General features: G+C 42.1%; 1 protein-coding gene and 1 pseudogene across 2 annotated transcripts in view; both read right to left on the bottom strand.

Annotated features, from left to right (window-relative positions):
• Positions 1-90,953, bottom strand: part of CLNK (cytokine dependent hematopoietic cell linker) — a gene marked incomplete at both ends in the record, with an annotated part of 119,700 nt that extends 28,747 nt beyond the window's left edge. Inside the window, 12 exons of the mRNA XM_080942080.1 lie at positions 5,249-5,280; positions 12,780-12,893; positions 14,329-14,348; positions 14,711-14,736; positions 27,593-27,638; positions 31,427-31,536; positions 33,196-33,337; positions 37,070-37,107; positions 47,101-47,129; positions 48,697-48,876; positions 57,622-57,693; positions 90,865-90,953. Coding sequence (XP_080798206.1) covers positions 5,249-5,280; positions 12,780-12,893; positions 14,329-14,348; positions 14,711-14,736; positions 27,593-27,638; positions 31,427-31,536; positions 33,196-33,337; positions 37,070-37,107; positions 47,101-47,129; positions 48,697-48,876; positions 57,622-57,693; positions 90,865-90,953 — 898 coding nt within the window. The remainder of the gene's footprint in view (positions 1-5,248; positions 5,281-12,779; positions 12,894-14,328; positions 14,349-14,710; positions 14,737-27,592; positions 27,639-31,426; positions 31,537-33,195; positions 33,338-37,069; positions 37,108-47,100; positions 47,130-48,696; positions 48,877-57,621; positions 57,694-90,864) is intronic.
• A 26,552-nt stretch (positions 90,954-117,505) lies between these two features.
• LOC308440109 (solute carrier family 49 member 4-like) lies at positions 117,506-283,966 on the bottom strand (annotated as a pseudogene). Its single transcript has 5 exons — positions 283,942-283,966; positions 145,634-146,332; positions 144,339-144,603; positions 118,969-119,021; positions 117,506-117,695 (listed from the first exon to the last, which is right to left on the bottom strand). The product of its transcript is annotated as a solute carrier family 49 member 4-like (transcript).
• Between the last annotated feature and the right edge of the window lie 4,392 nt (positions 283,967-288,358).

Genomic DNA, 288,358 nt, shown 5'->3' with positions numbered 1-288,358 from the left:
CCCCTAGAATCTGGAGTTACAGTGGGGAAGCCAGATGTGTTTCTTAAATACAAGGGGACCATAAGCAAGCAGAGCAAAAAGAATGTTTTGGACAGAACAAGTGACATAAGGAAAATAAATTACGCTTTAGGATATGGGGTTCATCTTGTGTCGCTAATGAGGGCCTTCTGAGAGGTGACTGGTGAGTGACATTTTGATGAGAGTATGGGGGGATTGCAGGGTCTAGGGATACCCACTGCCTGCACAAACCACTTGTGTTCTCCTTTCCATCCTGTGACAGGGCAGGTGAGTTTCCATGGTTCTGATGTAGGTCAGCAGGTACCCGCTGGTTATCATGGGGAATCTGTTTTCTCAATGTTTCCTCCTTGGTCCTTGTCCTAGGTATGTTTAATTGTCAGTATCACACACCCTTTGGTCATCTGAAGGAAGAGCCTCAATTGAGGAATTGCCTAGATGAGATTAGCCTACATATCTTTGGGAGGGGAGGGTTATCTTGCTAATTGACATCCACCATGGGCAGCATCATCACCAGGCAGGTGGGATTGGGATATCTACAAAAGCTAGCTGAGCATAAGCCTAGGAGGTGGGTTGGCAAGTGTCGTTCCACCACGGTTCTTCCTTCTAGGTTCCTGCCTTGCTTTCCTGCCCTGATGTTCCTCAATACAAGACTATGACCTCAAACTATGAGCTCAATATCCCCTCTCCCCCACAAACACACAAGTTGCTTTTGGCTAGCATGTTTAATCACAGCAACAGAAGTCACAAGAAAAATCACCAGGTTCAGCCGTGCCTCCACATTGGAGTTACTTAGCACGCCATTATTGTTCCGGCTTTTCATCGTGGATGAATTTTAAGCAGCCATCGATCCTTATGAAAGACATTACATATATTCAGATGTGACACTCATAAAGCACTTTTCCAGTTGTGACGGTGAGCTATAAAACCATGGAAGCGTGCACACACTGACTTAATTTGGACGTTACTCTGCTCTCTGTCCAAGGTTGACCACAGACTGGACATCTCTGACTGAAGAGACTCTGATTACTTGAAAATGGTGTTTGAGTCAGTGATAGGTCCATTAGTCACACACCCATAAAGTCACTTCTTGTTATCAACAGCTACTTGGAGCTTCTACCCCTCTGGAGCTTAACGATGCCACATTCTTACATTACTAACATCAAAATGTGATACAAGATTACCTGGATGTCTTAGTTCACTAAGATTTATCATAGATCTTACTTGGTTTTACAATTACTTCAGTTGCTAACAAATCCCCAGTTTTTTATCATGACCCTTGGGATTCACAGACCCAAGTAGGCCCTGCTTTCAAGTGTTTTAGCATCTTTAAGTACAGGGCAGAGCCAACCAGAGACCCACAGAGGAAATACAACTCAGACCTACATGATTTTATTTCAACTAGACACAAGCTAGAGGAAACCTCAGTTGAGAAAGTGCTTCACATAAGATTGACCTTTGGGCATTTTCTTGATTAATAATTCATGTAGGAGGACCCAGGTCACTGTGAGAAGTGCCACTACTGGACTGGTGGTCCCTGATGTTATAAGAAAGCAGGCTGAATAAACCATTAGGAGCAAATAAGAAACCTCCCTTCCCCCTGCCTCCATGGCTTCTGCATCAACTCCTGCCTCCAGGTTCGTGCTTTATTTGAATTTCTGCCCTAACTTCTCTCAGGCATAGATTATGACCTGAGAGTTTTAAGCTGAACTAAACCTTTTCCCCTCCAAGTTGTTTATGGCCCTGGTGTTTTATCACAGCCTTAGAAAACCCGAGGCACTTGGTGAGTTGGAAAAGATCTTAGAGTTCCAAACAATTGCTCCTTCATTGACTAATGTTGTGTTGCACTAACTCTCTGGGATATGGGGCTAGCCTTCTGAATGGCACTTTACCATTTTAAACTAGCAGGGAGCAGGATTTCCGAGGTAGGCATGAAGGTATGTTATCTTGTCAGGGTCCTGCTATTTATCAAACTTTGCCTGTGTATGTTAGTAACACCAACAGTGTGAACACTGTGCATGGGTGACACTGGCCTCAGAGATCTCAGGGACCTTGGGACAGTAATGCATCTCCCAAGTGGCAGGAGGTCACTGTGATGAAGATAAAGACACTTGTTCTGCTCCGGATCCAAATCATTCCCCTTACAACAGAGGATCTTGCAATAGCCTACAAAGTCTTACATCCATCTGGACGACATCATCACACACAGATCTCAGGCTTTGAACCCTCACTTTCCACACACAACACTAATCCTATAGAGTTAGACCCAGAACCTAGTGAAACTGACTGTGGGGTGAAAAGAAAACAAAAGAACAATGTAAACAGTTACCTTCTTCTGCTTCAAGGACCTGTGTTGGGTTAGAAAGAGATAGAAAAGATAATGGTGAATGCGTGCAAGTAACAGAAAATTTAACCTAACACCATGGATATTGGGAATTTTATTAGTAGAGATTGGGGGGGAGGATAGTACAGACTTTTAAGGAAGTCTGCAAATAGTTTTCCTAAGACTACGTAAAACTCGAGGTATTAACCAAAGTAGAATTGGCCAATGGTGTGAAAGGATGATTTGACTACTAGACAACTACTCATTCATAATTATCAAGTCTTTCATACATTCTTATGTGAACCACTGTTTTGGTGAAACACATTTTCTGAGAAACCAAGTCTGGCCAAGCTGCAAGGATGCTCACGACATTGTTCCTTACAATACCAGAGCACTGGAAATAGTCTTCGGGCCCAGATAAGTAAGACGTGCTCCCCCGGGAGATAGCCCCGGGAGATGGCTCAGGCACTGGGAAAGTTGGCTGTGCAGCTGCCAGGACCTGAGTGCTGATCTCCACGACTCTTAGAGAAGTGGGACATGGCTGCATGCGCCTGTAGCTGCAGCCAGGTGGGAGGAAGGAGCTAAGCTAGGCGGATTGGATCCTGAGAGTCTCTGGCAAGCTGGACCTTGCCAAACTTCAGGGTTTGTGAGAAACCTTGAGGCACTAAGACAGCCAGTCACAGAAGAAGAGGCTTGACATCTTCCTCAGGCCTTCAGATGCACACACATGTGCCTGCACACCCATACACATACACACTGTACGCATGCACACACAGGCATTGTACATAGGCACCCATGCACACACTTGCACAATGCAAGTCCTAACACAAGCATTACTAGCATTAATGTATGCATTAAAGCACGCATCACATGCATGCACACATCCTCCGTCACACAGGAATTGTTCATTCTAGACCTATACTTGGTTGCTGAGGTATTATGCTGGCATAAAAGATATCCATACAAAGAATGGAGTAAGAGTTGCATGGAGGTTTAAGTGTCCATATGTGTGTGGGTTTGAAGAAAGTCCGTAAAATACTGGCAGTCATATTTGACTATGAGGCTTTGAAGCTTCTTTACCCTTTTGAAATTTTCATTTTAAAGATGAACAGAAAATCTTATTTTTCTTAGACTCAGGTATTCCTCTTTCCAAACATTTCCATTCTCTTTCTTTGATTAAAAATTGTAGACTTCTTGAATGTGATGAAGAATCTGTATATTCATTGGGCTTGCATTCTGACCACACTACACACACACACACACACACACACACACACACACACACACACACACACACACACACACACACATGCTTTCTTCTTTGAGACAATATGTATCTGAGGTCCCTTGGCTTCTTGGCTTCCTATGTGATAGGACTGCATGTGGGTACCACCATGTCTGGTTCTACCTGTGAACTCCAAAGAAACAGAGAGCTTTACATTGAGTTCAGCCCCTCACTGCAAATAATTTCCAAAATTCATTCCTGACACTGCTTCTGCTGGGGTGGGGGCAATCAGATAGACAAGAAATTCATAAACTTAGGGGATGGAAAAGTCATGGCTTAGGAGCCTTCTGAAAGAGAAATGTTCTGATAATAAATAAAATCATACTTTTTTGTGGGCATAAGGAAGACAGACTTATTATACCTTTCATCAAAATTTCAAAGGGCTGTAAAATCTAGAAATATTAGGAACCATTGTTTTACAGATAAGTTACAAAGAGGCGGGGCTCTCTAAGTTTCCCAGAATTACCCTGAGCTGACCTTGAGCCCAGCTCTCTTGATCGGTGTTGGCTCTGGAGACAAGAAACCTTTAGCAGCAATTTGCTTAGAGAGGCATCCTGTGTCTTGTTTGATGTTAACCAACGGAAGGCCCTTTAATTTTAAAGACCTCAGCATCCCTAGGATTCTGGACCGAGGGTGTGTGTATTATGGACAGCAAATCAAAGCTAATCCACAGGCCAGGTATAAAGGGTAATGAATCTATTCTAAATGGGGGGTTTGAAAGTCTTCCCACTGAGTACTCCCCAGCAGCTCTAAGTGCTCAACCAGACGCAGCAGGAGCTCTCAGGCTTGTCAAAGGCGAGGGAGACCCATAAACTCTGCGGAGCAGCCTGCCTCAGGGAGAGCAGTTGCTTTATTTTGTTGGGGCCCAGCTGATTGTTTTGCTTAAGGGCTTCGAATTTCAAATCAAATACAATTAGAAAGCCAAAGTGACATCTCTCTGATTCTATTGCTAACTCCCCCACCCTCTGCTAGCAAACAGATTTGAGTGAAGTAGAAGTGTTTTTCTCCTTTGTTTTCCCTCTCCCCTTTCTTTCCCTTCTTAACCTTTAAAAACTCATTTTCAGTGCCTCTATTTTTTCAGTCATGGCAGGGAACAGATCAGGGAGGGGGAAAGGATCTCCGGGCATGGTCCCCTATTCTGCTGGGGAAGTTCCAACAGTGGGTTCCTTCAAGGCTTTCTTTGCTTGGGGCTGGGTGAAGATCACGTGGGATCCAGTCTGCCCAGACTTAGAAAACTGGAATTCTATCTGAGCTTGAGTCCAGGCAGGTAGCTTGCAATTTCTGCTGGAATAGATCCTTTTCTTTGCCATGCAATCAAGCAGGGGCTTAGTGTGCCCACAGGCATGGCCCTTGGCCTTTCCAGCAGGCTTTTTCCTCCCACACTGGAGAAATGGTCTCCAGTTGCAGCTCACACAAAAGCAGGGGGAGATTTTGGTAACCTATAAGAATCTAGCTGTGAAGATGAAGCCAAGTTCTAGCAGAAGGCCCCTCCTTCAAAAAAATGTTGCAAAGAAAGTAGGCAGCCCCTTGAGCCTCCTGCACTCCCTGATGTCTAAGGTGATCAGAATCTTGCTTCTTGCAGAGATAATGCACAAAATTCCCCTTTTGTTAGACAAAATAGCTACTTACCTTACTGAAGTCTTTTGAGCTCATCTGCCTGTTTTTAAAAAAAAAAAAAAAGAAGAAAAGAAAGGTGTTAAATAAAGGCAATTTATCATGAGCAAGATAAAATCATTGTGAACCGTATAAACCGTTGATTACATTTTCATGGCCAAATTAACAGCCCATAGTCCAGTGTGATATTCATCACTGCCCTATAAACTGAAACCAGGCTATTTTCCTTGTAATTTTTCAAGGGAAGGGGGGAAGTGCTAAGCTAGTAAGGGAGCTGCCCGGCACACCAAAGGACTTCTTTCTAACTTTCAAAGGGCTTGAGCTACCCCCTCATCTTTCCGGATACCCGAGCCTTCCACGTCAGATTTTGTCAGCTCACTTAGCCCTCTACTTAGCCAGTTCTCAGCTTTTCACTTAAAAAAAAAATAGTGATTTTTAAATACAAAGCTGTCAGGGGCACCAAGATCCCTCGGTGATTGGAGAAAAGATGGGGGATGATGAAGAGAGAATGAGACAGAAGAAAAACCATGAAACTGCATCAGAAGGGCCTGACTGTGCTGGGCGGATGGGTTGCAGGGCAAGCGTTAGGCGTTCAGGATGTAGACCAGCTTCCAGTATTCGTGTGTGTGTGTGTGTGTGTGTGTGTGTATGTGCACGCACATGCGCGTACATGTGCGCTTGTATAGTGAGGTCTTCCTCCATCATTCTCTTACCTTATCTTTTGACTGGGTCTCTCACTGCTCTGCTAGGCTGGCCAGCCTGTGAGCCAGAGGGAATCTGCTTGTGTGTTTCCCTGAGTGTTGGGGTTAGAGGCAAGTCTGCTGACACAGCAGGCTTTGTATGTGGGTGCTGGGAATCCGGACACAGACCATCACTCTGTACTGCAAGGGCTTCATCCCCCAGCCTCAGGAAAGTTTGACTTGCTGGGATTTGAACCTACACGGTCATTGTGAGCAGTACTCGAAAATCAAAGATTTCATTCATTTTACAAAGGCCTTTCAGATATTTAAGTGGATTTAACTGAGGGTGTGAGCAAATCTTGCTCTCTGAGAGTCCCTAAGTTCTCTTGTTTGATTTCATTTCTATGTGTCGAGCAAGTGGAGGGGCTGTCCTCCTGGTAGGTAAAGCCTTCGATGTATAAAGTCACCGATGTACCTCACATATTGACCGGGACTCTAGACCTCTACATTTGAGTTGTTCTCGTTCACAGTATGGCAGCCAGGGCAAGTGACCCTGGAGGGCTACTGGAAGAAGAGCATGAGACAAAAACCTCGAATTTGTGGCACGCAGTGGCTAAGACGGATGTCATATGTGGCCAGGCTGGTGATCAAGCCAGGGTAGATGTGGGCTGGAGGGGTATTGTCCACCTGTCTGAGTGTGCAAGTGGAGGAGTATTGTCCACCCGTCTGAGTGTGCACGTGAAAAGGAGAGCATGCCGAAAGGTTAAGATGACTTCACCAGTCTCAGTGAGAAGCTGGGCGTCTAAACCTCTGGACCTGGACCAGATCAGGCAGCCCGACTAGCCTCGACTGCTGGTCTCATGTCTAAGCGACTCCCTTGCTTTGGGAGATGGTATGTTTGAGTTACATCCAAAAGAATGAAACACACATAAATGCTTGCATGCAGAAGTTCATAGCTCTGTTATCCATAATAGTCAGCAAGTGAAAGCAGGGGCCAAGGATCCCGCATAGTGGGAGAGTGATTGCTGAGAGTGCCTTCCGTTCTCTCCCCAGCACCACGGAAACCAGGCATGGTGATATAGGCCATATAATAATCCCAGCACTTTGGGGGTAAAAGCAAGAAGTTTAGTAGTTCAAGGCCAACCTGGTCTGTGTGAGACTGAGTCTTAAAAAAAAAAAAAAGCATCCCCAGTCTTAACGCCTCTCCCAAGTTCTTGTGGGATGGGCACATGTAGAATAATAAAGATATTATGGATAATGAGGTAGGATCAATATCCATACTCTTAATTATTCTGTGGCTGAGCTGAGATTAGGCTCAGTATTTTCAATGCTTGAGATTCTGGTGTGTCAAAGTCGCTGGTGGGATGGCTTCATTGAAGACGTAATGTGTACAAAGTTCATTATACCCCTTCCTGCAAATGGACTCAGGCAACCTAGTATAATGATCTATATATTTTTTTTCAATGCAGAAGCCAAGGCTGGAGAGAAGGCAGAACAGTTAAGAGTGCTTGTTGCTTTTTCAGAGGACACATTTGGTTCCCAGCATCCACAAGCATTAGTTGGCTCAGAGCTGCCTGTAACTCTAGTTCTTGTGGTGGTGGTGGGTCTCATCTGTGGCTTCTGCAGGAATCTGGGTGCCAGTGATGTTCTTTCCCCCCTCAGTCCCCTCAACTAATTATGTAAAATACATGTTAAAAATTATATAAGTGGCCGGGTGTGGTGGCCCATGCCTTTAGTCCTATCATTCAGGAGGCAGAGGCAGGCAGATCTCTGTGAGTTTGAGGCCAGCCTGTCTACAGAGCTAGTTTCAGATGCCTAGGGATACACAGAGAAACCCTGCCTTGAAAAACCAAAACCCAACCCAACTCAACTCAACCCAACCAAACTAAATCAAACTCAAAACCAAAACAAAAAACAAACCTCAAAGCAAACCAACCAAGCAAACAAAAACCACAGAGGTGATTTCACAGTTGTCCTTTCCACTTACTCATGACATCCAACCCTGTGGAGAGTGTAAACTGTGTCCCCTCAAGTTGTCTATAGCCACATATTGACTTTATTAATTCCACAAAAGGGGTGGAGGGAAGTCTGGCTTGCTGGGATTTGAACCTGTACGTCAGCATGAGCAGTATTCAACAGTCAAATATGTTCAACTTACAAAGGCCTTTCAAACACTTGAGTGGATTTAACTGACTGTGTCAGCAAATCTTGCTAAGATTTTGTACATTTGCTTGATTTTTTCATTTGAATGTGTCGGACAAGTGGGGTGGCTGTCTTCCTGTTGGATAAAAATTCTCATCTTATAAAGTCACTTATGCATCTCACAAACTGAATGGAACCCCAGGACAGGTCAGCTTTGTGATCTTCTACATTAATAAACTGAATTTTCAGGCAGAACCCCAGATGTCCTTCCACGTAGAGCAGGCGGGCCCTCTGGCACCTCACTGGCTGCTTCATTGAGAGCATCTGTGCATTTCTTTAGTAGCCCATGCTCTGTCTGCCAGAGCTGGTCAATTAAAATGTGACCATGAATACACAGGAAGAGTCCTAACATTTGTCTTCTTGATATAGCAGGTGCTTAGTTTAACTTTAAAGGTAGTGATAGCTTTGACAAATGTGGACTTTCTGGAATATTCTTTAGTTGACAAATATGGACTTCCTGGAACATTCTTTAGCTACTGGCGTAGTTTGAAATGGTTTGGACTAGAATCCTTCTGTGTCATTTATGGCCTCTGCCTTCCTTGGTAAACTAAATTTCTTTTCTGAACCCCAAATTTAGACAGTAAGAAAGATTGTTGCTGAAAGTTCTATTGAAAAAAAAAACACAAACACACACATTTTGACTAAGACAGCGCTTCTTTCGCATCTGTGTACTCTCTGATGGTTGCACTTGGCTTCATATGAAGCTTCTATTTGGATGCCCAGTGAGATCTGACATGATTCAGAGAGATGCTGTGTTTCTCTATACACTTTCTCCTAGTAGCAATACTTTATAAACCTATAATAACAATACATATTAGGACAATACATATTAATGATATGTATAAATAAGAAAATATATGTAATAATGATGATAATAACAATTTATGCTTTCAAATCCTTAGTTCCCAATCAGAAATGTGAGGTGGTATATCTCTGTAACTCACACTTTCTTTCCTGGAAAGGGCAATGCTTTTCATGGTGAGCTGGATTCCTTGGATACATGTGGTTCCAGTGTGGTTGGAAGAGAAGGAATAGCACTAGCCAGTCACCAGGGTGTTTCATGCCCTAAAGATGAGATGCTTCACCTAAATTATGTTTGGCTCCATCCCAACCCCCAACCTGTTTAGTTCACTGAAACTTGAACGACACACTGTGATACAAGGAGCTCTGTATTTCTGTGCCCTCTGTATATGGGGCACAATAATACTGCCGTTTACATGGTGTATCTGAGTGATTACACACAGAAGCCAGCAAAAGGGACTCGAGACACATGGTTGCTTACTTGGAATCTGCAAGGGCTTTGGTTAAAATCTTAGAAACATACATACAAACACTCCACCAGGACCTGGGTACAGAAAATGTGACTATTTCGGATGATGCTGTTTGATGTGTAGACATTTGAATAAAAATAGCAAAGGGTCCACAGCCATACAGTTATTCCCTTTTGAGTTTTCTTTCAGATTATGTCAAGGGGGAGGGTCTGTCTACGTTAATTAGAAAGTCCCAAAGGCCTATTCAATATTTGCTAACTTCCTTTGTAACAGAAAGAATTTTATCCGGGTTTGAAGTTCGATTTGAAACAGCTCGTGTTGCAGCTGTCTATGGTTGGGATGTAAGTCTCTCTTCTGAGAAAAATTATTGTAAGTGGAAAAAAAAATAAGTTGAGAAAAAACATGTGCGCACATTGCCGAATTTATAGCACTACTTGTTGAAAATACCCAGCTAGCATTGCTCACCATGCCGAACTCCCCTTTACTGTTTGGTTGTCTACAGAGGACCTAAAGGATATTCTTCCTCGCTGAAATGCTCCCGCCCAGAATTGTTTTGTGAAGTCAAGACTTAGCAGTAAAAGAGAGAGGTGTGGAGCTGGTAGAGACAAATGGGGCCTAAAAGACCCCACAAGGAATCACACGTACTATCCAGGGAGAGCAAAAGCAATGGTGGGGGCCACAGCTTGCAGTTGGCGCCCTGGGAGCCAGAACTCACAGCCTCTGCCATGGGGCAGCCTTTCATCTGTGCCTTACAGAGAAGCCGCAGCATTCTTTGTCATTCCCGCTTATGCTCAGAGCTCCTAGGCTCTGCTTACACAGCGGGTGCCTCACAAGGCTGTTTATGAGTGACCTACATTAATGGTGATGCTCTTGCTCATGAGGGTTCTAATGAAAGTGAATTGGAGGGTACCGTTCTTTTCCTATGGTAAAATCCTCTTGTTTATGGTTGTGTCCCCAGTCTTCTCCTGGGCTTTGCCCGTGTGCCCTCATCAAGGTGCCCACCTGATTTCCTTTCTGAATTCTAATGATTTATGGATATAACATTTACTGAGACTCTGTGCCATCTGCTGGCTTGGGCACCTGTTTTTCTCAGCCTTGGGAAATCATCCTTGTTAGCTCTACTGGGAAGGATAAGTCAGTGAGATCACATGTAATTGCTCTTTGGAGCTGTTTGTGATGGAAAGACCTTGTCTAATTCCCATCATGTCTAAAAATGATAAAGTAAATATAAACTATATTCCCAGAGAACCCAAAAATACAGGGCATCCTCATAGAAGCCAATACAATTACCTTATCAAAACCGGAAGCATAGAATTTTCTATTCAGAAAATTACTTATTAGAAAGAGGATGAACTTTTGTTATATGTATGAACATTTTGACTGCATGACTTTATATGCGCCACATGAGTGCAAGAGCTCCCAGAGGCCAGCAGATGTCATCAAGTCCTCGGAACTGGTGTTACAAATGGTTGTGAGCCATCATGTAGGGCTGGGAAATGAACTGGGATCCCCTACAAGAACATTACCAGCTTTTACGTAAGAGCACGTAACTGCTAACCCATCTCTTCAGCCCCCAGAAAACTCTTGACGAGATAACTCAATATCTTGAAAATGTTTCAAAGCTCTGTGACCAATACTCCCTCAGCACAGAGACCGAAAGGACCTGGATGCAGAGAAACTCCAGAAATCAAAGGCATTATCTCAGACACTGGAAACCAGAGCAAGAAGGGGAGAGGAAGGCAAAATAACAGTACAGACTACTGGAAAAAGTTATAAGGATTCATACTCTTAACTATCTACCTAAAATACATATAACACACATAAATATTCATCTGTAGTTTAAATAAAAATTTCCCATCTGGGCTGACAATGCTCCCTCCAAGAGCCAAAGACTGTCTAATCAAAACCCTAACACCAGGCATGAGAAACTCTTTTGAGTTGTTGGTCAGGTGTTGCTATGGCCCTTGGTTACCCCCAGAGGTGGAAGGAAAGTCCCTGTTGCTGACGATACCATGCATGTTGTATGCAGAGCTCAGAGGCTTTTGACATGAATGCTTCCTCCCTGAGGACTAGTTTTCATGGTATGAGAAGGCATCATGAAACTTCCCAAACAACAGTCCGACCCATCTATGATGCCTATTGAACCATATCAATGACCACAATGGCACAGGAACCCTAAGAGTGGAGTAATGGCGCACATACCTTGATAGTGCCAACAATTCCGTAATTGGATTTAAGACCCACTCAACAGGAAGGAAATCATACCTGGCACTAGAAACCCAGTCAACTACCCAGTAGTGAAGTAATGGATCTTGGAGGAAAAAAAACTGCCTGCCCCCATCCAGAGCAGGGACAAAGTCACCCATAGTTGAGAACAGCTGCCTCTAAACTCCCAGCTTTCCATGGCTGCGCTCCAGCATCCTGCTTCCCCTAGCCGACTCTCTCTCCCTGGCTTTATACAAAACACTATGTGGTTGTGAGATGCAGAATCTCTACCATGGACTTTGCAGTCATAGTTGAGATCTGTGTTCTTTCCCCAGCACTAGGCTCAGGGACATGGGGACAGGTGGAGGGGACTGTTGCCAAGAGAGAAGATGCTTCTCTGAGGAGTTTGTATGGATCTATGAAGAACAAAAAGATAAGGGGACAGTCCCAGATAAGGAAAAATGAGAGAATCACAGTCATTTAGTATCCTTGTTAGAACCAGACATGATGCTCAATATGGCTTGAATTTTAGTATTCTCAAGGCACCATTCTACCTAGTCATGCCCCTGCCTCAGCAGTCCGCTGACTCAAGCCCTCCATGAAAAATCCTCACTCATCCTGGGCCAGAAAAAGGAGAGGTACACTCTATCCTCGCTTCCAAAACAAGGGACTTTTGGACATTCACTTTCTTGGATGAACATTCCCAAGACATTTAAGATTAGTGTCAGCTGGCCCTCTGCTGGTGAAGGGCTGGCTGGCAAATCTGTTTGGCAGTGATTCTTTTTTTTCTTTTTTTTTTTTTTTCCAGAAGGATGTTTAAGCTTGGTTATATTCCATGCAAGATGTCTGGAAGCTGGTAAAAGGATGTCCTGGATTGATTCAGAAGTTTTCTAAACCTATTTTTTGGTTTTTTACTGAATCCTAATTTCCTCCTGGCATTTCTTACTTCCTGTGATGACCAGTTCAGGTCTTAGGAGAACAGTTCTAGGCATGGCTTATTTTATTGCACAGAGCTATGAAGAGTCAAACACAGGAACCCAAGTCTCTATTTCCTCTATGTATAGTGCCCTGCCCACTCCCAGTGGTGGGGCATCCAGAGAGGGGATCTGTTTTCTTCTCTCATCTCCTCCTGCTATCCACGACGTCTCCTGGTCATATCACCACAGCAGTGACAAGTGTCTCACCTGGGCCCCCTCGGGACTTCTGGAAAGGTATGCTTTGGAGGGAAGTGTGCACTGCTCTCCTCTGGTGGCGCTGGGGGTAAGGGTTGATACTTCTTGGGGAGAGTGATAGCAGGCCTGCGGGAAGAGTCACATGGATAAGGATTGAGTTGGTCTGCAGCTGTGCATTTCTTAGAGGTGAGTTCACTCTGGCCCTCCCTCTCCCCTCCCTTGCTGTGGGTCTGAAGCTTAAGTGTGGAGGATGCTTTCTGCAGCCTGGAGCATTCTGGGCATCTTTAAACCTTAGCATCCCCGCTCTCCCCGAGTAGTGTGCTCTGATGCTCAGTTTTCTTTGTAGTGTGTGCGACACTGCAGTGTGTCATACGCTTTTCAACATTCTACCCATTTAGACCTTAGAAAGCCCAGGGAAAGGGGATTATGTCCTCCTGCTTATTCCACACTGGATGATCTGAATTTCCAAAACTCCCCTAGGAATCATGAAAATGTTTGCAAGTCAATAAAGGCCTCAGTCATCCATGCTCTCTGGCCATTCGTGTACTTATTCACAAAGTACCTCATGTGGTTTAGTGGATGCTGGTGTTTTGAAAGGGAAATAAAAAAAGATACAGTCCTTGGCTCAAGAACCCTCCCCCATGCAAAGGACGAGTAGGGATTGAAGTGATGTTCTGTCTGTCTTGATCTTAGGAGTCTGGGTAGCTAGGTGTATCTACAATATTCTCTATCTGGTTTTTGAAAGAAAAAAATAAAAGGGCATACCGTGTTGATAACTAGGGAGGAAGATTCTGGGAAGAAAGAGCAGCCAGTGTAGAGACACTGCTACAGAAACGGGTACCTTCATGGCAGTCAGAAGGTTATAGGTAGCTGTCGTTAGGCATTCGCCAACATTGTTTAACCTTAACTGCCTGATACATGTTTGATCAGCTCAGTCTTGGGCTGGTGAAATGGCTCAGCAGGGAAAGGTTCTTGCTGCCAAGGCTGAAGGCCCGAGTTTGATCCCCGGGACCCACCTAATGGAAAGAGGATCAATTCCCAGAAGTCTCCTCCCATGTGCACTGTGACAGGTGCACACCACCCACCATAAATAAGTAAATGTAAAAAAAAAAAAAAAAAAGGAAGTTAATCGCTCTAACATCAGTTCTAAAAGAGAAAGAAAAACGAACGGGGTGAGTTTTGCTGATTGCAGGACTGTCTGACAATGCGGAATGGGAGGCTTTCGGAGTCTTGTTCACAGGCTAGCTTCTCCAAGGCCAAATGCTTGTAGTTCTTTTTTGCAGGAGTGGGCACAAATCATTTCAACTCACAGCATAACAAAATGACTACATGGGTGAAAACTTATTTCATGTGCACGGGTGCTTCGGCCCTGCATGGTCTGAGCGTCAGGTGAGTGCCGAGTCTGTGGGGACATTGCAGCCCCTGGGACTGAGTTTACAGGCGGTCCTGAACTACCACGTGGGTGCTGAGTATCAAACCTGGTTCCTCTGAAAGAGCAGCTTGTGCTCTTAATTTCCAAACCATCTCCCTGGTCCCGAAAATATGATTTTAAATGTCTTACCGAGGAGGTGGCAAAGGAATCTGCAAAAGGAAACAGAACCAGGAATTAAATGCAGTTTTTGGGTAGGGCCAGTGGTTAAGAATTTCTTCCTCCTCTTCTTCCTCCTCTTCCTTTTCTTCCTTTTTCTACTCCTCACCTTCCTTCTCCCCCTTCTTCTTCTTTTCTTCTTCTGTTTTGGAGCCCCAGGGCCTTGTGCAAGCACTCCACCACTGAGCTAAGTCCCTAAGCCCAGAATGTTTTGATTTACCAGTAAAAATGAAAAAAAAAAAATGACTGAAATCCCAGAACACAGTTTTCCAGCGACCTTTAAGCCGCGTCTCACTTTGTCTACATGTCTGTGCCTTTGAAGAGTAACAAGTACATTTTAATATTTTTCACTTACCTTGTTCATCTTTGTGTATTTGAATCCTAAAACAGAAGATGGAGAAGCCAGTGAGCCCCATGGAAAGGTGGAAAATGTCATCAAACACTCTCGGAGGAACTCTGGACATCTCAAGTGAGCATGGAGAGAGCTTGTCTCTGACAACCTTGTCCCCATTCCCCTGGTCACTAAAACCCATCGGACTGCATTCCTAAAGCTGGCCACCAAGGCGCATCCCCTTTGTGTCCACTTCTTCCTCCTGAGGCTGATGACCAACGCCCAGTATTGTAGTCCGGCAATCAAGAGCCCTCTTTGGCTCCTGTAATTAACGTGCCCAATTGAAATTGAACACCTCACCCTCACAGTTTGTCATTTAACCTTTATAAACCGCCAAGTCTGCCTCCTCTATCTGCAGTTGTCCTTGACAAAGGACAAAGCAGTCCTTTGTCCTCAGGTGATAAATACCCCTCCCCCTCTTGCTCATTTCCTTCCGCTTCTCTCTTATCCACTTTTTCTTGTCTTTGTCTCTTATTCCGTGGCCCTCTGTCCCTTTGGGCCAAATAAATGTACCTGGTGCTGAAAACTTGTGGGGGGTCCTGAGCCTATACTTTTCCTTTCAATGTTTACAAATGCTTCTATGGAAACCATGCCTAGATTCAGTAAGATTGATGGCATTCTTAATGATACTTATTGGGATGAGATCAGTTGCCAGGGATGATGCTGAACATTTTAGGGAAGGGATCTGATTGCATTTCCCACTTACCCTATAGAAACGAAGCGTTTAAGATGTGAAGAAATTCAACATCCCACAAGCTAGAGTAACAGAAGCAGATCACGGTGGGAGGCGTGGCTCTGAAGGATCCCCCTGAACATCACCCTCTCCCCATCCTTCACCCTTGTTCTTGGAAACCACTTATCACTTCCTGTTACCTTGAGCTATGCAATTTCAGGCTTATCTTCATGACCGCGTGCAGCATTGCGTGGGTCTGTGTCTCTGTTTCGCTCAGCATGTCGTCTCCAGACCCATTCGTGAGGTGACAAATGGTCACGAATGGTAGGCTTTCCTACCTCGTGGGTCTGAATGAATCTCCATTTACCAAGGTAGGACAGACAGATTGCTTCCATGGTTTGCTTTGTGGCTAATGCTACAGGGACATGGAGTGGAGATGGTGCTTCAAGATTCTGGCTTCAAAGCCTTAGATGGATACTACAAGTAGGATGCTTGGGTTGCAAGATGGAATTTTAAGTTCTAGAGGAAATACTATACTGCTTTCCCAGATGGCTATGCCAACTTGAGATTTTGCTAACATCAGGCACTGCCCTGTACCTTGTCATGTCACTAGAGATGGGGACCTTGTGCTTAAAGCATTGTTCCTCATTTGTGGCAAGCATGGCCGACCTTCCTGATGCCTTGTATGTATATTCTGTTGTCTCTATTAAAATGTTGGCCTTTCTCTAGCATTGTTTAGTATTCTCTCCCCTCTCTTAAAATTTTACTAATAATTCTATCAACAACAGCCAAAAAAAAAAAAAAAAAAAAAAAAAAAAAAAAAAAAGGCACAGGTATCCAGTCCGTGGCCTTGGGCTGCTTGTGGTACTGGGTGGCCTGCTATGTCTCAGTTTTGTGTGACATAAATGTGCATATGCATTCAAAAGCCATGGGCCACAGGTTAGACATGGGTTTCCTGTGCAGTTCAACATAAGGAAATTTCTTCGCTTTATGTGGCATAGAAAAGCCAAAGACCTGGGCACCCCTATGTCCTGTCAGCCACAGCAAACTTGTGCTATCCCTGGGGGATGGGCTCCCCCACACTACTGGTTTAGCCTTTGTCATTTCACAAGGCAAATGGTCTGGGTGACCTTAAGGATAAGCAAACTGAATCACACAGATGAAGTAACCCATCACATGGCTGTCAGCTTTTCAGGCTCTTCAGCTAAAATCCAGCAAGGTGCTTTAGTTTTCACTAGGGGGCTTTGTCTAATAAAGCACTAACAGGCCAGGTATTTGCAATAATTGAGAAAACCCATAAGATATGGAGTAGATTTTTTTTTTCAGACTGACATTCAAAATTATTATTATTATTATTATTATTATTATTATTATTATTATTTTAGCAGTACACAGATCAAAAACTCGGGACCTTAGGTCATGCTAAGCCTGCAGTCTACCTACGTAACCATACCCCTAGTCTGGCCCTGACTCCTGGTTCTCTTATTCACTATAGGTTCAGTCAGTGGTGCTGAAACAACTCCTGGACTGAGGAGTAGGTGGGCATCCTCACACACAGACACAAGGAGATTTTGTACACTGCCTTGGAATTTATATGTGGCATAAACAAATTAGAGCATGTCTACAAGGGATGGAGGACACCAGGAAGATAAGGCCCTCCGAGTCAACTGAGCAAAGCCCATATGAACTCACAGAGACTGAAGCAGCAAGCACAGGGCCTACACCAAGTCCTCTGAGTATGTGTCATAGCTTTCAGTGCAGTATCTTTATGGGCCTCACGAGTGTGTGAACAAATGGGTCTGTTTCTTGTGTCTTCTCTTGAAGATCTTTTCCTTCTGTTGGTTTGTTTTGTCCAACTTCAAAATGATCATTTTTGTTTTGTCTCATCGATGATTTTATTTGATTATTAAAAAGTTATTCTTTTTGAGAAACACTGAGGCATAACTTTTGATGCACACTCAGTTTCTACTGTGCGACAGGAGGCTAGAGAGACAATGCTTGGTTACTCTTCTGACAAAGTCTACAGATATTTTTCAGCGCTGGGAAGAGTCACTCAGACCAGAGGACTCACAGGGCCTACCTTGAGGAATTTCCCCTCTAAGTATGAGGAGGTGGCTGACATGTCTGCCCTCTGGTGGTCAGTGCTGTAATTGGCATTCTCTGCCCAGAGACTGGTCCTTCCAATTTCAGGGTTTGGGGCTCCCATCACACACATGACAGGGTCTTGTTTTTGAGGAGGTGATTGGGAAAGAGTGCAGAGCATTTTTGTGGAAGCTAACTGTGTCTGGATGTGACTATTTTAGTACCAAACCCCGAGGAATCTAATGGCTTAGTTTCATGTAAGGTTGGAGCTGGGCTTCCTGGGGGGGGGGGGGGGGGTAGGTTACACGTCTGCTTGAGAAATGTGAGGAATGACTTATAGCACTCTGTAAGACCTGAATGTTAAATGGGCAAGGGCTCTGTAAGCTGGTGTTAAACATAGCCGTCGTTAAAAACAGATCATGGACATGTACACTCAAAACAAAGATTATGAACAGTAACACGTTACTTCCTCGTAAGACGGCATCTCTTCCAACTCCATGCTCATTAGCACTCTGGTACTTGAAGCTTAGCATTCCATAGGAAATGTTACAGCCAGTGGACTCATTGTTTGGTCATTTGTCTGGACTTAAGAAAGTTTTAGAGGGGGCCAGAGAGATGGCTCAGTGGTTAAGAGCATTGACTGCTCTTCCAGAGGTCCTCAGTTCAATTCCCAGCAACCACATGGAGGCTCACAACCATCAGTAATGGAATATGGTGCCCTCTTATGGTGTGTCTGAAGACAGCAACACTGTACTCACATACATAAAATTTTAAGAAAAAGTCTTAAAAGAAAGAAAGAAAGGAAGGAAGGAAGAAAGAAAGAAAGGAAGTTTTAGAGAAAGTGTTAAGCAAGCATTCTCCCCTTGGAGTTGTGTCTTACTCATAGGAATCATGCCCTGAAGAGTGCGCCTAAGGAAATATATGTCTAGGACTGAATTTGAAAGCTAGTTTTCAGCTAGTTTCAGCTTAGCTTAGCAAAGAAATGCTCCACACCAATCTACCCCAGAAGTTGTGACTTATCTGTCAATGCAAGAGCTTGGCAAATTCAATCAGAGCTGGCTGTGGTGGCTCATGCCTGTAAGCCCAGCACTTGAGAGGTGGAGGCAGGAGGATCTTAACTTGGAGGGTTAAGATCTGCAGCCTGGGTTGCAGAGTAAGTTCCTTAAAACATCAAAACAAATAAGCACATTTGGCTCAATAAACTTGGGATAAAAGAGTATTTTTTATCTCTCATTGTTACTTTAAAAGTATAAGTGATATATCTCTCCATCAGTAACACATAGAATGACTTATTTGCATATGTGTTTGGAGTCTCTTCTTCAGACACCACACTGTTTGTGAAACATGGGTTTTCCCAAAGCTTGTGATTGAGTTTTGCTGTCACCACTAAGGAGCTGAGCAACTTGACAGAAATTACTTGGCCTCTCCAGGCTTCTTCTATCCTTATCCGTGACTTTTAAAAGATGAGAAAACAAGACTCATAGGAGCCAAGATCTGATCCCTTAACTGAAGACACCAAGCCAAGTGGCCACGGATGGGACATGTGAAGCCACTCAAGTTGAGGGTGAACCTGTCACTTACTGAACAAACTTGGTGACATAAACTTGAAAATGTGAATCAGTGAACCTACTTCCTTGGGGTTTCAGGATTAAAATGAAATAATATTTAGTGTTCGCACAAGCTTCCATCCAAAGTGTGCTGAGCACAGACACAGCTCTAATACCACGAGTTACCTTGGAGTGTACAAAGGCAAACACTCCAAGAACCAGAGCAACCGTGTCATGTTTTATAATAGCAGAAATAGACTTGGAAGAAAATTGGATAAAACTTGGCCTTAACCACAACATTTATTGCATCTAAGACTTTGATGATACAATGAATGGACCAGTGCCATTTTGCGCCTTGTTGATTAATTAGGGAGGAGTTCAGAGAAGAGACCTATTGTCCCAGCAGCTAGAAATGTCCATTTGGCAGGGCCTGCTGGAGAAGCATCTTCAAGTCCATCAAAACCTTCAGAAACTAATTGCAGCAATAAATTATTGAAGCCATCCTTTGGGAAACAGTGGAGAGGGATCATGCTGGGCAAAGCCAAGGATGCCAGGGAACCGACCGGCTCTCATGCCCCCTTTGATAAGACCAGAAAGTGCTGCTTTTAGGAACAAGCATTTCATCGGCTTTCATGTTGGGATCAGTGAGGAATGTGAGATGGAACAATTCTTCCAGCTCAAACCTGGAGGGAGGTGTTTTCTGCTGGTTTGGGTGTGTCTGGATGCAGGTAAAATGATGGACAAACGTTAGGAAGGGACAGTGTGGATTCACAAAGCGCTAGAGAACATGGAATTCTGCTCTCACAGCTGAGATCTGAGGGTCTGGGGAGGGAACAGGATGCAGCTGAATTTGGAAGCACAGACAGAGATGGAGCCAGAAGTAACCAGAGCTTCTTGACTTTGTCTCTTTCCTGTCTCCAAGGAGACTGTGAGGTACAGCTTCTTTCTGGGTGGTCACCAGACAGCATGCTGTTGTTTATCTAAGCACTGTTAACACAAGATAAACCATACAAGGAATCTTATAAATGTTTGACACATGTCTGCCATGTGTCCAGCATGGTGCTACACATTTGTTTGGGGAGATAAGTCAGATGCCAGGACCTCTGTGGCTGAGGTCTCTGGCTCACATTTAACCAACTCATCCACAATAGCTTTACTTGGATGCTAAAAACCAAACTAGGTACATAGAAGATGGTTTTAGTGTGCAGAGGGACTCAAGAGTGTGTGCCAATGGTAAGGGGCATGGGGACAGGGATCTAGGATGGTATTGTGCGGAGCAGCCCCTGAGGGTTCCCATCATCCCAGTGACGTGGGTTTCAATTGGTTGTTTGTTCTGAAGCAGACAGATGTCCTGTCATGCAGTGTTGCTAATGTGAGAAATTCAGCTCCGGTTCCCAAGATACTTTTAGGTTTTTCTAGTTGGGAGTAATAAAGTGAGGACTTGAATCCAGGGCCAACAGTCTCCAAATCCAGTACATAGTCAGTCACACTGTGGCTTCTAACCATCAAAGATTCTGTTTTCCTTTCCTGGGGTCATTCTCCAGTATCTCAACTCCCTGTCCGACACTCCTGAGACTCTCCTGGGAGATACAAGGTTTTCGCAGAAATCAGTATGATTTTCTTAGTTACCTTAACTTCTAGCACAGGACTCAACATATCCTAGACTTCAGTGGTCTGGTATGTCCCTGGCACTCAGGACCCTGGCATAAAGCAAACTTGGAAGTAGGACCCTCCTTGCACCGCATGGGTCCCTCGGGCTTTGAGTCAGATTAATGCCAAGGTGACCTCTGGTTGCTTCAGCATCCGAACCCCTTTGAAAGCAAATTCTCAGAATCCGTCTGAAGGGCACTGTGTGGAATCTGTCTTGCTGCTCTCAGCCAGATATGCCTGTATTTCTGAATTTACTTGCTCAGTCACCTAAACATAATTCGTTTTCTGGGACGGTTTATTGTATTTCTTTCTAAAGTGGTTCTTGAATAGAGTATGCAAGTCACTTCAAGGAAAACTGGCTTAGGTTTTAAGCTTGGTTTGCATCCCAGGAGCAGAGATGCACATCTGAGCTGCTGGTGTTCTCAGTATCAGCTCTCTCAGGAAGCTAAGCCACGTTCAAAGTTATGGCGCTCCTTGGAAAAGAGAAGGTGTCCTCTGGATCTGCAGTGATCGCTAGTGGTTCATCTCACACACTTTTACCTCCAAATAAAACGTTTGCTCCTTTCTAGGAACGAAAGCAAAGCAAAACAAAGCAAAACAAACCCCTCCACCTCCAGGGAAGATAAGGTCTTGTAATTTGATGCTCTCCAGATAATAATTGCAAGAAAAAGAAATGACAGGGGACACATATTTACACAAAACTGTAACTGCTCAACTTGATTAAAAAAAAGTCATCATAAAATTCCTGTTTTTGAATCAACAGGTGTTTCTTTTTCCTGTGACATTTTGTGAGAATATGTGTTTGCATCAAAAAATACAGAATTTTATAATGATCATAAATCATCCTAGCATTTTCCTTCCAGATCCTGGATCCTAAAAGCAGAGCATCCATAGTCATTACTTTCTGTCTGTAGTACCCAAGTTCCCAGGGTAATGGTGAAGGACCATCAGTTCTAGAAGTATGGGGAAGGGCTATAGTTAGGCAGCAAGTGTCGTGGGAGAACCTTTCCATAAACCTTCTCTCACTTCTGTGAGCCTTGCTCTTCCTGAGTTACTGTCTCAGTGATGGCCTTAGGTGACACTCAGGGCTTGCTTTCAAAAGCAGTTTGATTTTTGTAGCTGTGTAGTAATTTTTTTTTAATTGCAGTAATACGACACCATGACTAAGACAACTCAGAGAAGGAAGTACTTATTTGGGCTTATGTTCCAGATGGATAAAGGTCCATTATGGTGGGAAAGTGTCAGAAATGTTGTGGCTGAAGCTGCAAGCTGAGAGCTTACATCTTGAAAGGCAAGCATAATGCAGAGAAAGGGAGAGGAAGAGGGAGATGGAGAGGAAAAGGGAGAGGGAGGGGGAAGGAAGAGGGGGAGAAGGGAGAGGGAGAGGGCGAGGGTGAGGGTGAGGGAAGAGGGAGGGGGAGAAGAAGGGGGAGAGGGAGGGGGAGGGAGAGAGAGAAATGACTTGCTATGTTGTTATGAGAGTTGATTTTTCCATAAAGGAGCTTGACTCCCTTTTTCTATAACTAATAAAATGCTCTGAGGCAAACTAAGTAGATCCCTAATTTCCTTAAAATTTTAATCTTTTTAAAAATTTTACTATTTGTGATAATTTGCATATGCTTGGCCCAGGGAGTGGCACTAGTAGAAGGTGTGGCCTTGTTGGAGGATGTGTGTCACTCTGGGAGTGGGCTTGGAGACTCTCCTCCTAGCTGCCTGAGGATGCTTAGTCTGATCCTGACTTCCTTTGGATGAAGGTGTAGAGCTCTCAGCTCCTCCTGCACCATGCCTGCCTGGATGCTGTCATGCTCTCGCCTTGATGGTAATGGACTGAACCACTGAACCTATAAGCCAGCCCCAATTAAATGTTGTCATTTATAAGACTTGCCTTGGTCATGGTGTCTGTTCACAACAATAAAACCCTAACTAAGACACTGTTCAAAGTTTCATTTTCTGTTGCAGGACCTTGAGAATTGATGCAATGTTAAAGAAGCAACAGCAGAGCAGAGTTGAGCTGAGGGCTGTCTCCTACCCCCCCCCCCCCATTATCTGGTCTACAGCACTGCCTGCCTTCCTCGGGATTCCTGACAGCATCAGAAATATCCAGCCAAACATCAGGGACAACTAGATGATTAAAGGCCAGCATAAGAACACAATCAACAAAAGCCAGGGCAATACGGCACCACCAGAGACCAGCTATCACACTACAGCAAGCCTGAGATATCCTAACACAGCTAAAGCACAGGAAGATGATCTTAAATACAGTCATACAAAGATAATAGAGTCTGTCAAAGAGGAAATGAATAACACCTTACAGAAATAAAGGAAAACATAATCAAACAGGTGAAGGAAACCTATAAAACTATTCAAGGCCTGAGAAAGAAAACAGTAGAAATAAAGAACACACAAACTGAGGGGATCCTGGAGAGGGAATGCCTAGGAAAGAGAACAGGAGCTACAGGCATAAGCACCACCAACCGAAAACACACACACACACACACACACACACAATTACCAATATCAAAATAATGGGAATTAACAATCACTCATCATTAATATCTCTCAGCATCAATGAACTTAATTCCCTGTTAAAAAGACACACGGTAACAGAATGGATGTTAAAACAGGACTCATCATTTTACTGCATCCAAGGAACAAACCTCAGCAACAAAGACAGACATTACCTCAGAGTGAAGGCTTGGAAAAAAGTTTTGCAGGCAAATGGACCCCAAAAGCAAGCTGGAGTAGTAATTCTAATATCTAATAAAATAGACTTTCAACCAAAATTAATCAAAGGATATGGGGAAGGACACTTCATGCTTATCAAAAGAAAAATACACCAACATAATGTCTTAATTTTGAATAACTATACCCCAAATTTAAGGGCATCCATATTGATAAAAGAAACATTATTAAAGCTTAAATCACACATTGAACCACACACATTAATTAGTGGGGTCACTCTCACTGTTGGACATGTCATTGAGACAGTAACAAAACAAGAAATAATGAAACTAACAGAGGTCATGAGTCAAATAGACCTAACAGATATCTACAGAATGTTTCACCTAAACACAAAAGGATATACTTTTCTATCAGTACTTCATGGAACCTTCTTTACAACTGACTATACACTAGGTCCCAAAGCAAGCCTCAACAGATACAAGAAAATTGAAATAACCCCTTGAATCATATTAGAGCATCATGGATTAAAGCTGTACTTTAACAACAACAAAGACAACAGAAAGCCTACAAATGCATTGAAACTGAAGAACTGTCTACTCAATGGTCACTGGGTCAAGAAATAAAAAAGTTAAAAACTTTTTAGAATTCAATAGAAATGAAGGCACAGCATACCCAAATTTATGGGACACAATGAGAACAGTCTTAAGAGGAAAGTTTGTAGCTCTAGATACTTTCACAAAGAAATTAATGAGATCACATACTAGCAATTTAATAGTATATCTGATAGCTCTGGAAATAATAACCATCATGATCATCATGATCATCATGATCATGATCATGATCATCATCATCATCATCAGAGGCAGCAGCAGTAAACACACCCAAAAGGAGCAGAAGGCAGAAAATAATCAAACTCAGGGCTGAAATCAATTAGAATAAAAGAAAATGATACAAAGAATCAAGGAAACCAGAAGCTGGTCCTGTGAGGAAACAGACAAGGTAGACAAAACCTTAGCTGAACTAACTAGAAGGCAGAGAGAAAATATCCAAAATTAACAATATCAGAAATAAAAAGGGAGACAACAATAGACACCGAGGAAATTTAAAGAATCATTAGGTCTTACTTCACAAAATTGGAAAATCTAAACAAAATGGATAATTTACCATTTAACCAAAGTTAAATAAAGATTCAGTAAACTATATAAGTAGACCTAAAACCCTGAAGATGATAGAAGCAGTGATTAAAAGTCTTCCTGTAGATGGTCCTGTAGCCGTTTGTATTTTGATATTAATTTCACTTCCCCAAGAAGGGCGGCCTAGTCACACGCAGTCAGGTGACTTCATCTGAACCTTCCCATTTTAATTAGTAAAATAAAGGCGAGAGTGAAAGGGAAGAAAGGACCAAGAAGGAGATTGAGAAGCATGAACTGGATCCAGGTGGACTTAATTGCTGTTAGGTAGCTATAAACATTTTAAGGATTTTTATAGGTCTTTTATCTCATATAGAAGGGCAGTTTGTATCTTTGTCCATTTGCTGTAATCTTATTGTGCAGAGAGTTTGTGGATTGAGAATTGAATATATAAACCTGAATGAAAAGCTATCGGGCCTTAGGGTGTTTATGCTGGGCAGGGTGGTAATTCCACCTGGGATGGAGGCAGTCGTGCGGGATGGAGTGAGATTGGGTGGCGGCTTGGACAGAGTCTGTGCGCAGCTCTTTACTAGAAGCAGTGCCCTTGGAGTGAGACTGTGAGGCCCAATAAAGAGATAAGCCAGACTCTTTTAAATATTTACTGCAATATCTTCCAACCAACAAAAGCCCAGGGCCAGATGGTTTTAGTGAAAAGTGCTACCAGACTTTCAAAGAAGACCTAATACCATATTCCTCAAACTACGTCACAAGCTAAAATTGAAAGGAACATTGTCAAACTCAGTGAGTCCATAGTTACCTTGATACCTAAACCACACAAAGACTCAACACAGAAGGGAACTTCAGACAAATGTCTTAGGAACATTGATGCAAAAACACTCAATAAAATACTCTCAAACTAAATTCAAAACTACATTAAAGACATCATCCAACATGATCAAGTAGGCTTCATTCCAGGGATATAAGGGTGATTCATTATAAGAAAATCTATCAATGTAATCCATCATAAAAATAAATTGGAAGAAAAAAACCCCAAATAATAATCTCATTCGATGTTGCAAAAGGTTTTGACAGAATCTCATACCCCTTCATGTTAAAAGTCTTGGAGAGGTCAGGAATACAAGGCACATTTCTAAACACAATAAAGGCAGTGTACAGCAAGCCAATAGCCAACATCAAATTAAATGGAGAGAAACTTAAAGCAATTCCACTAAAATCAAGGTCAAAAACCATGCTGTCCACACTACATCCCTTCAATATGGCACTTGAAGTCCTAGTTAGAGCAACAGGTCAAATGAGGTGTCAAGGGGGATACAAATGGAAAGGGAGGAGTCAAAGTATCATGATTCACAGATGATATTATACTATACATAAGTGACCTAAAAAATTCTACCAGAGAATCCTTCCAGCTGAGAAACAACTTCAGCAAAGTGGCTGAAGAACCCTTCCTGCCCATGTGTGACTGGGTCTTCCATGCTTCCACAGCTGAAGTGAGTGGGCGTCTGGGTTGCCTGCTCTAGATCTCGAAGAGGTGCGTTTTCCTCAGGAAGGTTAGGCACCTTCTGCAGGTATCATGGCAGGCAGCGGCTGAGCCCAGGCCTATGCCCTTGCTCTGCTCGCCCTGCTTCCTGCTGTGGGCATCCTTCTCTTCCTTCTTTCTGCCATCGGCACTGTGACCCCAGGTGGACTTTGCTAGGAAGCCAGGCAGGGATGCAGAGGAAGGCTAGGCATTTACTCTGCTGGTTCTGGTCATGGTTTATATTCTTTGTATATTAAATGTTCACCAAAGACTCATGGGTAGAGGCTTGTTGTCAGCCTGTGACACTTTTGGGGAGTTCTGGGGATCTTAGGAAGGAGTTAGGGGAGGATGTTAGATCATTGGGGACCTGCTTTGTTGGAGATGTTGGTACTCTGGTCCCTTCTTTTCTCTTTGAATCTCAGCCATTCTCAGCTCATGAGATTTTTTTTCCTCTAGCACACTCTAGCCCCACCATGCTTTGCTTCACACAGCCCCAAAGCAGCAAAGTCACCGGATGTGGCCCAAGATCTCTGAAACTGAGCAAAAGCAATCTTTGGTCCTTCTGAACTGGCTTTCTTACAGATTATTATTGTAGCAATGGGAAACTGACTGACTAACACAAACCCTCCCTAAGTGATCCTCAGCCTCCAGTCCCCAGCCCCTGCCCCTGGGGCTTTCGGTAGCTCCTCCCCATCTCTCTGAGCCTAGGAGAGGGATGGTCCTTATTGGTGTAAGCCCTGCATCTACATTCTTTTGTTCTTTCCCTGTGCCCAGCACACTTCTGTACACTTTTGTTGTAAGTAAACTTTATCTTACCTTACTTTATGTTTACTATCTGTCTCCCTTGGGGACCTTTAGGCTGCACTCCCTCTCTAAAGGTGCCATGTGTAAGACACTTTGGGATTCAGCACTAAGCACATGAATGGTAAAGCTGGTGGGCTTTGGTTATTGGGGACTGTAAATCACAAGACTGACATCTCTTTCACTGGACATCGTAAGAGGCGATGGGGGCATAGGAAGATGATGAGATGGGAAAATGATGGGACCGATAATGGCTACCGTCCAACCGAATTTCTCCGGCTGCCCTTAGTTTCTGCTTCCAGCATTAGTGGGGTTGATTGCTTCCTCTCAGGCTTGTACCTGTGCTTCTGTGTTCAGATTGAGTTGTTCAGCCTCAAGCTATAAAGCCCATTTTCATATTCGTTAATCAGCATTTTAAAATTAGATAGGAATATCTCGTAATTTTTTGTTCAGGGCATGTGCATATAGAAATGACTTATTTGAACGCAACCCATCTGATTTTGAAACATTGCCTTCCTCATATAATGTAGAACAGAATATGAGTTTTCACAATCAATTTCTTGGTCAATAAGGTAAGGCTGTAAAAGAGTCAGGAGGCGTGCTTGACTGCAGAATTGAACAGTCATTCCTCTGAGCAGAATTCAACAGAGCTCCTCGTGTATGGGAGCCTGTGACCACAAGCAGGACACAGACCATGGGAGCAGGGGAGGTAGACCATGGGGTTTTAAACTCTTGAGACTTTACCTTTAAAGCATTGGCATCTGACATCCTTGGAGGTAGGCTTGTCCACCTGTAAAAGACAGTGTAGCCCATTAACTTAAACTGATCATGCCCCAACCAGACATGCAGCTACTCTGTATGGCTAGAGTCCTTGGCATAAATGCATGTGTCCCTGGGCCTACTGATCTCCAAGACTGCTGTGTGCACATGGTCAGCTATTGCTAAGTATCTGTAAGTATATGTTCTGCCACCAGAAAAGCCTGTGACGGCTCAAGGGCCAGCACAGTGGAGTGTGACCTTTAGTGACAGCTCAGGTAATGCCACTTCTTTTCTGTCACATGCCAGTTGTGAGGGAATGGTGACTCATTCAGCTCCTTTCTGTGACATTGAGGTGAAAAACAAAACAAAACAAACTACTTCCTTGTGAGGATGGTGTGTGTGTGTGTGTGTGTGTGTGTGTGTGTGTGTGTGTGTGTGTGTGTTCGCGTGTGTATGATAGTGTGGTACTCCCAGACTGAGGCATCACTCTGACATAGCACAACAGTAGTGTCATCGCTGGGGGCATAAATGAACTGTTGGTGAGAATGGGGTTAGAAGAAATGAGAGAAGACAATGACAAAGTTCCGAGGCCTGGGAAAGACTTTCTGCCCAGCCAGCAATGGGACCTTAGTATTTGTCTTTGCAAATGCTGGGTAGGCGGGGCAAAGTCTGAATCTACTGAGCCCCAGGCCTTACACTCAGGGAGGTTGCTGTTCTTCTAGTCTGGGTGGGACGCGGTGGTGGCTGTCTTTTTGTTTTGGTGACTCTGTATTTCTTCACTGCGCCTTCAGCTTCCAGTTGCTATCTGTCGAGCAGCTACTGGAGGGGTTTTGAATGCTCCTTCTGCAGCTTCAGCTTTCTGACTGTGAGTCACCACTCCCCACTCTGCCCACACACCATTGTCACCCCGGGCAGGGCAGTAGGCCAGGCTTTCTCCACTGTACATGGACTCTGCATGTTTAGGGTTCAGGATGGGGTTTCCTCGGTGTTCCTGACTGTGTATGTAAGGTTTTGGTGACTTTTGATGGTGAATGTGTGAGTGTGTGAGTTGTGTGAGCATGTGAGTAAGCGTGTGTTATGATGTATTAGTGTGTACGTAGTGTGCATATGCGTGTGTGTAATGGTATGTTGTGCAAGTGGGGGTTATGTGTTGATGTGTGTGTTTCTATTTGTGTGTAGAATGGTGTGTGTATTGGTGTGTGTGTTCGTATGTGTGTGTAGTGTGTCTTTGTGTGTGTAGTATTGTGTGTGTATTGTTGCATGTGTTGGTATGCATGTGTAGTGTGCCTATGTGTGTAGTATGGTGTGTATGTGTGTGTTGCAATGTGTGTGCAGTATGGTGTACGTATTGGTTTGTGTGTATGTGCCTTGGTGTGTGTGTAGATGTGTGTATGTGTGTGTGTGTGTGTGCAATATGGTATATTTTATGATGTGTCAGTGTGTACATAGTGTGTTTGTGTGTAGTGTATATATATGTGTGTAGTATGGTGTGTATGTTGGTGTATGAGGAGATGTGTATGTGTGATATGGTTCATTTTATGATGTGTTGGTGTGTGTGTTATAGTAGTATGGTGTGTAGGTTGATGTGTGTGTTTTGTTTGTATATATATGTGTATTAAGGTTTATGATGTGTGTGGTATGTATATATATATATGTATGTATGTATGTATGTGATGTGTTGTGTGTGTGTGTGTGTGTGTGTGTGTGTGTGTGTCTGTGTGGTATGTTTTCCCTTGGACAATGCTTAAGCACTATCCATTATTCACTTTAACAACCAAAAGTGTCTCTAGTCTGAGCCAGATGTACTAGGGGAGCAAAATCTCCCTGCTGAGAACTACTGATTACAATGCATATGACCATGAGCGAACATAGCTTTGCCCACTTCTCCTAGACATCAAGAACACCACTCACATCACTGCCTCCTCCCTTAGACTATGTGCTCCTCTGCTAGATTGTGTGTGCTGACTCACTTCTATGCTTCTGTGGTTGAGCACAGCATTTGGTATACAGTAAGTGCTTAGTAGTGGAACACTAGTTTAGGGCAATGTAGTTACAATCATCCCAAGGAACCGAGATAAGAAAAGTCCTCCATAAGGGTTATTGAAGATCTAGTAGACAGATAGTTTAATCTCAGAACTAATAAGAAGCAGCTCCTGGAAATGAGGTTGTTAATGAAAAGCTAATCTACTTGCCAAAAAAAAAATTTCTTACTTTATCACAGAGGGCTAGAGCCAAGGCCTTACTTAATTTATAAGAAAGTTTCTCTCCTGGCAACCCTTTGTCCTTGCCTTCCCTCTCCCTCAGCTCAGCTCAGCAGATTTACAGTGATGGGATCATGGTTTTGCTGTGAAGTGATCTGTCAGAAAGGAGAAACTGAGGCAATGCAGAGGCATGGGCCACAGGAGACTCAGATTCTTCTATGGCTGGGGTTAGACAGGGTCTTATGTAAGCATACAATGGCTTATAGGCCATATGTTATGTCAGCACCAGACAGGCTAGTGTGTAGTCAGTATCAAGACAACCGGAAGTCCAATGAAGGGTGGACATGCCAGCAGAATTGGTGGGCTATGCAGAACACGGCTCCCCCTCATTCATGAATGGTGTCATGGCACAAGAATCTAACAGTGAGATTCCTCTTCATAAAAACCCATGAGCGCACCAGTGAAATCCAGTTTTGTTGAGACTTCCTTGGGTTCAGTATAGTTCTGTAGAGCTTCTGGAAGGGCACACACTGACAAGATTTTAACATGTGCCTTAAGCCTTTAAAACATTCTCGTCAAGTGTTGAGTACAGTAATCAAAATTCTACCGGGGGGGGGGGAGGCTCTATAGCTGTATGATTTATGCTGATGAGCTCTTGCTCTCCACATTGTAAGCTCTGTTGTGAATGGACTCCGTGTGTGAAGAGAGGAGCCAGGGTGTGTCAATGCAAATACTATTGCTTGTGTGACTCTAGAGGTCACTGACCTGAAGTGTGTCAAAATATCATCACCACTGACATGCAGACCTAGGGGATAGGTCTTTTTATTTTATTTTATGTATCTGTGTGTATGTATATGCATATGTATAGTTTATATTTGTACTTGGCTTTTTGAGACAAGGTTTCTCTGTGTAGCCTTAGCTGTCCTAAAACTTAATCTGTAGATCAGGCTGGCTTCAAACTCAGAACTCAGAGATCTGCATGCCTCTGCTTCCTGAGTCCTGGGATTAAAGAGCCTACTGCCTAGGTTTTATGGAGTATGAAATATATACATATATATATATATATGTATATATATGCATACACACACACACACACACACATATATATATAAATAAAAACCTACATATGTGCTCAGCACATTTTCATTTACAAGATATTCCCATAGAAAATTATCTGCGATTTCTCTTGATAGCCTTTTAAGCCAGCACATAGAATGTTCCTATTTGGTTTGAACAGGTATTGCAGAGATTCAATGATCATGAGACTTCTAACGGCTCAGGTTAACAGGTGACAATGCTGGGCGGAGAGTCTTGGCAAAATGATATATCAGTATCAGAAAGATCTGTGTTATAATCCAGGGTCTGAAGAATGCAATGATCATTAGATAAGGTGTAGTAAGTTCTTCAGCCAGATGACTGACTCAGCCTAGGTATTCATCAAATGTAAATTGTTGTTCCTTCTATACTTCTCCAAAGGCCCATGGTCCCATAAGTCACACAGTTCAGCTCCCCCAAGCCTCTCCTGACCTCATCATGTGGTGTGGAAAACCTGGGGCTTATGTCATTGAGATAGAGAGTGGCCTCCACATGCCAGGCTCTCAGGATCCCTTTTACTCACTTCTTCACGCTGCGTTGTCCATACATCCCTGACCTGCCTCTCGGTGGAGACAGAAGCCTTGGGAGGTAACAGAAGAGGAGCCTCCATTGTATCCTTGAAATAGCGTGTATCTGTGGAAAAAGGAAGCTGGTAAGCTTGTAACTTGAAGCCAGTTAGATTTGGCACACTCATAAAGTACTCACAGATCTTCACACTCACAGAGTCATCAAAGTTCAGATACCAGGCAAACAGGTTTTTTTTTGGGGGGAGCAGGTTTCAGGGAGGAGTGTAGAAGTCAGGCACATTTTATTATAGTACATCATATGGTGCTCTCAAGAGTGAGAGTGGGCAAAGACCAAAGGGACTGTTGTGGAAGGAAGGAAACACTCTCTAGTGTAGAGTGTGCCTGGCTGGAGGAATCATCATGAAGGAAAAGAAAAAAAACTCCTGGAGGCAAGAGATCCTACTTGAACCTGTCAGAACAGGAAGCTGAGGTTCATGGTAGACCTGCTTGTTTTGGTTCACAGCAATCCTACCAAGGGTGGCCTTGACTGCCCTTCATTGTTTATGTCTCTGAGAAATACTACCAGCTCTTGAAGATTAATGCTCACTCTGTCTATCTGTCTGTCTATTTGTCTGTCTGTCTGTCTGTCTATCTATCTATCTATCTATCTATCTATCTATCTATCTATCTATCTATTTCTCTATCTATCCATATCCATTCATCCATCCATCCACCCACACATCCATTCATCCATCCACCCACCCATCCATCCATCCATCCATCCATCCATCCATCCATCCATCCACCCACCCACCCATCCATCCATCCATCCATCCATCCATCCACCCACCCACCCATCCATCCATCCATCCACCCACCCACACATCCATCCATCCATCATCCATCCACCCATCCATCCATATATTTATCTATCCACTTTGTTTCATGCAGGGTCTCATAACATGGGTCAGGCTGGTCTGGAACTCACTATATAAATCAGGCTGGTCTCAAACTTGTGCCCTTTTTCTTGCTTCAGCCTCCTGGGTGCAGCTATGGAAAGTGTCCCTGGAGCTCATCACCAAACCCCATCTATGTTTTTATTCTGCTATGCTCTTGTGCCCTTTTCTGTTATTTATCTCGCAATAAATTCCATAATGGTGGCCACTGAAGAGTAGACACTCAGGCAATGCTTCTGAGTACAGAAATCAGTGTAGTCATTATCATTATGATTTGTTGTTATTGTTTGGAGTCAAGGTATCACCAAGCAGTTCAAGCAGGCCTTGAACTTGGTATCCTCCTGCTTCAGCATCTGAAGGGCAGCAATGAAGGGTGTGAGTCAACTGACCAGTTCATCATCATCCCCCTAAAGAAATTTCTACAGATTCATGTCTGTGATCCAGACCCTCAGAAACCACGTGTGGTTCCTCCTTCCCTTTACAGAGGCACAGAGAACCTGCTGACACTGTCCAGGTGATAAAAGGCCAGAGTGGGTACAAAGCCAGCGTCTTCCCTCCTGATGGGTAGGTCTTCAGTACTGGTTCTATTTTTAGGCTAGCAACCTGCAGAGTGAATCAACCGAGTTAAAGTTTCTCTTTCCCTGCCCTTCCCATCGTTCAGACTGTAACTTCTTCTCACAGGCCTGTTTTCCTGTCTGTCCACCTCTCCCATGTTCTCAGTGCAGGGAGAGGAAGTCTGTATTCAGACAAAAATCTGAGCTCTAAAGAGTGAGCCCGTAATCACTATATCTTGCTGCCTATGGACAGGTATCATCAGAGCCCCAGGGTACCTGCATATTCTGATTCCTGGATAGGTCTGGCTGGTAAAATTTTCATCGACGGCCACGCCTTCAACAGCTGGAATTCAGGGTCTTCATAGTCATTGTTACCGCTGCATTTTTCTCCATCTGGGACCACAGCCAATTTCCTTCTCTAAGGGGGTGAAACACTGGAGTGAGTCCAAGGGAAGGGCCATGTGGTAAAAGGTATCATGTCTTCGTGCTGGTTTAGGGAGCAACGTTGACTTTTTTTTTTTTTTTTTTTTTTTTTTTTTTTGCAGCAGGCATTAAGATTGTGTGGTCTAGAATCTAATACAGAAAAACAATTCTTGTGATAGGGAGACTTCTAAAGATGTCTTCTGAATACCCTCGTTTTCTTTGATCATTCAATCAAAGACCTTATCTTGCTCTGCTGTGGGGGGATAGGGCAGCTCTAAGTTGTTAATGAACTGACTTTAAAATAAAGAGGATTCTGAGTCACTTTGGTGGGCTCGATGTTTTCGTGAGCCCCAGAAAGCAATAGGGAAATTGCCAATAATGGTGCTCTATGTGGAAAATCAAGGACCAGTGAAAGTGAGTACAGCTTAGAGGTGTACAAAGCTCAGCAAGGATATGTGGCTAATCCCATTCGAAGTTCAGCTTGCCTCTATGAAATGGTAATAGAGATTAGCTTTTCTATAAAGGACCGATAACAATTTGACAGTAGAGAAAGAAAGAACAACAACATATCAAGAAGAACAAAACCCTTGAGTACACCTGGCCAGAGAAGTGAAGCTTGTGTTAAAAACACCCGAAAGCATGCTGCTGAAGGTCAAGATCACGGAAGAAGATGTTAGTGGATGCGGAGAGGCTCACTGTTCATGGATTGGAGACTTACCGTTGTTAAAATAGAATTCGTTAAAAATTGATGGGTGTATTCAGTAGGATTCATATAAGAATCCAAGCTGTGTTTCTCGGGAAATTGACAGAAATGTTTATAGAAATCAACCAGCAGATGCTCAAATTCCTATGATAGTGCCACCCCCTACCCCAGTCACATCCATACACCAAGGGAAGGACACAGAAGATGACTGTAGTCCTTACCAACCCTTTGGCAACTTGCTTTTGGACTTCTGGTTTCCAGGGCCGAGGCATAAGTAGGTGAATGACAATGGTCTGGATTCAAGGCTCACCCAGGCCATGGCATTTTGCTAGGCTAGCCCAAGCTGGCTTATAGGTGTCCTCATCACAGGTCTGAAGCCTGAAGATGGCACAAGGGGAACCAAGTCCCAACACATAAATTCTCATTGAGTTAGCACAGCTGATTGTGTATCTTCAGGTTGGGTCTGCAGCCAGTAGCTGCTCTGTGTAAGCAGCGACCTGGCAACCATGATGCCTAGCCACCAGGAGTCACGTTAACTCCCTGGATCTCAGAATGCCCACCTTTACCTAGAGTACATGTTTCTCTTCGTTTGAAGCTAATGGGGAAGCTAATCCAGGTGACAGGACGGAATTACATCTGTAAATGCTGACCACCCTAAAGGTCTAAGAATAGCTGCCCAACACCAGGAACCCCAAAGGATACAGAAACATCTGTTTCCACGCACATTCCCCAGGTGGTACTCCAAAGCAAGGAAATTGTCTGTTTTACAAATATAGAGACTGGCATTGGTAACTTCCCAAAGTCACACTGGTTGTAGGTGGATAGTATTCTTCTGGCACCTTCACCCAACCCAGAACCTCCATCTGACCCAGCATCGGAATTAAAAATTGTTCTTATATCTCAATAAGTGGGTCACATCCAGTACAGTGCTGGATGGCTAGTGGAACCTAAGCTTGGGTCCTTCCTCTGAGGAGGAATTCTGCTTGTTGCTTTATAGCCCTGACTGTACCTGTGGCTTTTCATCATAGATTCCTGATCTATGGTTGGTAAATAAAGTCATAGATTTTAATAAGGCTGAGGATATAATTATTCCTAAGGGTGTGATTTAAAAAATATTTATGTTGTAATTTGTCTGGTTACTAGGGCTCAGTTTAATTTACTTTTGGGTTAGATGGCCAGTTGCATACTCCTGTGGGTAAGTAGAGTAATTAATTAGAACTATACATGCTTATCAAGTGGAGAAGCGGAAGTAAGGCCACTTATGCACAAAACCCCTCTCAGTCAGGATTCCGACTAATGCTCTCACCGGCGATGTCCGAGACCGAGGGGGAGCAAGCCTGTCTAGCGGCACTCTGGATTCTCTCTGGGAAGGTAGAGAGGAGTCACAGGGGAGCCCAGTTTCTGGGGAGGCAGCAGGGCAAGAGAAACTTGCCAGGCTATTAGTGGAAGAATCTCTGGGCTCCCATCTAGTTCAGAGCAAGGGTGTAGGGCACGGATTAGTAAGCAGTGTTTTCTACAGACGAGCCGGAGACTTAGCTCTTCTCCTGAGTGTGAGCAAGCTCTGGTCTTCTACCCTGCTCAGGCTTGTGCAGCAGAGGACCTGTTAAATGTGATCTTCATAATTGACCTGAGTCCTCATACACGGCCTTCCTGTTGGGTTTTCAGGGATAAACTAGGCTGTGGTGGGACATTTTGCTTGGGAGGGTATTGGTGACAATGTGGGTGTATTGTCACTATGTCCCAGACCTAAGCTGTAGAGGCTATGTTTTGACCACAGGGAGGAAATGAGGGTCCTTCATTTCCCTGATGCAGGTGGAGGTGACTTAACTGGTTTATTTGGCCAGAGGCTGAGAGAACCTATGAAGGTTCTTGGTATATGTCCCATGACAGGGACCAGGATGTCAGATACTTTCCTCCGGTTGCTGCCTTGTGTGAGGCAGAGCCAAGTGCTCAGAGTTGAGTGGAACTCCGAATGCATGACAGGAGGTTCCCAACACACACGGTGCAGGGACAGGTGGGCAGAGACCCAGCGTCACACTGAGAACTGTTTGTGGAGGGTGCGCTAGCAGGCTTGTGGGCACAAAGGATAAAAGTGCCAAAGGGCATGGTTTTCTTTTTCCTGAGAGGAGCTTGGTTTTAAATATAACAATTTACATCAGTCTCTCTCTCATTATCCATTTCATGTCTTCCTCAGGAGTCCAAACTTTGGGTCTGATGTATTTTACTCATGAGCCACTTACGTAAAAACAAATGTGTGTGTGTGTGTGTGTGTGTGTGTATTTGTGCTCATGGGTAAGAGTCCATAGTTTTAATTAAAAATTTAAAGGCATATATCAAACAGTAAGAAGCCATTTTTTTCAGATATAATCTGTAGCCATACAAAATATGTAAATTATATGAATCAATAATTTAACATAGTTACTTATAATGTTTGATATTTGGGTTAATGTTTTAAATTTTAATCTTTTTCTTTAGCTGTTGAAATTCTGGCCAGTGCTTCTAGAAGCTTCGCCAGATGCTCACATGTCTAGTAAGTTCTGTATTATCAAGTGTTTAGTGTGATTTCAACATGCTGCTATTTAGACTGTGTTGCAAAATATCAGAGAGTTTGTTAAATTATTGATCGGAAATGAATACTGCTTTTTTTCGTTTTCAACTTTCCAACATGAGGTTCTAGGACTAAAACAAAAGAGAATATTTTATATTATTAAGTGAATATCACCGTGAAATTACTTTTCAAAGGTTTGTTTCGTTTTGAAATTTCTCAATGGATGTTGTACAGTACACATCTTGACATACATCCACCAACACTGTGTATTGGCGTTTTTTACTCCTGTTAGCTTTAGCAAAGACCGCGAGATTTAGAACACGGGGTGGAAGGCAGTTTTCCCTACCGGGAGAGTATGCCACTTGGAAAAATTCTTTCTTTCTTTTTAATTCACTGTGTGACGTAAAAAAGAAGCCGGAACAACACTTACTTTGTAAGGATCAGAGATTTACAGGTACAGAACACAGCCGACTTACATGATCCGGAAGAGGGTCCCGAACTGCCCGACACCGCCCTGCGAGAAATCACAGATCACGCGTTACTGCAAACCCAGTGCCGGCATCGAAGATGGACCCTCATTTCTTCCAGGAATCCTGTGTGTATCTCAGTTCATGTTTGTGACCCCAGAACAGAGCATGGGAAAGGGGTCCAGAAATGAAACCCCAGTGCAGGGTGACTATGGAGGCAAGAGACTCTCTTCCCACAGCAGGTCAGCATCCCCCCCCCCCCCCCCCCCAGGAAACAGACTTAAATGCCTGACGCAGGGGCATACCCCTGGAATCTCGGCACTCAGGAGGGAAGGTGGAGGCAGGGGGATCGTAAATTCAAGGTTGCATAGTATGGCCCTGTTGTAAGAAACAAAACAGTGCTGGTGATACCGAGCACACACCTAGGTCCCGGGTCAGTCTGCATCCCAGAACAAACAGCAGCAAGCAGGACTGAGGAGATGCCTCATTCGGAAGAGTGTGTGCCTCGCTGACCTGAAGACCTAACCGGGAACCCCAGAATCAGTATACCAAAAAGCCCTGCATGTTGATGCTGGCTTGCAATTCGGGTGCCTAGGGGTGGGGGTGGGGTGGGGTGGGGTGGGGGATGGGGAGATGTCAGGGTCAGGGTGGAGACAAGCAGATCTTTGGGGCTTGTTGGCCAGTCAGCCTGCTTGGCTTGGTGAGTTTCAGTAAGAGACCCTGTTTCAACAAAACAACACAGCACAAAACAAAGCAAAAACGGTGGTGTCCTCTGGATTCCCTCAACACAAGCACGCATGCGAACACAAGCATGCCCTCCTCACACTGGCCAAACTTGAAAAACAGATCAGCAAACATGAAAAACCAGGAGAAATGATGGGGGTGTACACAGCCCCAGCAGTCAGGACCAGGCAGTTGAGGGGAAAGCTCCCACCGCGCTTGGGTACCGCACAGCCCCTTCTTTTACAGACTCCGCCTGTATAACTGCCTCCTCCAGGGCCCTCAACTACTTTGTGGGCAGAGCTCATGTCTCCTCATGAGTCTGTCTCCAGCTCTAGGCACACGACCCAGCATCCAGAAAATCGAGCCACTGCGCTTTTGTTAGACCAACATCATTCAGTTGAGGTTTCTCTCAGCTCCCCAGTTTGGACTCGTGTATGAAAACGGCTTAGACGGTGCAGCCCACGCAGTACACTGTTCTAAAAATTTCCCTCCAGATTATACAAAACCACCCAAGAACTGCTCATATGGGTGGAGAAGCTGGTTCCTCGCAGACCGAATGTTCCTCAGTTGTGTGGTAATTGTGTAGGTATTACTCTTGGCTGAGGAATGTAAAGGAGAAAATATTTTTTTTTTAAGACCTCATCTTTTTATTAGCACACCTGGGAGACATTTCCTTTAGGCTTTAAGACCCTATAAGCTTCTTAGCCCTGAGTCCGCTTTGATTCAATAGCAAGCGTCGTTTCTAAGAATGCATGCTGTTCCCTTTGCTTTCGGCTGCTGGGGACTTTAGGACTGCTTGTGCATGGCCATCCTATTACTGTCCCCACAGAGCGCAGACCCAGTGTTCCCAAATGTACTTCATGCCATGTCCCCTCTGAGCCTGCCTGTGTCTGACTCACCCGTAGCCCTCATGCACCCTTGCCTTCCTGTGCTAGGTGTCCATTGCTGTCTGTCTGATGTCCTTGCTTCCCGGAGCTTCCGTCTTGGACCCTGCGTGCCTCATTAATCTCACTAAATCATCCAGTCCTTGTTTTCCACCTCCTCCAGAAAAGAGGCAAGAATCCGATGGATTCCTTGTTGGGAGTCTACCTGTCTGATCTAGGTAAGATTGCAGTGTCTCCAAGCTGCAGATTTTCTAAATGGGCTCCCACTGGGGCAGGGTTTTACTACGTACTTTTGAGCATAGTCTTAAAGATGTACGCCCGCTTATGTCCCCTTGACACTGGACTGATGCTATCCTGGAGTCTTGCTCCTTGCTCTCCTTTTCACCCTATCCAGTCTTTCCCCCTGTAAATCTAGTAGTTGCTTTCTATTGCTGTGATAAACACGGATGAAAAACTACTTGTGTGTGTGGGGGGAAGGTTTAGTTCATCTTACGGCTCGTTGTCTGTCATGAAGGGAGGTCTGAGCAGGAACTCAATGCAGGGATTGCAACTGAGGGGTGCTTGGTGACTGACTTGCCACCAGGCTCACATTCAGCTTCCTTTCTTAGACCTCCCAAGATCACCAAACTAGGGGTGGCATCTTACACATCAGTCCTTAATCAAGAAAATGCCTGGCAGTCTTGTCCAACAGCTCAATCTGATGGAGGCATTTTCTCTGTTGTCTTTCCATCTTTCCTGATGATTCGAGTTAGTGTCAAGTTGACAAAAGGACTACCCAGGACAGTACAATTCTCTCCTGATCTAAGTTCAGGTCAGTTCCTCAGAGCTCTGCCTCAGACTGGCCCTGCATTCTCAGCTTCCCTGTTTGTCTCTTTGTAGTGTAATTTTAGCAAGAACTCTACCAAGTCTGTTTAGCCAGAACCCCCCTTCTATGCCTCATCACCAACAATACCTAATTCGGGTCCACCTTTTTGACCATCTCCCAGGGGACATCTCTTTCTCCTGGCTTGACTTCAGTGAGAACCCTGTTAGGGCTCTTTTATTCCAAATGCTTCTTCTTAGTAATTTTCCATCATTGCCCCCACCCTGAGCAACGGGCTGTGGATTCTTTGTTGTTGTTGTTGCTGTTGTAGTCACACTGAAGCCACTCCCTCTCTGTCCATTGCCTACCCCCTCTGCTGTAGTCCCCTCTCCTGTCCTGATGGCAGTAAGAGACAGTCAGCAATTGCTTCCTTGAAGTTATTTTGAAGGCTGCCTTCCCTAGTCACCCCTTGTCTCTCTGTCTAAAATATGCCCCCTCCCACGCCCTGGCTTTGCCTCTGCCTATATCCTTTCTGACCCTCAGATCCCCCTTAGAACATCATCTCCCCTGGTGACACCTCTGGTCACCACCTCAGGTGTTAAGTCAAAGAGCAGAGTTCCCCTCTGGTTCTTCACCCCTCCCCCAGGGTGACTCTGTGGACTCACCGCGCCTCATTGTGCCTCATTTCTCTTCCCAGTGAGTGCTCCCGTGGGGCACACTTCCTAGCTCTTTAGACCTTGGCAGGGCACAGTATGTGTTGTATCTTTGGGGATGTGGTGAATGAGATAAATGGCCTCGGCTTGCTGGATCCTGCACACGACTGTTTTGCTTCCGGTAGAGGCAGAGACAGGAATAGCAGGCCCCAAGGTCCTGTGGTATCTTGGAGGGCATTGGGTAAGGTGCATTCATGTTAAGCTGGGACGTGAGCAACAAAGCTGCTTTGCTTTTGTCTCTCCCTGACATTTGTAGGACATTCATTATAGATGTGAGTCTTTTTGACTAGTTAATACATCCTTTTACATTACCCCATAAGACCCAGGAATGAAGCCAGGAGATACATTCTATAGTTACAGATCATGGCGCCTGCCTCTTGATAGTACCTATAGCCCAACATGTTACAGGGACTGGTATTGTGTGGCAGCTGCACGCCACAAGAAGAGTCATGCCATATATGGCATGTGGGTCAGTGGAAATACCCTAGAATGGGGGGAGAGGCAGTGACAGATGGACAGACTCCCAGGATCTAGCCAGGCCCCGGATTTCCACTACAGTGGTTCATTTCTCCTGGAACTCAATATGCCATTGGAAGGGATTTTGGGACTTTCTCTCTTTGCTGTCCTGCTAACATGAGGCAAGTAGCTTTGATTCACAATGTGCCCCCATCATGAAGGTCCGTCTCACCCCAGGTCTAGGGCAACAGAGACAACTGACCAAGTACTGAACTCTCTGAAACTAAGAGTCCAGACAAACCTTTCTCCTCTTACGCTAATTGTCTCGGGTACTTTGTCACAGTGGCCAAAAGCTAACACAGCCGGCTTACAGAAGAAAATAACAGAGGATGTTGTTTAGTAATTGTTCCTATTGGATCCCAGATGTGAGGGGTGCCACTGGGGAAGTTAGTCATCATCCACAGTTTCTGGTCAGCTCCAGGCAGCACCTGACTTCTGCGTACCCCTCAAGGAAAGCATCTTTAACCAAGAACATTCCTTGGTAAGTTATTTTTTAGAGGGATGTGAAGATGAATTAGTGTGATATAAGGCCCAAGGGTCTGCAGAGGGAAGCTACTTCTGCTCCACGGCCATCAACATCCATGATTGTCCTCTTGCCTCCAGAAACAGAGCCAAAGATGATGAAGACACATGGCCAACACCTTTCAAGTTTGTTTGCTCATGGCACCTGGTGTATATCAGGTATTTAAACAGCGAGAAAGGGAAGAAAAGAAGGGGGCGGGGAATGACTGACCAATGTCAGATCAGAGTCTTCTGTAAACCCGAGGAGGGTGGTCTACTTTTTGTACAAGTCTCCATAGTGCCATTCTTTCAACCTGAACATTGAGAACCAATGATGGAGAAGCTGCTGTCTTTGCACAATGCCAGACAGTCCTTCATGTTGGACATAGAGACCCAGATTCTGTTCACAGGCAGACCATCCTGGAAGCACAGGTCTCTGGAGCTGCGAGAATGGACCATCTTCTAAGTTGCCATGGAGGTAGCTACCTGTGAGGTTATCAAAAGCAGGTCCCAGGACAGGATATGCTTATGTGATAAATAAAATGGGAGGCATACAGAGCGTTAGAGCCGTCTCTTCCCTCAGGAAGCAGGGCTGATAGCAGGTCTCAGACAGGTTTGTTGTCAAGAAAGAAAAGAAAAATAGGCTCCTGTTTTTATTTCTGGTATGGGAGACTCAGGTGATTGAAGAGGAGGGCAGGGCACAGTGTTTGGGGTTGACTCTGGAGGAGCTGCAGGCTACTGGTTAGATTTAACCAGATATGTACTGAAAACCAGAGGCTCAGAGATGGTCCCCGTCAGTCTCTCTGAATGTGCCACAGCCAAGGCATCTGGGATCTCTCTGGATCTACTTATCACCTGAGGCCTTCTGGGCTACCGGCTATATGGTGCTGTCTGTGGCCACAAGACCAAGTTCTAATCAATGTAATTTAGGCAGAGAACCAACTCACAGCTACCAGGAGTCTTTCTGAAGTTGTGACTCATGTATTTTCCTCTAGCTGTGGGGTGCACAGGCATCATTATTGTGGGCTCATGGGGTTCAGGCTGTCACAACTGAGGGAACAATAAGATGGGGGAATGTTTAGGATCATCAGGACTCTTGGAAGCAGAGATACCCACAGGCTGTAAGCAGGTTATTTCTGGATTTGCCTTGTGTAAGTAAAAAGAAGTATATAACAACTATTTTTCATGGTTGAGGCTCTGTGACGTTTTTACATGGCTTGCAGCCTTTAATGTTTTAGTCCCTTGGAGATGTGATTTTGGAGTTTGCCAGTAACATAGTAGAGTCCTTAACCACAGCGGGGAGAAAGGCAAACATGTCTCAGTGGTGGCCAATGAGATCTTCTAGGTTCAGACACTTTCTGGCCACAAGGGCTCAGACAAATGTCCTCACCTTCGACTATGGTTGACTGATGTTACCCTGTGGAGTGGCTCAACAATCTATATCCCAGATGTCTGCTGAGACATTTTAGTCTATGTCACCAAGGTAGAAAATCTCTGCAGCTTCCAGACAGTGTGCGATTCCTTGGCTCAGTGCCCACGAACAATGTGCTGTCTTCTGTGTTGGTCTTTTCACGTTCAGGCCCGCAGCCAGGACTTTCCCACTCAGCCCAAGTCTATAGCCCTGCTGACCTTTCATAGAAGTTCTTCTGCCAACTTCACTTCGGCAGTGAGGCTAGGGGATTTAGTGGCCACTGGCGATCTCTTTTGTAAGGGCTGAAAGGATGGGGTTAAAGTTGTGTGCTAAGTACACTTGGTGGGTCTGAGCTCTTCCCTACTGCCTTCTTGCCAGCCTGTCTAATTTCTCTTGGGCCTCGTTAATCTTATTTATATGGGAGTATAATGAAATCAATCCTATAGCTAATGACACACAAGGTTATAAGATCCCTGGCACACACACCAGGGAGGGAGGGAGGGGAGAGAGAGAGAGAGAGAGAGAGAGAGAGAGAGAGAGAGAGAGAGAGAGAGAGAGAGACAGACAGACAGAATGAGAGAGAATGAAAGAGAGAATGAGAGAATGAGAGAGAGAATGAGAGAGAGGGAGAGAGAGAATGAGAGAAAGAATGAGAGAGAGAGAATGAGAGAAAGAATGAGAGAGAATGAGAGAGAGACAGAATGAGAGAGAAAATGAAAGAGAACGAGAGAGATAGAGGGAGAGAGAGAGAATGAGAGAGAGAATGAGAGAGAGAATGAGAGAATGAGAGAGTGAATGAGAGAGAGAGAATGAGAGAGAGAGAGAATGAGAGAGAGAGAATGAGAGAGAGAGAATGAGAGAGAGACAGAATGAGAGAGAATGAGAGAGAGAGAATGAGAGAGAGAGAATGAGAGAGAGACAGAATGAGAGAGAATGAGAGAGAGAGAATGAGAGAGAGAGAGGGAGAGAGAGAATGAGAGAGAGAGTGAGAGAGAGACAGAATGAGAGAGAAAATGAAAGAGAGAGAATGAGAGAGAGGGAGGGAGAGAGAGAATGAGAGAGAGAGAGAGAGAATGAGAGAGGGAGAGAGAGAGGGAGAGAGAGAGTGAGAGAGAGAATGAGAGAATGAGAGAGAGAATGAGAGAGAGAGTGAATGAGAGAGAGGGAGAGAGAGAGAGAGAAAGAGAGAGAGAGAATGAGAGAGAGAGAGAGAGAGAGAGAGAGAGAGAGAGAGAGAGAGAGAGAGAGAGAGAGAGAGAGGTTCATAGCTTTCTGGGTCTTCCAGCTTCATTTGCTGATCTACATATAGCCCCTTGCCTTGATACTAAAAATGGCAATTTAAAAATCTCAAGCAGGGAGACCACTCACTGAAAACTGGAGCACAGACCCCTTGTTCTCACCGCTGACCTGGGATGTCGCCCACTTCTCTAAGGTCTCATCTGTGATGCACATTGGTTGGTTGGTTGTCAGACTTTGTTTTATTTTCTTTATCATGGCTGTCCCTTTAGATCACACATGGACAAGTGGTAAAACTGGCTTGGCTGGCTAGGCAGATGAGGGGATGGGTGGGAAGGAGATGCTGCCCACCTACACTCCTAGGAACTCTGCAGGAGTCCTGGACTAACACTGTGACTATCTAGACCACCCACAGACATATCTGGGTGGGGACAGTCTGGATACTTTCAGCTTTCTTTTTTTTTTCTTTATCCCAGCAAGCGGTTCTTCTCTAAGGCACATTCTACGTCTACCTGCCCTGGAATTTCATTGTCAGAAAGAAAGCCAAAATATAAACTCCAGGGTAGGCTGTTGACTGTGGGTACTTCTGCTGTGTTTGAATTTTTAAGGCAACTTCACAAACTGTGTTTTGTGCTTCTAGGAATGTGGCGAGAGCCTCGCTCCAGCTCAACTGCCTTCTTGATTTATTCCTGTCCACTAGTGTTCTGAAGTCTTGGGGGAATAGGGCTTAGAGCTTTTAGCTGAGTTACTGCAATGCATAGAATCTGCCAGCAGGGGTCACTAGAGGCCCACATATTTTGTAACTGCTGGTTTGCCTTCTTGGTCTTAAAATTTATTACGTTTTCTTTTTAAGGTAGGGGGATATCAACCTTTAACACTCGTTACCTTAGAAAACTAGAAGGAAGAAACCCCAAATGTTTCTGGAAAAAAGAAATTTCTTGTATCTTTAATAGAATCAATAAATACCTGTCCTCAATCCCAAGCTTGTAGGGACTTAGGACAGAGGGACACACTTTCTAAATAAGGCAGTCACTTGTCCACAATTTCATCCCTTAGGCACTGGAAGGAGATGACTCACAAGTTTATCTTGTTGGACAACGTGCCACCATGCATGCCTGGGGGGCAGCTACACTGATTTATACCCCACAATGTGTCTGCCCATAGAGGACTACGCTAACGTTGCATTTTTGATAGATTGTTTCTAGTATATAAAAATGTATGCCTCTGTGGAAGAAATTCTAAGATGCAGACATGCAAAATCGAAGCGGTGTTGCTTCACGGACACAACTGATGTGTTTAATTGCAGACATCCTCACACTGAGACATATAGATAGAAATAGAGGGATACACACACACATCCACACTGACAACCACAGACAGACACCCTCACACAGACACACACACACACACACACACACACACACACTTATAGAAACAAATAAATACATAGATATAGACACACTATAACAATGTGTATCTTTTCATATTGTGAACATCCTGTCACACACACACACACACACACACACACACACACACACACACACACACACATGTTCTTCACCATATACATCAGTGTGCCTGTTCATACAGTGCACACTGTTTTCTTGCCTGCTCCTCCACAAACAAGTTCTCAACATTTTCACAGGTACGAATGGGCTTCCCACAGTTAAGATGGCTTCAACGCATTTGTTCTTATGGATGACCTACTATGTTTTTAACAAAAATGCAAGCACCATAAAATCCCTAGGGGTATGTGGTTGTCCTGAGTTGGCCATTCTCCGGTGTCAACCTTCATGCATGTCCTTAGTTACTTCAGGTCTGTTATAGTGTTTCAGACAGCTGAGCGGCCAGTGATAGTGCCTAGGTCTGGACAGGTAATTTTTTTTTTTTTTTTTTAAATTTCAGTTGACTTCTTAAAAATCTTTCTTTTCTTTCTGCTTTTATATAGCTAGCTACATTGACATGACTTCCAAGTTACCAGCTCATGTATCCAATAAACAGCTTTATTGCTGTGGACAAAGCCCCTGCGGATGTTTTAGTCTCCTATAGGAGTCCTTTGGATGATCAGAGAGGATGAAGGGTGTTGAGAAGATTGTATATTGGAGACCAAAGACTCCAGAAGAGTTTGGAGTCTATCCACCTTGGAGGACGCAGACCTGGGCGGGAATGCTCCAGGGCAGATTGAGAGAAGAAGGCTCGTGCTGAGCATTATCTGCTGTTTAGCCTCACACTTCACTTTGGGACTGCACCTTGGCCTTTGTGCTACTCTGATGCAGCCTGTGTTGGCTGCACGCCGCAAGCTGCCCTGCAGGATTCCCCTCCACACCAGGTATAGAGCTCTCCAAGACTCATCCACTCCCTTGACATTTCTTCTAGTCTAGTGCTCTGTTCTCTCTTATTTAGAGCCTCACAGCCAAGTCCCAGTTTTCTAGTGGAGTTCTATGGGATTTCCCATTTTCCTGTTGAATCTGTTTGTGGGTGAGGGGGAAGAGGGGTGGGAGAAACCTGTAATGGAGCGTTTAGTTGACTGGGTGCTACGGAATAGCTCAGATCCTGTACCTATGTCACAGAGGAAGGGACTTGGGCTCAGAAAGCAGCCCTCTGCCCAAGGCTGCACAGCTAATGAGTGAGCATCAGGGTCCCCACGCATCTGCAGATCTGTGGGCCTGACAGACCAGCTGTGCTCTGGGGCAGCTGGAGGGAAAGGCTGCAAGAAGCTAACTGTGTTACCCGGTGGAACTCTTGTCAGTGGAAACACAGCCACCTGAGATGAGTGTGTGTGTGTGTGTGTGTGTGTGTGTGTGTGTGTTTCTTTTCTGAAAGCTAGGCTAATATGTTCACCTTGCCTGTAATCCAGAACTACATTGGGGTGATGCTTCAGATGTCTGAGGGTAGACCACAAGAAGCCTGTAGTTTCTGTCCTGGCCCCCTGAGATGCTGTTCTTTGGGCTTTTCTTCTTGGGTTGAACCCTACTAAAACCCTACCACCAGTGTGCCATCAGACTTGCCCAAGTCAAGGGCTCTAACCTTCCAGTTGTCAATGACCAGGTACCAGTGACCTTAGTGAAGGACGTCTCCCTAGTTGTCTGAATCTTCTCCGTGGAGGCCCAGGCGTTAGGACAGTGCAGAGAGAGATAGTCAACTGCACCTTCACATATACGTCAAAGAAAGAAAACCAGAAAAGGATAGACAGGAAAACCCAACGGACCAGGCTGTCATCTCATCACTGAGAGGACCCAGAACCCCTGACTCACCTTTGGCACTGCTGAGGTGTGACCATGACCTAGGGCAGGAAAGAGAACAAACAAGAGTGTTAGCTACTGAACTCATCACAGGCTCCAAAAGAATGTGGCATTGGCAAGATGCATGTCACGGTTAATTCTGTGAAAGCTGGGCAAGTATGTTCATATCTGTGCAGGTGCACAGACAGGAGTGTTCACGCATGGATAGCTGCGCTTGCGTAGGGATGTGTGTGTCAGCATGTACGTGGAAGACAAAGGATAGCTCATCTTGTTTCTCTGATGGCCCACCTTGACATAGGGGATAGGATCTGTCACTGGGCTGGAGCTCTCCAAGTAGGCTGGGCTGTGACCAATGAGCCCTCTTTCTATCTCCCCAGTGTTGGAATACAGACATGTGCTACTGCTTCCTGCTTATTAAAAATGATTTCCTTATGTATTCACTTACATGGGATGGGACTCAGGTCCCTACCCTTGCAAGTACTTCACCCTCTGAGCAATCACCCACCCGGCTCCATCTGTGTAACGCAAACATGGAGCAAGCCCTTTATGTTTGTGTTACTGTAGGTTCGAGGTAATGTTTTATTAGAGATAATATAGAAAATAGAAGATGCCTTTTAGATGTCTATAAGAAAAAAAATCAATACCATGTTCCTATGTGTATGTGTATATAATGGGAATGCATGCACATATTTAAAATCAAAACAATGCATTCATGTGTATTCGTGAATAATGTGCGTGCGTGTGTGTGTGTGTGTGTGTGTGTGTGTGTGTGTGTGTGTATTTGTGTGTATGTGTGGTTTTTCTGGTGCCATGGCACATATGTAAGGATCAAAGTACAACTCTTTGGACTTGGTATTCTACTTACACCCTACTAAGACAATAGATTGTCTTCTAGAATGGCCTGCCCTGTGAGCTGAAAGCAATGCCCCTGTCTCCACCTCACATCTCACCTTAGGAGGACTTGGATGACAGATGACTGTCGCAGCACTAGGTTTTTTGTGTGGGTTTCAGGCACAGGACTCAAGTCACCAGGAGTACACCAGGGCTGGGTGCACACACTAAGATATATAGGTATCTAGTTGTCTTCATGTGAGTATGAAGGATACCTTTGTGATATTATATTTATTATGCAGTGTCACTGAAAAACACATTTGTTGGCCACATGGCACCTTTAGAGAGGATTTAGGTTCTGGCTAATTGTGACCACTGTAAACAAGATTGCAAAACTCATCCATTCTTGCATTTTTTGGCTCATCTCTGAGTATCTCACGGACAGACAGTAATCCGGTCCAAAGAAAGCACCAGAGTGTGGGCATTCCCAGCCCTCGGTTGCACATTTCTCAGATTCCTTCTGGATGGTTTTGCATCGACTTACATTAAGTTACGTTCTTATCCATTGAACATGAAGTAAGCACCGTGTCTCACCACCAGGATCCATGCCCCCACCCCACTTTCCCCAGGTGACACTTGATCCTCATTGCTTCAAGTTAATTTCTGATATGGCTGCCACGTTTGAATAATTACATGCCTCTCCCCTTTAATAAGTCACTTGGGCCTGTCTTTGTTCATTTTCTGATGACAAGTTCTTGGCCTAGTCATAAACGTCACCCTTGGACAGCGTTCCCTTGGGTGTAACTTTTCCCTAGATCTGGGTTCTGGTCTGAAAAGCCCCAGGGCAAAGGGATGCTCTGAAGGCTGCTGCTTCCGCGAGCTGACTTGTTTGCGTCTTTAATAACCCCTGGCCCTCTCTGCACTCCTTTCCTCCGAGGCTCTCTAAGTGCGTCACAGCTGCAATTAATTGAGCATCGCAACACACAGCCCATGTAAATATTTATGAGGCCTATCTGTGGCTGGGATGTTGGGTACACAACAGTTAAGCAGTGAAGCGTCAGTAACCAGGAGACCAGAGCTCAGGAGTCCAGATTACTGCCCGTTCAGATACTGCCCCTTCCCTAACTTCATCCTTCAAATGACCTTGGGGAGCCGATGTCCTCCCAAACCAGAAACAGGGCGCAGGGAAACACAAATAACCCCATCCACACAGTCGCTGAGAGGCAGGGAAATTGCTTTAAGCCCTGCTGCTCCAGCCTGGCTGTCTCCCTACTCAAGCCTGTGGGGTGTTCTGAGTCTCACTGGGGAGCCACCATGTATCTGCAGCCCAGAGCCCTGTGGTTGGTGCCCTTTCAAGTCGGCTGAGCCTCAGCAGAAACTAATGGTAAGTTACCTAGTGAGACGCCAACTCTGTGCGTGTGGCTTGTGAAGACTCTCCTGTCCACCCTAGATACGCAGCCTCTTCCCCACCGGAGATCCTGGCCTTTCAGGAGGGCCTCACCAGGCGTCCAGATATGCAACTTATGACGTGTGCAATGGAAGGAGTTTCTGTGACTGTGGCCGGGGGGGGGGGGTTCATCATGAATGGAGCAAATATCCAAGGGACTGAGTCCAGGCTGCGGTTCCTAAGTGGGCCAGATGCAGGTATGAGCTTCAGGGCCAAGGCAAAGGCTTCTGCAGGTCCTAGGGAGGATTCTCACCTCTGTGTGTCCACTGCCTTCCGACCTTGGCCTCCCCAGGTTTTTACAATGGAATGCTAGGCAGGAAAGCTGAGGCCTGAGCCATGGTAGTGAGCCACGGTAGTGGCCTTTCTCTCCTGGACTCTGGGATGAGGCCTTTTGGCACACAACTAGTGAAACAAAAGATGACAAAAGCCACTGAGCATCTGTCTGTCTTTCTGTCTGTCTGTCTGACTGACTGACTGGGCCCTGAGCTGTCTCCACTCCTTTTCAGCAGAGGTCAACACATTTACACTTACTATCTCAATTACTTTTTCCCACACTGCAATTTTCTTTTATTTTAGATTTATGGATTGATCAATTAACAAATTTATTTATTTACTTTTTTTTGAGACAAGGTCTCTTCATGGCCCATTTGATCTTGCTTTGAACTCCCCACTATCCTCCTGCTTCAGCCTGCCAAATGCTGGGATTATAGATATGTAACAGCCTAGTCCCTACTTTTATTGTTGACTTCCAGAAAGCCATAGGTGTTAACTGCCCAGTGTGTGTGTGTGTGTGTGTGTGTGTGTGTGTGTGTGTGTGTGAAGAGACAAGGATTACCCAGCACTGTTGTTCTGATGACACAGAATTGAAGGGTGGCTGCCAGGGGCGGGAGGAGGGCGGAGCATTTGAGAGTACAGTGCTTTGGTTTTTACAAGAAAATAGGTATTAGAGGTGGTTTAAGGCTGCAGCATGCTCACAGTTAACGGGGCTGAGTGCACAGCCCCAGTGTTTGAGAGCTGATCCCGTGTTATGGATTTTTATGTCATACCAAGTAATAGTAATACACAAAGATGGGAGAGTGTGTTTAGAGGCAGTAGATACAGGTTTCTGCCATAGGTTTTAGCCAATGTGATCTTTATCTTCCACTCAGCAGATGTAACTAAAACTTAACCCGCCCAGAGCGGCACAGCAAACTCTTGCCAGAGTCGGGTTTTCACCCCAGTTCCTTGTTATGCGCAAGCCTTGAGCAGCAACACAGCTTGCAGAGGACTGTGCATCTGGAAGCTTCCTCCCCATTGCCAAGGCTGTCTGTAAGTGGCTGGTCGGCTTCACTCTGGGTGGGGCTCCACAAGATAGTCGGGTATTCATATGTAGTGTCCTCCGGGGAATTCTGCACCCTAGGGGCCCTCTGGACGTCAATGCAAGCAAAAACAGGGAAGGAGGCTGTTACTCCGGCTGAGCCTGCTGCTGTGATCCAGAGAGCCAGGTTGGGGGTGGGGAGGCTGGCACTTTTGCCTGAGGTGGAAGGAGAAGGAGGCTGGACACTGTGGGTTTGTCTGGATGGAGTGTGGACATCGTCCTGACACTAGCAGCTGCCAAGCTCTCTGGAAAGGCTCCCGTGTTAATGCTCTTTGCAGCCTGACAGCCCACAGCGAGGAATGAAAGATGCTGCTAGCTGACTTCATGGGGATTTGATATGCTCTGCCTGGGCTCTAGTGAGGACAGCATGTTAGCAAGCTGCCCCTTGCCAGGGAATCACAAGATGTATTCTGGCTTCCTTTTGTCAACAGCATCAATAACAGAGCCATGTGCAAATGGACCACAGCTGGAAAGACCACAAGACTGGAAGCATCCTCTGCTCTCTTTCTCAGGCAATAGGCTACCCTCCACATCTGGGCCTGAAGGAAGCAGGTTTTCCTTCCTCTGCACTTCCTGTGTGGCAGGTGTCATCACTGTGACAGGTAACCTCCCAAACTGTAGGATGATCAAGATTTGCCCTCCCGTGTCTGTGCTTTTCCGATACGAGAGCGTATTACAAATCAATTTCAAATCTGGAATTATTTTTAATTTTTAATTCTTTTAAATAATTGAATGCGTTTAATGAGCTTTAATTTTTAAAGGATACTAGAACAAACACTCCCCTCCCCCCCTGCTGCCTGGCATACTAGATGGGAGGATGCAGACAGTGTGATCCTGTGTCCTTCCTATCCACGGGAACACAGTGTGTTATCTGGGTCCCATAGAGATAGGACTAAGGCGTGTCCCTAGGGTTGAACTCCTGGAATAGAGACTAATAACTCATTTCCCTCTGAAATTTGGTACCAATCCCTGAGGGAAGTGATTCATGTGATCTTACATCATCAGCCTTTTTCATCACCCAAGCTTCCAAGAGCTACCAGTTTTAAGTCTGCATCTTATTTAACCGTTATTCCCAAAATTGGAAGGTTACTCCGGAACAGAATTGTGTAGCTTTTGAAAGACAGCTGATGTTGTTACAAGTCAGAACACAAGTTTCCCAGTTCAGACCTTTCCCCTCTTAATTTGAATGGCTGCCTTGGGCACTGAGCACGCTGCAAAAATGAATTCACACGGACTGTCCCAAGAAGCAGTATCTTTGTCTCCATCCTCGGACTCTTACAGAACACTGTGTACTAGAGATGTTAGCAATTCCTTTCATTTTGCGGGTGGGTGCCCATGACTGGTTCTCCCAGGAGTCAAAGCTGCTATACTCCACACCCAGTCTGCTGAACCCCAGTTAGAGAAGGAAGATCCCACTGGAGAACGAGGGGCCTAAGGTTTGATTACACACAGAATACTCAGAGGGTGGGGAACCCGGAGGGCTCAGTTAGCAGGCTGGTGTGACTAGAGGTACAACAGAGAGTTTGGCATGGTAAAGATGTGCAAAACTATGTCTGAGTAAGGCAATGCAGGAGCACACAGGGTGGTTGGAAAGGGGCCAACTGGGGTTTCCAGTGGTCTTGGGGGGAGGGACGAACATAATGGATTTATGCAAGTACCTTTCTTATTTCCCAAGGGACCACAGAAATCTCCTGTACTGCCTGGATGTATACCTTACCCTTGTTTGACTTAATCCAACCATATGCTGGAACAGAGCCCATCTTGAATTCTCAGGCTCATTATAGTTGTCCCTAAAAGGAGATGGGCACCTCATCTGGGACCCAGTGCTTGATCTGTAAGCTCAGGCATATCGGTGAATGAGCAGGAGTAAGTAGATGGGCGAGTAGATTTGCGCATGCTCAAAGAGGCATGGATCCCAGGCATCCCATGAGGATGTGGGCTTAGAAATGGTTTGCAGGCCATGTTCTATCACAACAAAGCCCATAGACTATCCAAACATAGTATCAGTCTTCCTAACACATTTACACAAATTCCCTGAATTCCCTTGGAGTGGGGAAGGTCTACATTTTCACAAGAGTGGAGACTGGGGAGGGTCTTCCATCCCCTGGTATTTGGAAACTAATGACATTTATTCAAGGTGAAATCGTATCAGTTTCTGATTTGATAAATGAACACAGAGTTCTGCTGTTTCTTAAAAACTTCCCTGTTGAATTTCCAGAATCTTCCTCTTTTGAACATAGCAACTGTACATATCTGTGGCTGTTTTGATAGACGTATACCCTACACTATTGACGTCCAGAATGCTTTTATCTGATTCCTTTTTGTGAATTGTTTGGGACAAATGGTTTGAGAAGTCCCCAAATATGGCTTCCACCCATACCTCCTGAGTTTTCCCCTACCCAGGAACCATCTGCCCTATCTCTCTTCCAGCTCTTTTGCAACCTCTTGCTCTAGTGATCTATCACAGCAAAGTTAGAAAGCTATATGCGATTATTTATGTGCTACTTGTATTGATGAACTTCGGAGGACAGGCAGCATGTTCCTGAGAGTTATAGTCCTCTTCACATAAGCAGGGGATGCTTCTGACAAAGGCTCAAAGCTGAAGATGGATCTGATCACTAAATGGGTGCTACAGCAGACAAGTCAGACAGCAGGATGGCTTGTTGTACCCACTTTAGCTGGGACATTGTTTCAGTGGGCTGAAGAATTGGAAATCCTCGTCACCTCTCTTTGATCTTCCCTACTTGGTCTCCCCAATCCCCACTTCCTTGTCCCCAGGTTGGAGTTCTTTCTGCCATTCATTTAAATGTATCCAGTATACATTTGACATTGAAAAGGGCTCTGGGCACAGTGACATGTCCAATAACCTGAATTTTGAGTACTACAATGCTGTCATGATTTGACTTTATTTTTACATTTCCTTTCATCAGATTCTTTTTCTGGCACCTACTACTAAGAGCTTGTCATGTGGTTCAGAAAAAAGATAGACATCCCAGTGGATGCTTGCATCTCGAAGTGTGTTGGGTCACTTGGAAACTCACCCTATCTCCTGTACAATGGAGAAGATAGATTACTCTATGGAACTCTCTATGAATTTCCAGAGCAACTGTGTTTGGCAAGACAAAACCTGAGTCTGGAAGAGCATCCAGGCAACAGTGCTAGCCAACTCCTATTCTTATATGTCTCAGGCACAGCAGTGGGTGTCCTTGAGTCTTTTGGATGAGGAGTGTTCTTTCCGGGTATTGATATGTCACAACCCTCTGCCCCTTGCTCCCTGGAGAACAGGTTTGGAGCAGGAAAGGGAAATTGCTTTGTGGAAAATGAAGACAGGGATCAGAGTGTTGGGTCTGCTACTTGCTGGACTTTGGATTTGGCTAGATCTTCAGTTGACTAACAGATCCTCTGTCCGTGGGTCCCTACAGTGCCTGCTTTTCTTCTGCTATGTGCAGGACTTACTAACTTACAAGAATGATGTCTTTCTGTTTTTGCATCCCCAACTTTCCCACCCCAGCACAGATCAAGTATGCTCTTGGCCAGAGCTGTGTTTTGTTCATTCCTTAAGGAGGTCCATGTAAGGGTCAGAAATGATTATAGTAGGAGAGCCACAGACACCATGGTCCTTTATGACATCTTCTTCATTTCATTCATTTGGTATCATTCAGCCTGAATAGAGGCACAGGGATGAGAACAGAAGCCTCTCACTTGAGCTCGAAGGCTTGAGCTGTTAGTAGTAAAACTGAGGCTCTCAAACCTGAAAGGGCATCTGAGTCAGAGGAGTGCTGATATGAACACAGGGAATTGTCCCTCGATGCTTGCACTTCTCACAGGATCTCAGAGTCTGAGAAGCTGACTTTCTGAGTTCCAGTGCATTCTAAGCCTCTGGGAACCATTGCAGGAGACATCACTCTTTTCATAGATCTGATGTGATAATCAGTGGTGTGATGCCCATGCTCCTTCTTGATGGGGTTTTGCAATGGGAATAGATTAGTGATTCTTGGGAACAAAAAAACCAAGCACACTTGTCATTGGTGTTTACAGGGCATTGGTTACTCATCCCCATAGATTCCAGAATCCATGGGTGTTTGAATCTCTTTTTAATACACACTTTCATATTTGTGTCTATGTAACTGTATACATTACTCCATCTAGACTTGAAATCCATCTAGATGACTTACAACAACTAGTACAACATAGGCACAGTGTGAATGGCCGATAGGCAGCAGAACTTAGGGAATAAGGAAGAGAAAACATTGCACATGCCCACAGCAGGATGTTTATGGATGGTTGAATCCCTAGATGGGGAGTCACAGACTGAGAAGATCCGCTGTGTGCTGATCATTAGAGTCCAGTAGTGACAATGGCTTTGAAGTCCAATTCTGAATTCAAATCTAGCTATCCCGACTTACTATTTCTGTGATGATGACCACAGTGGGACATATACTTAGACTAATTTCTATATTTATAAATAGAGATACACATATCTGATTCAGACCAAACATATGAATGTTGAATTTACACATCCCTTTTATGGTGTCTGGTGCATGCCAGTCCCATCGACTGATTTAGTGTGGTCTAAGTCAGAAAGCACTCACCGGTATGTTTCCGTCTCTGTGTTCATGGGAAATTGCACACAAGAGAAATGGTTGTCAATGTAGCCAGGCAAATACCTTGAAGGGCTGCAAGACTTTCTTATCTTAGTGTTGAAGGGAGATTATGGATGTGGAAATGGTCTGCACAGCCTGGGCCCTATGGTCCATGTATGCCTCAGCACTAAGCTTAGCAATGCACTTAACCAAGTACTCAGTGGACATTTCAATTTGGAGGAGGATGGAGACTTAATACCCATGCTAAACGATGTGAAGGCAGCAAGAGGTGAGCACAGGGCTGTTTTCTATCTTAGTGATAATGATGGCTCTGCAGTTCATGAGCATCATGTCACAACTAGCTGGGCAGCCTCAGAGAACTTTCAGTCTTTTCACCTTTAAATGGGAGACTGGCAATCTGATTGGCAGGGTTCAGAGCTACTTCACAAGCTCTTAAGCTGCAACCTAGCACATATTGAGTATGCACAGACTATTGTTTATTGATTATCTATTGTCCAGGCATGACAGAGAGCATTGATTCACTCTCCGAATACCACACTGTCTGAAGGACAGGGAATGCAGCTGGAGAGAAGACTCAACCTTCACAGCTGGAGACAGCTCCTGGAAGCCACACCATCCGTTAGCAGGTTGGCTGAAATTTTGACTTAGGCCCCAGGAACGCCACGCGCACGGTGACACTGCCCCTCATTAGTACCCTCCCTCCTCTGTTGCTCAATGCCAGCGATTGTCATTTTCTATGGGGAATGAACACATTAGTTTAACAGATACCAAAGTAAGAGAGGGAACCAAAAATATGTTGTTTTTCAGACATTTTAATTTGATTTATATATCTCAAAAAACTAATTTATATTCATGTAACGCTTTCATTATAAGATATGCAGTGGTAGAGAGATTTGTGTGAATATGGGAATTAAAAAAAAATTGGTTTATAAATGGCCTGGAACAGGTTGCAGAAGTACCATTGGTTGCTCTTTTTAATATATCTTGAGCATGCTATGACACATCCTGAAATAATTTGCTTCTGGGGGAAAAAAAACACTATTTTCTGTCTTTCCCCCCCTCAAATGTAACTGTAAATATTACTTTGATGTATGTAATTGCTTCAACCCTCTCTCTTGGAAGGAAGGCTTCTAACCCTTCCATTTCCCATCTCTTGCTTTTGTCAAGAAATAAGAAAAAACAGACTTAAAATGCATTATTCAAATGTGTGTAATGTAAACATTAAAGAAGTCGGAGCGCAGCTACAAACTTCCCTTTTCTTAAAATGTTTGTGAAAAATAACTTTATCTGTTCTATCTTGAGGGCATTCATCCACTCTGAAGAGAAGAGTTGTCTTGGTTTAGTGTACCTGAGGATGGCAGAACTAAGGTGGCACATAGTAGGACCTGGAGAAGATGTACTTGAACTAGCTGAGAGGTGCCAGTGTACGAAGACCTTTGGGTACTGCTGGGAAGAGAGGCTATCCCTGGAGGATTTGGATGAATGATATGTTCCGAACACCAGGTTTCAGTGTTAGCATCCACAACCCATTATCTCAGCCAACCAGGGGCAGAGGGACACACCAAGGTTCCAGGTACTCAGAGGGAGACGGATAGATGGTTTCTAAAGTGTCTCTCTTGGGCTGGCTAGAGACTAGGGTGGACTGTGGAAGAAGCTCCAGTGAGCAAAGTTATGGAGTCCAGAGCCCCTAGACAAGGTGTGTATCTACATACTAGCCAGCCCACTAAGTTCCCTTCTTCAACTTTGTAATCTTAATCTAAGAAGGATAACATTGTTCTCGTATATATGAGTCTGTGTGTGTCTGTGTATGTGAGTTTCTGTGGATGAATCTGTGTGTATGAGTCTGTGTGTCTGTGTAGGTGAGCCTCTGTGTGTCTCTCTGTGTGTATGTGTATGTATATGTGAGTGTCTGTGTGACTCTCTCTGTGTATCTGTGTGTAGGTATGTGTATGCATGTGTGTGTGAGTTTATGTGTGTGTGAGTTTCTCTTTGTGTGTTATGTATATTGAGTGTGTGTATGTATATGTGAGCCTCTGTGTGTCTCTCTCTGTGTGTATATATATGTATATCTGAGCCTCTGAATCTCTCTGTATCTGTGTGTGTATAAATCTGTAGGTATGTGTATGTGTGTGTGTGAGTTTATATATGTGTGAATTTCTCTTTGTGAGTTATTTATATTGTGTGTGTGTGTGTGTGTGTGTGTGTGTGTGTACCTCTGCATGTGATGGCCAGTTTTACCTGTCACAGAATTAAGACTTTCACTCCTCTGATAATAAATAAATAAACATCCTGACCTATTTTTCAGCAGAGAGCTGTTCTGGAATCTCCGATCACCGAATCCTTCTTTCACTGTCCTTTTATTGCCCCTGGGATGAGAGAAAATAGATCATAGCTGGGAAACAGCAAGGAGCTGGAGGAAAAAAATTAATGAAGTGCATTCATTCATAGAAACAGCCCCCCCAGTCGGATTTGAGTAATTAATACCTCACACATCTCTCCAACGTTTCTTTGCAGGTCCACCGGGGCTAAAAACACGTTTAAGGAAACTTAATGACTTGAAATTGTGCTTTGGAGCACCGTTTTACAGGGCAGGGCTAAGACGAAGGAAATGCCTAGGTCAGGGTGAAGACGAGGCTGTCTCTCCCCCTTCACTGCCTCACTCTGAGTTGTCCTTCAGCCCCACAGTCCCTCTGCTTTCTTTATGATGGGAAGAGCACAGACTGCAGCTGACAGGAGGCAGCTAAGCTACTAGAGGACAGCGACTGAGCCAGGCACAAGTCTAGCTGCCTTACTGCGTCAGCTGAGTTTGAGAAAAGTCTAGCAAACATCGTCCCACGTAGCAAGGCAGACTATTTGGCAAGCACGGCTCCGATCCAAGTAATATTTAAGCACGCTGCTAAGGCATTTTTCCACAAAGAGATTAAATGATTTTAAATTGAGTTAATTTGTTAAAATTCATTAGATACATTTACTATCATGAGCAATCATTGTTATGCACCCTTAGCTAATTAGTCCCGTTCTCAGCAAACTCTCTTTTCTTTGCAGACATTTGCCTGGGCTTTATCAAATGCTTCCTGGGGATTCTTTTCCTGTTCAGCTAGATTCTCTTCTTTGACAACTAGTTAGTTATCTGATCTAACTTCAAGCCCCCAGGCTCTCTCTGCACGGGTTCACCTTGTCCTTTGCCCTGGATCATCCTCTACTCCCTGCCACATGAAGCCCTTTCCGTGCCATGCCTTGTCTCGTCTCTTCAGCTTCTGTTGCCACAACAGCTCCACTTGGCGTCTGACAAGCATCTCATCCCATCCTGACCTCTCAGGCTGCCTCCTTTGCGGCTCCTAGCTGAGATTTTAGTTCATGTTTACTAACCTCTCCCTTTCCTCACCACCTCTCTCTCTGCATGCGCATGCTCCATGCTTGCCCATACATGCATATGTGGAGGCCAGAGGTGGACATCAGGGTGTGTGTGTGTGTGTGTGTGTGTGTGTGTGTGTGTGTGCATGTGTTGGGGGCAGGATCTCTCATGGAATTCGGAGTTCACGATCTCAGCCACATTGTGACCGAGTCACAGTTATTGAGCTGTCTCTGCCCCTCCCAGGGCTGTGGTTACATATCTGTGCAGCTATTTTCGGCATTTACATGGCTTCTGAGGACCTAAACTTATGCACAGCCAATACTTTTACCCACTGAGCCATTTCCCCGGCCCCTCACCTGTGTTTTCATGTAGAGCTGTCTGACAAAACCAGTGAGCTTCCATCTCGATCACTGCAGAGACTTGAAGGTCTGCCTTCCTGGGTTTGGGCTTGTACCTGACCTACAGTGGTCCTCCGTGGACCCATGGGAATGCACACAGGACTTTGGGCTTCTAAGACAATCCTCAGGATCACCCAAGGTTCCCTCCCTACCTGGAATTTTAGTGCAGAACTCAGGATACAACATGCTAGTACACTGAGCAGGGACTGTCGCTGAGGAACTTAACCCTTTCGAGACTGTCAGTGTTAGTTCATGATTTCAATTATGTGTCCCATTTTTTTCCCCTCTAATTAAAAATGATCGAATGACTGTATTATATTTTATTATTCATTTTCCTTCTGAGTAAAATGGATTCATAAATCTAAGTTACACATTGAAGTTTTCTTGGAGTTCTGAACATGAATGACCAACTGTTTTCTACATCTTTCTTTTAGCATCCTTCAATAGACCCAGGCCTTCATCCTTGGGATGCTCCATTGTGCATGGCTTAACTCCTAAATGACCATTCTGGGTAATGAGTGTGGGTGTCCCTTCCAACTACTCGCTCACTCCCATCTTGCTGACTTGATTCCAGTCCAAACCCTTAGCCCCCGAATGGCCTTTGCACTGAGACCTTCCTCTTCACTCCTGTAAGCCAGTCTCAGTCTTAACTGCCTTCCATACCTCCAGCTTGGCCTTGAGCATCTGCCCTCTCATCTTTTTCCATGGCTTCCTGGACTCCAACCCATCTTCAGAATCATTGCAAGAATTATTTTTCTATGTCTCAAAAATACCATCAAATACACCTTAAAAATTCCTCCCCAGATCACTGTTCCTGCTGGATAAATTCCAAATATCCAACCACAATAGCTAAGATTCCTGGCCCAGAGTCTTCAGAGTCACCGATATCACAGTGTTCTCTAGCTGTCCTCTCTGCTAGGTCACACACTGTGGCCTCTGAGCTGCCCCTTCTTATACTTCCACAGCCTAGATCAGATCACTCTCTATGTCTTCCATATCTAGAAATACCATTCTGTCAGGTTAAGTTTAAACACATCTTCCTTGTGAGTACCTTCAATTATTCTTCCTCTCTGAGTTCCTTTGGCAATTCTACTTTGCCATTAGTTTGTTAATCAATCAATCAATCAATCAATCAATCAATTAATTCACACAGCAAATAGCTAGTGGCCTCTATCTATCCAAGGCAGTAGCCAAAGAAGACAGCAGGAGTGTGCACATGAAGCTTTTACTGTAGTTGGAGAACATAATCTAATTGGCTAAATGATCTTAGCAGGGCATGTGCCCACGGATGCTCACTTTCTCTCTGAGTAGATCCTAGCTGGGTATTTCTCCTCCAGCACAGGATGAGTTTCCCCCACCTGCTCTCAGAAATGCTTGAATGATAACCAATACATTTACAGATAACAAGCGGACCATCTGCCAGTGTCCACATCCAATCGTGAATTATTTTGCTGCATAGGGTCTTCTGTGACTAAGGGGTCTCTGTGACTAGGGGTCTCTGATTGGTCCTTGCACTGAGCAGGTTGTCCTGTTTCATTCTTCCTCTGGCTCATGAGCATCAGTTCTGAGTGTTGACAATCCTCACAACAAATTTTTCAGTGGCTGTCAGTGGGCAGATTTCCTTCTTAGCTTTACACAAAGATCAGGGAACGGCAGGTCGAGGGTGGTGGTTAGACTGCAGGCAGGCAGTGAGTGCCTGTCTCTTGCCTGAGTGTCAATGAGATACAGAGGGGGCCAGGGGGAGTGACTGACCCTGCTCAGGACAGTGGTAAAGCTGAGAGATAGAAGAAAGAAAGGGTTGAGAGAGGAAGAGGGAGAGTGGAGACTGGGGGAGGAGGAGCTTTACTGAAGAGAGTTAGCCAAGGCAGATAGAGACAAGCCTGGAAAACAAATGGGTCTTTGCTTTGCATAGTAACAGTTAAAGTTTGTTTTTAAAAATACTTTCAGAGAGCAGGGGTCATTAATAGGCTTCCTCTCTACCAGGCCTCTCTTTGCCTTAAATCACTCCTTAGAGCTCAGATTTTAGATGTATACCCCAAACACCACCACCATCACCACAACCATAACAACAACAAAACAGCTGTAAAATAAAGTCTCAAACAGTCCAAGAAAATTTTATTACAGGATTTCCAAAGTATTTCTTTTGCATTCAGTGGACATCTGACCTTGGACAGGCAGGACACTGAAATTGAGGATGCTGGTGCAGCTTACAACAGTCTTAAGAGCAGATGCACTGTTAAAGCTACTGTTAAGGGTAGTCCTGTTAAAGGCCTCAGTCACTTGGCTCCAGCTGAACTCCGTGGGGGTTACTCAGTACACCCCACCTAAGCAGTGAAATAAATTACATCTGCATTCTTAAGTTGCAGGTCTATTAGCTTGTGACCGACTCTTTAAGTGCTCAAACCTAAACTGAGTTGTTACACACAAGACTCTACATGCTGCAGAAAAGCTGGAAGCACCACTGCCTTGCAAGGGAACAGGCAGTACATTTTGTGGCAGTCACCTCTAACCCTGTGGAAACTACATTGCTCCCATACTCTTTATGGGAGCTTCCTCTCTGGCTACCCTCCCTCACTTCATATTGAATACTTTTTGCTTAGGCTACCTTTATTTTCCTCTTTATCCTTGAGCTTTCTTTCTAGATCCTTGTTCACTGGGGTACAGTTCACACTGCTTTACCACCTGTGGTGATTTCAACATGAATGCCCCCACTGTCACATATATTTGAATGCTTAGTCACTTAGTGGAACGCTTTGAAAGGATTAGAAGGGTCAAAAGGTGTGGCCTTTTGGGAGTAGGTATGGTTTTGTTGGAGAAAGTGTGCTACTGTAGGGTGGGTTCTAAGGTTTCAAAAGGCCATGCCAAACTCTCTCTTTCTCTATCTCTCTAATCTAATCTATCTATATCTATATCTATGTCTATGTCTATGTCTATGTCTATGTCTATGACTATATCTATATCATCTATATTTATATCTATCTATCTATCTATCTATCTATCTATCTATCTATCATCATCATCATCATCTATCAAACCAGTTATATCCACCCCGCCCCACTACTGTTGTATGACCCTAGCAGAAGCCACTTCTATGAAGTAGACTCATCATCATGTGCCAATATCATGTAGTGTGTGGCAGGAACTAAAATGTCCATGTCCATGGGGCCTGAGTGTGTGAGTAGATAAAGGGATATCTTCAGATTTAATTAAACTATGGATTTTGTTGTAGCCTGAATGTGAAGATTTCCCCACAGGCTCACATGTCCAATATTTGGAGCCCAGTAGGCCCTACCTGGGACCCACCTGGGACCCCGATGGAAAAACTGGGTTGTGGTAGACAAGTTTTTAGGTTACTTAGGCTATTCCCATTCATTATCCACTCTGTTTCCCACCCACAGTGGGGGAGGGGACACAATGTCAGTAGCCACCCTAGTCTCTTTCTGCTGTCATGCGTTCCCTGTCAGGTGGCTTTTCCCTTAAACTCCTTAAAGTTGGCTTTTAGTGTTTTGTACTTTGAGGTGAAAGTTACCCTTTTATGTAATAGGCTGTTCAACCAGGTATGAATTGTGTAAGCTACCCAGACTGAGGTCACATCCCAGATCTATTACATAGTTTATTTAGCTGAAGAGTTTCTGTCTGTAATTTTTAAAATTTTAATTGTTTTTAAACTTTATCTCCTTATTAATTTGTAAATAAAAGAATACTAAACAAAGCACTTGAGACCAAGAAAATCAAAGAAAGCAAAGATCTTTTGCTAACATGGGCTTTTCCTAGAGTAAAACTGAGTTGTACAATTATTCCCACATTTTAGCCTTTTCTGTCCTTGGGGCTGTGCCCTGGAAGGTCTTCCCATGGGAATCAGGCTTTCTCCAAATGCTGGGACTGTATCATTGTTAGCTAACTTAATTGCTCAATATTTTTGCAGGTAAACTGAATTCTCTATTCCACTGTGTCCTTTAGAGCAGTAACAGTGGCCTTGTCAGCTAATGTTACACCCACACTAAAGCTTATGTCCTTGTCCTTAACTTTGGGTTTCTTCCCAGTATTGGCTGAATGGTTTCAAATGTTCCAGCAAAAATTCTGTACAGCTTCATCTGACCAGAACACATCTTTCCATGTCAGGTTGTGCTCAGTAACTCTTTGTTACCACTCTTCAAAGTATAAGAACCCCCATCTCTCATGAAAACTCAAAAGCCCATAAGTAGCTAAAGTGTTTATCATGTCGGTTGTTGGCTTGGAGCATGAGACAGCCTCGGCACACACCACTTTAGGTAGAAATCCAAGTCTTTCCTTCCATGTGTCACAGGTGTGCAGTGCTCCCGTGTTACTACCAAGATGCTGCCATTTGCACGGCAGGAGTTCAATATATCAGGACATGCAATTTAGCTCCTCTTAACTACTCTTCCTGCCCAGAGAGGAACTGCATACAGAGTGTGTATCCCCTTCCACCTGGGACTGCACACTGACCAGCCTGGGCTGCCTTCATTGCATGCTGGGGAGCTGCACACATAGTGGCTTATGCTCTTGAAGTGAGGACTCGCTAAGATGGAGCCCCCCATACGGTGCAGTGTCATATGCAGGTAATCTGCTGCTACACTCACTGTCACCACAGTGCTAAGTAATCTTGTCCATCTTCTAACTCTGGTCTTTCACCACCTAATAAATACCCCTACCCCACTGAAGTCTTTCTATTCCATTGGGAAGTCCATGAGATTCTTTCTTAGAATTCCCCAAGGATTGTCCCTTTCTTTAGGCAACGTGCCAAGTCTCTCGATGTTGGAATAGGCTAGAACTTACAAGTACCCAGAAAGAAATTCTCTAAATTAAAGTCTTCAAGTGATCTTTTCAGGTAAGCTTGTAGAATCTTCTCAAAGACAACTGGAATCCAGCTTTTCAAGCTGAGATGCACAAAAGCCAGCTCACTGGGTCACTGACGTTTTTATTTTATTATTTATGTTTTCATTAGTCTTTTTATGTAGCTCTTGATGTCCTAGAATCAGGCTGGACTTGGACTCAGAGATACCTATCTATGTCTATTGGGCTTAAAAGTGTTTGACAATATTTGACATATGAAGATCCCCTTTCTTCTTTTTCTCCAACAGGCAAGCAATGTCTCCCTGCTTTTCCCCATGCCACCAAACCACTGGGGGTGCCGAGGGGAGTTTCTTCTCGGCTTTTGGCTCCTTTCTCAATGATTGCACACTAAAGCTTACTCTTTCTGCAAAGTCCTGGTGTGCAGAACTGTCTTCTGCTCATGCCTGGCGTGGGGTCCTTCCAAGATATCATTGTTCTCAAGATTTTTCCATTGCTATTCATGAGCTTTAGTGAGCTCACATTACATTTTGTTTCCTTCTTAGCAATTGCTTGCTGTACTGGCCCTTGGTAACCACATAAGAACATTACTACAAGCCAAGAGCATAAAGAATGCACTCCGCAGCTGAGGCTTTCCCTTTGGGGCTGTATCCAGGGTGTGGGCTGGAGCCCGGTCCTCAACTGAAAGTTCTTCTGGGAAGGGTGTGCTTCTCAGGCGGTGTCTTTGTTTTTGATCATAAGGGTTTATGTCAATGAAGTGGTTTTGGAAAATTTCTAGTTTAGATGACCACCGAGTAGGGCATGGGACTGGTTGCCAGGGAAACCAACTATATGACTGAAGGGTTGGAAGTCATATCTCCACTTCTCAACCTGGGAAGAAAGGACCTGAAAACTCACCTGATTAAAAATGGCCACCATTCAGTCTGTTATGCCCGAGAAATGAAATTTCCAGCAACACTAACGGTATAGCTCAGAGAGTGTACAGGTTGGTAAGTAGGACATACCCAGGTGCCTAATGGATGGCATGTCCCAACTCCACAAAAGTGGGAGTTGCTGTCACGAGACGATTTATCCTATATCTGACCCTGCATATACCTTTATCTGACTTCATGTTTGTAGTCTTGAATATATCCTTTACAATAAATGGGTACATGTATGTATGGTGCTTCCCTGAGTTCTGTGAGCTGTTGTAGTAGGTGAATTGAACCCAGAGGAGGCATCATGGGAATCACAATTTATAGTTGGTCATGTCCTGAAGCTTGGTACTAGCTCATGAAATGAGGAAGCCTTCTGGGACTGGAGCAAGCCTTCAACCTTCAAGGTTGGATGCTTCCTCCAGGTGGCCAGGTCAGAGCCAAAACTAGGGCACAGCTGCAGGCACAGCTGGAATTGCTGACGAATTGAGATGATTACAGGTGTGTAGAAACACTCGGGGTAGTCACATGTATTGTGTTGAGCACCATGTGTGAAGCTGTGAGAGTATCCAGTTGCCCTGGTAACATCTGAAGAGTAGAGATTGTACAGAGAGGGAAGTTCCAGGATGCAGAGACACTTGTGGGGATTTTAGTCCATCTGTAAAGTGGTGCTTACACTGCAGGGGCTGAGGAGTGCCTATTCCACTCGAATAACACAGGGGTCTTATCAGCCCACAAGCCCAATTGGTTAGGATTTTCTGTAGCCAATTTCACAACCATCTATATCTTCTGTACCTGTGAGTTCAAGTCCCACCAGGTTTTCAGCAGGGCCCAGTAGATATCACAACAGCCTAGCTCTCTAACTTCCAGCTCTTGCATATGAGCTGCCAGTGTGATCCTTATGTCTCTGCTTCCAGGTCCCTTGAAAGAGTCACCACAGTAGTTGGTAGAAACTTCTGCAAGTGCTAGATGCCTCTTTTGTTCTTTCCACGGAGTCTCTAGGCAGTGACAGGTATGTGTGAACTCTTCCAAGTACAAACTCCTATGCACAGCTCCATCTAAGCACAGAAAGTTACTGGTGTCCTCTTGAGCATCCATACCAATCTCAGCCTTCAGGATGTCACTTGCCAGTCCCCAGGTGCCTCACCTGCCCCCACACTTGCGTTGTCCAGCTCAAAAGAGTGAGGAGCCACACAGCCAACTTCCACCATTTCTTCCACCATGTGCTTGAATTCAAGTACACTTGTTTATTTTTTAATATTTATTTTATTTTAAATTGTGTGTACATGCGTGTCTATGTAGGTATGTGAACATCAGTGCAGGTGTTATAGAGGCCAGAAGTGTTGGATCCTTTGGAGCTGGAGTTCCAAATGTGAGCTGCCTGGTTGAATGTTAGGAACTGAACTTGAGTCCTCTGAAATATCAGCCCACTCTTAACTGTCATCTCTCCAGCCCCACCATATAAACTTATACAATGCATTCTCTCAATTTCATGAAGCCCTACCATCCACTTCCTACTGTCTCATGTTTTTCTACTAGTGGACTGGACCATGAAAATATAGTTGGTGGTCTTCACAGAGAAGCATGAGAAGAAAACCGACTTGATAACGAACTGACAACACTGAGAGACCTTGCTTTTTACCCCTCTTCTATTCGCCATTTCCCAGTTCTGTGATGTGATGTTAAATATTATGTGACAACTCAACTCAGATGTTGTCTAGATGGTATCTAGATGCTACTATGAAGATGCTACTGAGAAGGTGCTTTGTTGTTGCAATGAACATTTCTAACCCCTCAGTGGCCTCTGGGTCCAGCAGGTTATTTGCATACGGTGACCCATCTGTCTTCTTAAGATCTTCTAAAGCTAAAACTTGAAGATCCCAAGAGAAAAGACAATTTTCCTGAGCACCATGTTTTGGGTCCAGAATGGTCCAAGTGCTAAAGGCCTTACTACCAGCCTGTGATACTACTGGGAGATAGGGGAACCCTTAGGAGGCGGGACCTAGTGGGAGGAAGTTAGGTCATTGGGAGTTGCCTTTAAAGAAGCATATTATGGCCCCAACTCCTTCATGTTTCTCTTTGATTCCAAGTACCCAGGACGTAAATGGGCCTGTTTCATTGGGTGTTCCTGTGCCATGATATACTGACCTGTCTGTCACAGGTCCCAGTAGTAGAGCCAGGTGATTAGTGATTGGTTTTTTTTGAAACCATCAGCCTCAATAAGTCATTCCTCCAGGTAAGTTGATCTCAGTTACTTTGTTACAGTGACAAAAAGCTGATTGACATGCTAAAGAAGGAATTCTTCATCAAAACTGTCACATAGAAAGCTCCCAGTCACCAACCTGATGCCCTGAGGAATTTGGATTCAAGATGACAATGTCAACTGTTGCGTTGATCTCCAAGTTCAAGACACACTTTCCAGCTTCCACAAACTTGTGAGCCAGTCCCTAACTATTAGTGTCTTTGTCATTCTGTACATGTTAATACCACTGCCACCACCTCAGCATCCTCATCCTCTCTCTCTCCCTGTATCTCTATCTATCTATGCATTTATATCTATCACCATCTACATCTTGAAGATTCATCCGTTGGGAAGTAAATTCAGGCAGAGATATGGGAAGGGAGCCATATTATCAGGGACTAGACACAGATCCTCCTACAGACACTGCCCTTTGTGGGGCTGATTACATTCTTACAAGACCTCAGAGCAGATGATCATCTTGTCCCCATTTGGCAGAAGTAGCAACCAAGACTCAGGGTTTTAATCACTAACTACAGGTAGTTAGATACGTCTCCCCTTGAAACGTGCATCGAGCCCAAACCCTAAGCGCTTGAAGGACTGGGTGGTGAGGGTGGGGAGAGGTGGGGAGGTAGGAGGGTTGTTTTAGGACCTCTGGGAAATCACAGTCATTCAAAGACAGGAGCAGTCCAGTCCCTCCAGTATGAATAAATTGCATCACCATAAGCTAACTTCCTTCCAATTTTGAAGCAGCTTCAAGTTTGGGGGTATTAATCAGTGGTCCAGCACTGCTAATCTGTACTGATTACTGTCTGGACTATGGTTTCAGGGACAGCCAGTTAAAAGGGAGTGAGAGATTAGTTGTGTGACACAGACCAGAGCCCTAACTGTTCTACTGACCTTCTTCATCTTTATTAGCTAGTTCCAGAATTCTGTGTCCTGTTACCTTACCTATAAAGCTAGGAGATGGGACAGGTGTGTGGGACACATGCCTCTAACCTAAGCACTCAGGAGGCAGAGGCAGGTGGATTTCTTTGAGTCCGACACCAACATATCAAGCTCCTGGACAACCATGGATACATAGAAAGACTTTGTCTCAAACAACTAAGCAGACAAAACCGGGGAAGGGGGCTAATTGTGTTGTTTATGATAAATAGCTGTCAATCATGTCCACATGAAGCCATGGCCCTGCTTTAAATGAGAATAAGAATCCTGATTCACAAGCAGCTGAATGAGGTCCTGCCACCCTGTACTAAGAGGGGTATGTAAAGTAATTTGCTGAGGACTCAGCAGTATTTGTTAGTTCAAGAGTCTCCAGCTTACTGAAGCTTCCTTGACCCTTCATTCAGACTAAAGGCTCCTTGTTTTTATCTTGACACCAACCTCTTTCTACTTAAAGATCCCTTACCAGCTTTCCAGTTATTATTTCACCTCTGTAGAGTCATTTTACAGCCCGCGTGCCAGGGAAGTGGAGCCTCTTGGTGGCCCCAAACACGGTGACTGGAAGCGTTCTTTGACATTTTCTCTGGCTGTGAATCCATTCTTCTTCTATTCCCTACCTTGAATTCTCCAGAGTCTTCTCAGTCATCTGGCCTCCCAAACAACCTTTCCTACAGGTGAATGTGCAGTATGTAGTCTGTCATCTGGGGTGGTATTTGCTATTTGTGGTGATGACTGCCATGATCCCCAAGATCTGCCATGATTCCCAAGATCTGCCATGATTCCCAAGATCTGCTATGATTCTTAAGATCTGCCATGATTCCCAAGATCTGCCATGATTCCCAAGATCTGCCATGATCCCCCATCCTTGATTTGACCCTTCTCCCCTCGGTCTCAGAGTTAAGGGTGGACAGCAGCCTCCAAGTCTGAAGATTTTTCTCAGATGAACTGAAGTGGGAAGTAAGCACGGTGCCCTCCTCTAGCCAAATATTTCCTGACTAGTGACTACGATGGATATTGGATTACCTCCTGTCCGAGCCCATTCATGGGGCTCTAACAAACTATCAGCCTAGGGCCTTAAACAATAAACATTTATTGTGGTACCAGAGAAATGTATTAGATGTCATCTTTCCACAGAGAGAAGAGAGTTCGGCTGTTTAAGCTCTTTCTAACACTTACTTACTTGGTGAGGGTATAAACAGAGATGGATCGGAAACGAGGAAGCCTGCATTAAGTGTTGACCTGTGGTCAGGGGGTAGCTCCTTCGCCAGGCTTACAAATATGCTTCCTCTAGCTCCCCTGACTCAGTGGGATTTCTGTGTTCTCTGGTGAAATGAGTTAGGTCTCAGTTCTTAGTGATTTCTACTTGCATATGTCATCCTTTACAAATGCAACTTCCACCCTAACCTCTTTCTATCCCTCCAACAGAATAGCAGTAGAAAAAACGTTTGTCCAGGAGAAAAGAAACAGATATGAACAGGAAACTCTCTGAATTCCTGTTTGCTAAGGCAAAGAGTAGGTTTGGAATGTTTTAGATCACAGCAAACGCTGCTTTCTGGGATGCATGGATAGAGCACAGAGGAGGAGGTCTGAACTTAACTTTTCCCTTCCTGGAGTCAGACACTGAAAGATGGATTCTCACAGCTTAGGGCTGGGGAAAGGTGCGTGCATGCGTGCGTGTGTGTGCGTGCGAGAGAGAGAGAGAGAGAGAGAGAGAGGGAGAGAGAGAGAGAGAGAGAGAGAGAGAGAGAGAGAGAGAGAGAGAGAGAGAGAGAGACCTTTTCAGGTTTAGCCTTACAAATGAGAAGGGAAATGAACTGGCAACTAAACCAGGTGCTGGGGGAGAGAAGGCTGCCTGATATCTTTCATGGTCCCTTCTAATCAAGCCTCCTTGTGTCTTTTATGTGACTGTCCTTCACTGTAACTTCCATGTTGTAAAAGAAACTCAGGAAAAAATAAACTAACTTAGAAAATTAGGAAAGAATGTTGAATCCTTCATGAAAGGTTTCAAGAAACCCCATAATTTTTTCCCCACTTCCTTTCCCTTTTCTTGTTTAACTTTTGATTCTGGGAAAAGAGAAATTAACCAAGTCAAAGAGAAGCCCATGGCTTGTGCTCAGGAATGCTTCTCTTCTCTCTCCTGTCTCTCTCTCTCTTGACCGTCAGCATGTGCAAGAGCACACAGTCACAGCTGTAGACTACCTTTTTCATAGGCACACAGATATGTTCAGAGCATAAGTTATTCTCTAGATGGTCATGCCTCTCAAAAAACACAGTATATGCCTTAAAAACAAGAGTTTTAAAACACCCCCTTTAAAGCTCCTTGGGTTGTGCCTGCTGAGCCTATCCTACTAACCCCCCCCCCCATCCCCAAGGAAAAGGACACAACTGACCTGTGGTGTATGAGAGCTGGGAGATACTGAGACCTGTGGTGTATATGAGAGCTGGGAGATGCTGATGCTGAGACCTGTGGTGTATATGAGAGCTGGGAGATGCTGAGACCTGTGGTGTATATGAGAGCTGGGAGATGCTGAGAGGAGACAATTTCAGAGAAAGCCACCTGGAGCATGGATTTCTCTCTGTCCCGCAACACAACACTTTCTGACTCCACAGAGTCCAAAGAAAAGATGGAAACCAAGGTTGGGGAGGGAAATTAGAAGCTCCAACAGCAGCTGCTTGCCTCAGTTTACCTCCTTTCCTTGGGCATCTTTGGCATTCACAGTGGGATTCTCTCTCTTTCAAATAATCCTTTGCCTCACTTCTCATTCACATCTTGTTCACATCCATCCAACATGAGGTACTCAGGGATCTCACTCTAAAACTCGGCATTTCCACCACCTGGGAAACATCTGACCAGAGTGTAAAGGCCTTTCATAGTCTTGACCACCCTGCACTCTGAGCTCCACTCTATCTCCTTAGCCAGGACTTCACACCTTCATGGCAGCCACTGTGAAGAACTGGCCTAGCTTAGGCACATCTAGCTTTCTCAGCGTCTTTCTAGAAGCAGAGAAACCAGTCCACAGACTGAGTATTCCCACAATTTCTACAAGATCCATGGATTAACATTTAACACAAAATCGACATTGCAAAAATGGATATCTTACCAAAAGCAATCTACAGATTCAATTCAATCCCCTCATAATTTCAACTCAATTCTTCATAGAGTTGGAAAGAGCAATTTGCAAATTCATCTGCAATGACAAAAAACCTAGAATGTCTAAATCTATTCTCAACAACAAAAAAACTTCTGTGGTAATTACCATCCCTGACCTCAAGCTATATTACAAAGCAACTGTGCTAAAAACTGCATGGCATTGGTACAGAGATAGGCAAGTAGATCAATGGAAAAGAATAGAAGATCTAGAAATGAACCCTCACACATATGGTCACTTAATCTTTGACAAAGGAGCTGAAAACATTCAATGGAAAGAAGACAGCCTCTTCAACAAATGGTGCTGGTTCAACTGGCAGTCAGCATGCAGAAGAATGCAAATCAATCCCTTCTTATCTCCTTGTACAAAGCTCAAGTGCAAGTGGATCAAAGATCTCCACATAAAATCAGGTACACTGAAACTATTAGAAGGGAAAGTTGGGGAAAAGCTTAGAACACAAAGGCACTGGGGAAAATTTTGTGAACAGAACACCAGTGGCTTATGCTCTAAGATCAAGAATCGACAAACGGGACTTCATGAGATTGCAAAGTTTTTGTAAGGCTAAGGACAGTGTCAAGAAAACAAAACGGAAGCCAACAGACTCGGAAAAGATCTTTACCAACCCCACATCTGATAGAGGTCTAATATCCAATATATACCAAGAACTCAAGAAGTTAGACTCCAGAGAATCAAACAATCCTATTAAAAATGGGGTACAGAGCTATACAAAAAATTCTCAACTGAGGAATATCAAATGGCTGAGAAGCACCTAAGGAAATGCTCAACATCCCTAGTCATCAGGGAAATGCAAATCAAAACAACCCTAAGATTCCACCTCAGCCAGTCAGAATGGCTAAGATCAAAACTCAGATGACAGCAGACGCTGGCAAGAATGTGGAGAAAGAGGAACACTCCTTTACTATTGGTGGGGTTGTAAGCTGGTACAACCACTCTGGAAGTTTCTCAGAAAATTGGACATAGTACTACTGAAGACCCAGTTATTCCACTTCTGGGCATATATCCCAAAGATGCTCCAACATATAATAAGGGCACATGCTCCACCATGTTCATAGCAGCCTTATTTATAATAGCCAGAAGCTGGAAAGAACCCAGACGTCCTTCAGTAGATCAATGGATACAGAAATTGAGGTACATTTACACAATGGAGTACTACTCAGTTATTAGAAACAATGACTTTACAAAATTCCTAGGCAAATGGATGGAACTAGAGAATATCATCCTGAGTGAGGTAACCCAGTCACAAAAAACAGACATAATATGCAGTCACTGATAATTGGATACTAGCCCCAGAAAGCTCTGAATACCCAAGAAACAACTCACAGACCATATGAAGCTCAAAAAGAAGGAAGACCAAAATGTGGAAGCCTCAGTCCTTCTTAGAAAAAAAAAAGTGTATAGCACCCTCTCAGAGTGTGGTACACCTAGACCTTAAATCATTAATAATTCAAGAGCTAAGAATGCAGCCTTGTGACAATCCTTGGTATTTAAAAATCATTATGTTTAATCTTTACAAACCAAGAAAACTTTGACTATTTCCATGTTATGTTTTGTTTTATATGTACTTTATGCTCATTGTAACTAGTAAGATTTCAATGCATATTGTCAAACCTTTAAAAAAGTCAAGTATTGATAAAAATATATTCAAATAGTTTTATGCCAAAATGATTTAAAAATCTGTAATTATCTATTTTTTAAAAATAAAATTGTTTAATTAAAAAAATTTAACACATACTTTTTGTTCCAGACCTGTCTTCTTTTAGCTTCTCAGCCCCTGAGTGCTGAGAGAGCTTAAGTCACCTGCCTTTATCTTTTGGTAAGAAAATGACATTTAATGCCTGTCCATGTTCCCAGCTCTGAGGATGGAGACTCAGAGGGAAGGAGATGACTAGGGTGAAGGGACAGAGAAGAGCTTTAATACTCTTCTGCCCAACATCACACCGTCCCAAGGAGGAGGCCTAGGTTTAAAGTGGGTCCCTGCAATAAAACGTAAGGTGCACATTGACCTTTGAAAAGCAGTTTACACTGTCTTCACATGTGTACATCTGCCACTTGTCCCAATTATTCTTATTCACAGCGTTACTTGTGAAGCCACCTTTTCACTTTACAGATGGAGAAAAGGAAGCTTAGAGACACTTCATGGGAATGGAGAGTAGCCAGGATCCCAGAGTCACCCCAGAATTTGTGTGTCTTTCTTTGACTCGGTTCCTTTCCCATGCGGTTCTGACATGCTTTGCAAGCAGATCTATTTTATCATGTGTCTGGCAACCCCAGTTTTCAAAGCCCTCATCAAAAGGCAATCAGATCTGGAAAGGCAGAGTTGAGGCTGATCATTATAATATGTCCCCTCATTTGTGCTCTCTGGGGCTTTTTAATAGCATCATTTGGCACCGGGAGGGTTCAGCCTTTGCTATATTTTTAAGAATGCCATTGGCATTAAATGTGATAATGAATGCAAAATGCTTGGAATAGAGTAAGTGCTCAGTAAAAAGTTAGGCTTGCTGTCTTGATCAAAGTTAACTCAAAACCCTTTGCCCTCTCTAGATTGTATTGTTAGGCAGGATTGTTAGTGCCTAGGCTAACGCAGTGATCAGAACAAAGACGGACATCTCTGAAATGAAGCAGGAAGGAACCTTTGTCCACAGAGTAGAGAGCAGAATGACCAGTGATGTGAGGACACAGTAGAAGATGATGAGGCATCCTGGGGAAACCACAGGAAAGGGCGCAAAGATGGCAGTACCAGGTGCCCAGGTAGAGTTGGAAAGAATAAATCAATCCATGCAACATCTAGACCAGGATACAGATTATTTATCATGTATCCATAGGATCCACGAAGTGCTTTCTGAAGAACAGATGTTCATTGGGGAACCTAATTGTGTGAATATGCATCCCAAATGTTCAAGTGAAATGTTGGCCCCTAGATTTACATGACAATTGTAATTGAAGGTAGAGCCTTTGGAATACAATTGGTATTGGCTGAAGCAATGAGTCTGCCTGATGGAGTCAGTAGCACTATAAGGAGAGAGTCAGCACATTTGCTTTGTCTTGCCATGTGATCTCTGATGCTGCTGCTCTGGGACTTAATAGCTTTTATACCTGTGAGCTCAGTAAACTTGCCTCAGGTATTTTGTTACAGCAACAGAAAGCCAATGAGACAGATGATAAAGGAAGTCTTGAGACAACTACGAAAGCCTAAGGTAGGAAGTGACAATGGCTGGGATTCGGGCAGACTGGAGAATGGCAGAGCAGCCTTTGCCATTCGCTGAAGAAGCATTGCTGTGCTTGCTTCTTCAGAGTTTCATTATCAAGCTGTTAATAAGAATTCAGATGGTTTGAGCCCGGGGATTCCTGTAGCTCAAACTTCAAAGTATAACTTGTAATGTCTGGGCAATGTCCTCAGGGAATGGCAGAGAACCAGTCACCAAGGAGACATTTTATGTCAGACCTACTTGGAAAGGAAGAAGGCGAGCCTGGGACACCTGCTAGTTACCCCAGAGATGGCACTTGTGTGTGGAAACTGGCTCATCTTCACACAGCATAGCTGAGTTCCACATTAAAATGTAAGGGTCTTGCATGCCAGCTCTTAAGTTCAACTGTATAGAAAGTCAGTTGTATAAAATTGTAATTGATTACGTTATGGTGAAAGCAAAGGTGATAAATACACAAAGTGCATGAATAACTAGACATTCAGGATTATGCACTCTCTAGAATCTCTCACTCTAGGAATTATGTATTTCTCATTTCTTGGAGATGGAACCTTGCTCTGAGTGTGGCCCGCTCACAGTCCTGCATTTAGCGATACCAAGTTAGTGTCCTGACGTGGGTCAGGGTGGGAAATTTACACCGCAGAAATGCACGTGCTCCAAATCAGGGGTTGGTTTGCTTAACACTGCATACCAAGAGACTAGTGGAGGAACTATCAATGAAGCAGCCTTAATTTTCAAACGGGTCATGTCTACAGCTACAGCGAAAATCGCCAAAGTTGAAAAGAGAGTCTAAGAGTGTTCAACCTGTTAACTAATTCAACGAAGATTTGCTTATTCTGCAATGAACAAGGAAGCATCTGTTGTTCTACTTATTAACATAAAAAGAGAACTCCCTTTCCTTTGTATTGGAAAAGAAATATTGATGGCAGAACTATCTATAGTCATTTGTCAGTTGTAACCATAGATTTGCTAAGGATATGAGTTCAGCACTGATCAATGAAGTCACTCTGGGGGAATCAATTACCTATATGGCATTGACAGTAAAACGCACTGCATATTTCATTATTATTTGTAAGTTACGTTCTATAAATCTTTTATAATAGTGAAATATATGGAACTTCTATACTTGTATAGCTACACAAATTTTAACCTTCCCCCCAACACTCTGAACTGTATGGTAGGCATTTATCAGCACAGCTGGCTAGCCCACTCTTTCACAGCCCCATGGTGGGTGGAGCTCTGGCCTGCACTAATTATCACTGGTGGAGATAGCAGTCGTCTCTCTGTGGTTGTCCTGTGGGAATAGTGTACAATGGAAGTTAGTTCCACTCTCTTTCGAGTATAGAGACACAGGAGGAGCACAACCTCATGGAACTTCCTCCCCAGCCCTTCCCTGATGTGCTAGCAGTTTGTATCTTCAGGATTTTGCAGGTTCAATGCACCAGCATCTATCTGTAAATACCAGACAGACCCAAGTTCAATTTTCCCTTTCTCTTTCTGCTCTCTCCCAAGCTTAGACAAGAGGATTGATGGGAGGAAAAGGAGAGAAAAGACCTAAATTCTTTTTTTTTTTTTCTGCCCTAAAAACTTGCAACATAGTTGTAAGATATAGGTACCATCAGTGGGACTAGCTCCACACTTGACCTTCTTGCCTACATTCAACTTTCTGTGCTTAGTCCTTGGTAGGCATCCAAGCTCTGTCATCAATTAAATCATAACTATGTAATAGTTAACCTTCCTCAGGACATTAAAAGTCATGTTTAGCTAGTAATCCATAACCTAAGGCAACCTTTGGAAGCGACAGTATGCCCTGTTCTTCCTATACTGGGCTAGTATTTTCTTTTTTTCTGAGCCATATAGCCTAGAAAGAAGAAAGGAAAACAAAAGGCTTGCTTTCTTTCCTGGCAGGTGCACTTCCTGGCTCAAAGCCTTCACTTCTCTTGCAGGATGAGCGCAGCCAGGCAGGAGGAACAACTTGTGTTTGTGTTTCTCATCCTAGGCTATACAGAGAGGTGTGGGCAGGCATGCGTCTCATGTCTGAACCATGGGCACGTTTTGTGGGGGAGCAAAAAGGAAATGAGCACCCGTGGAAGCATCAAGATCTGGAGACATTTTATTTTATTTTATTTTTGGTGAAATATAAATCAACTACACCAGCAGCACACTTCACCCTTAGATCCGCCTGGGAATATTGCAAATGTCTGAAGATCCGTGTACCAGTGTTCTGAGCTTCAGGAGTTGCAAGAGCCAAATGGGAAACGACTTAAATACCTATCAATTGGTGTTAGAACACATTGGGGTGTCTTTATGCCGTGGGTTGCTATTTTTGCAATAAAACAAAAGAGCTCTTATACCTGCTGCCACACCATCAACCTCAAAACGCTACACTCAGTGAAAGAAAGCAACCAGGCAACAGGGCTGTGTAAACCACTGCTCCAGTGAAATGTCAAGGAAAGGTATAAGTAGCTGAACAAGTTATCTGGGAGGGTGTGTATGTGTGTGTGTGTGGGGGGGTGGTACTGGAGCATGAAGTCTCTTATGGGGGTGACGGAAATATTCCAAAAGCTGATTTGTGGTAATTTTAAACCTGGTGGATTGTAGGGCATGTGAAATACCCAGGAATCAGTTTATATTTAAAAGGGTAGCTCAGCCTTTAGCCTAGAGCAGTCTATGAATGTCTAAAGTTCTTTGCACAACACAAATGTTTCTGGTATCTGTGCTCTGCACACCTCCTGCCATTCCACTGAAACCTGATAGCATCCAGTCCTTGTACAGCTGCTGAACCTTCCATAGGTGCTGAATACCCTGAGGCCCATGAGCTCTAATTCAGGCTAACAACGCCCAGCTCTCTCTGAAGCCATCAGAGTCTTTTCATGCCAAATTAGAGTTAAGCACAGTTATCACCTGTTAGGAAAATTAAGCTCTGGTTTCGGGAGCTTTGTGTTTTCAAATCAGTGGAGCCCCTTGAAGTGCTGCCAGCAAATCAGCAGCAGACGTCAGTGGGAGACAGATGGAGTCTGTGGGCCTGGGTTTGCCAATAATGAGATGGTCAATACCTTGCTGGAAATAAAATTAAACATTATGAGCTACCGTCCCTCTCAGAGCACCTTGGCTGCTCTCTGTGTGACAATGACCTCACTAATTGCTTATTAGTGTGAGTTTTATTTCTGTGGAGAAGTGTTGGCAGGTGTGGTGGAAAGGGGTAGGAGCTGGGTAGACGTGGAAAGCAGAAAGGAAGGGAAGGGGACCTTCTGGGATGTGCGAAGGTTACCATAGGTCTCTGTGGTACTCATAACAGAAAACAGCAACTAAAAAGGCTGTCTGCACGGTGTTCTCTGCAAGCTTTGGGATCTCAGCCATCTCTCACACTCATAGGGTTGGCTTTCTTATTTGCATTTTTAAATGGGGAATTAAGGCAAATGAGGGAGGACACCCTGTTCTAGACACATGGGGAAACTCAACAGCTGCAGGCGGCTCCCAGCACAGGACTCTTTCTACAGCACTGGGACAGAAAGAGGAGGGCTCCAGGATGGCCCAGCTAGCTTTTGCTAAGAATCTGTAACCTGGACTCTTCTTGCTCCTGGTCTTCATCTCAAGTAGAAGATCCTTTGAGCAAAGGAGAGAGAAGATGGCCAAGCCTGGGCCGAGTCTTCTCATCCCTGAACGTTCTGCTCAGACATGCTACCCTGTGATAGTGAGAAACAGGAGGACCAGTTATGGGGCACTGACCCCCAGGCTCCTCAGTCAGGCAGTAAGCACAGCTCCCTCCATTTTGGAACCATTCCATTTTCCCTGAGCCCGCCCTTCACTTGGAAAAACCACTCTTGTCTTTTTCAGCTGGGGTTGACATCCCGCGTATCCATGTCGACACAGTGTCAGAGGTGTCAGCTATCACGAAGTCACCTCACACAGACAACTGACTGAACTCTCACAAGGTCACTGGTGATTCTGTCAGCCATGCATGCAGGCTCCTTCTAACCTCATCTCTGTTACCTTTATAGACCATAAAGACACCATTCACCCTAACCCTGGTACCTACCATCTCATATGAATAAAACATCTCCTGCTTGGGCTCTGGGCTTTCCCACACTGCCTAATTGAGCTAATTCTGTGTGGTGGTGCTCACGCTGCTCCTGTCTCATGGCCCTGCCCTTTCAGGATGCTCTGTGCTCACTTCTTTTGTAATGCTTGCTGTATTGTACTGACTCTGCTAGCTTCCTTGCCCCCGTATCTCTGAACAAAACAAAGGCACACATGAACCCCCAGAAGCATCGTCCCTGGGCAGACTATGAGCAAACCATTTGCAGGCACCTTCATAGACTTCTAATTTATAGTTCCAGGCACAGCTGGGAGAGGGCTGTACTGGTGGATGTTTATGGGAAGAGATGACTGGGTTTGCAACTCAGTAAGAGAAATATAGCAATAAGGTCTTTCCACCCTGGGGTCCAGTGGTGTTCCCGCTGTGTCAAGAACACAGCCCTCTTGGTGAATTTTCATTGTACTAAGTGATAAATTTCTCCATGGTAGCCCCTTGTCCTGTGATTAGATATTGGGGCACCATAGGTGAGAGAGGAACAATCCTGAGAGTAATTGAACACAAATCTTTGCAGTGGAACGGCACGGTGCTATACAGCCTGGGTGTTTCTGTGATTGTGATACCAAAATATGGAGCAGGGGCAAATAGTTCTCAAATCACTCTTTTACTGGAGCAAAACAGGACTTGGTGTGTGTAGGTCAGGTAATCATGGCAGGAACAATATCTGTGTAGGGACTGGGGCTGGCAGTAGTGCACAGACGTGTGTTTGTGTGTGTGTGTGTGTGTGTGTGTGTGTGTGTGCACGCGCGCGTGAATGTGCATACTTGTAGGGGGGCAGAGAGAAATGCTCCCATGAGAAATTTGAGTCTTTTAGATGCAGGCACGAAGGATTTAAAGTGGAAACTTCTTGAATCTCTTTGAGCTCTCCACCCTTCCATTGGGTGAATGTCATACAGTCTGAGAAATATTATTTCTATTGTACAGGTAGGGAGGTTGAGTTCTATGCTTAGATATCTTAGAAAAGATTGATTCTGGGAGACAAATTTGGGTGTCTGACTTTAACCCTGTTGTCTCTAGACAAATACATCAGCTTCTTTTTCTTCTTCTTCTTCTTCTTCTTCTTCTTCTTCTTCTTCTTCTTCTTCTTCTTCTTCTTCTTCTTCTTCTTCTTCTTCTTCTTCTTCTTCTTCTTCTTCTCCTTCTTCTTCTTCTTCTTCTTCTTCTTCATCTCCTTCTCCTCCTCCTCCTTCTTCTTTTTTATAAACACATAAAGAAAATGACATTCTTTTTTGAGTTTTTTTGGCTGATCCCTTAAGATGTTTTCTTGCTTGTGGTTCCCTTAGATAGACCAGTCCTTTGCTTATTTTTGCTTGGCTCCTGTTGGCCTATAGACTCTAACTCAAAGTTATACACTAATTCTGATGAAATCAATGTCATCTCTCATGAGTCTCCTCTGAACTTACTGGAGTTTTAAACATTTGTGAATTTATTTGGTTTTCGCTGAATGAGGGCAAAGTGTGTAGAAGGCAATGCCATTTTTCTTTTGTTTTCCAACACATGGCAGCCACTAGAATGAGTCTCCCAACACTGAGATCAGAGTAGGCAGTGTAGGGTGGCCCAGGGTCTTCAGAGACAGATGGAGATGGGCTCAAGTGTTAGCTCTCACAAGATGGGTAGAGTTGACCTATGTCTACACTTCTTTCCCTGGGGACAGCCATTACTGTTTCCACAGTATTTTGTGAGAGTGCTTTGATCAATTATGAGTGGTTCTCATGGAAACTGACCTAGCCAGGAAGAGGAAAGAAGGGTGTGGGGGGGGGGAGATCACCTCAGAATATACTGGCAACATGAGGGTCAAAGAAGGAGAGTGTTCACCTATGGTGCAACCTGATTACTTTAAGTCCCAGGAGTTGAGAGTAAGGACAGATCCTGTAGAGAAGGTGGGGAGACACCTACTGTGTTGGGGGAATAATTGTAACACAAGGTTTAGCCCACAGCAGTCTTCTGGGAAGTTTGCCTATTTCCCTACACAAGGAAGGAACCAATACTTTGTTAGTCCATCTAGGTTTCAAATCAGTAGTGTCTAGTCTATAGAATATGGTCAAGGCGTCATGATGTAGACAGGCTGGTAATCACTGTACTGCTCCTGGGGAAAAGTTTTCATAGACAACACCACTGTTTTTCCTAAGACTTAGGTATTAGCTTCTATAGGGTGTTTCTATAATATACTCATTTTTTAAAGCTTCAAAATAGAAATCACCCTTCCTCTTTAGCCCCCAGTCAACTGCAATTCCTTCACGGTGGGAGAAAGACTACACTGTAGACTTCCTGATAACTCTGGGGAGTAAGATGTAGGAGAATATTTCAAGACAGTAAGGCAATTAAGGGATAAGGCAGAAGGGACACCCCCTGCTGCTGTACCAGAAAACTTGGTCCTTTTCTATGTGTTGATTAAACATGGCCTTGAGGCTGGCTTGCCTTTTGTCTTGCTCTTCTCTCTGCCAATTTTGTTCCAATAACTCTGCCTTTGCACTGTGCTTACTGGTTGATAAGCTTCTAGGATACACACTGGTCCTCACTGAGACTGTGATCACCCTCACCGCACAGAGAAGCAAGTGGAGACTATTGGGCTTCTGGATGGTCATGTTGCACAGTTAGCATGTGGCAGAATTGAAATTCCACTTTCATCTGTTTAGTGGGAAAGAAGCCCTGAGTTATTTCTAGCCATTCTCATGGTATACCAAACCCTGTGAGAGCTCTGTTCCATGGACTCAGAAATTATGAAGTCACTATCTTTGCAAATGGGCTATGAACTGGGCAGGGAGAAGCCAATGCACTAATTACAGCAGAAGAGGGAAGGTTTAAGGTCTCTGGCTTGAGGCTATCCTATTTTCTACTCATATAATTTGAGAATCTGTCATTTTCATTCATATTAATTCATTCATTGACAAATTTTTGCAGTCATTCCCTAACTTATAAAAGCATTCATTTATTCTTCCATGTGTTTACTAGTTTAGTCCTTCATTCATAAATTCTCAGTCTTCTTTAGTAATTGCATCAAATAAGTCACTTTTATGGGCTATCAGTCATAGGTCAAGCACTGTGCTAGGCACTATTGTCTTACACGAGCCATAGTGGACAGCCCATTATAATAGGTAAGCAATACTGAAGATGATATTACTCTTTATAAGTCCAGGCCATTCATTGCTCAATGAATGAATAAAGGAATAGGGTAGCAATAATTGTATCTAGAGAAAGCAAGCAGGAAAAACAAGATAAGAGACTTTTCAACCCACACCACCTTCTGCTACACAATAGCAAGATGCCAGATGCCAGGGCTGCATCAGGAAATCATTGCCTCCTGATCCATTCACACAGATTAATGTGAGCCTCTCTCTTTCCCTTCCATTCCCTCCCTGATCCTCCTGATGTCAGGCAGTCTTTGGGTCAACACGATGAGGTCAGCCTCTGAAGAGCTCTACAGGGTATAAGCAGAGCCCGAATGACCCCTGCCCAGACTGTATTGATTGAAAAGCATTTCTAGCTGCCTAAGGTCTGCATCCTCCCTCATGAAGGGCCAAGCACTCCAGATGCCTTCAGTAGGAAGTCATTTAATTGTGTTTTGTGCTGGGTTGGGTAGCCCTAGATAAGCAGAAGGCTGGAAACTAGAGACAAGTGGCAAAGGAGATATTGCTTCTGCCCCATCTGCTCAGACAAAGAGAAAGGCAATGTGATGTCTGGGGAGGAGAGATCATTATAGAGAGGTTTGTTGTTTTGTTTTACAGATCATTATGTGATCCGAAAATATGATATACACTTTGTGGATAGAAATGGACTGGTAGGTAGATAAAGACTTAGGTAAATTGAAATAGATACCATCTGATAGAAGGTGCTGTCTTTGTCACTGTTCTCCTGCTGTGACGAGGCTCCATGATCACAGCAATGCTTATAAGAGAGAGCATTTAATTGGGAGCTTGCCTACAGTTTTAGAGGCTTAGTCCATTATCATCATGGTGGGGAACATGGAGACATGCAGACAGGCACTGGAGCAGAAGAGGAAGAACACAAATGAGAGCATCTGGGGTGGGGGGTGAGCAAGCGAGCGAGTGAGAGACACTATGGGCCTGGTGTGGACTTCTGAAACATCAAGTTCATCCCCAGTGACATACTTTCTCCAACAAGGTCATACGTCCCAATCCCATTCAAATATTCAACTAACTAGGGATTAGACATTCAAATAGATGAATCTTTGAGGCCCATTCTTATGGAAACTACCACAGATGCCAAGTGTCAAACATCCCCCAAACAGTTTTAAAGCTCCAGGATACTTTTAACTGATATTTGGTTACATTGTACTAATAATTAACTAGTATTACACTAATGACTGATTCAGTCCCAACAGAGAATACAGAAAAGAAAGAAAACAGAGAGGGAAAAAAAGACCAGACTTGTTTCCCTTCCTTCTCACAGAAGCTCTGTGAGGTAGGACTGAAAATTTTCAGTGTACTTTAATGATCAAAAACATTTTTGAACTTGTTCATCAAATGCCATGGAGCGAGGGCACAGTAGAGCAAAGACCCAATGGTAATCGTCCTACGTTTGACTTTTTATTTGAGCACCTAGCCTTTTGCTTTGAATAGAAAATCTGTCTGTCTGTCTGCCTGCCTGCCTGTTTGCCTGTCTGCCTGCTTATGAAGGACCTGATTTGTGGGTTGAGTTACAGTATTAAAGAGTGGTGAAAGTCATGGGCAGATTCACAGAGTAGACACTTGCTGTCTCTAACTGTGTGTCCGATGAGCACCTGAAAACTAAAACATCCAACACGAGACTCATATTTCCAAGTTCCACTTCTCCAGCATCTCCCAATTTTATAAGTGATGTTTTCTTTTATCCATTTTGCAGGATGAAAGCCCAGGAGGCTAATTCTTCCTAAGTGTAGTTGTTGTTCCTCCTGTCTGAAGCTGATGAGGCTAGGCAATTATGAAGATATTTAGTTGGCTCTTGACTGTAATGTTTAGACAATTCTAAGCAGTATTACACTGTGTCTGATGAGGGTCTCCTGTTCATCACAGCATGGTAGATAGTGCCATCATATGGGGAATGGATGAAAGGGGGGGGGAGGGAGGGAGGGAGGGAGGGAAAGAGAAAGAGATCTCATACACACAACAGTGAATGGATGGAAAGGGTTCAATGTGAACTAGTCTGCTCCTGTGAGACTTGATCTACTCTGAGAAACCAACATTAATCTCTTTTTTCTTTAATCACCTTCGTTAGACCTTCCTCTCAAAGATCCATTGCCTACAAATATCAGTACATTGGGAATTAAACTTTCTGGGGGGGGGGGTGATCTGAATCCATATTACAGGCCTCTGTTTACAATCAACATCTTTGCCTCCCATTCAGTCCATGATGGGAAGAGTTCCCATGAACATCTATGACAACTAATGCAGCTGAAATTAGAACTGCCATGTTATAGAGAAGGGCAATGAGACTCAGCGTGAGCCAAAGTCATCTATGCAAGATCATTGAGTTAGAGCAGAGTCCAAACTCACAGACTCATCCTGAGCCCTGCCGCTTAGCCTCACGTGTCCTTCTTCTTCTGGACACTTCTAGTTTCTTAAGGGTGTCAGAGCTCAGAGAAGAACAGAGGTCATCAGAATTGTCAGGAAAGGCTCGTAGGAGAGCGGGGACATTGAGGACCTGCTAATAAAAGACAACTGAATTTTTACCCCCTTCCAAAGAGATGGAAGCTTTAGATATTAAAAAAAAAGATATAAAAAGAAACATCTGGTGGTCACTTTGGGAGATGTCCCACATGTTAGCCCTGGGTCAGTGGGCAGGCCAAGAGACCCCACTGGTTCCCAGTCAGCCCGCTGTGCTCCTTTAGCTCATTGTCAACAGGAGAAATGGAGTTGACGTTAATTAGTTCTATTTACCAAATTCGCCTGTCAGTTCCCCAGCATCTCAAGCTTCATGCTCTTTTCCTCTCCTCACTTGATCTCATGAGAGTTTAACCCCCAGCCTGGAGTCCACACTTGTCTGGGGGCAGCTTCCGGAAAGTTGTGCTGCTAATTACTCTAATTCTTCCTAGTTGCCAACTGCTCTGAAGCGGCAATTCTGTGTGTCTGGGTCCCGCAGTCCAGGGGACTTCTGAGTCTGTGCTTCTGAGAAATGACAGTCACTGTTCTACTGCCTGGAGCATTTGTGCTTTCTTCCTGTGCAGACCATCTGGGGAATGACTGTGGTTTTCCCTTCTGGTTCAGACTAGTGAAAGTCACCAACACGAACGGTGGCAAAGTGTGACATGGGACTGGGTTTTTTACAGGAGATACTGAGGTCTTAAAAGAAGAAAGCCTTTCTCCCTCATGCCCGCACGTGGCTCCTCTGCTGGAGAGCAGGAGGCGATGCAGGTTAGTCAGTTTTACCTGCAACACAGCCTAGGAGGACAGCCCCAGGGATTGTCTAGATCTGGTTGCTTGTGGGGGATTGTCTTGAGTGATAATAGAAGTGGGAAGGGCCATCTTGAATGTGGGTGTCACCATGTCATGAGCAGTGCTTGAAACTGTAAGATTGTGTATACTTTCACTTGACTGAGTATCCAAAGACACTGCTAGAGAGAGAGGCAAGGAGCATGTCAGACATTGTCCCTACAAGGTCTCACAGTGAGATGGATTGATCTGCAAACTCCTGACGTGTACACTGAGACATGCAGCAGTCATGAAGTGACTCAGGAGAACTCAAAAGTGGGGATTTTGTTCCAGGAAGCTCTCTCTGTTGTTATAGGCTGAATTGTATCCTCTAAAAAGACACACAGTTTCCCTTTGACAGATATCTGTGAATGTAAACTCACTTGGAAGTAGGATCTTTGCCAATGTAACAAAAGCACCCATTGCATTCAAGCTGGCCTTTAGTCCAATATGACTGATGTCTTTATAAGGAGCCGCTACAACCCAGACACACAGGAGAGGACACTGGATAAAAATGTGGTATGGGAAAGGCTCCCATAGACCCATATTTGAATACTTGGTCTTAAATTGGCAGAACTGTTTGGGAAGGATGATGAAGGCGCTGTGTCCCTGGGGGCTTTTAGGTTTACGGAGTCCATTTCATTCCCAGTTATCTCTGCCTTGTGGTTGTATCTCCAGATGTAAGCTCTCAGCTACTGTTTTAGTTTCCTGAGTTTTGCCATGCTTCTTCCCGTGACTCTAACCCACTGAAACTGTAAGCTTTAAATAATTTTTCTTCTATAAGTTGCCTTGGTTGTAATGTCTTATGACAGCAACAGGAAAGTAATAAAGACAATGGTAGAGACGGAATCTACAGTGATACAGTTGTGGATAACCTGGGTTTTAGATTTTCGCTTCTTAAATCCATGAGAGATTAAATTGCTGTTGTTTTAAACCACCCAGCTGTAGGCATACTGTTTTGTACACTGTGTAAAGTCTAGTCTTTACAAATGCTGACTTCTCTGCCCTCATATCTTGTTTCAATCTGGACATGGCAATGTAGTGCTTACACCAAGAATCTCCTGTCTCAGGTTTGTGTAAACACTTTTTACCATTTATTCTCTGCATTGTCAATAAATGCTGGTCACCCAGTGTCTGGGCAGAATAGAGAATAGGATGGGACATCCACCAGCAGAGGAAAGAGAGAGGGAAAGGGGGGAGAGGCAGGTCAGTGGTAGGATAGGGGAACTGAAGCCAGGAAGGGGTCCGAAGAACCACATCAATAGTAATAGTAGTAGTAACAACAACAACAACAACAACAACAACAACAACAATATGCAAGTATCATGGGATGGGGCTGGGAGGTAGCCAGATAAGCATAGGAGGTAAGTGTAGATCCCTTAATTGCCCAGCTATAGAGGTGCAGTTTTGAATTAATTTTGTTTTATTTTTCTGTGTGGTTATTGGGGAATAGTAAAAGAAAAGAAATTTAGCCAACTTATGAATTCATCCTTTATATTTACACTAAGGATAATTCATTTATACTCAGCTTCTGGTTATTTGCTATGGGAAAATGACACAGGCAGAAACTTCCTAAATGTCAACACTGTTATTGTGGGGCCCTTGTGGCACCGGGCACAAGGGAGGGAAAGACAACCATGATAGAAGTGACAGTGCTGTACTAACCATGAAGGTGGTTCCCCCACCATGCATGTGAAATAGCCTGGTCCCTAGGTGTGCAGGTAGGAGACTGCAGCCTTGCATGGAGACACTGGGGCAAAACTGGATTTTGAGACAAGAATGTCCATCATCAGAAAAAGACAGTATGGGAGGGCATTAGCAACTCAACAGTTTCTAAGAATGGCACATCATCAGAATAATATAACTCTGTGTTTACACCCCGTCTTGCTTAGATGGCTTTCGACTTTGAGAAGAGCGGTAGAGACCAAATGGTACAAGTGTTGCTGTGTAGATTAAGATCTCCCAGGGCCCACCAGAGGCTGACCACAGGGTCTTCTCTGGAGGCAATGAAGATAGCATACACGTATTTTTGAAGCAGTCCTTGAATTCTGTCTTTCTCATCTGCAAGCAAATGTCTTTTCTAATAACAATCTATCACAGCATATACTTTTAGAAGAGGTGTTGGTTGCTGGTTGGAGATCTATGTGCTGGCCCACATTTTATAGTTTCTCTGAAGCTGGGCAGGGCCATGAAAATAGTTTTACCCAGTGGAAATGAAACTATCTACTAGACACCTGATCCAGTTCGTAGGGCTCAAGACTCAAGACAGAATCCCTGCATGACCATGTGGAAAGGATCTATCCCCAGAGAACTGTCAGACTCAAGTTTTCTGCAAACAGAATAATCAGACTGTAGGCGGTAAGTAGCTGATGTTTACAGAGTTTGTTTATGACAATGTGACAGTTTATATAGGCTTGGCCCAGGGATTGGCATTATTAGGAGGTGTGGCCTTGTTGGAGTAGGTGGGTCACTGTGGGCATGGGTTTAAGACCCTCACCCTAGCTGTCCAGAAGCCAGTCTTCCACTAGCAGCCTTCAGATGAAGATATAGAGATCTCATCTCCCCCTGCACCAGACTGCCTAGATGCTGCTTTGTTTCCACCTTGATGATAATAGACTGAACCTCTGAACCTGTAAGCCTAAAACCGTAACTGAGACAGACCATAACAAATTAAGTTTGGCTGTTTTGGCGGCAATGCTTAGGAGTACACATATTTCCCGTCTCTCCAAAAGATGTCAAGCTCTTGGAACATGCCAATCATCCCTCCTCTACTGGTTACTTTCTTATGCAATCCTTTAAATATATTGAGTGCTTATTGAATTAGCAAGAGAAGGAAGACTGGCGCGATCTAGGGGATTATCTAGCTTACTTTCCTCATTTACCTTAAGCTCTCTAAGCCAGTGGCAGGGCCAAGCTAAGACACTGGTCTCTTGAATTGAGCCTTGATTGTGCCCTGTTCTTTACAAGACAGCACAGTCACTGAGGTTGTGCTTGTATCCACCAGGCTGCCTGTGAGACTGTTGACCACAGGAGGGTATTTTCTTACCACATTCACAGCAGCTGTGCCCTAACAGGGATCCGTAACCACCTGCAGAAAATTTATACTATTGATTGTGGTACCAGAGAGAGGGAGACCAGGTCCTCATTTGTATAAATCTAGGTGTTTGGGGGAATGAAAAGGGGAGAACTATCAAGAAATACTACTTCAACTTTAGAAAAATTGGGCCGTGTGGTTGCCACAGTCAGAGGTAATGCTGGTGAAAGATGATGACAGGAAGTGGGGCCTTGTGGTTCAAGGCCCTAGGAAGGAGTCTATGGTGTTTGCAGTCTGGCTTTATTAGGGACTGTTTTTGTCTATTCAAACAGCCACTTTGCTTCCCTAGTTTTTCAGTTGCCCCTCTTTGAAGCAGAACAATGATGGGTGGTCATGAAGAGGATAACAGAATGGATTGAAAGAATCATGTTAGTCGTAAACAGCAGGCTATCTGCGTTTATTGTTCCCGCAGTTACTGCTGACCTTGGAACCGTGCTGGTTGCTGTTCCTTTGTGAAGTGGAGCGGGAGGTTCTTCGTGTATGTCTCTTGTTAAAATTACCTGGGCAGATTTGTCAAATAAATGCTGCATTCATTTGTGTGGGATGCCATATGGAAAGTTTTTAACAGCAGAAACTGACCATCTTTTAATTTGGGAGGCCATGTTCAAGGCGAGTTTAGAGCTGGTTGACAAACCTGTGTCCTTTCTCCTCTTAATATGGACACCCTAGTTAAGGACTTCCACAAGCCCTAATTTGAAATGACTACTTTCTGGGAAGTTCCAATAGATCTCTACCTGTCCCTGAACACAGACAGGTTTCTTTTTCTTCTTTTTTTTCTTTTTCTTTCTTTCTTTTTTTTTTTGGTGCTAGAAGTCTGGGCTTTGTTGTTGTGTTTAGGGGACACACAGTAACCTGTACCAGATGTTCTTCTATTTCTGAAAATGTGGGTACCTTTATTCCTTTTAAATTGATACTTTTTCATTTGGGGAGAGGGCATTATGTAGCTTAGGCTGGCCTCACATCCGCTCTGTAGTGAGGATGACCTTGAGTTCTGATCCTCCTGCTTCCATCTCTTACACGCTGGGATTAGAGACATGCACCGTAAGTTTATGTGGAGCTGGGGATCAAATCTCAGGTTTCTTGCATGTTAGGTACGAACACAGACTTACAGCTTTAGCTCCAGCCTGATGCTGTTGCCTGGAAGGTCTTGAACTGCTGTGTTGAAAAGATAATGCATTTCTCAATCCTCATCAGAGAAGCTCCGTGGCAATTTCAGTAGGTACTCAGTCATCAACTTAAGAGAGTGAGGAGTACTCAGTTCTAAATGAAACAACTGTCTCTCACCACATCTTTCCATGCTTCAGATACATCAGGGAAGAAGGGGTAAAGAGATTTTAAAAGCCAGTGACAGCAAAACTTCCAGACATGGCAGGGACAGTTGTACAGATAGCAGCTCTGATTGCATGCACAAGACCAGAACAAGATCAAGTCATACAAAATTCTAGCATGAACTGGGAGGTGGTCAGAAGTCCCTCCCCTAGCTAAGGAGCCATTGGCAATTGGTAGCTGTTGAGAAAGTTGGTTTTCTTCAGGGATGCAGGCCTTGAGAAGCTACCTATGGTCCAGCAGATGGCCCTGTATTTATGCTCATGCAGACAGCAGTAAGTGGATTTTATGTTTTTAAAAGCAGAACAAAACAAAAAAAAAAAAAAAATGAAATCAGGAGAGATTAGTGATTTGGAGGATAGGGGATAAGTACGAGGAAGGGAATTGCAGAGAGACTTGATCCAAAAATATGCATGCACAAAATTCTCAATAAATAAAAACAGACAAAATATTCTTGACCTATTGAATGGTATCACATATGGCCAACACAAATAAGAGTCTCCTATCATTTATTTCTACCCTTTTCAATCCATGCTTAGTCAGCTTCCCGGAGCTGCTCTGGTCCTGTGAGTCTTCCATCCAGCCAGATCCTTCCTGTAGTGATGGGAAGCGGTTTGCACAGCAAATTATTCTTTAGCATCTTCGCTCCATCGAATGAACTCTCTTGGCTGGAGGGGATCCACCAGCCTTAGGGTTTGAGTCAGACCTGTTAAGCGGGTTGGGAGGGAACTTCTCCTGACTGGCCAGCTTAGGATCCAGCTAATGGCAGGAGTTCATTCAAGGGAAATCTCCTCAGAGACTTAGTTTCCTCATTAGTAGAATAAAAACAACAACAACAACGACAAAACAAACAAGAAATTGGAGACCCTCTCCTCAGAGCTTGAGGAAGAAGAGGGAGAGGAAAGATTGTAGGAGTCAGAGGGCGGAGGGCACCAGGAGAACATGGCCCACCAAATCAACCAAGGAGGCTCTCATGGGCTCTCAGAGACTGAAGCAGCAAGCACGGGGCCTGCCTAGCTCTGCACCAAGTCCCCTGTGTACGGGTTATAGTTGTTAGCTTGTTGTTTTTATGGGACTCCTAACAGTGGGAATGGGGTCTTTTCTAAATTTTGCCCTGCTCTTGGGACCCTTTTCCTCCTATTGAGTTGCCCTGTCCTGCCTCAATGTGAGGACTTTTGCCCTGTCTTATTGTATCTTGTTTTGTTGTGTTTGGTTGTTATCTCTTGGAGGCCTGCTCTTTTCTGAAGGGAAGTAGAGAGGAAGTGGATTTGGAGGCGAGGAGAGGTGGGGGAAGCTGGGAGGAGTGGGAGAAGGGAAACTGTGGTGGGGTTGAAAAAGAAGAATTCATCTTCAAAAAAAAAAAAAAAAAAACAAAAACAAAAACAAAAAACCAAAAGGAAAATGAGAAAAGACCTTCTATAAGGTCATGTGAATGATAAAGAACATGATGAATGTATAGCTTTACATATGTCACTAACCCAGTCACAGGCCAAGGTGGCTACTCACATCTAGATATTTTAAAGATTACCGTGCAGGGTCTCTTGGCAACCCCACTTGCAGTTTCATGGCCATGGGTCTTACGGAGACAGCTTGAGCTTGGTGACCATTTCTTTCATCACAGAAGGATTCTCTCCGGGAGAAACGGTCATCATGTAGGTGACAATGAGCATTGCTGTTCCTGTCAAGTTACTTCTGCCCCACACAGTAGCCACTGGGATTCATCTCCAGCCTTGCTCAGTGAGAAAGTCTGGGCTCCGTTTCAACAAAGCACTTAACACCTACACAATTTATCGATGGGTGATTTTTCTTTAGTTACTGGGACAGCACTGCAGCCTAGCTTCTTTCTTTTTTTCTTATTGAAAATAGATTTTCGCTTCATGCAATATATTCTGATTATGGCTTCCTCTTCCATAGCTTCTCCCCCTTTGGTACCCACCCAAGTTTATACCTTTTTCTTTCTCTGTCTCACTAGAATATAAGTAGACATCCTTAGTAATAATAATGATGATGATGATGGTGGTGACGATGAAGTACAATAAGATAAAATAAAAACAAATAAACCAGAATAGAACAGAATAAAAAACAAAACAAAACAGAAAATAAGACAACAACAACAATAAAAAAACCCCAAAATCCATAGGAAGCACGTAAAATGCTCAGATGCACACACACACACACACACACACACACACACACACACACACACTGAAAATCCATAAAAACAAAACCAGAAACAATACTATAGAAGCCAAAGACCTGTAAGGAAAAGAAATTGTTTGGGCAAAGAACTGTAAGAAGTGTAAGTTCTAAGGCATGCTTCCAGAAATTTCAAGAAGACACAAGGCATTTTTGTATCCGGCAGAAGCTTTGGCTGAAGTATTTGAAGAGAATCTAAAGGTTTTATTTCTCTTGCTCACTCGATTTCACACACAGGTTGTCACACATGCTCATGCGTATTGTTCATGTACACACAAGCCTGTTGTACGATCATTCTGTCTCTGTTGTCAACCTCTGTTCAACCCGAAGGTAGAGAGACCAGGGCTGCGCTGTACCCACTTCCGCTCCCGTTATCCAAACATGGCCCCACCCATCAGTTATCACTTCCTGTTACTGGACCGGAGACCACACACGTGGCTGTTTCTGGCATTCTTGTTCTCCCAGCCTCATACACCCGTCTTCTCTGGAACACTGAAGTTTTCTTCCCTGCCCAAGAACTGTGCTTGCTGCAAGAACTGTAGAGGGCACCATGAAGGCCAAGTGGAGGCAGAAGAAAAGCAGCTGCTGGGGGCCAGCATGCTTCCTCACTTGGGAGCTTACACTCCAGTTTCAGAGGCAGACCTTTACTTCAGCAAGAAGGGAAGCCACAGTGAGGCGGCAGCTGCTTTTGGAAGTTGCCCACCCTCACCTGTGAGAGCAGCAGGGCTCTTTTACATAAGAAAGGGCCATCAAGGTTTAGATGCATCAGGACTTGTTTTTGCCTTGGGTCTCTTGAAGCTACCAAACTTCATGATGGCTTACAACATTTTGGCTCCATGACGATCTTAAAGAGCTATCTCTCCAGTAGATGGATTGTTTCTTGAATTAGAATTTTTTTTCTGGCCTGGTGGGATGTGCTACAATCACCTTTTTGGCCGAGTGAGTAGCATTTCCTGGTCAGAAATGGCCGAGAGAAAACAACGAAGGCTCTAGGACAGTGGTTCTCAACCTTCTTAACACTGCAACCCTTTAACACAGTTCCTCATGGCATGGCCACCCTCAGCCATACCATTTTTGTTGCTACTTCTAGCTGCAATATCGGTACTGTTATGAATTGTAATGTATATATCTGATATGAAGATATCTGATATGCTATCACTATAAAAAGGGTTACTCAACCCCCAAAAGGGTCTCAACCCACAGGTTGAGAACCAATTCTTTAGAGGTTATGTCCTACCTACAACATAGGAGCTGCACGTGCCCAAGGATAACTATGCGTATATCCCAATACAAAATCACAAAGTTACTTAAAATAGGATGGGAGTTTGTTGTCATTTATTCTGTAACCCAGTTGCATATACTCAGTTACAGCATAGAATCTGTATGTGACAAAGTCACATTCCCAGGGTCAACAGGTTGGGCACACCTGTGTGTGAGCTGTACTGAGAAACCGTAATATTGGATAGGTTAGTCATTCAATGTATTCAAATTAGAATATTTTAATTTTCTATGGTTCTGATGTGTCTCTAACTATTTCTGGAGTGGAAAAGCATCTGGGTAACATGAGATGGTGCGTTTGAGGGTGACTCAGACCCCCAAGAAAGGGGACATTTCTACTGCCCGAGGCAGCTGGATATAAAGTGCTGATGATCTGGGCTGGGGTACAGCGGCAACGTGGAGGCCGTGGTGATGAGGTGGGAAAATGCTGTAGGAACAGAGGCAGGTTCTGCAGGGTCCCTGTGCTCAGTTATGGCGAGCTGGTTCTACTCTAAGGACTCAGATTAACTGATTTTTCCTGGGCTGGACCATACTGCAGGTACCCTTCACTTAGCAGCCCCCTGAGGTCCCTGGGAAATAGACCAAATATGGGTCTTTCTGTAGAGGACACAGTGACATGTGGCTCACTACCCTGGGATGGGTATTCTTCAGCTGCTGGCAATACTGTTGTGGACAGCATTTGACAGACATATTCCCTTCATCTGGATGAATGAATGAATAAAAGAGTGAGTGAATGGATGAATGAATTCAGTCTATCCTCTCATTATTTGGTATTCTCAACAGTACAACTGCAGTCGCATACAAAGTACAAAATTTGTGAGGTAAGTTTGGGGAAAAAAAAAAAAGCCCATGGAACAAATTAAATAAGAAACCTGACAGCTACACAGAAAGTCCCCATCTTCAGCTTCCGCTGACAGGTGCATTCTGACTATAGGTCAATTTCTGCTGCCCTGTACTTGACAGACAGCTTGGGATTTTTCTGCCAGGTACAGAGATGGTCAAAGAGTTGCACTTGCTCTTAGGGAGACTCTAGTTGAGTTGCACAGGAAGCTGGAACTAAAGAGTCAGCAGGTGTAGTGAGGAGGGTCCAGGAACTCTGAAGACAAGAGATGCAGTGTTTTTCTCTTTCCCTTTTTCCTTTTTCCTTTTTCCTTTTTTCTTTTTCCTTTCCTTTCCTTTCCTTTCCTTTCCTTTCCTTTCCTTTCCTTTCCTTTCCTTTCCTTTCCTTCCTCCACTCTCTCCCTCCCTCCTTCCCTCCCTCCTTCCCTCTCTTCCTTTCTTCCTTCCTTCTGACCATCTTTTAACTTGTTCCCTAAAGGTGGACTGTGGGCCTATGTGCTGGAGGCCTCACACGGAGATCTCTGGCTTAGCATGGGTTCAGGCGAAGGGGAGAAGACTCGAGTAGAGAGGGGGTACAGGTTCCATCTCCTCCACTGCCTAGCACATAAGGGGTGCAGGAGAGCTTCTGGCAGTGATTTCAGGAGAGCAGATCTCTTCCTCAAGCAGTGGTGTTACAGGTCTTACAACAGAAGCTCTCAGACGATAGAGTAGTTCCTGCACCTTTAATCCTTCTGGATAGGATTCTTATATACAGTTTTGAAATGAGTTAGGGTCCAATAACAGGAACTTCCTATTGGCTTGGCCGGAGAGTTTAGGAATACCTCATCTACATATTTGGGGGTGTGGTCCTGATTCTACTTAACCTGTCTGTCTTGAGCATATGTGAACTGTGGTCACATCCTCATCTGTGGAGGAGGGGCTTGGGGTGTTGCCCTATGTGACTCAAACCTCTCTACAGGAGGCTGTGGGGGGGGGTCTGTAGTTACCCCAGAGGGACCTGGTCTCCTGGGAGATTAGGAAGCTTTCTACCATCTCTTAGGGTCCCAGGGGCTTTCACCTATCTTGGCTGGGAATCAGGGTACCATTCATAGCCCATAGACCCACAGTGGACAGCTTTAGAAGGGGGAGGTCCTTACAAATAGGACCTTAGACCAGAAGCAAGGACCAAAATTGAGACAACGTAGGACAAACACCTAGACACCAGGAGAACAGGCAGGCTGTCAAGGTATGTTCCTGTGAGTTCCCGTTGAACTGTCAGTGAAGCCACACCATCTCAGGTGTTAGGATTCCCATCTCTACCATAGAACACGGAGTAAACAAAACAAAACTATCAAAACAAAGCCAGGCCATCTCTACCTCACAGTACTGCGCTGTTGTTTAATATATGGGTAGATCAGAAAGTCTCTCAGCATCTTTAACTCCCAGTCAGCTTAAACCTGAGGAGGGAATGATCATGTCGACCCCAGAGAAAGAGAGAGCACAATCAGAGTCCGGGGAAGAACAATTAAAGTGTTCTATAGTGGAGAGATGTATGTTGCCAGTTTTAGCCGGTGTCTGGTAAGTTTTTATCGATGGAAGAGAGATAACTATCTAGCATAAAAGAAGGCACTCGCACTCACACACACACATTACACAGACATGATATTTACATTTGTGTAATCTAGCTTTAGATTCTTTGGATTTACAGTTGGTAAGTGATCCTTGCTTGTGGCTTTTCTGGCAACTATTTATAACTTCCTCCACAAGGAGGATACACCTTTGTCTCTTCATATGTTCTTACTCCTGGGATGGCTACAGACAGATGAGATTTTGTGACTGCAAGCTGTGAGCACTTAACTTCAGGTTTCCCTTATTCTTCAATCACACTAGCAGGATGTCCATCAACATATTGTCATGTCTCAGGGTCCGTGCTATGTCGATGGGATGCAGTAGAGAAGGATACAAACTGCCCTTATCCTAATGGTGCCTACAGTTAACAAGAAATTAGTCAATTATGGCTGGCTAGTTTTTATAGTCTTCCCCCACCCCTGCCTCAACTGTTGCTAATATCTCTCAGTTGTCTGATTACGCCACAGTTAGTTTTGAAGGCTGATGGCTCAGCTTACTGGGAAGAGTTCATTGTTTTGCACATATGAAGGTAGGCAGGGGGAAGGAAGGGACTGCACCGGTGTCTACATGGCCTCAGTTCTTCTATGTCCCCAACAAATATTTAGCATCAGGTCATAACATTCTAAGGTAACAACACAGGTATCAAATATTCATCCCCAGGGAATGTGCAAATATTCTAGAAAGAAATTTTGGCATGAAGTTGCTGGGCATCATCCCAGAGAAGTATCTTAGACTCCTGGACTCGCTTCTGCTCTTACATGGTATATAACCATGCTTTGCTAAATCCTGTCACATGCAAGTCTCATTTCTCTGTTGTGGGTTCCTTTGTGCAGCAGGATGGAAGCTTGGTTACAACAGCTCTGCATATTCCCCATGTTATAGAAATGGATCTGGGGAAGAGGGTAAGGAGGACGTGTAGTTGAGGGAAGAGGGGCAGTTGCTATGATGCAAAGAGATAAAGCAACATTGGGGAGCACAAAACATGGCCACAGGGAACGGCTGCGTCCATTATGGGACTGTAGTTGTTGCTGGTGTACAGCTTGAAGCCTCCATCTTGTGTTCCTGCTGAATCTCCAGGAGGAACCTGGGCTTGTGGTGGTATCACTATGGTGATGGGGTGGGAACCAAAGGATCACTCTGAGTCACAGAAGGTAATTCCTCATTTATTCATGTGCTGTTGTAATAACCTACATCTATGTTTGCTAAGTGCTTGGCTGCTTTTTCCAATACTCTACATGCTTACTCAGCTGGACCTCATGACTAACCAGCCTTGCGCTTTTTCCTGTTTTGTTTTACAGAGGAGACCCAGACAGCATGAGGGATGAGAACTTTCTACCAGTAGGAAGTAAGGCCAGGTTTGAGTGAAGCTGTGTCTCTCCTGTAGCCTGTATGTAAAGAAGGCCCCGGGAAGAGACCAACATGAAGATCAAAGTGGTGTGCTTACCTTTGCAGCAAAACTAAGGGGTTACCCTTAGTTGCCTTTTCTGTTGTTATAATAAAATGCACTGACAAAAACAACTTGTGGAAACAAAGATTTGTTTTTAACCCACAGGCTAATTTTTATAGTCCCTCAAAGCAGGGAATTTAAGGCTTCAAGAGTCTGAAGCAGCTGGTCACAGATCATTCACAACCAGGAAGCAGGAAGTGCTGAATGTATGTTGTGTCTCTGCCCCCTTTCTCTACTTATATAGTACAGGATCCTAGGTAGGGAATGGTCCTGCCTATAGTGCTTAGATTTTTTTCTTCCCATCTCAATGAACCCAAACAAGATAATTCTCCCACATACCCATTTCTCAGATGAGTTCAGATTCTGTTGGGTTGATAATTACAAGCTACCAAAGCTCTAAGTTCAATGCAGTATTTTAAAGTATTAAGAATAATGCAAGAATAATTTAACATCTCATTTCCTTTTTCCAATATTGCTTGCCAAAATATTAAGGCAAGTCAAGCCTTTCTCCCCCTCTTATTTTTTCTCCCTCTTTCCTTCTTCTTTCTCTTCTTCCTTTTTAGGCACTAAGAATGGAACCCCGTACGTGCTAAATGTCAACTCCATGACTAAACGACATGATCAACCCCATCAATGTCACCTGTCAGTTCTTATCCCTGACCTGGCCAGGGAAATGCAAGTCTGAACATGTTAGCTAATGCAACTCTGTACAGCAAGATACTTATCTCGAGTAGTCCTGTAGTTCATAGGGATAGCCACAACCTTTTATAAAACACACAAAGTCCTTGGCACAAGTCATAGACATATTTCAAAGATCAGAAGATCCTTTTGGAAAGCCAGGTCTCTATCATTCTTCCCCAGGACATTTTCACAAATCCTTTGCTCTTCTTGTGAGGTTTAAATGAAATCTTTAAGAACATTTAGGGATAACTGGAAGCCATAGAAGGGTGTGGGCAACATGGTAGAAACGTTTTTCTCCAAAGTATCTCTCTGCTCTCTTCCTGCCTGGGTTTCCTCTCCAGCCTGAGCTAGGTATTATCCTTGCATGCTGAGTGTCTCTTACTGTCCTCTGTCACAGCATGTGTTGCCTCTAGTAGCTAGTGTGGTGGACTGAAGACGAGTGGGTGACTGACAGAGTGAGGCATCTCATGTCACATGTCACTGTTCCATGCCCAGCCTGTAAGTTCACATAGTCCCTGAAAGAGAGTAAATGCGCTTCCAGGGACATGTTTAACCCTATGGTTCTAAGATTCTCTACGTCTCTTGAAATAGTAATTCCTTTCCTTTCGCAGGGCAAAACTGTATAAATTTTCATATATAAATAGAAATGATGTACGTGCTTAACTCTAATAGACTGGAATTTATATGCTTAACTGCCAAATCTTCCACTCTGGAGATGATACCACATGTACTCCTCAGTCAATCCTCAGGATGAGCCTCTGACTCAATGTATTTGCTTCGTATGTAGTATTAAAAAATGTCATGTGCATGTCATGCATGCACACATATATATTATAGCTATTTATATCGAGACTGGCTTTGATAGTCTCAATTTTGAATTCTATCCCAGCCAATTTGAATGACTTCTTTTAAACAAAACATGATCCAAACAGATGTAAGCATTTGAACCTTGCTAAGTTAAGGTTTATTTTTAAGTCCTGAGAGCTTCGGTGTTTGAAAGGATGATCTGTGGCCCTCGCTTGTCAACTCAGGAAATAGGTCCAAGAGCTGAAGTGCTAAGTAAAGTGACCAGACGAAAGGCTTTTCTAGGACACGCTATCAGCGCTGAGCAGATGTGCCCAAGCAAATCCATTATTCCAAGGAGAAACTTTTACGGCTGTGAAACTGGCCTCAGAAAGATGGAAGCGAAGAAGACGGAAGTGGGCCACTGAGCTGTGCCCTTCTCATCACAGAGCACGACTTCCCAGCTAGAGTGCAGTTGAGAAAGCGCTGGGCTGTCTCCTGTGAGCTCCGTGGTGTGATGCCTGTCATCTGCCCTTTCCTGTTCATTGTCAATGAACTTGCTCATGGATGAATGAAGTTGCCGAGTGGGAGTGGGCAAGCACTGGCTTTCAGCTGTCCCACCATCCAACCCTCTTAGATGGACTTCAAGCAGATAGCGATGGAGTTGACCTAAAATCATTTTCAAGACTTTGGTGTTGGTAACATAAAATCACCTGGTGGACTCTTGCTGAGACTATGCTAAGGAATTATGTCCTGAAGGCTTCCCATTTCTGGGTAGGTCCTTCCCATTTTCTTCTTGTTGCTCTCTTGAATGGGGTGCACATTACTAAGCAGTGTTTCTTAGGTGGTACCACAGGTAGGTATCTTTCAGACATTGTGAGACCCCCTAGGGCCAATGGTGCAATCCTCCATCAATATGTGCATCCAGGCTGGATATGATACTCAAGAAGAAATAGCTCATCCTAGGCTGGACCTTAAGTTACCTCTAAGTGTGTTGTCCTTCTGAAGAGCTGGTATCCTTTTTATCTCACTGTGTTTCTGGTGAAATGTGGGCACTTCAGACTCCCCAGCTCGTGGGGTGGTCTTAAGTGTCTCCCATTTCTTTCTCTGATCACCATACTTTCCATGAGGCATCCAAGTTGGTAGATTACAAATTTGAAATCTTTTAGGGCCTAGAAACAGCTAGACATTAGTCCCCTTTTGGTGTTTGAATTGCTAAGAGGAGTTGCTTATTTTTCTTTTGTTTTTGATCATTAAACACATTAAAGAAAAAGAACATTTAAGACACTGGCCTTTAGTATTGGAATGGCACCTATTTATAGATATGTGGTTAGGAGCTCTCTGATGGAGCTGATATGCCCAGGTGAATGGGGCACACCTCACAGGGCCTCACTCCTTTGAAGGCCTACAGAAAATTGATGGCTATTCTGAGATGGAGAATCAGTTTTCTCCAGAGATGAGGTCCTCAGACAGGTTATCTAGTTTAAACTGCTCAGCCCTAAGAGTACGTATATGTGAGTAATAATACTAAATGGACTCAGCAGATTGTTCGTGTGTGTGTGTGTGTGTGTGTGTGTGTGTGTGTGTGTTTGTGGTAATAATAATTAAAAGAAGAAGAGGTCATAAAGTTGAAAGGGAATTGAGGGGAATGGGAGGAATTGGAGTCAGAATAGTTTGAGATAGAAATGAGACAAATACAGGTATAATGTTCTCAAGAAAATTAAATGTAAGAAATAAAACTTTAAAATAAAAGCAATTGTACATAAAAAATAAAGAGCACAAAGAATAAAAAATATCTCTAGTGGTACTTTTTAAAAACAGCCATAGAGGGTCCATGAAAGAGGTGTGTGCTGAGAGAGAGAGAGAGAGAGAGAGAGAGAGAGAGAGAGAGAGACAGAGACAGAGACAGAGACAGAGACACGGAGAGACAGAGAGACAGAGAGACAGAGAGACAGAGACAGAGAGACAGAGATGGAGAGATGGAGGGAAGTATCTTCACATCTTCTAGCTAAGGACATGGGGCATTTCCTACCTCTCCTGGCAATTCCAAGATAATTATTAAATGACGTCATAGTCGGGATGATAACGCAAACCCTGCTTCAGGTGCCCTCCAGCTGACCTACGGAGCCAGGTCTAGGTTTTGGTGACAGAGGCGTATGAATAAGGAGCACGCACTTGTTGGCAGCCTAAAGATAAGACGTGCTCCTCCTCGAATTCTCAAAAGGAAGCCACAGATTACCTCTGTAGTCAGAGGCCAGGTTTCCAGATTCTGTGTCTTGCTCACCCCACCACACTGCTCAGCCTTCCCACCCTGACCTCCCTCTGGACAGCAGCAGGTGCTGGAGCACCCACCGAGTAGGCTGGAACCTGGAATGTCATGTCTCACTGCGCATTTCTCGCAAGCTCTGCTTTAATGAGCAAAGCTCACAGACATTTCCCTGGTACTCTCATCTCAGCTTAGTGTACAAGGGATCAGCTGACAAGATGCCGGCTATTCCTAGCCCTTTGGAACTGCGTAGACCTTTTCCGTGTGTTATCTGAAGTGTAACAGGTGGGTCACAGTCTTGTGAGACACCTATTTTTACTTTTACTCTATAGATGAAGAAAACAACCAATTTTATCTGAGCTTCAAACAGCACCAGATGCTGTAAATATTTTAGTTTAAAAAAACTTCATATACTCGCAGGCACAGCATGCTGGCTACATGTTCCTGTGATGTAGCAGGGGATCAGCATGCTGGTTACATGTTCCTGTGATGTAGCAGGGGATGGGGAAAGATTGGCTCTAGAGCTTAAGCTCCTTCTCATCATCTGCGTCCATTGTGAATAGAGCCATCTCTTTTCCTGGCCAACTCTTCTAGCTTCTGCTGTTTAAAACATCTTCCTACCAAAGACGGTTGGTGAAGTTGATGAGAGTCTTTAAATATACTTTTCAGATGAGAGTCTTGTTTGAGTGTCTAGAGCCAATGAAGGTTCAGTTTTCTAACTCGGGGTCAATGGCTTCCCCATGATCCACCTTTTTGTCAAAACTCAGGATTGACACAAATTCTTCTCGTGATGTCGCAGGGAGATTCTGAGTCCTTTTTACTTCAAGAACTTAAACATAATTTTGAGAGCTGTCCTTCTCTGAGGATGAAGGAATATATACTATGTTGTGTTTAGGTGCCTCACTAAAGTGATTATTTTCACCCCTGCCCACCATGTACTGAACAAACTCTGAATCCTTTGTGTAGGAAGATTAAATCTATCCAAGATAATTATTCTTATAGGAGTTGCAGAAGTCTGGCACACAATACTGCTTCCCGCTCACATTCCCGAACCTTGAGGCATCTATCTGACAGAGCTAAGCATACTTGGACTGCTTTTCATTGTACAAAAGAAGAATGCCATTCACAGACCTGCTCAGGGAACTACCATTTCTTCTCGTTAACTTTAACTTTTATTACAGTATTTCTGAATATTGTTGAATTCCGATAGTATCCAGTCGATTTCTTGTCTGTCTCATATTAAAAAAGAAACCATGACTGGAAATGCCGATACAAACTACTTAAAAAAAAAAAAAAAACTACTTTTTGATTACTACCTGGAAATATTTAAGAACTTGTCAAAAGGGAGACCAATATGTGAAGGCAAGTGAACCAAGGAGAGGGCCCAGAAAAGAAGCATTTGATTTATGGTATCTTTCTCTTTGGTCTTGCTAACAGAGGGTGGGTGGCCCCTTCACTTCCATGGCCTGGAGCAACATGGGGAACTTGAAACCAAGCTCAGGTGATCGATGTGATGGAGTAGTCTCAGCGTCCGGAAAGGGCGTACGGTAAACCTCACCCCCATGAACAATCCGGAGTGTCTAGTGTGGATCGACGGCTGAGCGCGCATATAAGGCAAGAATTGGCAGCTCCACTCCTATTCTTACAAGCCTGTCCTCTGCACTCTCAAACACAGTGCGTACGGAAAATTTCTCCACCGGGAACTTAAACACGGAGATTTCCTGTTAGCAGTTTCTTAAGGCTCTGCCCAACAGTTACCTAGCAACAGTCAGGCAGGCCCGTGGCTCCCAAATAATAGAACCTCTTTCTCTCCTCTTTTCTTTTTCCTCCTCCCTCTTTCTCATCTCTCTCTTTCCACGTGTTTCCGGCTGGCCTTTTCCCTTCCTTCTCTCTCCTCTGTCTTTCTGTCCTTCTCTGTCCCCGTTCTTTCCCTGTCTCTACTCTCTTTCCCCAGATCCCCTTCTCAGGTCCTAAATAAGCTTTCTTTTATAGTAGACCTGTATATGGCTGATACCTCAGCATGGGCCTGCTAAAACATCATGCCAAATTTTATAAAACATATCATTTCCAGCCTAGATAATCTGAAAACCATCAACCTGAGTTATGTGAGGAAGTCTTGTAATTTCTTTCACTTTTGAACAACCAGATGCAATTTTTTTCTGGGAGCTCCCGCTCCCTGCCTTCTTCCTGGGCAGGACTATGGGGTCAACCTGTCGAGGTGTCTCTGAGAAACAGCCGAGGCTCAGCTATGGAATTTAGACAAAAAAAAAAAACAGTTACTGCATATCTAACTAGAGTTGTGGGAGTTGATGAGTGAGAAATGAAACGAGGGAATAAATTAAAGTCTTTAGAATAGGAAATCAAGGTGTCCTACACATAAAAAAAATCTAGATTATTATCATGCAATGCTATCTAGGTTCCTTGTGGCTGTACTGTCTCAGGAACAAGTTCTACCTTGCTGGCAGGATCAAAACTGAGCTCACGTGCTCAGGCCCTGGTACCCAACTCCTGCCCTGCTTCTTCACATGTTTCCTGTTTGTCTGCTAAGCAGTAAAGGTTGTAAAGAGGGAAGATGCTGTCATCCCATTATCTACACCAACACACACCCGTCATACATGTGCTGCCTTAACTTAATTGACTCCATGCAGATTGCAGCTCCTTTGTTCCCTGCCCATTCTAAATTCCAGGGCAGCATCCAGGAGGGACCAGGCTGCCAAAGGTGACTTAAGGACCCTGAAACCAGGTGACCCAAATAAGGTCTAGTCACCAATGTAACTTTCTTGCTTAACCCTAGTGTCAAAACATGATTGGTCAATACAACAGTTCTCCCCTTGTCCCCTACCCTTGTGCTCCTATCCTATGGAAATGTGGCATAACCTCCCTTCAGGGACATCAGATCTTGAACAGGTTGCCTCCCTGCAAGCACAGAAACTAAAGCTCTCGTTTTAAAGCTTCTGTCTCTGAAGTGAGTTCTCTCAGCCTCCACCCTGAATCCAACAATACACCAAGAAAATCAAACATGAAGGGCATAATATTGAGATGGGAAATAAATATCTTATTAAAAACAACAAACTTTTGGTATCAGTATCAAGAGAACATGGGAAAAACAGTGCTACCCTGAGGTTATCTCTCCCATGATGCTACTAGCATTTTAAAAGCCATTTAAAGTCTCATTTTAGTATGAAAAGTACTTTTTCTAATTTATGTTTACTTTTTTTAATAATAGATCTCAATATAGAAAATTTCAGATTGAGATTTTAATGTTGATTGGAAATGATGTTTGCAGTTAGTTTGAAATATAAAGAAGAATGACCAAAGGTTATGTTGTTTTTGAGGTTTATACGTAAAATCCCCGACTGTCTAGAACATACTGTAAAGACTTAAACAAAATTAGTATGTAACATAGAATTAAATATAAGGCAGTGGTAACATAAAATGTGGGATTAGAATGGAAGTGTTGGAATGTCTCTGGTTATTTTGCTCTAGTTTGATTTTTCTCTTGCTGTGATAAAACACTGGCCAAACACACTGAGGAAGGAAGGGCTTGTTTTATCTCATAACGTCCAGGTCATAGTTCATCCTAAGGGAAGTCTGGGCAAGAACTCAAAGGAGTATCAAGTAGAAACCTTGGAGGAAGCCTCTTCCAGGCAGGCATGTTCCAGTTCCTTCTCAGCTAGCAGGGGTGGGATTGGTGGGGTGGGAGAGTAGGAGGGTGGGAAGGTGATGGGTGGGATGGAAGATTAGAGGGGGGTGAGATGTGGTAGGGGTGTGAGATGGGATGGAGGGGTGGGGGTGAGGTGAAGGGTGAGGATGGTGGCCCTGCTCTTAGTGGGGTGGGCCTTTCCAAATGGATCAACAAACAAGAAAATTATCCCACAGACATGGCCAGAGGCCAGTATGAACTGGGCATTCTCTTTGTTGACATTCCTTCTTCTAGGTGACTCTTGATTGTGATAAGTTGACAATAAGAACTAAGCTGAATATATTTACTCTAAAACATGGAAATTTAAGTAGCTATTAGAACTTTGTCTAGGCTCCGCCCCACAGTTGCCTGGCAGTAGCCAGGTGTGCCTGACTCACTATAAAAGGGGCTGCTTGCCCCCTCTGCTCTCTCTTGCTCTCTTGCCATCTTGCTCTTGCTTTGTCCTCTTGTTTCTTCCCCCTCTCTCCCCATTCCTTTCCATCCTCTCTCTCCACATGGTCATGACAAGACCCCCCCCCCCCAGCTTTTCTCAAATTCTATACTATACCATCTTGTCCTGTGGCTGGTCCCTCAAGGGAAAGGGAGGCCTCAGCATGGGCCCGCAGAGCTACCTCCCTTTCCCCACCCCTGACTACACCTCGACCAAACATATTCCTTCTCTCATCTTTTTCTAACCACAACAGTAGACATTGAAGTTTTATGAATTAAAATACTTGGGAAAATCTCCCCCCCCAACCCCCGCCACATCCACACAGAATCAGATGGTAAAATTAATAAACAAGTTCAGGAGAAAATAGAATGAGAAAAAATGTGTGTGCATGGGGTCATACACATACACCCTTATCAAACTCCATGAAGGAAAAGAAACCCCACAATAAGGAAACAGAAGAGGACCTGTGCAAACATTTTAAGACAGGGGAGATGCTTTAAAACTGAGAGCAGGCACACTGATTTGAATTGTCCCAGTATGTCTCAGAGGGCAGATTTGACAAGGTAAACAAGAACTCCCAAAATGAAGCTGCCTGTGAGGCCGACTGGTTGATAAAATCTCCAGTGACTATGCATTGTTTGGTTGCTGCTGATCTCATAGGCTAATTACAATTTTTTGGGGGCTAATTTTATGCTGTAAGGGACCATTTCTTGTTCACCTCGGTATCAGACCTAACATTATGATAAACAAATAAAAACCTTTGGATTGTATTAACACCACAAAGCCCTAGTTACTTCCAAAAAAAAAAAAAAAACCAAACCAAAACAAACCAAAACAAACAAACAAACAAACAAACAAACAAACAAAAAACAGGCTAGAAAGTGCCATGAGATAACATTGTAGGCAGCTGAGGTCTCTGAACCTGCAGTATCTGCTCCGTCATGCTTCCACCAATGTATTGTAAAATTGTTTTGATTTATAATGTCCTTTTTTTCTGTTACTGTAAAAATTCCATGAAGCTGCTTTTATGTTGGAACATTGTATTTGAGGAGACCTAACTCTGTGTTCCTAGGCCACACTCACCCACATTTAGCTATAGAACAAACTATCTCTTATTTCCCTTGAGACAAGAGCTGAGCTTTTTTTGCATCAACTATACATAGTTTCCTATAACTAATATTTAAAATTTTTTTGGGGAAAAAAAAAGGATGAAAAAGAGGCCTTGAGAAAAGATGTCAGAAAATCACTTTACACTTCTTCATTCACTTTTGCATGCTGGTGGGGAAAAACCCTTCAAAATCACATGGACGGAAAGCTGGAAATAGAATTTTTCATTCTTCAAAGGACTTTTGTTCAAGCAAACAATAACAGTGACAATGGGAACCCAATGCCTGTAATTGCAGCAGGTCGCCAGAGAAGCGGTGCAGGCCTGGGGCAGGTCATGAAAAGCCAGCCCTTCTCTAGGGCCTTTAAACATCCTCCATCCCAATTCAGGCTCTTACTCTTTTCATTTTGCTCTGTATCTCCCCTCCCCCCTGCCCCACGCAAAAGCACCCATGACTAGAGAGACACAGGAAACTACATTTCACCGTTCATCAGAAACAGTCGAGCAATTATCTCCCCCCATTACTCAGACTCAGTTTTTAAGGAACAAAAGTCAAATGCTGAGTGTTCTTTCCATTCAACCCTGAAAGAACTTCCCCAGCTGTTCCCATTACTTATGAACATCCGTCTCTCCTCTCCATTTGTGCTTGTTAACAGGCTCAAGTCAGACGGCACCTTGTTTAAGGATGACCCTTCTAGTGCAGACGCTCACTTCAGTGTTTCCTCCTGTGACAGTAAAGTCATTTCTTCCAGGTTCAACACAGCCATCAGTCATCATGAAGCACAGCACCTTGGCCCACCATCATGGCAATGAAATGGCAAGACCATACAGTAATAGTTACTTTATGGAACTTGAGTGGACAGAAATGCAGCAGAACCCCACCTAATGCTCCATCAACCATCATCCTGACTGTCATGTGATAGAAGTTTGGACAAGGAATGGGACTCCAGAGATCCAGCCTTTCAGTCATTGCTCATGCTTGGGTGGGATTGTTGGGTAACGAAGCTATAAGCAATCTCGGTAAGCTCATTGGTTCAGCAAGATAGACTTGGATGTAATCATTTCTTTGAACTTTGCTGCCTTATCATTTGGTGGGAGATATTATCGAGTTCAACGGTCACTGGGGACGATTTCCTCCCCCCTATCATTGGAGGCTTATCAGACGAGGAACTGGTGAGAAGATTAGAAATTTCTGGTCCTGGGTGGGGACATGCCTATCGGAATTGCCTGGAAGTCTTAAGATCCTTGTCTAGTTGGAGGCTTTCTGGGAAAGAACAATGGGACTGTAGTCACCTGCCCAGAACAACGCCCTTCAGGAAAATCTGCCAATTCTAGAGATTCCAGAACTACTATGGAAAGCCTACTTAGCCTTTGGTGCAATGTACTCTCTGGTACTTTCACCCTTTGAGGGTGTGCTCTACTCTTCAGTGGTCCCATAATAGTCTCTGACTAGTATTCATTCTTGTCCATTGAGGGAGAGTGAGTTCTGCCTTTCAGCAACCACTTTGGCCATTGCCCACTCCTGCTATTTGAGAGTGCTTCCCTCTACACTGAAGTAAACCTTGTTTCTCTCCCTTCCTTGCTGCACTCAATCTTATCTGAATCCTTTTAGTGGTGAGCACAAGGACCAGGGAGCTGAGGCAAGTCCAGAGTCACATCTTGGTGACAGTATCTGGGACAAATAAATATTTCTTTGTACCTCCCCAGGAAAGCTCTTACAACAGCCAGCCCACAGAATAACCATGCAATTCTCTGTGTTCTCTTGACACTCAGTGCATACACAGTGGACTTCTTTGCATACAACTTGCACACTAATATTCATTTATTTCCATTCTCACCTAGAATGAATGGTCCGCCATCATCCATCAAGTTATAAAAACTCAAAACTGAGTTTTAATATCCAGCTACATAGCCCTTGCATGAGTACTAATGGCTAAAATAAACATACTATTTGTTCTAGGCATTGAGTTCTGGCAAATATAGTATACTAAAGTAGTAGCTCTTTCTGTTTCTCTTTCTTTCATGTCTTTGTTATCAATTGGTTGGATCCCTCTTGGGTTCTTTGGTACTATTCTATTGAGATGATGCCTCAAGGATGACCAGAAGGAATGCTGAAGATGGTTTGTTGATCCTCATGCCCCATGCCTAGTGGCCGCACAGTCTCTCTTGGGCTCTCTCTGTGGCTTGGGATCTCATGGCTCGGTGATTATATTACACAGTTTGGTGGTTTCTGACTCTTTAAGTAGATTGTAGAGTTAATATGAATGGTTAAATGAAATCCTTACGCTTGCTGCCAGGTCTCTTTTATCACATTCTGTTGATTAAACTAGCACATGATCATGCGGTTTATAGGAAAGAGACAAGAAGGTTTGATCTCAGGTAACAAAAGCATAATACAAAAGCAAATGGGAGAAAATGTTGTTGTGATGCTTGCAAAGCACCACTGGCTTCATGTATGACATACTCCCTTTGTGTTGGCCACAGTGCTAAACACATTGTACATGTTAAGCCATTCAACATTTTCTCTTATAGCACAGAATAGTTTATTCAGGGCATGGGGAGGGGAGTTAAGAGGGTAGTAGAGGCAGAGAGAGAGAGAGAGAGAGAGAGAGAGAAGAAGAAGAAGAAGAAAAAGAAGAAGAAGAAGAAGAAGAAGAAGAAGAAGAAGAAGAAGAAGAAGAAGAAGAAGAAGAAGAAGAAGAAGGAAAAGAAGAAGAAGAGTAGAGAAGCAGAGGCTGGCCATGAGCATGTGGAGAGAGAGGGAGAAGGGAATGGAAAGAGGAAGGGTAAGGGGAATGAGCAAGAGAGAGCAAGAGGCCAAGAGTCCAAGAGACCAAAAGAGCAAGAGAGTAAGAGCACCATTTAACATTTTTGACAGTGCTTTGAGATAGTTAACACTATCATTTTTACATAATAGTAAGAACAACACCAGGAGTCAAAATAGGTGTCTAAAGCTGCAATCCAGTGAGCAGTAGACAGAACATGACCACCAGATTGTTCTAGGGTCTGAACTCTTAATCACAGAACTATGTAGTTGCCTCACTGTGACAACTAATCAAATGTTTGACTTTAATATCTGCTTTCGTGGATTAGCTCACACAATTCCTGTTACACTTATAAAATCTCAGGAAAAAATATTTTCTCCCTTAAAAACAAATGGAGAAGGATGAAAAGCAAGAAAGTGGAACTAAGTAGGAGGTGCTCAATCTTACTGACTTATTATTTAGCATGTGACTATGCCTTTTTTGCTCTTTGTGGGGGTCTTTCTTAACCAGGAAACTCTAAGCAGCTAGACCTCAGACCTTGAATGCCCGAGACACCCCCCTTTGGCTTTCTGATTGGTGCATTTTCCAGGATATCTAGTTTGACACTGATTTTTGTTTTAGTCATGAAAAACTCAAGGCTTTTACCATTCTAATCTCACTTGAACCTGAGTAACTGTTTCTCTGGAGTCCACTCTCTTACATCTTATCTGCAGGAGAGAGCTGGCCATAGACAAGATACAGATATTCAAGGGAATGAATCTCTAGTTTTCACTGAGTCCCTGACATAAACACAAGTTTTCAACATATTTATTTGTTAAATGCTATGCACTCATTATGAACTGTCAGTATAATCTTGTTCCACAGTGTCCTACTACACTAGATCCCAAAGGTTGTTGCTTTTCCCCCAATTTCTAATAAGAACCTATAGTATCTTAATATTTTTGCCCTGGCTCAATTAATTTTGTCAAATATGATCATGACATGAACTACTTTCTGATAAAGGAAGCATATTAAAAATGGTGTCATAATTTATTTTTCTGTTGCTGTGATAAGTACCTGTCAAATGCAAGGTAAGAGAAAAGGGGTTTGCTTCAGCCTACAGATCAGAGAATAGTCCGTCAAGGTGGGGAGTCAAAATGGCTGGAGCTTGAAGCTCCCATCTCATCTGCAAGCAGGAAGCCGAGAGCGATGAGTACCTGTGCTCAGCTCCTTTTTTTTTTTTTTTTTTTTGTGTGTGTGTGTGTGTGTATGTGTGTGTGTGTGTAAAACCCAAAGTCCCAAGTGTGAGGAATTGTGCTGCCCACTTTTAAGTGGGTCTTCCTATTTCAGTCATGATCCATCATAGGCATGCCCAGAGGATAAATAATCCCTCCTAGGTGTTTCTGAATTTTAGCTCTTTGACTAGTTGATAATTAACAACTGTTCCACATGGCTGTCTAGACAACAGATGATTGTTTGGAAAATATGTGTAATGTAAAGGAGGTGGAGAGATGGCTCAGTGGTTAAGAGTACTTGCTGTTCTTCTAGAGGATCTGAGTTTGGTTCCCAACACTCACATCAGGCAGCTCACAAAGAGAAAGACACTCTGAAAGGAAATGTCCAGTAACACCCACCACTTGTCATAGCCTCAATTCATGGTGTTTTTTTTTAATGCATAAATTTTTGTATTTTAAAGTGTTCCTCAATGCATATACATTACCTATGTGGTGACAACTGTGATGTTAATTTTTATCTTGACTTGTTTCACTGACAAATGCCTGCATGGTTCAATCTTAAGGGAGGACCCACCCTAGATATAAACAGCACAACCCTGGTTATCATTAAGAGAGGTAAAGGAGAAATCCCATTAACAGTCATTCTATTTCTCCTATTCATGTTAGGAGGTGCATAGCCCTGCCACACTTCCTGATGTCCTGATATATCTGCCTTGCCTCAGGCACAAGTCAGTGATCTATACCACCCTGAACTGAATTTTTTGGAACCATCCGTAAAACCAAACCTTTCATCTCTTAAATTGTTCCTTTTCAGGCATGTCATATCAATGTAAAGTCTGGCCTGAGAGTTGGTTCCTAATTACTTCTAGGGAAGAAGGCAGCCATACTGAATGCTCAGCAGGGTGTAGGACTCTGATCTCTGGCCAGCACAGTAAACTTAAATATTAAAACATAACGCAGCCTTCTTTTATTCTCTATGACACTTTAAAAAGTTATAACTCAGAAAAGTCAAAACTTGTGGGTAGTCCCCTGGAGACTAAGTTTGATCAGCTGGAAGTGCCCCAGTAATAGTAAATGAGATTGGTCTGTCAGCTCCTTCCCTACATAGTTTGCTGTTAGAGACTTAGGAAGGCTGTCTTGAAAGCATCATTTTCCCATCATGGACTATCTTCATTTTCTCGGGACTGATCATGCCTGCTGCTCCTGCCAACAGCATCTCTGGCCATGTCTGCAACCTCTGGAAAACTCTCTGTGCATCTCAGCTGTGCTCCTTGCACAGCTTGCAAGATTTTAATTACCAGTGAACCACACCACCGAGTCCTAGAGAGGCAGCATCCTCGGCATCAGGATGGGTTTAGTTGGCCCGAGAGTTGGTTCCTAATTACTTCTGGGGAACTATGAGGCCGGCCATCCTGACTGCTCAGCTGGGTATAGAACTCTGATCTCAGGGTGCCAAAATCACTCCTTCTCATTTCCCCCAGATTCAGTAGAGTTTACACTTATTAATTCCTGCAAATCAAATTGAAGCTGCTCTCTGAGGTCGAACACAGTGGTTGTTCGCACATGTTATGAAGGAAAATAATGACCTGGAGTTTACATGGAGTTTCATTTTATCATTCCCACAGAAGAGGGAAATATCTATTGAACATTCCCTGGGTGCCAGACACTGTGATGAGCTACTGTGAGAGAGGACTTTATAAGTATCTCCATTTTGGAGTTGAGTGAATTTTTATCACAGACAGGTTTTTAAGAGAGCATATTCTCCTAACAAGCAAAGCTGTCATTCAGTTGGGTGATGAGTCTCTGATGAGAAGGATGTGAAGAATTCGTTCCTAATCACTGTAGGTAATCAGTGAAAGCAGTTTAATATGGTACATGATTGTGGAGTCTTGGTTACTTGCCCGTCACCACGATAGAGCACTATGACCAAGGAAACTCATAAAAGAAAGTGTTTAATTTGAGGCTCATAGTTGAAGATGGTTAGAGTCCATGAACACCGTGGTGGAGAACGTGGTGGCAAGCAAGTCTGGCTCTTGAGCAGTGGCTGAGCGTACACATCTTACCCAGAAGTATGAGGCAAAGATGGTGAACTGAAAGTGACCTGTACTTTTGAAACCTTAAAGCCCATCACCTGGCGATACACATCTGCTAACAAGGTGAAACAATTCTACCATCTTGGGACCAACTATTCCAATACGTAAGGCTGTGGGGAGCATTTTCACTCAAACTACCTACGTATGGATTTTTGGACTCAGATATATGTAGCTTTAACAGACTCTGGATTTGGAAACAGCATAACCCTAATGGGAATCTTGTGTGGTAACATGGGAAGGGGATTTGGATGCACAGCGTCCAGAGTGCATGACCTGGACCCCAGAATAAATGATAGCAGAGTTCCTGAGCTTTGCGTTCACTTCAACCTTTCACCTTCACAGTGAGACGCTGAATTAAGAGGAAAGACTCTTCAGAGGACTGTCATTATGTTTAGCAAAATACATAGGGGCTTACGTTATACAAACATGGGGTTGCCTTCGTTAATTGCCAAGAGACAGGGATTTTCATGATACTCCCTACCTAGCCACCTTAGAAAGCAGTGAGCTCTTTACCCCAAGAATATTTAAACTGAGTTTTGATTGTGTCTCCCAGGGAGGTCGCTGAGGAGTGGCACTCCCATGCCCATGACTCTTAGACTACCCCACCTTCCTATTTCATTGTTTTGTTTAGATTACCATCAAAACTTTCCGAAAACAAGCAAACATTTACGATATATTCTCTTATGCAAAGAAAGGTATCAAGTGACGGGTGCCTGTGTTCCCATGGAGCCCAGGACTGCAGAGTGGAATTGTGCTACATATGGTAGACATAGGCAACCGACAGCTGGGCAACATCCACTAGCCCATCTTGATATTCCCAGAGTCTAACTTAATCCTGGTGATAAAACTGCCTCCTACGGCTCTGAGGTAGTATCTTACCTACGCATCACCAAGGGCCTGATAAAATAACTCACTGAAATGTGGGCCCGCCATCCTTCACCAAGGTCCTTGGGGCTGGGAATTCAGAATGTTGTGAATGAAAAACCGTATGGCCCGTGTTTTGTGTTCTCCAATCTGTGCTCATTGACGTCTGGAGCAACTCCTGGTTAGTCTGCAGTAAGACAATGGGTAGAGCCACAGAGTAGGGTTTGCAGGTTGAACTTGGCTGAAAACATTAGGCACAAGTGTCTGTCAGTGTTTCCAAGCCTTCTGACTTTGGAAGTGTAAGACTGGATCTTCAGACTGATGTGAGTAACAGTGTTATACCAGCGTGATTTGGAGAAAAGTTTACCCACGGGGCACAGTACATACAATAAAAACAGATTTTTTTTTGAGCAGATAACTGGAAACAATACAAGGTTTTAACAGTCTCCTAACGTTTAAAAAAACATCCCACATAGATTTACAAAGTTAATTTTAGAAATCTGCAGCCGAGTTGTGGTTGAGTGCGGGTGCAAGGCTAATTGGTGATTTTTCATTTCTTATTTTACTTTTGGATATTTTCCTTACATTTCCATCGACACTAAAAAGAAATTTAGTAAGAAACAAACTTACTTTGTGTGTGTGTGTGTGTGTGTGTGTATCTTTCACTGTGGTCACAGGCGCTGCTTATACATCCAGCATACCCCAGTCTGGATGTAGGATTATGTTCTCTGCTTGGGACTCCCTACTGGAAACTGCCTGAAGGAAAGACTCAAATGACTGTCTCTTCAAGATGCTGAGGAGCCACAGCATCAAGGTACTGAGGCCTGATAAGAAGAATTGAGGGGCACTGGAAACCAAACCCCAAGTCTCCTCTTCCCCAGCTCTGATGTGTTACAGGGCAGCAAGCAGGCCTATACCCTCACTTCTGAAGGCATCACTGTGAAGCATGGAATGAGGCTTCATGCCGTTGAATGGATTTCTAGGGAAGCCATTAGTGTGGTGCACAGGAAGCTGATTTAAAACAGCTTGCTTACTTCAGAAGTCCTCTAGAATCACAACATCTGGACTTTCTGAATTCCTGCAGTGTTTTTTTATCCCTCCCATCACTCTCTCCATTATCCCAAAATGATTTGCTTAGCACTTGGAAATGCTCTTGGAGGACAAGGACCAATCTTGTTGATCTTTGTAGGTGATGCGCTTAGCTCAGTGCCTGGCATACAGCATGGGTGGGCAAACCCTTTTGATAGAGTGGTGAAACTGTATAGAAAGATGTGGCAGATAGTTATAAGGCATTTATCTGTACCTATGTGAAATGCATGAGTGTATGTATCTGTGACATATGCAGGAAGGCAAACATATATTTCCCTGTGTGTATGAATAGTGTCTTATTCTCTAGCACTCATTCATTTGTATTCATTCATTCACTAAAGTTCCTAATAAGAAATCCCATAATAATTTCACTGCTTGTGAAAGAAAAAAAAGTATTAGCTTAGTACCTGTAAGACCAAGTTCTCAGCACAAAGGAGATTTGTTTGCGCCAGAGGGACAGAGGGCAGCGATAAAGAACAAAGACAGGAGATGGAGGAAGAAGAAGGGGGAAGGGAACAAAAGAGAGGGAAGAAAAGAGATAAGGGAGATGGGTAAGGAATATTTGTCCTGGAGGGGTGTAGGTTGATATCAAGGTGGTACATGATTGGATAGTAGAGAGTGAGCAGAGACAGAGATCTGGTAAAGAGAAGGGAGGTGGAGAAGCGAAGAGATTTGGGAGGAGGCAACATGGAAGCAGACGTGGATGTTTCTCTCCATGCATCTCTAGATGGAAAGGTTTTTACGATTATTTCTAAGGGTTTCTATGGGTCAATTTATCTTATCCAGATTGGCAGTTTATATCTTTGTCCATTGGTTGTAATCTTTTTGTGGTGAGGGTTTTGGATTGAGAAGTCAACATATAAATCTGTTTAGTAAGTCAATGATTGTGGACTCATGTTTTTTTATTGGGTGATAGAGGACAGTGTATGAAAACTGGGGTGCTTGTAGGCCACCCAGGACAGAAGCAGCTAGAGAGGTTGGAGTGAGACCTCAGTGCCGATAACAATAGAATTCTTTTAATATTTACCACTAAGAGCTACAGAGAGGGACGAGGACTGCCTCTGGAAAGAGAGGAGACAGATGTGGCCCATAGGAAAGTGGTGGTTTATAAAAGTACAGGGAAACCCCATGATAAGATGAGGTGTTTAATTTTAATTGGGCACATTATTTAGGTGAGCCAAACAGGGTTTTTGATTGCTGGGCTTCGATAGTTGATAGCTGCACCTTGGTAGTGAGCCTCAGGAAGAGGAAGTGGCCACATAAGGGACTGGACCTTGTGGGCTGGTAATCTAATCCTTTTGTGTCTTTATAGGCAGAGAGAAAGGGGGAAGGGCAAGGCCTGCCAGAGTTCCCCATGTTCCAGCTGGCCAGACTACCTTCAACCGTGTTCTCCCAAATCCATAGGTTAAGATGTAATCACCAGGTGATGGTGTTAAAGGATGGGACTGTAGGGAGGTGATCAGGACACAGTGGCAGGGCTCACAAGTAGCATCTATGCCTCCACAAGAGAGGTCCCAGCTCACTCTTTCCTGTCTGTTTACCCAGATAAAAACACAGCAAAGGGATTCCAGTCATATGCCAGGAAGAAGGTTTTTACTAGAGACCAAACCTGCCTGTAGCTCGAACCGGGGTTTCCCAGGGTGCAGAGCTGTGAACAAACCTGTTTCTGTTGGTTATGATTCACCCAGCTAAGACATTTCCGTGTTGCAAACCAACCTGACCAACGCAGAGAGAAAGGAATTAGGTCTCAGTCACAAAAGGTCATTTGGAATTCAGTTATAGAGTTGTGAAAAATTTCACATTGAGGACTCATGAGTCCAAATGCACGGTGGGGTTCTTGTTTCTTTGGCCTTCAGAAGGACATGGGCATTGTTTCCTGGAACTTGCCTCAGATTTTAATGTCCCTTGGGTTTAAAATCTGCCACCTGGAGTTAACTAGGTTAATGATTAAGGAAGGGGCTGCCCCACCCCCAGGGACAAGTCTCAGAACTCCACAGTGCAGTTCTTCTTGTGGAGTCAAGCTGCACTTTCAAACTGCACTCCCACAGTTGCAGTCTTGTTATATCTTGCTGACGACTATAGTTCCTTCTCCCATGCAACAGAAGGAAATGGGGTTGGGAACTGTGGTCTAGCCCAGCACTTCTGGAGTCTGTAAACGCTCAGATTCTGATTTAGATTGCTTGGCTTGGTGCCCAGAATTCTGTATCTCTTATAGGCTCCAGGGTAATGCAAATGCTAATACAGTCTGTGGTTAGAGTGACCAAATCCCACAGATCACGAAACATTTGGTCAGAGAAACCCTGGACAGTTGGTCAGGAAGTTCCAGGCTGTGAGAATAGCATAGAGAATACAAAGAGAACTTCTATTTGTGTAGTACCGCTATATGCATTTCTCAAGTGTGTGTGTTGTGTGTGTGTGTGTGTGTGTGTGTGTGTGTGTGTGTGTTCTTTTAGTGTTCTCTTTCTGTCTTAGGACTAACTCTATAGGTAAGAGAAAAGAGTAAAGACAAATCTGCAATGATAGTGATACATCCTCTTATTAAGTACTGGGAACTTAATAAGGCAGGTTCTCTCTGCTGAGGTGTAGAACCTGCAAATGGGCAAGTGGGTGGCACCAGGTTAACTCATCTCCAGCAAAAGCCAGTGCATATGAGCCAGTGGCAATGTGCTTCCAGGTAGCTATGGTCATCTTCCTTTGTAGGGTATTTTTAAAGAAAAAATCATTAAGATACATTTTAGAAAGTCTTTTTAAAAAATCCATTCCAAGGTGATAGGCACCTAACCAAAACCAAAGTACTATAACCTTTCTTGAGAGGGATAAACTCTCTCCCCAATAAAGGAGGTACCATCACAGGATGGAGTCAGACACCAAAGGAAGAGAATTCAACCAGCAGTTAGATGGGGACACATAGCAAATTTCTCAGGAATGGCCAATGAAATCCCACAAAGATCCCCCCAAAGGAATGTGGGTCTGAGAAACAAGTGGTTCTGAAATACATTTTTTATTTGGGTTACCAGTACTTGTGAGTGTGCCCTTATTTGGAGAAAAGGTTTTTCTAGGTGTAACTGAAGATTTTGATATGAAATAATTTGAGATTAATCTGGGTAAATCCTAAATTAAATGGCAAGTGTCTTTATTGAGGTGGAGGGAGATTTGAAAAAAGCAGACAAGGATTCTAACTGTCATTAGAAACAGATGAAATTAGAGCAATACAACAGAGAGGACCCTGCAGAGCCAGCCCAACCCTGCCAACACCTCTCTTTGAATTTGGACCCTTGAGAATCATGAAAGAATAAATTTCTGTTGTTGTTAGACCCCTCCCATTGTTACAGCATCCCTTGAGCACCTGCTCTATGGTTGGTTTACACCTTCATCACAACCCTCTAATGCATATCCAACATACAAAACTGCACTTTTCTATATTTATCCTAGATCACAGTTTGAAGTCTGAAAACTCATAACCTTTAATGAAGGCACAGATGACTCAGTTACAGATGACTCGATTGGCAGCACTTCCCTCCCCCACCCCCAACCTCAGGACGGCTTCCTATTCCCACTGTGGTAGATTGAACTTCCATTATAACTGTTCCTTTCCAGGAAAAGATTGGCCAAGAATACTAAGGATGTTATAAGGATGCACAGAGAAGAAAAATAGCTGAGATGCTCTGAACTGTAGTCTAGGTTACAAGCCCATCTTCAGACTCTATGCCAGCGAGGTCCCTGCTCACTCCTCTGCATTGAGAATAGGGACCTAGGATGGGATCCAGCTTCCCCATCCTGTGGGACAGAGCTTAGTCTGCCCAATGCTGACCCCCATGGGGTCTGCGGGTACTCATGTTGCCAGAGTTCTCCCCTTTGGGTTATAGCTGTACCCACTCTAAGTCAGCATCCATTTGCCAAATAGAACCATTTTCTGCGTGCCACCAAGTGCTCCTCTGGGAGCCACTGAAAGCCAAGTTGTTCTTCCCCGTGTAGGCCATATCATGTCTTCCAGAAGGCTCTGTAATTTTTCCATCAACAGAATTGGGTAACTCCCCCAGGATCACACAGCTGTGAAGTGGAGCAAGAGATTGAGAGCCACTTTTAGCACATCCTCTTTGGTGCTATTAACGTGCTTCTGAGTCTGCCCCAGATCAGTGATGCCGTGTGACCAAATCAATAAGTCTAGGAGGCCAATGAACATCTAAGTAAACCGGGTTCAGAGATAGTACCTGTATTCGTCACTTTCCACATTGCTGTGACAACATATTTGACGGCAACAATTAAAGGGAAAAAAATTCACTCTGCTTATGACTTCATATATACCAGGCCATCATGGTAGATAGAGCATGACACATCAAACTCCACACCATGGCGGTTAGGAAGTGGAGGGAGGACATGTAGGAAGTGGAGAGAGCACATATAGCTTCCAAAGACATCCCCCAGGGACCTACTTCCTTTCACTAAGCCCCTCCTACTTTATACCACCTCCCAGTACCACCGATTGTCTTTATGGGTCCACCAGGGGATTGATTCATTCATTAGGCCGAAGCCCTCAGGATCTAGCTGTCTCCCAGGGGCTACATTACAGACACCATACTTCATGAATCCCTTAGCATCTCTTAGTTCAACCAATTGACGGCCCAAATTAGACATCGTAGGACATCAATTTTCTCTTGTCGAAGGTGTTATTTTTGCATTACAGATGTTCCTTGAGCATTTAAGACTGCTGCTTTTTACCCCTATATTCACAGACATAAGCCATGGTTGAGATTTTTCTATACACATTTGGTTATCCTAAACCAATCACAAACCTCATTCAGACTTTCCGTACAGAGAAAACAGTGTTATAGATTTTCTCCTGTGGGAGTCACAGGGTGTTTACACTGGCTGTGAGTACTGGAATTTCTGTGGGAGGGTCTGGACTTCTCGGTTTTGTTCTAGCTGCACACTCATGCTGGACCAGAACAAGTGGCCTGTGCACAAAAACGTTGCTACTGGACAGGCAATTACACAGTAACCCCCGTCTCTTAGGAAACCCCCTTCCAATCTGAGCACACTGGCCCTATTGAGGCATCATCCATCTTGTATCTCCTGTGATCTCTAGAACAGAGGTTCTCAACCTGTGGGGCAGCACATCCCCTTTGGGGGTTGCATGTCAGATATTTACAATATGGTTCACAACAATAGCAAAATTACAGTTACGAAGTAGCAACAAAAAGATTTATGGTCCAGGGTCACCACAGCAGGACGAACTGTATCAAAGGGTCACAGCATCAGGAAGGTTGAAAGGCACTGCTTTAGAAGATAGGAGCTGTAATTTAAAGTGCTATCTGGTACTTACTGGCTGGTCATTGTCCTTGGCACCTGGCAGATGAGAGGGATCTTCAATTCAGCCTGTGAAGACAAAAACAAAAAACTGGTTACTCGACCTTGCGCATCATGTTTTATTTCTGTTGGACATGCTACCTCTGCCTCTTTGCAGGATTTGAAGCAGGCACTGGCCTAGAGGAAGAGAGCGGAAGCAAATCAACATAGGTCAAAAATTGGTGTATTTCTGGCACAGGGTGGGGGAGGGACTCCCCATCCCCTGACATGCTGTCCTCCTTCTGTCAGCATCCATCCCATCTGCCCCAGGGAGCTGAGCAAGCACGCACTGAGTCTGATTTTCCCTTGTGTGTAATTGTACACGTTCCCTGGGTGCCTAGGACGCCTTAGCCCAGCCTTCATTGGTTCTGCTTGGAATCCACAGGCTTGCTGAGGCAGGCCGGGGAAGAGTTGCTTTTCATTTCCCTGTGAGTTTCCCATAAAATATTTACTGGAAGTTTCATTTGTATACCACTTTGCATCAGCCACCACATTTTATTTGAGCCTAGTATTCACCCTCAGAGGAGGGATCATTAGTTTCATTTACCATATAAATTAACAGCAGAGACTCTGGGAGCGTGCAGTAAGTGCTTTGCTCCGATGGCCACCTTTAATGTATTTGAAGACTCTGGGACTCATACAGGATATTTCCAGGATATCATCTGGAGATCCAGCAAGAAACTGAGTCCTTGTATTAGCAAATTTGAGAGTAGTGTAACGTGATCCTTTGGAAGCTGTGAGCAGGTAGGGCAGGAAAGAGAGCCGGACACCCCGGGGGCAGTAGACAGGGGTGCTGTCATTGTACCAAGGGTGGAGGGAGGGAGTGGTGATTGGACTGGAGAGGCTGAGTGTGGAAGAATAGCAGTTTTCAACTGAGGCAGGTTCAGGAGGCAGCTACAGGGGGCTGAACACAAGGAGCCGTCTCATTTCCTTCCTTCCCCGGCTCATCTGCTGTTGTCTCCCATTCATAGGCTAGAAGTCGAGAAGAATCCAGGGACAAGAAACTATTGGTGTGATCTTTGATCATCAGAGCCCTGGGACTCCCAGATAAACGGAACAGGGCACAGGGTGGATTTCACAGCTTGAAAACGAAGCTCACAGTTCATCTCCGAAGGTGGCCTTTATACTTGATCTACGTAATCTTGGAAGAACAGCCGTGGAGAAGCTACTGAAATAGTTGAACTGGGCTCGGGTCCTCTGATCCTTTGCTGCTCCTCATGACACCTCTGCTCTCATACCTCAGTTCTGCCATGGACCGGAAGGAGAGGAGGAACTCTGCTTAGGATTTGGTTCACTTATACTTCTTTGGTCCATGGTTTCCTCTAGAAGCCATGTCTTTCGAGGTGGTGAGGAGGCTTAACACCAGATCAGGGAGATATAAATAAGGTATAAGTTCCAGGTCAAGGGAAGAGTAAGAGATATGACCATCTAGATGTGCAGCCCTGGTGGAGAACTTAGTCTCTTAAGAATAATGGCATCTATATCTTTGCTTCATACCATAGCATTGTGCTAAATAACCCAATGCACACGAAGTTTGTCTTACAAATTGTAAAAGTATAAGGCGTGGTGTACTCCTACTAATGTAATAAGATTAGCCAGCTACATCAACATCAAGCATGTTATATGCTGGTGTCTAGGCTGATTGATATCAATTTTAAGATATTAATACCTTCTAAGTGTAAGTTATATGATTAGGGTTAGATAGGAAACATGGTCTACCCCAATTTGCTTATATTGGTTACTTGTTTGATTGTATAATTTGGAGGTAGTGGAATTAAGATCTCTACAGAGGACTCCCTGTGTTCCTGGCTCTTAGCCAGCTCTTAGGTACACAGTTCCAAGGCACAGGCCAGTTCTTTCGAAGGCTTTCCCATCAGTAAGGTGGGAGCCGACCAGTTCTAATTCTGCCATAGTGTGGCAACTACAGCTCTGCACAGAGCATGAGAGCTTGCTTTGGTTTAATTTTCTTCCTCTGGAGTAAGCTGTTGGGCTAAATAAGTGTCTTCTAGCTCAAAGATCCCACAAAACAGCTCCCTTAAAAACTGTAATCCATCCAAATCTGATGACAACACTGGCTTTAAAACGTTAGAGGTATGTTATTATATCTCTTGCATTTATTGTCTTCTCCAATGGAGCTGCTTGTAGAACAAACCTTCAGCGTCTCTGGAAAATAGCTGTCACAGGGGAAAGCAGGGAGGCTTGGGGAAATCTCAGTTGCTTACATGTAAACCTCTGTAATTTAAGTCATTCTAGCAGCGATTTCTCAGAGACGTGTGTAGTATATTATACAGAGAGTGTTTTAAAATGTATATATTTTTAATGAGTCGAACTCTTTCGGCACTGTAGAAAGTAAAACTCAGGGTCTGAGTGACCTACCCTACAGAAGCCTGAGTCAGCCAGGCAGAAGGGCTTCAGCAGAGCAGATAGAGTACCCACCACAAGGCCACAGCTCTCTGCTCCACCCACATTGTCCCAAGAGCTCTTCTGAGAACTCAGTACTCTTATCTGATTTCCTTTTTGTAAAGGATGTGGTAAGGGGTTGAGTTAGATTTGCATGTCTGCCAGTTTTATGAAGATAATAAGAATAGAAAAGACAGGATGCTTTCCTTCTAGATATGTGCTGTTGCAAAGAGAACCGAACCAACCGGGATGCTATTCACAGCCTCTGCCACAGAGACCCACCGAGTTTCTGTAATCGTTATTTGATACAAAGATGAAATGACATTCACATGTGTTGAGTTATTGGTGTTTCAGGGCACACACATACCTGGCGTGTGAAACCTCTTTGGTCCTGACTATGCTTTGGGATGGCTCTTTGCTTGCTTAGAGCCTTTGTTTACTTTCTTTGTAACACAGGAGTAGTAAAACCAGTGATTGCTCCGGGTGTTTGTGAAGATGACAGGAGATGTCTGTGATACACGTGAGGAACACATCCCCCCCCCCCCCCCCCCCCGCAGCAAACACTGGGAGTATCATTCAAACATCAGAGTTGTTCTTGCAGCTGGCTTTGCTCTGAACACAGATCCAAGGGAAGACAAGCAACCGGGAGGATTTATAGAAAACAAACAAGAACAGAGTGGGAAGAGGTGGGGCAAAGCTAAGAATCAGAGGATACTCATGTCCCAACAGAGACACAAAACCACCTCAAACTTGAATTTGAAGATGAATTAAATGCCTTTCACTGCTTCTAGGTTTGAGTCTCCAGAGACATGGAGTACATAGCCAATGCTAATAGACACTGGCTCCATAACCAACAGGTCAACCTGTTGGATCTAACTGGGCTGTAGTGGTGCCCTGTCTATGTGTGATGGTAACCTAAACGCTCTAGATATTTTAGATAAGATTTGGATACCACAGACCATCCTAGATATTTGAATGGTTAGGTTGACCACACCTCAGTGGATAGTCACAAACCTAAGCTTCTCTAAGCATTACAAATTATACTTGATTGGTTAAAAAAATATGAGGACACTAAGTTCTGTGTGTTAGTGAAGGGAGTTGACCCAGAAGAAATTTGAGGAGGCAACATGATCAAAATACACTGTATGAAACTTTCAAAGAGCTAAGAAACGTGAAAGGAAAAGAAAAAGACAGTAAAATAAAGTCACACAAATTCGAATGGTTTTATGTTTATAATGTCGGCTGGTATATATTCATAGTTGCATGTGACCCAGTTAGTTGGACATAACTGAGTGTCTCAAGGGACCAGAATCTGTTCATTGTTTGTTTTGGATTAGTAATCTATGGCTTTATTTTCAATGGTAGAGCTCCTCTAGCTTTCTTTTCTCCAGTGGGTTTCTGATGTCTAACATGAGAATTGAGAACAAAATGTCCACTTTCTCTGTCCTTACTCACACAGCACTTGAAATCCCAGTAGAGCAGTAAGTCAAGAAAACAAACAGAAACACACATAGGAAAGTAGAATCATAGATATGTGTAGATTATATTATCCAGTGCTTATGAGACCCAGAAGACCCCACCAGAAAACTCTGATTACTGATAAATAGGCTACAGAAGCAATATACAAAATTTAGTAGCTATGTAATAGTAAAAACATGTTTGAGAAAGAAAACAGGAAATCAGGTTTATTTGCCATAGCTTCAAAATTATGTACAAATAAAATTAACTAAAGGGAAAGGGCTTGTGATGAAGATTTTAAATCACGGAAGGAAGAAACTGAAGAAGACACTAGACTCTCCAGTGCTCATAGGTCAGAAGAATTAATATTGTAAAAATGGCCACATTACCAAATGCGATCTACTGGTTCCACCAGTCTCTATCAGTGTCCCAACGATATTCAGAGAAATAGAAAAACCATCCTGAAATTCATACAGCAGCACAGAATACTCCAAAATGGCTGATGCAATTCTTAGCAAAAGCAATAATGCTAAATAATATATTCTTGTACTTTGATTTTTTTTTTTTTTTTTGGTTACTGTGATAAAGAACAGTCTACAACAAAGTTAGAGGAGAGGAAAAGGTTCTCACGAGTTTGCAGGTTACAGTTTATCACTGATAAAAGTCAAGGCAGGAACTCAAGGCAGCAGCTTGGAGGTAGGAACTGAAGCAGAGGCCATGGAAGAGCTTGATCTATACGGATTGCTCACTCTTCTTTCTTATGTCACCGAGGACCACCTGCCCAGAGGTCTGGGCTCTCTCACATCAGTTATCAATGAAGAGAATGCCCCAGACATGCCTACAGGTCAGTTTGATGAAGGCAGTTCCTCAACTGAGGTTACCACTCTCCAGGTGGTTCTAGTGTCCAGCTGACAAAAACTAACCAGCATATATATATATAATATACTATATGTAAAATATAATTCATATGATATATTATATATGTCTATATGAAAATAGCAGCAATACTATGTGAGAATAGGGAGGGATTTAGTGCAGGTGTTCACTTTCTGGCTTTCGAGGCAAAATAAAAGTCATGACAAAGAGATGCTCTGTTGGGCTCACTTCTGAGAGCAAAGGGCAGCCCAACTCTATGACCAGTTCAGACAGCCAGTTTCACATTTTTGAATGGTTTCTCTGTTTATTTTTTTATCAGTTCATTACATCCTCACTTTGTAGGTTGAAACTCATTTTAGAAACATAAGGAATTTGAAGGGTATAAGCCATTAGTAGGTTCCACACTAGAAGCATGTGTGAGATTCCCAGGGTATTCGACAGAACTGAGTATTAACACCAGAATGTTTGCTTCTGAGCTTGAAGCCTGCCTGGTGTTTCAGAGAATGGGTTAGGATGCAAGAACTTTCTGTATAAATGAATGGTATTTTGATGTGGATCTTAATCCAGAAATAATTAATACCCTTATGGTATCATAAGCAGTTTAAACAACTGAAAACATGTAGACCAACAAAATCACATTTCCTTGTCAACTTTGAGAACTCTTGTTGTCCCCTGGGAATGTGCCAGTGCCACCAAGCAGCTAGAGAGACATATTTTTATCACAGACAATTCTCTTACACATTCTCTGGTCAAAATTAATATTTCATGAAGGGAAACCATACTTTATAGAACATAATTTTTTTGCTTTCAAATATTTCTCATTTATTCCCAGAAGATAAAGCTTATAAAAATACAAACTTCTGTTTCTTTGAAAGTTTAAGAAACATCATTTTAATGACAATGAACCCGATCAGATATATGAAATAGCCAAAAGCAAGCTGCAAGTTGCTAAGACAATGTGAGCACTGGCCAGAAAAGCTGTACATCCCAAACTGGGTCAAGGCTGAAGCATAAGGTTTGTTCAAAATACCTATGAGAGATATATGATTTCTCCTCTACAATCAGACCCAGCACTGAAAGATGGAGTTGGGGAAGAGGTAGTATATGAATATTTGAAGAAAGAGAAGAGAAGAGAGAGAAGGGGGGAGGGAGGGAGGGAGTAAGGGAGGGAGGGAGGGAGGGAGAGAGAGAGAGAGAGAGAGAGAGAGAGAGAGAGAGAGAGAGAGAGAGAGAGAGAGCACTATGCCTGCAACTTTGAATACACATATTGAAACTAGTATTTCTTAGAAGCAGTCATTAATTTGCCCATGATTTAGAATTTTGCATAATTTTCTCCTATTTTCATGTCAAAAATGAGGAAGTCATGGTGTAGAGATGCTCATATTTAGAGGAGAACACTTGTTTTGCTGATTGAATTTCTAATTCTAACCCTGGCTAGGGAAAATCAGCTAAATTCAATTAATTATAACAGTTCACTTGATTGGATTTCCAGTGAGAGGAGGTATTAAAAGTCAAATGGGTTAGTATTACAGATAGTTTTAAGGAGTCGAGGAGAATTCTTTTTTCTAGTTTTTTTTTTTCTGCGATTAAGCAGCAGGATATTTTTAAAAACGATTTTGCAACTGCCTTGGTAACAAGTCACTTCCCTTAAGCATCTTGAGAAAACACGGGAGGACAGCTATTTGTTCTTTTCAAAAGATTCTGAAAAGGTCTCTAATACACTGATGCAATCTGTAGTTGTTTTTGAATTTATTGCTCTTAGGGCATCTTGATTTCAAAAGCCATTTCCATTTTCTCTTCTGCTGTCGGGTTCAGTAGGGACAGTCACCATGTCTGTGCTCGGGTTGTCCACTTTATTGTGTAGTAAACACGGGCCTTTGTTTCCTCCTCTTCTCATTCTCTTAATTTGTATTATAATGACTTTCCCCTGTCATTCCTTCTTTTGATTTTTCTTTTCCTTGTATTCTCATCAAGCTTCTGTTTCTATTATCTAAGTTACTTGACTGTTCAGGACAACTGTAGTAAGTAACAAATACCTATCTATCTATCTATCTGTCTACATATCTATAATACATTTACCTATTATATATTATCCATCTATTAATCATATATCCATCTATCATCTATCAATTTCTTTTTCTCTACTATTAATTTATCTACCTATTGATCATTTATCATGTATCTTTCTATCAATTACCTACCATCTATCAATAAATCTCTCTCTGTTATCTATCTGTTTGTTTGTCTTGTCTATTTGTTATGTACCACCTAAGTATTGATCTTAAATCTATATCTATTATTAATAAATCACGTAACTATCAATTGCGTCTCTGTCATTTTGTTTTCTTGGTAGACTACGGCATCGGGCACTTGCTACAGCCCATGTCTTATTGAGATGTTCCTCTACTTTTGTGTGAAGATTTATGTCTCTCTCACCTCATTTTTTATTAGGCTTTCATAAATGATGCCAGAATCTTACTAATTGAAGGTGAAACTGCTAGATCTACATTAATTGCGAATGTCTCCAACTGTGATTCATTTTTCTGTTAATTAATTAATAATTAATTAATTAAAGTTCACTTGGTGATATTAAAGGCAGATTTTGGGGTAAAGAGGAGAAACTAAGTTGAAAGGAGTACTCATTTATACTCCATAATTTTTGGGCTAGGCGTGGGAAGGAAATGCCTCCCCAGTGATCGCTAACCATCAAAGGTGAATGTCCTGACATTTTTTTTTTCAAAGTCATATTTATTAAGCATTTTCTGTCTGCTGGTTGTTTTTCTGCATCATTGTTTCACAAGAAAAAATCCAAAAGGACATTTGCATGAAGCTTAAAATCCAAAGAGGCACAAAAGGGTAGATAATCTCATCATTAATGGACTAGGAATAATGCAATTTATAATAATAACGGGTAACAGTAACAGTACCATTTGCTGCATACCAGAACTGTGAATACAGCATTCTGTTTAAGTAAGATTCCATTGTACAGCAGCAATCCAAATGACCCAGATTTTGCAATACTGAACAATTCTGTCATTTTCCTTTTCAGCGAGAGCCCTCTGGAGCCATATCTGTCTTGTATACAAACTGCACAGTGTGGTTGCTGATGAGTTCAGCCCTTCATCTGTGACTTGAAGTACATTTGAAACCCGACTTTGGAATTCAGCTTCCTGAAGCATGATTAACTATTTCTTTATCCCTTCTTTTATTCAGGTTCACCCGCCTACCAAGAAATCTCCACTCCCAGGGATGCTGATTTGTACAACTCGAGTCTCAGTTTCTCTAACATGGAAAATGAGGACACAGGCGGCGTTTGTTCCTCTTGGCTAATGGCGTTATTCTGAAAATCAAGTAAGAGCCAGGAAGTTAGCATAATCCCCAGTGCTACTTTTCTCTGGCCTATGTGAGTGGTGCCTATGCAAATGCTAGAGGAAGAGGTCTTGCTCTATTGCTTTACATTTTATTCCTGTGAGACTGCGTCTCCAATGACCCTGGCTCTATGGTATCGGCTTGCGTGACTCTCTGTCTCCAATCCACAGTGCTGGAATACAGGCGTGCCTGCCCATGCTCTGATGGCTTTCTTCTTATGCAGGGGCTGGCATCCAAATTCAGGTCCTTCTGCTTTCACAGAAAGTACTCTTGCCCACTGAGCCACCTCTGCAGCCCAATGAGTAGACCTTAGATTGTTGTGTAAACATAGTGAACGATAGTTATTGACTCCGTCTTCCTGTTACTGCAGAGGATTCCGAACTTCCTTGAAGGTGACAAGGAAAACACTCTAAAGGGAATGATATGCTGAGCACCCAATTTAAAACGTTTCAGGGGGTCAGGTCATCTGAGGAATTTTAAGATGCTGCCACATCTTTGACAGATGAACGATGAAAATAAATATGAGTATGATGAGATTATCTTTTTATAGAAATCACCTTAAAATAGTACCCTGCAGACTCAACATGGTGGGGGTGGGGGGGCTGGATGAAATGCTGTACAGTAGGGAGAGGGAACTTGTAAAGCCCACCTCCAGCAGAAAGACAGGGCATCAAGTGAAGGATGGGGTTGCCATCCCACAGTCAAAACTCTGACCTATAATTGTTCCTGTCTATAAAACTTCAGGAATGGAAAGGAGAAGGGCCTGAGGAAAAGAAGGTCCAAGAACCTGCTCAAAAGGGAATCCAGCTTAAGGGCTGGGCCCAAGGCCTAACACCATTACTAAGTCTATGGAGCCCTTACAAAAAGAGACCTATCATGACTGCCCTCTGAGAGACCCCACAAGCAGCTGAAAGAGTCAGATGCAGATATTTGCACCCAACCAATCAACAGAAGCTGTTGACCCTGTGGTTGAATTAGGGAAAAGCCAGACTAAGCTGAGGAGGAAGGTGACCCTGTAAGAGGACCAGCAGTCTCAATTAACCTGGACTCCTGAAATCTCTCAGACACTGGATGACCAACCAGGCAGCACACACCAGCTGATAAGAGGCCCCCAACACATATACAGCAGAGGACTCTCGGGTTTGGGTTCAGTCAGAGAAGATGCATCTAACCCTCAAGAGACTGGAGGCCTCAGGGAGTTTAGAGGTCAGGCAGGGATGGTGGGGTGGGAACATCCTCTTAATGACAGGAGGTGGGGACTGGGAGGAGGTATGGGATATGGAACAGTTGGAGGGTAGATCAAGAGGGGAATAAAAACTTAAATGTAAAACTTAAAAAATAATAAAAAAGTCTACTATTTAAAAAAAAAAAAATAGTACCCTGCAGAGGCTTGGCCTCTACTGAAGTCTGCAGAATTTCTTTAGGTCAAAATTCTGAACAAGAGAAACAAAAAACTATCTAGAGCAGTGGTTCTCAACCTTCCTAATATGACCCTTTAATATAGCTTCTCATGTTGTGATGAGCCCCAAGCATAAAATGATTTTTGTTACTACTTTGTAACTATTTTTGTGATTGTTATGAATCATAACAAATATCTGTGTTTTCCCAATGGTCTTAGGCAATCCCTGTGAAAGGGTTGTTCAACCTCCAAAGGGGTCATGACCCACAGGGTAAGAACTGTTAATCTATCTGTCTGTCTGTCAACCAAACAACCAACCAACCAATCAATCAATTATCTATCTATCTATCTATCTATCTATCTATCTATCTATCTATAAAATAAATCAGCTAGCAGCAAAACCCATTACTATTCTCTCTGTGTAAATAATCACTAGACATCGGGAATGATTTTTTTTTTTAGTATAGAGTAGAGTTTATTCTGGGTGGGGGGAGAGTTAAGAGGGTAGTAGGGGCAAAGAAAGACAGAGAGACAGAGAGACAGACAGACAGACAGACAGACAGACACACACACACACACACACACACACACACACACACACACACAGAGAGAGAGAGAGAGAGAGAGAGAGAGAGAGAGAGAGAGAGAGAGAGAGAGAGAGAGAGAAGAGGCCAGCCATGAGCACATGGGGGGGACAGTGGGGAGAGAGCAGAGGCAAGAGTGAATTTCATTTCTCACCAGAAAACCAAAGGGTAGGCATAACAAATCCTTTAGATAAAGGACCGATTTATATCTTTAGAGGTTAAGTAACAAGCCTAAAATCTTATTCCTGAGAAGTAAAAGTCTTGATTGAAATCTAGGCATTGCTTTCCCCTAAGGTGGGCAGGTAGTGGAGTGGGAACTGAGATAGAAATAGAGGGTGAGCTGTAGGAGGGAAAGTGAGGATCCTGCGGGAGTACTCAGAGATGGAGTTCATCAATAGATCCAAGCCCTGTTTATAAGGGAGGGAGACCTTAACACCTGTGGTCTCTAAGCATCTGCTAATCCTTCCGGGACAGATGGCTCCCAGTGCTAGTCAGGGCATCATTCCATCAGTGGCTCAGCAAACCCTGTCTTGCAATGGCAGTTTTGATGCTGTGCCTACATAGTGACCCCTGAGTTGTGACATGGTTTCCTGTAAGGATGGCTTCTGGGAAGAAACACACTAATGGTCTGAAATAACAACTCAGCATATGTGAGCATCACAGATGGCCACACAAGCAACAGCGCCTGAGTGAAATGCTGGCTTGAGCTCCATCAGAACTGAATGTCCTGGAAGAAGTAAGCTTTTAGAGCTGAAGAGATCCCAGTCACTTGGATGCCCATGGCAGTTCACCCTCTCAGAGATGACCCTGGCTAGGAGCTAGCCTTGGGTTCATTTGAAAGTAAACTCATCAGAGAACATAGACCAATCTCAAGCAAATGGTAGTGAAATTTCACTTTTATGCAGAGCTCAGCTCATAGGACAACAGACAGTAGAATACCATTTCTTGGGTTCAGGTTATTTGGGAAGCAAAATTCTGATGATCATTAGCAATAATATTTAAAATGTGTACTTTGCAAAGAACAGTGGCATACATCTAAGAGCTCTTTATGATTAAAAAAGTGTGTGTGTGTGTGTGTGTGTGTGTGTGTGTGTGTGCATAAGACAATATCTGTGTACATATCTGCTACTTTTGAGAGTTGGCTTGTCTTGAACTCAGGTGCTCAAGTTTGGTGCTAACTAATTTCATCCACTGAACATGCTCTTAGACTCTTTATTTGGTAATTCTAAAAGCCACTGTTTAGTTTGGCAGAAGGTGACAATGAGGACATACCACCTCAATAGCTGGAGAGAGAAAGTTCTTTTCTTTGGGGATGTACACATAGCACTATAGTTATGATAAATAATGCGCTGTGTCTTTTATAGTCACCAACAGAGAGAACTTTACTTGTCCTTACCACAAAAAGCAAGGACTTCCGGGGTTAATTATTTCATATTATTTTTTTATTTCAAATGTTCTTCCCCCCACCTGTGTGTGTGTGTGTGTCTAAGTGCGTAGGAAGGTATATGTTTGTATGTGTGTGTACATGTATATGTGTATGTGTGTACATGTGTGTGTGTGTGTATGTGTGTAGATGTTAGATGCTGACTTTATATGGCTTCCTCAATTGCTCTTTGTTTTTTTTTTTAGATAAGGTATCCCACTGGCTCAGGAGTTAATGGATTCAAGTGGATTAGTGGCTAACAATTCCCAAGAATTCTTTTATCTTTGCCTTTCTAGCTCTGAGATTGCATACAGGCTCTGCCACATCTGGAGATCTGTTTCTCATGCTTATGTGGCCAAACTAAGCCACCCCTCCAGCCCATCCATATTGTATTTGTAAATCACAGTATTGCCCTTTACCACATAAATACTTGCAACTGTGTTTTGTCAGTTTTTAATTAAAAGTAAAAATGGATGGCTAAGTTATGGGCAACTAGGACTTGGGTTCACCTGGGTGTAATTGCTCATGCATGTGTGAAATGAACAGTATATGGAATATTCTAGGCCCTTAGTGTTTTCTTGAATGAAGTAAAGTAAGGACACATGATAAACTACAAGGACCAGGAACATTGTCTGATGTACAACATCCTCTCATACGACCATCTAAATTGATGGTATTTGGAAGACATGATTAAATTAACCAGAACAGGGCTGGGGATTTAGTCAATGGGGACAGTACTTGCCTAGTATGCAGGAGTTCCAGGGTTTGATCCCTAGCACCACATAAAACTGGGTGTGGCTCTTGCTTGTAATCCCAGCACTTAACTAGACGCCAGAAGGTCAGACATTCAAAGTCATTCTTAGCTATCTTCCAAGTTGGAAACCAGCCTGGGCTACATCTTTTTTTCTGTTTAGTAACTTAGTTCCTTAATCTCTTGCTAGAACGGTGGGCATGACTGAGTAAACCCAGAAGACCTGTGCCCTTGATAGAACTCAGCAGTTGACGTGCTGAGGGATGATGACTGGTTTCTGTATGTAGCAAGATCCAGAGCAGAATGCCTCCAGCTTGCATTCTGATGTCCTTCCTGTCTTTGAACTTGAGTATGGCACAACTTGGCTGCCATCAATGCACTTTCTGGGTATCTAGTCTTCTTTGTCAGACCCAGTGGCTAAGTTTGCTGTCAACCTCATAGCAACTAAGTGTCAAAACGATTAAATGCCAGGAGCATGTAAGCGAAGATGAAAGAGGTTAATCCACTTACCCAAAGGCATTTTAACACATGCTAGCGTCATGCCCACTTTAGGGGGAAATCTCAAAGCCTGTACTCTTTACTCTACCTTGCAGTTCAATCAAATGAAATTCTCTGAGTTTCAGCTTTATTATCTGTCACTGTTGTTATAATGTTTGCCTCTCATACTTCGTTAATTTGCTAAGATCATTAAATGAGGACCCAGGTACTCAAAGGCTCCATACCAGGCTGTGGAACTTTGGTATATTACTATATTTTAATGAGATCATTAAAACAAAATATTTGCATATTGATATATAATAACAAATTTGATGGTAGCTGTGGAATGTTTATGAATGAAGTTGGATCTGATTTGGGGTCAGGAAAGAGGAGTGGCAGAGAAAAAAGAAAATGTTTACTGACTGTGTACTGAGTGTCAGGTATGTATAGTACTTCCCTTAATACAAATACTAATAAGACTAAATAATTATCAATCTCCATCTTTTGATGTTGTCTCATTACAAATTGGGCCGGAGAGGTGGCTCAGTGGCTAAAAGTGATTGCCAGCAAAGCATATGGGCCTTTGTTTAAATCCCCAGAACTCACACAAAGCCTGGAGCAGTGACTGTGACTATAATCCCAGCACTTGCAGGATGAGATGAGATCAGAGACAAGAGGATCCCTTGACACTCTGGGTTCAGCCAGCAAGTGTAGCAGCAACAATGAAGACATTGCCTCCAAGGTGGAAGACCAGGACCAAAGTACTCCTTTGTTTCCTAGCTTCCTCACCCCCCAACCATGCACCCCCATCACACACACACACACACACACACACACACACACACACACACACACACACACACACACAGGAGGGAAGGGAAAGAAAAGGGGAGAGGGAGAGGAAGGAAGGCAGGGGGGAAGAGGGAGAGGAAGAAAGGGAGGGGGAGGGGGAGAGGGGGAAATCAGGAATGGAGGAAAAGATATAAAAGAACATGCCCAGTCAAAGTGTCAGAGTGTCAGAGTCACCATCACATTCTACAGTTCTAGCCTAGGCAGCACTGGACTCAACAAAAGCAAACCAGGAATGGGGTCCCCTGAGTTTTAGGCCAGAGCTGACCAGATGGAACAGAAAGTGATAGCTCTTGGCTTTATAATGACCCTGCTCATAGCTGTCATCTGAGAAGGTGTCTCAGGAAGGGGAGGGGGCAGATTTGCCACCGTGAAGATCCCTGGGCTCAGAGAAGAACCCTGGGAATGGACTCAAGGACATCGACTACAGAGCTGTAAGCACACTGCTCACTTTTAGCAAGAATCACTTGGGCGAAATCAGTTTAGGTTTGAATTTTGTTTACTGAATTCATTGCTGTGTAAACCTTGACCATGACTCTTGGGCCACACCAGCTCCCATCAGTGAACCAGAGAACATGATCCCTCCTTAGAGGATCAAGGCGGTAGGAGGGTTGAGCGAGTTAAGGCAGGAAGCATGGCTGGCTGGAGCCCGAGTTAAATCAATGCACTTTTCCTTCATACCTCTCTAGGGTACATTTTATACGAGGCCTCTGGGAGGATTTCTAAAGTTTCTGTGCTGTGCCTCCAATTAGCCAGAGATACCATTGTCTTCCTGAGGTTTAAAATGACCATCCCTGCAGTTCGTCTGAGCCCAGAGAGTGGGGGGCTGTGCTAAAATTTAGACAAGAGCGACACTCATAAAAACTAAGTCTCAATGAATCCCAGTCATATTCTTTCTCAGTCAGCGTCCACACTTTGATGACAATTCTTATCATCCCCCCCTCGCTCACATTTGTTGTCACAGACCTTCTGAGAAAAACCTAGAGGAGTTGCCTCCAGGCAGCAATGGAGGATAAGCATTTTATCCTTGCTTTATCTGACTCAGGCTCCTTTGTCCTGGGAATGGAGGGCATTTGCCTTATTCTAGAGCCTACATCTTCTGCAACAAAGCTGAAAAAAAAACCATATTAGCTTAAAAATGCATGCATACATGCATGCATACATACATACATACATATTTCCCCAGGGCTGAAGGAGTTTGCTTTTTCTTTGAATGGCTTCCTTCTACTGAGGCTGCCTTTCTAGGGGGGCTTCTCCAATGGAGGTTAAACACACGGCATCAGACTTTGTCTCTTGATTTTAGCAACATAGGCTTGGGGGCTGAGGTGTTTAAGCTCCAGAAAGAAAGACTGAAAAGCCTTAATCTTACATTATTTTATGGGCAGACACCTGGAGTTCTTTTCTAGCAGAACGAAGGAGTCTTCAAAGATGGGCTGAAGAAACTGGCTTCCCCTTTGGCCATTTGATGAGGTATGAAAAGTCCAGGCATTCATTTCAAAAAAAAAAAAATCCTTTGTCTCTATCTGTGCGAAGATCTTTCTAATGATCACCATGACAGTGTGAAATAAGAGACACATGCTAAGGCAGAGGAGCTCTGCTTAGTTTACCTGCTCAGCCTTTCTTCAGTGAAGAGCTCAGCGTTGAGATGGCTAGATCCTGGGGAGGGGGTCCACAGTCGCATCCTGGAGAACTCAGGGTGACATGGGAGATAGGGCTGACATGTTCTTCCCCTCAGCGGAGTCGTTTAGCACAGACCGCCTTGTATATGTGCCTGTTAGTTTTGGTTTTCTGAGAAATGCAGCTGCAGCCCTGGGCAGTCTGGCCTCGTAGCAGGCCAGACTTCCTCTTTGTGAATTGTGGTACTAGTTTTGAAGGTGTGGAGGCTGTCAACGCTCACCTTACGTCATACAGATTCGTGTGCAGCCCTTCACAAGAATCAGAACACATGACAGCAGACCGCTAAGTGACTCAAAGTGAGCTTTGCCTAGTGGACATGTGGACTGTCTCGTGGCTGTAATGCCTCCCTAAACTCCAAGGACACATGCATCCTCTCAGGGATTATTCAGAAAGCACCCAGATTCAGAAGAGAAGTGGTTGGCGCCTATTCTTCCTGTGTTTGTTTCTGATGATGGGATCATAGGTAATTTCCACATCCATGCGCAAAGTCATGTAGCATAATTGGAGCACACATTACAGACTCAATATATGCCAATCTGTTTCTTCCTTAACCTTAATCCATTTAAGCTTGTCCTCTGGAGTACCCACTATAGTGGTCTTAGATGATTTAATGCTACTTAAATGGATTTTATTGATGCTGAATTTTATAACAAATTCCTACACTATTCAGAATAAATTCAAAGTTTATCTCTTTTGGGTGGGGATAGCTCTGGTTTTGAATTAATGAAGAAAACACTAAAATAAGCTCTTATGGGGTGTTAATTATGAGCCAAGCATTGCACTAAGCAGATTTAGGTGTCAACCTATTTAATTTGCCAATAACTACGTGAGAAGAATATTCTTTATTTCATTTTGCGGTTTTGAAAACTGACGCCCAGAGAGATACAAAGCAATTCATTCTCTCTCTCATTGAGCCTTTATCACATCTGGGGCTTAACACAAGGTCTGTCTTGTGGGCTTGCTGCCAGTTGAGTCAGGTTAGTCAGTCAGTTGTTTTGGTCTAGACCTGTATAAGTCTCTCAGGTTTTGCAAGTCATTGTTGCATACATAGAGTAGTGGCTCAGACAGTAGGAATGCATTGTCTTCTAGTTCTGGAAGCTGGAAGCCCAAGTTAAAGCATTTTTGTTTTTTTTTCCTGGACCTCTTGAGGGGGAAGATGTGTATTTGGCATCTTCTAAGCTTGTAGATGGATGTCTTTCTTTTAACACAGCCTCCTCTATGCATCTGTTCAAATTTCTTCTTCTTAAAGGAACTAGGCAATCTGGGTCGGGGCTTGCACTATGACCTCATGTTAAACTTATGGCTCTGTAAAAATCTTCTGTCCATATAGGCCACATTTTGGTATACTGGGGCATAGAACTACTAAATAAGAAATTTGAAGGGATATTAGTCTTCACCCATACAAGGGCCTTCTTCCCTCTGCAGGCTGTCCAAGGCTCATTTTCCTGAAGTTTGGGTGCAAGAAGGAGGAAGCCATACACACCTGCCCCTTTTAAGTCTCTGTTCTCATTCTGTTTGTTCAGGTCTCATTGGCCAAGGCCAGACTCCTGACTTGTTTCATCTAGAGTGAGTATGGGGACACTTTCTCAAAAGAGAGATGTAGACAAATAAGTTATAGTGAAAGGGCCCATGTTTACAGTTAGTTCTCAGGACATTGAAAAGTCAAGTTCAATATAAAATACCAAATAAGGAAAAATTAAAGATTGGTGGGAATATGGTTATATGTGATGTTTATTGCTTTTTTTAAAAGAGAAAAATAAGTCATCCATTATATATTAAATATTTATTATCAGGGCTATATTCCTACCCCTTTGGGGGGTAGATAGGAAGCAGGATCTAAAGTTTAAGATTATTTCTTTTTTACAATGTAGGTTTGAGCCAACCTGGGCTGCATGAAATTCTGTCTCAAAAAGCAGAGAACAATGCCTATCTGCCAAACATGCTATTAGATGCTGAAATACAACTGAAATAAACATATACCTGCTCTTTATCTCTTGTAGCTTATTTTTCCAAGGAGTCAAATCTGAACACACTTTACTAACACAGAACTACCGATTTCATTCAATGCACTGAGGTGGGCCTGCTTCAGCAATCATTAGTTCATTGATGTTTGGCTCCCTCTGCCTATTCCTTGCCAGGCACTGGGTCAGATGTAGAGAGGTTCAAAGTCAAAAAAGAAAAACAAGTGCTTCTTCATGGGGGTAGTAGGCCAGAAAGGTGTTAAATGAGAAATGCTAAATATGGTGGATCTTCTGACAATGGATAACAGCGGTTCTCATATGTATGTAACAGGCTCTGGGTTCAGAAAATACTTCCTTTGGGGAGGTGATGATGAAAGCCGAGGCCTCTATGATGGGAGGGGGGTTGCTGGACCAAATGAGGAGAAATAAGGGAAATGAAGGGTGGAAGGAAGAAATGAAGGGAAGGAAGGGCGAAGGGAGGGACGCAGGGGATAAGGAAGGAAGATAGGGTTGGAGGGATGGCGTGGGAAAACATCTGAAGCCTTCGAGTTGTGTATCTGCATGTCAGGAGGGTAGCCAAGCTCACTGAGGAACCTACAAAGCAACAAGCTACAGGGATGCAGAAGGGACAGGAAGATGGTGGTCTAGGAACCGCTAGAACAGGGCAACACTCACTCAGCTGAGGACCACAGCGCACATTTTCTCTTGGCTGCACACCTTGACAACTCCCCTGGGTCCTTCCATCTTTTGTCGCTGATTTTATGCTAATTGCTGCAAGATTTCTTGCCTCTTGACCGCCATGCTCTCTCCCCACCCTCATGGTCTATCAAGTCCAGGAGCCTTGAGTCACCAGAGGGTAGTTCAGGGAAATTCACCGGAGTCTGGGTTTGAACACTAGGGTTCTGAGGATCTGGCTGTCCTGCTGAGGGTACACTTGGCTTTGAAAGAAGTATAATCCTTTATGTTTTCCACAAGGAACCTGGGAATGAGAGCATGCAGCTGGGGGCATGACTTTGAAGGGCTGAAGAGGTGGCTGTGAGGATTCCAGATCTGAGCCTGGCTTACACTGAACATCTGTATCTTTCCAGTCACCTCCCTGATGGGCACATAATAGGCTATATATGTGGAGAGAGGAAGCCTGTTACAGCAGAGCTGCATGTGGGGCAGGAGAGGATGCCTCTGTGCTGTTGCCTGATCAGCAATTTCTCTTTCTTGGTAATTCTCCTGGAGCATGGTATCCTTTAACAAATAGGACCGTCAATGCCAGTATTCGGAGAGAACATGCTCCCTTTCAGTCTGTTGGGAGGCTCAAGTGTAGGACTGGGTAGCTTTGGAGTTACATTGGCTTAGCCTAAAATCTGCCTAGCTCCTCCTCTTCCATTGAATGGACTCAGGGAAGTTACCAGGGGAAATGTTTTCTCCTCTTTCTCATAAGACAGGTTATAAAGGTAGCATCACAAGGCAGGAAACTATAAACTCACCTTCAAATGTAGTTGGGCATGTGTGTCCCCTCCCTGGAGCCAATCTAAAGAAGGCAGCTTTCCAGCCCCTCCCACTTTTATTATGAATTGAGTGTCTATTGAAATTAGCAACTTAATGTAAACTTAAAAATTATGTCTAACCTTTACAATTTTTATAGACTCCCAAGAAGGAGGAATAAGTCCAGAGCTGTGATACAGAATGTCTTCCTGCCAACCTGCGTTTCTAGAAATGGATTTCCAGTATGTTCTCGGGGCAGACCCAAACTTGGTTCTACTTTCAACTTTTGCAATCTTCTTCTTCTCCTTCTCCTCCTCTTCCTTTTTTCTTCACCTTGGTCTTTGTCTTCATCTTTTTTTTTTTTTTTTTTTTTTTTTTTTTGGAATAAGAAGAGTTTAAGTGTCAAGAAATGAAGAAGAGTTCTGGGTAAACATTCTGACACCTCTTAGTATTCAGTTTCCTGCTTGCAGCTGGTGCTGCCTGCCAAGTCCGGGCTCCTGTCAGACAGCTGGGCTCAGGCTGCTGTCATGAGCTGTACCCGCACGGTGCGGCTTATACGCACCATATCTCACAAACATGAGTCAGTTTTCTATATCGTGGGGGAGGAGTTGTGGCATTTATTGGAAGAGCTTATCTTTTTCTAAGTTCTGTCTCCTCAGTGGATCAAAATCCACTTAAAAATTGCAAGAGCAATCCTGTGTGGAAGCTGGGTTAATTAGTACTAGCTTTCCTGATTTATGACAGTTTAGCATCTGCTCATTACGGTGCCTCAGGCAGCTGGACACTGGGCGCAAGTCAGAGGGGAGGGACGCAGCTTTCTCTAATTGTGTTCTCTTATCTTCTATCCCGTGGTCCCAGGACACACATTGTGAACCCTCATCCCATCACAATTAACTGTGCTCTCTTTCACATCACAGCAGTATCTTCCAAATGGCACATTTGGGTTTGAACTTAAGCCTAACTGTCCTCCTCTGCTGGATTCAGACGCGCTCAACTTCAGCTGGTTCTGAGACACCACTGGATTCTTCGTATGAAGGTTTAAATAGTTACTGGGAGAAAAGCTCAAATTTGAAAAGCCTGATCTCTTGGAGAACGCTGTGGATCCTTGTGCATCTTAAGGTGTTTCTGCTTGCTGTCTTAGATGCCACGACTGAGCATCCCACAGAAAGGAAGAATCTGTACATGAAATATGAGTGCTCGTTGCGAGAGCTTGCAGGCCCTATGAGGGGCAGTTCAGAGTGCCACCCAAATTCTGTCATGTGTTTTCTATTACAACCATGTTTAAGCCCTTTGGAGCTGCCAGGGGAAGAGGTAAGCAAGGGCAGAGAGACAACTTCCCTAAAATCTATGCCTCACACCATGTTCACAAGCCCACTATTGAATGTATAGCAAGCTTCTCCAGAGAGGTCTCATGGGTTAAGTGTCAACACTTCAGCTGAGTCAGTAGTTGCTCTTGGCACATCACGCAGCTTCGTGCTAGAATCAAACAGTATGTCTGGACTGACACTGCTGCTATTTCTGCCACACATTTGAAGAAGCGGACTCAAATGTTGCAAGGCTTCCAAGATGAGTGATTTACCTCTAAGGTCCCCATTGTAAGGACTGGGGACTTTTGTCCTATGGTCTGGCATGGGAAGAGGCCATGGCTTAATCTTGCATAAAAGTAGACGGCAGCACAGCGCCATGACAGAATGAAACAGGATGAAACAAGACGTTGGTCAGGATGTGTACACTGGGGGATTTACCCCGTGACTCGAGCTTGAATCTGTGTAGAGAGAACGTGCAGACTGAGTGAGGTCTCAGTGCAGAAAAGGAGTCAAGCAGAGATTACCCCGGAAGGAAGATATTGCTGAGCAAAGGGAACACCAGGAGAGGTCCCCAGTATTTGAGTTTAAGCATGACCGATTACAAAGTCCTGGCTGGTGGCTGTCTTACTTACCACCCCAGATGGTAATACCATGCCATTACAATAAACCACTCAGCGGTTGCTGAGCTGAACTGATTATAGATTAAAACTTGTTGCTTTTAATTCATGAGACTTTAGAGCTCTAATGACCTCACAGTGAACTGGAGAAGAGCTAAGACACAGGCCAGACCCAAGCATCTTAACCAAAACCTCTTCTTGGCATGCCTCTTAATGTTACATAGTAACGGCACCCAGAGCTAGCCATTTTTCTTTAGTAGAGCCTTGTTTAGACAAATCTGGCTGGGGATGTGACATCATCCATAAGAAGTAAAAAAAATCTGCTATGGGTTGTTTGCCAAACATTTTTCCCTGAGGTTAAAAACACTGTAGTATTTTTAAACTATGCTAGCAAAATCATTCCCCCTCCTGCACACAAGGACCCAGTTCTTGCCAAGATTGCTAAATTGGCAGGGCAAAGGGCCCCACACCATCTGTCCTCACACTGGCTGAATTCAGGTCTTGAAGGAAGAGTTGGATTAAGGAAAAGGAAAAATAGCCCAGAAAATTGCTGAGGAATCCCATGGTAGGCTCTCAGGGTGAACAGGCTGCAGGTGTGATGGAGACAGACTCAGAATAGAGGAGAGGAAGGAGGCTGAGGTGGATACCCAGGATGGACCTGGATCTGTGGTGTTATGGAGGGACAGGACTGCCCACCTCTCTCCCTCATTCTCTGTCTCTGTCTCTCTCTGACTCTGTCTATCTGCCCCCTCCCGCCCCCCCCCGTCTAAAGAAGAAGGAAATCTCTGGTACCTTTCCATCTTTAAGGCGGTCAGGAACATTAATAACTGATATGAATAGAGCAGTAACATTTTCAAAGCTGCCAATACCATGCTTGGTGTCTGCTGCAGTTTAGGCTACAGCATACCCCTGCCCTCAGTATAATGTTTGAGATTCAAAGTCACTCATTAAAGAATCTCATCTGGACCCTGGGGCTGGTGGAACACTGGGCAAGGATAGGCTCTCATTTCCTACCTTGTCCCAGCCCTTACTTTTTTGGTCTTTGAACAGAAGAAGCAAAGGTCTTGTGAACTAAAGCGTGAACACTCAATTCTAGTTAGCAGATGGGCTGAGACTTGATCCGAAGTCTCCAGTTTGTTACATGAACCCCATGTTAGGTAAACACTCTCTAATTCTGGGGTCTCTTAAGAAGCTGTAGGAACCTGTCTCCTTAGCTAATAATCTTCTAAACATGTCAGTGCAGCCATTGTAAAATTAATGTGCACATTGAAACTAGGGTAGTTCAATGATTCGAATAAGTTTGGCCCCCATGTGTTTGAATGCTTGGTCCACATGGAATGGTACTGTTAGAATATTTGGCCTTTTTGGAGTTGGTGTGGCCTTCCTGAAGGATGTACATCACTGTAGGAATGAGCTTTGAGTTTTCCTATGTTACAGCTCTGCCCAGTGTGGAACAGCCTCCTCCTGCCTGACTCAAGCATCATGTCTGCCTGCAGGCTGCCGTGCTTCCTGCCACGATGATAATGGAATAAAGATCAGAAACTGTGAGTCAATCCTAATTAAATGTTTGCCTTCATAAGAGTTGCCTTAGTCATGGCGTCTCTTCACAGCAATGAAATACTAAGACAATGTCCATCAATAGATGATTGAATGATTAAAATGTGATATGTATACACAATATAATATTATTCAGCTACAAAGAAAGATTAAATTCTAAATTTTGTAGGAGAATGGGTAAACCTACACAGTATTAAATTAAGCAAGGTAATCTGACTCAGAAAGGCAAATCTTCAATGTTTTTTTCATATGTGGATTCCAGTTCTCTCTCTCTCTCTCTCTCTCTCTCTCTCTCTCTCTCTCTCTCTCTCTCTCTCTCTCTCTCACACACACACACACACACACACACACACACATTTGGTCATTGTATGTATGTATGCATGTTGTATGTACAAGTGCCTATATGTATGTGGAAGCCGGAGGTTAATGTTGGCTGTCTTTCTAGATTATTCTTCACCTTAGTTTTTTGAGACAGTCTCTTAGTGTATCTAAAGATGCTCTGCTCTACCAAACTTCCTACCAATGATCTAATGAGTTCCAGGAAACCATGGGTTTCTCTCTCCTTCCCCTGACTCATGTTTGAGTTACAAGATACATGTGGGAATGCAAGGATATTTTTTGGGTTCTGAACTTAGGTCCTTATAATAAAAGACATTTTTATGACCAAGCTGTCTTCCTATCTCCCCACACAATGTGTGTGTGTGTGTGTGTGTGTGTGTGTGTGTGTGTGTGTGTTAGTGTGAATATAGGTCATGAAATTAGAAAGGAGAATATGACTGGGGAAAGGTGTTTTTGAGGATGCAGGAAGAGAAATTGAGCTCATGTGACATGAAGCTGGAAAGAAGCCTACTGATGGGTAGTAGAGTACGAAGTTTAAGGGGGAGGGGCAAAAAATGGAAAGCAAGATGATTCATGATTCATAAAACAAAATGTTCAAAAAAGTAATGAAACCCAATACTTTATGTAGTGATAAAAATAAAAATTAAATTAAAAATTCTACAAATAATTGGTCAGATTGTGTATAAAGGGAAACCTAGGTCCTAAAAAAAGAGCTGTTTGTTTGTTTGTTTATTGTAGAAAGAACTCTAGGTACTTTAAAGAGAGAACTGGAGTATTCTTGAGTGAAGTGCTCCATGAACACTGGGGTATTGTTTTTATACAAATATGCCCTGTAGCTCATCCCTAGGCACAAAGCCTGTGCTCAGGGAAAAAATTAATACAGAATGACACAAGCTTGGCCAGGCTGGGGCTCTCTCTGTGCTGCTCACAATCTGTTCTGATCACTTTCCCAGCCAGCCATGTAAATTAGCAGATGGAACAGAGAAAGAGTTAAATAGGTTTTCCAATTTATGCCAAACAGTCTGAATATTAAGCTATAATATGGTTGATGTTAGGTTTCAGATGAAGGCAAAACTCTTTTCTTTAGAGATTGCTCAATATGGATAGGCTACTTCCTTTAAATATGATTGGGGGTGTGGAAGGATTCCATTACAGGACTATTGGAAATGGGTAGCAGTTTTATTTGGGAAGTATAGCAATTCTGGGGCATGGATTACACAGGAGTGAGAGTGGGGATGAGCTCTTGGGCTTGCAAGACTGCTGTTTTATTTGGCTGTGCTTGAGTCTAGCACATTCTAACAATGGGAACAAAAAGGCTGAGAATGTGTAAAAACAGCTTGATAATGATTCTGATGGTGTTGATGAGAGAAAAGACATAGCAACGAAAGTTGAGTATAATTAAAGACTGGATTTTCCAGTGGCATTTTGGTTTTGAAGCCTGTTATGCATTAAATTGTGTCTTCCAAAGAGATGTGCCGAAGGCCTAAGGCCGATTTTGTCAAATATGTTCTTTCGAAATCAAGTGTCTTTGTAGATATCATAAAGAGAAAGTTGGGCAAAGAAATGGTTTCTGGACAGTTTGACTTCTAAAGTGAGGGGAGACAATGAGGTATCCAAGTCAAATAAGGCTGTAAACATGGAGACAGAGATTGGGTATATGCAGTCAGAAGTATCTCCTTCCTTCTCCCTTCCTCCCTCCCCTCTTCCTTCCTCCTTTCCTCCCTCCCCCTCCCTCCATTCCCCTTCCTTCCTTCCTTCCTTCCTTCCTTCCTTCCTTCCGTCCTTCCTTTCCTTCCTTCCTTTCTTTCCTCCTCCTCCTTCTTTTTCTTTTCTTAGGAAGAAATAGGTATAGGCAAAAATCTGTCCAGCCAAATACAATGACTTCATTTAGTTGAATACATTAAAATCTAAATGAAAATACAGGTGTGCAATTCAGATATCACACACAGATCTTCAAACTTTCAAAGTTATTCATCATTTTTTTCAAATAGGGTATCATCTGACTGCAATCTAACCTGGTAAGTTACAGTGGGTGCTGGACTTTACACGGTGCCACCACATGTGATGAAGACGCACATGCTTCATGTCGCTTTCACTTTATTTTTTAACAAAGTGCTAAATCACAACAGAGTTACGTTTTTCACACAACAGTCAATGCAGCCCTATCAGACATTTAGTTATCTTGCTGGCATGGCTGACGCTATACTCACAGAAACAAAGGTGGGTGGGAAGGAGCCAGGGCCTGTGTCCAAGGACAGCGAAAGGCTTCCCACCTGATTAAAAGTAAGGAGTCATATAAGAAATGGCTTTATATTACAATAACATGTAGTGTACACATGGCTAACTTCTATCACTGGTATACAGCTCCACTGTTTTGGAATTAAAATCTGACACAGGTTGTGATGTCTTCAGAAGTTAGTGGCATGAATCCCATTCCTCTGCTGTGTGCCCAGAGGAGTCATCATCAGAGAACCAACACCCATACTTTTTGCTGCAGTTCAGCTCATCAGTAGGTTAGCATAGGTCCAGTGCACATGTGGGTGACTTACTATGTGAGTGCATCCTGTGTGAGATGTCACACCTCCAGCCCAGAGTCCAGCACACGTGTGCTGCCAACACAGCTGTGCCACTAACACGTACTGTCCACAGAGTTTCCAAGTCCTCCTGATACTCAAGTCCTGCATTATTAATTCATAGTAGTCATTAAATTAATGTAACTTAACAGAATCTCTAAACAAAATTTCTTTCTTCGCCCTTTCTCCCATTGCATGTGCAATTCCAAGCAAAGGTGCAGGACTAAGGTTCGGTCCCTTTAAAGTCCTACAAGACTGTAGTCTGAAACTGAGATGACCACGTCAACGTAGAGTCTGTCATAGGATTCCCTGAAGCACAGAATGAGAGGAAGACTGAGCATACATGACCCGGGAAGGCACCAGATGAACCAAGACAACTCTATATGATAAAATGTGACAAAGAATAAAAACTCTCCCATGAACATATTACTTAAAAAAGTAACAACTCCATGGGTCATCTTTTCTGGAACAGGGTAGATAGTTTTCACAAAAAGCTCAAAGAATATAGGAATGCTGCTGTAAGCTGATACAACCACTCTGGAAATCAGTCTGGCACTTCCTCAGAAAATTGGACATAGTACTAACTGAGAACCCAGCTATACCACTCCTGGACATCTACCCAAAAGAAGCTCCAGCATCTAACAAAGTCACATGTTACGCCATGTTCATAGCAGCCTTATTTATAATAGCCAGAAACTGGAAAGAACCCACATGTCCTTTACTAAATGAATGGATACAGAAATTGTGGTACATTTACACAGTGGAGTACTACTCAGCTATTAAAAACAATGACTTCATGAAATTCCTAGGCAAATAACTGGAACTTGAAGCTATCATCCTGAGTGAGGTAACCCAGTCACAAAGGAACACTCAAGGCATATATTATATGCAGATACTAGTCCCAAACCTTGGAATAACCAGGAAACAATTCACAAAAAGTATAAAGGTCAAAGAAAAGGAAGGCCAGAAGGTAGATGCCCTAGTCCTTCTTAGAAGGGAGAACAAAACAGTCATTGGAGGAAATAAAGGGACAAATAGAGGAGCAGGGATTGGAGAAAAGATCATCCAGAGATGGCCTCACCTGGGGATCCATCCCATATGCTGCCACCAAACCCCAAGCACTATTGCTGATGCCAAGTAGTGCTTACTGGCAGGGACCTGATATGGATGCCTCCTCAGAGGCTCTGCCAGAGTCATACTGATACTGAGGAGGATGCTTGAAGCTAACCATAGGACTGAGCAATGGGATCCCAATGAAGGAGCTATAGAAAGAACTGAAGGAGCTGAAAGGGTCTGTAACCTCATGGGAAGAACAACATCAACGAATGAATGAAATCCACACAGCTCCCAGGAACTAATAACCAATGGGTTGTTATGGAGAGACCATGGCTCCAGGTGCATATGCACCAGAGGATAGCATCCTCTGGCATCAAGAGAACGGAACACCAAGGTCCTGAGGCGAGAAGGGAGCACCTTCACGGAGGCAATGGGAGGGGGGAGGGGGATGGGATAGTAGAAAAGGGGATAACACCTGGAATGTAAATACAGAGAATACCCAATAAAAAAATAAATAAAGAATACTTCCTGGAGGATGCAGGAGGCATACAGTGTTACTGTTGTCCAAGGCAAGTGGGTGATGCTATTTAGACCGGTCAGGGTGAACCATGTGGAAGAGAGTGTAGCCCCAGAAAATAGGAGAAGAATTAGTTTCAGCATACTCCAGATAAAATCTGCAATCTTTGCCACAGCTATCCCAACAACACAGCCTCCAACTATGGACCAAAATCCAATCCAGCCAGCGTCTACTTGACTAACATGCACTGGTGTTAAGATTAAGACCAGAACTGCAGACCAGCCAGTAAACATACCAAGCGATCCTCAAAAACCTCAAACTGCTTAATAACCTACAAAAGCTCTGTCAGTAACCCAGCCGCTGGTTTGCAGCAGCAACACTGGGAGGAAGAGGAGGCTGTGGCGGGAAATAAGCGAGTGTGGCAGGGAATATTAGGCAGACAACATCAAGTTCTGCATATAACAGTCTCGATTCGGTCTTTAATATGAGCCCTGCTGCTCTCTTGGACCAAGAGAAGAGCAGCACCCCGTACACCCGCAATCCCCCGCCCTGGGCTCGGACCCGCTTCCGACAGCACAGCCTCTGCCTGCTGGCCCCTGCGCGCAGCCCACTGCCCAAGCCCGTGCGCCAGCTGCAGTTGCCGCTCCTCCTCTTCAAGTATCTCCTTATCCACTGAATGATGGAGGAAGCCATGAAATATCTCCTCTTGAATAGTCTGGGAATGCTGTGACTTTGGCAGCACCTTCAGTTTAGACTTCTACCTCTGGAATGCATTTCTTTCGGTGAAAACCACCCGGTCTATGGTGTCCATCATAGGAGACATAACAAATGAACCCAGACCAATAGATTTGCCACTTAGAAATACCGCTTGGAAAATCTCTCCCCCACTTTCTTTTTCTTTTTCTGTGGTACACAAATGAAGTTTATTATGAGGCCCTCACAAATAAAACAACAACAACAACAACAACAACAACAAAGTCCAACCCACAACCTTAAAGAACCCAGATATGAATACATTCCTCAAAGGGTCTTCAGCATCTAGGGTATATGTCTCTTTTTCCTTCTGAATATTGCAGTCATCCTCAGACTCCTAGAGCTAGACACTGCATTTTCTTGGTATTATGTGTTCTGTTCTCTTTGTTTGTTTGTTCTATTTTTATTTTTTAAGAGATTGGATATACAGGCCCTTGAATCATAAACTCAGATAGGACATGGGGTGGACTTGAACTCAGTCATAACTGAGCCTGACCCTCATCTACTTACTCTGTGTCACTTTCCACGCTAAACTCAGAGGCTTCCCTGTGTCTGTTTCTCTACAAGCCAGTCTTAGCTTCAAATGGCCTTTGGGTCTTCTGGTGACTGAAGCAAGAGTTGAGAAGCAAATTAAAGCCTTCTCTTCACCACATCTTCAGGAGTTTCTTTCCCCTCAGACTAGTCAGATCAGCTTTTGTGTGATGGAATTCTCCAGTCTCGTTTGTTTAAAGAGGTGAAGTTGGTAGATGAGTTGTTTCTCTTGACACTGTGACCAAATACCCAATACGAAGCAATGTAAGGGATGAATGATTTATTTTGACTCTCATTTGAGAGGATATGGTCCAACATGGCAGGGATGGAATGAAGGCAAGAGATACTCAAAGCTGTGGTGGTGGGAAATTGTTTACATTTGGGCAGATCAGGAAGTAGAAAGTAGGGATGCCAGCACTCAGTAGCCTTACTCCTTTTTGTTCAAACTCCTTCAACTTATGGGATGCTATTGCCCACATTCAGGGTAAGTGGTATTTCCTTAGTTAAACCTCTTCAGAGACAGCTTTGTAGGCATTCCCGGAGATCTGTGTATTATCCCGCGATTCCAAACTCAGTCAAGTTCACCATGAAGATCAACTACCACAGGCCAGAATGATAAAAGAAGACGGTAGGTGGACTAAGAGTCTGCATCATTTAGGATGCACGAGCCCGTTCATCTTTGTATTGCTTTGGCCTTGGCTGTATAGATACATACATATAGGCATAGCTCTGACTACAGTCAATGTCTACCTGGGCCTTGGCTGTGCCCATTTTATTCCTGCTTCACACTATAATGTCCACAGTTGGACCACTGAGTAACTAACACAGACCACCCAGCTAGTACTCTGGCATGACCCAGAGCAGGATCCACAGCCCACGTGTAAGCAAAATGACAGTAATTTTGGGAGCATTGCATTCTATTAGTTTGGTACTGAGAGATTTGTCCTTCCGTCCTCTAGGAAGACTCTTTGGAACATAGTGTCTTATGAAGGCCTAGGAAGATGACACCACAAGATTGGGAAATAGAGCAACTATTCAGGTGAGAGGTAAAGCAGACAGTTCAGTGTCATTTTTTTTATAGTGATCCATTTCCCCCTTTGGTCTAGCCTTTCTCGTTCATAAACCATCCAGTCATAATGTTTAAGACTCTGTTTTCTGGTAAATCCAGGTTTGACTAGTCTCCCTGTGAGTTGCATTGACAACTCCAGACTAACTAGGTCACTTGTTAAACACACACATTGCAGCAAACACCAGAACAGTGATAAGAATCAACATTTCAGCTTTAGAGCCTTTGTATAGAAGATAAAACCTTTTAGTGATTGACATGTACTTTATAATCTGAGAATGAATGCTTCAGTGTAGGTAGACTGAGGACGAAGGGCAGAGTTTGTGAACAATACCTGACATTTATTTGCCTCTAACAAGAGAAAAATCTCTGCTTTGGAATAGGAAACTCACTTTCCATCCCACAACCTATGGGACATTTGCTGTCCTCACTGAATAAATGTTTCCAGACACGTGTGAGCAACGGTAATGCTTGAGGGAGATTACTTCAGGAGGAATTCACTGACTACCCAGAACTGCCACAAGTGACTTCAGAGCATCCATGTGGAACCTTCTAGACACTGGCCTGAATCTGCTCCCACCCAGAGGTTAACTGTGAAGAAACTGCTGAGGAATTCAAGCTCGTTGAAGCTCAAGCCGGCAGGAGCTCCTTGGCAAGTGTGATGATGTTTTAAGACTCTGCATGGCTGACCTACTTCAGAGGGCCCTCAGGAGCTGTCAGGTATCTAGGAAATGCTATTCCATCATTTCTGTTGGTGAGCAAAAGAAGGCATTGATGGTACTTACAGGTAAAGTGCAAAGAAAATGCAATTATGATAGGGAGTGGGGGAGGAGTGAGAGTTGGAAACTCACTTCCATCCTCTTTGCTGAGATCATTCCCTCCGAAGTTCAAGAGCCCCGCAAGAATGGCTCCTTATTCCTGAGAACATGTGCTAAGTGGTCAGAAGGGACACTGAGTACAGAGACAAAACTTTGGTTTTTATTTTTTCTCTCTCTCTAGATTTTTCTTCTTCTTATTTTTTTAATCAAAATTAGCTGAATGTGGTAGATAGAGAATGGACTAGTTAGTTAATAGAAATGGCTTCACAACCCACCCTAACTCTTCACTAGCTTAGGAACATTGATCAAAGCACATATTTTTTTTTTCCTCAAATTGTTTTTCTTAGTTGGTAATAGGGTTTCCTGCTTCATTTTTTTATGACTTGTGGCAATAAAATGAAGCTAATTACAAAAAAGTTATAGCATGTGATATGATTTAAATACATTATAAATAAATATTCTTATAGACATCAGACTAGACCCTGGGGATAGGGATTGAGTATGTTTTAGAGTTTGGTTTTGAAATGTTTCCCAGAAGCTTATGTTTGGAACACCTGTTTTCGAGCTGATGGCACCGACTGGAAGAGGGTGTGGAGCTTTTGCATGTGGCTTCCATGTTGGAGAAATAGGTCTTTGTGGAAGTCAGAGGAGAGTGTCAGATCCTTTGGAACTGGAGTTACGTATAATTGGGAGCTACCATGTAAGTGTTAATTCAGGTAATCTACAGGAGAAACAAGTGCTCTTAACTACTGAGCCATCTCTCCTGCTCCAACCAGCATGACAAGCTGTCCCTGAAGGTTTGGTGATGACACCCATATCTTGTTGTTAGTTAACCAACAGTCGCTCATTTGGACTTAAGGCTCATTCAACAGAAGGAAAATAATGCATAGTACTGGAACCTAGTTCCAAACCCCAGAGCTAGTGAGTTCTTGGATCTTGGAAGAGAAACCACTACTACCACTTTACTAGGCCAGCACAATTCTTCACTACACCCTCAAACTGTAAGTGTAGCCATCACTTTGCATCAGAGATACTTGTCTTTACAGAAAATGGAGGTCATTGCCGAAAACTCCAGTACACACAATGCGGACATCAACAGCTCATGGGAAGCCCAACCCCAAAGAATACCTCTTCTGTATGACTCCGGTGCCTAAGGCTTAGGGAACATCATAAAAAGAGGACAGAAAGATGGTAAGACTCACAAAGCCAGGAAGTTTGCTGTGAGGCTGTGTCTTTTAGAACTGACAGCCTGAACAAGACCCAAAGAATGATATTATTCCATGAACAAGGTATATGCTAACATAGGAGGGAAATCTCACAGGATCCCACCTCTAGACAATGAACTACAGGCAACTAATGATTGCTGGGAGATGGAGCTTCCCCCATGGAGGAATCCCCTATTTAATTATCTAATACAAAGAGGTCAGCCCTGAGACCATATACACACAAACAGAAACAAAAAAGCAGGCTGTATTTATGTAATTTTGTATCTCTCTCTATGTATCACTGATAATAAAAGAAGAGGAAGCCATCAATTTGAGAGGGAGGGGGGTTGAGGAGGTAGACTGAGAGATGGCACAAGGGAAGACTTAGAATGGGCAAAAGAAGAAAGAAACAGATAGAGTTATATTTTTATTAAAATACATACTAGATAAAAAGGTAATGGGTCTCTGTGGTCATGTCTTGAAGGTGATATTTGCTTTTAATTTTGGCCCTAACTCACTTGCTGTCTGATATGTCAAGGCCCAAGAAATTCTAATACACACCCCTACTACCATAAACTCTGTCACATCTTCTTCATCACGATGGACCAATACTCCCTGTTGCCATGAACCTAAATATACTCTTTCTTTAATAAGTCACTCTTATTCTATGTTTGGCCATGGTAATACATGTGTAGGTAATACTGTATGTGTCTGTGGGAGCATTCATTATTGTGATTTATATGACATAAGCAGTTACAAGTTGCAAGAGACAGATTTCAGTTCCTAATTATGATTCTTATCAATGCCACAGGGACATGCTAACCCTGGAGACCATTCATGAATTTCTCTGGCTATGTGGCTACACGCCTCAGAGTTTTGGTGACAATTTTAGAATCTTTGATAGTGGTGGGCTGGGGACAGGTAACACATGTACACATCACACCAAAAGTGTTTATAAACATATTTTCTAGAGGTACCCTGTGGGCAAGGTCCATATTTGAGTTGCTTCTTAGTCCCTTTCCCCAGTATAACTCCCCCAGTCACTGTTGGCTGCTAAGTGAATACATAAGCAAGGAATCAGATGGATAATGGAAGAGTAAAATGTGCCATGCATGAGAGACAGATTTGGTCAAACCTCAGAAAGTCTGTGAAGCTAATTTTGTCCCTGGTGTTCTTAGCTTTTCTTCTTTCGTATTCAGATCCACCTGTGCCTTCTGTCCCCTGACAAAGCTCCCAAATCCTCATACTTCTCAGACATTTCCTTAAAGGGAAGATTGGGCAGCACCATCACACATAAGTGGTGGAGAAATGGATACTTGTTGACTCTTAGTGCTATGGTTAGTTTTATGTGTTAACTTGGTCTATTATGAGGTGTCCATATTTGCTCATGTGTTATTCTTGGGTGTCTACAAAGGCTTTCCTCAGTGAGAGTTATACTTATTGTCTTCCCTATTTGGGTGGCTGTGGGCCCTTCCAATCATTTCCACATGAGAACAGAACAAAAAGACTGCGTAGGAGGAAACGCTTTTGCTTTGCTTGCCTGAATTGGGATATTGGTGTTTTTCACATCCAGAGTAAGATGGGTTGACACATTAGCTTTTCTCTGGCCTCAGAGTTGCTGACTTCCTTTACCATCAGTTTTCTTGGTTCTCAAGAACCTGGATTCAGACAAGAGCTCTGCCCTGGGCCCTTCCTACTTTGTAGTTGGCTGAACGCACAGCTCAGGGGCCTTTTTGACTTTCAGCCTTCTAATGAACCAATTCCTTAAATTCTCTCTTTCCCTCTGATCCTCTTCATCTGGAGGACTTTAGTGCCCTCGTGGTATGAACAGTTTAATTTTAGCAGAGATTAGAGAAAAAGCAAGTTTGGCAGAAGGAAGGGACATGGCAGGATTTTATGTGAAATGAGATAGATGGAAAGTGTCTACTTCAGGGCTGAAGTGAGTGCTAATTGAAACGGTTGTTACACGGTCTATATAATGCACCTGCCTTCATTCTATGCAGCAAACACAATGGGCTGATAGCTTCTTCTGAAGGAAGCCAACATCACTGCAGCTAAAACAGTGATGACTCCTCACTAAAATCTAGGTTGCACTCCAACGCCAGGAAAGCATCCCGTTTGAATGTACAGAGACCCTGGGATTATCACTGGTTTGCAAGTAGGACTTAGGTTGGATCCCATTACACATTCACAGTGCTTTGTGCTTTCCCAAGACTTAACGCTCATGACCTCATTCAGTCTCAGAATCTGACTTGTGATGCATGCATTTTTTTTTAACTTTACATATAAGCAAGGCTCCAGCTGAAGAGAAGTGATTTGTCATTATGCAGAATGAACAGGAGGCTCCTGTGGGAGCTGACACTTCCTGACTCCAAGCCATCTAATTTGCCCTTTAGTTTGTAGGGGTGGCTCCTAATGGAGTTTACAGCTTCAGATTATTTGGGGGAGCCCTGTGAAGATGAAAGGGAAACTGCCTACAGCAAATCCTGTGTCTTTCATGGTCTGTGTAAACTATGGCAAACTGTCACACTCAAGTGACAATGGTGGAATCTGCATAATGATGCGTGTGCCATTACAGTGACACTTTGCATTCAGGGACAAATTTACTCAGCTCTTTATTGATTTGAAAGAATTCAGCAGACAGAGATGATTCCTCCTCTCCGGGATGTCATCACCTTCTGCACCTGTGAAAGGCTTTTTATCTCCTCGCCAACATTTGCCTACTCAAAATTGTTATAAACTCCCAGTTCTTCCATTTCCACCATAAATATGTCTATGGAACCATTACTATCCAACATCTCTGCCTAGGAGTATGATGTTCTCATTTAATTTGTCAATTTTTTTTGTTGTTGTTTTACAAGGAAATGCTTAAATGTTTCCTACAGATACGGTCTATTCTAGGGTGGGTTTTATCCATTTCTTGGGCATATAAGCCAAGCTACTTAATGTCATTTCCTATCGTGCTCCTAGCCAATGGCTTCTGGTCACTCACTCACCCCTCCATGCAAAAGGGATCACACAGCTGAAGACCAGCGTCCACGGCAAACCTTCTCTGAACTCCTTGGAGTTGTCGAGACTAGTATTAGAAGCCAGGAAGATAAATAAAGCATGGTCTCAAGGGAACTGCTATGTAAGGAAGAGGCACAATAAATGGATGATTTGTTTCCTAACTGAAAGCATGGGATTGTGCACAAGGGGTTGGGGCTGGCAAAGGGTGTTCATAACCAACTCTTGTTTGCTCAGCATTCACCTTGGTTGCTGTGTGGCCAGCAGAAGAGTTTCATTAGATCTGTTCTTCTGATACCCTCGACTGAGCTTAGAATCATTCAATTGTACAAAGGGCGGGGAAACCGAGAATCAAAACAACGAGGTAAGGTCACCCAGCAGATTCACGAGTCTAAAGCTGATTCAGTGTTCACACTTGTATTAGCGTATACAGTCTCTGGAGTGGTTGGCCAGTAAGAAGACAGAGGAAGATGCTTCTTCTGCAGACTGAGGGCCTTCTTTTTATAGGAGATCTGGAGGGTATAATTTGTGCGTGAAGACATGGAAGTAGGAAGGAAACAAGTTGCAAGCCTGCAACATTTTTCATAAGCCAAGGGATAGAATGGCAGTACATTGTCAGGAGGTGATTGATTGGGAGAAATGACAGTAGACAGGTCCACTGGGCCATTCAGTGACAAAAACAGTCTATGGTCAGGTTAGGAGGTTGACAGGAGCAGCTATGAAGGAACAGACAGGAGAAGATAGTTTTGCCATGGATTTTTTTAGGGCTGGTCCTAAAAGGGTCCACCCATATGGCGTGGGTAGAGTAGGGACTGTGGAGTAGACAGTGGTGCTGGGAGAAAGTGTTTTGGATTTAAGAGTCCAGATGTGTTTGCAGCAGCAGCTATTCCTCAGATAATGGTTCTGGAAGAGACTGACAGGTGGCCAGGTCAGCTGGACACCAGTATTTCACGCCACCAGTTCTTGTACAGGTGTCTGGAATTATGCCTGCCCCCGGGTTTCACACTTCAGCTGGGGGAGTTAGCAGCCTTAACTGAATTACTATTTATAAACCATCCAAAATAGTTGCTGGAACTTAGAAGCCCCTGTTAAATAAGTAAACAAACAGGACCCATCTGGATCGCAGCTGAGCACTGTTTTCTCACCCGAAATGGGTGGTTATGGGCAGAAGTATGGGGAATCAAGCAGGGAAGCCCAGTGCCCAGGAAGTCAGTGAGAGAGGACTATCCAAAAGGGTAGAGGTGCTTTGCCAGAGCCCTTGCAGCCAGTAGAGAATGTTTTCAAGAATATGGGCATCTACTGTAATTCAATAGAGCAGTATGGAGCCTGAGGGTGACCCAGTGAAAGCCTGGAAGTGATTTGTCACCTTCGGATCCACCCCAAGGTAAAAGCTCTCAACTGCATTATGGAATCAGTAGTGAGGTTAGTCAAATGTCTGTCTGTCAGACATGGTAGATTTGACTTTAAAACTGTAGCCAGAAGACCCAAAACTCAGGTGACTGCAGATGCTGGCATGAATGTAGAGAAAAAGGAACACTCCTCTACTGCCAGTGGGACTGTAAAATGGAACAACCACTCTGGAAATCAGTCTGGCTGTTCCTCAGAAATTGACATAGTACTACCTGAAGACCCAGCTATGTCACTCTTGGGCATATACCTAAAAGAAGCTCCAACATCTAACAAGGATACATGCTCCACCATGTTCATAGCAGCTTTATTTATAATAGCCAGAAGCTGGAAAGTACCCAGTTGTCCTTAAACAGAGGAATGGATATATAAAGTGTGGTACATTTATACAATGGAGTACTACTCAGCTATCAAAAACAATGACTTCATGAAATTTCTAGGCAAATGGATGGAACTTGAAGCTGTCATCCTAAATGAAGTAACCCAGTCACAAACACTCATAGTATGTACTCACTTATAAGTGGATACTAGCCTCAAAAGCTTGGAATACCGAAGGAACCATCCATAGAACTTATAAAGCTCAAAGAGAAGAAAGGCCAAAAGGTGGAGGCCTCAGTCTCCCTTAGAAGGAAGAACAAAATGTTCATGGGAAGAAATAATGGGACAAATAGAGGAGCAGGGATTTGAGAAAAGATCATCCAAAGACTGCCTCACCTGAAGATACACCGCCATATGGAGTCACTAAACCCAAGCACTAATGCTGATGCCAAGTAGTGCTTACTGGCAAGAACCTGATTTGGATGCCTCCTCAGAGGATCTGCCAAAGCCATACTGATACAGAGGAGGATGCTTGCAGCTAACTGTCAGACTGAACATGAGGACCCAAATGAAGGAACTAGAGAAAGGACTGAAGGAGTTTATAGGGTCTACAACTCCATGGGAAGAACAAAATCATCAACTATTGAAATCTACCACAGTTCCCAGGGACTAAAACACCAACCAATGAGTTTGCATGGAAAGACCCATGGTCCAAGGTACATATGCAGCAGAGGATAGCATTCTCTGGCATCAAGGGGAAGAGAGGCTTTTGGTTCCGCAAAGACTCATTTTCCCAGTGTAGGGGAACACAAAGGTGCTGAGGTGAGAGAGGGTGGTTGGGAGAGGGAGCACCTTCATGGAGGCAATAGGAGGGCAAGAGGGAATGGGATTGTGGGAAAGGGATAACATCTGAAATGTAAATGCAGAGAATTACCAATAAATTTTTTTTTTCAGAGAGGGGAAAATAAAAAAATAGAAAAACAAAAACAAAAACTCACAAAAAACCAAACTGTAGCCAGGGGAGTTAACCACACCTATTAGCAGTGTGTTAGAAACGATCTGTTCTCTGGTCCTTTCAGTGATTCTCTGTACTAGTTTCTTTTCTTATTGCTGGGACAAATACCTTATAAGAACACCTTAAAGGAGGAGGGTTTTCTTTGGCTCCCATTCTGAGGGTGCAGTCTGTCACAGTTGAGAAGCCGCAGTTGCAGGAGTGTGAGGTCCCACGGCACCCACAGCTGGGAAGCAGAGAGTCGAATGCTGACATTCTGCTTGTGTTCTTCTTTCTTATTCAAGCCTCAGAACCACAATGGTGTCACAGTTGAGTCCCCCAAATTCAGTTTTAACCAGTTTAGAGCATCTCTCACTGACATGTCCAGATGTTTGTCCTCTGGTGATGTAGGGCCCAGTGGTTGACAATCAATATTAACCATCACAATAATTATTTATTGTGAAGCTAATAAATGGCCAATGTGGCATTTGCAGGGGACAGGAGAACTGTATGTCTTTTTGTAGGAGAGACACTCATTCACTTGATGTCTGAGCAGGATTAGCCTATGTCCTCTTTGTGTTTCTCACCCAGGGGCTACCTGTTTGCTGTGACTATTCTCTAGTGTAACATTGAGATGGCTCCCAGGGTAATCTGGAAGCTTCTGTAGAGTAGGGTCCCATGGGTCTGTGTCACTCAAACTCTAAGCATGTGGCACAAAAACACAGAAAAGTCATCATAACTTCAGTAAGTGCTCTGAAGAAAAGGTCGATGGTCCCTGAGAGGATGCAACAGGGAGCCGGGGTTGAGGTGGGGAACTTACTGAAACTAGGAGGTGGAGGGGAGAGAAGCATTGAAAAGAGACTTTAGGAAGAATAGGAGGGGGGCTAGAGAAGAGAGACAGGAGAAAATTCTGGGCCATGAGGAGGAGGGAAAAGATAGGGCTGGGAAGGGAATGGTAAACAACAGAATGTAGAGAGGGATACAGGGAGGGAATGAGAGAGGGAGGAAGGAAGGAAGGAAGGAAGGAAGGAAGAAAGGAGGAAGGAAAAAAGGAAGGAAGGGAAAAAGGAAGAAAGGGAGGGAGGAAGGAAGGAAAGGAGGAAGGAAGAAAGAAAGGAAGGATAGAAGGAAGAAAAGATGGAAGAAAGGAAGGAAGGAAGAAAGAAAGAAAGGAAGAAAGAAAAGAAGAAAGGAGAGATGCCCCTCTTTCAGTGAACAGAACTAGATGCACTTCATTATTTCTCATGTCAAATTCTGGTTTCCTTTAGGCCCTGTAAAAAGCCATTTCGGGAAGTCATGTTTTCTGGTTTGCAAAATGACTCATGTAAAAAAGCCCTTTTGTTGTCATTGGCATTAAAAATAAATTCAGAATAAAATAACTTGGAACCACTTTTATTTTCATTCTTTTTTTTTTTTTAATATGAAATGATGGAACTCCAAGTTTAAATTTTCCTATGCTGTTTTAGAAATGAGTGTTGTCTTGCTGACGGATGCCAGCTGCCAACCTCAAGTCCCTGGGAACCGTGCTGCCTTTAGCCCTCCCCTCTATCCCTGGCGAACCATATGCTGGAGGAAGCACATGTCTGTCCCTCCAGACTGAGAAGGGTGGAGCTTCTGGGACACACAGCACCCTAATTCTGGGACATGACACCTGTGCCTGAGACAACTGGTCCACACAGTTTGCACATCAGCAGGGTAGAGCCTTCCTTGTCTCTGTCTGTCCAAGCAGGCTGCTTTCTGCCTGTAGAATTAGAAAAGAGTCAATTATCCCCTGAGACACAGATCTTTGAACTTAGAGAAATAAGTGATAATCATAGACAGTATCTAGTAAGCTTTTTAATACTCTGTGGGTTTCTAGGTCACAGGAGTTACAAGAGACCCACCCTCTTCTTACATAATCCCTGTCTTTTTTTATAACTGAATATTTTATTTATTTATATTTCAAATGTTATCTCCTTTCCAGGTGTCTACTCTGCAAACCCTCTATTCCATCACCCTTTACCCTGCTTCTGTGAGGGTGCTCCCCCACTCATCCACCCACTCCCACCTCACTGCCCTAGCATTCCTCTACACTATGGCATGGAGCCTTCATAGGACCAAGGGCCTCCCCTCCCATTGATGCCAGATAAGGCTCCTTCATTTCCTTCAGTACTCCCCCTAATTCCTTCATTGGGGTCCCTATGATTAATTCTATTGTCATCTTTGAGTACCTATATCTGTATTGGTCAGAATCTGGCAGAGCTTTATCAGGAGACAGCTGTATCAGGCTCTTGTCAGCAAGTACTTCTTGGTATCAGCAATAGTGTCTGTGTTTGGTGTCTGCATGTGGGATGGATCCCCAAGTAGGTCAGTCTCTGGATGGGCTTTCCTTCAGTCTTTGCTCCACTTTTTGTCCCTGTATTTCCTTTAGACAGGAGCATTTCTAGGTTAAAATTTTGTAGATGAGTGCGTGGCCCCATCCCTCAACTGGGGGGGGGGGCATACCTAACCTCTGGATATGGTCTTGACAGGTTCTCCCTCCCCTTTGTGGGGTATTTCAGCTAATGTCATTACTCTGGGATCCTTGGAGGTTTTTGATTTCTTGGCATCTGTGACCTTCTGTTTTCTACCCCCAACTCCCCATCCCCTGTTACTACACATCTGTCTTCAATTTCCTGACCCTCTGAACATCTCCCCCCATATCTGATTTCGTCCCTCTTCCCCCCCTCCCTTCTTTCTCCAATGTCCCTTCCACCTTCTACTTTTCTTGATTATTTTGTTCTCCTTTCTAAGTAGGACCGAAGCATCCATTCTTTGGTCTTCCTTCCTCTTGAGCTCCATGTGGTCTGTGAATTATATCATGGGTATTCCAGGCTTTTTGCCTAATATACACTTATCAGTGAGTACATACCATGCTTGTTCTTTTGTGACTGAGTTTCCTTAGTCAGAATGATGTTTTCTAGGCCTATCCGTTTGCCTGCAAATTTAATGAATCCAATGTTTTGTATTCCATTGTATAAACATACCACATTTTCTGAATCCATTACTCTGTTGAGGGGCATCTGGTTGTTTCCAGTTTCTGGCCATTTTAAATGTGGCTGCTATGAACATAGTGGAACATGTGTCCTTATTACATGTTGGAGCATCTTTTGGGTATACGCCCAGGCGTGGCATAGCTGGGTCCTCAGGTACTGCTATTCCAGTTTTCGGAGGAGCATCTTCTCCTGTCTTAAATTTCACACCAAATAGATGCTTTTGGACTGGAGAGCCCTTGAGTACATGGGGGGACAGAAGGGATCAGTAAATTCTAGGAAGTATGGCCAGACACCTCTCATGGGTGTTCTGTAGTAATGTTTCCAGGCATCAGAAGAAAGCAGCAGGGCTCTAAATTCAGATTCTGGTTGCTGTTAGGGTTTGTTTTTGGACATGAATCCATGAGGGAAGATGTAAAGCTTCTGAGGGAGGAGCTGAGCTCTAGTGTGCTTGAGACTTAAAAGGACAATGTTTTGCTTGGGTGTATGAAGGATAGGGAGGCCTTTGTAGAGCCACAGTGTCACTGTGGCCCCCAAGTGCAGAGAGAAGGCGTAGTTCTGTCCAAGTGTAGGGAGCGGTGCTAGGCAGCTGCCTGCATAGACCCTGCAAAGAGGGAGGGAAGACCTTCTAAGAGGCCCCAGGAGAAGGATGTGGAAGGCAATATGAAGGTTTACTTATAACCCATGATAACATTAACATTAAGCACATGGAAACCATTTGAGGAACTACCATTAACAGATGAAAGGGATGGAACTGTAGATTTGTGGATACTGAATTCTTTCTGTAGTAATTGGGGGAAGTGAACAGAGTCCACATCATGCTGTTTAAAGTTCTCTGTCCTCCAGATTGTGTGATGTTGGAAGATACTAGAAATCTAGGCACTAGAACATTTTTCTGTAATGTGAAATTGCCAAAAACAAACAAACAAACAAACAAATAAACAAACAAAAAAACTGTTCAGAAAGTCAGAAATCTGAAATAGTTCCTGCTAGGTCGAATCCTGATGTGAGCTTGGTTGTAGACCCTTGTTCAGAGGAACAATTGATTTGATTTCCCTTTTAGACTTTTATAGGCAGCTTTTTGCCGAGACTCATGGCTTCTTTTGTGTTTTCAAATCCAGGGGTGGAAAATTTATTAATTCATTAATAGAAAGGACATGACTATGTTGCTCAGGCTGGCCTAAAGCCCACTATATAGTTCTAGGTAGCCTTGAACTTGCTGCAATTTCCCTTCTTTAGTTTCTTGATTGTTGGGATTAGAGGTGTGTGCTTCCATGTGACCAGAATCTTTCTCATGTTACTCTCCAATCTTCTTGCTTCTGATTTAAGGATTCTTGTGATCCTCGATCCCTAGCTAATCTAGAATAACTTCTCTACCTTACAGCTAGCTTCATAGTGATGTTAACTGCATTAATACCTCAGCCTACATAGGAGTTGCCTTAAGCTTTTTCGGGTCTGTGGTGGTTTGAATAAGCTTGGTCCAGGTTAAGTGGCACTAATAGATGTGGCCTTATTGGAATAGATATGGCCTTGCTGGGGGAAGTGTGCTGCTGTGTAGGTGAGCTTTGAGGTCCTATGTGCAGGTTCCACCCACTGTGGAAGAGACCCTCCTTCTAGATGCTTGGAGGACATTTTTCTCCTAGCTACCTTCTGATGAAGATGCAGAATTCTCAGCAACTTCTCCAGCACCATGTCTGTCTGGACGTGCCTGAATGTTGCCATGTTTCTTGCCATAATGATAATGGATTGAACTTCCGAACCTGTGAGCCAATCTCAACAAAATGTTGTACAGTATAAGAGTCTTACTGATACAGAGGAGGATGATTGTAGCTAACCACCAGACTGAGCGTGGGGACCCCAACCGAGGAGTTAGAGAAAGGACTGAAGGAGCTGAAGGGATTTGAAACCCCATAGGAAAAACAGCAATATCAACCAACCAGACCTCCCAGAGTTCCCAGGGACTAGACCATAAACTTAAGGGTTCAAATGGAGTGTGGGGGGACCCATGGCTTTAGCTGCACATGTAGCAGGGAATGGCATTTTCTGTCATCAATATGAGGAGAAGCCCTTGGTCCTGTGAAGGCTCATTTCCCCAGTGTAGGGGAATGCTAAGGTGGTGAGGTGGGAGTGGGTGGGTAGAGGGGGAGCATCCTCATAGAAACAGGGAGAGGTGGGATGAGAGATGGGAAAACGAGGAAGGGAGATAATATTTAAAATGTAAGTACATAAAATATCCAATAAAAAAGGAAAAATAATCTTTAGTAGTAAAACCCACTTTCTTAATAAAAGTAAAAAAGAGTAGCTTTGGCCATGGTGTTTCTTCACAGCAATAGAAAACCTAACTAAGACAGGGTCATTCTTCTTTCTTTCTCATGGTTCTGGGTTCCTCTTCTGCTATCACGATATCAGGAGTACACTAGCTTGGAGAAGACAGAGCAAAGTCTGGAAGGGGTAGGTCTGCTGTCTTCCTCTTTCCAGGGGCATCAGACGCCAATGCTTGTTAAGCCAAGGGGGGGTAAATTGGTGTCCAGGATGGGAAGGATCCCGGTCAGAGGAGGGAGCAAGTGTTGGAGAGGTGTAGGAGAAGTCTTCTTTGAGAATCTTAGTCTTGCAGCTCTTTTAGGAAAAGGCCTTCTCCCACAATCTTTAATGAAGTAGCTCTCTAAGACAATCATAGCTTGTTCATATTTTTTTATTCAGGGAAGGTTTGAATGTAGACAGTTTATTCAAGGTGAACCAAGGGTTATATAGTTTTGGAGTAGGGTGTCAGAATATCCAGGGAGGAAAGGGTATTGGATGAAGGCTAAAGGTTACTGAGATGCCTCATTACCATGTAGAGGAATTCCAGGTGTTGGGTACATAACAGACTACCTGTGACCACCTGGTTGGAGGTCACCTGGTTCTATGCTCCAAGGTAGGCACAGAAACAGAGATGGAGTTAGTCCTATTTCTACTGGTCTCAGGATGAGATGCTAATATCAAGTTTTGAGATTTCTGGGGTTTGAAAATGTTCAACCTTGCCTGGTCCATGCCAATTCTTTGGCAGCACGGTTCATGTGCTGTATACTTTCTCACATAATTATCACATTTATAGGGTTGTGGAGCTAGTATTTAAGCATTTAGGAGGTTGTTACCCTGCCTTTCATTTTCCCTTGCACAAAATAAAATATACTGTTTGAACTAGGACAGGGACATATAACTGTGTAGGCATGAGAGTGGGCATGGAATCGGAAGTCAGAATCATCACTTGTGTGCTCTGGCAAGCCATCTTCTTTGACAGTACCACATTTCTCCACTATTACTTCTGTTATTCTGAAGACATAGAAATCATGGAAAGCAGAGGAAGAAGGAATGAGGATGGGGAGGGATCTGTGCTAATGCCTCATTCTGTCTTTTCTGCTGGGATAATAGAAAGTACATAGTGGGTCTGTACACTTGCCCTAGAACCAAAGAGTCAAGAAGCTTAACAAAAGATCAAACACACATGATATTATCTAAGAAACAACAATATTAAATATTTTTTTTATTATTTTCCAGTTCAATCGTTATGAATGTTTCTGGAGGGAAAAATCATATTTTTATTTGTAGGTATAAAAACCTGGTGTTCTGAAAAGCTGAGTGGCCATAGACCCCTCAGAACCCAGCACTAAGTGTTTTCTATATAGGATTCTCCTGCCATACCATTACTGGTCCAACAGAACCACTTAGTGTTCTCTGGAAGGCTAGGGCCTCACATACACCCTGCCACCAACTAGTATATGAGATCGATGTCATGGCTGACTCATCTTATGGGTAAGGACATAGTCTCAGAAATCTTAGGTTATTTTTTATTTACATAACTAATTTCAAGCTGTGTTTATCTGTTTATAAAACTCCTATTTCTAGGTCTTTAGATATGGTGTCCTGGAGAGATGGATAGCAACATTGCTGTAATTTTCCACCTTTCTGTAACCATGCCTTTATAATGGGAATTTACACATTTTCCTATTAAATAGTGATTTTTTTTCCACCCTTTGAGCCTGGACTGCTTTGTGTCTTACTTTGGCCAGAAAATGTTGCCAAAGTGATGCTCTTGCCAGTTTCAAGCCCAGGCCTCAAGAGACCTTGCAGACCTGCCAGGCAGCTCAGCAAGTAAACAACACCAGGCTACACAGGGAGGAGAGACACAGGGCCTGGGAACTCTATCATCAAGGATGCCAACAGTATACAAACGAGACCAATTCAGATCAGCTAATGGCAGTTAAGGCACATCAGAAAGCTAGTCCAGATATTTAACTAGTCAAATCTGGACCAAACCACAAGAGCTCCTGTCCAGACCTCATATCCCTAAGGCCAGTGAATGGTTATCATCTGAAGTCACTGATTTGGAAGCTATTTGTTATGGAAGATTGTTGATAACCCATGTGATGATCTATTATCCAGACTGAAAGGCTTTTAAAACAAGGTTATACTAATAAGGCATCACCGGTTGGGGTGTAACTAAGAGGAAGAGTCTTCAGGCAGCATGAGCAAAGTTCAAGGTTCTATCCTAGCACCACCAGAAACATGATACCAACAATAGCTCTGAAAAAACAACAACAGCAGCAGCAGCAGCAACAACAACAACACCAATAATAAATAGTCCAAGGTAATCTTCGTAAGTGAGCTACCACATTTCTCGGGGAATCCCGACTCCAGCTCTGGGCTCCGTATCACACCTGTGAGCAGAGATGTTTGTCAAACTGATGTGTAGCTGGGATGAACAAGAATCGTAAAAAGAAGATGGAGTTGGGAGAGCTTCCATTTCCCAAAAGAAGAAGAAAATGAGGCATGCCATAACTAAAATAGAAGGAGGGATGAGACCAGGAGTGTGAAGAAGCTTTAGTACCTTTGGGGCTATTGTTTTCCAGAATGTATTCCGTCACTGTCCTTTCTATAGATGAGAGAGCGCCAGGGCCTCTCTGCACAAATTGTGACTGATGGCAGTTTAGCTAATTTAAAAATATTACTGATTCCATCTTTACAGCATATCTTAGGCCAGCATTGGCCTTCTTCACATCTGAGAAGACTATGGCTTTGGAGGTTATGATTCTAGAGGAGAAAGCACATTGTTTATAGTGAAACTTGGTGAATTCAACAAAAAAGACCAGACTCACCATCCTTCCCAAGTGCCTTGTTCTTCCAGACACTGAAGGGACTTAGCACCAAAATACCAGAGATATATTGATTATGACATCTCTTTATATTTGCTCCTTAGGATCAGGTTATGTCTTATCTACTTCTTCTATGTTCTTGGGTTCCCTTCGAATATTACCTGCTCTGTAAAGCCCATTGAGTAATTTGATAAGAGAACATTTTGGAATTGAAAAATAGAAGAGACTATTTGATGCATTGAATTAGATGTCCACTGTTACTAGAAAATGCTCTCTTAGGTCATGGTATGGTATGAAAGATCAGTAATATTTATACTTTAAGGGTATAAATTAGTCTCACACATGACCTCAAACTTACAATTATGACTCCAGACTTTCAGAGAGGGAAATCTAAAGATTAGTAGAGATGCAATATCCCGGGATACAAACTCTGTTCTCTTCCAAGGTAGCATTAGTAGCCAAACCAAGTCTGAGACTCTGGTCTAAATTATCTGTGCTCTTTCTTGCATAGCTTTCCTGATGTCATGGGTCCCAGGAACAGAGAACACTCACAGCTTTCCTCTGTACTGGGTAGGGTGTGGTACCCAATGCAAGCCCAAGAACAATCCATTTTTCTTAGCAAAAACACATGCTCTCTTACTTGCATCTTTAATCCCATGGAAGACCTTTCAGCTCAATGCTACTGATTCATGGAACATTCTCTTCCAAGGAATAACTGCCAAATAATTTTGAAATATTAAAAATACCATATATGAGTACATAAAACAAAGTGTTTTGGAGAATTCTGGCACCAAGAGACTTAGAAAAACACACTGCTCATATGTTCTTCACTAAGTGTTTTTGTTTTCAGAGACGAGTTTTGTTTCACTTTAAAAACTGGAGGGTATTTTATTCTCTCTCTGCCAGAGTCATACAGATACAACTGAGGATGCTTGCAGCTAACCACTGGACTGAACACAGGGACCCCAATGAAGGAGCTAGAGAAAGGACTGAAGAAGCTGAAAGGGTTTACAACCTCATGGGAAGAACAACATTATCAACCAACCAAACCCTCCACAGCTCCCATAGACTAAATCACCAACCATTGAGCCCACATTGAAAGACCTATGGCTCCAGTTGCAAATGTAGTGGAGAATAGCAGTGTCTGGCATCAATGGGAGAAGAGGCTTTTGGTGCAAGGAGAGCATGTTTTCCCAATGTAGGGGAATGCCAAGGCACAGTGGTGGAGAGAGTGGTTAGGAGATAGGGCACCTTCATGAAGACAAGTGGAGGTGGATGGGGGATGGGAGCAGGGTGGGGGAAGGGGATAACATTTCAAATACAGAGAGTATCTAATTAAAAAAAAATCCAGGTAGAGAAACTGTCTCCTAAGGCACTTAGTGGTGGTTGAGGCTGCTAGGCTGAGCAGTCCATTCTCTTCTCTTCTAGCTCTCCCATTGAGAACTGGGGCACTTGACTTTATCAAACTTTCTGGGATCTAGATCATCCTCTTTACAAAGGGAAGACATCGAAATGGCTGATTTCTAAGGCTCTTTTAAGGCCAATGTTCTTCTGAAGAATTTACAAGGAACATTCCTGAACTAGTCCTGTGATCTCTAAGGTAAAAAGAAGGTTTGAAGTGGGGAGCAATTCCAGCAATGATCTTGAGGATTCAAGGGTGAGATTCTTTTGCATATTTAACAGGAAGTGAATTCAGGAGACAATGGGTGCCACATTTCAAAGGAGGTGCTAGATAGAGCATACTAAGAAGTTCAAAGTAGAGGATCAAAAGCTGGATAGATGTTTTACCCGTATGCAAGCTATCAAAAGGGCCAACAGACAGGCGAGAGGAATTTTGAATATTTATTTTTGGGAAGTATAATGCTGAACCCTGAGACTTTGTCACTCACAAAGGGACAAGAGAGGAGGGGTCTGATTCTCATACAAAGTCCAGTGATGATGAGAGTCTATACCAGGCCCACCCCTGAGAAGTTTTCTGAATGTTCTCTACAATGGGAAACGAGCCAGCAGAAGAGCCAGCGATTGGGTGGTGGTGACAGTCACCTGTTGTGAAATCCGAGGCTTCTTTGACAAATGAAAGAGTCAAAGACCAGGTGACCAAGGTGTACATGAATAAAACAGAGTGGAGTTGGAGGGTGAGGTGAACAGCAGGAGAGATTGCATTTCTTGTCATTCTAGAATTTGTCTGGATTAGGATGTGTGAGAGTGGTTTTTGTTGTTATTGTTTATTTTTTGTTTTTATGGTCAAAATGAGTGTCAGGTCTAAGGAAAAATCATCTTAGCTCCTCTACAAGATGTCACCAGGATAGTAGAGATCCAGGAGGGGAGAAAGGAGGAAAAGGAGATGAAAAAATTAAGGGCATCAGGGCAGTAGAGAAAGGCCTCAGAATGATGTGAAGTTGAATGGGTCTCTGAGGATTAGCTTCTATTAGGATCTTAGATGAAGTCAAGGGGATTCTTACAACTGTTTCTATGGAAATCTTTTCCCATAAAAAGTCTCCAGAATCAACTTATGTGTCAGATGTCGACCAAGGATAGAATCTCAGGCCCTTCCTTTTTTTTTTTTTTTTTTTTTTGCTGTTATTAAAAACCGAAAGGCTCAAACAAATTATGGGACTTTACCAAGTCATGGGTTATACAGGCTGTGCACTGTTTCCTATTCATGTAACAGGTAACATGACTGCCTTGTAGTTAATGCTCCCAGCTGCTTGGGTTATTTCTCAGGACCCGAAGGTTGCTATGGATGAACATACTGATGTAGGACATCTGGGGTGACAGGGGCAGATGAGAAAGCTTAGCGTTTCTGTCTTTATATCACTTTTGTTTCCTCTGCTGCCTCAACATTTAACTCGTATTTAATCTCTGCATGCAGGCATCTCAGATGGTAGCCATTTGAGATATGCTTTATCTAGAACTATTTTATCAGGTTAACTTGACCTAGACTTGCCAATCTCTCTCAACACAGAAACATCAGATCGGATCATAAGAGGGATAAGAGGACATCCTGTAAGACCTCTATGCACTGCCAGGAAACACAGGAATGATTGTTTTTCTCTATGTCAGAGTATGGCTCTCCCTCATTACTTATCCCTGTATCTGTAACTCTTCAACCTGTTTGGGCGGTGACTCTCTGTTTGCTAAATCAAGCCCCTGATTCAGCCCAATACTCACTACTTAGATGCTGGCTTTTCCGTGAAACGAGCTTCCTTTTCTGGTCAGTAATACAACTGGCGGCCATGTCACAAGCTCAAAAAAAGATTGCTGTGTTAGTGTCACCTTTCTTGTGACAAAGTGCCCGGCAACAGCGACAAAATATGTAAGGAAAGAAGGATTTTCTATTGGCTCACATTTCAAAGGTACAGTCTATAGAGACAAGGTCTTGATCCAGCTGGTCACATGATATCCTCAAATGTAATGTGGAGATGGGTGGGAAAGGTCTTCAGGGGAAACAGAGCCCAAGTGATGGAGTCCTTTCCTGACCTGTGCTACATACATTGTACATCATTGTGGTGTGGAAGAGTAAGACTCAAAATCAATATCAGGATCTTACTTTTTAAATTGCTATATTAATGCATAAATTAAAGCAAAATGTCTGTGCTAGTGGCAACACACTGAGTGTAATGTCCTGTTAGTGAAGAGAGTCAAGACAGACAGAAAACTAGTTCCCAGATTAAGCTTAAAAAGTGGGCAGAAGTAAAGTTGGTTTGTGATTATATCTAGCATGTTCTGCTCTGAAAAATTCTGAAAAAGAGATTTGTTGACCATGCCTTAGATTTTTTAAATATATTTGCAGAAAAATTCTTTATTTTTCAATATACAATCAGACAATATGCTATTGAAAATAGAATACTTTGGAATATCTTAGGTACATTCTGTCTGACTGCTTAAACATATTTAAATGAATACAAAGAGGGCTATTATTTTGATTTTTGATTTAATGGTTAAAACAGCACTTACCATATAAATAGTACATATCTGATCATTACATTTAGTGTAAAGTATTTTAGTTGATAATTATATGTTTATTGATACATGTGAGTTTATTTTTCACAGCTATACTGGAATTAATAGGGAAATATATTAAATTTCAAGGGAAAATAAAACCTGATTACCAAAGTCCTGATTTCAATTTTCAGTATTTTGACAGATGGTCATATCATGTATTTCAATTTATGCTTTAGGAATTGTCATCAAGGAATCTAGAGAACACTGAAAACTGTTCCTTTTAACACCAAATGAGTTAATTTTTATGTTTATGTTGAGACATTCTGATTTAAAGTCATTTATAAATTTTAAATAATTTCTCTGTCCAAAATCAACATTTATTCACTTTTAGTATCAGAAATGAAATACTCATATTATTGTTAAAATTAAAAAAATAATGATAATATGAGTCATAGTATGCACTCACTAATGAGTGGATATTAGTCCCAAAAAGCTCTGAGTACCCAAGAAATAATTTACAGACCTTGTGAAGCTCAAAAAGAAGGAAGGCCAGAATGTGAATGTCTCAGTCCTTCTTAGAAGGGAGAACAAAACATTCATGGGAGGAAATACAGGGACAAACAGAAGAGCAGGGATTGAAGAAAAGATCATCCAGAGACTGCCTCACCTGGGGATCCACCCCATATGCAGCCACTAAACCCAAGCACTATTGCTGATGCCAAGAAGTGCTTACTGGCAGGAGCCAGATATGGATGCCTCTGCAGAGCTTCTGCCAGAGTCATACAGATACAGTTGAGAATACTTGCAACTAAACATTAGGCTGAACACAGGAAGCCCAGTGAAGGCTCTAGAAAAAGGACCCCATGGGAAGAACAAGATTATTAACCAACCAAACCACCCATTCCCAAAGACTAAATCACCAACCAATGAGTACACATGGAGAGACCTATGGCCCCACTTGTACATCTAGCAGAGGATAGCATTGCCTGGCATCAATGAGAGAAGAGGCATTTGGTCCAGTGAAGGCATGTTTTCCCATTGTAGGGGAATACCAAGGTGCTGAGTTAGGAGAGAGCAGTTGGGAGAGAGAGCACCTTCATGGAAGCAAGGACAAGGGGAGAGGGGATGGGAGTGATGGGAAAGGGGATAACATTTGAAATGTAAATACAGAGAATATTCAATTAAAAAAAAAAGAAAAAAAGAAAAAAGAAATCAGCTCTTTGGTAGGATCTTTTGCATGTTAGCAGAAGAGATTGTCCAGAACTATGTCATCTAAAATATGATCTGTAAAGCCATGGCACAAGGAAGCTTTAGCCTTGTTGTAAATAAAGATGGTGAGCTCCTCTATACATCTACTGAGTTGGAAGCTAGGACTGTGACATTTACTGACTGGCTTCTTCTGTCAACAGTGTGTTACTAGACACAGACCTGTGGTTTCCACCCCTGTCCTATTATTTGGAAAGAAGAAAGTCTTGGGTCTAGGGCCAGCTATTACAATTTTCTATAGATCCAGTGTACTCTTAGCTCCAACCAACACTCTGAAAATTCTGTATCAAATGGAGAAATTCCTCTTTTTCTTTCTTTCACTCTCTTTTTTTCTCTCTCCATTTTTTTCTCTTCTTCTTTCTGCTTCATGCTCTTTTCAAACTTTCATTAGTAACTTAGGATACCTGGAAAATTACTACAAAGATCATATTCTTCATATTTCTTTAATAATCACAAATTTATTATCAATACCAATTAAGTTAAATTGGTTGCTTTGGTGCTGACTGAAGAGGTGTTATGTCCTCAATCCAAATAGTCAGCTCTTTTTTTTTAATTGAACAACTTTATTTTAAAAAACAATGATAAATGTTCAGATTTTAAAAGCATTTTTTTGCATAATAGTATATGAATACATTTTTGTCAGTACTTGATTTTTTTAAATGTTTGATAGTATGCCTTAAAATCTTACTAGTTACAATGAGCATAAAGTACGTGTAAAAAAAAAGATGTAACCTGGAAATAGTGAAAGTTTTCTTGGTGTGTAAAGATTAAGCCTAATGATTTTCCTTTTTTTTTTTTTTGGCCTTTGTTTTTCTTGAACTTCACACAGTCTGTAAGTTGTTTCTGGGGTGTTCAGAGCTTTCTGGGGTTAGTATCCAATTATCAAATAGTCAACTCTTAATTTACACACTTCTGCGGATTCAGAAAGACAAGTAGTGAATATTTCATTTCTTAACCCTCGCCCACATTAGAGTTTAGGATTCTGAGACAGTCAAGCAAATATGTTATTAGAGTTTCACCAATGTGTCTGGTGAGGTGGGAGGCAAGTAATTTTATATTTCTAAAGGAGAGATGGAAACAAAAAGACCACTTCTTTAGGGAAGATGAAGCAGGCATATTTTGTTTATTTTTCCCACTGAGGAAGTCTTGGATGTTATATTAAAAACTTAAAGCTCTGAAGTACAGTAGAAGACAGAGATACAAAAAGAAGTCATGGGTTCCTTGAATTTTCTTTCAGTTTCTGTGTTTATGGTTAGAAGCTAAAAAAGTTTTTAATGAAGGCATATCATTGAGCAAGGATAATAGAGCCTCAGCCACACCAGCCCTCTACCCAAGGAAATAGGCATTCTAGGAGACAGACATTCCAGAAACCACATATAAACTGTGCCTCTCTTCCCCAACAGTAGCAGTGGGCAAGGGGTGCCTTGTTACCTATTAGTATGTTGAAATGAACATCAAATTCCATCTGGGGTCACATCAGGTAAAATTGAATAAGATGCTGAGACTTTCCTTATCATCAGCTAACAAAGAGCTTGCTGTCCATTGTGTCTGTGGAGAGCATCTGAGATGTCTGTTCCTCTCACCTCACTTACCAGAAGCTAGATGCATCTCTTTACCCACCCGGGTCATGAGAAGAAAGTTTGTGGTGAGGAAGACAAGATGCCTCTTTCAGAAGGCATTCTGGAACCTGACTCTGCACCCTAGACACTCCTCCTTCCATGCCTAAAGGGTCTCAGAAAGAGGAGTTATAGCACATTCAATCAAGATATAGGATTTCATAGCATAATTTCCACAGTGCCCAAATTTCAATCAGATATCATTCATCAAACTAGTAACCACATAGTTCTGGTTGAGAAAAAGAACCTGGAGATGTCAACTCTAGAAGGAGATGAAGAAAAGCTATTAGAGCTATCGTGTAACTCACAAGAGATTTAAAGATCTACTACAACAAGGCTTCCATAGCATCTTTAGACTGGACTGGAGACTGAAGGTGTCTTAGCAAGGAAAGTTGAAATGGCAGCAAAGGAAAAGAAGATTTAATAAGAAAATAAATGTGATTAGAAACAAAATTGTCCAAACACCTCAGGCCAATGAGCTCAAGGACAGAAAGGAAGGAGCAACATGAGGATCAGTGAGTTTAGCAGCAGAAATTATTTTGTCTGAATATCACAGAGAAAGTAGACTAAACAAACAAACCAAAAACACGAGCAAGATTCCAAATACTGGAAATACTGGAGTAAAGCTTAAGAGAAGTATTTACAACCATGGGCAGAGGGAATAACTTTCAGAACAGGACTTCAGTAAGGCAAAAATACCATCAAATTTCTTAATAACAATGGAAAAAATAATATCATTAGTGTGGAGGCACATCCTACAGGAAGGGAAATGATCCTGTCAAGATGTTTATTCACCAAGCCATTAATATACAGGTTATTTAAACACTCAAAGGATTAAATGCAAAAACAACAGTCCCAAGAATAAATAGATAAACAAAGCAAAAATACCTTTCAAAAGAATGAATGCTCATGGTTAAGAATTTATGATAATTTGTCTAACATTTGTGGCTATTGGAAAAATATACATCAAAACCACATTGAGACTACTACACTCTAGTGAGAGCAGCTACCATAAAAAAATCAGCATTAAAAAGTACTGGTTGAGGATGCAGGAGAAACAAGATTTAGTGTGGAGTTTTTTTCAAAAATAGGAGTGGAAATATATATTCTAGCAAAGCCAAAAGAAATTACAGGGAGCAGAGATGCCTACACAGCCATGTTATATAGCACTATAAATAACAACTAAATCAATGAATCAGCCTGGGTGGTTGTCAGTGGATAAATAGGAAAGGATATACACACAACACACACACATACACACACACACACACACACACACACACACACACACACTACTCCCAACACATCAATACACATATATACACACATACATATATATAAACATAAACATTTATATACACATACATACATATACATGCATACACACATATATCACATATATAGATATATGTACATACAGAAACATACATACATATATACCAACACACACAAATGCAAGTATATACATAAATCACACATGTATACAAATGCACATATACAAACACATATACATATATATACAAACACATGTGTGCACACATACATAAAAACAAATTTATATACACAAACAGACACATGCCCAAACATGCACTCACATATATACACAAACACACACATATATGCAAATAAATACACACAAACATACAGGGGTCATGTTGCTTATATAAACATAGATGAAACTGGGGATTATCACGTAAAATAAAATAAGCTAAAACCCCAAAAGCTGCTCAGTTGTGGAACTAAAGTAAGAGAGAAAAATAAGGACCTGAAAGTGTAAGGGGCTCAGGAAGGAGACTATGGGAGAAGTGGGGACAAGTGTAGGGAGTGGGGCTGAGTCCCATCAAAACCCCCTATGCTAGGGTATGAAGTTGTCATGATGAAAGCCTTTATTTTGTATAATTAACATGAATAATAAAAAAATGATAATGAATAACTTAAAAAGCACTCAAGTCCAAGAATTACTCAAGGAAAACTAAGCAAATGAAAGGAAGAAATAACTCTTTACAAATGACTACTAACTGTAATGAGGAAGGAAGCAATGGTGCAGATGCCATGGCACCAGAGGGACAAGAGACCATTAGGAGCAATGTTGGTATAGATGTCATAACCTGGGCAATGCCACTTAGTTTTCAAAAGGACAAAGTAGAACACTTGTCCATCATGAAATGATCCGTCAACCCACAAACATGAAGTAAATAACATTTGTTAACATGTTATTTTAAAATACAAATCTCTAGGTGCAGATGGCTTCACTTACAAACTCCATCAAGCTGTAAAGAAGAATTAACACTAAATCTTCACAATCTGTTCCAGAAAACAGAAAAGAAGGGGAATCTCTGTGGTCCATTTTATGATGTGAGCCTTGTACTGGTGCCCAAAGCAGCAAAAAACAATACAAAATAACAAAACAATATGGAAATTTCTGTTGTGAATACATATGCAAATCCCTTGTCTCCTTTTGTGTATGTGAAATGTGTGAGTGTGGGCATGTATAGGACGTATCACACATGTGGCAGAGAGGACAACCTCAGGTGTTGCTTCATACTTTTGACTTTGTTTAAGACAGGGTCTCTTATATTTTCCTTTGTAGCCTGTGTATTTCCAGGAAATTCTGTTGTTTTAACCTCCTATCCCGAAGTAAGAACATTAGTTTACAGATACAAATTTCCATATTTTGATGTATGAACTCAGGTCATCAGGCTTGTCCATTCAGTGAGTTAACAACTAAGATAACTCTGTGAAGAACGTACATGTAGAAATTCATATCAACATATTCTCAAATTCACTACTTCAGTAATATATAAAATAACTAAATATCATGATCTATTAGGATTTATTGTAAGGATGCACACTAGTTCAATATAAGTCAATGCAGTAAACCATATTGGCATGCTAAAAATATATGTGTGTCAATTTATATAGACTGCACATTTGACAAAATTCAACACACATTTCTAATAAAACCTTTTTTTTTTTAAAGTAGAAAAGATCTTCTTTAACAAACAGCTACTTGGTGGTGAAAACTTTTATGTTCCCCCCTCAGGATAAAAAACAAAGAAGGGCAGAGAGAAATCAAGCTGGTGTTCAACTAGAAGCTTCACTTTTACTGATGAGCATTTGTGGTGCTGTGATGGTACTTTACATGCTACTAGAGTAAAAGAGAACCAATTTCACTTAGCTACAAAGCCTTCAACATACAATAGCATCCTGGATGCGAATTATACAATAGTGGCACAAATATTTTGAGTGTAACCAACTACCTTTTGGTTGGAGGACATGAGATGGCTCTCTCTATGAGATAAATCCAACACATGATCTTACTCAAATGGCCAAGAATCTGACACTAGAAAAGCCACGAGCCAATGGGGAAATCTAATACTATTATTCTGCTATGGTTTCACAGCAATAAAAATAACTCCTAGTGGTATACTTCTATACCTATATAAAGTAGAGCATTGATCCACCCTTCAGAGAAGCTTCTTCCTTCAGCAGATCTAAATTAATGTTGAGACGCTCAACTAAAACATATACAGAGAATGAGAAACCTTGGAACATTCAAATCCAAATAAGATGTCTCTATCAAATCCCCCCCTCTTAAGGCCCAGAGGAGGGAGAAAGATTGTAGGTGTTCTTGGTGATGGATGACTCCAATGTCTTTGAGACACCAAAGAAGTGATGCACCATGAACCCACAAAGACTGTGACAATACACACAAGACTGCCACAAACTTAAACCAGACAAAATCCCAGCGCTCAAGAGGGAAATTGGACACAAAATTATACCCTTACCTAAGAAGCTATCTGTAATTTATACCTCTGGGAAAGGAAAAATTAGTTTTTTTTCCTCGAGTATGTTACTCCTATATCAATAGCACTTCAAGATGGGCACCATGCCCAGGAAGAGTTGGCCAACACAGAATATACTTGTGTGACTGTGTTATTTTATTTTGATGGGGTTTTATTTTCATCTTACTGATTTTCTTCTTTTTTATATTTATATGTTTTGATTTCCTTGTGTGTGTGTGTGTGTGTGTGTGTGTGTGTGTGTGTGTGAGAGAGAGAGAGAGAGAGAGAGAGAGAGAGAGAGAGAGAGAGAGAGAGAACAGAAATAAAACTGGATAGAAGGTAGAAATGAGAGGAGACATGAAAGAAAAAAGAATATGATAAAATATGTTGTATGAAAACCACATATAAAACAAAATTTTAAAACAAGTAAGGAGGCATCAAAACCCACTCCTGTTTTTAAACATAGTGTTTTAAACATAGTGATCTAAACAATCTAATAAGGCAAGAAATGAAAATGAAGTTACACAGAGAAGGGGAGAGATGGAATTACATCTGTGCATATACAACAGTCACATAGAGAAGGGGAGAGATGGAACTACATGTGTGCATATATAATAGTCACACAGAGAAGAGATGGAATTACATGTGTAACATATAATAGTCACAGAGAAGAAGAGAGATGGAATTACATGTATTCATATATAATATGAATTTTAATATAAACAACTTAAGCAAATTACAGAACATCTTCTAATAAACAAGTTTGGCAATGTTCAATCATCATAGAAGATATACATAAAAATTTAATTCTATGCATTAACATTGGATATGTTCATATGGAAGAAAAAATATAATTTAAAAACAGTATAAAACTTAAAAATATGTTTAGCTACAAACCCCAAAACCATGTATAGGACTTTTATGTTAAAAAGTAAAAGTTCTGATGATAAAAACATCAGCAAAGATTTAAATAAGTAGGGGAGACATGTTGTTTATAGATGGGACAAGACACCTTATTCAAGAACTCAGGGCCCTCTTATCTCATGTGCAGGTTTAACAGGCTTAATATTGTTTAAATAAATGGGAAGTCAAACTGGTCATAAATGAGATGATTCAACATATTTAAGACCTCAGTGCCCTCTGATATCATATATGGTTTCAATGGTATTATTATCAATATCCTACTAAAGTATATACAAGATTATCCTAAACTGTGGCAAAGAAACTGTAATAAACTGAGTTTAAAAAAAGAAAAAAATTGTAGGGATATGCATTCTTAACCACACAATACAGTAACTGAAACCATTTTGACAGAAGGATAGATACATAGACTCACAGAACAAAACAAAACAATGGGATAGAGAAACATACCCACACCGATCTGCTCCACTAATCTGAGCACAGTATGAAAAGAAAGTACTAGAGGAAAGCACCTTCCAGCCAATGCAGACATAAGGCAAAGGCATTTTAATTAGGAAAGTTAGACTTTGACCAAAATTTCATATTTTATGAAAAAATTTAGCTGAAATATCTCAGTCTTAAAAGAAGAACACATAAAACTAAAACTTATAGAAAAATATGAACAAGTTTTTTAGATAAAATGTTCTGTTAAGAGTTTATAAATGGCTTCCAGCCAATAACTCAGCCTGGGACAGAACAGGCACTACAGACTCCCCCCCACATTCAGAGACAGCTTGACAAGCAGGAGGTCTGTCACAACCAGGTTCACAAATGAGACACCCCTGCCTCAAAACCTAGCCTAATTGGGACTCCCAAAGGTCCAGTAGTCATGAGATCTATCTGCTCTGTCTTGCTGGAGACAAATCTTTCCCTGCCAGAAGCACATCTTCCTTCCAGCCCACAACTTGGCCTGGGATAGAGCCAGTGCTCTAGAGAACGTTAGTGCTCACACACCCAGAGACAGCTCGACTTCCAGGAGCTCTATAATAACCAGGCTCACAAGCTTACAGGGGGGACATGATTCAGTCAAAGATAGAAAGTCCAGTTAATGCCTGAGATAAGCAAATGGTGAAAGGCAAGAGCAAAAAACATAAGCAACATTGACCAATGCCACTTGGAACCATCAAAACACAGTCCTCCTACCACATCAAGCCCTGAATAACCTAAAACACCAAAAAGGCAAGACTGTGACCTAAAATTCTACTCATGAAGATGAAAGAGAACCTTAAGCAGGATATAAATAACTCCATTAAAGAAATACAGAAGAACATGGGTAAACAGGTAGAAACCTTTAAAGAGGAAAGACAAAAACTTTTCAAAGAAATACAGGAAAATACAATCAAACACATGAAGGAATTGGACAAAATCATCTAGGGTCTAAAAATAAAAGTAGAAAGAATAAAGAAATCACAAATGGAGGCAACCCTGGAGATGGAAAACCTAGGAAAGAGATTAGGAATTATAGATGCAAGCATCACCAACAGAATACAAGAGATAAGAGAGAGAATAACAGGTTTGGAAGATGCCATAGAAGCTATTGACACACAGCCAAAGAAAATACAAAGTATTAAAAGCTCCTAACTCAAAACATCCAAGAAATTCAAGACACAATAAAAAGACCAAACCTAAGAATAATAGGAATAGAAGAGAGAGAAGATTGTTAGTATAAAGTGCTAGGAACAATATTCTATAAAGTCATAGAAGAAAATTTACCTAACCTAAAGAAAGAGTTGGTCATAAACATACAAGAAGCTTACAGAACAACGAATAGATTTGACCAGAAAAAAAATTTCTCCTATCACACTATAATTAAAACACTAACTTCACAGAACAAAGAAAGAATGTTAAAAGTAGTAAAAGAAAAAGACCAAGTAACATAAAAAGGCAGACCTATAAAAATTACACCAGATTCCTCAAGAGAGACTCTAAAAGCCAGTTGATCATGGGCAGATGTCATGCAGTCCCTAAGAGAACACAGATACCAGCCCAAGATACTATACCCAGAAAAACTCTCAATCATCATCGATGGAGAAACTGAGATATTCCATGATAAAACCAAAAATTTTATTGGAAATTCTCTGTATTTTCATTTCAAATGTTAATCCCTTTCCTCCCACTCCCATCCCCACTCCCCCTCCACTTGCTCCTATGAAGGTGCCTGCTCTCCCAAAAACCCTTTGACAAAACCAAATTTAAACAACATTTTTCTACTAATCCAGGCTTACAGAGGATAATAGAAAGAAAACTCCCACACAAAGAGGGGAATTATGCCGAAGCAAAACCAAGAAATTAGTTATTTCACAACAAACCCAAAAGAAACGAACCACACAAACACAATACTACCACCAATAACAAAAATAACAGAAACCAACAATCATTGGTCTTTAATACCTTTCAACATCAATGGACTCAGTCCCCCCACCCAAGAACTCAGGCTAACAGGCTCAAAACACACACTGATTCTCACACAATAATAATAGTGGGAGACTTCAGATGTTATTTTCACCAGACAGATCATGGAAATAGAAACTAAACAGAGCCAAAGTGAAACTAACAAGTTAAGAACAGATATTTAACAGATATCTATAGAATATTTCATCCTAAACCAAGAGACTATACCTTGTTCTCAGCACCATATGACACCTTTTCCAAAATTGACTGTATAATTGGACACAAAATAAGCCCAACAGATACAAGATTGAAATAATCCCATGCATTCTATTAGATTACCATGGACTAAGGCTGGTTTTCAATTACCATAAAAACAACAGAAAGCCCACATATTCACGGAAACTGAATGACTCTTTACTCAATGATAACTTGGTTATGGAAGAAATAAAGAAATTAAAGACTTTGTAGAATTAAACAAAAATGAAGTCATAGCATACCCAAACTCATGGGACACAATAAAATCAGTGAATAACTTCATAAAGAAATTGGAGAGAATCCTACACTAGCAAATTAATAGTATGTCTGAAAGCTCTAGAACAAAAGGAAGCAGTCACACACAAGAAGAATAAAAGATAGGAAATAAACTCAGAGCTGAAACCAACCAATTAGAAACAAAGAGAACTATACAAAGAATCAACAAAACCAAGAACTGGGTCTTTGAGAAAATCAACAAGATAGATTAACCATTAGCCAGACTAACTAAAAGGCACAGAGAGCATATCCAAATTAAATAAATCAGAATTGAAAATAAAGACATAACAACAGAAACTGAGGAAATTAAAAAAAAAATCAGATCTTACTATAAAATCATATACACAATAAAACTGGAAAACAAAGTTAAAACAGGACCAGATAAACTATTTCATAACCCCTAAAGAAATAGAAACTGTCATTAAAAGTCTCCCAACCAAAAAAATGCCAGGGTCAGATGGTTTTAGTGTAGAATTCTATCAGATCTTCAAAGAAGACTTCATAACAATATTTCTCAAACCATTTTGCAAATTAGAAACAGAAGGAATACTACCTTTTTTATTCTATGGAGCTGCTGTTATGTTGATACTTAAACTACACAAAGGCCCAACAAAGAAAGAGAACTTGAGACAAATTTTGCTTATGAATATTGAAGCAAAAAATACTTTCTAAAATTCATATAAACAGAATCCAAGAACACATCAAAACAATCATTCACCACACACAAATAGGCTTCATCCCAGGGATGCAGGGATGGTTCAATATATTAAGATCCAGCGATGTAATCCACTATATAAACAACTATATAAACAAACTCAAAGAAAAGAAATATCACATGGTCATCTTATTAGATGCTGAAGAAACCTTTGACAAATTACATTTAAACGTGTTTGAATGATTAGGAATTCAAGGCACATACTTAAACATAGTAAAAATAATATTCAGCAAACCCAAAACAAACATCAAATTAAATGGAAAGAAACTTGAAGCAATCCCACCAAAATCAGGCACAAGACTAGGCTTCTTATTCTTTCCCTATTTATTCAATATATATAGTACTTGAATTTTTAGCGTGAGCAACAAGACAAGAAAAGGATGCCAAAGCGATCCAAATAGGAAAGAAAGAAGTCAAGGTATTACTATTTGAAGATGATATGAGAGTATCATATAAGCAACCCCCAAAATTTTAGAAGAGTACTCCTACACCTGGAAAACAACTTCAGCAAAGTGGGTGTATATAAAATTAACTCAAACAAATCAGTAGCTTTTCTCTACACAAGAATAAACAGGCTGAGAAAGAAAGTATGGAAATGAAACCCTTCATAATAGTCACAAATGATACAAAATATCTTGGCTTAACTCTAGCCGAACAAGTGAAAGATCCCTATGACAAGAACTTTAACTCTCTGAAGAAAGAAATCAAAGAAGACCTCAGAAAATGGAAAAATCTTCATGATATTACAATAAGCATCAGGAACAGTAGAATCAAAAGGGAGCACATTATAACCTTAGGGTTAGAAAAATCAAAAGTCAGAAAATTGCACATAGTACTACCCAAGGACCTAGCTATACTACTCCTGGGCATATACCCAAAAGATGCTTCAACATATTACAAGGACACATGCTTCACCATGTTTATAGAAACCTTGTTTATAATAGCCAGAAGGTGCAAAGAACTCAGATGTCCTTCAACAGAGGAATGGACACAGAAATTGTGGTATATTTTCACAATGGAGTACTACTCAGCTGTAGAAACAAAGACTTCATGAAATTCCAAGGCAAATGGATGGAACTAGAAGCTATCATCTTAAGTGAGGTAACCCAGACTCAAAAGAACACACATGGTATGCACTCACTGATAAGTAGATACTAGCCCCAAAATCTTGAAATACCCAAGAAACAATTCACAGACCTTAATAAGCTCAAAAAGTGTTGCAGGAAATAATAATTTTTAGGACTTGTTTCTTTATTGGCCTCCGTGGTCTCGCTCATCCATTGCCGCTCTGGAGTGGAGCTGAGCACACAGACTGTCACATAGTCTGCAGGCTGTACTCTTCGAATGGTTACCTTCCTATGCAGTTCACTTTGCCCACCCTGTTGCTTCTGTCCCAGGTGTTGGAAAAGACTGCATTGGCATGTTTCCTTCCCCCACCGCCTGGCACAAACATGACTCCAAATCCCCATAGCTTTTCATTGTAGGTTTATATATTAAATTCTCAATTCACAAACCCTCTACACAATAAGATTAAATCTAATGGACAAAGATACAAACTGCTCTTCCATAGGAGATAAAAAAGACCTATAGAATCCTTTAAGAATATTCATATCTACCTATCCCCAATTATGGCCACCAGGATCTAGGTCTGCTTTCTCCAGCTCCATCTTCATTAGCCCAATCTTTTTCCTACCTTTTCTCCAACTACCTCTCCATTTTCCAATAATGTATCACTTAGCATTAATCCACATATCACCATTTCTGTTTACTTTAAAAAGAAACTTTGCCTTTAAATGTAAGCTGTGTACAACGATTACCACTTGAAAATATTCTAAATGACTATGTTTTCTCAAAGTCATTTAGCTTGGGTAGGCTATAAAACTAAATTTGTCTTCAACTCCATTAGAGATCTGACAGTGGATAAATATCTAAAAACATAGGAAGCCTAAAACAGTTTCTAGAGCTGAGAGAGGTTGTAGAGACAAATCTCCACTAGCAGTCCCCTGTTAGCAACATGTGAGAGTAAGTCTTTGGCCTTCTGGCCCAGGAACACTGACAGACTTTGAAATGCAGAAATCTTTAAGGGCTGATAATTTTGGCTTGGCAAAGATTATCAGTCAATTATTCTGCATAAAGTGTCCCTTTCTGGACAGTATTAGTCTGTTGATGAAATTGGTAGTTTCTTCCCAGTGTATAACTCACCTGGAGGTAGAGATGCTCAATTTCTTGGTTAAATCCACCATAGGGGAACTGTAAGGAACAGATATGTCTCAACAAAAGATATATAATATTAAATGTCATAATTTATGGATTTCTGATGTTTTAGAAACCATCTAACTACAAAAAACTACTTCTAAATTGTTGAGCCTTGAATAATCTTGGCCATTTTAATTGAAATATCTCAAAAATACCTACCCTTTTATTGACTCAGAACCATAAGTTTGTTATTCATCCCTTAACTAGTATTGTTTAGTCAACAAAAACAGTGTATAAACCTTAAATATGTATCAAATAAAGTCTGTAGTACTTTAAACTTTAAATTATAACTTTAACTTTGTATCAATTAGAAAGATTCCTGATGGAGATATAACTTTAGCTTAGTTACCAAAACAAGACTATGGCTGTACAAATCAATCTGGCTAATTTCTCCCTGTAAGATTATGACTATTTCTAAATTCTTCATAAAAATAGCCTTACAATATCACCTTTACCCCCTAAATTTATGGAATTGGGTGATAACTCTTCATGGCATCATTAAGCTGAATATATGAGTGTTGAGAATTTCGAAGAAGGAAGGGGAATGAGGAAGCCAGAAAGGCCTCAAGAAGGAAATGTGACACTGACGATTGTTGTAGTCTCTGATGCCTAGAATCAGGCAAGTTTAACATTCTGGTGACAAGCTTCACCATAGCTGACCAATAATGTATCAACTTAACATAAATCTACAAAAAAAGAAGGAAAGACAGAAAGTGAATGCCTCAGTCCTTCTTAGGAGGGAGAACAAAACACTTATGGGAGGAAATACAAGAACAAATAGAGGAGCAGGGTTTGAAGAAAAGATCACTCAGAGACTGCCTCAACTGGAGATCCACCCCATATGCAGCCACCAAACCCAAGAACCATTGCTGATGCCAAGAAGTGCTTACTGGCAGGAGCCAGATATGCATGTCCCTCCAAAGGTTGTGCTAGAGACATACAGATACAGTTGAGGATGTTTGCAGCTAACCATCTGACTGAACACAGGGGCCCTAATGAAGGTGCTAGAGAAAGGACTGAAGGAGCTGATAGTGTTTGCAACACCATGGGAAGAACAACATAATCAACCAAACCCTCCAGAGCTCTCAGAAACTAAAACATCAGTCAATGAACACACATGGAGAGACCCATGGCTCCAGTTGCATATGCAGCAGAGGATAGCAATGTCTGGCATTAGTAGGAAAAGAGGTCTTTGGTCCAGTGAAGGCACATTTTCCTAGTGTAGGGAAATGTCAAGGCCCTGAGGTAGAAGGTGGTTGGGAAAGAGAGCACCTTCATGGAAGCAAGGGGAGGGAGAAGGGGAGGAGGAGGGGAAGGAGAGGGATGGGGATAATATTTGAAATGTAAATATAGAAAATAGCCAATAAAAAAGAACAAAAGTGTTCATTTATACAATCCATCAACCAGTTTGCACTGTATAATCAAACAGCCACTCAACTAGCCAAAAAGCCAATCAAGCAGCTAACCAGGCAATCAACAAACCCAAAAGCCAGCCAATATACCCAGTCAGACAATTAACAAGTCAATTAAACAGCTGTCTAAACATCCATCTATCCATACATCCATCCATCCATCCATCCATACATACATACATACATCCATCCATCCATACATACATACATACATACATACATACATACAAACATACATCCATACATCCATCTATCTATCTACCAAGCCAACCAGCAAGCCAGTCAGCAAGCCATTCTGCTATCCAACCAACAAATCATCCAGTCAACCAACCAACCAACCAACCAACCAACCAACCAACCAACCAGTCAACTCATTATCTAATCTACCAACAAACTAACAATTAAAATAACCAGCCACTCAACAAAACAACTAGCTAACTAAGCAACCAATCAACCCACTCACCAACCAACCAGGTTAATTAACCAGTCAACCAACTACCTAATGAAATAACCAACTATCAAGACAATGAGTCCATCAACAAGCCAACCAACCAACCAACCAACCAACCAACCAACCAACCAACCAACCAACCAACCAAATAACTAACTAACCAACAAACCAACCAGCCAAATAACCAACCTACCAACCAGACAGCCTGCCAAACTGTCAACCATACAGCAAAACTACCAACCAACTAAATAACCAGCTAAGCAGCTAACTAAACAACCTGTCCACCAACCAAATCAACCAACCAGTCAAACAGCTAACATTGATAGATGTCCATTATAGCTATAAGTCTGATATTTTCCTTGGCACAAACACAGATATACATGCCATTGATCACTATCTATTGGCCATATAAGGGAAAATATTTAAAAGTAGATGACAAATCATAAGATTTATAATAACCCAGGAGATAATGCAAGGTAGGTATAGAATAAGTAAATAAGACAGCCTGCTAAGTTCATGCGAAAGGATCTGTGAATTTAATAATATTGGATTATAAGTACTGAGAGTATAAAACGCATGCTTAGGATCATTCACCCTCAGGTTCCAACATAGCCCATCCTTCCTTTCTGTCCCCTACTAGCTCAGGTTCATAGTACTTTTCATTACTCCCACATGTATTCTTGTGTCTTCATTAATATTCTTTCTCAACTTGGAAACTAGTAGGCCATCACTCTGGATCTTTCAATGACTTCCATTTGTCATTCAGAAGAGTGCACTCCATTTCTCCAGAACAAACATGCACGTTTTGAGGTTCTGATCATATGCCAACAGAATGATCTTAGGGCATTCAGTGACCCAATTCATACAAATTGAAGTCTTTCTTTTCTAGTTGATGGTTGTGACAAATTTGAGAAGCTTGATAGCTCCTCAGACCTCTTTCTGTCTTCTACTGATCTATAGATGCAAACTGGCTCTTGTAATAGTGATGTAAGTTAAGAAAAATAACAGTGTGTTTCAAAAACATATCAGAAATGTAAGTAGAGTGAAGAAATTATATATTATGGAAAATTTACTTGGATATCCATATGTTTCATTCAGCTATCTTATGTAGGGCATGTTTTTATTATGACCCTCTAACAACAATATTGTTACTAATAACCATGTACTTGCTGGTACACAGTAGATGGTAGATGATAAATTTATGTTGAAGTATGTGTGGAAATTACTAGATCCTGGATTCCAATATCTCTTCTTATGACATCATGGTTGTAATCACTGAAGTCTGGAGCTCTTTGCAATAGAATGAGGGTGTCCTTGGGGTCAGGGAGAGAGGGGGCAGGCAGGCTGGTATGCTTTGGTTATTATGTGTAGATGAACTTTATGAGTTCTTTTCAGGAGTTAGTAGGCCTCTGTAGTTATGGAGTACTTCCTTGTTGATGGCATAAGGTATTTTGTGAGATAGCTCAGGAAAGGAAAATATGGAACTACAGGGTATTCCTAGGATTTCTTTTCTTCCAAGATGGAAACTGTACAGAGTTTTCATAGTATGTAATTATCATTGTGGATAACACCAGGAATACATGTAAATGTAAAAATTGTTCTATGATTGTGTAGATCGTTCTCTCCCATTCTGCTCCACCAGCCTTTCTTAGACATGCCTCTAATCTTTGTATTCACTCTTATACATCCTTGGCATATTCTTCTCCCAAATGTGTATTTGGAAAACTTTATTAGCTTCTCCTTCATAGCCTTCTTCTCACCGTTCCATTCTTCTTCCTCACCCCTTTTCTATTCTGCTCAGCTCACCTCTAGAATAACATGTACAATACTTAAGTTTCTGGTCACATGTGCAGCTTGATTTTTATCTTCATTATTAGACAGAAGCCTCACTGCAGAGGCTGTATCTGTTTTGTCCCTTGCCATATGCTAAGTGTGTGGAGCAGTGCATCTCACTAAGACGTGCTCAATATTGTGTGAAGATATATAAATCAGATGGGGTTTTGGGAATAAAATTCTTAGGATGAAGCAATAGCTTTGCTCGGAAATCCTCCAAGCCAAGAATAGATGCAGCCCAGGGAACTGAGATTACAAAGAAGAGGCTTACACGTGAAGTCGTATGAGCATATTTGTGTGTACTTTGTTTTCCTAGGACTGTAATGATGAAGCACAAAAAACCTAGGACTGCAAAGCTGAAGCCCCATGACAAAACTGTTTGAACAATGCCAATTTATCAGGTCATTATTCGGGAGACCAGAAGTCCAGATGGAGGTGAGAGCAATGTAGGTTTCTTTCAAACAATTTGATGCAGAACCTGTTCTAGCTTTCTGTTTCTGCAGATCTTTTGAAACTTTTTTCATTGATTAAATTGCATTACATATGTCCAGATCTCTTCTTTCAACTTGTAATTCTTCTCCTCTTTCTGCATTCAGTTCAAATTTCCACTCATTATAAGAATAACAGTGGGATTCTTATAATGTGTGGTGGCATATACCTTTAATCCCAGAACTTGGGAGTCAGAAACAGGTGGATCTCTCTAAGTTGGAGGTTATCCTGGTCTTCTGAGCAAGTTCTAAGACAGTCAGGGTTACACATAGAAAAACTTGTATCAAAACAACCACACCACACCACACCAAACCACACCAAACCAAACCAAACCAAACCAAACCAAACCAAACCAAACCAAACCAAACCAAACCAAACCAACCAACCAAACACTTCCCCCATAACTCCCCTCTGAAACAAACAAACAAACAACAAACAAACAAACAATACCAGTGGAATTAAATATCCACCCTAATTTCTTACGACTTAATTATGCCTATGGTGACTTTATTTACAAGTAAGGTCACATTTGAAGAGCTTTAGGTTCATGCTGCAACTTGGCAATTTCTGGTGGACACAACTGATTCCTAACACTGTATAACCAAATGTTCTACTATAAAATTCTTCCTACAGGTTAAAAACAATTTCTTCAGGTAAAAGCTGAAACTCAAGGGATATTCAGTACAGGGTGGACTGAGTATTTTCACCCATAATTGTAACGTCGCCTTTATTAACAATGTGACTTAGAATCCCTCATGATGAGCCCTGATTTCTATGGAAGTATGATCATGCAGGCTTGGTGCTACCAGACAGGGGACAGAAGTCAAAATAGTTTCAGTGTCAACTTTATTAGATTTAGAATCACGTATGTGTGTATCTATGTTGACCTTTCTGTAAAAATTTTACTGTAGAAGGAAAATCATGTTTAATGTAGGTGGCGCTGTTTCATGAGCTGGGGTGCTAGATTAAGTAAAAAGGAAAAAAAAGGGGGGGGGGAATTCAAGTTGAGCACCAGCATTCATCCTTCTTTCCCTTAACTATAGACACAAAATCAGATCACCTTTGCTTTGCCCACACACCGAAGGCTGCTCCCGTTATCACACATTCCCTATTCTGAGGATCTAAACCCTCAAACAGTGAGCCAAAATAACCCCTTCCTTCTCTAAAATGTTTTTGTTAGACACTTTGTCATAGCTACAACAAAGAAGTAAAAATAACTGATACAGAAGTTAGATTGGGAAACTCAGGGGCTCTAGTAATGGATAAGGCATAAAATATGGTAGGTCACATAATAGCTGTCAGACCAACAAGCAGTGGGTACCTCTGGAACCCAAGAGAAAGTCTATAATTATTTCTTCATCTGTAGAATTGTTCTGGCCACTTTTTGTTGCAGGGTCTATGGCAAAATCTTTAGGTGCTCACAGCAGGAGTACAGAAAAAGAGAGAGGCACAGTTGAATTTTAGACCACAGTACAATGGCATTAGACTTTGTCCAACCAACTATGCAGATAATGCCTAGAGAGCAAATGCCTTTTCTCAGTTTGCACTAAAAAAATTCTTGGCAATACAATTTTTTTTTTCAGCTTAGGAACTTGAAACTATAGTGGGGTAAGCGAATGCTTTACGGGTGGGGTGATTGCTAAAAGTTTGTTTAAACACTGGAAAATTTTCTGGTTGGACTCAAAGCCACTGATAGGTCATTTTTTAAAATAACCAACACAGTGGGACGTGCATCCAGACACATCATCTGTTCACACTGTTGGTGGCAAGGGGTGGGGGGCAGTGTCAACTGAATTAACTTCCGGATTTGTAGCTTTTACCTATCTTTTTTTTTCTTCTCTTTTTCTTTTCTCTTTTGAGAGGGATAAATCTATTTGTGAACAGCTGGTGTAAACTAGGTTTGCTCTATAGTGATCAGATAGGACTTACTCAAATAAAGTATGCATGAATGGCATGGGTCTGAAATGTCACTTAGGGTATAGAACTAAGAAAGCCTCCCCCTGATGTGTTTTGGGAAAGGCACAGGCAAGCTGACTGGAAACAGAGAAGCTGAGCTAGCCAAGTGGTCCATCACTACTGTGTGAATAAAGCTATACCAGGCAGCAGAGATGAACTGGGGCGGTGGTTTTCAGTGTGTGAAAGCAGAACCACTGTCACCAACATCACCCCTGATAACTTCAAAGCCATGGTCCTCACTCCAATTGTAGTGAATCAGAAGAGCTGTGGGTGGGGCCCAGGCATGTGCTTTTAAAAGAAGCTCTTTAAGGAGATTGTGGTGGATGGTCAAGTTTCAACATGACTAGACAACACATTCATATTGGCAGATGTTAATCTGCATCTAAGAATATTTTGCTTCCTTGTGGATCTCCGGCAATGTCTGGAACAAATCTGATTGTCAAATTTTAGGCAGGGTGCTGGAACCTAGGACATAATCCAGGGGTCTTACTGATAGTGTAGGGAAGCAATGCATAATCTAGAATTGATGGAGTCTAAACATCCATGGAACCAATATGAAGGAGCCCCAGTGAAAACTCTCCTTCTCATAGTTGTGTTTGGAAGATGCATACATGTCATGGCTCCTCAATGAGCTGCTCTCCTGCTCAACTGGAGAGAGCAAACATCACCTACTGATATTTTATACTAAGTTTGTTGGCCCCAGTGCTGAGAAATTACCTAACCCAGAGATTAAACAATGCCCAGGTTTAACCCATGTCCACAGTCAGGGAGTGATGGGTTTTATATCCATGGTCTCCAGAGTGACTATTGTTCCACACTTTCCTCTTTTCTGTCTCAGTACTATGTCCGTGCATATATGATGCTTTTCTCCCCTTGTTGCATTTTAAACAGACGCAGCTTTTGTTATATTACCCAGCAACTCATTATTCTGGAAAAATATGTTTTCTCCCACAAACTTTAGCCCATATGAATATCATACATTGTAATTCTCTTGGTTTCCCAGGACTATGTGATTGCTGTTCATATCTTATGTTTATGCTCAGATACTTGAATCAATGATCATAACTGCCCTTTATTCTGAATGTGTCTTTTTGTCCTATTTGAGAAAAGTCTCTTACACTGTAATGGCTCTGGGGTCATATGTGGTTGCTTGTGTTCACCTTGTGTCCTGATTTGCTTGTTATGTTGATTAAGCCTTTGAACTGTAAGCACAATGCTCTTATTTGGAGAAATGTTAGTTAATTTATAATTACCTGTCTGTATTACTTGTTTTCTCATGACATGTACTTGATCATATTGCATTCAATGTTTAATGTGTAGCTCTTACAACCAGGGAAGAGTTCAATCAGTAAGAAATGAAAAATGTGTGGTGGAAAACTTCCATGAGCACACGCAATCTGAAACTGATATATTTCACCAGCATTTGTTATTTTCAAAGAGACCGAGACTGGAAGTACAGACGAATATTGATATGACTCAAACCCTTGGGTTTGTTCAAACACACCAACAGGAAGTTGGGTAGAACAGCTTAAGGGGAAAGGTAGATAGCACCGGATGGGAATAATAGATTTTACCCTTCTTGGGAGCTCACCTGTGGTGGGAGGGCTCTGTTCAATTCCCACCACAAAATGCCTATCTTCACTGAAGCTTCTACTACATAAACATCTTCCCTGGGCTACCCTGTGCTCATTACTGCTTCACTAAGGGTCTTTACTACTATTTAGGCACCTTATCCAAAAATCACTGGAGTACTTCGTCATTTCCCCACCTTTCAGATTATTCTATAAACAATACTTCATGCCCAAGTGTTTCAAAATATGCCCCCTCCCCTTGCCAGGCTTCTCCCTCACTTCAGTGAAGCGGAAACTTCTAGCTCTTTGGAAAGTCAGTATGTCGAATGATGTTTTGTTGGGGCACACAGGTGAATGGATGCCTTGCTAAAGCAAAGACATAAAAGACTGCTTTCCCGAAGCAGATACAGGTGAAAGGATGTTTTGATATAGCGGACACATAAAAGGATGGTTGATGAAGGAGTATAAATATCACCCCATAACCAGTGGGAGAGAGGCACTGAGCCTTGGTTTGTTTTCCTTGCTATTCTTCTTATTGGTTCTCCTTCCATAGCATTGTTGAAATCAACTTGTGATAACACTGCCAATTGAGAGAAACGCTCCCAAGAACTGCTCTTGAGGTTCTGATAGCAAGTTGCTGCTTCTGTGGCCTCGCCTTAGGCCAGTCACCAGGCCTGGTGTTTTCTTCAGGATTGAATTACAGTTTCTGGTTCATGCCTGATATCTGCTTGCTGAAAGGACAGGATGGCAGCTGCTGGTTAGTGTGTGGTATCTCCCTGCCTAGAGGATTGGTCTGTAGCTGCTGAATCGTATTTGGTGTTTTCTATAAGACTGAATTGTTGCCAAAGAAGATCGAGTTTGCCCATAAAGAACTATTGCTGAAAGATCCACTTCCCCCCTAATAATTTTTCTCTTCCACTACGTCTGTGGGGTGATGGGCTCGAGGAGAGGTTGAACCCTCGTTAAAAGTAGGTTGCAAAAATTTTATGCTTACATTTCGGACTCTATCCGCTCTTGATACATGAGCATAATGCCTTTCAAGTGGTTATTTAGTTTTTATAGCTATATATAATTCATTAATTATTATTTAAATTGTACATATTTGTGGAGGATGGCAATGATTCAATACACAAATGCAATATATGATGATTCAGTGAAGGTTTGCTATCTCAAGCACATAAAAGGTTTTGATTAACCTGCAGCATTGCACACACTTATGAGCTTCAGTGTGACATTTCAGGGCATGCCTGTGATGTACACTGGTGCAATCAGGGTGCTTGTATAGCCTCACCTTATCATTATTTTGTATAAAGTCTTTCTGGTCTTTCTAGTTTTTATGAACCATCCCATAAGCTATTGTGGATGATGTACCCCCTGATATTCTGGAGAACACCAAAGCCCATTCCATCTCCCTGACAGCGGTTAGGACCAGTCATGCAGGACATTCTTAGCCACGTATTTCAGTTGGCTCCCAGTTTCCTCTCTCCGAATTTCAGAGGTGCTTTTAAACAACACATGATATATATTCTATTCTCTAGAATTAGGAATAAAACTATCACTGAAGTATTTGATCGTATTCTAGTACTTTAAGATTTGAAGAAAGAAAACAACCAACCAACCAACCTATCAATCAGCATCTCAAATGTGTCATGAGCTAGAAAAACAGGTCATTAAGACTTCACATATGCCTGACATGGCTGTAGCTCACACTTGTTATATGTGTCAACTATTTTCATTTATAAAGTTTGGTGGCAAAAAAAATGTATAGCACCCTCTCAGAGTGTGGTACACCTGGATCTTAAATCACTAATAATCCAAGAGCTAAGAATACAGCCTTGTGGCATTTTTTGGTATTCAAAGATCATTATGCTTAATCTATACTCACCAAGAAAACTGTTTCCATGTTACATTCTGTCCTATGTGTACTTTATGCTTATGGTAATTAGTGAAATTTCAATTTATGCTATCAAACCTTTAAAAGAATTAAGTACTGACAAAAATATTCATATAGTGTTATGCCAAAATGCCTTTAAAAATCTTTATATGTATTCCTCTTTTTTAAAATAAAGTTGTAAGAGAGAAAAAAAAGTTTGGTGGCATATCTTCTGTTTTTATCCCACATAGCATCTAAATATGAAATGCAAAGTTCCTGTCAATGTATACTCATATGAACACAGAGCATATATATATACATGCACTTTACCAGTTTAGTTAGGAAGACTAGAGCTAAAAGCTATTGATGTCACATCACAAAAACCCGAAGAGAGCCAGAAGACAGTGTTTTCCTTAGACATTCTGGCTACACACTCTCAATGTCTTCCTCCTGGGAAGGTTCACTGTTCCTTGTATTTGAGCCTCCAGCCAACCATCTGCCCATCCCTCTCCTCTTACCGAGTGGTTTTTAGTTACATCATCTATGAGTGAGCTTTGGTTAAGTCTCTAGGGCTCCTCTTTCAGCCTGAAATAGCTGGCAGGACAATGGGAAAGGAGGCCTTCATAGGAAGAGAGACATCCTGGGTGGGAATGTAAATTGTTTCAACCAACGTTGAAAGTGGTAGAAATTTCACTGAAGAACGAGCAAAACCAAATCAAACCAAACAAATAACAACAACGAAAACTATAAAAATAAAGTTTTCATATGACCCTGCTAGATCCCCCTGAGACTAGACCCAAGTCAACATACCACAGAGATACTTGCACATCTTTGCTCATCAAAGCAGCTGAGCTGTGAAATCAGCATAGGTATCTGTCAACTGATAAATGGATAAGGAAAATGTACACAAAGGAGTTTTCTTCAGACATAAAGAAAAGTGAAATTACATCAGTTGTTGAAAAATGTTTGCAATTGGTGAACATTTTATATTATGGAAAATAAGCCAGACTTATGAAGATGAATACCAGAAGTTCTCTTTCATTTGTGGATTATAGACTGTGCATAGATACATAAAATCACACACACACACACACACACACACACACACACACACACACACAGACACACACGACATGACAGCAGTAGGACATGACAGCAGCAGACATGGCACAGTTTAGAGGAAGGTGGAAAAGAAGGAGGAGGTGAGGAGACCGGAGAGTGCACTGGGAGTTGAACATGGTCAAAGTATGTGATACACTTGAAAGAATTGTCTTTATGAAGTTCATATGTGCAATGAATATATAACAATAAAAAATTTAAAATGCTTATCAGTACCTGCAAATGAAGTCATTTTCTTCCTAAAAGAAACTCTAATTTATCTGTTAGGAGCACATCTTCTTTCCTGAATGGGATCAGGGTTCTCTACAAAAGTTAGTTTTTTTTCCTAATAATGTACGTTTGATATTAACTGTACCATTGTTTACTGAGACAGTCTGCTGAGCTTGCAATGGGAAATATAAGAATTCTGCTTTCAATAAGTATAGAACCCACATATTGAATAAGTGACACCATTAATGAGTAATTATAGGAGTCAATTAAGAAAGGAATTAAAGACCTATGATGTCAGTTCACATTCAAGTCTAACTGAGAGAATACCCAGGAGGAGAGCAGTTAGATAGAGCAACTCCAGATGAACAAGGGTCTCTACAGGGAGAAACATAAACACCAACCTCGGTGCATTGGATTTACCACTTTCCATGATAGAAATGCTCCCAGCATCAACGTTCACTGTCTACATGCAGAGTCAGTAAGACAAGTGCAGCCAGAATTATACTACAATTCTACCCTAAAGAAATGACCCAAGGGACACAGATAGTGACACAACTTAGTGAAAATCATCATGAAAAGTGAGCTTTGGCTGTCAACTTTGTTTCCTGGTAAACCTTGTCTGTGAGTTTATGTGTTTCTTTTAAACAACAGCATCATTTAACAGTCAAGTGTAAAATTCCTAAATAATGTAACGGCTGGTCCTTAAGAGCCCAACAAGATGTTTCTAGCACAGCAATGAAAGCAGAGTAGCTATGGGGAAGTATGTGTGCATAGAGGCCTGTGATGAGGAAAGGCTCGGCTTGTGGATAGGAGGTTAATGGTCTGACTCACTGTGGAGAGGAGGATTTCCCTCCCTGGTCTCTGAGTGTTTTTTATCTGAAATACTATGACAAAGTTTATATTCTGAATGGGACACGGGCTGCAACAGTTTGTTTCACCCTGAATTCCACCAACAGTCCAAGGGAGACTTGTTTTAGGAGGCAGAGGAAGAGGTGAGAAGTGATGAATTAACAACTTAGAATCTAGAAATGGTGTCTTGCACATTTATAAATACATCTGTAAATAGACCAGGCATCTGAGGACCAAAGCAGTCTTATCTTCAAAATAAGAGCCTCAGAAAGCAGAGGGAAGCAGGTGTTTTTCCTCCCCCCCCCCCTTTTCATGGGTTCCTATTTTTGCAACATCACTTCCCCTAAGTGTCAGACAATTATATCTGCTAATATATATTTTTGACAGTATCATTCTGGGAAGGAAAATGGTAATCACTTATGCCACTCCCTTTTGGTGGAAGAGGAAGAAACAATAAATCCTACAGCATTGCACTCTGGGAAAGTCCCACTGCAAGAGATTTCAGAGATCATCATCCAAGAGTAGGAAGAATAGCACATACCTACAGCTAAAAGAGAAATAACCTACCAGCCATCTCTGCCTCAGTTATGGCTGTGGGTATAGCAACGACGTCCTTAAACTCCCCCATTCTCCTAAGTTTTAGACACAACTTCCTGACCACACAGCTGCCTAATTTTGCATTATCACTTCCTCCAAGTGGCCGGCAATTATATCTACTAATACTTGGTTACCAGTATCATTCTGGGAAGGAAAATGACTATTATTCATGTCACTTCCTTTTGATGGTAGAGGATGGGACAATAAATCCTGCAGCATTTCATTTGTGGCACATCTGCCATTGTGTTCTTATCTTCCCCATTCCAATAGGCCTTCTCCCAGACGGTCCTGTCTACAGGAGTCAAGTTCCAAAGCTCACCTCCTAGCCAGCAAGCCCTTCAGATACCATCACCCTGAACATCTCTGATAGAGGCCCACTTTCTCTTTCTTATTCTCTTACTCTCCATTCAGACCCTGTTCTTATCATCCTGGTTTGAGTTAGCCTTACCAAAAAAGAAAAATTTTTGAGACAGTCAAATTCATGTCTCATGCTGTGCTAACTGTACTGTGCTTGGGAAGGTAGTGATGTTTTCTGGACCTCTCCTTGGTCTCTCTGATATTCCTTGATGATATGAATATCAGAATCTTCTCCCGCACCAGCCCAGCTCTCAAGTTAAGCAAGTGAATGTTTCACAGTGTCTGGTACAAGCAATTAGTGACAGTACAACCCTTTCTATAATTTGTGATTATGTTGGCTGCATGGTCCAACATGAACATATGTACTTATCAAAGCTTACGAATTTATTCATGTACTCTGCCAACCACAATACCTACTTTTTCTTGCTGGACGTAGTTGAAAGGCGCCATTCACCCTGTGCACGCTGTGCCACTGACGGATGTTTCTATCACTTATAAACTGCTGGGATAGATATCTGGAAAGGCTGTGCAAGATGTCCCTCTCCACACACAATGGATATTCTTGCATGCCCACCATGCTCATGTGTCTTTCTCCTAAGGTGTTGGGTCTGGAAGGATATTGCCAATGTTTACTCCTTTAAGTGCATTTTTCAAAGTTATCCAGTGGCTCAGTACCCCTTTAGACAGAACATCTTGTTCTCTATTATTCATGTATGCTTACAAAGACAGAAGACAGGCTTCCTATGTGTATGCACTTGGGCAGATTTTGCAGTCATTATTTCCATTTCTTGCCACAAGCAGCCACATGAAAACCTGTCCTTCACTTGGTTCTGTAATTAAGTTAAACAAAAGCCGCAGAGATTATGGAACTGGTCTCCAGTTGCCTGGATTTGCAAATCCTCTACTTGACTTGACCGACATGAATCCCCAAGAATTCTGTAACACCTGCTACTTTAAGTCTATGGGCAAATGTACTTCATCATCATCCTGATGGCAGGACCACCATCACTGCTTTCATCATCATCCTGATGGTAGGACCACCATCACTGCTTGGAACATGATGGTAACATCAGTATTGATTGTATGTTCAAGACAGAGAGTTTTGATATCGCCCAACCCAAGCTTTTCCTCTTCTTCAAGAATCCAGGTCCCTTTGAATAGGTCTAGTCTATTTAAAAATTTCCTACTGATTGTGGTTAGAACAAGAAATTTAATTGACTTACCATCAAGGTCCCTGCAATTTAGTAAGGAGTCAGTTCGTGGCCACAACTACTTTCAGCAGGAGTCTTCTATGTTATGATCCAAATCTCAGCTGATGTGGAAGACCCAGCAGACCCTCCTGTCAGAATGCCTGGTATCTAAATGGTGCTTTTGTTCAAAGGATCATCCCTCTGAGGCTCCCTTGTATGGACCCAGGAGTCTTCAGAATCTTGACTATCTCATGAGCATAGACGACAAGGAGAAATCATGCCAAGTGGAACCTTTCTTTGGCTTGCCCCTTGGAACAGGGACATGAAATTGCCATCAGTTAATGCTGTAGTGGCTCAAGGACAAAGCAAGAGGGCAAAATCCAGGTTGGTCCATCAGCCCCACCCACAGCTGTGTTTACATCAAACAGGTGTGCATTCCAACGGTACCTAGGTTTTATATCCCTGAGCTCAGAAATGTAAGGCTCCCCCTTCTTAGGATCTTTCTAGAACAAAGATAGCTACTATGCCATTTCTTTTCTTTTCTTTTTTTTTTTTTTCTGTGCTTTCTGTGTGCAGTCTAGGTGCTGATCTTTTGTTGTACACATTGCGAACAATCTTCTCCCAGGATATGGCTTGTCTTCTCGCTGTTCTCATGGAGTCTTTTGATGAAAAGAACTTCACATCCCATTCGGTATTGATTGGTGAGGGTTGCCTGGAGCGTCACTTTACAAAGGGATCTGAGAATGAGCTGGCTCAGTAGGAATGAGCACCATGATCTATTGGAGACTTCTGACAATGATGAGAGCCCCCAGGTCCATCAATTCACACTGCTGGAATAAGCTATCTAACTAGACAGTGATTTCAGACCACATTTCTACCCATGCTTTCATTGGATAGAACCCTGGGGATGAGCTAATGACATGTTAGACGTTCCTGAAAGAGCAGATGTAATGCAGACTGTTAGGAGGTAAGGGCCACATATCATCCCTAAAGGAGGAGGTAAAAGTTTGCCTTTCTAGTAAAACATTACTCTCAAGATTGATGAACAAATGGCTCTGCCAAGTAGAAACAAAAGTTGTATGAAGTTTCGGTCAGTACATCCTGGAATTCCATCTGCAGCCCATCACCGGCAGACAACAGCCTAGTATTAGGAACTCGGAGGTTTGAGGGCATCTTCCATGTTATGTAGTCCCATTTACAAACTTCAACAACAGTAAAAGGCACAAAGTAATGTTTAGAGGTGATGCCTGTCCGTTACCCAGAGAGTGTCATGGTGGTCCATAAAGTCATTAACTTATATATACTAAATAAGCAGATTACATATGAATTATAGGTCAGAAGCTTTATTTGAAATACAAGAACAGCTCAAGTAATGTCAGTAGGCAATGGCTGAGCATCTTGGTATGTTCCTCGTGAGTCTCAGCAGCTTGGTAGGCCTTTGTATCAGGTATAGCAGGCGGTGGTAAGAGAGAAGTGGGTGCCTGGGTATTTGAAAAGATCAAGGCAAGGGGAATATGCTAGCTGGACTCATCAACCTGACAGAATTTAGAATCACTTAGGAGACACACTGTGCATGTCTGTCAGGGCATTGACAGAGAGGATTAACTGGAATGAAAACCCTGAATACAGATTTCACCCTCCAACAAGCAGCCCAAACACAGGACTCTGAAAAAAATTAGCCCACATGCGTCTTATTGTTTGTTTCTTTCTGAGAGTGTAGCTGCTGCTTCTACACCCAGCTGGCATCAGACTTCAGCTTTTTTTGAGACCATCTTATGTGGACTCAACACATGCAGTCCTCCCTGCTGTTCCCCTTTTCTCACAGGCAGGGTATTTGAAAGTAAGCCAGGATGGAGGAATCTAGCATGGCAGCACCTCACAGTAGTCACACTATTAGGCTATCTGCGAGTCAATACAGTTCTGCTTAATCGAGTGTCTTCCCTAGGTCCCCAGTCTATGGTTCAGGTTTTAGGAGAAATAGGTATTATCCAACTAGACATCCTTGATCAACTGTCAGGATTCTCTGAGGACTCCAGTGCTTGTCAGTGAAATAGAACAATTCTTACAATTTCTACTCCATACAGATATGAAGCTTCATGCATAGGGCTGGTGAAACACACACACACACAGAGACACACAGACACACAGACACACACACACACACACACACACACACACACACACACACATACACAAATACTATACCATACCCCCCAACATCTTCCATGAGTATTTGCCAAATGTAGAGGTTGCCATGGTAACAGAGATTGTGATTTTGATGTATGCTGACCTCTGGTTTCCTACAAATCACACCTTAGTGACCCTCAGTCTCCCCACTTGCTTCAGAGAGGTAAGTGTACTTGTGGTCTGTGAGGAAGCAACGCAAAGGAAACGCACAAGTGTGGGGCCAAGCAGGACAAAAAGTTGGAGAAAGAACCAGAAACCAATTAAGTAAATTCTAATTTTAAACTTTCAATGGCTCTTTGTGGCTCTGGGAGAAAGGCAATTATATGATTATAATGTGAAGACAGTATGCAAATGAGCTCATCTTGTCCAAACTCTCAAACTGACAAAGTTGGGAGGAGGACCTATTGGGTGGGATGTGCAGGAAGCTGGAGGTGAGGAAACTAGAGATATCAATGATCACTTTTCATTGTACACAGTATGAGAATCTCAAGTGTAAAGAAAAACCAAAACCAATCATTTTCATGCCACAAGACTGTCCATATTTTGGGTATGGCTAATTGAAAAGCTCTGAAAATGACCTTCTCCCAGGCTGTGTTTGTTTTCCTCTCCATTTCTTTACAGGTTTATAGCAGTTCACAAATCAAGTTTTTGTGAAATGTGTGTGTGTGTGTGTATGTGTGTGTGTTGTTGGTGTTAATTACTGGTTTTGCCAACTACAAAAGGAACTCCTATAGGCTGAGGACTAACTGTCTGTTTTGGAACCCTTTTGTTTCCTCATACCAGATGGGCATGGAGAATCTGTTTGTGAAACAAAGAAGAGTTGACTATAACGAAGTCTCTCAGATACAGGATCTGTAAACAGTTCTCAACGGGCAAACATGAAGATGTAGTTATTCAGCACGGGAGTAAACAGAAGCAAAGCAAGCTTGTGAGTAGCAAGGAGGTATCTATGGTGCGTCATCAATAAATAGTATTGGCTGGTAGATAAGAAAGCCTCCAAACAGAGTTAGAACAGAAGGCTAGGACAAAGGAGACCTCCAGAGAGATATGCTGCGGGGGAAGGTATTGAATAGTCATGTTAATGCAGCTCCCAAGAAGAGGCTCAAATAAAAGGAGAGAATACGCATGATTAGAATGCATTTTCCCTTTATGTCTTATCTGCTTCCCTCCCAGGCTATTTTTGGTAAGTCCGTATTAACCTTCTAACAAAATGCCAATTAAAGCAACTTTCGATAGGCCGTGTTTAGAAGACTCGATCCAAAGATGAAAGTGTATTAGCTCTTAGCTCGGCAGTCAGTGTAGACGCTTGATTCTAAACCGAGTTAGATAATGAATGAAATTCTCAGCTGTTGTCATCTGGGATGGCAACACATAAAATGGAAATGCTCTCGCAGTAACGAGTTTATTTCTCCCGGGCTCCTTTCATTGTCTTGAAGCGGTCCCCTTTTTCTTTTAGCCGCCAGTTCTTCCCCAAATAGGAACCTTTCCACATCTATCACAGGGTATCCCAGTGTTTATGACTGTAGCATAAACTGACCATTCACTCTAGTCCGTGCTGATATTTTGAGTGACATAGGCATTTGCTGGTTCATGGGAATCTGAACCCAGCTTTTCTGCATATTTTATAGTTGTTTCGCACGTGCACATGGGAGATTCCAGTTTACAAACTCCATGTGTTAAAAAAATGACATCAAAAGGGGAACCAGACAAAGGTTTAAAACCTGGATTTGCACATACCTTTTCTCAGTAGTCAGATTCATGCTCTCTTCACATCTCCTACCCTTTAGCTCTTGGTCGTCAGTATCTCTTCATCCTCTGACTCTCTGGTCCCTATTCACCTTACCGACCCCTTGTCTGGTATTCCCTGTCCCTGTTCCATCTGCCTCGCCATGCTGTCTTGAACTGTCAGTTCCTCTTCGTGTGTCATGATTCTACCTGTTGGCATGTCTTTACACTGTGGAGTGAATATTGCCACTCAACCAGAGCCACACTGATGCTATGAGTACTTGTCTAGACTCTTACTGGAAAATAGTGAGAGTTTAAAACCCCCAACAACGGGCAAAGAGACACCTCATTGGTGGTGTGGTGGTGTTGTCCTTTCATCAGGGTGGGGCAGAGCAGTTGGTTTGCTCATCCTAGTTTGATTCTTGGCTTGGTGGCCAAGGCTTTCTTTTTTGTTGTTGTTGTTTTTGCTTGTTTTTTTGTTTGTTTATTTTGTTTTTTTGCCTACGACTCATAAAAATCAAGCCAAATCAAGTCCAAGTAGTTAGTGCAGGGCAGAAGGAGGAAGACAGAAACCTGCAGACTTACATACCACCCACAGACCTGCTTTCTAATGCACATCATAGGTGGGCCATAGAAACTTGTTTGCTAACAAGCAATGGACCATGAATGGAGATTTACCAGTACATGGCCAATCTACAGTGGGAGTCACCACAATGTTTGAGTATGTTGTAGTCAGATGGGAGAGAAAGAAAGAAATGCACAAGCTTCAGCACTATGAAGAAAGATGGCATTGGAGACTTGAGGGTGGAGAGGAGTAACCTGCTGGGAGTGGCCAGCCCTGCTACCTGAGGCCATGGCAGGGTCCCAGCCAGAGCTGCCACTGACGGGCATGTCTGAGTTCATAGTTACACAGTGGCAAGGGTCAGTGTTAATGCTAATGGCTCTTATTACCATTAGAGAACATGGAATTGTTTCTGGTCTGAACAGCTGTCACAGGGGACCACTTTGTGTGGGGGGTGCTCAGAGCTGTACAGTGCAGGGGAGCTGACCCTGATGGTATAGTCCCTGGTGAAGCAGCTCTAAGGGCAAGGGCAAAGGAGAGTTAGTCTCAGGGTCACAAGGCCCTGCCTCTTGTTGGCTGCTGCATTCAGGAGATTGAGTTCTGCTCCTCATCTGGGCAACATAGGAGAGCTGGTCCTGGTCAAGGGGGATGGGCAAGTCAATCTGAGGGCAAAAGTGCAGGAGAACTGTCCTAGCCACTTGTCTATTGTGAGGTGGCATGGGAGGGGGGAGGAGTGATGCTTGTCCCTCCTCACCACTTGTGGCAGTTAGGAGAACTGGCCCTGATGTCATGAGGGTGAGATGAGCAGACCCTGCCCCTCTCTGGCTGCAGAACTTTGGACTCTGTACCTTGCCTGGCACCACAGCAAAGCTGACCCTGGTGGAAGGGGCTCCAGTGAGCTTACCCAAGAGCAAGAGTGAGTGACAGCTGCTCTAAAGCTAGTCCTGCCCCCTCGCTGGCTGTATGTTGCATTCTGGAGTGGAAGCCCAGTACCTTGCATGGACAACACAGTAGAAATTGGCTCTGAAATTGGTGCAGGTGATCTGGCCCAGAGGGCATGAGAGCAAGAGAGCTGACCCTGCCTCCTGCTGATGGTGGCACTGGGTGGCCCAGCCAGAGCAGTGCTGGAGAGAGAGCTCACAATGGTGGTATCGAGAAGGGAGAGCCAGACAAGTTTGAGATGGCCCACTCCCAAATCAATATCATCTGCAAATGACTGGGACCCATGAAAGGACCGGTCCTGCTGTTTCAATGTGAAAGGATCTCATGACACAGGGCAACAACAGCATAACCTGCAGGAGTCCTGATGAGGATCCAACACTGACAGTGTCACAGAAGCCAGAGATCTTGAACCAGACCAATGAATATTTGCAGGTGAATATATGTAGACAGAGGAAGACAGTGTGGGACACACTGTGACATACTGCAGCTCCCACGGTGGGATGTTTTCTATGCCTTGTTTTTGGTGTGTGTGTATGTGTGTGTGTGTGTGTGTGTGTGTGTGTGTGTGTGTGTGTTTATTTTGAGGGAGGTTGCAAGGGCAGAGGGCAAATATAGAAGGGATGGGGAGATGAGCGCCACTGGTTTGCATGTGAAACTCACAGAGAATTAGTAACAAGTTTAAAACAAGAGCTTAAAATAAGAATAATGAGATACTCAGGTGGTTACTTTTATGCATAATTCTCAATTAGTGTAGATGATAAATAGTGGAGAACTATGGCTAATAAGATAGAAAGAAGGCTAGAGGTAGATGAATTCAGAGGAAAACACCAGAGACAGAACAAAGCGACAGAATTTTGCAGTAATTTAAGGCAAATGTAGACATCGTATTTGAACTCTTTCCCAGTTTTCAAATATCTTTATTTCTTAGACAGTTATAGTGGCATCCATCTTAAGTCCAGTTAAGGTTTCTCTCTCTAGTCTCTAATTGAAAAGGTAGATATCTAAAATCTTGTTATTGTTCAATTTAATACACTTTTAACTTTGAAAGCTTTGGGGGGCTGGTATAAGAAAATACAATATTTATGTCATTTTTTTGATAATAGATGTTTTAAATGTAGATAGGATACAGGAGCTCCATCAACTGTACCGAACAAGGAAACAAATGATGTATGTTGATGGGTAAAACTTAAGTTACAGTAGGTTTGAAAGGTGATTATGTCTTCTGCCTTTTATGTCTTCCATGCTAAAAATCATGCCAACGAGTAGAAGATGTTGCAGTTTATAGTGACTTGAATAAAAATGGCCTCCATAGGCTCATAAAGTGTGGCAAGATTGGAGGTGTGACCTTGTTGGAGGAAGTGAATCACTTGGTGCAGGTTTTGAGCTTTCAGAAGCTCAAGTCAGGCCTAGTGGCCCACTGTCTCTTCCTGCTGCCTATATATCCAGATGTAGAACTCTCATCTCTTTCTCCAGCACCATGTTGGCCTATGTACCACCATTCCTGCCAGGATGATAATAGACTAAACTTGTGAGCCAGCCTCAGTCTATTTTTTTTTCCTTTGTAAGAGTTGCCATAATCATGGCATCTAATTACAGCAATAAAACTCTGAGACCCCATGACAGAGCTGCCTGGCCCTCTCTTTAGACTTCTCTGCTGTGTGGTGGTTGTAAAGAATGCATTTCTTATGTCTAACATCTTTGGGGACCAGAGTAGGCCGTCTTGTAGTGAAGGTGCTCTAACTCATGAGGATGCTTATAGTTACATGTCCAGAAGGAAATTCTGTTTTCTTAAGTAAATGAGAGATTCTTCACAGAGCTCCAGAACAGTTTGTCTCTCCTGGTAGCTGCATTGATAATTAGATATGAACTTCAGAAACAGTCAATGAAGTACTCTAAGGTTGGAGAGGGCTAATTGAGCTTGGTGTGGCTTGCATCTAGCAGTTTCAGGACCTGAAAAAGCCAAAGAGTAAAGAGGGAGTACTGAATCTACCAAGTTTCCTTGGAAGTTTAGAAGTAGACAAGGAAATATAAAGGGAACCATATATGAAAATCTTTATCTTTACCTAAAATGTCTAAATTTGAATGTTTACGCGTTATTATTATTACTATCATTATTATTAGTTATTATACAATATCACCAAGACCAGACTCAATTATGCAAGACCTACATTATCTTTCTGCATCTTACCTGACCTGCTGTTTATCCTCTTTCTCTCCCAGTCTATAACTAGAAGTGTCCACTCCAGGCGTCATGTAGATGTCAGTTCATCCATTTCAGAAAGTTACTAGGAAGTTTTCATAAACTGCGATTTAAGCACCTTGGATGTAAACATTCGGTGTGAGCTGATATATAGAAATAAAGGTAAGAATGCTAATCAGACAAAGGTCGGAGGTCATTCTTGACTGTCATCATGATGAAATGGTCTGTCTTGTCCATCTTTTCCTGGTCTCAGGTGCTGTAGCTGTGAAATGAAGAACCACCTGATGTTAAAGTTCTTCTAGAGACACAATGAGATAATTCAAGAGAAGCATTCCTCCGTGTGCCTAACATACTTCCGGTACTCTGTCTGCTGGCATGAACATAACATTTTCTGCCACGTTCCTCATCTGCTGTGGTCTGCAATGATGGTGATGTCCTGGATAGCTGGCTATCTTCTTGCCTCCCTGCAATTGGCATAGTCAAAAATACTTAAAAAAAAATTAAACATCACCTCTTGCACACTGTTCATAGAATAGAGAGACCTTTGGCACAGGGAGTGTATGTATCATATGCTGTTTGATGTGTACTCCTGGAGTCTTGCATTACCACAGGAGCAGAAGTTTGGTTTGCCAGTTAGGCAACCATCACCATGGCTGATTCACTTTTTTTTTTTTTTTTTAGCATGTCTAAAATCCAGGCCCAAGAGATGGTTCTTCTCATGTATGCATACCTGGGCGTCTCTCATCATCCCCCTTCTATAAGCAGCATTTGGCTGGAGGATTATTTACAAGACAGAGGACCCCTGCCTTGCCTGTGATTCAGACATCATGCAGAAAAGTGCACAGGAGTCCTGAGCAGAGGAATTCAGGGTACCAGCTCATGGATTTTATGACTTTGTTGCCCCTGTTCGGGTTACCTCCTGGGCTTCATACCTACACTTGTTCCACTTCTGCCATAAACATCTCCTTTCTGCCCTTATTTCTAGTAAGAATGCTCTATCTCAGGGATTTGGGGGTTATCTGTTGCCTCTTCCTGCAATTACCTCATGCCCAGATTTCTCAGTGCTGCCATGACTCCTTTCTTGGGGTATCTGATGAAGTGTCAGTTTCTCAGTCCATTTCCTGGAGGCATTTAATAAATAGAAACATCCATTTCCCCCCCCCCCCTTTCTATCTCATTATGCTGCTTTTAAATTCTCATCATAAGACAGGTGTTCTTATGGCAAAACTGACTCAGCCTAAAAGGCTCACAAGAGCAGGCTCCTTGTCATATTTGATCTTGGCTGTTCAGAAAAGCACATTAGCTACTTCCCACTGCCACCCCATCAGGATGCCTGGAGCCCCTGTCTCTAAAGTGTCATTCAGGCTTAGAACTGCTTAGTGTTGGTTTTAACTCAGGCTTAGCTTTTGGCAGCTAACTCCAATCTACCACGGCTTTGCTTCCATAAATGACTATTCCAGCCTAAAGTTCCTCTATGTTGCTGGAAGAATGACAAATTCTATCTATGGATTACTCTATAGCCTTTTGGGTGCAGGCTAGAGTAGGCATATATTCCACTATCCATAAAGGGTTTCAAGGTTTCCCCTCCAAACCAAGCTGTATGGAACTCCATCCCTTATGTCAAACAGCATAATAGTTAATACAACGTATATACACCTTTTCATATACTTTAACTTATGGCATCTGTCGAGGGGAATGTCCTGGACAATTATAGCTTCAGGACTATGTTTGATACTTAATTTAATGTAGAGACTATGAAAGAACCATTAACTGTATTGTTTAAGCAGGAATTGGGGAAAATGTATTTTTTTAAGTTGCTTCTCACCCAAGATTTGTGGGAATTAACGTGATGGAACCCAAGAACACATTCAGCAGACTCCTGGGTCACAGGTACAGATGATGGTATCAGACAACTCAGATATTACTGTCACCTTGGTTAGATGACCTTGAACCAGTTGCTTAGCTCACTCTTGTTGAAGAAGGCAACACAGGTGCTGACAAGTGGGTGTGTTCCATGGAAATGGGTCGCTCTCACCAAAGCTCCATCCCTGGCATATGTAAGGTTTGGTCAATGGCTGTACTTCTTCTGTTTGTCATCGAAATTACATCCCTGGGCAGATCCAAAGCTTTGTTCTCTGTGTGGCCCACAACATCTGCCAGAGCCTCCCACTCAGCAGGTGCTCAATTACTCTGTTGATTTCTGGTAGAATTATTTCCCACAAGACATGTCACAAGAGATGCTTTGGAAAAGCACACCGAGGCAGTTCTATTTGTAAAGCTGTCTGAGGACTGAGAGGGCAGAGCAGAGACTCAAAGGGAAGTTTCTCGAAGACTCATTTGGGAAACATTTTCTCAATATCTAGTATGAGCTAACCACCTCACTCTGAGCTCAAGGGAGGCATCGGAAAGTTCCTTTTTGTCTGGAGTGTGGGAAGAAAGATACGCAAACCAGTGGCTGGGCCAAGGAGAAGGGGGGCTAAAAGGCAAGCTGTGCATGTGTGTGTCCCTGTCATCTGTGGAGGGGAATGTCCTGGACAATTATAGCTTCAGGATTAGTCAGTGGCCCCTATTTCTGTTTCTGCGTGCTGTACCAGTGATTCTGAAAACGAGAATGCTGTTAAAATTGAAAATGGAATTAGGTCCCTTGGGAACAAGAGCAGAAGTGGTTTGGGGAGAAAGTATCCAAACTGTAAAACAAGAAGCAGAGATTGAATCACAGTGGTTGATTTGTTCATGCTTCCATATGATCTGAAAAACAGTTCCAAAGACTTAACATTTGTTTACTTATGGTTCCGGCTTGCTAATTAATAAAAGTGCTTCGTTCCTCAGTGGACTCTGATTCAAGGCTATAAAGATAGCATAACACTGCACATGCCTGGCAGAGCCTTGCAGAGGAGCCAATATTCTGGTTTTCAGGTCCTCAGCCAGAGCATTTAGTCTCACCTGTCTGTCCCCACCTGTCACTCAGATTCCCATCTCTTCTGCAACGGGCTTCAAAAAAAAAAAAAAAAAAAAAAAAAAAAAAAAAAAAAAAAGAATAGCAAAATTAAGATGATTTTTCTGATTAAAATAGGCTTAAAATATCATCCTCACTAAGAATTTTAGGAGATAAAAGATAAAGCTAAGCATTCTGAATATGCACTTGTTTTACAAGTGAGCTCTAGTATTCAGCTAATAGCCCTACACACATGGCTGTGTTCTTACTGAGAGCTTAAACTGACACAAGACCGTTATATAAAAATGGGTTCTATTTCCATCTGCTAGCAACAGAACACCAAAAAGCCTAAGAAGACAGCTCCATCCACCACAGCAGTAACAGTGACACAAATATCAAGAACACATTTACTAAGACAGCCAGGCTGGGAGCCGGAAATTAGGGATGAAGGTGGGTAAGGGATTAGAACAAAGGCAGAGGAGGCAAGTACCAGGGATGAATAGCATGGTGGAGGAAATGGGGCGGGGCAGGGAGGACTAGAGGAGAGTGGGGAGGACCAATGGAAATGAAATGTGCTAGCAAAGCAAAGCAAAACAACAACACAATACCATGGAGATCCACCGGTTACTTTACAAGTGATTCTTTATGAGATATTAAGATATTCTTTACTTCATGAGATACTTTATAAGATATTAAGAAGTCACAGAGAAAGCTGAATGAGGGGAAAGCACTCCTTTGTTTGTGCAGCTGGAATCTCAACACTGTCAGGATGAGAACACTTCTGAAGTTGATCTAAGGATTCAACACAGCCCAATCACAAAGCCACATGGTTTGAAGAGAGGTACGAGTTGATCAAGACATTTACAGTGACAAGCAAAGGGCTCTGATTACTGGGTGACTGTTGTGCAAATGACTAAAAGGGGGGATTCGGGACTTTATTCCAAACCTTGCACCAGCTCCACAGTCCTGAGGACTATGAGGCACCGGGGCAGCAGCACTCGTGAAGGGCAGTGAGTGGGATCAAGATTACAAAGTGTGTTTATCGAAGACAGTTAAAATGTGTTTTTCTTCCAAGGACGGCGGCAAGAATGGGAACAAGCCACACCCTGAGAGCGCGTACTTGAAGTCCATATTTGTGGAATGCGCCAGAACGTCTACATTGGTTGCTTTCCTTGTGATGAAACACCTGACAAAAGCGACATAAAGGAGATGGGGTTTATTTATTTGTCTTTTTTTTAATTGAAAAATATATTTTCCCCATACAATCTATTCTGATTACAGTTTTTCCTCCTCTGCCTCTTCCCAGATCCTTCCCATCTTCCCTCCTATCCAAATTGACTCCCTTTATTTCTCTCTGCATTAGAAAACAGACACTTAACAACAATAAAACAAAAAATACATAAAAGTAACAAACTAGAGCAGAGCAAAACAAACAGAAAAAAAGGAAAAAGGAGTAAAAAAAACCCCAAGAAACACATATAGATGTAGAAACATGTATTCATACACACAGAAGTCACATAAAAAATCAGAAAATACAATATATATATACAAAGACCTGTAAAGTCAAACAAAAAAAAAAAAAAAAAAGGAGAGGGAAGAAGAGGAGGAGGAGGAAGAAAAAGCAAAAAAAAAAAAAAAAAACCAGGAGAAGGGTAAGGGGAAGAAGAAGAGAAGGAGGAGGAAGAAAAAAAGGGGAGGAGAAGGAGGGGGAGGGAAGAAGGAAGAGGAGGAAGAGGAGGAGGAGGAGGAAGAGGAGGAGGAGGAGGAAGAAGTAGAAATAGCAGCTTCAAAAGCACCATTGAGTTTATGTTGTGTTGTTCATCTGCTGCTGGGCATGAGGTCTGCCCAGAGAGGGTTCATTTTGGTTAATGATGGGAAAACATGGCCAAAGGAGCAAGAGATGGCTGCAGTCAGGAAGGGAAAAGAGAGAGACTAAAGGAGAGAAAGAGCACAGGTGGGCACAGGAGCATGAGGGCACGCATGCCTACACACCCACTGGTGGTCAGCTTGCTCCTTTCTGTTTAACTCCAGGACCCCCATCCATGGACTCCCACCACGCAATGGTGCCACCCATATTTAGGGTAGGTCATCCCCCTGCAATTAACCTACTTTAGAAAAGCCCAAGTAGTGTAAGTTTGTGAACAGAGCAACAGCAAGATTGGTGGCTACCACGAAGGAGAAGGAGGAAAACTTAGAAGTGGATGTGGAAACCTGTGAGAGCCCCTCGTGGGTAATGGGTGATGCTGGTGTTCTCAAATAGTGGTACCCAGATATTTGCACAGTTCTGGGCATACTAAGATCCGCTGGCTGGTGCATTTTGGTAAAACAACAACAGCAAAACCCCCACAATAGCCAAAGGAAAATTGTTGACAACAGAAGTCATTCAGGACCACACTAATGACAGATTCCTGTCTGTGTGCTCCTTTTCCCTAAAACCCAGAAATCCTTACCCCTACTTCTCTGACTTTTCCTGTGCAAGCTAGAGAATTTGAATGGCCTTTACTGTGATCACACAGTCCACTCTCCAGTGTCATGTTACAGTCCGTTTTATTGTTAGGAGCCAGGATGCTTTATACCACCAAGCACTTACTGTTGTTCATCTCGCCCATTGACTCTCAGAATTATAATTGGCTCCATTTTTCTCAGAAACCAAATCAAAACCCAGGAAGTAAACAAAAATTCCCAAACTCATAAAAGAACTCATAAAAGAACCCAGACCTGTCCGACTTCACAGACGGCTTTCAATTCTTTCTCCGGGCCAACCCCATTTGAAACTAAAGCCCACCTCCCGGTAAAGTCATTGCTGATTCCCGCTCTTTCATAACCCAGCTACCTGTAAGTTAGCCACTTCGCTTATTTGAAGATGTTTTCATGACCCCTTTAGCCTTTTCATCTCCATTACTTCTTCCTTAGGTTTCAAAGTTATTGTCCGGAGCCCATCCCACATTTGCTCTAAAGTGAAGCGTCTGGGGGCAAAAATATATGAAGGCATTACTCCAGCCATGTCGCTTCAGGTACCTTAAAATGCACTCTTATCTCCTCAACCTGACTTCAAAGGCTTGCGATTTTGGTAAACCGCATTTGAAAATACTGGAGTTCAGATGGGTTAGGGTTTGTCTGAGATAACCTACCCGACTGTAAAGCAAAAGACGTAGAAACGAAACCCGGGTCTTTTTTATCAGTCGCTACTGACTGAATTAATTTGACTGTTAGGGATCCACACACTCTCAGCTCCATAGATGAACAAAAAGTGACTCCGGTCTCCAGAAGGATCTTGTTGAAGAATTAGCCTTTTCTAAGCAACTAGAGGTTGTAAATCTTAGGGCAGAGGTCACTTTGTAGCCAAGGGTATTTGTTGTCATTAGAAGTCCCTAAAATTTTGAAGGTCTCTTTGTTTGCTGAGCTGGCTATTTTCTCTATAAAGGAAAAGAACAAATTTTTTACTCAGCATGGCTTGATGTCACTGTTTTTCTTACCACAGTGAGGTAGTGTCCTAGAGAGAACATTCCTCAGCCTCTCATTCCTTTCTCCTGGGATCCAGGATCCACCCTTCACAGGGTGCCTTTTAGTCACAGCAATGGGGGGGGGGAAAGCTGTTATTTTGATTAAAGCATAAAATGCATCTTGTATGCCAAGAAATACTTTCCCCTAAAATGACTGTGGAGTCCTGGGCAGCACTCTGGCACTTGATGTGCCTAGGGAAAGGAACCTTGCATTGCTGGATGGGCCCAGCCTTTGGCTACAGGCATTGGTTACACCCAGGGGTGGCTAGAGGCTCTCTCTGCAGGAGATGGCTCCGGCTGGTTAAGGCATGAAGCTTGCTTTAATGAGGAATTTGGTATGGAAACTGCCTAAGGTCAAACTAATGGCAAGGGAAGGAAGCTTTTCTCATGACTTCCCAGGACATGATTCCAGCTCATCAGCGATGGCAGGGGAAGCGCTTTCACGGGTGACAGGGTTGCCTTTTATTTCTTAGTTTTACTCTGAACATAAAAAGTGAGTGGGATGAAAAGTGAATAACTAAAAAAAAAAAAAAAAAATTAAATTAAATGAAAAGAAATGTGAATGTAAAAATGTGTATATCTTTATACATATATATGGAACAGAGGGAGGAGTGGGGGTCTAGACTGTGCCACCTGCTGCATTTGAGGTCCAGTTAGAAGGGGACTTGAAGTCCTCCGGTGGTAGAGTTCCAGGGGACACATAGTTAGCATCCCCACAACACCCCTTTCACTACACAGCAAGTATCCCTAGTGGCTCAACCATCTAAAGGGCTTCAGCCTGCTCCTTAACGAAGGGTTTCCAGCTCTTCGGATCAGGGATTTGCACCGAGTAAAAACAAAATCTGAGATTTAGAACACGTGTGTTCAAATATGATGGATAAGACATACTCCACCCACAGAACTGCCCCAGGTGGTAAGTGATTCTAACCACTCTGTGTGTATGCGTATACGTGCTTGACTTGAAAGGCTCAAATATTAAGATTTAAACTCAGATCCATGCCGCTCCACTCATTTGGCACTTTGCTTCATAGTTTCACATTCTTAAAGAAACATGCTTTCTTCCATGACTCAATTAGACATTTTGGCATCCCCTAAAGTTAAACAAAAAGTAGTTCATGTTTTGTGATAATTGTATTGTTTTTGTTTCTCCAAACCACTCCCTCCCCTCTTTCTAAAACTCTGCTTAACCCAGTGATGGGAAGTGAGGTCTCCAGACTGGTACCACTCATTATTTATCTCAGCATTTATGGAGCGAGTGAGTTCACAGGGACCAGCAGAGAGGAAATGTAAATGAAGTCCCCAGCCCCATTGAGGAGAGGTCAGAGCTAGACAAAGGCTTCTATAGCACACTGGGACTTAGTGCTGGGAGCTTTGGAGAGTTAAAGGGGAGCAGAGGAAACAGTGTCTTCGTTTTGGTCATCTGTTTGGGGATCCCTTCTTTAAGGCAGCGACATTTCAGCAGATCGAATGATACTTGAGCGCACATTCCAGGCAGAAGCATCTGTAGAACTCACTTCGGTAGGTAGCTGTTTTGCAAAGGAAGATCATACTGTACGGACCACTGTTTGTTTACGGACTGAGCAGTGTTTTGGGAATCTTTGTTTAGAAGATGATGTCCTGAGTCTGGATGTAGCAAGATCATGGTCAGATGTGATGACTATTCCTGGTTGTCAACTTGACTGCATCTAAAATGAACAACAATCGAGTCATACTTGGGATCCACATCTTGAGGCTGGAAGATACAGGCTTCTCACCTGGATCTTGAGGCACAGTGGCCATGTAAAGTACATTGGCAAGATAGTATACACCTTTAACTCCAGGGGACTGAAGCAGGCAAATCTCTGAGTTCAAGACCAGCCTGGGACAAAGCAAATTCCAGACCCTGGGCCACACCTTCTGCTAGAGCCCCACATTAAAACTATGGAAGAAGGGAGAGTCACTTTTTCTTCGACTGCTTGGACTTTATTTTAATTCTGTAGTCTACATTTTCAACTAAAATAAATGATGTTTTCTAATTTGAGTTCCCTAGTTTTCTGATTCCTTCTGTACTGTGATACCTCCTCCCACATTCCTTTACAACAAAGATATTTTCCACATGATCTTGAAGATAAAGCTAGTCCACATTGACTTCTAAGGATGGAATCATATCTGGACATTGCATATCTCCCTTATTCTATTTTCACATAATAACATACTATATATACAATAAAGATGAAATCTTACAATGAAATAAACTTTATGTTGAAAATGCTTTGTTAACTCAATGGTCAACTTCCTCAATACTACATTGGATCAGGGCATCAGGGATGTTTTCCTTCCTTATAGCCCACCTTCAACTCTCTGTTGCCTTTAGACAGTAATCCATTCTTCCTCACAAAGCCCAGGCCCCACACTTGTCAGCAGGCTCTAGGAATGATCTCAATAACCCAGGTTTCTTCAACAGAGCAGGGGTGCACAAGACCTCTGACTATTCTTCTGGCAACCCATTACGACATCGCAGGTTTGTTGCCCTTCCTATCCCCAAACTAATCACAGTACGAGCTCTGTGTCCCCAGAGATGGCAACTTTATCTTAATTTATCCTTTGTTTTAAAAATTAAGCACAAGTCTATTTGGGCCTAGGGTTTGAGGGTGCAAGTCATTATGGCCGAGAAAGCATGGCAGTAGAAGGGTGAAGTGGCTGATTCCTACTGGAACTAGTCAATGGATGCTGGTGTTCAGATAGCTTTTCATTTTAAAAATTCATTCATATCCCCAGCCCTTGAGGAAGTTCCACCTTTGAGAGAAGGATCAGAACCCTGACTGGAATGCAGGCTAAACTATGTTAACTGAATATTTGATTCACATAGGATGGTGCCTTCCAAACGTTTTCTCACTGCTCCGATAGGATCTGGAGTGTCTTTCTAGAAATATATCCTGTCTTTCTAGATGCATTTTGTAATTTCCTTTAACAACGTTTAATCCTTCTTTCCTATGTAATTTTAACAAATTCTGTTATCTAATTTCTCAAGTCACAGAAGATTAAAAGAGAAATCAGAACACAATATTTTTTAGACTGGGAAGCTTAGACGTGAATTCATTTTTATTCCTTTCCAAGGAAGGCAGGAAGAGGAGAAAAAGCCTTGCCACAGTAATTTTGTTCTATGAGCAGGTACTGCCAATGTGGCCGAGGCAGGGTGACACATGATGAGACTCCCCATGTCTTAATTACTTTTCTATTACTATGAAAAGATATGACCAAAGCAACTTATAAGAAAGTGCCTAATTTGGGCTTAGTTTCAGAGGGTTAGATTCCACAATGACAGAGCAAAGGCACGATGACAGGGACAGCTGAGAGTACCCATCTTGATCCACAAAATGTTGCAGATCCTTTAAAACGTGAAAATCCACCCCCAATGACTCACCTCCTCTAACAAGGCCACACTTTTTAATCCTTCCCAAACCATTCTACCAAATAGGACTAGTCTTTCAAATATATGAATGAGTCAGTGGAGGCCATTATTATTTAAACCATCATATCCCAGAGGAGAAACTACACCCTAAGATTGGAAAACTGCTGGTCAATGATTCTTATCTCTGTGCATAAAACAACAGGGAGAAGGGTTGGTGGAGGTGGGCTGTTTTCGGGTATAGGAAATTATTTTTGACAATGTGGTTAATACAATCTTAGCTTTCCAAAAATTTATATGAGGATTATTTGGGGGAGTTTACTGCTGGGAGTAAGCTTCAGGTAGTCTGTTTAACTGACAGTCTCTGAGTCTGGTTCTCATTTCCTGCCTCTAGCTTCATCCTTGCTATATGTCACAGGTTGTTCCAAGGGACCATCAGAAGCTAAAGCAAGTGGACAGAGAGGAAGACTTGTCCCTTACAGGTTCATGCTTTTGTCTTCTTCACAGCAGAAAGACTTAAAAACCTCCTAGTATAGGGGGGAAACTCCCTGCATATAACAATAGTGGAATCAAACTTTGCTTCTACTATTACAGTTTAGTTCCAGACACCAGTAATATTTCTTAAAATGGAAAATTGTGAATTCTAAACTATTGACATTCTGCCTTCTTGCCATTGCTGTCACCTGGGGTTTAATAAGTATAAGAAGAGAATTTTCAATACATGAGTGAACAAAACTCAACTCATTCTGTTGACAAAACTGAATGCACAATATGTTTGTGATGTTTAAAAACAATCCAATTTTCTTTGTGTCATTAGATCACGTCAACCTGAGAGAAGCAGGCTACGGTATGAGTTTAGGTTACTGCGAATTCATTAGTCTTAAACTCCTAACATAAGCCTGGTGGGTGGAACTCCAATGCAGACTCTAGAGTGTGATAGAGTAGAAAAGGAGGCAGATGTTTAAACACACTGTGGATTCTTACTATAAATACAGATGCATTTCTTAAAAGATAAAAAGGCTTGCAGGAGAAATATATAGGTACCACCTAGAAGAAGATTCAGTTCTGAGAAACATGCTGAATTATATCAGATACATAAAATGGTGAAGGGGACCGGAGATGAGAATACAGACTTTTGAACAGCTCAGATGTAGTTACTGAGCACTGAATACATAGACTGAAGCATCATACCGCCTCATAAATATAGGCAAAGACTCCTTGCTAATTACAAGTGTCCAAAGCAGGAGGTGGGTGATGCTCTAGTTAGAGTGAAATGGGGGATGTGGAGGTAGAGAGTCAGTAAGTCAAGTGCTTGCTGGAGAAGCCTAAGGATTTGAGTTGGGATCCCTAGAAGCCACATAGGAGATGCACAGAGCAGTACAAGTGTCTGTCATCTCTTGGTGCCTAGACATGGGAAGCTAAGACAAGATTTTCTAGAGGCCAGCTGGGTAGCTAGCTTGGCACAGGCATCAGTGAGAGACAGGGAGATCTTGTGTAAAGGTGGAGGGTGAAGACTGAAACACAAGGTTGTCCTCTGATCTACCCATGAACGTTATGGGTAGACACACACACACACACACACACACACACACACACACACACACACACACTCACTCACTCACTCACTCAGAGAGAGCAGAACATGAACAGAGGCTGAGAAAACAGACTGTGGGACAAGAAATGGAACAGGGGGAGAAAGGAGTTAATATGTGTTAAGTAGAGATCAAGCCAGGCATTGCAAAATACTCAGACACCTAAGCCTGGTACTAAGCTCTACTTATATCACGTCATTATTTCAGAGTGATTTAACTAAGTAGCCAATTAAAACAATCTTAAAACATTTTTAATTAATTTCCAAAGGCACAGTGAATGAGCTTCTACATTCCCCATCCAAATATTAATCCCCACTCATTGTTGTTAAGTCCCAGAATAAATACAGATACTTTAAATCCTGGATTGCTCAAGTTAACATTCTTTCTTAGAGGAAGGGAAAAAAAATAAGTAGGACGGAACACTATTAAATCCTCCTCTAATTAAAACTAGAAGAGGATTTAAATTAATATTCAGAAATAAACCAAAAGCTCAAAGAAATAAATACAAATCTTAGGAAATGGCCACATTTCCCAGAAAATTTTGATGTTACTTTCCAAATATCTGATTCAGGCTGTAGCTGGAATGAGAAGTCATTTCTGGAGGGGTTGAAAGGACAAAGAAAAGAACTGGGCTCTAGAATCACTATTCAAGGCTCTCACAGTTATAGACTGAAAACACGGCCCACCTGTGTCTCTCAAATACATCTCTACGTGTGCAGAAAACCTTTTATCGAGAGCATTCAAGTTACTTATCAATCTGACAGCAATCGCTGCTATCCGCAATCAAAATGAGTTTGATTTCCACAGTCCATTCCCCAGTCTGTCCTGATAGAATTGTCTGAAGTTGTTTCCAGGGAGTCCTGGGCTTTCCCGCGGGATCAGCTTTCCTTCTTCCATCTGTACAGCTGAGAGAGAATAATTACGAGCAATATCTGACATGGCTCGGCACATGCTCTTGGGACACGAAGCACCATTCTCATTCTTGATTCAACTCTTGCTGCCTGGGAAACAGTTTCCACTGGCAAAAGTTAATCTCACGTTAACTCTTGGCTCATCTTCCATGCCTCAGTGTACCTTGATTTTTGTTTCCCATCCACTCTGTTGAACTGTCAATAATATTGATCATCTGAATACGGTTTACTGTATTCAGTCATACTGTCTGCATTCAAAATTCTACATCATCAGCTCTTTGTAGGTTACAATCAGTTGTCACATGTATTATCTCTGCATCCTTGGCTTAGGGTTATCTTTCTAAAAATGGGCTTCTAGTCTTGAAGCTTCCTGTTCTGGTCATACCACACTCCATTCCCTCTCAGTCCCTCACTGTGCTTTTATTTCCTGATTCTTAATCTACTAAGCCAACCAAACTAACCCAATTCAGTTAGACTCAGTTCAGCTCAAACCCAACTCAACCCGACCCAACCCAAACCAAAATGACCTCTCCTCAGAACCATAGACACTGATAGGATTCCATGCCTTACCAGGATAGTCTCAGAAACTGCAGTGAATGAACTTTCTGTTTTTTTTTTTTTTTTTTTTTTTTTTTGGCAAATGAGTGGCTTAGTGGTGCTCAGTCAGGGGTCTGGATCAGTTAATTTTATTCCATGAGCAGCTGGCTTTGCAATAGGAGATGGGAAGACATTATCATTCAGAGGAAATGGCTGAGAGTGGTAGCAGAGAGCAAAAGGGAGAAGATGCGGAAGGTGACTTTGCCCACAATCCCTTGGGATTTGCTCCTCAGAAGTTGTGTTAGCATTACCCTAACCTCCATGCTTTAAATGCACTATTTTTAGGGGAAAAACTCCAGTGGCCTCTTCTACATATGTTCCCCACTACCCTATCACATCTATTGCCCTGACCTGTCACTTCCTGCAGAGAAGGCACCACAGCCTCTCTAAGACCCCACACAATGCTCAGGGAGGCCTAGGGTGGGTAGAGTACAGTTGCGAGGTGACATAAAAGCTCACCACCTCTTGCCTTTAGGCTACATCACCCACTTACTTAGGTCAAAATTCTCCACTTACTCAAATGAGAGTTTGCTCTCTTAACACTTGGGAGTGTCTTTATTTATAAGCAGTAGCAGAGTATGTCAAAGAACATGGAAGCATCCAACCAATACACATTGAATCAGAAATTATCTTGGGATCCTAGGAAAACCATAGGCTTTATCAGTTTTACAAACGGGAAGAAGACTGGGGCTCAGAAGACAGGGAACTTGCTCATTTGTCATGAGCATATTACAATCCGGCTAGATTTGAGCCCTAATCCCATTCTCTCCACTACACTGAAGGGCCTTTGGATCATTGTTTAAGTGACATGCAGCTATACCTTCCCCAGTAATCCAAACCAACTACAAAGGGAAGATAACAATCACAAAAAGGAATAAGAAACAACTTATAATATCCAACCAGATATGGTTTTCTCTCACCTTCTAATTTATCATATCTCCAGTCTTTCCTAGGTTATTTCTGCTTAGTGAAACATCAAATCTTTATGCTCGATTATTTTATTAAGTATATTAAATGGGGGAATTGAATTCACAAAAATGCACTTTGAAAAGTATAAATGCCTTGGCAATTGAGGCAGCATTAAAACACTCATCATTTTAATGTGTTTTCTCTTGCTCTAGTTGATGGGTCTGCTGTTTCCTCTGATCTGCTTTATTGTGGCTTTGGTGGAGTCTGCTAATCATTTCCCCAAATCTATCTTTCCTTTGCTCCTTATAAACGGAGCTTCATTTGTTTGCTCAGTGACAGTGTTTCAAGTTAGAGCTGCATTTCTCATTTTTTTTTTCCTGGTAATTGAGGCTGCCCACATTTTTAAGATAATTGTGTATAAGCAGAAGTTACTGAAATAATCATAAGTAAACAGACAGGTTAGTATAGTTTTCTTTGCTTTTATCTCCATAATCACGTCTGTGGAATGTAGACACAAGAGTTTGGATTACAAGTAGAACAACATATATATTCATGCATACAATATCATGATAGCCACAGAGCCTTTATATGTAACATCACTCAATTTTCAAACCACAGCTACCACACACACCCCTTTGAACCTCTTGTGAGAAGCATCTATATCTGCTAGAGTCTGAGCTCAAAGTGCTCCCATAAGCTAATGAATTATATGTAGTACTATTTGGGAAGGCTGCAGAGCCTTTTAGAGGTACAGCCTAGCTGGTAGAGATAGATGACTAGGTATGAATCTTGTAAGGTCATAGGGTAGCTTCCAGTTCTAGCATCCTCTATGCTTTCTAGGTGACAGTGACATGGCAGGCCTCTACCTTGTACAAAAGATACTTCATCTTGACTTCTGTGGTGGTTTGAATATGCCAGAGAGTGGCATTATTAGGAGGTGTGGCCTTGTTGGAGTAGGTGAAGCCTTTTGGATGAAGTGTGTCATGGTGGCAGTGAGATTTGAGACCCTTATCCTAGCTGCCTAGAAGCCAATCTTCTGTTTGCCTTCAGAACAAGATGCACTGTCAGCCCCTCCAGCACCATGCCTGCCTGGATGTTGCCATGCTTCCTGCCTTGATGATAATGGACTGAACCTCTGAATTTGTAAGCCAGACCCAATTACATGCTGGTTTTTATTATTATTATTATTATTATTATTATTATTATTATTATTATTATTATTATAAGAGTTGCCTTGGTGGTGGTGTTTCCTTATAGCAATGAAATCCCTAAGACAATTTCCCACCACTCATCACAGTGAACTGAAATCCCCTAGGACCATAAGCTCAAATAAATCATTTCCCCATAGCATATTCTGTCATCAACAGAAACATAACTGATACACCCTTTATCTTTCTAGACTCCCATCCTAATGATTTCATATCAAATGCTATGAGACCCAACAATCATCAAAACAAAGAGAAGCATATTGTACTGTGTTGGGCTGGAGGTCCCAGCTCTCTTAGCTGGTCTTTCAGCTGTAATCTTTGCTATTAATATCGAATCACCACAGTTTAGTTAGAAAGACCATTCAACCCCATTGTTAATCAATAGACTTGCAGTTTCCTGAGGATGTATTCCAAACTCTTGCCACCTTCTCGTCTAGATGTGGTCCCTGCCTACCCTTCCTTCCTCATTGCATTGATACTGTCACTCTGTCACTCACTGAAGCCGTGCCGACTTTATTTCTGTTTAATGTGTCATGTGGCCCTTTGATTCCTTTCTGATGAATTGTTTTATAAGCAATACCTTTGTCCAGACTTATTTACTTTTTAGCTATCAAAATACATGGAATGATAGTCCCATATACCTTTAGGACCGGCTGCTTTTGTGCCTTTGACAATTAGTTCCTTTCGATGAATCTATGAGAGGCAGGATAGTATAAGTCTTCTTCACTATTGTATCCCTAAACTTTGCTCTAATGCTCCACATAAAGCTTTTAAGTTTAAACTTGAACGATTTATGTTTCTGGTCATAGATCTGACTTTGAAGAAAGCCCAGTTTAAGGTTTCAAATATAGAGTTCATGTGTCAGAGATTCCAGGAAAAACATATGAGGTGGGAAAATGTGAGGGAGGTTTTTTAAAGGGAGCTAATAAGCAGAGCGTTATTGAGCAAATTTTAATCACAGCTGTGAATGATGGCATCTATAGCTGATGAATTCTGGGAATGTGTGAAACAATGTTCAGAGTTCTATTGTCATGCAATAAGATGAGAAAGACAGGGGATTAGTCATTCAGGTTCCTCCAACCATTAGGTGGTAGTTGGGTAGTTGTGCATCTCTGACCTTTCTAGAATCCAAACAGAAAGAATTTAACTTAAAAAAAAAAACTTTTAGGGAGATAAATTAAGTTCTCATCCTAGGAGCTCAAAAGGGGTATTGTAAACAAACAGTGAGTTCTCAGTGGTGGCAATAGCTAGACGTCTCTCCTATCATTGCCTGTCTTTCAAACAAGCTTTTGGACCCAAGAAATGGGCATACAACGTACTAAAGACGTTTCTGAGGGCGGAGTCACTACCCTTGGCATGATAGACTTTCAGCAAATATCTATATGAATTATATTTGCTCTGTATAGTCTCACCTCCTTCAAGGCTGGGGACTTTGCTATCATGAATTAAGTAGACCCATGTCTAGTAGCCTCAGAAGAAAACTCATGTCCAGTCTTCTGTAGTTGTTTGGAGTTGTCACTGTGCAGAATGGTCTTGCACAGAGTAAGTGCTGAATGCTGGAGAGCATCTTGCCCAGATACAGGGCCTCCTAGTTTGGTAGGGCAATCTTGCTTTTACATGTCTATGAACTTCACCAAATATGAGCAGGCATTTAGTCTCTTCTCATGTACAAAATGGGTAAGAAGTTTCATGTTGTTTTTAAGTACACACACATCCATATATACAGATGTAAAGTTTAATCTACTGAGAAATAGAAGAGAATATAGAATAGACATTGGTGGTCATTATCTGGTGCTATTTTAGCTTTACAACATTGGAAACATCTTTTAATCCAAGTTTCAATTTCTTTTTCTTTTTAATGGGCATGATAATAGAACTTCCTCATATTTCTTCATTAAAGCTTAATGAAGTATATACATTATTTTAAAAATGCTCCATACAGATATGTTATAATAATTTTTATTGATATCATTGGTATTTATAATAATATTATAATAAGTTCTGTGTACTTTACTACCTTTATAACATTGTTTTCATAATCTTTATCCATACCTTTTGATGGTCAATTTTCGCTTGGATTTAAAAAAAAAATCTCAATGTCTACTAGCAAATTGTCCTTATAGTAATCATTTGGGAATTTTCAATTTAGAACGAACCCCGAGGCTTCAAATGATCCATATAAAGAGAATGGTTGATAATTTAGTTTTCGACCTTAGAGCCTCCATCTTTCCTTCACCCTACATCTCTGTCTCTCTTCACTTTTCGGCATCTTGCTGATGGCTGACTGTAAATGAAGCACTACCATAAATTATGATAGCTAAACAGGAGCCATCAGTGGGTCCTGTGTCAGGTCAAGTCACTGGATGGTAAAATTGCTAGCCTCACCCAAATCACTTCTTTCGCTCCCGTAAGTGTTGGTCTAGCACATTTGCACACTGCACTTCCCAGGCACTTTACCCTCAAGGTGCAAATCTGACACATTAGCAGAATGCCTTTTACATTTAGGCTATCAACTTGTCTCCCTTCAACCATGACTTTAATTGCGGATTACAGATGGAAGTCGAGTCTTCAGGAAGCAGAATGTTCGCACAGGATGAGGGCTGAAAGTTTAATGCATGTTCCTTGAGAGGTACAATGATGTTGTAAAGACCAAACTTTGCCATGGCATTTTAGAACTGGAAGGAATCTAGAGGTCCTTTCCTTTTTAGTGGTAATTGCATTCTTTTACAAACGAGGGCCATCAGGCTCAGAGGGGCTAATTCATTGCCCAGAGTAATTTCTACCAATCCCTCTCAAAAGTGGATGGAACAGGAACCACCTAAAGGGCTCCTTTTACAGATAGGTTCTGAATTAGCAGGTCTGAGGGTGGCTGCTTGGGGCTCTTTATTTCTGCAGCTCCCAAAGGACTCAGCAAGTTACTGCTCCTCCTGTCACTCTGTGAGTAGCAGGGGACACAAGTCAGTGAGGGATGAGAAACCCAGCAGTTTCAAACAGGTGAGCTATTGTTTTATCTATTAAATTGTTTATTGTTTCTGGAGTGCAATGTTCACACCCACAGTGTCCTGGAGTATAATAGTCATCTGTGGAGACTTCCTGCACATTTTACACTGTACGAATCTGCGTGTACATAATTCAAGAAGTTCAGTGTTTGAAACAGGCAAATGTAGTGGAGGCTGTGATCTACCAGGAAGAACTTACTTTAGGAAAACAAGATGAAAAACCTGTGCTCTGGGGATGCTGCTGATAAGCAAACTCTCACTTCCAGTCTCTAGAAACATGCGCTTGGCTCAAGACAGCTCAATTACCTCGAACTGTTCCTCTTTTCTGGAATATTCTGCTTCCTCTGACTTTCCTTGACATGCACATAGTTATCCTGCCCACCCCAAGTTTCCAATTATGTCACTGGAAAAAAATGTTAGGGACAAATAAAAAAAATTCCTATCCCTGGTGGTTTATATGTGACTGTACTTAAAGGTAGAACCTCTAAAGAGGTCCTTAAGACAAAATGAGGTCTGAGTAGGGTTAGGGCCCAGACATATGGATGGATACAGACCCATGAGAAGTTTGGAGACCATGTACAAGCTCAGGAGAGAGGTTGCAGAAGGAATGTGGTTGTAGAAACCATTATTTTGGACGTGTGCTCTGCAGACTTCTTGAGAAAACAAATCAAATGAAAAGAGACCAACTTTCTCCCCCCTCCCTACCCCGTGGTCTGTCCTAAGCAGCAATAATGCACCAATACACATGCTTGGCCATTGTCATAACTCCTGGAGTGGTTTGTCAGCTGGGTGGGGAAGAACTTTTATAACAAGAAAGGTGAAACTTTCTGAAACAAATGTCTGTGACCAAACTGTAAATGCGAAGCAATAGGGGAAATGGCAGAGGTCAGCACTGTCCTTAGGACAAAGGGGTTGTAAGGTCTTTATGATTCAAAGTTTAAATTGCCCCGACTCTCATGATAAAACCATAAAGGTCCTGAAATAGAAACATTGTCTTCAGCTAGCACCTTCAGTCTGGTGTTTGCTAGAGTATGTTAGTCTGCTATAGGTGTCTGGCATGTGGCTACCAATTCAGCAAATCCTGTCCTCTCATCCCTTTTAGAAAAAGATCAAAGTTGACTTTGCTCCCCTTTTCTTCCCAGGCCTAGCTTAGTTCACTCACTCTGTGGTGAGTACACAGCTCTGACCAAACGGTGCTGGAAACAGATGCATGTTTTGCAGAACATTGATCAGCCCTCAGCATTGCAGGTGTGAACCTAATCGTGTCAGGTGAGCAAAACGATGCTAGTATGTCAAAAACCTTCATGAGAAATATGCACCCGACGACTGGGGAGAGAGTTCTATTCATAAAGTGTTCACTGTGCAGTGCAAGCATCCTCATGATAAAGGGATGGATCCCTGGGACTCACTGGCTTAGCATATTTAGTACCACCTACATGATAATGACACAGGAGGTGGTCTAGCTTCCACAAGAAAGTCATACATTTAGTTACATTCCCTGCCACATATACATATGCACCAGTATGAACACACACACACACACACACACACACATACACACACACACACACACACACACACATTGGCATTTTCTGTTATGTGACAAGCCCCTCAAGTCTTAGCATGTCCCCTTAATTAAGTTATTTGTTATTTAACACACCTCCTTGAGTGTCTACCCTGTCTGCTATTTGTTTACAGAAGATGATCTTATACTATTCGAGGTCTGATGAACACTTGAGTTTCATCCCAACTAGAGGTATATTGAGGACAAATCGAGTTAATGCACATTCACAGTCCTTGACACACGTTTGTTCCTCAACCAAGTTGAGGTTTTCGCATTTGCTCTTTTCTTCCTGTGATGAAACAGGTCAATGTATGGTTTGGAACTTGAATTTTGAGAAAATGGTGATCCCAAAAGAAAGTGGTTGGGACAAAAGCCCCATCCAGAGCAGGGGATGATTACATGAATTGAAAATTCAGGCTAGCGCAACATTCTTCAGCTGTAACTCATCTCTATTAGAGTTAGACCACACAGTGTGGCTGCATAGAAATTGTGGTTTTGCCATAGGATATTTAGTAACTTCTACCCACCCCCATATTCTATTTTCCTTTTGGTTGTTGGATAAAGCACTATGACCCAAACCAATTTTTTGGTGGAGGGGTTTATTTCAATTTACAATGTACAATTTGTCATTGAAGGAAGTCACGGTAGGCACTCAAGCAGGAGCTTGAAGTAGAAACCATGGAGGAACTCTGCTTAAAGATCTTACTCCCAAACTCAAGCGTCAGTAACCTTATGCTGCTCAGGAAATGCTGTTGCCCACCATGAGCTGGGCCTTGCTATGTCAATTTATAATCAAGACAAGCTCCCACAGGCAAGCCAACAGGCCAATCTGATTTAAGTAATTGCCCAATCCAGTCTTTCTTCTGAGATGACTCTACTAGTGTGGCTACAAAGCCAAGAAGGAACAAACCAGCTCTGATAACCAAAATAGTCTCCGGATAGTGTCTAATGTGCTCAGGGCATGTAGAAGGTTGACTATGGTTAGACCATGACACGGGAGAGATTTGCTTACACCAGGGGAAGAGCTGAATAACTGGTACAAAGATTGTCCAAGAAGAAACCTGGGAAACTTTGCGATTAACTTCTGGTGAAGGAAGGAGTCAGTGAAGACTGCTTGCTCCAGGATACTAAATATCAGGATAATAATAGTATATCTATATCTGGGGAAGCTTGCTGATGGAAGGAGGAAATGAGAATGGCTTCTGAATTTCCAGTGTGGAATTCTTGGAGGTTAATAGTCCCCACTGGTTTTCACGCCAGGCGATTTTTCATGCATTAAATTATTATTCTTGATATTAATAATCTGGAGGTAGGCCGGCACTTTCCTTTCTTCATTTACATTCATATACATACACACAGACAAATATACATATACATATATATGTTGATATATATATATATATATTTTGATATATTGATATATTGATATCACTTCTGCTTCCAAATCTGTGTTTTGTTCTATGCCCCTCACGCCTCCTATGGTCCAGAAATGAGCACTGGGGAAGTATCCCTGTGAAGCAGAAGAGGTGTTCATGTTCCCCCATAGTGAGGCCACAATGTTTCTCTGCCTTGGCCGTGTCTGAATTCTGAAATGGCATAATGGCATTAATGTATCCAAGATCCAAAGGAGGCTTTCCTTTACACCTGCTAGCAAGCAGAAATGTGATCCTGATGTACAAGCCCCATGAGAATGAACTACAGGCTCCATGTTTTCTGGGCTTCCAACAGAAGGTAGATTTTGGCATCTAGGTGTCTTCTAGAAGGCCAAAGAAATGTTACTCTGGTGCTCCCTCCAAGAGCAGCTTGCTCTCAGCCATGTTAGAATCCCCTTTGTGATTCCTTAGAATGTGTGAATTGGGCAGGAGTGTAGGCAGGAGACGAACTAGACAAGGGACCACTGAGCAAGGTAATGTGTATCTCCTGGCTGCTCCGATAAGCTGAGGTTGTTTGGTCATGAGAACTGCACTTGCTTATGTTGGCTTTCATATGCTCAGCCTTGGTTTGCTAGCTTAGTACAGAGATCCAGTGCAAGGACTTATTCCTAAACAGCCCTTAGTGTCAGATAACCAAGGTGTCCAGCGGGTAAAGCAGGTAAAACACATCCTAGAAAGGTTTCCCCAGTCATTGTGTGCCATGCTGCCTCACCTCTCAGTGAGGTGTTTTGTTTGTTTGTGTGTGTGTGTGTGTGTGTGTGTGTGTGTGTGTGTATACACGTGTTTGTGTCTGTGTGTACATATGTGCCTGAATGAATTTGTGTGTGCATGTGAAAATGAAACCTCTCATTTTCACTCTGAAATTTTTTTAATCTTAAGAAATTTCATACAAGGATACAATATATTTAGATTATGTCTACCCAATTTTCTTCCTCTAAGTCTTCTTTGGACCCTGCCCATCATCCTTTTAACTTCATTCTTCTCTTTCTCCTCCTCCTCTTCCTTTTTCTTCTTGTCCCCATGTCTCCTCTGTTTCCTCATCTCTTCTCCCTGCACCCTGACCAGTTAGCACTTCCCATACACATGGGGAGAAACTAGAGCATGGGCAAAGCTGCCCTGCAGGTTTTTCCTGCCATGCAGGAAACAGAAACAAAGAAACAAGCCACAAATGTGATTCTTCTCCTTGCTACCCTCACTTGTTAGATGGCTTTCATGTGGGGTGGGGCCTGTCAAGCCGGACCCTGTTCTTCATGTGTGTCCTGGGACATCTGTGTCTGCATGTGAATGCATTATCTGGAGAGACGTGCCCCCTGAGGGGATGGAGTTTGCTGTAGCAGCCACCCTGGGGTGTGAAAGGCTCAGGGAAGCCAGGGTGAGCACTTCTCTGAAAGCACTCATGCCTCTTTTGAGCTGAGCATGGCTTTTGAAAACTCACCGCGGTGTCCACTGATTATGTGCGCACTCGTCTCTAAGTGTGCGATATTTGCCCAGAACACTCAAAATAAAATGTGCTTTAAAAAGTTTAACAGGCAACAAAACAAAACCAAAAAGCAAACAAAACGAAAATCCAAAAAAAAAAAAAAAAAACCAAAAAAAAAACCAAAAAAAAACCTCATCAGTTTCTCTCTAAAAGTCAATTTTTAGATGCCATCCATTTAATTAAATAAAAACAAAGAAAAAAACAATGCCGCCTTTGAGGTACTTTGTGGCAGAAACTTGTAAGGTGAGATGACAAGGTCTCATCTTCTGCTTGGGAAGGCTGCACCCCGACAAGGAGAAACAATTATATGTTGTGTCTGGAGGTTATAAGGAAGCACAGAAGCAGATACCCCGTCCTGGGGTAAATAGCTACCACAGACACTCGCAGCTCTGCGGTTCAGAAGCCCAACACAGTCTCAATGGCCTTCAACTGGCCCGTCTGCATGGTTGTTTCCTAAAGCTTTCTGGAAGATCGGCTTCTCAGTTTAAGGTCCAGCGGTTGCCATGGACCTTAAGGTACAGTCCTGTCATTCATCTCCAGAGCACATCACCTCTACCTCTGGTCCTGCAGTCACTTTTTTTCCCCTCAGGGCCACTTACTTCTCCATTTTTCTCCTTTTACATGCTTGATTGCTTCAGATCCACTAGGATGACCCAGGATAATCTATCTCAAGGCTTCCAACGTAACCAGTTCCACAGTGGAGCCAGTGTTGACTGGTCTTACCTGTGAGTGGTTCAAATTAAGAAAGTGTGTCAGCATGGGTGTCAGTGAGGATGGGAGGCAGTAGTTACAGGCCATTAGAAGAGGGATGGAAGCTGTAGTACATGAAAGGATGCTAGGTATAGAAAACTAAGAATAGGATTTCCTGCCCAGGTTCAACCACTCTGAAGGGATTTTGTCAAGAATCCTCCTTTTAAGTGAACACCCAAGAATAGCTTTGAGGCAGAGGGATGATTCTGTGCACATTTTGGATATGGAGGAGGAGAGGTAGAGAATACACAGCATGTCTGAGATACTGACGAATAAAAATATGGCCTGGCTTGAGAAGGAAGGGAGGTGGAGAGGGGAGTGGGAGAGGGAGGAGAAAGAGAAAGAGTTGGGGGCACAGAGATAGAGAGAAGAGGTATTAGGGAAGAACACAGGATGAAGATTAGGAAACTGAGAAAGAACCTGCTGCTGTAATCTTGCAGATGTGAGACACTGAGGCCAGAAAAGCCCAGTAAAACCTTCTCAGCCACGTGTGTAGTAACATGTCTGCATGGTGTTCTCAGAAACATAAGAGAAAAGTGATTCCACTCTTCCAAGTGGCATTTGCATGCAAACAGTTGCCTTCAGATTGATATTCGTCACAGGTTACTTAGTCCAAGACAGAGGCAGCACACTGAATTATATGTCTGTGTCATCATCTTGGTTCCTGAACAATTAGGGTGTCTTCTTATTTTGTTTAGGGAAGAGCAGCGTTCTGGAAGTAGGAAACCATGCAGAAAACACAAATGAAAAGATGATTGTTGCTACTCAGGCATGTTGGTTTTGTGCCTGTCACAGAACACCTCCGGGAGTTATTTGCAATGAACTGAAATTTGGCTCATGATTCTTGAGTCAGGAAGGTCCCAGACTGAGGGGCTGCACGTGGCCTGAGGTTTCTTGTTATATGTCATGGACAAAGGACAAAGAGACACGTGCAAGTGTGTTAGCCTTTGTCAAAGTGAAAAATCACTGAGACACACAAATTAAAAGGAGGTTCATGGTTTTAGAGCTTTCAGGCCATGGCCACTTGGTCCCATTGTTTCTGACCCCATGGTAAGATAGAACGACACTGGGGGGAGCATGTGGAAGAATAAAGTAGCTCACCTCATGGCAGAGAGGAGTTGGAGTCCCAGAGAGAGGATTAGTGAGACTTGAGTGGGTGTACATGCAGACCATACATTTCTCAGGTTGGAGACATTCTTCATTGGAGCTGTGTGACATCTGATGACCTTCATAGCCAGCCACACCCCACCTCTGTTTTAACTATGTATCTTACTCAGTTGCTATTCGCAGTGCACGTGCTGTACCCCAGATTTATTTATTATTAAATTCATTTATTCTCTACCCCTTCAAATAAATCATTTAACTGCCCCACATCTCTGCCCCTCCTTCTGCCAGGACCCCATCTACCAATCCAGTAGTGGCAAATGCATTCTTTAGGGTCTTGGTTTTCTTGTTTCCTAGCGAGCTTTTCCAGAACTGAGGCAAGAAATTTAATGTGCTTCTTTATTAATCCTTGTGATGTTACTGGGGCAGTGAGACATGAGGGATGGTTGTAAACTTTGAAGTTCATGAGTTCAGATGAAAATTTAATAGCTTTGAGGATATAATCCAACCTCTTGGATTTTTATTTTCTTTACTTTATTGAAGAACACAATCAAAACTGAAACACATTCAAGGGTGATAATGTTTTAAATTGACTTTTAATTTGTTTTCAGATTCTCACACTGTATTTACGTCATTTTTATTCCTCTCTTGTTCCCCTCTAACCATTCCCATAATCCTCAAATTTTGACCTCTTTTCTTTAAATATTATAATGGCCATACATACATGCACACATACATGTGTGTGTGATATATATCATACATATGTGTGTATATAAACACAACCTGCTTGAGTGTATTAGTATTACCTGTTTGTACACGTTTAGGACTGAGCACTCAGGATTGGATAACCTATCATGGGGCAGGTTCCTGTAGTAGATCAATTCTCCTTAAAGCAGCCATAATTTCTTATATGTCTTCATCTGGCAGTACAGCCTTATGAAAAATTTTCCGTCCGCACTGGCATGCTAGTTGTTTTTGTCATTGGTTAGGTCTTATATATGTGACCACACTATCACTATTTCATGGGTGCAGGGTCTTCATGCTGTGTAGAAATTTTCACCTCATAGCAGACACCCTGCTGCTTTGGCTCTTACAATCCTTCTGCACCTTCTTCTGTGATGTTTCCTCATCCTTGGGTGTCACGATTGTGTTGTAGATTTATAAACTGAAATTGGACAACTCACAGTCAGTTGCTCTCTACATTTTGACAAGTTGTTGATTTCTGTAATGGTTACCATCTGCCGTACAAAGAAACTTCTTTGATGAGGGGGAAAAGCTAAACTTTTCTGGTGGCAGAAAGATTAATATTAGAATGTAGTTGGAAATTTTATTGGCTTAAAAACATGGTGGTAGTAGGTTCTTCTTTGGGGTCCATGATTTCAACAGCTACAGTTAGTTGACTGGACTTAAAATACTAGGCATGAAATCCCTTTATTTACTGAGCCAGCATTTAGTTCATTCTGGTGGCTGTTGGCTACCCCTGAAATGTAAGTGTCACTGTTGAACTTTTAGCTATTGCCACAGCTGTCAGTGTTGTAGATCACAGGCTTTACAGCTGCGTAGGAGTATTGTTTGCTTTACTCCTTGGCTGCTTGCACACCACCTTTAGAAATGATGACAGATAAATTCTCGGTGCATGCTTGTTTGTTTATGGGGGTGAGGTGTGTGCACAAGTGCACATGCATGAATTTATGTTTGCCTACATTGAATTGGGCTATTCAGTATCTTTTTTGGTTCAGCCAGCCTTTTAGGATGTCCATTTTGCTGTTTCTGTGCAATATGTTTTTGGAATTTTGACAAGGAATGGATTGACTGTGTAGATTTCTCTGGCAAAAATGACTGTCCTACCAACTTTGATTTTTTTCTAGGAAGACAAACCAGGAATTTCTTTGGGAACCTAAGGATATTATATACAGATTTTTTTTTTTTTTTGGCAACCTCATTTTGTGGGTTGTTTGTTGAAATCTTTAATTGATAATCCAGATTTCTAAAAGCTTTGATTTTAAAGTTGTTTTGGAGACAAAGGGAAGAAACCTGTGCTATATTCAAATTGTATTGCAATGAATCAACCAAGAGAAGAAACCTTAGGGAGACTACACTCAACAGAAGGACTCATGGATAGGAAGCGGAATCTCTGACCCATACGTGGAGATGATAGGTAGCAAGAATGAATGGATCCTTTCTATGGAGGATGAGGATCTAAGAAGTTTTCAACTTACAATTCCCTGACAACAGATGAGAAGACAGAACACTCTGAGATGCTCAGGCAGGTGCCACTCAGAATCCAGCTCTTTGATGCTGATTAGACGAAGCAGTTTTGCTCCAGACACAGTACCGAGCCCAGGACGTTCTGGGGTTTAGTGGTTGACAGTAGCTCCTTTCCTCCTGTTCCGGCTGTGTGATGATTATTTGTGGCCGTGTCTCTTATCTTTGTGATCACCCTGTAATTCTTTGAATGCAGAGCTCGTCCCTCACTGCTTGTTTCATAAAGATTCATAGACTTTTCCTTACTTGAAAGCATAGCATGCTCACAAGATACCGATCTAACCGAAAATGAATTCCGAGTCTAAAAGGGGAGAAAAAAAATTCACACAGATAATTTCAATTCAAGCTACAAAGTAATATCTCAAAAGGTGGGCCTTGAGTTTTCTGTCTGAATCACACAAAGCTTATGTCTCTCCTCTTTTTTCTTCACCTTTGTGCCCATATTTTAAAATCTGGAAGTTTTATGTAAAAATTTAAATTTATTTAATATTTTCTTGTATTTATGGTCTCTGCTAAAAATAATCATGAAAGTCCCTATGTAGCATTAATAATTAGTCAAAACATTTATTGGATAAATAAAAACTAAAACTACAAGTTCAAATATTTCAAAATAATATTTGATTCAGGACAGAGATTATACACCATTTGTCTCTACATTCATTTATGTAGAGCATAAATATTAGTTCAGAATTAAGTAAGGTCACTTCATGAGAACTTATGGAGAATGTACTGAGTTCAATCTAGTGCCAGTTCCAAGTGGAGAATGTGACAGTACCCTTACAGTCTCATGGTTATAAGTCATCAGACACCAACTGTCTAAAAGGCAAGTGCAACCTGCTGACAATGTGGCAAGACAGTGGTCATCTACACAGTTCCTGCCGGAGAATCATCAAGTTGCTGGGCTGAGGATGTAGCTCAATTGGTAGAATACTGCACTAGAAGGCACCAGCCCTTGAGTTCCTTCTCCATCACTGGGTGGGCTGGCACAATTCTATTATCCCTTTTGGGAGGTAGAAGTATAGGGGTCAAAAGCACAAGCTCATTCCAGTTACATGGAGAATTGGAAGCTACTTTGAGATAACCGAGCACACCTCAATAACCTCCAACGAGAAAGCCTCGTAGTTTCTTAGGCACATTTGTGATGTTGGGTTGGAGCTACATTCATAGCTATCCTTGGCGCATATGCCTGCATGTGTCTCCTGGGCTGCAGGTTGGAAAAACTGCCTACATTATGTATTGGGCCAAGAATATGTAGTAGAACCAAATGTAACAGCATCATGAAGCAGCTCACAATGATATCTTCATGGGAATTAACAGGAAGCTGTGTCAATAACTACAATAATAGCTATTATTTACTGAGCTCTCTAAAATTATCAACTCTGAATTAAAGATATGCTCATATAAAGCCCACTTAATCTTCACAGATTGGGGCTTCTTTGGTTATTTGTCTGATGTAGGAAGCTCTGGTTGGAGTAAGTCTGCTTCCTGTGTTCTCATCTCCCAAGGCTAGCATGAGCTCATGGTAGTAGAAGATGTTCAAAGGCACAAGTGGCTAGTGCATGTGCTTTATGAAGCCCTTACCGGCATCAAGGTCTCTTGCAAATTCTACTATCCAAAACCCATCATCTTCCCTAGATCCCCAGGGAAGAGAAGCTAAAGGTCCTTTAAGCAACATGGCAGAAATGGTGCATAGTTGGAGGTAGGTTTCTCAGTTTTCTATTGCTGGTGCAACATATGCGAGAAGGAAAAGAAGGTCAGGTTTATGTTGGCTCGTTGGCTCGTGGTCTCGGGAGTATCAGCTTGTGTTGGCCCTGTTGTGTCTGGGCTTTGATGAGACAATATGCCAGGACAGTAGGTGGTGGGGGAGCAGAACCATTAACTTTGTAGCAGTCAGACAGAAGAAAACCAGCATAGAAGGGTGAGGTTACGGCCCTTATCACCCACTTTCTCCACCTAGGCATTACCTTTAAGCTTTACTACTTCCCAACACTGTAGAAAAGTTACCAATTCATCAGTAGATTGAATTGATGTAATTAATTTTGATTAATTACCCATACAATTCGATCTCTTGATAGTTCCACTATCAGGTGACCAACCTCTTAATCTATGATCTAAACCATAAAGGGGCACAGAATTATAGCCACTAATATAATAAACACAAAGAATGTCGAGACTGTCACAAGGAAATAAGCTTTGCATTACAAAACCCGGATAACAACATTTTAGAGGTGGTGCATTTGAATTTCAAATCCAGATGTTCGTGCCCCACAATTATTTTGGCAGTATTCTACTTTGAAGGAACGTCGACAATCCAGGATAAAGACATAGGATAAAGCGTCAACCTCTAAGACATCAAAACAAGAAACTTTTTTTTTCCTTTCGTCATAAATTATGGATACAGAGATGAAAGTGAATGACTTCACTGGAATAAATGGAGGCAAAAGGCAATGTACGTCAGGGAAGGGGGTGAGGAGGCAGAGACCTCTGTCAGCACCGACTGGAAATGAGGGGAAAAAGAGTACAAAAGTTTTCCCACCAGGAGCTGATGTGTGGGCAGAAGCGACTTCACCTAGGGAAAGGGAGGGATTCCTGGAAAAGAGAAACAGACTGACAGAAGACAGGACAGGATTCATTGCTCAGAATCCAGCTAGACACTTTGAGTTCTTTTAAGCACAAATTAGACATCAGAGGCCCCAGAATCACTTGAGGCTCCCAATAAAGACGCAGTGGCGGGGGCCTATCATCAGAGCTTGGGTGGGCTGTAGGCCAGGTAGCTAAGCATTTTACACAGCAGCTTAGTGCCTCTGAGTTAGGGGTACAGAACCAGTTGCCATGCTTTGGATGTGGTTTTTCTTCTTCTGTTTATTTTCTCACTACTTCATCTATTCACTTTACATCCCGATCATAGTCTCCCTCCCAGTTTCTGATCATTCAGCCCCTCTTTTCTTATTCCCCTCACCTTTACCTCTGAGAATGGGGAGATCTCTGCTGGGTACTATCTCACCCTGGCCCCTCAAGTCACTGTGGGCCTAGGAATATCTTTTCCCACTGAGGCCAGAAACCATGGTCCAATTAGGGGAGCAGGAGTCATAGGCAGGCAACAGAGTCAAGCAGGAAATATCCCTGCTCCAGTTGTTGGAGGACCCAGAAAGACAAAGCTACATATTCACTACATATATGCACATGCTGGGTGTGTATGTGTGACACAGGGGGCAGGAGGGGAAGGAATGGGTTAGGTCTAGGCCTTGTGTGCTCTTTGGTTGGTGGTTCAATCTCTGGGGGTTTCCAAGGGTCTAGGTTGAATGACTCCGTTGGTCTTCTTTTGGAGTCCTGAACTCGTCCAGGTTCCTCAATCCTTCCCACAACTCTTTGACAACACTACCTGAGCTCTGTCCAATGTTTGGTTGTGTGTCTTCACATCTGCTTCCGTCAGCTGTAGGAGGAGGCTCTCAGAGGACAGCTATTCTAGGCTCCTGACAGAAGCATAGCCGAGTATCATTAATAGTGTTAGGGATTGGTTCTTGCCCATGGGATCAATCTGAAGTTGGGCCAGTCGTTTGGTTGGGGTTCCCTCAGCCTTTGAGACATCTTCGTTCCTCCACTTCTTGTAGGTAGGACAAATACGTAGGTCAAAGGTTTTGTGGGTTGGTTGGTGTCCTTCCCTCCTGGTTACAGGAGGGACTCTGATGCAGGAGCACAGAACCCCCTGTCATTCTTCTGATGTGTGATGTGTTCTTTTTCCTTCTTTTCTTTTTTTGTCAGGATCCACATCCTCCACTGTGAGGAATCTCAGATAGAGCCATCCTACTAGACTCCCTAGAGCCTCCCCTATCACAGGTGTCTGGCCTGTCTGGGAGATGTCCACCCTGCCTCCAATTTCAAGTCCTTCTCCCTGACCTCTTCGCAGCTTTCTCTCCCTCTGACCCTGCCTGCTTCATTCCCTTTCTCATTCCCTCTCCCATCCAGTTCCCTCCTCCCTCCAACTTCGACGACTATTTTATTTCGCCCTCTGAGTGAGGTTTGAGCATCTTTCTTTAGACCCTCTTTGTTATTTAGTCTGAGGATTGTAGCATGTTTATACTGAACTTATAGCTAATATTTACTTATAAATGAGTACATACTATACAGGTCTGGGCTATCTTTCTCAGGATGTAATTTTCTAGTTTCATCCATTTGACTGCAGATTTCATGATGTCCTTGTTCTTAATAGCTGAGTAGTTTTCTGTTGTGCAAATGAACCACATTTTCTTTGTCCATTCTTCAGTTGAGGAACATAAGAGTTGTTTCCAGATACTGGTTATTATAAATAAGGTTGCTATGAACATAGTGGAACATGTTTCCTTGTGGTGTGGTGAGGTATCTTTTGGGTATATGCCCAGGAGTGGTATAGCTGGGTCTCGTGGTAAAACTATTTCATTTTTTATTCCTGAAAAACTGCCAAATTGATTTTCAGGGCGGTTGTATAAGTTTGTACTCCCACCAGAAATGGAGGAGTGTTCCTCTTGCTCCACATTCTCGCCAGCATGAGCTGTCCCTAGAGGGTTTTTTCTTTTTTCTTTTATCTTTGCTATTCTGATGGTTGTAAGGTGAAATCTCAGAGTTGCTCTGATTTGTATTTTCCTGATGACTAAGGACATTGGACATTTCTTTAATCTCAGCCATTAGAGATTCCTCTGTTGAGAGTTCTCTGTTTAGCTCTCTACCCTATTTTTTCTGTACTTTATTTTTAAATTGGGTTATTTGGGTTGTAGGTGTCTAACTTCTTGAGTTCTTGGTATATTTTGGATATTAGCTCTCTGTCAGATGTAGGGTTGTTGAAGATCTTTTCCCAATCAGGAGGATTGTGCTATAGATGGTGTCCTTTGCCTTACTGCAGCTTTTCAGTTTCATGACGTCCCATTTATCAATTATTGATCTTGGAGCCTGAACAATTGATGTTCTGTTCAGGAAACTGTCTCCTGTGCCAATTTGTTCATTGCTATTCCACACTCTCTGTTCTATGAGATTTAGTGTATCCAGTTTTACATTGAGGTCTTTGATCCACTTGGACTTGAATTTTGTGCAGGGTGGTAAATACAGAACTATTAGCATTCTTCTGTAGGCAGACATCCAATTAGATGAGCACCATTTGTTGAAGATGCTCCTAACTCTCGTTGTATGGTTTTGGCTTCTTTGTCAAAAATCAAGTGTCCATAGGTGTGTGGGTTTATTTCAGAGTTTTGATTCGATTCCATTGATCAACCTGTCTGTTTCTATACCAGTCCCATGCAGTTTTCATTACTATTGCTCTGTAGTACAGCTTGAGATCAGGGATGGCTATGCCTCCAGAAGTTCTTTTATTATACAGGATTGTGTTAGTGCTTCTGGCTCTTTTATTTTTTTATATGAAGTTGAGAATTGTGTTGGATATATATATATAATATTATATATATATATATATATATATATATACATGCATATACATATGCGTGCGTGTGTGTGTGTGTGTGTGTGTGTGTGTGTGTGTGTGTAGGATGGCCATTTTTACTGTGTTAATCCTATCAATCCAGAAGACATAGGACATCTTTCTATCTTCTGATATTATTTTTAGTTTCTTTCTTCAGAAACTTGAAGTTGTTGTCAAACAGGTCTTTCACTTGCTTGATTAAAGTTACACCAAGATATTTTATATTCCTTGTGGTTATTATAAAGGCTGTTGTTTCCCTGTATTCTTCTCAGTCCACTTATCATTTATATAAAGAAGTGGTACATTTTTTTTAAAGTTAAGGACATGGTTTTTCTTTATGCTCCGGAAACTTGCTTCCATGTGTAATGGTACCGAAAAGCATTGGGACCGTCAAGAAGTAAGGACCGGGATGGAGACTGTATCTTAATGGTATAGCAGTTGTGTGGCATGTGAGAGGTGTGGGATTTGATTCCCATCATGAGAAAAAACAATCATGAAGAAGAGGTTGGGTCAAGTGGGAGGTGACTAGGTTACTGGGACTTCACCTTTAGGGGGGATAAAACTTTGATCTGGAGGGAGGAGGTTAGGTTTTCAGGATCTGGATTAGTTACTATCCAAGCAGGGCTGTTATAAAGTATGCTTGTCAGGCATTGGGAGTTGGCTTAGTGGTTAAGAGAACTTCTTGCTCTTCCTAGAGGTCCTGAGTTCAATTCCCAGCAATCCCATGGTGGCTCACAATCATCTATATGGGGATCTGGTGTCCTCTTCTGGCAGGTGGTATACATAAAGATAGAGCACTCACATAAAATAAATTAATAAATATTTAAAAAATAAAATACACTTGTCTTCTACATGCATGTCCATGTTCCTGTTTCCTTTATTATCATATGTGATGGTTTTGTTTTTGTTGTTAACTAGGCAAGGTTTAGAATAACCTAGGTGATGCTCTGGGTATGTCTTTTCAGAGTTTTAACAAAGGTATATCCCTGAATATAGGTAGCATCACCTCATTGATAAGACTCTGGACCGCAAAACATGCAGAAACTGAACTGTGTATTGGTGTTCATGTCTTTCTGCTTCCTGGCGGGTTGCAGGCTGACCAGCTACCCCACACTCCTATGGCCATGCCTTTCTTGCCATGATAGGCTTTACTCTGAAACCAAACCAACCCTTCCTATCTTAGGCTGCCTTATTAGGTATGTTGTCGTAAGAAGAAGGAGAAACAGAAATTATCCACCGACCAAGCTTCATTCATTATTCAAGTTTCTAAATAACGAGTTAAAAATGACCCTGATTTTCTTTTAGAGTTCCCACCTCAGGTGGTTTGTATCAATATCGCATGCAATAGGACACACAAAGATTTACAAGCTCTTCCCATGCGCTCAAGGCAGAAGAACGAAGGTAGGAGGGGCTGTGGTCTAGTAACTGATGAAGAAGACTCTGCAAACCATGTCGGGTTTTGAGTTTACTTCCTATGCAATGATGATACCCCATAGTGAGTCAAGATTAATATTATAATTAGGTAGAAATGTTGGTAGCTACTTTCCCTGGATCAGGTCAAAAGCAACAAATGTGTTGAAAGAGAGGGAAAGAGAGAAGTGTTATATTCTAGGTGTACCATGTTAGAATGGGCAATTCTGACTTGAAAATGCTAGACTAACACAAAGTTGTAAGCTGAATATCTTCATTACTGAAAAAAAGAGTCAATGAATAGACTTTAAATTAAAAATAGGTAGATATTGGGGAGAAAGACCTTTGTGATGGCTGCAGTGATGGGCATGAATAGAGTATGAATTTGCTGAAACCCAACTTTTGATGAACTAAATATTGGTGCTATGTCTTCATTCTAAAATGCATCCTTTACTCAAACCTAACCTACTTTCAGTCTAGTTTTCATTGAAAAAGCATAGCTCCTGTAGTGAAGTTTCCTTAAATATGCACATCTCCTTCCAAGATTAATTAGGCGATCTCCCTGGGTCAGTTCTATTAACCTGTAATTAGGATGTAAAGTTGCTCATTCTCCGGGATACTGTAATTTCATCTCACCATGTGCAGATATACACTGCACTAGAGAACAAGTGGGGAAAGGGACCTGGAAGCAATGCATGGTGCTGTTGGCTCCTGGCCTGGTCTTAAGCACAGCAAACCAGGTTTCCCACTCCTCTTTCCCCAGAGAGTCCTGATGAGGTGCTTAGGGAAAGAAGCAGAAGGGAGACTGAAGTGTCTGGCTCAATGCTGTGTAAAGAAGTTCAGGTCCTTTACATAAGCACATGTGAAAGGTTCCCAACTTCCACCCCTTTGACCACAGCTTCTTTTCAGCAGGACAAATGACTCAAGTTGCATTCACCAGTAAAAATGCTAAACCTTAGGAATTGTAGGACAGGAATCAGTGCCCACACTTTCCAACTGAAAAGACCGAGAGTTTGAGAATACTATTCTAAGCTGGTCCTCATTTCCAGTCCAGCACCCCTGAACAGATAGATGTATGGAAATCCTGACCCTTACTCTTACATAACACAGCACTGAAAAAAGTGAGTTTTCTTATCACAGTCAGCAAAATACAGAGAACAGCTCTAAGGAGGAAGAGCTATTTTGGTTCATAGGTTCATAGAATTCAGTCCATGGATGTTAGGTATATGGCATTAGGAGACATGTCTTGGTAGCAGGAACATGTGGCAGAGGAATGTTTTCACTTAGAGGACAGGGAATAAGGAGTGAGGAAGAGAACCAGGACCAGGCACATCATTCTAAGGCACTCCTATAGTGATGTACTTTTCGCAACTCATTTGGCTCTCCCTCCCGACATTTTCCAGAACTTTCTAGGATAGTACTACTAGCCAGGGAAACAAAGATTCACACAAGCAATTGCACAGCTTCTCACAGTTTAACCATAGCAGAAGATAATCCTCCTTCTCCATCTGTGAGTTTAATATCTCACCCTGAGACACAATATGAGACCCAATGCTCTTGACAAACTCCCGTTTCCATCTTTACTGAGACTATAGCCTTACAATTAATTACTCAATTATACTTTTATAGATTTTTTTACTTTACATAAAAATGAATGTTATAATTATAAAAAATATCTGTAAGTGTCTAGGAGTATCTTCAGCTTTCAAAATACAATTTTTTTCACCTTGATCAATCAAAGGTGGGAAGTGTTATTGAATGCTGTCTTGGAACCATGAGAGAATTGCATAACTCATGAGTAGTCACTTGTAGAAGACCTAATAAAGTCTATACCCTTTAAATGCCACTGTGGACTTGGGGGGTTGCTCCTAAGACCTTACCCTTAGCTGAGGAGCCGTTGGTTGGTTCTTGGTAGCAGCTTAGGGAACGACAGTGTTTTGGGGTGTCACTAGTAGACTGATTCTGTTCCAGTGAATGACAGCACAACCATGTATATACAGGCATAGTATGCTTGCAATATTTTAAGAGCGAGAGAGTTGCTAAAGTTGGGAGTGAGATGTGTGATGTGGTCTTCGGAGATTGGGGAAGGAAATGAAAAGTGGATTTGAGCAGAATGCCATTGTGCACATATATAAGAATAAAACTTTAATATGTGAATAGTCTCATCTCACCTGGATTCCTTGTTTCTGCTCTCACCCAACATAGGGGATGATAATGTTTTCTTGTGACAAAACAGAAAATCCACAAAAAAAGCCTTAAAGGAAGAAGGATGCATTGTGTTTTACAGTGATACATCTCCAACATGGGAATAGTTCCAATCACAGAACCTGCAGATGTGATTACGAGTAAAAGAAGTTGCTATGACTACACTAGAGGTTCTTTTTTTTAAAATTGAACAACTTTATTTTAAAAAACAAAGATAAATGTACAGATTTTATGCATTTTTACATAAAAGTATACAAATATATTTTTGTCAGTACTTGGTTTTTTTAAAGGTTTGATAGTGTACATTAAAATCTTACTAGTTACTATGAGCATAAAGTATATGTAAAACAAGATGTAACCTGGAATTAGTCGAAGTTTTCTTGGTGTGTAAAGATTAAGCATAATGATTTTTTATTTTCTTGAACTTCATATTGTCTGTAAGTTGTTTCTGGGGTATTCAGAGCTTTCTGGGGTTAGTATCCAATTATCAGTGACTGCATATTATGTCTGTTCTTTTGTGACTGGGTTACTTTACTCAGGATGATATTCTCTAGATGCATCCATTTTCTTAAGAATTTCATAAAGTCATTGTTTCTGATAGCTGAGTAGTACTCCATTGTGTAAATATACCACAATTTTTGTATCCATTCATCTACTGAAAAACATCTGGGTTCTTTCCAGCTTCTGGCTATTATAAATAGAGCTGCTATGAACATTGTGGTGCGTGTGTGTGTGTGTGTGTGTGTGTGTGTGTGTGTGTGTGTGTGTGTTGGAGCTTCTCTGGGGTATATGCCCAGAAGTGGAATAACTGTGTCTTCAGGTAGTACAATGTCCAATTTTCTGAGGAATCACCAGACTGATTTCCAGAGTGGTTGTACCAGTTTACAACCCCACCAATAGTGGAGAAGTGTTCATCTTTCTCTGCATCCTTGCCAGCATCTGATGTCATCTGAATTTTTGATCTTAGCCATTCTGACTGGTGTGAGGTGGAATCTCAGGGTTGTTTTGATTTGCATTTCCCTGATGGCTAATGATGTGGAGCACTTCCTTAGATGCTTTTCAGCCATTCGACATTACTCAACTGAGAACTTTTTGTTTAGCTCTGTACCCCATTTTTTAATAGGGTTGTTTGATTCTCTGGTGTCTAACTTGAGTTCTTTGTATACCTTGGATATTAGGCCTGTATCTGATGTGGTGTTGGTAAATATCTTTTCCCACTCTGTTTGCTGCTGTTTTGTTTTCTTGACAGTGTCCTTAGCCTTACAGAATCTTTGCAATCTTATTAAGTCCCATTTGTCAATATTTGACCTTAGAGCATGAGCCTTTCGTGTTCTCTTCAGGAAATTTTCTTCTCCTGTACATATGTGTTCTAAGGTTTTCCCTACTTTCTCTTCTTATAACTTCATACACTGGAGGTTCTTAAGGTGAGATCATTTGGAGTGTCTAGATGAGCCTTGGCATTAATAACAAGTGTTCTTATTAGATTGAGAGAACAGACACAGAGATGAAGAAAAGGTCACATGAAACTAACCCCAAACCTCTAAGGGTGACAGAAGTCTGGAGAAGTGAGATCTCCCCCTAGTGTATTTGAAGAAATTCAGGCCTGGTGACATTCATCATGGAAGAAATGTTTCAAGGTACTCAGCATGTGGAGATTTGTATGTGACGATTCAGAAAGCCAAGGTGCCAGGTCCTAGGACAGCTATGAAGACCAGATAGGCAGGCAGGTAGGATGGAAGCTCTCAGAAGTTGATGCCCCAAGTTTGTAGAAACTCAAGTCAGACTACTGCAAGAACCCAGGAGGCACCTGGAGACGTCTAGTCTGCCTCACTTTACTTGTAGTTGCAATGAGTGGGTTGCAGAACCTGAAAGACACTTGTAGTAATTATTTTAAGGAAAGAGAAATACTAGCTAACAACTGAGGAGACTCCATAGTCAAACTCTTCTCTGTATCTTTAATAGTGTAGTTATGGGATCAGCTTTAATGCTTGTAAATGGATAAATATGTAAAGATATCATGGCACAATGTAGTATTATTTAGTCATAATTGAGAGTGGAATTATGTCACTTGAAACAAAATTGATGGAACTGAAGATCACCATGCTAAGTGAAGTAAGGCTCAAAAAGACAAGTTTCTTACACGTATGACATTTTTCCTGCTGTGTAGAATCTAGAGGAAAGAAAAGAACATGAAAGTAAAGAGGAACTGTTAATGATATGGTTAAGAAAGAGAAAGGGCATTGAGCGGAAGGAGACCAGAAAGAATGATCAGATCAAGAGATAGCCCAGAGAGAAGGATCAAGAGATAGAATCTGAACCTAGGTCATCATATGCTTGTATGGAAATGTCACAATGAGCCCTTCATTTTGTACAATAAACATTTAATTAAATAAAATGTCAGTATGTCAAATCTTTGAAAGGACAATAGATCACTAAGACAAACAGTTCACAAGGGACCTCACCCAGCAGGTCCTTGGTAGTTGTCTGCTTAGATTTAGGTTTGTCCTTGGGTCTATTATCTGGTTATCAGAGAGGAATGCAACTCAGAAATCACTGAAGGGTCCATTTTCACAATGTCTCACCTCAGGTCTGAATATTACATCTGTTCATGTGATTACTGACGTCTCCCTATGTTGAATTTAGGGTGAAACCCAAGAATCTGTTCCTTCCAAGCCATATTGCAAGAACCAAGCTTGTGCATATAGCCCTTGGTCTCCAATGCATTTTATATCCCAACTTTCCTTTTGGATAGCTAATGTACCCTTTGTTGACTTAACACTGAATAGACTATTTCTATTTTCTGTTGAAATGTGGCTCCACAAAGGGAGAAAATCCAGAATAAAATTGCAATATAAATAAAGAATAAGATAAATGTCAAATGGAAAGTAATGACTACTAGAGGCAGTTAAAACCCGAGTCTTGGTAAACAAGACCTTGAAGCTCACATGCTACGGAAAAATGCCTTTCCTTCTCCACAAATCCCTAGATCTGAGGCTGCTTCTGCCTCAATTGGACCAAGAAGCCCCCTGTAGCACCTTTCTTCTGGGTCTCCTCAAAGTTTAAAGTACCACTGAAGTAACCGAGGAAGTAATTTTCTGGCTTTGTCCATGTTTGCTTTGCAGTGTGTTGAATGAGTCTTCTGTGCAAACTGCTAAGCTAATTTCACCACCATTATTTCAGCTGAAAAGACACTTGGGCTTGCCAAAGGGCATTTGCTTGTGTACACAACATCACCACGGATGGGGCTGGAGCCTAAATGCCAGGTGCAGAGTGAAAAGCTGTGTGTTTGGAGCTGAAAGGCTCTTACCATATTCTTTGATTCAGATGGGTCAGGATACCTGCTCAGAGGTACACACCGAGAGGAAAGCAGACACAGCCACAGTCCTGCCACATGCCACTAGTGTCACACTGAGTCAGACAGAGGCTGACCTTCTAAAGAATAGAATTATTTTAATTTCCTTCTTTCCTTCTGAGGTTTTATTCAGGTAAAGGTCTTAGCTCAGTCTTGTTTCTGTCTTCCCTTTTTGGGTCATATCCCATGTTTGTTATATGCCCTTCAGATCCTTGTGAATATGATACATTTATCTAAGCACAGGAATACACAAATAAATAAAACATAAAAATACAAGGCTTCAGAAAAGACTCTCAAAAGGAGCATCAAAACGATTCACGAATCAGATTTATTTGAACAAAGTCTCACCTATCCTAAAAAGAGAGCAATGTACTCTCTCGGCAGATTTATAAAACCGGGTTATTTCACTTTCAAACCATGTACAAAGTATGTGATAAGGTTCAAGAGATGGGCCAAGGAATTGTAATAGTCTCTTCTCTATGTTTAAAAGACTTCTTTTGGGCTTGGGGAAGAGTCCAAGGAACTTTCAGCATGGGTGGGAAATGAGATGAAGCTGTAGTCTGCTGAGGAAATGAGAAGTGGCACTTGTCACACTTGACCCATTCTCCTACAGAGAGACTGGGTGCCAACCTGAAATTCCTTAAAGAAATTACATTTTTCCCTTAATTAAAATTATGCTCAGATCAAAGCTGAGGTGTTTCATAGTTGAAAGATAGAGATTCAGAAAAAGACTCTCTGGTATTTAGAGGGCAAGTGATCTCTTCTGTAAGTAGGTAGACATTCAGTTAGGAGCCAGAACTGCATCCCTAATATCCAGCCCCTGAGCTTGGTGGTTGGCCAACAGATGCATGAACTAAAACCTACCAGACCAAGATTAGGCTCTCCTTAAGTGGTACTGTAGCATTTTATGCATTCCAACATTGTCATGCTCAGAAAGCTATATCCTAAGAAAAATATTGAATATATCATTAGGGAACTAAAGATAAATAAAGCATATGATATTAGAAACCTCCATATTTATAGATAGAGAACTTCAAAAGCAGTGGTTCTTAAACTCATTAATGTTGCGATCCTTTCATATGGTTCCTCATATTATGGTGACCTCTAGTCATAAAATGACTTTAGTTGTTTCTTCACAACTGGAATTTTGCTACTGTTATAAATCATAATGTAAAATACCAATTTTTCAATGGTATTAGGCAAATCTTTGAAAAAAATCATTTGACCCACCCCCAAGGGGTCATGACCCACAGGTTGAGAACTGTTGTTCACAAGTATGTAAACAGTGCATTTATGTCTGCAAAATCTATTGGTGCTCAAATTAGAGTTAAAATGAATAACGAAAGTGTGTTAAAAGGGACTGGGGAGGTGGTTCATACCAGCAACTACATAGGAATGACAGTTCAGATCTGCAGCAACCATGGGAAAAACTAGCATTACTGTGAATGTCTATTACCCCTGTATTGGGAAATGGCAGAGTCAGGACGACCCTTTGGGTTTCGCCAGCCAGCCAGTCTGGCCAATGAATGGCAAGCTCCAGGTTCAGGGAGAGGTCCTGGCTCTAGGGAAAGCAGAAAGTGACAGAACAGGACACTTGACATCCTCCCTTGTCCCCTGCATGTGCACAGACACATACACATAAGCATACGGACACACATACAGAAACACAGAGAAACACAGACAGTCACATGGACACAGACACATGAACACAGACACACATATACACACAGACACATCCTCACACATCCACACACGCACACATGCACACAAGTAATGAAACATAAATGGCACTTTAATAATAGGTATAGGATTTTATGATAGTGTTATCACCCAAGCATGACACAGCCCTAACCTCATTTACAAACAAAGAAACCAAGGCTCTCGGAATTTATGTCACTTATACATGGTCAGGAAAACAGCAGGGCTGAGTTCTGCCCTAGAACCCAGGCCAACGCTGTGCATGTTGTTTTTCTTGCTTTAACATCAGCTCCCAAAATCCAGACCGCACATCCATCTTCCCAGCTTCCTTTTTAAAATATTTAAAGCCCAAACAGTAATGAGCACTGGACTTTATCACTTTTATGTTTATTTTCACTGTTTTTCTTTTTATTATTAACTACTATGTTTTTCTAAGGCACCCTGAATAATTCCCCAGGAACTCAGTACTTTCTCTGGGAAACAGTTATGGTAACTCCATCTCACACCAAGTCTGCAGGCAGCCAGAGGTCAAGGATTTCCCCTAGTATGGCAAAGACAGAAGTAGCAGGGTTAACACTGAAATCAAGGTTGAGTTCTGAGTTCAGTGTTGAATTCTGGGTTTCTCTCCTTGTCTATTTGTCTCAGAGTATCTTTCTGTCCCTGTCTTCTTTTCTGTGTTTCTCTTTCTAAAACTACCAACCACCTTACAATTAAACTTATAGTCTATCCTGAATGGCCACTCTCCTCTTGTGTGCCCTTTGCTCTGGGCTCTGTGATCTTCTGTTCCTCACTGGAGGCTTCTGTAAGGCTCTTCTCTCTAGACCCTTTTAAGGTCAGAGACCTATTCGCCTGTGATTTAATGCTTTTTAAAAATCTCCTTTCCTTTCTCTCTCCCTCCTTTCCTTCCTTCTTCCCTTCCCCCACTTCTTCTTTTCCTCTCTTTCTTTTTTTTTTTTTTTTTTTTTTTTTTTTTTTTTTTTTTTATATCTGGGCGATGTCTTCCTGATGGTAAGAGGGTGGGCTGGGTATTTCTAGGAGCAGTGTTCATGGAGACCCAGTCACTGTTCATAAGACTCAGCATATGTGGACTGTTTCCTTGTTTGGCTCTCATCTCCCCACTGACAGGATCGTCTGTTCCTGAGTCTGTGTTTAGGGGATCCTGAAAAGACCTAGAAATGTGTTTTTTGTGTCAAGAACAGATGGTGGCTCGAAGGGAGAACTGAAGGATCCCAGGGTCCTACCCAAGAACCGGGGACCTGAGTAACCTCAGAATTTGAGGTGGCCTGAGGACAGTTACCCAGGCCACAGTGCTAGTTCCCTCTGTAGAAGCCAGGCAGGTACATCTGTGGCCCTGAATAGGCACATTCTTTAGGAGACCGCTCCCTCCCCATTAGTGCAAAAGTGCTGTGTTCCTCGCTGTTGCCTTTCTACGTATGAGGCATTCCAGCCTGCTACCCCATCAGTTGTTGGTCTATGGTTTAAGGCCCAAGGAAGGCTGAGTGGATTCTGAAGATTTCACCAGTGTTTCATCAGATCCCCAGGAGGCTTCAGACCCTGGGCTAATCTTTTTCTTGAGTTAGGACCTGATTTCTTCTTATCAGCTTAACTGTGATAAATGCCTGGAGAAATTCTTTCAGTTGGGGTCAGATTTGCTGGGGCCTTGTTCTCTTCATCTCTTCCAGAGGACAGGGCTCCCAAGGGAAATGTTGAGTTCATTGTACACTGGTGTGCCCTGACTCTTTCTGAACACCCTTGCTGGTCTCCATTCTGTCATGGGTTCACTGAAACGGTCCAGTCTTCTAACTCATGAGCTTGCCATCTGGTGGGGTCAGGGAGGGCAGATGAAGAGTTTTAGGAGAGAATTCTCTAAGCCTGATCTTTCTGGCTCAATTGTGAGAATAGTTTGCTGATATGAGATATAGAATGTGTTTCACTGTGTGACTCAGAGAAGGGTTGAGGCATCAGAGTGGTCCCCGAATAAGGCTTTAGAGTTTCTATCTGATGAGACTTCTTGGAAATCTGAAATTGGTCAGGTGGGACTTCTTGGGGCAGCTGGCAGTATAGTTTCCTCTGAGTCTTTGATGACAGCAGTGGATTTTTTTAGTGGGCTTCAGGATATGGTCATCAGTCTACACATGAGTTCAATTTATGCCTCTGCCCCAAGTGAATGAACTGTCCGTATCATCTTAAAACTTGCTTTTTTTTTGGGTGAGAAAATTATATTTATGGTTCATTTGAGGTTCTGAAATGTGTATACATTGCAGAATGGTTAAATCTAGCTAATGAACAAATGGATCAGTTCATGTGGTGCTGATGCTGAGAGAACAGGTAACAGCAATCTTAACAATTTCAAGACTAACATACATCATCCAGAATGGCGGTTGCTACTCTGTGTGATGGCTCACTTACACACCTCTAATGTAACTGTAATTACATATCTGTTGACTAATGTGTTGCCTTTCCTCACCCCAGGACCCACCTTAGCCATTCTACTGTCTAATTCTACCAACTCTCCACTTTTACATCATACACATGTGAGACCATGTGTCATTTGTCTCTCTGCTAGATACCTATGTATATTGCACTGATAGACAGGGTTTTCTGAAGGACATTGCACTCTACATGGGCCTTGGTTTGTTCTTCTATTCATCCTCTTACAAGCATTTAGGCTGATTCTGTAGCTTGACTCCTGTGAACACTGCTACAATAAACATGAGCGTTCAGACAGATCATTGACATATTAATCTTTTTTATTGGATATTTTATGTATTTACATTTCAAATGTTATCTCCTTTCCCAGTTCCTCCCTCTCCCATCCCCTCTCTCCCTGCTTCTAGGAGGATCCTCCCCTTCCCACCCATCCACTCCCACCTCATGGCCCTGGCATTCATCTATACTGGAGGAAATGAGCCTTCATAGGAACAAGGGCTTCTCCTCCTACTGATGCCAGACAATGCCGTCCTCTGCTACATACATGGCTAGAACCGTGGGTCCCTTTATGTGTACACTTTGGTTGGTGGTTTAGTCCCTGGGATTTCTGGGGTTCTGGTTGGTTAGTATTGTTGTTCTTCCTTAGTGGTTACCCCTTCAGCTCCTTCAGTCATTTGTCTTCCTCCTCCATTGGGGTTTTCGTGCCAAGTCTGATGGTTAGCTGCAAGCATCCTCACCTGTATTGGTAAGGCTCTGGAAGAGCCTGTCAGGGGACATCCATATCAGGCTCCTTACAGCAAGCATTTCTTAAAATGCCCCTTTAGAAGCTTTTATTTCTAAGCACCTGGAGATACCTGCCATTGCTTGGAAGTGGGACTCCTGTAGAGAGAGACACTGTGAGTTCATTAGACATTACAGAGCAATTTACTGCATGAGGTTTTCTCTTCAGAACCGAGGTAGTATTCTTATCTTAGCTGAAGAGACAAAAGAAATGGGGCTGGAACAAACCAGAGGGCTTCCATAGCTCTGAGCTGCTTGGAGAAACATGTAAATGCAGGACTGCTGCATCTCTATCTTCTTTCCACTTACCACCTTGTTATATGTTTTCTTCTTCAGTTCGGGACTATTTCTCAGCACCAAGAAAAATAATGCAAACTTAAAAAGCCATCAACCAACTAAACCAAACCAAACCAAACCAAACCAAACCAAACCAAACCAAACCAAACCAAACCAAACCAAACCAAACCAAACCAAACCCTGAGACTGCGAGGTTTACAAACCCTGTACTCGATGTAAGACAAATACGAGATGAGTTTACACAGTAGGGTATCAGAAGTGGTTCCATGCTGCTTCTAGACAAGAAGCAAATCATTTCAAATCCCATCCTCCCTCCCACATATAAAGAAATATGCCATTTTCTATATACCCACATCAATTCAATCTAACACATGAATGTCGAACTTATTCTCATTAATTTTAATTTTACAACAGTTTTTCTATCCTGTGTAGTGCCTTGTTTTGAATGCTATAATCTGTGCAGCCTGGCTAGATTTACACTGATTATTTAACCTTGGCAACTTTTTGACTACTTGCCTACAAAACTCCTCCATGCACACACTGTAGTGACACAGCATTTCAAACAGGTTTATCAACATGCTAGAAATATACCGTTTCTTTCCATTGGTTCTATGACTTTTATTTTACCTTTTTTATTTTCTTCTCTTAGAAGGTGGGGACTGATGTTTTAAAGTGAGAGTCAGCAATTGAGAAAAGCTTGAATTCATACTGGAAACAAATATACATGTACTTCCATGAAGTGTATCCTAGAGAAGAATGCAAATGTTCTGATGTTAAAATGATGTATGAGCTGTGATCAAGACAGAAAAAAAATACCAGATTTATTTAGATATCTCAGGTATTTTTTTAAATCTTATTTAACCTTGGGGAAAATACTTAAGCATTCTGTAACAGGTTTTCTGTTTTTTGTCATAGATAACCTCACATAATATTCAGAAGGACAATGGTGTATAATTTTGTACATATGAGGAATGAAGGCATTCAGTAGTCCAATAATAGCTACATGACATGTATTTGGGAAAGCTGGGCTTTGAACCATGAAAACTCAGTATTGGGGCTCAGTTAAATTCATAAAGACAGTCAGGAAGATTAGAAGGAAGGAGAGGGTCTCAAAGGTTGGATGATCAATGGATCTGAGCCTGGGCATCAGATAGAAAGCAAAGGAGTGGGGCAGAAGTGTTCTTTAGTCAGCATGGCTGTGGAACTGAAGAACAAGGCAGACCCAGGTTCAAGAGCTCTAGCCTCACCATAACTGGTTGTACTTTGGGCCTCACTTGGTTTTGGCTAGGCTATCTGTCACTCTGCCCATCTGTGTGTGTTTGTCTGTCCTGGAAAGACTCACATGTTGGTATAGTAAGAAGTATTTTTAAGAGATCTGAGCTAGCAGGGGTTCCGTAGGTTAACTGGAGCTACTCCAATCACAAGGGAGTTGGTACATCAGGAACACTCTGGCGATTTGTTAGGATATGTGTTGTCTCATACAAACACATACTCCCACCCTGATGTAAGAGAGTCAAGATGGGTCCTTAGAGGAGCGGCTCCAAGGCTAATACCACACTTTGAACCTCCAGAAATCTTAGGCAAACCAATCTTTTTTCTTTATAGTTACCTTGTTTTAGTTACTTAACTATGATAATAAAAAATAGATTAAGAAACCGATTATGTTACGATCTCACAGAAGTCATAAAGGGTTACAATATTGGATTGCTTTAAATAATAGAATTTAAACATTCTATTACCTCTTATTTTATTTATTTATTTATTTATTTATTTATTTATTTATTTATTTATTTATTTATTTATTTATGCTGTAGGGGGGCACATGCATGACATAGTGTGCTTATAGAAGCAACAGGGTGCTTTGTAGAAATCAGTTCTTTCTCTTAACACTATGGGTTCTTGGGATCAAATTCTGATCATTAGTCTTGGGTGCAAGTCCTGTAATGTGTGAGCCATCACACTAGCATATAGTTTCCTAATGTATGTTTTTTTTTTCTGAAGATTAGACGTCAAAAGGAATTCTTATATAAATTATGTCATAACTGAAGTCCTTTGGGGGAGATTCTATTCTGCGCCTTTCTTTTAGGTTCTAAGATTGAGAAAGGTTTTGTGTGTTTCTTGGTTTTTAGGGGCAATATACTAAACACTGTATTTGTTCAATCTTATTGAACCTATAATCATGGGCTTTAAAATTTTTTAATTGGATGTTTTTTATTTACATTTAACATGTTATCCCCTTTTCCAGTTTCCTCTCCAGAACCCCCTCATCTCATCCCAATCCCCCTACTTCTATGAGGGTGCTCTTCCACCCACCCACCCTCCCATCTCCTCCCACCATCCTGCCCTGACATTCCCCTACACTAGCGCATCGAGTTTTGGCAGAACCAAGGGCTTCTCTGCTACATATGCAGCTGGAGCCATGGCTCTCTCCATGTGTACTTTTTGGATGGTGCTTTGGTCCCTGGGAACTCTGGTTGGTTGATATCGTTGTTCTTAAGGGCTTACTACAACATTAAGCAATAAACTCCTCTGCCATACTCTCTCTTACAATTACTGCTATGTACAATGTGTCCTGGTGCTAATGTCCCCATCTTTATAAGGCAGATGGGGACATGTAAATTTGGAGAGCAAGGAAATCTCCCATTCTGTCCTACTGGGAAGTTTTAGGTTGTCATGTGCTTAGAGCTTGTTTTTGTTTAACCTCAGAGCCCTGGCTCTTCTGTTTTGACCTCTATACTCTGAGAAGGTCAAATCCTATAGAATACCCTCTAGAATGCCTTCAAGCCATCTCTGGTGAGTCCAGAGATTCAGATTGGAGGCGCACAGTTTAGGGGAGAGACAAGTCAATGGTCACAGACATAGATCTCTTTTGACTTTTCAGTAATATGATTTGTAATTAGTTTTTCATTAATACTACTTTCTTAAACTTTTTAATTGTTCAAAAACTTACACAAGCCAAACAACCATTAAGATAAATGTATATTAACATTGGCATGAATGGTTTCTAAAGTTGATGTTTTAGGGAAATTAGAGCTGGACTTGTCTTTTTTTTCTTTCCTCCTCTTGCTCCCTCCCTCATTCTTTCCTTCCTTGTCCTGTAAATGTGTTCCTTGTGTGGACATGTGTTTGTGTAACTGACAGAGCTGATAAAGGACATTAGTACCTCCAATTCATGTCAATGTCTAGCTACATAGTAAAACCACTTGCTCTGATTTTGGCCACCTTCCTGTTTCCTTAGAGCAATCGTATGAGGTCAGCAGTAGGAAATCAGATTTGACCTGATGATATACTTGCTCAACCCCATGTGCTCATTCCTTCCTGGTGCCTCTTTTCTTTCATTAGGCCACTGAAGCCGGAACCCCGAGTTCCACTCCTAAGGCAAACACTTTCTCCAAGGTCCGATTTTCAGGTTTTTGTTTAATTTTTCCAGTGTCTGACCCTTCATTACATTCACTGATCTGGGTTTTCATAATGGAGAGCATTCTTTCTGTGTTCTGGCTATCATGGAACCTTCATTGAATAGAAAATGTTTCTAGTCTCAGAGAACTTACATTTGCATGTTTACCTTTTACACATTTTCTGAAATATCAGAGGGGTGCCTTTTCATACATGCATACACTATGCATTGTTCTGACATTTTAATATACAGATCTCTTTCTGTAATGCCTCCTTCAATTTCATTTCCACCAGCCCTTTCCAATTTGTATGGCCCGCAAAGCATATTTGACTCAACACTGACATGAAAAATCTACCCTACTAATGAACATCTGCCCTAGAGACTCTGGCCCCCACTTCTTCTCAAAGGTACAAATACCTACAAAGGTCCAGAGAATGATGCACCTCTCTGTCCTGTCTTGTTCATGCTTTGCCATCAGGAGGCAGGTAATAGATATGTGACAAGAGTGATGGAATGGATGCAAAAGGGATACAGACAGTTCTCCCTTCACACGGCAAGACACCTAATCCATCTGGTAGACAAAGCATCAAGTCTAGCATGGAAGGAGGGTATTACTCACGGTTTGCCTAACAGAAGAAAATCTTTACTGAGAGAGCAACAAACTCATTAAATGTTTAAGCAACAACAGAACATTTCCTATATAGAAAACCTGGACAGGGATAACAGAAAGTAAGTGGAAAAGAAAAGCCACAATTAATCTGTGAACCAGCTGGATGGAGTGTTGCTTAAAGTACATCTCCATCATGAAACTCATCATGCCGTTATCCCGTTCCTCAAATGAAGAGATTTTCAGACAGATTTCTTAGGTGTGCATTTGTCGGCTGTGTTCAGAAGCCCGTAGTGCAATGAAGGATTTCAAACTCAGTGCCCTCTTCTAGCCTGCAATTATTCTTATCCACATTATCTGCAGGATAGCCATGTCTACCTAACTTGCAATAGGCTTCGGTGAACAGAAGGAAGCCAGCAGCCTGTTTGTTGTTCCTACTTATTTTAGTGCTCTTTAGGGTTGATCTCCACACTTTTGTTTTTCTATTTTAAAACAGGTAAGATGACACCTACCTAGAGACTAGATGATGAAGGGAAGGGTAGGAGACATGGGGTAAGTTCACGCTTAGCCCATAAATGATTCCTTTTCTGATCTTCCAGAGTCTCAGGAAGATGAGTACCATAGCTCCTAGGATGGGTCCAAAGGAGCAAGAAGTCTCTGTTTTAAATTTAGGAGAGAGAGAGAGAGAGAGAGAGAGAGAGAGAGAGAGAGAGAGAGAGAGAGAGAGAGAGAGAGAAGAAGAAGAAGAAGAAGAAGAAGAAGAAGAAGAAGAAGAAGAAGAAGAAGAAGAAGAAGAAGAAGAAGAAGAAGAAGGAGGAGGAGGAGGAGGAGGGGGAGGAGGAGGAGGAGGAGGAAGAGGAGAAGGAGGAGGAGGAGGAGGAGGAGGAGGAGGAGGAGGAGGAGGAGGAGGAGGAGGAGGGACAAAGGGAGAGTGGGAGGGAGGAAAGGAATGAAGAGTGAGAGGAAGAGAAAACGTCTTCCACTTTATCCTATCAGCTATTATCACCTTTCCAAATTCTGTAAAGTTGGTAGTTTCTGGCCACTTCCCCATGCATGATGGTAAAGTGTAGGCCAGGTTTATATAGCCACAGGCATCCTTCTTTATTTGAGAATGCTCTTTAGCATTGCATCTCTAAATGCTGCCTTTCCCCTCATCAGTGCATCTTTTTGGGGGAAACCTAAAATAGTGTCTTGGGTTTTCTACCTTTGCAGTTGTTGCTAAGCAGGCCGGTGCATAATCTTGTGGATGCTTTTATGATCCACCTTGGTCCTTGTTCCAGTGAAATACTCCTGTCCTTTCAGCTGCTGTCAACCTTCTCTGCAGAACTCCTCTTGAATAACTTCTTTTGGACACGGTGAATCCACCTGCCCCTTACTGCACTGCTGGGAATGTGCTGCTGACACAGCCTGCTATTGCCAGCTAGCCTGTGCCATCCAGGTAGTGCCCTCACCTATTCTGTGCCCTCCTGCTCCTTAAGGATCATGTCAATTTATCAGAGATTACTCACTTCATGTTCTGGTGCCCCAAGTGAGAAGGAGGAGTCAGGGTCTTCCCAGATGTGCTAACCTCCTTGGGGAAGGGAAGAGAAATGCCTCTACCCAGGCTTCTAGATGAATGATATTTCTATTTTGGGGAAAATTTTTCTTCAATTGATTTGTCTAATGGGTTTGGGGAGAGTTCTTTTAAACAGATTGGAGGAGAATTTTGTTCAAAAGGACAGGGGCTTGATTTACCGTCTCTTAGCACAGAAATGAGTAGCCTAGTCTCCATCTGTGGGACATAAGAGCACAATAGCCCCATTGTCCCAGCTTGGAGATCGCAGTGGGACCCGAGGAGACATTCTGTTTACTGATCCTCAGAGCATAGAAGGTGACCTAACACATGCCCCTGAAAAAGCGAGAAGGGATGGCCAAGGTACTTGATGCCACATTTACTTCCTTGCCCTTAACTTCTGGGGTTCCTTTCTAAGGTGAAAATAGAGTGTTAAGGCCACACTTAAGAAAGAACGGGGTCATATTCAATTAGGGTGAGTCCTAAGTCCAACGACTCACATTTCTGTAAGGTCAGAAGACATCATGGAATGCAGTGAACAGCCCTGTGCAGTGGTAGCACAGAGGGGGAAGATGCCGCCATCAGGAAATGTGTATAAAATGTCCATCCTGTCAAAAGCTGGAAGAGTCAAGGTGGTCTCTTCCATTTTGGCCTCTGAAAGAGCTGCAGGCCTTGATTTTGGATTTTTTTTTTTTTTTGGCAAGAAAACAACTTCCTATTGGCTCAGTGTTTTGTCTTGGTAGACTTAAGAAACGGGCAAAGCAGATCTCCTTCTCCTATCTAGTTTGCACTCAAGGGGAACGAGTATCTATCCCTCAGAGGGCAGTGACTTGAGTCCTATTTTGCATTTGCTTTCCCCCAACACCCTGTGTTGACATGGAGAGATATATTCACTGTTTGCTGCAATAAGAACATTGCTCCATATTTGATAATTAGCTTCATTTTGAAAATCACTTCACGACAAATTGGAAATTTATAACAAACACACAAGTGTGAATAGAAAAAAAAAGATTCATTACATGCTATTTACCTCCCACGATTGTTCCTGCCTCCCGATAGAGCCCCGTTCCCATTAACTTCCAGCTTTCATTCAACTATTTGGGTCAATTCACGTTCTTTAGAAACCATTTGCATCTTTATTCAGCCCATTTAGGCTTCATCTAAGGAGGTGAACTGATTATAGACCCACCAACAAACAAACAGTAACAGAAAAACAATTTTGAAACTGCAAGTAAATAGGAAATTATTAAAAATAACTTGGATAATGGATTTAGGAGAGTGTAATTTTATTTTAATTTTTCTGGTAGAGGGATAATTGCTCAGTTACCGGAAGACACAAAAAGAGGGGTAACGTGTATCTTCCCTAACGAATGTTTAATGTAATTTGTCAATGATTTTGAAGGGGTTTGGTTATGTGAGGGCTTTGTTTTGCTGTGGTTTTATCTTGACCACTTATTTAAAGTGCTCTGGATTTGGGGTGGTGTTGCTCAGTGGGTAGAGCTTTTGCTAGGTAACAATGGGAAGGACCTGAGCTCCATCTCTAAAAGCAATGTAGAGATGTTAAGAGTAGTGCCACTCATCTAGAACCCCAGGGGAGTGTAAGTGGATTCTTAGGGCCTGCTCTTCAGCCAACTTAGCCAATCCTGTTAGAGAACCTGGCCAAAAAAGCTGACAGGTTTCTCAAGAATGACGTCTGAGGTTGACCTCTGACCTCCATGTATATACATACACACATGTGCATGCATACCATATGCATGCATAGACTCACAGGCATGTATGCACTCCCACATGAACATGTACACACACACACACACACACACACACACACACACACACACACACACACACACTAATAGAAGGCAGAGTTGTTTAGTTCCTTAGGTTCAAGTAGAATGATTGAAGATAAAACACTGTATAAGATAAACCAGGAAAACGTTCTTATCCCATAAAGTAGGTTAGGTTTAACTTAAAACGAAGAAGGGGAAATTCAATTATCAAGGCAATTGAAGTGGGAGAACTTTAAAAGATGAAATAAATATGCTTATTGTACCACCCATAGACATTGGCTTACAGGCACAGGGTCACACACAGGAACAGTTAACGAGCAGGAAACCACACCTGGTTGTGTTAGCAACTTAAAAGTCCCAGGTTAGATGCTTTGCACAAAACCTTCTCTCCCACGAGAATCCCACAGGTCACTTGTGAAGGATCTCAGAGTCTCCTCCGTTGAAGCTGATTAATGAGGGCTGCCTTGTGCATGGAAATGGGAAGGTGATATACAGACTCTTCTTCCTTGTCTCTTTCCTAATAATTTACTCCCAGATGGCGAGTTACACTCCAGAGGATGGAGTTTTTCAAGTTGTGTTAATTTCTTTCCACCTTACTTCCTGCTGATCGATACTGCTTCCGAAAGCTGCCTTCCACAATGAAGACAATTTAGTTAATGAGGAAGCAGGCAACACTTCTGTTTGAATTATGGATTGTGCACAGAGAAGAGGTTTGGCCATATGTCACTTTGCTGAGAACAAGTGGAAGAGGCTCACGTATTATTTTATTTTAGCTGGGCTGGATTTTTAGCTGCGGTGACTCTTATAAATTTGGGGAGAAGAAATTTGATGTTAGCAAAGTGATCCTAGCCTGTGGCAGTCGGGCAATGGGGGATGATCTCTTTAGAAAAGGAACAAACACCCATGAGCCCTTTATCAACCAGACTTCAACCTTTACCTGAAATGACTTGAAGAAATACTGACTTGGTTTCGAAAATTTCAAGACTCCATTCCTCAAATGACTCTAGCATCCCAGGAAGTGTCTGAGGATTATAATCCTGTCTCTCATTCTTCCTACAACACAACTTTAATAACTGACATTTTAAAAACCTGAATAGGTTTTACATAAATCATACTACTTTTCTTGTTTTCTTTTTAATTTTTGAAATTAAAATATAATTATATCACTTCCTTTTCCCTTCCATTTCCCTTCAACCCCTCTCATATCCTCCATGTTCTACCCACTTATGCTCCCTCTAAAATTCATGTCTTTTAAAAATTGTTGTTACAATTTTATGTGTGTGTGTGTAAAACATCTATATACATATATAAATACAACTTGCTCAGTTTGTTTAGAGATACTTGTATGTATGCAATCTCAGGACTAACCAATTGGTATTGGATAACAAATTAGGGGAATATCTCTCAGGGTGCAGCAGTGGTGCTAATATCTTGGTGGTAGCCAAAAGCAGTATAATTAGACTCAACAGGAGGGAGATCACACCCGGTTCTGGAAACCTACTAATTCTCCTGAGGCTAAAGAACCTTCCATCACTACTTTTCTAGATCAAATAATTTCTACTGAATGCTAAATGTTTTTCTTGATTTTGACAGTTTCATTTACTGACCCTACAGAACTTCAGTCCCTATCCCCAGGCTCCTTTTACAATGCCTGGTCACCTGTAATCAATCTAACCTGAACTAAGTTAACAGTAGACTCTTTCCCTATTGCCAAAGTGTGCTGTCTCATTTTTATGTCTACTTGACACAGACGAGGGTCATTTGGAAAGTGGCAACCTCAACTGAGAAATGTCCCCACAATACTAAGTTGTGGACAAGCCTGTGGGACAGTTTCTTAATTAATGATTGATGTGGAAGGGCTCACCTCTTGGGGTGGTGCTACCTCTGGACAGGTGGTTTTGTATGGTCTAGGAAAGAAGTTTGAGTAAGTCCTGAGAACAAGCCAGTAAGCAGAATTCCTACATGGGCACTACTTCTATTCCTGCCTCTAGGTCCCTGCCTTGACTTCTCTAACTGATAGTCGTGGCCTGAGAATTGTAAGCAGAAATATTGTTCCTCCACAGTTGCTTTTGGTCATTGTTTATCATTGCAATAAAAACCCAACTAATACAATTCATTATTAGCAATTAAAGTCTCTCTTTGTCATTTTATTCTCTGTCTTTACTTATTTTATTTTTATTTTTTTTGACAGAAACCATGTAGCCAAACTTCTTTTTGTTTAGCTCATCTATATTTGTGTATCATCTGTCTTCTACTGATTCTATTTCTATAGATAACTCAGATTAATACAGAGATATTAGTTGCCATGCTTCTCGGAGAAAAATAATAATTACCGCAGAGCAAGACTTATTAACAAAAACCTGTTTCCATAAACTCCCTGTTCTAGTTTCATTTCTGTGATTAGGTTAAAACAGTTTGACAGAAAGCAGCTTAGGCAGGAGAGGGTTCATTTGGTCGACAATTCCAGGTCACAGTTTACTGATGAAGGTGATTCAAGGTAGAAACTCAAGCCGCTAGTCATATCACACCCACAGTCAAGAACAGAAAGAAATAGATCCATGTAAGCTTCCTTGTTTATTCGCTCCCATGCTTGCCTGCTTACTGTTCAGGAGTTCCTGCCTAGGAAATATAGTGTGTACCATAGCCCACATCTTTTACATCAATTAGCAATCAAGACAACCCCCTCCCCCAGCCCCAGGCCCATAGTATGCTCTCATCTAGATAAATCCTCATCAAGAATCTCTTCCCAGGTGATTTTACATTGTGTTAACAAGAAGATTAAAACTAAGTAGCACTCACGGTCTTTCACTTAGCAAAGAGAGGTCTGCATGACTCTTCACCTCACATGCATGAGAATCCACTTTGCCCTGTCCGTCACAAAACAGACTGATAGTCCAGTGTTACCTCAATCTCTTCAAATAAAATTCACTGGAAGAGGACAACGATAGAATAAAACATTCACTGTTTGGTAGACAAGTTATTCGACGGACTCTCTTCTCAGAGGAGAAAGCCTCACACTGAGATGGCTAATATCCCATTGGATAGGAAACATAGAGCTACTTTCTGTGCGACTCAGGCCTTCTCAATGATATTAACCTGGAAACTAAGCAAGACAAAATGAAATTTAAAAATTGCTCAGTTATTCTTCTCTGTGGGTGATGTTGTTGCAAACAAGGATTCTCAGTCATTCCCAAGACTCTAGAGTGATACAATGCATAGAGAAAAAAATGGTAATTTTCATCAAAGTTTTTGTACACATCAGCTTTTGATCTTATGCTCACATATCTAGGCAAATATCCCAAGTGTACATTGGTATAATAGAAGCATCACTGCCGTCTTCTTAAATGTCTCCTAGAAGATAGATACTAAAATAATTGTGAGTTTTGAATCACTTAGGAATGAGTGAAAGCAAGTAAGTTTACTGGGGCTATACAGATGAAGAAAATATGACCCTGACCTCTGTACCCCTTCCTGATGCTGTGATGCTAGTCACTTTTTAATTATTAGATGTCATCATCTATACCATGACATTCTGCTTTAGCCCAGGCTCAGAATGCAATGAAGCCAAATAACCTATTGACTGTGTCCCTTGAAATGAAACTCAAACCAGACGTTCTTTCTTAAAAGTTGTTTTCTTTTTTAATCAGTATTTTGCACCAGGACATAAATGTAACTTGCACTTAAAGACTTACAGGGTTGTATAGTATGGTATGACTTGAAATATGCTGGGAGGGGATTCACCATGTGGCAGCGCTAATGGTGTAATAACAAAAGAGTCCAGATTGTAGGCCCCTAATAGAGACTAGAGGAATTTCAAAGAAACTGGCTAACCAACTCACAGATAAGAATGACTGTGAAGCTCTGACTTCCACAAATAATGAAACATTGAGTTATCTCTCCCAGTCCTGCCTGTAAGCCATCATGGCCTACTGAATGGATATTATGGAGACAAATAATGGGTACCTGTTTCATCTTAAGCTTCACTGTAGCAACAAGGTCTTTTCTTCTTCCCACTGATTTTCAGTATTTAGTGTCAGAAAAAGGGAACAGCCAGGCCAAAGCAGTGACCATGGCTGGGGTGTGTATACCTGAAGTGTATCTACGTGATTTAAAGTGTGGATGGTGGTATTTAGGGAGAGTGATTCTCACATATATATGCTAGGTCCTCTGGCTTCTGTCCAGCTTTTCTGTACACAGCGAAAAGGCCCCTAGTTTTCACACCCAATTCCCAATTCATTGTCTGTTGCTCACTCCAGCTGTTCTCTATCATTTTGCAGTGCATCAATGCTGCTGAGCAGCAGGCCATCTGTCAGGGCCTGAATCATGCTTTCCCAACTTGTCTTTTGAAATTCTATCACTCCATGTGATCATAACTGGAGATAGGACCATTGTGGAGGTAATGAAGGGCTAAAGGAGGTTAGTAGGGTATGCTCCTAACAATAGTCCCGGTGTTCTTCTACAAAAAGGATGAGACTGGAGTGCCTGCCATGCTCCCTTTTGCCCAAAAAGAAGAGGCCATCTAAGGACACAGGGAGCATCAGTCAGCTTCCAACTCAGGGAAGAGGCCTTAGAATGAACCCTCTTGCCTGGCTCGTTGGTTTTGAGCGTCTCCAGAACTGTGAACAAATGATTTTCTGTTGTTGAACTTAAACAGTGCATACTTTTCAGTAGTTCTCAGATACGATTATTCTAGGTGACTAGTATCTTATTGCTGATTGGCATTCTGACTAAGATCACGTGAAAAGGACTGCCTTGGTATTGGTGTGAAATTATTTATTAACACTGAACTCCCAGTTGATGGTGCTATTTGTAAAAGTTGTAGACCTTCAGGAGATGGTCTACAGAGGTCACTAGAGGACGTCAGTCACCGTGAAGAGGTTTTATATCCCCATCTTCTTCTAGTTCACTCCCTGCTTCCTGACTGCAGAAACAATGCTGTTTTGCCTTTCCGGATGTGATGGACTGTATCCCTTCAAACTGCAAGCCAAGATGAACCTTTCCTTTCCTTAGCCATTTCTTGGCAGGTGTTTTGTCACACCAGTGTGAAAAGTAGCTAATACAAAGATCAATAATCCCATGGTCATTTCTATTGCTTCCTCCAAATATCTCAAATGCTGGATTCACATCTCTTTATATTTTCTGTTTTCTGTTAAAATATTCTCTTTGTTTACTTCTAAATACTTAGCAGCAATTGGGCTACCATCTTCTGAGAAAAACTCTGCTTTACCCACAACTAGAGATTCAGCTCTCCCCAAGGCATGCTCTGTATCATCTATCTTGAACATTTTATCACCACTCACTCTATTGGGAATTTTCTTTGTAATGGAGAAAAGTATAGTTTTCTCCCTTGCCCATTTTATTTGGCAAGGCATTAACATCGCTTGTAGTGAATGTAGTATGTTAAAGAAAATATAAATACAAGACATAAGGGTTGGAAGTGAAGAAATAAAATTGCTATTACCTACATATAATTGTTCTGTGTATAAAGTATTTTATTGAACTACCTGCTCCATCACGGAGCCACTATTACTATATTACTATCTCCTAAGCTGTTTAGAGTAGGACAAGACCCTTCCATGGAGAAGGGGTTATCTGGGATCTTGATTTTTCAGTCTGGGGGACTGGTTCCATGAGTGCCCGTACCTATGGAATCTAGAAGCAGCCAAGAAGGGCATTTTTTTTTTTTTTTTTTTTTTTTTGCCTTATATGCGTGTTTGGAACGCAGCTACCAGTTTTGAGGAAGCCTAGTCCACATGGGGATATTTAATCAGATATTCTCATTCAAGATATTAGTTGGGGTTGCTCTGCAATGAGGCAGTCCTTGAAAGGTAATATCTAGCAGATGCCATGTTACTGCAAGTTGGTATAAATCATTCTTTACAAGGGACACAGGTACCACACCATCATTTTAAACTGGACATAACATAGTGCCAAGGAAGAAAGACTTCAGCTGATTCTCCACCCTGACTGCAGTAGAGCAGAGGTAGCTATCTCCATTCTACTCTGTCTGAATTCCCCACCTGTGCAAACCATGGTTGATAAGTATCAATCAACTACCTAAATCCTCTGGGTTTGGTTATTGGAAATATTGAAATTGACTTTAGGTTAAGTGCTAGAAGTAATGAGAATTTGGTATGACTTCTGGATACAAAAGTAATATGTGAACTGATTATATCTTATAGAATTATTTATTTTTATTTTATGTGTATGAATGCTGTCTCTGCACATGTATATTTACACCATGTGCAAGCTTGGTACCTTGGAGGCCAGAAGAGGATGATGTAAGCTATCATGTGTGTATTGGGAACTGAATTCTGATCCTTTGGAAGAACAGCTGGTACCGTTAGCCCTTAACCCATCTCTCAATATCCTGAAATATATTCTTGTGTATTTAATATATAAACAAATAACATTTAAAAGTTATGTTAGCATAAAAATATACTTACTTTCAAGTAGGTATAACAGAGTCACTTAAGTCCTTCCAAGAGACAATTTCAAAACTCTGCACAAAAAAATACGGAAGACCAAAACTAAACAAGGTGCTAAGATTTATGCTCATGAATTTCAAGAATAAATACTGCATAAATATTAATTATCTCAAAATTGATTTAATATTTCATGCCAACCAAGTTTATAATTACTGTGTACTGTGATAAAGCCGCCACCTTCATAAGAAAATTTAAAGGCTATAGCTAAAGATGGCCCTTTAGACAAAACTTTACAGTTCATGGAAACAGCAAGTTGCTGAGGAAAAAACTGGAACTGTAGCCAGTGGCAACGAAAAGTGGAAATTTCTTCCTCCTGTCTACTTGTCACATGTATGTAAGAGCTCCAGCATGGCAGGTCCAGTATTGCAGGTCCATGGTTAATTGATGGGCTTGTTCTGAATGCCATGGAGAAAACTCAGTTCTCACAGTGAACAGTATCTAATTTTCCCACAGAATAGTTTCTTCCAAGTGGATTAAAAACCATATGAGAAAAGTAGAATAGACAAATGGGTACATAAACAGTTCAAAGTACATTATAGTAACATTTGTATGGGTGTTTAACCTTAACTATAGTATGAAAAGCTCTGTCTCCAACTAAAATTAGTTTATTAAAATTATAGATTTGTATTCATCAGGTGAATGCTAAATGATTACAGATGGAGAAATATCATCTTATGACATTATTTTTTCTTTAATTGAACAACTTTATTTTAAAAACAAAGATAAATGTACAGGTTTTAAAAGCATTTTTGCATAAAAGTATCTGAATACATTTTTGTCAGTACTTGATTTTTTTTAAAGGTTTGATAGTATGCCTTAAAATCTTACTAGTCACAATGAGCATAAAGTACATGTAAAACAAGATGTAGCCTGGAAATAGTCAAAGTTTTCTTGATGTGTGAAGATTAAGCATAATGATTTTTCATTTTTTTGGCCTTTGTTTTTCTTGAACTTCATGTAGTCTGTGAGTTGTTTCTGGGGTGTTCAGAGCTTTCTGGGGTTAGTATCCAATTATCAGTGACTGCATATTATGTCTGTTCTTTTGTGACTGGGTTATCTCACTCAGGATGATATTCTCTAGATGCATTCATTTTCTTAAGAATTTCATAAAGTCATAGTTTCTGATAGCTGAGTAGTACTCCACTGTGCAAATATACCACAAGTTTTGTATCCATTCATCTACTGAAGGACATCTGGGTTCTTTCCAGCTTCTGGCTATTATAAATAGAGCTGCTATGATCATTGTGGTGCGTGTGTATTTGTTGTATGTTGGAGGGTCTTTGGGGTAAATGCATAGAGGTGGAAAAACTGGGTCTTCAGATAGTACTATGTCCAATTTTCTGAGGACCACAGAATGATTTCCAGAGTGGTTGTATCAGTTTACAAGCCCACCAACAGTGGAGAAGTGTTCCTCTTTCTCCACATCCTTGCCAGCATCTGCTGTCATCTCAATTTTTGATCTTAGTTATTCTAACTGGTGTGAGATGGAATCTCAGGTTTGTTTTGATTTGCATTTCCCTGTTGGATAATGATGTGGAGCACTTCCTTAGATGCTTCTCAGCAATTCAGTATTCTTCAATTGAGAACTTTTTGTTTAGCTCTGTACCCCATTTTTGATAGGGTTGTTTGATTCTCTGGTGTCTAACTTCTTGAGTTCTTTGTATACCTTGGATATTAGGCCTCTATCAGAAGTGGGGTTGGTAAAGATCTTCTCCCACTCTGTTGGCTGCCATTTTGTTTTCTTGACAGTGTTCTTAGCTTTACAGAAACTTTTCAATCTCATTAAGGTTCATTTGTTGATATTTTGACCTCAGAGCACGAGCCATTGGTGTTCTGTTCAGGAAAATTTCTCCTGTACATATGTGTTCTAAGGTTTTCCATATTTTCTCCTTGAATAGTTCCAGTGTACCTGGTTTAATGTGGAGATCTTTGATCCACTTGCACTTGAGCTTTGTACAAGAAGATAAGAAAGGGTCTATTTTCATTCTTCTGCATGCTGCATGCCAGTTGGACCAACACAATTTGTTGAAGAGGCTGTCCTTTTTTCATTGAATGTTTACATATCCTTTGCCAAAAATCAGGTGACCATATATGTGAGGGATCATTTCTGGATCTCCTATTCTATTCCATTGATCCATGTACCTGTTTCTGTACCAGTACCATGCAGTTTTTAGCACAATTGCCTTGTAACATAGCTTGAGGTCAGGGATAGTGATTCCTGCAGATGTTTTCTTGTTGAGGATGAATTTTGCTATTCTAGGTCTTTTGTTATTTCAGATGAAATTGCACATTGCTCTTTCCAACTCTATGATGAATTGGGTTGGAATTTTGATGGGGGATTTCATTGAATCTATAGATTGCTTTTGGTAAGATGGCTATTTTTATAATGTGGATCCTTCCAATCCATGAGCCTGGGAGATCTTTCCATTTTCTGAGATTTTCCTTAATTTCCTTCTTCAGAGATTTAAAGTTCTTGTCATACAGGTCCTTCACTTGTTTAGTTAGAGTCACACCATGGTATTTCATATTGTTCGTGACTATTGTGAAGGGTGTCTTTTCCCTAATTTCTTTCTCCACATATTTGTCCTTTGAGTGCAGGAAGGCTACTGATTTGTTTTAATTAATTTTATATTCAGACACTTTGCTGAACTTGTTTATCAGCTGTAGGAGTTCTCTGGTGTAATTTTTGGGGTCACTTATGTACACTATCATGTCATCTGCAAACAGTGATGTTTTTACTTCTTCCTTTCCAATTTGTATCCCTTTGATTTCCTTTTTTTGTCTAATTGCTCTGGCCAGGACTTCCAGTACTATGTTGAATAGGTAGGGGGAAAATAGGCAGCCTTGTCGAGTCCCTGATTTTAGTGGGATTGCTTCAAGTTTCCCACCGTTAAGTTTGATGTTGGCTGTTGATTTCCTGTATATTGCTTATATTATGTTTAGGTATGGGCCTAGTTTCCTGTTATTTCCTAGTTTAAAAGACTTTTTAACATGAAGGGGTGTTGAATTTTGTCAAATGCTTTCTCAGCATCTAGTGAGATGACCATGTGGTTTTTTCTTTGAGTTTATTTATATGGTGGATTACATTGATGGATTTCCATATGTTTTGGTTGGGAGGCTTTTGATGACTGCTTCTATTTCTTTAGATGTTATGAGATCATTTAGATGGTTTACCTGGTCCTGGTTTAACTTTAGTATTTGTTATCTGTGTAGGAATTCATCCATTTCCTCCAGATTTTCCAGCTTTGTTGAGCATAGGCTTTTGTAGGAGGATCTGATGTTTTCTTGAATTTCCTCAATTTCAGTTATTATGTTTCCTCTTTCATTTCTGATTTTGTTAATTTGGATATTCTTTCTTTGCCCACTAGTTAGTCTGGCTAAGGGTTTATCAATCTTGTTAATTTTCTCAAAGAACCAGCTCTTGGTTTTGTTGATTCTTTGAATTGTTCTTTTTGTTTCTATTTGGTCAACTTCTACTCTGTGTTTGATTATTTCTTTCCATCTACTCCTCTTGTGTCTATCTGCTTTCTTTTGTTCTAGAGCTTTCAACTATGTTGTCAAGTTGCTAGTGTATGCTCTCTCCAGTTTCTTTTTAGAAGCACTCAGAGCTATGAGTTTTCCTCTCAGTGCTGCTTTCATTTCATCTCATAGGTTTGGGTATGTTGTGTTTTCATTTTCATTAAATTCTAGAAAACCAGTGTATTGGGTTTTCCACATATAATTTATTGTAGTGCTGGGTTTGTGGTCAGATATTGTGTAAATTTAGTTTTGTCTTGGAATATCTTGTTCTCTCCATCTATGGTGATTGAGAGTTTTGTTGGGTGCAGCACCTTGGGCTGACATTTGTGTTCTTTTAGGGTCTGCATGATGTCTGTCCAGGATCTTCTAGCTTTCATAGTCTCTGTTGAGAAGTCGGGTGTGATTCTGATTGGTCTGCCTTTATATGTTACATGACCTTTTTCCCTTACCGATTTTAGTATTCTTTCTTTGCTTTGGGCAATTGGCGTTTTGACTATAATGTGTCGGGAGAAATTTCTTTTCTGGTCCACTCTATTTGGAGTTCTCTAGGCTTCTTTTATCCTCATGGTCATATCATTCTTAAGGGTAGGGACGTTTTCTTCTACAATTTTGAAGATATTTACTGTTCCTCTTAGTTGATATTCTTTACCCTCTTCTATTTCTATTATCCTTAGGTTTGGTCTTCTCATTATGTCCTGGATCTCCTGGATATTTTGGATTAGGAGCTTTTTGGCAATTGCATCTTCTCTGACTGTTTTGTCTATGTTTTCAATTTTGTCTTCAGCCCCTGAGATTCTCTTTTCCATCTCTTGTAGTCCGTTGAAGATGTTTGCATCTATGACTCCTGATTTCTATTTTTGGTCTTCTACCTTCAGGGTTGTTTCTTTTAGTGTTTTTTTTTTTTTATTGTTTACATTTCCATTTTAAATTCCTTCTTCAATTTTTTCATCTCTTTGGTTCTGTTTTCCTCTAGTTCTTTAATTTCTTTGAGTGTTTTTCTTGTTTCCTCTTTAAAAGTTTGTATTTCTTAATCCCATTCCTCCCATTCTTGTTTATGGATCTCTATCATCATCTTGAGGTATGATTTTGGGTCTGAGTCTTCTTTTTTGGAGTGTTTCGCATTCCACGCTCTTTGATGTGATGGGAGAGCTGGGTTCTGGAGTTTCCAGGTTGTCTTGGTTTCCATTGGGTAAGTTCTTTTGCTTTCCTCTTGCCATCTTGGTGTCTGTGATTATATGTGGTCTTGTTAGTGATTTGTTCCTGTCTCTCCTGTGTACCTGGTCTGTGTCCCTATATCTTCGCTGTTCCTGGTGGCAGATGGCCTGAGAATTTTTTCTGCACGTACGGGCCTTCTCGGTGGAAACTGAGTCCCTACTGCAGAGTTCCTGTTCCCCTGAACCAATCTGAAGGGGGGGTGCTTTCCGTGCACTGGGCCCAGACCTCTCTATGCCCCGGTTACTCACAGTGCAATCTCACAAGGTCTGCGTCCCTGGATCTCTGCTCTTCCTGGTGGCAGATGGCCTGAGCATTCGGTCTGCATGCATGGGCCCTCTGGGTGGAAACCGAGTCCTTAAAGCAGAGTTCCTGCTCCCCTGAATCAATCGGGGGCGGCAGGGGGGCATTTTCTGCATGCTCAGCCCAGACCTCTCTGCACCCTGGCTACTCGAAGCACAATCTCACCAGGCCTGTGTCCCTGGATCTCTGCTATTCCGGGTGGCCATCCTATGACACTCTTGACTGTCAGTGGTTGGGGCCACTTGAGAGGTCAGGGATATATATTCAAGGTAGGCACAGCCATGAGATCCTGTTGTTGTAGCCAACAATGCTCATAATACTAAAATAAGAAACAACCCTAATTCTCCTAAATAGCAGTAAAGACAGAGGGGCCTATTCATGAGATCTGAAGAGACAACAATGTCAATGACTCATGGCCCAAGCATCAGTACTGAAAATTCTTATGTGAAGAGCAAGAAGAAATTCTCCTGGTAAATCTACCGAGTAGGGTTCAAAATCACAGAGACCCAAGGATGTTCACCGAGGTAGTCACCCATGGTGACACACTGACAGATGAAACATAATCTCAGAGCTTTGTCTGTTAAGAACAATTTAAGAACTGCTTTCTTATAGCAACTCCCTGTGTTCTTTGTTTAGAACTTTTGTATTGTCTGCATAATCCATGCTTTTTTGAATATAAAATGTAAAAGGAGAAAGGTAATGGGCACAGCTATTATGATGATGCTTAAGAATAATGCCCATTGTATCATACACAGTATTTTTGACTAGAAGTTAGAAATTGGTTCCTTGTCATCCTAATAGCTCCCATTAATCCATGAAGAATTGTTTTGAGACCTCAGTGGTTGCTCAGTCATACTAAGTGTTTATATGTTCTTTTATACTGAACATGTATGCAATGGAATCCATATTAATAAAGCACATATACTGTGTTTTGAGTTTTGCATGGGAAATTAACTCTACACTTTCCTCCTCTTTCAAAGACTTCTTTTTAGTTGAAATCATAGCCATGTAATCACTATTCTTTGTCTTTCATTAAGAAATTGCATGTTTTTGCTTCACATATTACCTTCTTGGTATATCTGAACTTCCAACATTGCTACTCTTGTACTTTGAAGGCTAATTTTCATAGGTAGTAAGGGAAACTTGATCAGAAACCCTCTGACACTGTGACAGTTGGGCTGATGACTGACAGTGCTGAGTGATTCATGAAGGGCATGGCACATAGTGTGGACACCCTGGCATATGATCTTGTTTTTGCTACCAAGTAAGAAGGGGTAACACAAGACTTCACCAGGCTGCCTAGAATGGTGCACAAATTCAAAGATATGAACTGTTATTTTCTGGATTTTTCCACTCAGCATATTGGGGCTTCAATTGAGTCAGAGGAGTTGAAATTGTTGAAAGCAAATTTACAAGGAGGGATGTGGATCTGTGGCTTTATTAAACAAACTAATGGCCTTTGTTTGAGCTGTTTAGGAAATAAAGCACTGCCCCTGTTATCCCCAATGCATGCACTGGCCTACCTGCCTTCTCCCTGCTCCCCTTATGTGAGGCTTCTTGTTTGGCATTAACTAGACGTGAGATGATAAAGATGATGCCAGGCTTTCACATGACCAAGTTTGCACTGCAGCAAGGAGATGTGCTTAGTGAGAAAGAAGGGGACAGACTAAAACCACTTAGAGCCCCCTTAGAGAGCTTTAGGCTCTTTGATTAAAACATGCCTCAGGTTCCTCTGGAGATGTGGTCATGACAGTAGATTGTTGAGATCCAGTAGATGGGAAGATGGGCCCCCAAATCAGAATTCTTGTCAGATGATGTCCACCCTACTGACCTAGGGCATGTGGAGCTGTGTGCTAGAGGTCCCACATGGAGATCTGTGGTCAGGGAAGGGGAATGGCTTTCACTGCCTCTGTTGTTGGGTAGATGAGTGGGTTCAGGTGCGGGAGAGAGAGACTTGAGCAGGGGGTGGTGATGGTGAGACTGCTTCTACTGCCTCTGCTGCTGGTGCTTCCCCTTCTCCATTTCCTTCGCTGATACTAGATTACAAGATGCAGGGCCAGGCTAAGGCTAGGCATCAAGGGGTACAGAAGAGCTTCAGGCAGTGATTTGGGAGAGCAGATATTTTCTCAAGTGATGGTGTTACAGCTCTTATGACAGAAGTTCTCAGACAATGGAGTAATTCTTGCACACCTTTAATTTTTGACAGGCCTCATATATACAGTTTTGGGATGGTTCAGAGTCTGACAACAGGCACTTCCTATTGGCTTTTCCTGAAAGCTTGGGAATACCTCATCTACATATTTGGGGTGTGGTCCTGCTTCTGTCTTGAGACTTCGTGACCCTTGGTCACATCCTTACCTTTGAAGGAGGGTCTTGGGGCGTGACTGTTCTGTCCTGAACCTATGTCACATCCTCACCTGTAGAGGAGGGACTTGGGGCATAATTGATGCCACTCTACAGGGGGTTGTGGGGGGGCTGTAGCTGTGTGAGATGGGCCTGATCTCCTGGGAGACAAGGGAGCTTCCTACAGTCCCTTAGGATCTCTGGGGCTTCACTTATCTCGACAGAGAATCAAGGTACCCTTCACCACCTGTGGCCCCACAAGGGTACTCTGATTTAGTAACTACTAACTCACAGCATTATTTCAAATCTTAAGAATCTTTAGTCATTTTCCTCTTCTCAGATCCTTTACTGTTTTTAAAAAACTGAAATAAAATAGAAAAACATTAAAAGACATGCTCAAATGAGAAATTTAAAACATTTCCTAATGCCCTGTATAAATAAAATCTCTCTCTCTCTCTCTCTCTCTCTCTCTCTCTCTCTCTCTCTCTCTCTCTCTGTCTGTCTGTCTCTACCAGTTGTCATGTTTTACTGATAAAAATTGGGGAGGGAATAGTAAAAGACTAACCATCCTTCAGGTATAGCCTGGAAGATGACAGTGGTTTCCTCCAAGCCTTTTGATTTACCTGTGTTAAAGACAGAATTCTGCAAAGGGGAGGGAAGAAAATACTCCAAGTAAGTCAAGGGCTATTGGAAAAAGCAAGAGGCTAGAGGCCCTAAAGGCCTGGAGATAGGAAACCATCTTCTTGAACTACAAGGTTCTCAGAAGAATTCTTACTCATGCTTACTGGTTTGTTGGTTTTCTGAAGTGACTATTTTATTCCTTGCCTAAACACAAAGTGAATCAGAAGTGGCCGAGCAGGCTGAAGGATACCACTGGGTGATGCTGTAGAGGGCTCAAACTGGATTCATGGTTCTTTAATTTCTTTCTGAGTCCTCAGAGGCTATTGTTTCTCTGGACATTATACTTGCATTCCAAGAAGTAAGAAGTAAAGAAAGTAATACATGGAAGTACATATTGGTTGAAATTCTTGTTCTGTTAGAAAAATTTAAGCTTTTCTAAAAGGCCCTAGAATTCTTCTGCTTATCAACAGGTCCCTATAACCTACTGAATGCAATATAGACTTTTGCAAATTATGTTGAATGGCCTGAAGTATCTCATTTAATCAACTAAATGTTTTAAAATAAAATAATAGTAGCATACCTCCAAATTAGATTGAAATCTTGTTTTGTTTGACTATTATTGGCTGGAATATTATCAAGTGACCAACATGAAGGGTAAGGAAATAGAATTAGACTACTTTGCTACCTCATCAGCTATACTGAGAAGAGACCATCTTGATCTAAATCTGAGGTGTTAGATTATGTTAATGCTCCAAATACACAGTGAATCTCCTTAGATGTTCTCCTGATCAGCTTAGTTCTTGCTGCACACATCCATACCCAGGAGCTGGGCAGATCATCCTCCTCCTCCCTCTAGATGGCTTTGCATTACTGCAGTTAGGGTGCCAGCCCTTGAAGCCAGATTGTGTTGGAGTCCAGCTCTCTCAGGAGCTGTGGTTTTGAGCATGTTTCTTGTTCCAGTTTCATCAGAATTTTTTCATGTCTGAAGAAAGAACCGAAAGTGGTTCTTGCCTTATCAGAATGTTGTGGGAATTAACACAGGAGCTTACAGAGGTACAACAGTGCAGAGCCAGCCTATGATAGTGCTTGATAAATGTTAGCAATTATTCTTCAAAGTTCAGACATTTACATAGTATGATTATTTGAAATGCCTTTCAGTGCCTTCTCACCTGTCAAAGCTGACTCTCTATCTATGCTTTGAAGTTCTTAAGTTCTTGTTTCTGCAATTCTGTGGCTGCCCTCGATGTCAAGTGTGCATTCCCCCCCTCTCTCCTCTCTCCTCGCTCATCTCTCTCTCTCTCTCTCTCTCTCTCTCTCTCTCTCTCTCTCTCTCTCCTCTCTGTCTTTCTTCCCCTCCCCCATCCTGCTCCCTCCTCTCCATTTTCCTTCTTCCCCTTAATCCCCTCCATTTTTCTCTTCTTTCATTTCCAATTTCCTCTCTACAGTTTCCCTTCCTCGCTTTCCTCTATTCTTCACGTCTATTATGCCCTCCCTACTTCTGCCTCCCACCCTTTTCTTTTCTCCTCTCTCCTCTTTCCCACCATGATCTCTGTCCCACCCACAGGCTTGCAGAGACACTTCTAGTCTACACAATATGCCCTCTGTGATTCTAGAAAAGACTCTCACACAGCCCCTGAATTTCTTACACTTGGAGTTTCAAAGCCCTCAGCAGATTTCCAAAAGGCAACTATATGTTTCTGAATAAAGCATACTCCCAGTAGCCCCCAGAACTCAGGGAATTCATTTCCTAGCCTATAAAATGTTCCAAGCTTAAAATAGCCTGCTCCCATCCTCCTCTAGGAGGGCACAGCTGGCTAAGCTTTCCTACTTCTCTTTGGGAAGACATGCACCTTCTTGTTTACTCCTGATTACCCTGCCATGCTACACACTCTGGCCACCTTTTCTCCTCCTTTCCCAGAGCCTCTCACAGACCTATTTCATTCACACTTTCTTCTAAGTAATCTCTTCTGGGGACTCTTAGAGAGCTGAACCTGCTGAGTTCTAAACCTGCAAAAGGCAGAAGGTTAAGAACTCACACTTCTGTGAAATACCAGCAAGGACCTATGTCTGACCCAGGTGCCTCTTTCCCGTTCTCTCCTGACTAGGCTCTCTTTTAGACATTTCAAACTGGATCCCTCAGACATCTTTCCTCAGGCTCAACACAGACCTCATTTCTATACCTGTGCCCTTGAAGCACACCAGGTAATTCTTAATCAAAGAAAAGTTTTTAATTGATCATTCCTGTTTCACCAAGAGGTAATGTTAGCATACGAAACACCAAGCACCCTCTGTCCTACAGACAGCCCGCCCTAGGTTTATGGGTTTAATTACTTGGAAAAAGTCATCATCGCCTTTCAGATGAACATGGTCACTGCTCCCGGGGTTGATTGTGGTGTGACCTTTGATATTAAAGTGTCATTGGAACAATTCAAGTAAATGTTTGGCCAGTGGCCGGCTACTCCAGTAGTAGAATATATTATATCATATAAATAAGATAGCTAGAAGCGATGATTTGGAATGTTCTCTGAAGAAATGGTGAGTGTTGGTTCTGATGGATAATGTGGAGACTCTGAATATATCATTCCACAGTCTATATATGCCGTAAAGAAGAGAGGAACATTGGTGCTTATGGATAATCCAGACATCCTGAATCTATCACCTCACTGTACGTTCTGTAAGCCACAATCTACACGGCTAGATAGATATGGGTAATTATCACCTATGCGTCACTTCTCAAAAGCACATCTTTATGTAATAAGAAACCATTGCTGGTGTGCTCCACTTACTTGCTGTAAAAATACATCTGGGGGATGGGGAGGACGTTTGAAAGCAATTACACGCAATTTAACAATGAACTCGTCAACTATGCAGGAGGTCAGCCAATGTACACATCGTTATCCCTTCCATGTTCAGGGGCAATAATTTATTTATAAGAAAGAAGATAATTATGAGACTAGTGCTGGGGCCAGGGAGCTTCATGGTCTCCTTAACCATGCGAAATGCTCTTGAAGCCAACAGGAAGAAAGTATGTCACGAAAGTTTTCTATTGTCTCCTTTTTAATCTAAAATGTTTGTATAAAATGAAGTGATGTGGTTAAAGACTTAAAAACAATGAGAGCAACTTAAGTATTCTAGGATATCCTTTTACATATTTGGGAGTTCTTATTTTTGTTTTCTCTCTGTGCGTGTATGCGCACATGTGTGAGCAAGTGGATGTAGTGTGAGTGTATGTATATGTATGTGTGCATGTGTGTGTCTACATACATTTTGTGAGTGTGTTGTGTGTGAATGTGAGTATGTGGGTGTGCACATGTGTGAGCAAGTATGAATGTTTGTGTTGGTGGTGTGAGTGTGTCTATGTGTGTGTGTGTATACATGTGTGAATGAATGTATGTATGTGTATGTAGTGTGCATGTGTTTGCAGAAGTGTGTGTATGCATGTGTGTATGCATGTGAGTGTGTATGTGTATATATTCTGTGTCAGTATGAGTGTGTGGGAGTGTATGTCCACAAGTATATGTGTGTCAGTGTTTCTCTTTTATTCTCCATCTCAGACATTGAGGTAGGTTCTTGACTAATCCCTGAGCCCTTGGGTCTTTCAAACTGGCTGCTCTGTGCATCCAGTTTCTGCCCACCTCCTAGTCCATTGCTGGGACCACAGGGGAGCTGCCATGTCTACCCCATCTTTGAATGGGTGCTGAGAATCTGAACTGCAGCACTCATGCGCACACAGTAAGCATTTGTCCTACTGAGCGTCGGCCCAGCCCAGTGCATGGGCTATGAGTTTGATTTCTGAGTAAACATGCAGGCTATGTGTATGACAAATCCTCAACACCCTCACTCTTAGCACTATTTCCTGTACAAACCTTGTTCTGCTGCCAATGGGAAATAAACTACTCAAGGTCAAGCTTATCCTTGGGTACCTAAAAATCTACCTGTTCAGACATTTAGCCAGTACTCAGTCTTTTAAAAAGTAGATAAAATTTAGTACAGCATAGATTCAAATGCTTGAAATCTAGATTTTTTTAAAAAATAAATATTCTAGTTACCCACCTTGTCATTTTAAAGGGGGTAAAGGAAAAAGATGAAGACAATCTTTGGCACAGTTAATGCTAGATGTATATGATCACTATTTAAGGTGGTCCATAGTTAATGTATATGAAGAAAATGCATTTGTCATGCTCAGTGATCAGTTTTTTATGAATAAAATTATTTTAAACTGAGCAGATAAAACAAATTTCTTCATTGTGAACACCACTTTTATAAAACCTAACCCCAAACTTCCTTGCTAAATACTAAATATGGTTTACTTTCATAAACTCATTTATTTATTTTTTTTTTTTGTATTTTGGTAGCTCTGAAATAACTCTTTCAAATTCAAAGTGATTTTGCTCTATTCTAAGATTTATTTCTCTGTAAACAGAGGAGCAAAAATAATTCCTTGTAGGAGACACTAAAGAAATTGGCCATTTATATATTCACTTAGCAAACAACTGAGCAAATTAATAGCAAAGATACAGGCACCGGGGACTCTAGGGAAGAGAGTCCATGGACATCTCTCATGGTAGAAATGTGGTGTTTAGTTGTAGGGTCAATGGCTCCTTAGATACAGGCACCGGGGACATGCTAGGGAAGAAAGTCCATGGAGATCTCTCATGGTAAGAATGTGTTGTTTAGTTGTAGGGTCAATGGTTTTTTCTTATTCCTGTGAAAAATTACAGGAAATTGTATAGCCTGTGAGAAGGTGGTACACACTACCTTCTAGAAGTAGTAGGTAAGCTGAAAAGGAAGATGGGAGCTGAGGGAAGCCTCCAAAGTTAAGAGTACGGGATGCTTTTGTAGGGGATCAGAGTTTTGTTCCCAGCACCCACATGGAGTGGCTTGCTTAAGTCTTCAAGTCTACTCTTAAGGCAGCTGATACCTTCTGATGTCCACAGGCACCTGCCTGCACATGAGCACACGCACACACATATACACACACACATACATATACACTATGAATCTTTTAAAATGTCAGGTGATAAGTACCATGTAATGGAAAGAGTGGGAAGTATGTAGGCCACAGAGGACCATGAGGCTGTTGACCAGGCCTTTGTTGAGAGCGTGGGGGCTAACTGATCAGAAGGCTCCTGTCTGGAGTCAAAGATAAGTGCCTTCAAGCATATGTTAGCACAAAGTGGCATGCAGCCACCGTCAGAATCATTGGAAGTTCTCTCTTTACTCCTCAGGAATTCTTACCTTTCTGTTGGGTGATATGGTGATTTGGATAAAAGTGGCTTTAAAGGTCCGTAGGGTGTAGCACTATTAGGAGATAGGACCTCGTTGGAGTAGCTGTGGCCTTGTTGGATAAGTGTGTCACTAGGGAGAGTATTTGAGGTTCAGAACTTCTGACTACACTTGGAGGTCCCTTCATTTCTCACTACAATGTCCTATCTCCATGACAGAAACTGTTCTGTTCTTCAAAGCCTCTGGTTCCTGTGTTTGATCTGTGTGGCAATATTAAAGGGATTGTGGAATAAGGCCAGTCCTCATTGGACAGGCTGCCTCAGACAAAGGACAAAAATTGGATCTCAATACATTTGCAAAATTCTTTTATGGGAATACTTAGATGAGCTTTTGTTCACACTTGGTTTTACATTGCTATGATGAACACCATGACCCCAGCCAACTCAAGGCAGAAAGGGTTTGTTTGGCCTACAGGTCACACTGCATCATCTAAGGAAGACATGGGGGGAACCTGGAGGCAGGAGCTGAAGTAAAAGCCATGTTTTTTGGCCTGTTCCCTGTGAATTGCTCAGTTTGCTTTTTTTTATACAACCCAAGGCCATCTTTCCATGGTTAGTACTTCCCACTCTGGTCTGGCCCTTCCCACATCAATCAACAATCATGAAAATGACCACCAGATCTTCCTATAGGCCAGTCAGATGGAGGCAAATCCTTATTTGAGGCTCCTCCAGGCATGTGTAGGTTTTTGTCAACTTGTAAGTTTTGTCAACTTAATATAGCGTTTGGTTGAATTAGTGAGTAAAAAGGTATGTCTGACTGGGGCAAAGGATTTAGGAAATTTTTTATTCTGCCTATCACATGTGTTAAGCAAATGTCTGAGTCCATGCACATCATGTTTCTCTGGGGAGTGCATTTTGTAAGAGAAATCATCTTAATGGGATATTGTACTTTAAAAGACATACCTACAATGGCATGTGAGTGTATTATAAGGTTGTATATAGTATGAGTAGCAATTCACATGGCAAGGATTTGTACTTGCTTGCATATTGATTCTCATATTTGTGTATACTTGTGTGGTAAAGTGTAACAATTCAGTAGAGGTGCATAATATATATATATATATATATATATATATATATATATATATATATATATATATATATATATATATATATATGTATATATATGACATATATATATATGTCATCTTTAATATTCAATGAAGACTAAATATTGTTTTTATTAGGATGTGTCTTATACTTATCTATTAATTACTTCTAAGTTAATTTGGCAAAGAGGTATTATTATTTAGTAATTTTCTATAGCTCTTGTAATGCAGTGTTATTGTTTTCAGTATTATGTGCTATGCTTGTTTAAGAAACACATTTATTCTCTTATTTTTGAACTCTTTGAGAATTTCATAAATGCACTTTTCCCATATTCCCTTTTTCTCCACTTTCCCCAGCTACACAACTTTTTGTCTTGTTACCTAGTTGGTATTGTCCAAATTTTCTTGAATACATAGTCATGGAACCTAGAACATGGCAAACCTACCAGCAGCCACACCCTTAAAATGGACTCCACTCTCTGCAGCTCTCAGCTACTAATACTCCTTGCCTAGGGGTGGGACTTCCCTACTGAGGTGATATCAGGGACACTGGTATTTTAGCTGGTTTGAGCTTTCATGGGTCTGTGTTTATTTTGTCCACTGCTGTGAATATTGTGTGCCACTTCCACATTGTGTTCAGAAAACACATTTTCCTTGTAGTCAACCACCAACTCTGTCTCTTACAATCCTTTCTCCTCCTGTTCCTCAGCAATTCCTAAAGCTCAGGAGGAGGTGTGTGATAGACAGGTCCCATTGCTGAGCATTTTACAGTGAGAGACATATTTTTATTGATTGGGTAAATAGAAGAAAAATCCATGAAGCATTAAAAATACCATAGCATTTATTGGCTTGTAGTCCATTGTAGGGTTTAAAAATTCCTTTTATAAAATTAAAGAAGCAATACAAGATCATGTTCATATTATAAAATATAAAATGCAGATTAAGCTGAAGACATTTATGCTATTTATTTCTATTAAACCCTAAGAGTTTTATCTTATCCGCATACATAGCTATTAAATAGTAGTGCATTTACATTTACTATTATGCATATTTTTATATTTAATTGCATGTCATTATTTTGATTTTCAAAGCATAAAAATGAATATATGTTTTAATACTAAATACTGGGCAAGACATTTTCTTTATTATGTATATATAATAAAGAAATATATGTATATATATTTTGCATTTTTGTTCACTTTCTTCTTGAGTGCTACTGACTAGTAAGAGTATGTCTGGTGTCTGTAAGCTGCTTGTACTTTGTCAACTGGGCAAGTTGAGAACATTTCTTTAAGTTAAGTGTTTGATTTTTACTTCTTTACTTTTAAAGATTATATCTAAATTTGGTCACCTTTAATCTCGAATTACCAGCATTTTCACATGGGGCTTTTGTCTTTGTGTTTTAACTAGGAGAACTTTCCCATTCCATAATTATAAAGATACTTCGTTATCTCTGAGAGATTTACTAGTGCTTTAGTGATATGCATTGACATCATTTTTAATATCATTTATGGTGTCATAGAAACTAGTTCACTAATTTCATTCAATATGTGTTTATTTAGTTGTCATGAACACTTATTTTTCACATGTGGCCCTTGCTATTTAATAATCTTTGGCCTTATTATTGTGACTGATTATGGATAATATCTTAGAGTTCCATGTAGATTTCCATAATTTGGTTTGATTTGATTCTAATGGAATCATGTGACATATTTCTGTACATTTTCATATTCCTTATGGACAGAGGTTAGAACTATGAGTAAAATCTGACTCAGGTTCAGCAGTGGGGGTTGGTAGACTGCAGTTTGCTTGTGTTGCATTTCATCAGGGCAGCACTAAAATTCAGCTATAGATTTAAATGGAGCAAATCAGTTTCAATAGCATATTGTCTTCTTAAGGTAAGACTCCAGTACACTGCACTGATACTCTAGGCTTGTTTTAGCTAGTTATTTTCAATCAGAGCTTTAAAAACAAATTTCCTAGATTTACATTAGCTAGCAGTATTCTGGAAATAAATTCTGTAAATAAATTTTCTTGGTGGTAAAGAAACTAAGTTGCTTGTTTTCCGTGTCATGCAATTTGGACAAGAGATACAAGATAGATATTTACATCTAATGTCTAGAGAAAACAGTTGACAGTTACTGTTCAGTTGCATCCTGTCATAGCTAGTAAGGTAATTACTCCTCTTTCTCCTCTACTTCCTCCTCCTCCCCTTTCCCTTTCTTCCTCCTCCTCTTTTTTTTTCTTTTTCTTTTTCTTTTTCTTCTTCTTCTTCTTCTTCTTCTTCTTCTTCTTCTTCTTCTTCTTCTTCTTCTTCTTCTTCTTCTTCTTCTTCTTCTTCTTCTTCTTCTTTCTCTTCTTCTTCTTCTTCTTCTTCTTCTTCTTCTTCTTCTTCTTCTTCTTCTTCTTCTTCTTCTTCTTCTTCTTCTTCTTTCTCTTCTTCTTCTTCTTCTTCTTCTTCTTCTTCTTCTTCTTCTTCTTCTTCTTCTTCTTCTTCTTCTTCTTTTTCCCTTTTTCTTCTTCTTCCATGTATTTTTCCTTTATTTCAAATTCACTTATCATATTTTATTTTGTCTTATTAATAGCTATATGCCACATTCTGAGAAAGAAAAAGAAAGTTTATTTGGTTCACAGTTTTGATACAAGGAAAAAGTCTCTTACCTGGTGATTAGCTTCCTTCTAAAGTTCCAAGGTGGCACAAAAAAAAAAAAAAAAAAAAAAAAAAAAAAAAAAAAAAGGCATGGAGACAGGCTTCATGCAAGAACCCAGGAATACTTCAATACAACTCATTAACCCATTAACCATATGACCATGTGTGTAGTCAGGGATCTTTTAAAGGTCTCACCTGATTCCCCCCACTTCATATCTCATACTCAGCATTAAGTTTGCATCTGAATTTCAAAGGAGAAACTTTCTTTACACCAGCAGACCACCCGTTCTGAAACAGAGACTGAATATTAGATAGTTGCATTTATCATTCTTTTGATGTTAAAATTACTTTCTTTGGCCCATGGAAAGCTGGTTCATGCCTACTCTGTAGGCAATTTAACAAAATGCACTACCATTGCCTTGATTACTTTCTGGCTTTCTGATACAATACTGTATCCCAGAAATGCCTTTAGTTTTATTACCACCTTCCTTCCTTCATGCTTACACTTTTAGCATTAAAAAATTTTAAATCTACTTGATTAGAGTATAATTTGCATAATTAAAATGTAACTAGTTAAATGGGTTTTGACAAATATATGCACATATCAGATGGCCACTGCAATCCACATAAAACACCTACAAATTCTCAAAGTTTCCTGCCTCTCTCTAATCAAAACCTACCAGCACCGCAGTCCTGGGCAGCTATTAATATGTCTTTCTGAATAGCACTTCACAGTTGGTCTTGCTTATAGAGTTTCTTCAGAAAGAAACAAAATAGTATGTCTCTTCTTTCTAAAAGATTTTTATTCAGAACAAGGCTTTGAGACTCCACCTTATCATTTCTTGTAGCAGAAGTTGGTTCTTTCATGGGACCAAATAGTATTCTGTCCATTGAATGGAAGTTCACCTATTTAGTTGTTGGTTGACATGAAGGTTATTTTCAGTCTTGATTATGCTCTAAAGAAAGCTTCTATGATAATCATATGCAAATATTTAAATAGGAAATTGTGTTAAGTTTCATTAGGTAAGTCCTGTTTGGTCATCTTTCTGTTTGTTACCGAAATAAATGTTTGAGATAGACAATTGATAAGATAAAAGGTTTATTTTTGCTCATAGTTTTGAAGGTTTCAGTATTTGAATTGGCTGCCCTATTACTTTTGGGACTTGGACAAGGTTTCTATGTCATTCTAACTGCACATAGCAGAGAGAGCTCCAGTCAGAGTATCAGGGTAGAGAGAAAACAGAAGAGACCAGAGCTCTTATATTCCCATTGGTTACTTTTCTGTTGCTGTGATAAAATACTATGAGCTAAGGGAACTTAGGAAAGAAAGTGTTTATTTGGTCTCCCATTTTTCAGTGGTTGAGTCCATCATGGAAGGGAAGGCAAAGCACTGATTGTCCAGAGCAGGAAGTTGTGTTATCACATCTCAATTACAAAAAGAAGAACAAATGAATTAGAAAAGAAGTGAGGCTATAAACACTCAAAAGTCCATTTTACTCTCATACTTTCTCCAAAATGGCTCCAGTCTCAAAGGCTACACAACCTTCTCAAATAGCATTACCAACCAGGGACCAGGTAGTCAAATACACAAGCTTATGGGGGACATTTTTCACACTGCACTTTTCAGGAGTACACTCTAGACAACTTAATTTCCAACCTTCTAATGTTCTGTCAACTTGCAACAGCAGCACAGACTGGAGTCTGCATCTATTTGATGGGCCTTGCTGTATATTTAAATGGTAATATTCCACCTGCATGTACAACTTATGATGCATAATTTATTCTGTCATTCTTCAAGAGTCTTCCAAGTCCTAGTGGTCCAACATCATCCAAAATTCAAGTCTAAAAATTTCCAGGTGACTCCGAGCAAACTCAGATATATTCTCTATGGGAAAAAAAGAGAAAGCTACTAAGGAAATGAAAAGAAATCCTAAGTTCTATGGATCAACAACATCTGAATTAATTACAAATGTTACTACTGTTTAAGACATGGTGACAGAGCAGCATTCTCAGTCTGTGAGAAAGGAGTAAGACCACGGATGAGAAGAACTGGACCAAAGCAACACTGAGAATCATACTGGCAAACATTCAGTTCAATTTGCCATGTCTTCTTGCACTTGGAACATGTGTGGTATAAGATAATCTTAAAGTTCTTGGGAATCTCTGATCTTAAAGCTTTTTGAACAGCAACTTTCGTGGCTGCCCTTTTGGGATGGTGCTGTTAACTGCTCGCTGTCCTCTTTGGCAGGCATCTTATGTAACTTATATATCAAAATGCTGGCTTGGTGTAATACTTTTGAATCAAATACCCTGTCACTTTGTGCTGATTTTTAGAGTTGTCCTGCATCATATAACTTATAGCCCACATCCCCGCAGCATCTGTTTACAGGCCACAGTTCCCCCTTGGTCTCTGACCTTCCTGTGTTCCTCTCATAATCCTTCAAAATACCCCGCACCAACCTGAACAATCTAGGATATCTTCCTGCCTCAGAATCTTAAATTCAATCACACCTGCAAACATTTCTTTTAGGGAAAGGGTGCATATTTGGGGTATTAGGATTTGAGCATCCTTTTCTATCAGTCACACTTGTGATTCAGGTGTGATTGGTATTGAACTTTCAAGCATGACCATTTGGAAGGTAAGGCTGCTGTAATTTTTCACACCTTATTGATCTGGATAGCTCAGACGCTGATGGATGCAAGTGTCTGTGGGACCCACTGGGATCTGGAATGTTAACACATTTGCTCCTGCCTGGCAGGGAAGCATCCCCTTAGAGATGAAAACAACTCTCCTGGGATTGTTTAACAACTGGAAGCTGATGTGAACATCCCACCCACAGTTCCTCACAAATGCTGATTGTGTGTGTGTGTGTGTTTAAAGACTTTAAATTTAAAGATAAATAGCCACACCCTAAGAATAACTCCAGAACTCCTTAGAGATGCTAAGATACACCCTTTTGTCATTTATAACCAGTAATCAATGAATATTGGGAGAAATGGAACAGGGAGCAGTTGGGCTCAGTGTACACCACAGACAAGGATCTCACTGCTGAACCATCTACCCATGGAGTGCACAGCACCTGTTTGTGTCTTTTCTTCAATCAACCTCTTGTTAAATATAACTTGGGATGCAATCATGAATTAGTGTGAGATTCCCATAATAAAAGCATAGTATTCTACATGGTATCTTGACCTCAAATTCATGAACTTCCCTACAAACTTTGAAGTTAAAATATTAGAAGGAAGCATATTGGATTAAAATATGATGCTGTTCATATGCTAACATTATTTTTTGTGGCTAGTTATTAAAATAAAATATACAAGCAAATATTTGCCTTCTCACTGATATGAAAAATGACTTATTGCCTTGGTCTAGTGGAAGACTGGTTTTCATGTGACTAATTTTGCAGATGTTTGACATTTGATATCACTATGCTGTGGCTGCATCTTCCCCAAGGCATAGGGCTTTTGTCTGCAATATTGAAATGGACTCACAGATTCTGTTTGTATGTGTTAGCACTAGGAGAGAAAGAAAGAAAATGAAAAGTGTCCATGCTTTTCTCTGGTGACTAAACTTAGAACTGTTCTTACAATTTTCAGTTACATCCTTCTAGTGAATTTTTTTTTTCACATGATCCAAGCATCTTGCTGATAAGGTTGTGAGAAACAGCCTTCAGGTTGGACCACTCCCCAGATAATGTATCTGTGCAGCAAACCTAGGACCACTGATACCCAGATAACATGATACCATATATCACATTGTGTTATCCTGTATTCTTGGCTCTTCGAAGTCACATGACCTACACTGTAGTTCTCGGGGTCACTATCTACTTAAGTCTAGGTTAGACTGGGTTAGGTACTCTTTTATAATCTCCTAGAAGTCCCTGCACTTTATTTCATACCATGTAAAATTACTTGGATTAGATGCTTGGCTGGATAGATATTTAGTTCACATCTATCCATGATAGTAGAGAATGTAAACAAGCTGAAGACAAGTAACAAATGCAAATTTCAGAATCCTAGAAAGGGCCTAGTAGGCCCCACTTTTACTTTCCCTTCCAATGAATAGAGCAGGGAGGATGCTGGTCCTGGAATGTCAGACAGTATGATCACCAAGCCAAGGGATGATCTAGTTGTACAGTGCATGTGAGAGAGATGCAGCTAACTTTGTGGCATCAAGCCCGAGTGATTCAGTGAATAGCTGAGCCACAAACAATTGGGATGTTACAGAAAGTAATTATTGCCTAACTAATTTGTACAATGGTTACTTTACTGGAAAATCAGTTGATTACCATCTCTTTTGAAGCAAGTATATAAGATGAAGAAGAGATGAATGTGAATGGGAATGGGTACTAGGGCATAAATGTGGAACTTGGATCTGAACACAATTGACAAGGGAATGCTCTTGTCCTTGCATGGCACAGTAGAGCCAAGGGGGAAGCCTGAGGAATGAGGTTTGTCTTGGTAACCTTTATAGGACAGAATGCATCAGCATGTGTATCTTAGGAAGTTGTTTGTGATTTGTGTGACTTACTTGCTTCTCATGTTCTCTACAAGCGTGAGTGCAGACTCCATCACAGGCTTGGTGGGTATCCAGTTCTTAACTGAAATCTTTCTTTTCCCAGAAGGTGACCAGCAAGGGCAGATCTGTGTCTCTTGCTTTTTTCTGTCTTATCCCTCTGCTGGTTTCATAACACTGTTATCAATTTCTTAAGGAATTCTTAACAAAGTGTCACATACTGTCATCATCACCCCCTCCTCTTCCTACTACTCTTTTTCTTACTCCTCCTCTTACTACAACTCCTCTTCCTCCTCCTCGTCCTTCTCCTCCTTTTCCTCCTTCTCCTCTTCCTCTTCCACTTAGAGAAGGGGATCTCAGATGAGGGATTGTGCAGATCAGACTGGCCTGTGGGCATGGACAGTGGGTAGGGTTGATTACAAATTGGGATGGAAGGGCTCAGCTAAATGTAGACAGTATCACTTCTTGGGTAGGTGGTCCTTTGGTGTATAAGAACATTAGGTAAGCATGGGTCTGGGAGTAAGTCAGCAATTAATCTCCTCTGTGGTTCTGCTTCAAGTTCTTGCTCTGACTACCCTCAGTGATAGATCACCACCAGCTGTAAGTTGTTTTGGATCAGAGTGCTTCACCACACCAATAGAAAAGAAGTATAACACTGTCCCCAGGGACTGTACAAAGGAGAAGCTTTTTCATATTCCAGAAGGCCATTGCCAGTGTAGATCGCACAGACTTGGTCTGCCATAGGTCAAAGGAGGAGAAACAAAGATTGGGAGAACTTACTCTTGAGATCACAGTCTGGTTTTTAGGACTGTTGTCTGAAGATCCATTCTATTTTTTTGCAAGTCAAAGCAGACCATATATATCAGCTTTCTCCTTCTCTATGCATCTTGTCTGGGATAAGGTCTCATTTTTGCTCCCAGGTCAATGCAAGCTAGCAAGAACAAAGGTCATGTACACAGAGAGTCAAAAGAGTGAGAATCTCATCAATAATGTAATGGCTAAAAATCTAGATAAATATTACCACCGTTGAATGATCTCAGCTCTCTACAGTTCTTTGTGACCTGGCTTAGCTTTCCAGCAGCCTGGTGTTTCGTTTCCTAGAGAGCTGGGCACTTTCAGGAATAACAATATATTTCACCGAGTTGCTTGTGGGTCCGAGATCCTGCAATGGACCTACCAAGAGGTCAAAAGTTCATTTCCATTACAGGAATAAAGATATAAGAGTCTTCCTGACTAGCCAGTCTCTGGTCCCTCATGCTCCCCTTTCCTCGGGCTAAGGTCATCATGGCTGAACATGGTGAACAATGCGTCCTTGGAGGCAGCATCCGTGTTGCACCCAGGCATCTGTTCCATCAGGGGAAGCAATACGAGAAAATTTAAAAATCATTATACCAGCTGCTTACAATTTGTTGACCCACAATTAATAGAACAGTCAGAATAGATCACGTTTAGTTCAGCTTTACTCACCTTGGCGGCATAAGCACAGCGCCATGGGACAAGGGGTAGTGGAAATAAACAGGTACAAGGAGAGGTATTGGCAATTGGAGAGAGGTGGGGGGGATTTTGCTTTTCTAATGAATTAAGTGAATTTGGTGAAGTTTGAATACCATTTCTGAGGGATATAGAGTCTGGAAAGCACTTGTTCAGCTGTATGCACTTTTGTTTTTGAAGTAGAAACATCACCAAAGAAAACAGCTCCCATATGTTCTCACTTTGAAAATTTAGAATAATTAGTGCGCTTTAACGAGTCAGTAGATCTGTCTTCCATGTGAGTACCATACGGCACAAGCAGTAAATTGGTGGTTTTCAAGTGTTGCTGGCAAGCCTTGCCTGGGACTGAAGCTCAGGTGGGTGGAGGCTGTGACAATGGGAGCTTACTTATTCTGCCTTAAGTAGGTGGCTGCGTTTTTGCACTGCTCCGGTTTGCCACATATCATAATAAACAGCTCATTACCAGGCCCCCCTCCCCCAAACCGCAAAAGAACACAGTGAATGTGTCAAAAGGAAATAAATATTTACTGAAATAACTGACAGACTCACTCACAGATATATGCCAACTTCATGTTTGTATGTGTTATTTTAACTTGCATTTTTTTTTCCTCTTCAAGCCTTTCTAAAATGTCTTAGTGCCCTCCCACCCGCCCCCCGCCCAGTGGAGTAGCTTCAGTGTAAACCAACTTCTGTTTAAACTTCTTGTCCTGGTCTTTATCAATAATTGGGATCTTGCTTCGTAAGCAGGGAAGCCTGTCATGAATTTTGAAGCACTTTAAAATTTGAAAATAACCTCTTATTCTAAGGTTTAACTCTCACTGTCTAGAGGTCTATTTGATTCCCTAATTTGGAAAGCATGCAGGATAAGGGTCACAGCCCTTCTGCATGAACAGGTCAAAGCTGAGTGAAGTGCATTCGTTTGGCTGCCTTTTTATCTCTTCTGCGATAAGCAGCAAATTACTTTGCAACCCTGCGGCGCTGACAACCCTCAAATGGGCATTGTGTGCAGCGGCATCAAGCATGTGCAAACATTATAAGAAAGAACATAAATAAGAGATTGTGTCTTACGTGAGGATCAAGGCAACCTCATCCGAGAAAGGAGCCTTTGAAATGACTTTAATAGACCAAGGAGATGCTTGGGTCTGGAGGAAGTGACTAGAGAAGAGAGACAAAAGTAGTGTGGGGTGGTTTGTCTAAAAGTTCTGAGAGGGAAGAAAAAGTCAATTATTTGGGAAAAATGAGAATAATGACTCTGGGGGGGGGTCAGAGGAGGGTGAGAAAAGTTTAGGACTTCAGGATGGGTCTGGAGAGATGGCTCACTGGTTAAGAATGCATACTGTTCCTACAGAGAGGATCCAAGTTTGGTTCCCAGTACCCACATCAAGTGTCTCCCAACTCTCTAACACCAGCTTCAAAGAATCTAACACCATCCTCTTCTATGAGAAACCTCTCTGTGTGCCTGTGTGCCTCTCTCCCCTGTAGTTAAAATTAAGTTAAAAACTTGAGGGAGGGGGGGTTAAAATGAACTAAAGTGATTAATGGTTGTTCTCCACATGGAGTGATGGAGCTGAAAGGTATCTGATTGGTCATGTAGGAATTCTTGCCTTCGCTTGATAGTGGGTCTCAGCATGGGGCTAAGATTCTTGCTTCCATCTCTGAATGCCAGGCTCACAGGGATGAGTCACTATTTCTGGCTGGCGCTATTGCCAAGTAAAGGTAGATGTTACTATGTAGAAAACCACCAGATATGAAGGTAGGTAGCTTTGCTTAAGGAAAGCAAATTGTGTCTAGTGTCACTGATTATTGTTCTGTGACTAGGGTGAGGTTTGAAATTTTGTGTCAATATCCTTTTATATGTAAATTTATGGTTCATTGATTTTTTCCAAGTGAATTGTAATCAAAGTCCATTTCGTTTATTAATTGATGAATTAAAGTCTTTGACATACAGCAATTTCATACCTTTACTCCTGCTAATTTCAGTTCCTTTTAGCATCATTGTTATAGATCTAGGTCTGTTTCTTTACATAAAGAATCTCATAGCTCACTCCTTTCTGTACCATTAGATTCTGGACCAATGTTTACCCATGAATAAGTACTTTTATTTGGCTCAACAGTACTGCTTGGGTAGTGTGCCTTTATTCACACTACTGTGTATTTTCTCCTCCTCTTCCTCCTACAAACATGTGTGTGCATGCACACACACACAGAGCATTCTGCAGAAGATTATTATGTGAAGGACACACACACCCACACACAGAGTTCTGGAGCAGATGAGTATAAAAAGTAGCAGTGGTTTTAAATACTCATCTTAAGATGCCTCCTCCTCCTCCTCCTCCTCCTCCTCCTCCTCCTCCTCCTCCTCTTCTTTTTCTTCTTCTTCTTCTTCTCTTCCTCCTCCTTCTTCCTCATCTTCATCATCTTCTTCTTCTATTTTTGAGGTACTAGGGATTGAAGTCAGGGCCTTGTGCATATTGACCAAAAGCTCTAGCAAGTGACTATATACCCAGCCCTGAAGGAGCTGTTTACTAATTACTTATACTATCACTAAGCTAATCTTCCCAGTCATAGCAGAGGACTGTATTGGTACAAGGAAATAGTATTAAAAGGGAGAGAATCTTATCAAAATTGTGAGAATTTGGGATCTTCATTGGTATGTTAATAGAAAATGGGAGTCACTTTGGCCCACAGTCAAACCCATGGGAAAGAGAAAACTGACTCTCAGCTAAGAACTGGGATGTTTGTCTAACACAGAGGACAAATTCAAACGAGATATTGGTAGTCAGCTGAGGCTCACAGACCATCTGAAATGACACCTTGGATCCATACTTGCTTGAGATGATAATGGAAACTCTGGTCAATCCTTCCTCTGACTATTTAGCCATAATAATAGGTTCATAATGTGAACACTCTTATGTGTTCAAGATTACAGCTCCAGGATGCTCTGAGACTGTGTAACAATGAGTTAAGTGTTCCCAAGTCTTTTAGTTTATCTTTTCTTTCAGGGAGTGAAGCAAAGGTATTGGTATTTCTCCCACTTATTTTCCTTGTCTCCTGGAACATAAATAATTTAAATAAACTCTAGTTGATCAATAGATGAATAGTTATGTATACAAATTGGATACATATTCTCTCTCTCTCTCTCTCTCTCTCTCTCTCTCTCTCTCTCTCTCTCTTTCTCTCTCTCTCTCTCCCTCTTTCTAATAGCCATTGTGCATAGAGCATTAGGAAGGAAAAAGATACTGATGAAATTTTGGGCATGTCAAGCAAAGTTTTTTTTAAAATAAGTGCTTGAAAACCCACAAAGATAATCGGTCTTCAAAATCAGTGTATGGTGATGCCAGAATTGTTTTCACTTCTTCCCAATGTCTAACACTGGTCCACTTCACCTCATTCTACCCACCACACACTTATCCCACTTCCAGGTCTGCCATATAAAAGCCAACAGCAAACACAAGATATTTTTTTCTTACATTCAAGCAACATATCGATTTAATTCCAACTCAACCACTTTACCATGCTCACTAAAATGAAGGTCCAAGTTGGTAGGGTTGCTTTTCTTAAAAAGCAGATGAGGCCTATAACTATTTCTTTAAATTTCAATGTAATGGATAAAGAGATGAAGGTGAGATAATTGAAAGGAGAGCAGAGACACAGTGAGCCACTTTTAACAGATGTCATTTAATGATGAATCATTACATGCCTGGCTTAATCATCTGAAGTATGCTATTATCTTCATCTTTTGGATCCAAACTATGGTGGAACCTGTGCAGTTGGGGCTTGTTCAAGATGATGGATTGTGTGCTGCCTCATGGAGTTAAGCTCAGCGTCACCGGATCCCAATACTTGGCATTCTCTGTAGTTTTCTTTCTTCTTTCACTCATTGTACAACCAGGCCAGATATCTCTCTGAATATATGGCTTCCCCAGCTAAGGGGATGGCACCCCAGCAGCAGCCGATTAGACTTAAGTGGCTGTAGTTCTCCTGAGATTATTTGAACTGTCTGGGCTAGAGTTTTCCCAATGATCCTCTATAGTTTTTTGTCATCTGACAACCTTGGGCGCTGGGAACTGCACATATCAGTTGCTTCACGATGACAAATATTTGGCATCCAAATAGAGAGATGAAGAAGGGACCACAGAGGAGTTGTTTATGTGGGGACAGCAGAGAGAGTGTCCTGTTCAGGCACTGGCTCTGATGATTGTGTTAAGTGTTAAGTGTAATCCAACAGGAAGGGCAAAGTGAGAACAGCTGAAGAGGAGGGCATGAGACAGGGCTCTGCTTCCAAGCCATTTTAAGAAAAGGTTGTGGAGCAGTGAAGGAAGAATGGGGCAAAATCTTGGCAGCATCAACATGGCAGGTGCTAGATATATAAAGATAGTTAGAATTAAATAAT

Source organism: Micromys minutus, assembly GCF_963924665.1.
Source record: "Micromys minutus genome assembly, chromosome: 1".
In the NCBI taxonomy this organism is placed as follows: Eukaryota; Metazoa; Chordata; class Mammalia; order Rodentia; family Muridae; genus Micromys; species Micromys minutus.
This window is presented reverse-complemented; position numbering and strand designations above follow the sequence as displayed.